The following is a 288,358-nucleotide window of genomic DNA, read 5'->3' on the forward strand; positions in this document are numbered from 1 at the left end:
CTGGCGCCCGGGCGACGCCCTCGCGCCACCATACGAGCGCGAGCCTCAGCGCGCCGCTGAAGCTCGCGCTCCCTTCCCGCGGCCTCCTTTTGCAGCATTACGGTCTCGCAGAAGGAGGCCACGGCCCTCCACTACCTCTCGCTGCCGAGCATGGCGCGCACCACACCCGGCAGCGAGACATCCTGCCCTATGACGCCGATCAGGACACGTCGCTCCCCCTCCCAAGCTGGGCATACCTGGAGGGTATGATCAGCCGTGTCCTGCTCGGCGTCACAATGGCAGCAACGCGCCGTCGGCTCCTTCCCTATCCGACACAGGTATCTTCCGAAGCTACCATGCACGGAAAATACCTGTGCCAGCCGGTAGGTGAGGCTGCCATGGCCTCTGTCCAGCCACTCCTTCAGGAGTGGCCGAACAGCCCCGACAGTCCGGTGCCCCGCGGTTGGCAGAGCCAGCCGCTCCTGCCACGCGAGCAACACGGACTGCCGGGCCTGGCGCTTCAAATCGCACCAAGCAGGTTCCTGCCCGCCCGGGACCGCCCCCACCCCCGCGCGACGGTCGACGCGGTGCCGGTACATCACCGCGCGCGACCGCGCGAACCACATTACCACTTGCTCCAAACCAGAAAAAGCGCAGGATCTGGCCAACAAGTATGAGAAATATGCGAAAGTATGAGCCTGATGAGTGCAAATCCCAGACCTAACATAGACCTAACATGCGTTATCCTCTAAAATATTGATCGAAACCAGGTTTAATAGACAGTTTCAGTGTAGTACCACATTACAACGTGATCCAAGCCAAAAAAAGCCCAGAATCTGGCCAACAAGTATGCGATATATGCGAAAGTATGAGCCTGATGAGTGCAAATCCCAGACCTAACCTAGACCTAACATGCGTTACCCTCTAAAATATTGATAGAAAGCAGGCATAATTGTCTGTTTCAGTGTGCTACCACATCACCACGTGATGCAAACCAGAAAAAACCCACGATCTGTTCGCCAGGTATATGAAGAATGCGAACGTGTGAGCCTGATGAGGGCAAATCCAAGGCCTAACCTAGACCTAAGATGCGCTATCCTCTAAAATATTGATCGAAACCAGGTTTAGTGGACTGTTTCAGTGTGGTACCACATTGCAACGTGATCCGAACCAAAAAAAGCCCAGAATCTGGCCATCAAGTATGAGAAATATGCGAAAGTATGAGCCTGATGAGAGCAAATCCCAGACCTAACCTAGATCTAAATGTGTTATCCTCTAAAATGCTGATCGAGACCAGGTTTAATTTGACTGTTTCAGTGTGGTACCAAATTACTACGTGATCCAAACCAGAAAAAGCCCGGGATCTGGCCAACAAGTATGCGGAAAATGCGAAAGTATGAGCCTGATGAGGGCATATCCCAGACCTAATCCAGACCTAACATGCGTTTTCCCCTAAAATATTGATCGAGACCAAGTTTAGTCGACTGCTTCAGTGTGGTACCACATTACTAAGTGGTCCAAACCAGAAAAAGCCCAGGATCTGGCCATCAAGTATGAGAAATATGCGAAAGTATGAGCCTGATGAGAGCAAATCCCAGACCTAACCTTGACCTAACATGCGTTATCCTCTAAAATATTGACCGAGACCAGGTTTAGTCGACTGTTTCAGTGTGGTACCACATTACCACTTTTTTTTTTTTTTTTTTTTTTGTCGTGGGGAAAATCTTCGAAAGACTCCCTCCCACCTCTTTGGGGAGAGGCGGGAGGGTTGTGTGGGATTCCCCGCGCCCGTAGAATGACGGGCGCGGGACCTACCCACTAAAAACCCCACGGTGACCCTTCCGCACGATTTGGGAGGATACCGGGAATCGCTCGAAGCATTCTTCCGGTATCCTCCCCGTGCCCGCGCTTTGCGCCCATCCCCGGGGGGGACAAACGGTCCCCCCGGTAGACACACTATCTTATAGCGGCAGGACGGGGCCACTCCATCCCGCCGCCATCCGTCCCGGGGCCGCATTTAGTGGCGGGCTGCGAGCCCCAACTCGCAGCCACCTGCGACCCCGTTTCTACCCCTCGGCGGCCGGGAGCATTTGGCCGCTCCAGGCCACCGAGGGTGCCTCCCCGTGGGCCGGACCCACCCGGTCCGACCCATCGCCGCCTGGCGGGAGGAGGCTCCACTCAGGGCCCCCCTCCCAGCCAGGGTCATCCGCCGCGCAAAGGCCGCCGCCCGCGACGCCTGGCGCCCGGGCGACGCCCTCGCGCCACCATACGAGCGCGAGCCTCAGCGCGCCGCTGAAGCTCGCGCTCCCTTCCCGCGGCCTCCTTTTGCAGCATTACGGTCTCGCAGAAGGAGGCCACGGCCCTCCACTACCTCTCGCTGCCGAGCATGGCGCGCACCACACCCGGCAGCGAGACATCCTGCCCTATGACGCCGATCAGGACACGTCGCTCCCCCTCCCAAGCTGGGCATACCTGGAGGGTATGATCAGCCGTGTCCTGCTCGGCGTCACAATGGCAGCAACGCGCCGTCGGCTCCTTCCCTATCCGACACAGGTATCTTCCGAAGCTACCATGCACGGAAAATACCTGTGCCAGCCGGTAGGTGAGGCTGCCATGGCCTCTGTCCAGCCACTCCTTCAGGAGTGGCCGAACAGCCCCGACAGTCCGGTGCCCCGCGGTTGGCAGAGCCAGCCGCTCCTGCCACGCGAGCAACACGGACTGCCGGGCCTGGCGCTTCAAATCGCACCAAGCAGGTTCCTGCCCGCCCGGGACCGCCCCCACCCCCGCGCGACGGTCGACGCGGTGCCGGTACATCACCGCGCGCGACCGCGCGAACCACATTACCACTTGCTCCAAACCAGAAAAAGCGCAGGATCTGGCCAACAAGTATGAGAAATATGCGAAAGTATGAGCCTGATGAGTGCAAATCCCAGACCTAACCTAGACCTAACTTGTGTTATCCTCTAAAATATTGATCGAGACCAGGTTTAATTTGACTGTTTCAGTGTGGTACCACATAACTATGTTATCCAAACCAGAAAAAGCCCAGGATCTGGCCATTAAGTATGAGAAATATGCGAAAGTATGAGCCTGATGAGTGCAAATCCCATACCTAACCTAGACCTATCATGCATTATCCTCTAAAATATTGATCGTGACCAGGCTCAGTCGACTGTTTTTGTGTGGTACCACATTACTACGTCATCCAAACCAGAAAAAGCCCAGAATATCGCATCAAGTATGAGAAATATGCGAAAGTATGAGCCAGATGAGAGCAAATCCCAGACCAAACCTAGACCTAACATGCGTTATCCTCTAAAATATCGATCGAAACCAGGATTAATCGACTGTTTCAGTGTGGTACCACATAACTACGTGATCCAATCCAGAAAGAGCCCAGAATCTGGCCATCAAGTAAGAGATATATGCGAAAGTATGAGCCTGATGGGGGCAAATCCTACATCCAACTCAGACTTAACATGTGTTACCCTCTAAAATATTGATCGAAACCAGGTTTAATGGACTGTTTCAGTGTGATGCCACATTGCAACGTGATCCGAACCAAAAAAAGCCCAGAATCTGGCCATCAAGTATGAGAAATATGCGAAAGTAAGAGCCTGATGAGTGCAAATCCCAGACCTAACCTAGACCTAACATGCGTTATCCTCTAAAATATCGATCGAAAGCAGGCGTAATTGTCTGTTTCAGTGTGCTACCACATCACGACGTGATGCAAACCGGAAAAAACCCACGATCTGTTCGCCAGGTATATGAAGAATGCGAACGTGTGAGCCTGATGAGGGCAAATCCAAGGCCTAACCTAGACCTAAGATGCGCTATCCTCTAAAATATTGGTCGAAACCAGGTTTAGTGGACCCTTTCAGTGTGGTACCACATTGCAACGTGATCAGAACCAAAAAAAGCCCAGAATCTGGCCATCAAGTATGAGAAATATGCGAAAGTATGAGCCTGATGAGTGCAAATCCCAGACCTAACCTAGACCTATCATGTGTTATCCTCTAAAATATTGATCGAAACCAGGTTTAATGGACTGTTTCAGTGTGGTACCATATTACCACTTGCTCCAAACCAGGGAAAGCGCAGGATCTGGCCAACAAGTATGAGAAATATGCGAAAGTATGAGCATGATCATAGCAAATCCCAGACCTAACCTAGACGTAACATGTGTTATCCTCTAAAATATTGATAGAAAGCAGGCATAATTGTCTGCTTCAGTGTGCTACCACATCACCACGTGATGCAAACCAGAAAAAACCCACGATCTGTTCACCAGGTATATGAAGAATGCGAACGTGTGGGCCTGATGAGGGCAAATCCAAGGCCTAACCTAGACCTAAGATGCGCTATCCTCTAAAATATTGATCGAAACCAGGTTTAGTGGACTGTTTCAGTGTGGTACCACATTACTGTGTGATCCAAACCAGTGAAAGCCCAGGATCTGGACAGTAAGTATGGGAAATATGCGAAAGTATGAGCATGATGATAGCAAATCCCAGACCTAACCTATACCTAACATGAGTTATCCTTTGAAATGTTGACCCAGACTAGGTTTAATTGACTGTTTCAGTGTGGTACCACATTCCCACGTGATCCGAACCAAAAAAAGCACAGAAGCTGGCCATCAAGTATGAGAAATATGCGAAAGTATGAGCCTGATGAGTCCAAATCCCAGACCTAACCTAGACCTATCATGTGTTATCCTGTAAAATATTGATCGAAACCAGGTTTAATGGACTGTTTCAGTGTGATACCACATTACCACTTGATCCAAACCAGAAAAAGACCAGGATCTGGCCAACAAGTATGCGGAAAATGTGAATGTATGAGCCTGATGAGAGCAAATCCCAGACCTAACATAGACCTAACATGCGCTATCCTCTAAAATATTGATCGAAACCAGGTTTAATGGACAGTTTCAGTGTAGTACCACATTACTACGTGATCCAAGCCAAAAAAAGCCCAGAATCTGGCCAACAAGTATGAGAAATATGCGAAAGTATAAGCCTGATGAGTGCAAATCCCAGACCTAACCTAGACCTAACATGCGTTATCCTCTACAATATTGACCAAGACCAGGTTTAGTCGACTGTTTCAGTGTGGTACCACATTACCACATGATCCAAACCAGAAAAAGCCATGAATCTGGCCATCAAGTATGAGAAATATGCGAAAGTATGGGCCTGATGAGTGCAAATCCCAGACCTAACCTAGACCTAACATGTGTTATCCTCTAAAATATTGATGGAGAGCAGGTTTAAATTGACTGTTCCAGTGTGGTACCACATAACTATGTGATCCAAACCAGTGAAAGCCCAGGATCTGGCCAACAGGAATGAGAAATATGCGAAAGTATGAGCATGATGAGTGCAAATCCCAGACCCAACCTAGACCTAACATGCGTTATCCTCTAAAATATTGATCGAAACCAGGTTTAATGGACTGTTTCAGTGTGATACCACATTACCACTTGATCCGAACCAAAAAAAGCACAGAATCTGGCCATCAAGTATGAGAAATATGCGAAAGTATGAGCATGATGATAGCAAATCCCAGACCTAACCTAGACCTAACATGAGTTATCCTTTGAAATGTTGACCAAGACTAGGTTTAATTGATTATTTCAGTGTGGTACCACATTCCCACGTGATCCGAACCAAAAAAAGCACAGAATCTGGCCATCAAGTATGAGAAATATGCGAAAGTATGAGCATGATGAGGCTTAGTCGACTGTTTTTGTGTGGTAACACATTACTACGTGATCCAATCCAGAGAGAGCCCAGAATCTGGCCATCAAGTATGAGAAATATGCGAAAGTATAAGCCTGATGAGTGCAAATCCCAGACCTAACCTAGACCTAACATGCGTTATCCTCTAAAATATTGACCGAGACCAGGTTTAGTCGACTGTTTCAGTGTGGTACCACATTACCACATGATCCAAACCAGAAAAAGCCATGAATCTGGCCATCAAGTATGAGAAATATGCGAAAGTATGGGCCTGATGGGTGCAAATCCCAGACCTAACCTAGACCTAACATGTGTTATCCTCTAAAATATTGATGGAGAGCAGGTTTAAATTGACTGTTCCAGTGTGATACCACATAACTATGTGATCCAAACCAGTGAAAGCCCAGGATCTGGCCAACAAGAATGAGAAATATGCGAAAGTATGAGCATGATGAGTGCAAATCCCAGACCTAACCTAGACCTAACATGCGTTATCCTCGAAAATATTGATCGTGACCAAGTTTAGTCGACAGTTTCTGTGTGGTACCACATTACTACGTGATCCAAACCTGAAAAGGCGCAGGATCTGGCCAACAAGTACGAGAAATAATCGAAAGTATGAGCTTGATGAGAGCAAATCCCAGAACTTACCTAGACCTAACATGCATTATCCTCTAAAATATTGACCTAGACCAGGTTTATGCGACTGTTTCAGTGTGGTACCACATTACTACGTGATCCAAACCAGGAAAAGGCCAGGATCTGGCCATCTAGTATGAGAAATATGCGAAAGTATGAGCCTGATGAGTGCAAATCCCAGACCTAACCTAGACCTAACATGCGTTATCCTCTAAAATATCGATCGAAACCAGGTTTAATCGACTGTTTCATTGTGGTACCACATTACTGTGTGATCCAAACCAGTGAAAGCCCAGGATGTGGACAACAAGAATGAGAAATATGCGAAAGTATGAGCATGATGATAGCAAATCCCAGACCTAACCTAGACCTAACATGTGTTATCCTCTAAAATATTGATAGAAGCCAGGCATAATTGTCTGTTTCAGTGTGCTACCACATTACCACGTGATGTAAACCAGAAAAAACCCACGGTCTGTTCACCAGGTATATGAAGAATGCGAACGTGTGAGCCTGATGAGGGCAAATCCAAGGCCTAACCAAGACCTAAGATGCGTTATCCTCTAAAATATTGATCGAAACCAGGTTTAGTGGACTGTTTCAGTGTGGTACCACATTGCAACGTGATCCGAACCAAAAAAAGCACAGAATCTGGCCATCAAGTATGAGAAATATGCGAAAGTATGAGCCTGATGAGAGCAAATCCCAGACCTAACCTAGATCTAAATGTGTTATCCTCTAAAATGCTGATCGAGACCAGGTTTAATTTGACTGTTTCAGTGTGGTACCAAATTACTACGTGATCCAAACCAGAAAAAGCCCGGGATCTGGCCAACAAGTATGCGGAAAATGCGAAAGTATGAGCCTGATGAGGGCAAATCCCAGACCTAATCCAGACCTAACATGCGTTTTCCCCTAAAATATTGATCGAGACCAGGTTTAGTCGACTGCTTCAGTGTGGTACCACATTACTAAGTGGTCCAAACCAGAAAAAGCCCAGGATCTGGCCATCAAGTATGAGAAATATGCGAAAGTATGAGCCTGATGAGAGCAAATCCCAGACCTAACCTTGACCTAACATGCGTTATCCTCTAAAATATTGACCGAGACCAGGTTTAGTCGACTGTTTCAGTGTGGTACCACATTACCACTTTTTTTTTTTTTTTTTTTTTTGTCGTGGGGAAAATCTTCGAAAGACTCCCTCCCACCTCTTTGGGGAGAGGCGGGAGGGTTGTGTGGGATTCCCCGCGCCCGTAGAATGACGGGCGCGGGACCTACCCACTAAAAACCCCACGGTGACCCTTCCGCACGATTTGGGAGGATACCGGGAATCGCTCGAAGCATTCTTCCGGTATCCTCCCCGTGCCCGCGCTTTGCGCCCATCCCCGGGGGGGACAAACGGTCCCCCCGGTAGACACACTATCTCATAGCGGCAGGACGGGGCCACTCCATCCCGCCGCCATCCGTCCCGGGGCCGCATTTAGTGGCGGGCTGCGAGCCCCAACTCGCAGCCACCTGCGACCCCGTTTCTACCCCTCGGCGGCCGGGAGCATTTGGCCGCTCCAGGCCACCGAGGGTGCCTCCCCGTGGGCCGGACCCACCCGGTCCGACCCATCGCCGCCTGGCGGGAGGAGGCTCCACTCAGGGCCCCCCTCCCAGCCAGGGTCATCCGCCGCGCAAAGGCCGCCGCCCGCGACGCCTGGCGCCCGGGCGACGCCCTCGCGCCACCATACGAGCGCGAGCCTCAGCGCGCCGCTGAAGCTCGCGCTCCCTTCCCGCGGCCTCCTTTTGCAGCATTACGGTCTCGCAGAAGGAGGCCACGGCCCTCCACTACCTCTCGCTGCCGAGCATGGCGCGCACCACGCCCGGCAGCGAGACATCCTGCCCTATGACGCCGATCAGGACACGTCGCTCCCCCTCCCAAGCTGGGCATACCTGGAGGGTATGATCAGCCGTGTCCTGCTCGGCGTCACAATGGCAGCAACGCGCCGTCGGCTCCTTCCCTATCCGACACAGGTATCTTCCGAAGCTACCATGCCCGGAAAATACCTGTGCCAGCCGGTAGGTGAGGCTGCCATGGCCTCTGTCCAGCCACTCCTTCAGGAGTGGCCGAACAGCCCCGACAGTCCGGTGCCCCGCGGTTGGCAGAGCCAGCCGCTCCTGCCACGCGAGCAACACGGACTGCCGGGCCTGGCGCTTCAAATCGCACCAAGCAGGTTCCTGCCCGCCCGGGACCGCCCCCACCCCCGCGCGACGGTCGACGCGGTGCCGGTACATCACCGCGCGCGACCGCGCGAACCACATTACCACTTGCTCCAAACCAGAAAAAGCGCAGGATCTGGCCAACAAGTATGAGAAATATGCGAAAGTATGAGCCTGATGAGTGCAAATCCCAGACCTAACCTAGACCTAACTTGTGTTATCCTCTAAAATATTGATCGAGACCAGGTTTAATTTGACTGTTTCAGTGTGGTACCACATAACTATGTTATCCAAACCAGAAAAAGCCCAGGATCTGGCCATTAAGTATGAGAAATATGCGAAAGTATGAGCCTGATGAGTGCAAATCCCATACCTAACCTAGACCTATCATGCATTATCCTCTAAAATATTGATCGTGACCAGGCTCAGTCGACTGTTTTTGTGTGGTACCACATTACTACGTCATCCAAACCAGAAAAAGCCCAGAATCTGGCATCAAGTATGAGAAATATGCGAAAGTATGAGCCAGATGAGAGCAAATCCCAGACCTAACCTAGACCTAACATGCGTTATCCTCTAAAATATCGATCGAAACCAGGATTAATCGACTGTTTCAGTGTGGTACCACATAACTACGTGATCCAATCCAGAAAGAGCCCAGAATCTGGCCATCAAGTAAGAGATATATGCGAAAGTATGAGCCTGATGGGGGCAAATCCTACATCCAACTCAGACTTAACATGTGTTATCCTCTAAAATATTGATCGAAACCAGGTTTAATGGACTGTTTCAGTGTGATGCCACATTGCAACGTGATCCGAACCAAAAAAAGCCCAGAATCTGGCCATCAAGTATGAGAAATATGCGAAAGTAAGAGCCTGATGAGTGCAAATCCCAGACCTAACCTAGACCTAACATGCGTTATCCTCTAAAATATCGATCGAAAGCAGGCGTAATTGTCTGTTTCAGTGTGCTACCACATCACGACGTGATGCAAACCGGAAAAAACCCACGATCTGTTCGCCAGGTATATGAAGAATGCGAACGTGTGAGCCTGATGAGGGCAAATCCAAGGCCTAACCTAGACCTAAGATGCGCTATCCTCTAAAATATTGGTCGAAACCAGGTTTAGTGGACCCTTTCAGTGTGGTACCACATTGCAACGTGATCAGAACCAAAAAAAGCCCAGAATCTGGCCATCAAGTATGAGAAATATGCGAAAGTATGAGCCTGATGAGTGCAAATCCCAGACCTAACCTAGACCTATCATGTGTTATCCTCTAAAATATTGATCGAAACCAGGTTTAATGGACTGTTTCAGTGTGGTACCATATTACCACTTGCTCCAAACCAGAGAAAGCGCAGGATCTGGCCAACAAGTATGAGAAATATGCGAAAGTATGAGCATGATCATAGCAAATCCCAGACCTAACCTAGACGTAACATGTGTTATCCTCTAAAATATTGATAGAAAGCAGGCATAATTGTCTGCTTCAGTGTGCTACCACATCACCACGTGATGCAAACCAGAAAAAACCCACGATCTGTTCACCAGGTATATGAAGAATGCGAACGTGTGAGCCTGATGAGGGCAAATCCAAGGCCTAACCTAGACCTAAGATGCGCTATCCTCTAAAATATTGATCGAAACCAGGTTTAGTGGACTGTTTCAGTGTGGTACCACATTACTGTGTGATCCAAACCAGTGAAAGCCCAGGATCTGGACAGTAAGTATGGGAAATATGCGAAAGTATGAGCATGATGATAGCAAATCCCAGACCTAACCTATACCTAACATGAGTTATCCTTTGAAATGTTGACCCAGACTAGGTTTAATTGACTGTTTCAGTGTGGTACCACATTCCCACGTGATCCGAACCAAAAAAAGCACAGAATCTGGCCATCAAGTATGAGAAATATGCGAAAGTATGAGCCTGATGAGTCCAAATCCCAGACCTAACCTAGACCTATCATGTGTTATCCTGTAAAATATTGATCGAAACCAGGTTTAATGGACTGTTTCAGTGTGATACCACATTACCACTTGATCCAAACCAGAAAAAGACCAGGATCTGGCCAACAAGTATGCGGAAAATGTGAATGTATGAGCCTGATGAGAGCAAATCCCAGACCTAACATAGACCTAACATGCGCTATCCTCTAAAATATTGACCAAGACCAGGTTTAGTCGACTGTTTCAGTGTGGTACCACATTACCACATGATCCAAACCAGAAAAAGCCATGAATCTGGCCATCAAGTATGAGAAATATGCGAAAGTATGGGCCTGATGAGTGCAAATCCCAGACCTAACCTAGACCTAACATGTGTTATCCTCTAAAATATTGATGGAGAGCAGGTTTAAATTGACTGTTCCAGTGTGGTACCACATAACTATGTGATCCAAACCAGTGAAAGCCCAGGATCTGGCCAACAGGAATGAGAAATATGCGAAAGTATGAGCATGATGAGTGCAAATCCCAGACCTAACCTAGACATAACATGCGTTATCCTCTAAAATATTGATCGAAACCAGGTTTAATGGACTGTTTCAGTGTGGTACCACATTGCTACGTGATCCAAACCAGAAAAAACCCGGGTTCTGTTCAACAAGTATGTGAAGAATGCTACCGTGTGAGTCTGATGGGGATAAATCCAAGGCCTAACCTAGACCTGACATGTGTTATCCTCTAATATATTGATCGAAACCAGGTTTAATGGTCTGTTTCAGTGTGGTACCACATTACTGCGTGATCCAAACCAAAAAAAGCCCAGAATCTGGCCATCAAGTATGAGAAACATGCGAAAGTATGAGCATGATGATAGCAAATCCCAGACCTAACCTAGACCTAACATGAGTTATCCTTTGAAATGTTGACCAAGACTAGGTTTAATTGATTATTTCAGTGTGGTACCACATTCCCACGTGATCCGAACCAAAAAAAGCACAGAATCTGGCCATCAAGTATGAGAAATATGCGAAAGTATGAGCATGATGAGGCTTAGTCGACTGTTTTTGTGTGGTAACACATTACTACGTGATCCAATCCAGAGAGAGCCCAGAATCTGGCCATCAAGTAAGAGATATATGCGAAAGTATGAGCCTGATGAGGGCAAATCCTAGACCCAACTCAGACTTAACATGTGTTATCCTCTAAAATATTGATCGAAACCAGGTTCAATGGTCTGTTTCAGTGTGGTACCACATTACTGTGTGATCCAAACCAGTGAAAGCCCAGGATCTGGACAGTAAGTATGGGAAGTATGCGAAAGTATGAGCATGATGATAGCAAATCCCAGACCTAACCTAGACCTAACATGAGTTATCCTTTGAAATGTTGACCCAGACTAGGTTTAATTGACTGTTTCAGTGTGGTACCACATTCCCACTTGATCCGAACCAAAAAAAGCACAGAATCTGGCCATCAAGTATGAGAAATATGCGAAAGTATGAGCCTGATGAGAGCAAATCCCAGACGTAACCTAGATCTAAATGTGTTATCCTCTAAAATGCTGATCGAGACCAGGTTTAATTTGACTGTTTCAGTGTGGTACCAAATTACTACGTGATCCAAACCAGAAAAAGCCCGGGATCTGGCCAACAAGTATGCGGAAAATGCGAAAGTATGAGCCTGATGAGGGCAAATCCCAGACCTAATCCAGACCTAACATGCGTTTTCTCCTAAAATATTGATCGAGACCAGGTTTAGTCGACTGCTTCAGTGTGGTACCACATTACTAAGTGGTCCAAACCAGAAAAAGCCCAGGATCTGGCCATCAAGTATGAGAAATATGCGAAAGTATGAGCCTGATGAGAGCAAATCCCAGACCTAACCTTGACCTAACATGCGTTATCCTCTAAAATATTGACCGAGACCAGGTTTAGTCGACTGTTTCAGTGTGGTACCACATTACTTCGTGATCCAAACCAGATAAAGGCCAGGATCTGGCCATCAAGTATGAGAAATATGCGAAAGTATGAGCCCGATGAGTGCAAATCCCAGACCTAACCTAGATCTAACATGCGTTATCCTCTAAAATATCGATCGAAACCAGGTTTAATCGACTGTTTCAGTGTGGTACCATATTACTGTGTGATCCAGACCAGTGAAAGCCCAGGATCTGGACAACTAGAATGAGAAATATGCGAAGGTATGAGCATGATGATAGCAAATCCCAGACCTAACCTAGACCTAACATGTGTTATCCTCTAAAATGTTGATCGAAACCAGGTTTAATGGACTGTTTCAGTGTGGTACCACATTGCTACGTGATCCAAACCAGAAAAAACCCAGGATCTGTTCACCAGGTATCTGAAGAATGCGAACGTGTGAGCCTGATGAGGGCAAATCCAAGGCCTAACCAAGACCTAACATGTGTTATCCTCTAAAATATTGATCGAAACCAGGTTTAATGGACTGTTTCAGTGTGGTACCACATTGTTACGTGATCCAAACCAGAAAAAACCCGGGTTCTGTTCAACAAGTATGTGAAGAATGCTAACGTGTGAGTCCGATGGGGATAAATTCAAGGCCTAACCTAGACCTAACATGCGTTATCCTCTAAAATATTTATCGAGACCAGGTTGAATTGACTGTTTCGGCGTCGTACCGCATTACTACGTGATCGAAACCAGAAAAAGACCAGAATCTGGCCATCAAGAATCAGAAATATGCGAAAGTATGAGCATGATGTGAGCAAATCCCAGACCTAACCTAGACCTAACATGCGTTATCCTCTAAAATATTGATCGTGACCAGGTTTAGTCGACTGTTTCAGTGTGCTACCACATTACCACGTGATGCAAACCAGAAAAAACCCAGGATTTGTTCTCCAGGTATGTGAAGAATGCGAACGTGTGAGCCTGATGAGAGCAAATCCCAGACCTAACCTAGACCTAACATGCGTTATCCTCAAAAATATTCATTGAAACCTGGTTTAATGGACTGTTTCAGTGTGCTACCACATTACTACGTGATCCAAACCAAATAAAGCCCAGAATCTGGCAATCAAGTATGAGAAATATGCGAAAGTATGAGCCTGATGAGGGCAAATCCCAGACCTGATCCAGTCCTAACATGTGTTATCCTCTAAAATATTGATCGAAACCAGGTTTAATGGACTGTTTCTGTGTGATACCACGTTACCACGTGATCCAAACCAGAAAATGTCCGGGATCTGGCCAACAAGTATGCGGAAAATGTGAATGTATGACCCTGATGAGGGCAAATCCCAGACCTAACCTAGACCTAACATGCGTTATCCTCAAAAATATTCATTGAGACCAGGTTTAATGGACTGTTTCAGTGTGGTACCACATTACTACGTGATCCAAACCAGTGAAAGCCCAGGATCTGGCCAACAAGAATGAGAAATGTGCGAAAGTATGAGCATGATGTGAGCAAATCCCAGACCTAACCTAGACCTAACATGCGTTATCCTCTAAAATATTGATCGTGACCAGGTTTAGTCGACTGTTTCAGTGTGCTACCACATTACCACGTGATGCAAACCAGAAAAAACCCAGGATTTGTTCTCCAGGTATGTGAAGAATGCGAACGTGTGAGCCTGATGAGTGCAAATTCCAGACCTAACCTAGACCGAACATGCGTTACCCTCTAAAATATTGACCGAGACCAGGTTTAGTCGACTGTTTCAGTGTGGTACCACATTACTTCGTGATCCAAACCAGAAAAAGGCCAGGATCTGGCCGTCAAGTATGCGGAAAATGTGAATGTATGACCCTGATGAGGGCAAATCCCAGACCTAACCTAGACCTAACATGTGTTATCCTCTAAAATATTGATCGAGACCAGGTTTAATTTGAATGTTTCAGTGTGGTACCACATAACTACGTGATCCAAACCAGTGAAAGCCCAGTATCTGGACAGTAAGAATGAGAAATATGCGAAGGTATGGGCATGATGATAGCAAATCCCAGACCTAACCTAGACCTAACATGAGTTATCCTTTGAAATGTTGACCCAGACTGGGTTTAATTGACTGTTTCAGGGTGGTACCACATTCCCACGTGATCCGAACCAAAAAAAAGCACAGAATCTGACCATCACGTATGAGAAATATACGAAAGTATGAGCCTGATGATAGCAAATCCCAGACCTAACCTAGACCTATCATGTGTTATCCTCTAAAATACTGATCGAAACCAGGTTTAATGGACTGTTTCAGTGTGATACCACATTACTACGTGATCCAAGCCAAAAAAAGCCCGGAATCTGGCCAACAAGTATGAGAAATATGCGAAAGTATGAGCCTGATGAGTGCAAATCCCAGACCTAACATAGACCTAACATGCGTTATCCTCTAAAATATTGATCGAAACCAGGTTTAATGGACAGTTTCAGTGTAGTACCACATTACAGCGTGATCCAAGCCAAAAAAAGCCCAGAATCTGGCCAACAAGTATGCGAAATATGCGAAAGTATGAGCCTGATGAGTGCAAATCCCAGACCTAACCTAGACCTAACATGCGTTACCCTCTAAAATATTGATAGAAAGCAGGCATAATTGTCTGTTTCAGTGTGCTACCACATCACCACGTGATGCAAACCAGAAAAAACCCACGATCTGTTCGCCAGGTATATGAAGAATGCGAACGTGTGAGCCTGATGAGGGCAAATCCAAGGCCTAACCTAGACCTAAGATGCGCTATCCTCTAAAATATTGATCGAAACCAGGTTTAGTGGACTGTTTCAGTGTGGTACCACATTGCAACGTGATCCGAACCAAAAAAAGCCCAGAATCTGGCCATCAAGTATGAGAAATATGCGAAAGTATGAGCCTGATGAGTGCAAATCCCAGATCTAACCTAGACCTATCATGTGTTATCCTCTAAAATATTGATCGAAACCAGGTTTAATGGGGTGTTTCAGTGTGGTACCACATTACCACTTTTTTTTTTTTTTTTTTTTTTGTCGTGGGGAAAATCTTCGAAAGACTCCCTCCCACCTCTTTGGGGAGAGGCGGGAGGGTTGTGTGGGATTCCCCGCGCCCGTAGAATGACGGGCGCGGGACCTACCCACTAAAAACCCCACGGTGACCCTTCCGCACGATTTGGGAGGATACCGGGAATCGCTCGAAGCATTCTTCCGGTATCCTCCCCGTGCCCGCGCTTTGCGCCCATCCCCGGGGGGGACAAACGGTCCCCCCGGTAGACACACTATCTCATAGCGGCAGGACGGGGCCACTCCATCCCGCCGCCATCCGTCCCGGGGCCGCATTTAGTGGCGGGCTGCGAGCCCCAACTCGCAGCCACCTGCGACCCCGTTTCTACCCCTCGGCGGCCGGGAGCATTTGGCCGCTCCAGGCCACCGAGGGTGCCTCCCCGTGGGCCGGACCCACCCGGTCCGACCCATCGCCGCCTGGCGGGAGGAGGCTCCACTCAGGGCCCCCCTCCCAGCCAGGGTCATCCGCCGCGCAAAGGCCGCCGCCCGCGACGCCTGGCGCCCGGGCGACGCCCTCGCGCCACCATACGAGCGCGAGCCTCAGCGCGCCGCTGAAGCTCGCGCTCCCTTCCCGCGGCCTCCTTTTGCAGCATTACGGTCTCGCAGAAGGAGGCCACGGCCCTCCACTACCTCTCGCTGCCGAGCATGGCGCGCACCACACCCGGCAGCGAGACATCCTGCCCTATGACGCCGATCAGGACACGTCGCTCCCCCTCCCAAGCTGGGCATACCTGGAGGGTATGATCAGCCGTGTCCTGCTCGGCGTCACAATGGCAGCAACGCGCCGTCGGCTCCTTCCCTATCCGACACAGGTATCTTCCGAAGCTACCATGCCCGGAAAATACCTGTGCCAGCCGGTAGGTGAGGCTGCCATGGCCTCTGTCCAGCCACTCCTTCAGGAGTGGCCGAACAGCCCCGACAGTCCGGTTCCCCGCGGTTGGCAGAGCCAGCCGCTCCTGCCACGCGAGCAACACGGACTGCCGGGCCTGGCGCTTCAAATCGCCCCAAGCAGGTTCCTGCCCGCCCGGGACCGCCCCCACCCCCGCGCGACGGTCGACGCGGTGCCGGTACATCACCGCGCGCGACCGCGCGAACCACATTACCACTTGCTCCAAACCAGAAAAAGCGCAGGATCTGGCCAACAAGTATGAGAAATATGCGAAAGTATGAGCCTGATGAGTGCAAATCCCAGACCTAACCTAGACCTAACTTGTGTTATCCTCTAAAATATTGATCGAGACCAGGTTTAATTTGACTGTTTCAGTGTGGTACCACATAACTATGTTATCCAAACCAGAAAAAGCCCAGGATCTGGCCATTAAGTATGAGAAATATGCGAAAGTATGAGCCTGATGAGTGCAAATCCCATACCTAACCTAGACCTATCATGCATTATCCTCTAAAATATTGATCGTGACCAGGCTCAGTCGACTGTTTTTGTGTGGTACCACATTACTACGTCATCCAAACCAGAAAAAGCCCAGAATCTGGCCATCAAGTATGAGAAATATGCGAAAGTATGAGCCTGATGAGTGCAAATCCCAGACCTAACCTAGACCTATCATGTGTTATCCTCTAAAATATTGATCGAAACCAGGTTTAATGGACTGTTTCAGTGTGGTACCACATTACCACTTGCTCCAAACCAGAGAAAGCGCAGGATCTGGCCAACAAGTATGAGAAATATGCGAAAGTATGAGCATGATCATAGCAAATCCCAGACCTAACCTAGACGTAACATGTGTTATCCTCTAAAATATTGATAGAAAGCAGGCATAATTGTCTGCTTCAGTGTGCTACCACATCACCACGTGATGCAAACCAGAAAAAACCCACGATCTGTTCACCAGGTATATGAAGAATGCGAACGTGTGAGCCTGATGAGGGCAAATCCAAGGCCTAACCTAGACCTAAGATGCGCTATCCTCTAAAATATTGATCGAAACCAGGTTTAGTGGACTGTTTCAGTGTGGTACCACATTACTGTGTGATCCAAACCAGTGAAAGCCCAGGATCTGGACAGTAAGTACGGGAAATATGCGAAAGTATGAGCATGATGATAGCAAATCCCAGACCTAACCTAGACCTAACATGAGTTATCCTTTGAAATGTTGACCCAAACTAGGTTTAATTGACCGTTTCAGTGTGGTACCACATTCCCACGTGATCCGAACCAAAAAAAGCACAGAATCTGGCCATCAAGTATGAGAAATATGCAAAAGTATGAGCCTGATGAGTCCAAATCCCAGACCTAACCTAGACCTATCATGTGTTATCCTGTAAAATATTGATCGAAACCAGGTTTAATGGACTGTTTCAGTGTGATACCACATTACCACTTGATCCAAACCAGAAAAAGACCAGGATCTGGCCAACAAGTATGCGGAAAATGTGAATGTATGAGCCTGATGAGAGCAAATCCCAGACCTAACATAGACCTAACATGCGCTATCCTCTAAAATATTGATCGAAACCAGGTTTAATGGACTGTTTCTGTGTGATACCACGTTACCACGTGATCCAAACCAGAAAAAGTCCGGGATCTGGCCAACAAGTGTGCGGAAAATGTGAATGTATGACCCTGCTGAGGGCAAATCCCAGACCTAACCTAGACCTAACATGAGTTATCCTTTGAAATGTTGACCCAGACTAGGTTTAATTGACTGTTTCAGGGTGGTACCACATTCCCACGTGATCCGAACCAAAAAAAGCACAGAATCTGACCATCAAGTATGAGAAATATACGAAAGTATGAGCCTGATGAGTCCAAAACCCAGACCTAAACTAGACCTATCATGTGTTATCCTCTAAAATACTGATCGAAACCAGGTTTAATGGACTGTTTCAGTGTGATACCACATTACTACGTGATCCAAGCCAAAAAAAGCCCAGAATCTGGCCAACAAGTATGAGAAATACGCGAAAGTATGAGCCTGATGAGTGCAAATCCCAGACCTAACATAGACCTAACATGCGATATCCTCTAAAATATTGATCGTGACCAGGTTTAGTCGACTGTTTCAGTGTGGTACCACATTCCCACGTGATCCGAACCAAAAAAAGCACAGAATCTGACAATCAAGTATGAGAAATATACGAAAGTATGAGCCTGATGAGTCCAAATCCCAGACCTAACCAAGACCTATCATGTGTTATCCTCTAAAATACTGATCGAAACCAGGTTTAATGGACTGTTTCAGCGTGATACCACATTACTACGTGATCCAAGCCAAAAAAAGCCCCGAATCTGGCCAACAAGTATGAGAAATATGCGAAAGTATGAGCCTGATGAGTGCAAATCCCAGACCTAACATATACCTAACATGCGTTATCCTCTAAAATATTGATCGAAACCAGGTTTAATGGACAGTTTCAGTGTAGTACCACATTACTACGTGATCCAAGCCAAAAAAAGCCCAGAATCTGGCCAACAAGTATGAGAAATATGCGAAAGTAAGAGCCTGATGAGTGCAAATCCCAGACCTAGCCTAGAACTAACATGTGTTATCCTCTAAAATATTGATCGAGACCAGGTTTACTTTGACTGTTTCAGTGTGGTACCACATAACTACGTGATCCAAACCAGAAAAAGCCATGAATCTGGCCATCAAGTATGAGAAATATGCGAAAGTATGAGCCTGATGAGTGCAAATCCCAGACCTAACCTAGACCTAACATGTGTTATCCTCTAAAATATTGATCGAGACCAGGTTTAATTTGACTGTTTCAGTGTGGTACCACATAACTACGTGATCCAAACCAGTGAGAGCCCAGGATCTGGCCAACAAGAATGAGTAATATGCGAAAGTATGAGCATGATGAGAGGAAATCCCAGACCTAACCGAGACCTAACATGCGTTATCCTCTAAAATATTGATCGTGACCAAGTTTAGTCGACTGTTTCAGTGTGGTACCACATTACTACGTGATCCAAACCAGAAAAGGCGCAGGATCTGGCCAACAAGTACGAGAAATAAGCGAAAGTATGAGCCTGATGAGAGCAAATCCCAGAACTAACCTAGACCTAACATGCGTTATCCTCTAAAATATCGATCAAAACCAGGTTTAATCGACTGTTTCAGTGTGGTACCACATTACCACATGATTCAAACCAGAAAAAGCCATGAATCTGGCCATCAAGTATGAGAAATATGCAAAAGTATGAGCCTGATGAGTGCAAATCCCAGACCTAACCTAGACCTAACATGCTTTATCCTCTAAAATATCGATCGAAACCAGGTTTAATCGACTGTTACAGTGTCGTCCCACATTACTGTGTGATCCAAACCAGTGAAAGCCCAGGATCTGCACAACAAGAATGAGAAATATGCGAAAGTATGGGCATGATGATAGCAAATCCCAGACCTAACCTAGACCTAACATGTGTTATCCTCTAAAATATTGATAGAAACCAGGCATAATTGTCTGTTTCAGTGTGCTACCACATTACCACGTGATGCAAACCAGAAAAACCCACGATCTGTTCACCAGGTATATGAAGAATGCGAACGTGTGAGCCTGATGAGGGCAAATCCAAGGCCTAACCAAGACCTAACATGCGTTATCCTCCAAAATAGTTATCGAGACCAGGTTGAATTGACTGTTTCGGTGTGGTACTGCATTACTACGCGATCGAAACCAGAAAAAGACCAGAATCTGGCCATCAAGTATGAGAAACATGCGAAAGTATGTGCCTGATGAGAGCAAATCCCAGACCTAACCTAGACCTAACATGAGTTATCCTTTGAAATGTTATCCCAGACTAGGTTTAATTGACTGTTTCAGTGTGGTACCACATTCCCACCTGATCCAAACCAGAAAAAGCCCTGAATCTGGCCATCAAGTATCAGAAATATGCGGAAGTATGAGCCTGTTGAGTGCAAATCCCAGACCTAACCTAGACCTAACATGTGTTATCCTCTAAAATATTGATCGAGACCAGGTTTAATTTGACTGTTTCAGTGTGGTACCACATAACTACGTGATCCAAACCAGTGCAAGCCCAGGATCTGGCCAACTAGAATAAGAAATATGCGAATGTATGAGCATGATGAGAGCAAATCCCAGACCTTACCCAGACCTAACATGCGTTATCCTCTAAAATATTGATCGTGACCAAGCTTAGTCGACTGTTTTTGTGTGGTACCACATTACTACGTGATCCAATCCAGAAAGAGCCCAGAATCTGGCCCTCAAGTAAGAGATATATGCGAAAGTATGAGCCTGATGAGGGCAAATCCTAGACCCAACTCAGACTTAACATGTGTTATCCTCTAAAATATTGATCGAAACCAGGTTCAATGGTCTGTTTCAGTGTGGTACCACATTACTGTGTGATCCAAACCAGTGAAAGCCCAGGATCTGGACAGTAAGAATGAGAAATATGCGAAAGTATGAGCATGATGATAGCAAATCCCAGACCTAACCTAGACCTAACATGAGTTATCCTTTGAAATGTTGACCCAGACTAGGTTTAATTGACTGTTTCAGGGTGGTACCACATTCCCACGTGATCCGAACCAAAAAAAGCACAGAATCTGGCCATCAAGTATGAGAAATATGCGAAAGTATGAACCTGATGAGTCCAAATCCCAGACCTAACCTAGACCTATCATGTGTTATCCTCTAAAATACTGATCGAAACCAGGTTTAATGGACTGTTTCAGTGTGATACCACATTACCACTTGATCCAAACCAGAAAAAGACCAGGATCTGGCCAACAAGTATGCGGAAAATGTGAATCTATGAGCCTGATGAGAGCAAATCCCAGACCTAACCTAGACCTACCATGTGTTATCCTCTAAAATACTGATCGAAACCAGGTTTAATGGACTGTTTCAGTGTGGTACCAAATTACTACGTGATCCAAACCAGAAAAAGGCCAGGATCTGGCCATCAAGTATGAGAAATATGCGAAAGTATGAGCCTGATGAGTGCAAATCCCAGACCTAACCTAGACCTATCATGTGTTATCCTCTAAAATATTGATCGAAACCAGGTTTAATGGACTGTTTCAGTGTGATACCACATTACCACTTTATCCAAACCAGAAAAAGCCCAGGATCTGGCCAACAAGTATGAGAAATATGCGAAAATATGAGCCTGATGAGAGCAAATCCCAGACCTAACCTAGACCTAACATGTGTTATCCTCTAAAATGCTGATCGAGACCAGGCTTAATTTGACTGTTTCAGTGTGGTACCAAATTACTACGTGATCCAAACCAGAAAAAGGCCAGGATCTGGCCATCAAGTATGAGAAATATGCGAAAGTATGAGCCTGATGAGTGCAAATCCCAGACCTAACCTAGACCTATCATGTGTTATCCTCTAAAATATTGACCGAGACCAGGTTTAGTCGACTGTTTCAGTGTGGTACCACATTACCACATGATCCAAACCAGAAAAAGCCATGAATCAGGCCATCAAGTATGAGAAATATGCGAAAGTATGAGCCTGATGAGTGCAAATCCCAGACCTAACCTAGACCTAACATGTGTTATCCTCTAAAATATTGATCGAGACCAGGTTTAATTTGACTGTTTTTGTGTGGTACCACATTACTACGTGATCCAATCCAGAAAGAGCCCAGAATCTGGCCATCAAGTAAGAGATATATGCGAAAGTATGAGCCTGATGAGGGCAAATCCTAGACCCAACTCAGACTTAACATGTGTTATCCTCTAAAATATTGATCGAAACCAGGTTCAATGGTCTGTTTCAGTGTGGTACCACATTAATGTGTGATCCAAACCAGTGAAAGCCCAGGATCTGGACAGTAAGAATGAGAAATATGCGAAAGTATGAGCATGATGATAGCAAATCCCAGACCTAACCTAGACCTAACATGAGTTATCCTTTGAAATGTTGACCCAGACTAGGTTTAATTGACTGTTTCAGGGTGGTACCACATTCCCACGTGATCCGAACCAAAAAAAGCACAGAATCTGGCCATCAAGTATGAGAAATATGCGAAAGTATGAACCTGATGAGTCCAAATCCCAGACCTAACCTAGACCTATCATGTGTTATCCTCTAAAATACTGATCGAAACCAGGTTTAATGGACTGTTTCAGTGTGATACCACATTACCACTTGATCCAAACCAGAAAAAGACCAGGATCTGGTCAACAAGTATGCGGAAAATGGGAATCTATGAGCCTGATGAGAGCAAATCCCAGACCTAACATAGACCTAACATGCGTTATCCTCTAAAATTTTGACCGAGACCATGTTTAGTCGACTGTTTCAGTGTGGTACCACATTACTACGTGATCCAAACCAGAAAAAGGCCAGGATCTGACCATCAAGTATGAGAAATATACGAAAGTATGAGCCTGATGAGTCCAAATCCCAGACCTAACGTAGACCTACCATGTGTTATCCTCTAAAATACTGATCGAAACCAGGTTTAATGGACTGTTTCAGTGTGATACCACATTACCACTTTATCCAAACCAGAAATAGCCCAGGATCTGGCCAACAAGTATGTGAAATATGCGAAAATATGAGCCTGATGAGAGCAAATCCCAGACCTAACCTAGACCTATCATGTGTTATCCTCTAAAATATTGATCGAAACCAGGTTTAATGGACTGTTTCAGTGTGATACCACATTACCACTTTATCCAAACCAGAAAAAGCCCAGGATCTGGCCAACAAGTATGAGAAATATGCGAAAATATGAGCCTGATGAGAGCAAATCCCAGACCTAACCTAGACCTAACATGTGTTATCCTCTAAAATGCTGATCGAGACCAGGTTTAATTTGACCGTTTCAGTGTGGTTACGAAATTACTACGTGATCCAAACCAGAAAAAGGCCAGGATCTGGCCATCAAGTATCAGAAATATGCGAAAGTATGAGCCTGTTGAGTGCAAATCCCAGACCTAACCTAGACCTAACATGTGTTATCCTCTAAAATATTGATCGAGACCAGGTTTAATTGACTGTTTCAGGGTGGTACCACATTCCCACCTGATCCAAACCAGAAAAAGCCCTGAATCGGGCCATCAAGTATCAGAAATATGCGAAAGTATGAGCCTGTTGAGTGCAAATCCCAGACCTAACCTAGACCTAACATGTGTTATCCTCTAAAATATTGATCGAGACCAGGTTTAATTGACTGTTTCAGTGTGGTACCACATTACTGCGTGATCCAAACTAAAAAAAGCCCAGGATCTGGCCAACAAGTATGAGAAATATGCGAAAGTATGAGCATGATGATAGCAAATCCCAGACCTAACCTAGACCTAACATGTGTTATCCGCTAAAATATTGATAGAAACCAGGCATAATTGTCTGTTTCAATGTGCTACCACATTACCACGTGATGCAAACCAGAAAAAACCCAGGATCTGTTCACCAGGTATGTGAAGAATGCGAACGTGTGAGCCTGATGAGTGCAAATCCCAGACCTAACCTAGACCTAACATGCGTTACCCTCTAAAATATTGACCGAGACCAGGTTTAGTCGACTGTTTCAGTGTGGTACCACATTACTACGTGATCCAACCAGAAAAAGGCCAGAATCTGGCCATCAAGTATGAGAAATATGCGAAAGTATGAGCCTGATGAGAGAAAATCCCAGACCTAACATAGACCTAACATGAGTTATCCTTTGAAATGTTATCCCAGACTAGGTTTAATTGACTGTTTCAGTGTGGTACCACATTCCCACCTGATCCAAACCAGAAAAAGCCCTGAATCTGGCCATCAAGTATCAGAAATATGCGGAAGTATGAGCCTGTTGAGTGCAAATCCCAGACCTAACCTAGACCTAACATGTGTTATCCTCTAAAATATTGATCGAGACCAGGTTTAATTTGACTGTTTCAGTGTGGTACCACATAACTACGTGATCCAAACCAGTGCAAGCCCAGGATCTGGCCAACTAGAATAAGAAATATGCGAATGTATGAGCATGATGAGAGCAAATCCCAGACCTTACCCAGACCTAACATGCGTTATCCTCTAAAATATTGATCGTGACCAAGCTTAGTCGACTGTTTTTGTGTGGTACCACATTACTACGTGATCCAATCCAGAAAGAGCCCAGAATCTGGCCCTCAAGTAAGAGATATATGCGAAAGTATGAGCCTGATGAGGGCAAATCCTAGACCCAACTCAGACTTAACATGTGTTATCCTCTAAAATATTGATCGAAACCAGGTTCAATGGTCTGTTTCAGTGTGGTACCACATTACTGTGTGATCCAAACCAGTGAAAGCCCAGGATCTGGACAGTAAGAATGAGAAATATGCGAAAGTATGAGCATGATGATAGCAAATCCCAGACCTAACCTAGACCTAACATGAGTTATCCTTTGAAATGTTGACCCAGACTAGGTTTAATTGACTGTTTCAGGGTGGTACCACATTCCCACGTGATCCGAACCAAAAAAAGCACAGAATCTGGCCATCAAGTATGAGAAATATGCGAAAGTATGAACCTGATGAGTCCAAATCCCAGACCTAACCTAGACCTATCATGTGTTATCCTCTAAAATACTGATCGAAACCAGGTTTAATGGACTGTTTCAGTGTGATACCACATTACCACTTGATCCAAACCAGAAAAAGACCAGGATCTGGCCAACAAGTATGCGGAAAATGTGAATCTATGAGCCTGATGAGAGCAAATCCCAGACCTAACCTAGACCTACCATGTGTTATCCTCTAAAATACTGATCGAAACCAGGTTTAATGGACTGTTTCAGTGTGGTACCAAATTACTACGTGATCCAAACCAGAAAAAGGCCAGGATCTGGCCATCAAGTATGAGAAATATGCGAAAGTATGAGCCTGATGAGTGCAAATCCCAGACCTAACCTAGACCTATCATGTGTTATCCTCTAAAATATTGATCGAAACCAGGTTTAATGGACTGTTTCAGTGTGATACCACATTACCACTTTATCCAAACCAGAAAAAGCCCAGGATCTGGCCAACAAGTATGAGAAATATGCGAAAATATGAGCCTGATGAGAGCAAATCCCAGACCTAACCTAGACCTAACATGTGTTATCCTCTAAAATGCTGATCGAGACCAGGCTTAATTTGACTGTTTCAGTGTGGTACCAAATTACTACGTGATCCAAACCAGAAAAAGGCCAGGATCTGGCCATCAAGTATGAGAAATATGCGAAAGTATGAGCCTGATGAGTGCAAATCCCAGACCTAACCTAGACCTATCATGTGTTATCCTCTAAAATATTGACCGAGACCAGGTTTAGTCGACTGTTTCAGTGTGGTACCACATTACCACATGATCCAAACCAGAAAAAGCCATGAATCAGGCCATCAAGTATGAGAAATATGCGAAAGTATGAGCCTGATGAGTGCAAATCCCAGACCTAACCTAGACCTAACATGTGTTATCCTCTAAAATATTGATCGAGACCAGGTTTAATTTGACTGTTTTTGTGTGGTACCACATTACTACGTGATCCAATCCAGAAAGAGCCCAGAATCTGGCCATCAAGTAAGAGATATATGCGAAAGTATGAGCCTGATGAGGGCAAATCCTAGACCCAACTCAGACTTAACATGTGTTATCCTCTAAAATATTGATCGAAACCAGGTTCAATGGTCTGTTTCAGTGTGGTACCACATTAATGTGTGATCCAAACCAGTGAAAGCCCAGGATCTGGACAGTAAGAATGAGAAATATGCGAAAGTATGAGCATGATGATAGCAAATCCCAGACCTAACCTAGACCTAACATGAGTTATCCTTTGAAATGTTGACCCAGACTAGGTTTAATTGACTGTTTCAGGGTGGTACCACATTCCCACGTGATCCGAACCAAAAAAAGCACAGAATCTGGCCATCAAGTATGAGAAATATGCGAAAGTATGAACCTGATGAGTCCAAATCCCAGACCTAACCTAGACCTATCATGTGTTATCCTCTAAAATACTGATCGAAACCAGGTTTAATGGACTGTTTCAGTGTGATACCACATTACCACTTGATCCAAACCAGAAAAAGACCAGGATCTGGTCAACAAGTATGCGGAAAATGGGAATCTATGAGCCTGATGAGAGCAAATCCCAGACCTAACATAGACCTAACATGCGTTATCCTCTAAAATTTTGACCGAGACCATGTTTAGTCGACTGTTTCAGTGTGGTACCACATTACTACGTGATCCAAACCAGAAAAAGGCCAGGATCTGACCATCAAGTATGAGAAATATACGAAAGTATGAGCCTGATGAGTCCAAATCCCAGACCTAACGTAGACCTACCATGTGTTATCCTCTAAAATACTGATCGAAACCAGGTTTAATGGACTGTTTCAGTGTGATACCACATTACCACTTTATCCAAACCAGAAATAGCCCAGGATCTGGCCAACAAGTATGTGAAATATGCGAAAATATGAGCCTGATGAGAGCAAATCCCAGACCTAACCTAGACCTATCATGTGTTATCCTCTAAAATATTGATCGAAACCAGGTTTAATGGACTGTTTCAGTGTGATACCACATTACCACTTTATCCAAACCAGAAAAAGCCCAGGATCTGGCCAACAAGTATGAGAAATATGCGAAAATATGAGCCTGATGAGAGCAAATCCCAGACCTAACCTAGACCTAACATGTGTTATCCTCTAAAATGCTGATCGAGACCAGGTTTAATTTGACCGTTTCAGTGTGGTTACGAAATTACTACGTGATCCAAACCAGAAAAAGGCCAGGATCTGGCCATCAAGTATCAGAAATATGCGAAAGTATGAGCCTGTTGAGTGCAAATCCCAGACCTAACCTAGACCTAACATGTGTTATCCTCTAAAATATTGATCGAGACCAGGTTTAATTGACTGTTTCAGGGTGGTACCACATTCCCACCTGATCCAAACCAGAAAAAGCCCTGAATCGGGCCATCAAGTATCAGAAATATGCGAAAGTATGAGCCTGTTGAGTGCAAATCCCAGACCTAACCTAGACCTAACATGTGTTATCCTCTAAAATATTGATCGAGACCAGGTTTAATTGACTGTTTCAGTGTGGTACCACATTACTGCGTGATCCAAACTAAAAAAAGCCCAGGATCTGGCCAACAAGTATGAGAAATATGCGAAAGTATGAGCCTGATGAGTGCAAATCCCAGACCTAAGCTAGACCTAACATGTGTTATCCTCTAAAATATTGATCGAGACCAGGTTTAATTTGACTGTTTCAGTTTGGTACCACATAACTACGTGATCCAAACCAGTGAAAGCCCAGGATCTGGCCAACAAGACTGAGAAATATGCGAAAGTGTGAGCATGATGAGAGGAAATCCCAGACCTAACCTAGACCTAACATGCGTTATCCTCTAAAATATCGATCGAAACCAGGTTTAATCGACTGTTACAGTGTGGTACCACATTACTGTGTGATCCAAACCAGTGAAAGCCCAGGATCTGGACAACAAGAATCAGAAATATGCGAAAGTATGAGCATGATGATAGCAAATCCCAGACCTAACCTAGACCTAACATGTGTTATCCGCTAAAATATTGATAGAAACCAGGCATAATTGTCTGTTTCAATGTGCTACCACATTACCACGTGATGCAAACCAGAAAAAACCCAGGATCTGTTCACCAGGTATGTGAAGAATGCGAACGTGTGAGCCTGATGAGTGCAAATCCCAGACCTAACCTAGACCTAACATGCGTTACCCTCTAAAATATTGACCGAGACCAGGTTTAGTCGACTGTTTCAGTGTGGTACCACATTACTACGTGATCCAACCAGAAAAAGGCCAGAATCTGGCCATCAAGTATGAGAAATATGCGAAAGTATGAGCCTGATGAGAGAAAATCCCAGACCTAACATAGACCTAACATGCGTTATCCTCTAAAATATTGATCGAAACCAGGATTAATGGTCTGTTTCAGCGTGGTACCGCATTACTACGTGATCCAAACCAGTGAAAGCCCAGAATCTGGCAATCAAGTATAAGAAATATGCGAAAGTATGAGCCTGATGAGAGCAAATCCCAGACCTAACCTAGACCTAACATGCGTTATCCTCTAAAATATTGACCGAGACCAGGTTTAGTCGACTGTTTCAGTGTGGTACCACAAAACTACGTGATCCAAACCAGTGAAAGCCCAGGATCTGGACAACTAGAATGAGAAATATGCGAAGGTATGAGCATGATGATAGCAAATCCCAAACCTAACCTAAACCTAACATGTGTTATCCTCTAAAATATTGATAGAAACCAGGCATAATTGTCTGTTTCAGTGTGCTACCACATTACCACGTGATGCAAACCAGAAAAAACCCAGGATCTGATCACCAGGTATGTGAAGAATGCGAACGTGTGAGCCTGATGAGGGCAAATCCATAGCCTAACCAACACCTACCATGTGTTATCGTCCAAAATATTGATAGAAACCATGTTTAATGGACTGTTTCAGTGTGGTACCACATTGCTACGTGATGCAAACCAGAAAAAACCCAGGATCTGTTCACCAGGTATGTGAAGAATGCGAACGTGTGAGCCTGATGAGGGCAAATCCAAAGCCTAACCAAGACCTAACATGTGTTATCCTCCAAAATATTGATAGAAACCAGGTTTTATGGACTGTTTCAGTGTGGTACCACATTGCTACGTGATCCAAACCAGAAAAAACCCAGGATCTGTTCACCAGGTATGTGAAGAATGCGAACGTGAGAGCCTGATGAGGGCAAATCCAAAGCCTAACCAAGACCTAACATGTGTTATCCTCCAAAATATTGATAGAAACCAGGCATAATTGTCTGTTTCAGTGTGCTACCACATTACCACGTGATGCAAACCAGAAAAAACCCAGGATCTGTTCACCAGGTATGTGAAGAATGCGAACGTATGAGCCTGATGAGAGCAAATCCCAGACCTAACCTAGACCTAACATGCGTTATCCTCAAAAATATTCATTGAATCCAGGTTTAATGGACTGTTTCAGTGTGGTACCACATTACAACGTGATCCAAACCAAAAAAAGCCCAGAATCTGGCAATCAAGTATGAGAAATATGCGAAAGTATGAGCCTGATGAGGGCAAATCCCTGACCTAATCCACACCTAACATGTGTTATCCTCTAAAATATTGATCGAAACCAGGTTTAATGGACTGTTTCTGTGTGATACCACGTTACCACGTGATCCAAACCAGAAAAAGTCCGGGTTCTGGCCAACAAGTGTGCGGAAAATGTGAATGAATGACCCTGATGAGGGCAAATCCCAGACCTAACCTAGACCTAACATGCGTTATCCTCAAAAATATTCATTGAAACCAGGTTTAATGGACTGTTTCGGTGTGGTACCTGATTACTACGTAATGCAAACCAAAAAAAGCCCAGAATCTGGCAATCAAGTATGAGAAATATGCGAACGTATGAGCCTGATGAATGCAAATCCCAGACCTAACCTAGACCTAACATGTGTTATCCTCTAAAATATTGATCGAGACCAGGTTTAATTTGACTGTTTCAGTGTGGTACCACATAACTACGTGATCCAAACCAGTGAAGGCCCAGGATCTGGACAGTAAGAATGAGAAATATGCGTAAGTATGGGCATGATGATAGCAAATCCCAGACCTAACCTAGACCTGACATGAGTTATCCTTTGAAATGTTGACCCAGACTAGGTTTAATTGACTGTTTCAGGGTGGTACCACATTACCACATGATCCAAACCAGAAAAAGCCATGAATCCGGCCACCAAGTATGAGAAATATGCGAGAGTATGAGCCTGATGAGTGCAAATCCCAGACCTAACCTAGACCTGACATGTGTTAGCCTCTAAAATATAGATCGAGACCAGGTTTAATTTGACTGTTTCAGTGTGGTACCACATAACTACGTGATCCAAACCAGTGAAAGCCCAGGATCTGGCCAACAAGAATGAGAAATATGCGAAAGTATGAGCATGATGAGAGGAAATCCCAGACCTAACCTAGACCTAACATGCGTTATCCTCTAAAATATTGATCGTGACCAAGTTTAGTCGACTGTTTCAGTGTGGTACCACATTACTACGTGATCCAAACCAGAAAAGGCGCAGGATCTGGCCAACAAGTACGAGAAATAAGCGAAAATATGAGCCTGGTGAGAGCAAATCCCAGAACTAACCTAGACCTAACATGCGTTATCCTCGAAAATATTGACCGAGACCAGGTTTAGTCGGCTGTTTCTGTGTGGTACCACATTACTACGTGATCCAATCCAGAAAAAGGCCAGGATCTGGCCATCAAGTATGAGAAATATGCGAAAGTATGAGCCTGATGAGTGCAAATCCCAGACCTAACCTAGACCTAACATGCGTTATCCTCTAAAATATCGATCGAAACCAGGTTTAATCGACTGTTACAGTGTCGTCCCACATTACTGTGTGATCCAAACCAGTGAAAGCCCAGGATCTGGACAACAAGAATGAGAAATATGCGAAAGTATGAGCCTGATGAATGCAAATCCCAGACCTAACCTAGACCTAACATGTGTTATCCTCTAAAATATTGATCGAGACCAGGTTTAATTTGACTGTTTCAGTGTGGTACCACATAACTACGTGATCCAAACCAGTGAAAGCCCAGGATCTGGCCGACAAGAATGAGAAATATGCGAAAGTATGAGCCCGATGATAGCAAATCCCAGACCTAACCTAGACCTAACATGTGTTATCCTCTAAAATATTGATAGAAACCAGGCATAATTGTCTGTTTCAGTGTGCTACCACATTACCACGTGATGCAAACCAGAAAAAACCCAGGACCTGTTCACCAGGTATGTGAAGAATGCGAACGTGTGAGCCTGATGGGTGCAAATCCCAGACCTAACCTAGACCTAACATGCGTTACCCTCTAAAATATTGACCGAGACCAGGTTTAGTCGACTGTTTCAGTGTGGTACCACATTACTACGTGATCCAAACCAGAAAAAGGCCAGGATCTGGCCATCAAGTATGAGAAATATGCGAAAGTATGAGCCTGATGAGAGAAAATCCCAGACCTAACATAGACCTAACATGCGTTATCCTCTAAAATATTGATCGAAACCAGGTTTAATGGTCTGTTTCAGCGTGGTACCGCATTACTACGTGATCCAAACCAGTGAAAGCCCAGAATCTGGCAATCAAGTATAACAAATATGCGAAAGTATGAGCCTGATGAGAGCAAATCCCAGACCTAACATAGACCTAACATGCGTTATCCTCTAAAATATTGACCGAGACCAGGTTTAGTCGACTGTTTCAGTGTGGAACCACATAACTACGTGATCCAAACCAGTGAAAGCCCAGGATCTGGGCAACTAGAATGAGAAATATGCGAAGGTGTGAGCATGATGATAGCAAATCCCAGACCTAACCTAGACCTAACATGTGTTATCCTCTAAAATATTGATAGAAACTAGGCATAATTGTCTGTTTCAGTGTGCTACCACATTACCACGTGATGCAAACCAGAAAAAACCCAGGATCTGTTCACCAGGTATGTGAAGAATGCGAACGTGTGAGCCTGATGAGGGCAAATCCAAAGCCTAACCAAGACCTAACATGTGTTATCCTCTAAAATATTGATAGAAACCAGGTTTAATGGACTGTTTCAGTGTGGTACCACATTGCTACGTGATCCAAACCAGAAAAAACCCGGGTTCTGTTCAACAAGTATGTGAAGAATGCTAACGTGTGAGTCTGATGGGGATAAATTCAAGGCCTAACCTAGACCTAACATGCGTTATCCTCTAAAATATTTATCGAGACACCGTTGAATTGACTGTTTCGGTGTGGTACCGCATTGCTACGTGATCGAAACCAGAAAAAGACCAGAATCTGGCCATCAAGAATCAGAAATATGCGAATGTATGAGCCTGATGAGTGCAAATCCCAGACCTAACATAGACCTCACATGCGTTATCCTCTAAAATATTGATCGTGACCAGGTTTAGTCGACTGTTTCAGTGTGATACCACGTTACCACGTGATCCAAACCAGAAAAAGTCCGGGATCTGGCCAACAAGTGTGCGGAAAATGTGAATGTATGACCCTGATGAGGGCAAATCCCAGACATAACCTAGACCTAACATGAGTTATCCTTTGAAATGTTGACCCAGACTAGGTTTAATTGACTGTTTCAGGGTGGTACCACATTCCCACGTGATCCGAACCAAAAAAAGCACAGAATCTGACCATCAAGTATGAGAAATATACGAAAGTATGAGCCTGAGGAGTCCAAATCCCAGACCTAACCTAGACCTATCATGTGTTATCCTCTAAAATACTGATCGAAACCAGGTTTAATGGAATGTTTCAGTGTGATACCACATTACTACGTGATCCAAGCCAAAAAAAGCCCAGAATCTGGCCAACAAGAATGAGAAATACGCGAACGTGTGAGCCTGATGAGTGCAAATCCCAGACCTAACCTAGACCGAACATGCGTTACCCTCTAAAATATTGACCGAGACCAGGTTTAATCGACTGTTACAGTGTGGTACCACATTACTGTGTGATCCAAACCAGCGAAAGCCCAGGATCTGGACAACAAGAATGAGAAATATGCGAAAGTATGAGCATGATGATAGCAAATCCCAGACCTAACCTAGACCTAACATGTGTTATCCTCTGAAATATTGATAGAAACCAGGCATAATTGTCTGCTTCAGTGTGCTACCACATTACCACGTGATGCAAACGAGATAAAACCCACGATCTGTTCACAAGGTATATGAAGAATGCGAACGAGTGATCCTGATCAGGGCAAATCCAAGGCCTAACCAAGACCTAAGATGTGTTATCCTCTAAAATGCTGATCGAGACCAGGTTTAATTTGACTGTTTCAGTGTGGTACCACATTAGTGCGTGATCCAAACTAAAAAAAGCCCAGGATCTGGCCAACAAGTATGAGAAATATGCGAAAGTATGAGCCTGATGAGTGCAAATCCCAGACCTAAGCTAGACCTAACATGTGTTATCCTCTAAAATATTGATCGAGACCAGGTTTAATTTGACTGTTTCAGCGTGGTACCGCATTACTACGTGATCCAAACCAGTGAAAGCCCAGAATCTGGCAATCAAGTATAAGAAATATGCGAAAGTATGAGCCTGATGAGAGCAAATCCCAGGCCTAACCTAGACCTAACATGCGTTATCCTCTAAAATATTGACCGAGACCAGGTTTAGTCGACTGTTTCAGTGTGGTACCACAAAACTACGTGATCCAAACCAGAAAAAACCCAGGATCTGTTCACCAGGTATGTGAAGAATGCGAACGTGAGAGCCTGATGAGAGCAAATCCCAGACCTAACCTAGGCCTAACATGTGTTATCCTCCAAAATATTGATAGAAACCAGGTTTAATGGACCGTTTCAGTGTGGTACCACATTGCTACGTGATGCAAACCAGAAAAAACCCAGGATCTGTTCACCAGGTATGTGAAGAATGCGAACGTGTGAGCCTGATGAGGGCAAATCCAAAGCCTAACCAAGACCTAACATGTGTTATCCTCCAAAATATTGATAGAAACCAGGTTTAATGGACTGTTTCAGTGTGGTACCACATTGCTACGTGATGCAAACCAGAAAAAACCCAGGATCTGTTCACCAGGTATGTGAAGAATGCGAACGTGTGAGCCTGATGAGGGCAAATCCAAAGCCTAACCAAGACCTAACATGTGTTATCCTCCAAAATATTGATAGAAACCAGGTTTAATGGACTGTTTCAGTGTGGTACCACATTGCTACGTGATCCAAACCAGAAAAAACCCAGGATCTGTCACCAGGTATGTGAAGAATGCGAACGTGAGAGCCTGATGAGGGCAAATCCAAAGCCTAACCAAGACCTAACATGTGTTATCCTCCAAAATATTGATAGAAACCAGGCATAATTGTCTGTTTCAGTGTGCTACCACATTACCACGTGATGCAAACCAGAAAAAACCCAGGATCTGTTCACCAGGTATGTGAAGAATGCGAACGTATGAGCCTGATGAGAGCAAATCCCAGACCTAACCTAGGCCTAACATGCGTTATCCTCAAAAATATTCATTGAATCCAGGTTTAATGGACTGTTTCAGTGTGGTACCACATTACTACGTGATCCAAACCAAAAAAAGCCCAGAATCTGGCAATCAAGTATGAGAAATATGCGAAAGTATGAGCCTGATGAGGGCAAATCCCTGACCTAATCCACACCTAACATGTGTTATCCTCTAAAATATTGATCGAAACCAGGTTTAATGGACTGTTTCTGTGTGATACCACGTTACCACGTGATCCAAACCAGAAAAAGTCCGGGATCTGGCCAACAAGTGTGCGGAAAATGTGAATGTATGACCCTGATGAGGGCAAATCCCAGACCTAACCTAGACCTAACATGCGTTATCCTCAAAAATATTCATTGAAACCAGGTTTAATGGACTGTTTCAGTGTGGTACCTGATTACTACGTGATGCAAACCAAAAAAAGCCCAGAATCTGGCAATCAAGTATGAGAAATATGCGAAAGTATGAGCCTGATGAATGCAAATCCCAGACATAACCTAGACCTAACATGTGTTATCCTCAAAAATATTGATCGAGACCGGGTTTAATTTGACTGTTTCAGTGTGCTACCACATTACCACGTGATGCAAACCAGAAAAAACCCAGGATCTGTTCTCCAGGTATGCGAAGAATGCGAACGTGTGAGCCTGATGAGTGCAAATCCCAGACCTAACCTAGACCGAACATGCGTTACCCTCTAAAATATTGACCGAGACCAGGTTTAGTCGACTGTTTCAGTGTGGTACCACATTACTACGTGATCCAAACCAGAAAAAGGCCAGGATCTGGCCATCAAGTATGCGGAAAATGTGAATGTATGACCCTGATGAGGGCAAATCCCAGACCTAACCTAGACCTAACATGTGTTATCCTCTAAAATATTGATCGAGACCAGGTTTAATTTGACTGTTTCAGTGTGGTACCACATAACTACGTGATTCAAACCAGTGAAGGCCCAGGATCTGGACAGTAAGAATGAGAAATATGCGTAAGTATGGGCATGATGATAGCAAATCCCAGACCTAACCTAGACCTAACATGAGTTATCCTTTGAAATGTTGACCCAGACTAGGTTTTATTGACTGTTTCAGGGTGGTACCACATTACCACATGATCCAAACCAGAAAAAGCCATGAATCTGGCCATCAAGTATGAGAAATATGCGAAAGTATGAGCCTGATGAGTGCAAATCCCAGACCTAAGCTAGACCTAACATGTGTTATCCTCTAAAATATTGATCGAGACCAGGTTTAATTTGACTGTTTCAGTGTGGTACCACATAACTACGTGATCCAAACCAGTGAAAGCCCAGGATCTGGCCAACAAGACTGAGAAATATGCGAAAGTATGAGCATGATGAGAGGAAATCCCAGACCTAACCTAGACCTAACATGCGTTATCCTCTAAAATATCGATCGAAACCAGGTTTAATCGACTGTTACAGTGTGGTACCACATTACTGTGTGATCCAAACCAGTGAAAGCCCAGGATCTGGACAACAAGAATGAGAAATATGCGAAAGTATGAGCATGATGATAGCAAATCCCAGACCTAACCTAGACGTAACATGTGTTATCCGCTAAAATATTGATAGAAACCAGGCATAATTGTCTGTTTAAATGTGCTACCACATTACCACGTGATGCAAACCAGAAAAAACCCAGGATCTGTTCACCAGGTATGTGAAGAATGCGAACGTGTGAGCCTGATGAGTGCAAATCCCAGACCTAACCTAGACCTAACATGCGTTACCCTCTAAAATATTGACCGAGACCAGGTTTAGTCGACTGTTTCAGTGTGGTACCACATTACTACGTGATCCAAACCAGAAAAAGGCCAGAATCTGGCCATCAAGTATGAGAAATATGCGAAAGTATGAGCCTGATGAGAGAAAATCCCAGACCTAACATTGACCTAACATGCGTTATCCTCTAAAATATTGATCGAAACCAGGTTTAATGGTCTGTTTCAGCGTGGTACCGCATTACTACGTGATCCAAACCAGTGAAAGCCCAGAATCTGGCAATCAAGTATAAGAAATATGCGAAAGTATGAGCCTGATGAGAGCAAATCCCAGACCTAACCTAGACCTAACATGCGTTATCCTCTAAAATATTGACCGAGACCAGGTTTAGTCGACTGTTTCAGTGTGGTACCACAAAACTACGTGATCCAAACCAGTGAAAGCCCAGGATCTGGACAACTAGAATGAGAAATATGCGAAGGTATGAGCATGATGATAGCAAATCCCAGACCTAACCTAAACCTAACATGTGTTATCCTCTAAAATAATGATAGAAACCAGGCATAATTGTCTGTTTCAGTGTGCTACCACATTACCACGTGATGCAAACCAGAAAAAACCCAGGATCTGATCACCAGGTATGTGAAGAATGCGAACGTGTGAGCCTGATGAGGGCAAATCCAAAGCCTAACCAAGACCTAACATGTGTTATCCTCCAAAATATTAATAGAAACCAGGTTTAATGGACTGTTTCAGTGTGGTAACACATTGCTACGTGATGCAAACCAGAAAAAACCCAGGATCTGTTCACCAGGTATGTGAAGAATGCGAACGTGTGAGCCTGATGAGGGCAAATCCAAAGCCTAACCAAGACCTAACATGTGTTATCCTCCAAAATATTGATAGAAACCAGGTTTAATGGACTGTTTCAGTGTGGTACCACATTGCTACGTGATCCAAACCAGAAAAAACCCAGGATCTGTTCACCAGGTATGTGAAGAATGCGAACGTGAGAGCCTGATGAGGGCAAATCCAAAGCCTAACCAAGACCTAACATGTGTTATCCTCCAAAATATTGATAGAAACCAGGCATAATTGTCTGTTTCAGTGTGCTACCACATTACCACGTGATGCAAACCAGAAAAAACCCAGGATCTGTTCACCAGGTATGTGAAGAATGCGAACGTATGAGCCTGATGAGAGCAAATCCCAGACCTAACCTAGACCTAACATGCGTTATCCTCAAAAATATTCATTGAATCCAGGTTTAATGGACTGTTTCAGTGTGGTACCACATTACTACGTGATCCAAACCAAAAAAAGCCCAGAATCTGGCAATCAAGTATGAGAAATATGCGAAAGTATGAGCATGATGAGGGCAAATCCCTGACCTAATCCACACCTAACATGTGTTATCCTCTAAAATATTGATCGAAACCAGGTTTAATGGACTGTTTCTGTGTGATACCACGTTACCACGTGATCCAAACCAGAAAAAGTCCGGGATCTGGCCAACAAGTGTGCGGAAAATGTGAATGTATGACCCTGAGGAGGGCAAATCCCAGACCTAACCTAGACCTAACATGCGTTATCCTCAAAAATATTCATTGAAACCAGGTTTAATGGACTGTTTCAGTGTGGTACCTGATTACTACGTGATGCAAACCAAAAAAAGCCCAGAATCTGGCAATCAAGTATGAGAAATATGCGAAAGTATGAGCCTGATGAGTGCAAATCCCAGACCTAACCTAGACCTGACATGTGTTATTCCCTAAAATATTGATAGAAACTAGGCATAATTGTCTGTTTCAGTGTGCTACCACATTACCACGTGATGCAAACCAGAAAAAACCCAGGATCTGTTCACCAGGTATGTGAAGAATGCGAACGTGTGAGCCTGATGAGGGCAAATCCAAAGCCTAACCAAGACCTAACATGTGTTATCCTCTAAAATGTTGATAGAAACCAGGTTTAATGGACTGTTTCAGTGTGGTACCACATTACTACGTGATCCAAACCAGAAAAAGGCCAGGATCTGGCGATCAAGTATGAGAAATATGCGAGAGTATGAGCCTAATGAGAGAAAATCTCAGACCTAACATAGACCTAACATGCGTTATCCTCTAAGATATTGATCGAAACCAGGTTTAATGGTCTGTTTCAGCGTGGTACCGCATTACTACGTGATCCAAACCAGTGAAAGCCCAGAATCTGGCAATCAAGTATAACAAATATGCGAAAGTATGAGCCTGATGAGAGCAAATCCCAGACCTAACCTAGACCTAACATGCGTTATCCGCTAAAATATTGACCGAGACCAGGTTTAGTCGACTGTTTCAGTGTGGAACCACATAACTACGTGATCCGAACCAGTGGAAGCCCAGGATCTGGGCAACTAGAATGAGAAATATGCGAAGGTGTGAGCATGATGATAGCAAATCCCAGACCTAACCTAGACCTAACATGTGTTATCCTCTAAAATATTGATAGAAACTAGGCATAATTGTCTGTTTCAGTGTGCTACCACATTACCACGTGATGCAAACCAGAAAAAACCCAGGATCTGTTCACCAGGTATGTGAAGAATGCGAACGTGTGAGCCTGATGAGGGCAAATCCAAAGCCTAACCAAGACCTAACATGTGTTATCCTCTAAATTATTGATAGAAACCAGGTTTAATGGACTGTTTCAGTGTGGTACCACATTGCTACGTGATCCAAACCAGAAAAAACCCTGGTTCTGTTCAACAAGTATGTGAAGAATGCTAACGTGTGAGTCTGATGGGGATAAATTCAAGGCCTAACCTAGACCTAACATGCGTTATCCTCTAAAATATTTATCGAGACACCGTTGAATTGACTGTTTCGGTGTGGTACCGCATTACTACGTGATCGAAACCAGAAAAAGACCAGAATCTGGCCATCAAGAATCAGAAATATGCGAATGTATGAGCCTGATGAGTGCAAATCCCAGACCTAACCTAGACCTAACATGCGTTATCCTCAAAAATATTCATTGAAACCAGGTTTAATGGACTGTTTCAGTGTGGAACCACAATACTACGTGATCCAAACCAAAAAAAGCCCAGAATCTGGCATTCAAGTATGAGAAATATGCGAAAGTATGAGCCTGATGAGGGCAAATCCCTGACCTAATCCACACCTAACATGTGTTATCCTCTAAAATATTGATCGAAACCAGGTTTAATGGACTGTTTCTGTGTGATACCACGTTACCACGTGATCCAAACCAGAAAAAGTCCGGGATCTGGCCAACAAGTGTGCGGAAAATGTGAATGTATGACCCTGATGAGGGCAAATCCCAGACCTAACCTAGACCTAACATGAGTTATCCTTTGAAATGTTGACCCAGACTAGGTTTAATTGACTGTTTCAGGGTGGTACCACATTCCCACGTGATCCGAACCAAAAAAAGTACAGAATCTGACCATCAAGTATGAGAAATATACGAAAGTATGAGCCTGAGGAGTCCAAATCCCAGACCTAACCTAGACCTATCATGTGTTATCCTCTAAAATACTGATCGAAACCAGGTTTAATGGAATGTTTCAGTGTGATACCACATTACTACGTGATCCAAGCCAAAAAAAGCCCAGAATCTGGCCAACAAGAATGAGAAATACGCGAAAGTATGAGCCTGATGAGTGCAAATCCCAGACCTAACATAGACCTAACATGCGTTATCCTCTAAAATATTGATCGTGACCAGGTTTAGTCGACTGTTTCAGTGTGCTACCACATTACCACGTGATGCAAACCAGAAAAAACCCAGGATCTGTTCTCCAGTTATGAGAAGAATGCGAACGTGTGAGCCTGATGAGTGCAAATCCCAGACCTAACCTAGACCGAACATGCGTTACCCTCTAAAATATTGACCGAGACCAGGTTTAATCGACTGTTACAGTGTGGTACCACATTACTGTGTGATCCAAACCAGCGAAAGCCCAGGATCTGGACAACAAGAATGAGAAATATGCGAAAGTATGAGCATGATGATAGCAAATCCCAGACCTAACCTAGACCTAACATGTGTTATCCTCTGAAATATTGATAGAAACTAGGCATAATTGTCTGCTTCAGTGTGCTACCACATTACCACGTGATGCAAACGAGATAAAACCCACGATCTGTTCACAAGGTATATGAAGAATGCGAACGAGTGATCCTGATCAGGGCAAATCCAAGGCCTAACCAAGACCTAAGATGTGTTATCCTCTAAAATGCTGATCGAGACCAGGTTTAATTTGACTGTTTCAGTGTGGTACCACATTACTGCGTGATCCAAACTAAAAAAAGCCCAGGATCTGGCCAACAAGTATGAGAAATATGCGAAAGTATGAGCCTGATGAGTGCAAATCCCAGACCTAAGCTAGACCTAACATGTGTTATCCTCTAAAATATTGATCGAGACCAGGTTTAATTTGACTGTTTCAGTGTGGTACCACATAACTACGTGATCCAAACCAGTGAAAGCCCAGGATCTGGCCAACAAGACTGAGAAATATGCGAAAGTATGAGCATGATGAGAGGAAATCCCAGACCTAACCTAGACCTAACATGCGTTATCCTCTAAAATATCGATCGAAACCAGGTTTAATCGGCTGTTACAGTGTGGTACCACATTACTGTGTGATCCAAACCAGTGAAAGCCCAGGATCTGGACAACAAGAATGAGAAATATGCGAAAGTATGGGCATGATGATAGCAAATCCCAGACCTAACCTAGACCTAACATGTGTTATCCGCTAAAATATTGATAGAAACCAGGCATAATTGTCTGTTTCAATGTGCTACCACATTACCACGTGATGCAAACCAGAAAAAACCCAGGATCTGTTCACCAGGTATGTGAAGAATGCGAACGTGTGAGCCTGATGAGTGCAAATCCCAGACCTAACCTAGACCTAACATGCGTTTCCCTCTAAAATATTGATCGAAACCAGGTTTAATGGTCTGTTTCAGCGTGGTACCGCATTACTACGTGATCCAAACCAGTGAAAGCCCAGAATCTGGCAATCAAGTATAAGAAATATGCGAAAGTATGAGCCTGATGGGAGCAAATCCCAGACCTAACCTAGACCTAACATGCGTTATCCTCTAAATTATTGACCGAGACCAGGTTTAGTCGACTGTTTCAGTGTGGTACCACAAAACTACGTGATCCAAACCAGTGAAAGCCCAGGATCTGGGCAACTAGAAATGAGAAATATGCGAAGGTGTGAGCATGATGATAGCAAATCCCAGACCTAACCTAGACCTAACATGTGTTATCCTCCAAAATATTGATAGAAACCAGGTTTAATGGACTGTTTCAGTGTGGTACCACATTGCTACGTGATGCAAACCAGAAAAAACCCAGGATCTGTTCACCAGGTATGTGAAGAATGCGAACGTGTGAGCCTGATGAGGGCAAATCCAAAGCCTAACCAAGACCTAACATGTGTTATCCTCCAAAATATTGATAGAAACCAGGCATAATTGTCTGTTTCAGTGTGCTACCACATTACCACGTGATGCAAACCAGAAAAAACCCAGGATCTGTTCACCAGGTATGTGAAGAATGCGAACGTATGAGCCTGATGAGAGCAAATCCCAGACCTAACCTAGGCCTAACATGCGTTATCCTCAAAAATATTCATTGAATCCAGGTTTAATGGACTGTTTCAGTGTGGTACCACATTACTACGTGATCCAAACCAAAAAAAGCCCAGAATCTGGCAATCAAGTATGAGAAATATGCGAAAGTATGAGCCTGATGAGGGCAAATCCCTGACCTAATCCACACCTAACATGTGTTATCCTCTAAAATATTGATCGAAACCAGGTTTAATGGACTGTTTCTGTGTGATACCACGTTACCACGTGATCCAAACCAGAAAAAGTCCGGGATCTGGCCAACAAGTGTGCGGAAAATGTGAATGTATGACCCTGATGAGGGCAAATCCCATACCTAACCTAGACCTAACATGCGTTATCCTCAAAAATATTCATTGAAACCAGGTTTAATGGACTGTTTCAGTGTGGTACCTGATTACTACGTGATGCAAACCAAAAAAAGCCCAGAATCTGGCAATCAAGTATGAGAAATATGCGAAAGTATGAGCCTGATGAATGCAAATCCCAGACATAACCTAGACCTAACATGTGTTATCCTCAAAAATATTGATCGAAACCGGGTTTAATTTGACTGTTTCAGTGTGGTACCACATAACTACGTGATCCAAACCAGTGAAAGCCCAGGATCTGGCCAACAAGAATGAGAAATATGCGAAAGTATGAGCATGATGTGAGCAAATCCCAGACCTAACCTAGACCTAAGATGCCTTATCCTCTAAAATATTGATCGTGACCAGGTTTAGTCGACTGTTTCAGTGTGCTACCACATTACCACGTGATGCAAACCAGAAAAAACCCAGGATCTGTTCTCCAGGTATGCGAAGAATGCGAACGTGTGAGCCTGATGAGTGCAAATCCCAGACCTAACCTAGACCGAACATGCGTTACCCTCTAAAATATTGACCGAGACCAGGTTTAGTCGACTGTTTCAGTGTGGTACCACATTACTACGTGATCCAAACCAGAAAAAGGCCAGGATCTGGCCATCAAGTATGCGGAAAATGTGAATGTATGACCCTGATGAGGGCAAATCCCAGACCTAACCTAGACCTAACATGTGTTATCCTCTAAAATATTGATCGAGACCAAGTTTAATTTGACTGTTTCAGTGTGGTACCACATAACTACGTGATTCAAACCAGTGAAGGCCCAGGATCTGGACAGTAAGAATGAGAAATATGCGTAAGTATGGGCATGATGATAGCAAATCCCAGACCTAACCTAGACCTAACATGAGTTATCCTTTGAAATGTTGACCCAGACTAGGTTTTATTGACTGTTTCAGGGTGGTACCACATTACCACATGATCCAAACCAGAAAAAGCCATGAATCTGGCCATCAAGTATGAGAAATATGCGAAAGTATGAGCCTGATGAGTGCAAATCCCAGACCTAAGCTAGACCTAACATGTGTTATCCAATAAAATATTGATCGAGACCAGGTTTAATTTGACTGTTTCAGTGTGGTACCACATAACTACGTGATCCAAACCAGTGAAAGCCCAGGATCTGGCCAACAAGACTGAGAAATATGCGAAAGTATGAGCATGATGAGAGGAAATCCCAGACCTAACCTAGACCTAACATGCGCTATCCTCTAAAATATCGATCGAAACCAGGTTTAATCGACTTTTACAGTGTGGTACCACATTACTGTGTGATCCAAACCAGTGAAAGCCCAGGATCTGGACAACAAGAATGAGAAATATGCGAAAGTATGAGCATGATGATAGCAAATCCCAGACCTAACCTAGACGTAACATGTGTTATCCGCTAAAATATTGATAGAAACCAGGCATAATTGTCTGTTTCAATGTGCTACCACATTACCACGTGATGCAAACCAGAAAAAACCCAGGATCTGTTCACCAGGTATGTGAAGAATGCGAACGTGTGAGCCTGATGAGTGCAAATCCCAGACCTAACCTAGACCTAACATGCGTTACCCTCTAAAATATTGACCGAGACCAGGTTTAGTCGACTGTTTCAGTGTGGTACCACATTACTACGTGATCCAAACCAGAAAAAGGCCAGAATCTGGCCATCAAGAATGAGAAATATGCGAAAGTATGAGCCTGATGAGAGAAAATCCCAGACCTAACATTGACCTAACATGCGTTATCCTCTAAAATATTGATCGAAACCAGGTTTAATGGTCTGTTTCAGCGTGGTACCGCATTACTACGTGATCCAAACCAGTGAAAGCCCAGAATCTGGCAATCAAGTATAAGAAATATGCGAAAGTATGAGCCTGATGAGAGCAAATCCCAGACCTAACCTAGACCTAACATGCGTTATCCTCTAAAATATTGACCGAGACCAGGTTTAGTCGACTGTTTCAGTGTGGTACCACAAAACTACGTGATCCAAACCAGTGAAAGCCCAGGATCTGGACAACTAGAATGAGAAATATGCGAAGGTATGAGCATGATGATAGCAAATCCCAGACCTAACCTAAACCTAACATGTGTTATCCTCTAAAATATTGATAGAAACCAGGCATAATTGTCTGTTTCAGTGTGCTACCACATTACCACGTGATGCAAACCAGAAAAAACCCAGGATCTGATCACCAGGTATGTGAAGAATGCGAACGTGTGAGCCTGATGAGGGCAAATCCAAAGCCTAACCAAGACCTAACATGTGTTATCCTCCAAAATATTGATAGAAACCAGGTTTAATGGACTGTTTCAGTGTGGTACCACATTGCTACGTGATGCAAACCAGAAAAAACCCAGGATCTGTTCACCAGGTATGTGAAGAATGCGAACGTGTGAGCCTGATGAGGGCAAATCCAAAGCCTAACCAAGACCTAACATGTGTTATCCTCCAAAATATTGATAGAAACCAGGTTTAATGGACTGTTTCAGTGTGGTACCACATTGCTACGTGATCCAAACCAGAAAAAACCCAGGATCTGTTCACCAGGTATGTGAAGAATGCGAACGTGAGAGCCTGATGAGGGCAAATCCAAAGCCTAACCAAGACCTAACATGTGTTATCCTCCAAAATATTGATAGAAACCAGGCATAATTGTCTGTTTCAGTGTGCTACCACATTACCACGTGATGCAAACCAGAAAAAACCCAGGATCTGTTCACCAGGTATGTGAAGAATGCGAACGTATGAGCCTGATGAGAGCAAATCCCAGACCTAACCTAGACCTAACATGCGTTATCCTCAAAAATATTCATTGAATCCAGGTTTAATGGACTGTTTCAGTGTGGTACCACATTACTACGTGATCCAAACCAAAAAAAGCCCAGAATCTGGCAATCAAGTATGAGAAATATGCGAAAGTATGAGCATGATGAGGGCAAATCCCTGACCTAATCCACACCTAACATGTGTTATCCTCTAAAATATTGATCGAAACCAGGTTTAATGGACTGTTTCTGTGTGATACCACGTTACCACGTGATCCAAACCAGAAAAAGTCCGGGATCTGGCCAACAAGTGTGCGGAAAATGTGAATGTATGACCCTGATGAGGGCAAATCCCAGACCTAACCTAGACCTAACATGCGTTATCCTCAAAAATAGTCATTGAAACCAGGTTTAATGGACTGTTTCAGTGTGGTACCTGATTACTACGTGATGCAAACCAAAAAAAGCCCAGAATCTGGCAATCAAGTATGAGAAATATGCGAAAGTATGGGCCTGATGAATGCAAATCCCAGACATAACCTAGACCTAACATGTGTTATCCTCAAAAATGTTGATCGAGACCAGGCTTAATTTGACTGTTTCAGTGTGGTACCACATAACTACGTGATCCAAACCAGTGAAAGCCCAGGATCTGGCCAACAAGAATGAGAAATATGCGAAAGTATGAGCATGATGTGAGCAAATCCCAGACCTAACCTAGACCTAACATGCCTTATCCTCTAAAATATTGATCGTGACCAGGTTTAGTCGACTGTTTCAGTGTGCTACCACATTACCACGTGATGCAAACCAGAAAAAACCCAGGATCTGTTCTCCAGGTATGCGAAGAATGCGAACGTGTGAGCCTGATGAGTGCAAATCCGAGACCTAACCTAGACCGAACATGCGTTACCCTCTAAAATATTGACCGAGACCAGGTTTAGTCGACTGTTTCAGTGTGGTACCACATTACTACGTGATCCAAACCAGAAAAAGGCCAGGATCTGGCCATCAAGTATGCGGAAAATGTGAATGTATGACCCTGATGAGGGCAAATCCCAGACCTAACCTAGACCTAACATGTGTTATCCTCTAAAATATTGATCGAGACCAGGTTTAATTTGACTGTTTCAGTGTGGTATCACATAACTACGTGATCCAAACCAGTGAAGGCCCAGGATCTGGACAGTAAGAATGAGAAATATGCGTAAGTATGGGCATGATGATAGCAAATCCCAGACCTAACCTAGACCTAACATGAGTTATCCTTTGAAATGTCGACCCAGACTAGGTTTAATTGACTGTTTCAGGGTGGTACCACATTACCACATGATCCAAACCAGAAAAAGCCATGAATCTGGCCATCAAGTATGAGAAATATGCGAAAGTATGAGCCTGATGAGTGCAAATCCCAGACCTAACCTAGACCTGACATGTGTTATTCCCTAAAATATTGATAGAAACTAGGCATAATTGTCTGTTTCAGTGTGCTACCACATTACCACGTGATGCAAACCAGAAAAAACCCAGGATCTGTTCACCAGGTATGTGAAGAATGCGAACGTGTGAGCCTGATGAGGGCAAATCCAAAGCCTAACCAAGACCTAACATGTGTTATCCTCTAAAATGTTGATAGAAACCAGGTTTAATGGACTGTTTCAGTGTGGTACCACATTACTACGTGATCCAAACCAGAAAAAGGCCAGGATCTGGCCATCAAGTATGAGAAATATGCGAAAGTATGAGCCTGATGAGAGAAAATCTCAGACCTAACATAGACCTAACATGCGTTATCCTCTAAAATATTGATCGAAACCAGGTTTAATGGTCTGTTTCAGCGTGGTACCGCATTACTACGTGATCCAAACCAGTGAAAGCCCAGAATCTGGCAATCAAGTATAACAAATATGCGAAAGTATGAGCCTGATGAGAGCAAATCCCAGACCTAACCTAGACCTAACATGCGTTATCCGCTAAAATATTGACCGAGACCAGGTTTAGTCGACTGTTTCAGTGTGGAACCACATAACTACGTGATCCAAACCAGTGGAAGCCCAGGATCTGGGCAACTAGAATGAGAAATATGCGAAGGTGTGAGCATGATGATAGCAAATCCCAGACCTAACCTAGACCTAACATGTGTTATCCTCTAAAATATTGATAGAAACTAGGCATAATTGTCTGTTTCAGTGTGCTACCACATTACCACGTGATGCAAACCAGAAAAAACCCAGGATCTGTTCACCAGGTATGTGAAGAATGCGAACGTGTGAGCCTGATGAGGGCAAATCCAAAGCCTAACCAAGACCTAACATGTGTTATCCTCTAAATTATTGATAGAAACCAGGTTTCATGGACTGTTTCAGTGTGGTACCACATTGCTACGTGATCCAAACCAGAAAAAACCCGGGTTCTGTTCAACAAGTATGTGATGAATGCTAACGTGTGAGTCTGATGGGGATAAATTCAAGGCCTAACCTAGACCTAACATGCGTTATCCTCTAAAATATTTATCGAGACACCGTTGAATTGACTGTTTCGGTGTGGTACCGCATTACTACGTGATCGAAACCAGAAAAAGACCAGAATCTGGCCATCAAGAATCAGAAATATGCGAATGTATGAGCCTGATGAGAGCAAATCCCAGACCTAACCTAGACCTAACAAGCGTTATCCTCAAAAATATTCATTGAAACCAGGTTTAATGGACTGTTTCAGTGTGGTACCACAATACTACGTGATCCAAACCAAAAAAAGCCCAGAATCTGGCATTCAAGTATGAGAAATATGCGAAAGTATGAGCCTGATGAGGGCAAATCCCTGACCTAATCCACACCTAACATGTGTTATCCTCTAAAATATTGATCGAAACCAGGTTTAATGGACTGTTTCTGTGTGATACCACGTTACCACGTGATCCAAACCAGAAAAAGTCCGGGATCTGGCCAACAAGTGTGCCGAAAATGTGAATGTATGACCCTGATGAGGGCAAATCCCAGACCTAACCTAGACCTAACATGAGTTATCCTTTGAAATGTTGACCCAGACTAGGTTTAATTGACTGTTTCAGGGTGGTACCACATTCCCACGTGATCCGAACCAAAAAAAGCACAGAATCTGACCATCAAGTATGAGGAATATACGAAAGTATGAGCCTGAGGAGTCCAAATCCCAGACCTAACCTAGACCTGTCATGTGTTATCCTCTAAAATACTGATCGAAACCAGGTTTAATGGAATGTTTCAGTGTGATACCACATTACTACGTGATCCAAGCTAAAAAAAGCCCAGAATCTGGCCAACAAGAATGAGAAATACGCGAAAGTATGAGCCTGATGAGAGCAAATCGCAGACCTAACATAGACCTAACATGCGTTATCCTCTAAAATATTGATCGTGACCAGGTTTAGTCGACTGTTTCAGTGTGCTACCACATTACCACGTGATGCAAACCAGAAAAAACCCAGGATCTGTTCTCCAGGTATGAGAAGAATGCGAACGTGTGAGCCTGATGAGTGCAAATCCCAGACCTAACCTAGACCGAACATGCGTTACCCTCTAAAATATTGACCGAGACCAGGTTTAATCGACTGTTGCAGTGTGGTACCACATTACTGTGTGATCCAAACCAGTGAAAGCCCAGGATCTGGACAACAAGAATGAGAAATATGCGAAAGTATGAGCATGATGATAGCAAATCCCAGACCTAACCTAGACCTAACATGTGTTATCCTCTGAAATATTGATAGAAACCAGGCATAATTGTCTGCTTCAGTGTGCTACCACATTACCACGTGATGCAAACGAGATAAAACCCACGATCTGTTCACAAGGTATATGAAGAATGCGAACGAGTGATCCTGATGAGTGCAAATCGCAGACCTAACATAGACCTAACATGCGTTATCCTCTAAAATATTGATCGTGACCAGGTTTAGTCGACTGTTTCAGTGTGCTACCACATTACCACGTGATGCAAACCAGAAAAAACCCAGGATCTGTTCTCCAGGTATGAGAAGAATGCGAACGTGTGAGCCTGATGAGTGCAAATCCAAGGCCTAACCAAGACCTAAGATGTGTTATCCTCTAAAATGCTGATCGAGACCAGGTTTAATTTGACTGTTTCAGTGTGGTACCACATTACTGCGTGATCCAAACTAAAAAAAGCCCAGGATCTGGCCAACAAGTATGAGAAATATGCGAAAGTATGAGCCTGATGAGTGCAAATCCCAGACCTAAGCTAGACCTAACATGTGTTATCCTCTAAAATATTGATCGAGACCAGGTTTAATTTGACTGTTTCAGTGTGGTACCACATAACTACGTGATCCAAACCAGTGAAAGCCCAGGATCTGGCCAACAAGACTGAGAAATATGCGAAAGTATGAGCATGATGAGAGGAAATCCCAGACCTAACCTCGACCTAACATGCGTTATCCTCTAAAATATCGATCGAAACCAGGTTTAATTGACTGTTACAGTGTGGTACCACATTACTGTGGGATCCAAACCAGTGGAAGCCCAGGATCTGGACAACAAGAATGAGAAATATGCGAAAGTATGAGCATGATGATAGCAAATCCCAGACCTAACCTAGACCTAACATGTGTTATCCGCTAAAATATTGATAGAAACCAGGCATAATTGTCTGTTTCAATGTGCTACCACATTACCACGTGATGCAAACCAGAAAAAACCCAGGATCTGTTCACCAGGTATGTGAAGAATGCGAACGTGTGAGCCTGATGAGTGCAAATCCCAGACCTAACCTAGACCTAACATGCGTTACCCTCTAAAATATTGACCGACACCAGGTTTAGTCGACTGTTTCAGTGTGGTACCACATTACTACGTGATCCAAACCAGAAAAAGGCCAGAATCTGGCCATCAAGTATGAGAGATATGCGAAAGTATGAGCCTGATGAGAGAAAATCCCAGACCTAACATAGACCTAACATGCGTTATCCTCTAAAATATTGATCGAAACCAGGTTTAATGGTCTGTTTCAGCGTGGTACCGCATTACTACGTGATCCAAACCAGTGAAAGCCCAGAATCTGGCAATCAACTATAAGAAATATGCGAAAGTATGAGCCTGATGAGAGCAAATCCCAGACCTAACCTAGACCTAACATGCGTTATCCTCTAAAATATTGACCGAGACCAGGTTTAGTCGACTGTTTCAGTGTGGTACCACAAAACTACGTGATCCAAACCAGTGAAAGCCCAGGATCTGGGCAACTAGAATGAGAAATATGCGAAGGTGTGAGCATGATGATAGCAAATCCCAGACCTAACCTAGACCTAACATGTGTTATCCTCTAAAATATTGATAGAAACCAGGCATAATTGTCTGTTTCAGTGTGCTACCACATTACCACGTGATGCAAACCAGAAAAAACCCAGGATCTGATCACCAGGTATGTGAAGAATGCGAACGTGTGAGCCTGATGAGGGCAAATCCAAAGCCTAACCAAGACCTAAGATGTGTTATCCTCTAAAATGCTGATCGAGACCAGGTTTAATTTGACTGTTCAGTGTGGTACCACATTACTGCGTGATCCAAACTAAAAACAGCCCAGGATCTGGCCAACAAGTATGAGAAATATGCGAAAGTATGAGCCTGATGAGTGCAAATCCCAGATCTAAGCTAGACCTAACATGTGTTATCCTCTAAAATATTGATCGAGACCAGGTTTAATTTGACTGTTTCAGTGTGGTACCACATAACTACGTGATCCAAACCAGTGAAAGCCCAGGATCTGGCCAACAAGACTGAGAAATATGCGAAAGTATGAGCATGATGAGAGGAAATCCCAGACCTAACCTCGACCTAACATGCGTTATCCTCTAAAATATCGATCGAAACCAGGTTTAATCGACTGTTACAGTGTGGTACCACATTACTGTGGGATCCAAACCAGTGAAAGCCCAGGATCTGGACAACAAGAATGAGAAATATGCGAAAGTATGAGCATGATGATAGCAAATCCCAGACCTAACCTAGACCTAACATGTGTTATCCGCTAAAATATTGATAGAAACCAGGCATAATTGTCTGTTTCAATGTGCTACCACATTACCACGTGATGCAAACCAGAAAAAACCCAGGATCTGTTCACCAGGTATGTGAAGAATGCGAACGTGTGAGCCTGATGAGTGCAAATCCCAGACCTAACCTAGACCTAACATGCGTTACCCTCTAAAATATTGACCGACACCAGGTTTAGTCGACTGTTTCAGTGTGGTACCACATTACTACGTGATCCAAACCAGAAAAAGGCCAGAATCTGGCCATCAAGTATGAGAGATATGCGAAAGTATGAGCCTGATGAGAGAAAATCCCAGACCTAACATAGACCTAACATGCGTTATCCTCTAAAATGTTGATCGAAACCAGGTTTAATGGTCTGTTTCAGCGTGGTACCGCATTACTACGTGATCCAAACCAGTGAAAGCCCAGAATCTGGCAATCAAGTATAAGAAATATGCGAAAGTATGAGCCTGATGAGAGCAAATCCCAGACCTAACCTAGACCTAACATGCGTTATCCTCTAAAATATTGACCGAGACCAGGTTTAGTCGACTGTTTCAGTGTGGTACCACAAAACTACGTGATCCAAACCAGTGAAAGCCCAGGATCTGGGCAACTAGAATGAGAAATATGCGAAGGTGTGAGCATGATGATAGCAAATCCCAGACCTAACCTAGACCTAACATGTGTTATCCTCTAAAATATTGATAGAAACCAGGCATAATTGTCTGTTTCAGTGTGCTACCACATTACCACGTGATGCAAACCAGAAAAAACCCAGGATCTGATCACCAGGTATGTGAAGAATGCGAACGTGTGAGCCTGATGAGGGCAAATCCAAAGCCTAACCAAGACCTAACATGTGTTATCCTCCAAAATATTGATAGAAACCAGGTTTAATGGACTGTTTCAGTGTGGTACCACATTGCTACGTGATGCAAACCAGAAAAAACCCAGGATCTGTTCACCAGGTATGTGAAGAATGCGAACGTGTGAGCCTGATGAGGGCAAATCCAAAGCCTAACCAAGACCTAACATGTGTTATCCTCCAAAATATTGATAGAAACCAGGTTTAATGGACTGTTTCAGTGTGGTACCACATTGCTACGTGATCCAAACCAGAAAAAACCCAGGATCTGTTCACCAGGTATGTGAAGAATGCGAACGTGAGAGCCTGATGAGGGCAAATCGAAAGCCTAACCAAGACCTAACATGTGTTATCCTCCAAAATAATGATAGAAACCAGGCATAATTGTCTGTTTCAGTGTGCTACCACATTACCACGTGATGCAAACCAGAAAAAACCCAGGATCTGTTCACCAGGTATGTGAAGAATGCGATCGTATGAGCCTGATGAGAGCAAATCCCAGACCTAACCTAGACCTAACATGCGTTATCCTCAAAAATATTCATTGAATCCAGGTTTAATGGACTGTTTCAGTGTGGTACCACAATACTACGTGATCCAAACCAAAAAAAGCCCAGAATCTGCAATTCAAGTATGAGAAATATGCGAAAGTATGAGCCTGATGAGGGCAAATCCCTGACCTAATCCACACCTAACATGCGTTATCCTCTAAAATATTGATCGTGACCAGGTTTAGTCGACTGTTTCAGTGTGCTACCACATTACCACGTGATGCAAACCAGAAAAAACCCAGGATCTGTTCTCCAGGTATGAGAAGAATGCGAACGTGTGAGCCTGATGAGTGCAAATCCCAGACCTAACCTAGACCGAACATGCGTTACCCTCTAAAATATTGACCGAGACCAGGTTTAATCGACTGTTACAGTGTGGTACCACATAACTACGTGATCCAAACCAGTGAAAGCCCAGGATCTGGCCAACAAGACTGAGAAATATGCGAAAGTATGAGCATGATGAGTGCAAATCCCAGACCTAAGCTAGACCTAACATGTGTTATCCTCTAAAATATTGATCGAGACCAGGTTTAATTTGACTGTTTCAGTGTGGTACCACATAACTACGTGATCCAAACCAGTGAAAGCCCAGGATCTGGCCAACAAGACTGAGAAATATGCGAAAGTATGAGCATGATGAGAGGAAATCCCAGACCTAACCTCGACCTAACATGCGTTATCCTCTAAAATATCGATCGAAACCAGGTTTAATCGACTGTTTCAGTGTGGTACCACATTACTACGTGATCCAAACCAGAAAAAGGCCAGAATCTGGCCATCAAGTATGAGAGATATGCGAAAGTATGAGCCTGATGAGAGAAAATCCCATACCTAACATAGACCTAACATGCGTTATCCTCTAAAATATTGATAGAAACCAGGCATAATTGTCTGTTTCAGTGTGCTACCACATTACCACGTGATGCAAACCAGAAAAAACCCAGGATCTGATCACCAGGTATGTGAAGAATGCGAACGTGTGAGCCTGATGAGGGCAAATCCAAAGCCTAACCAAGACCTAACATGTGTTATCCTCCAAAATATTGATAGAAACCAGGTTTACTGGACTGTTTCAGTGTGGTACCACATTGCTACGTGATGCAAACCAGAAAAAACCCAGGATCTGTTCACCAGGTATGTGAAGAATGCGAACGTGTGAGCCTGATGAGGGCAAATCCAAAGCCTAACCAAGACCTAACATGTGTTATCCTCCAAAATATTGATAGAAACCAGGTTTAATGGACTGTTTCAGTGTGGTACCACATTGCTACGTGATCCAAACCAGAAAAAACCCAGGATCTGTTCACCAGGTATGTGAAGAATGCGAACGTGAGAGCCTGATGAGGGCAAATCGAAAGCCTAACCAAGACCTAACATGTGTTATCCTCCAAAATAATGATAGAAACCAGACATAATTGTCTGTTTCAGTGTGCTACCACATTACCACGTGATGCAAACCAGAAAAAACCCAGGATCTGTTCACCAGGTATGTGAAGAATGCGAACGTATGAGCCTGATGAGAGCAAATCCCAGACCTAACCTAGACCTAACATGCGTTATCCTCAAAAATATTCATTGAATCCAGGTTTAATGGACTGATTCAGTGTGGTACCACATTACTACGTGATCCAAACCAAAAAAAGCCCAGAATCTGGCAATCAAGTATGAGAAATATGCGAAAGTATGAGCCTGATGAGGTCAAATCCCTGACCTAATCCACACCTAACATGTGTTAGCCTCTAAAACATTGATCGAAACCAGGTTTAATGGACTGTTTCTGTGTGATACCACGTTACCACGTGATCCAAACCAGAAAAAGTCCGGGATCTGGCCAACAAGTGTGCGGAAAATGTGAATGTATGACCCTGATGAGGGCAAATCCCAGACCTAACCTAGACCTAACATGCGTTATCCTCAAAAATATTCATTGAAACCAGGTTTAATGGACTGTTTCAGTGTGGTACCTGATTACTACGTGATGCAAACCAAAAAAAGCCCAGAATCTGGCAATCAAGTATGAGAAATATGCGAAAGTATGAGCCTGATGAATGCAAATCCCAGACATAACCTAGACCTAACATGTGTTATCCTCAAAAATATTGATCGAGACCAGGTTTAATTTGACTGTTTCAGTGTGGTACCACATAACTACGTGATCCAAACCAGTGAAAGCCCAGGATCTGGCCAACAAGAATGAGAAATATGCGAAAGTATGAGCATGATGTGAGCAAATCCCAGACCTAACCTAGACCTAACATGCCTTATCCTCTAAAATATTGATCGTGACCAGGTTTAGTCGACTGTTTCAGTGTGCTACCACATTACCACGTGATGCAAACCAGAAAAAACCCAGGATCTGTTCTCCAGGTATGCGAAGAATTGGAACGTGTGAGCCTGATTAGTGCAAATCCCAGACCTAACCTAGACCGAACATGCGTTACCCTCTAAAATATTGACCGAGACCAGGTTTAGTCGACTGTTTCAGTGTGGTACCACATTACTACGTGATCCAAACCAGAAAAAGGCCAGGATCTGGCCATCAAGTATGCGGAAAATGTGAATGTATGACCCTGATGAGGGCAAATCCCAGACCTAACCTAGACCTAACATGTGTTATCCTCTAAAATATTGATCGAGACCAGGTTTAATTTGACTGTTTCAGTGTGGTACCACATAACTACGTGATCCAAACCAGTGAAGGCCCAGGATCTGGACAGTAAGAATGAGAAATATGCGTAAGTATGGGCATGATGATAGCAAATCCCAGACCTAACCTAGACCTAACATGAGTTATCCTTTGAATTGTTGACCCAGACTAGGTTTAATTGACTGTTTCAGGGTGGTACCACATTACCACATGATCCAAACCAGAAAAAGCCATGAATCTGGCCATCAAGTATGAGAAATATGCGAAAGTATGAGCCTGATGAGTGCAAATCCCAGACCTAAGCTAGACCTAACATGTGTTATCCTCTAAAATATTGATCGAGACCAGGTTTAATTTGACTGTTTCAGTGTGGTACCACATAACTACGTGATCCAAACCAGTGAAAGCCCAGGATCTGGCCAACAAGACTGAGAAATATGCGAAAGTATGAGCATGATGAGAGGAAATCCCAGACCTAACCTAGACCTAACATGCGTTATCCTCTAAAATATCGATCGGAACCAGGTTTAATCGACTGTTACAGTGTGGTACCACATTACTGTGTGATCCAATCCAGTGAAAGCCCAGGATCTGGACAACAAGAATGAGAAATATGCGAAAGTATGAGCATGATGATAGCAAATCCCAGACCTAACCTATACCTAACATGTGTTATCCGCTAAAATATTGATAGAAACCAGGCATAATTGTCTGTTTCAATGTGCTACCACATTACTACGTGATCCAAACCAGTGAAAGCCCAGAATCTGGCAATCAAGTATAAGAAATATGCGAAAGTATGAGCCTGATGAGAGCAAATCCCAGACCTAACCTAGACCTAACATGCGTTATTCTCTAAAATATTGACCGAGACCAGGTTTAGTCGACTGTTTCAGTGTGGTACCACAAAACTAGTTGATGCAAACCAGTGAAGGCCCAGGATCTGGACAGTAAGAATGAGAAATATGCGTAAGTATGGGCATGATGATAGCAAATCCCAGACCTAACCTAGACCTAACATGAGTTATCCTTTGAAATGTTGACCCAGACTAGGTTTAATTGACTGTTTCAGGGTGGTACCACATTACCACATGATCCAAACCAGAAAAAACCCAGGATCTGTTCACCAGGTATGTGAAGATTGCGAACGTGTGAGCCTGATGAGTGCAAATCCCAGACCTAACCTAGACCTAACATGCGTTACCCTCTAAAATATTGACCGAGACCAGGTTTAGTCGACTGTTTCAGTGTAGTACCACATTACTACGTGATCCAAACCAGAAAAAGGCCAGAATCTGGCCATCAAGTATGAGAAATATGCGAAAGTATGAGCCTGATGAGAGAAAATCCCAGACCTAACATAGACCTAACATGCGTTATCCTCTAAAATATTGATCGAAACCAGGTTTAATGGTCTGTTTCAGCGTGGTACCGCATTACTACGTGATCCAAACCAGTGAAAGCCCAGAATCTGGCAATCAAGTATAAGAAATATGCGAAAGTATGAGCCTGATGAGAGCAAATCCCAGACCTAACCTAGACCTAACATGCGTTATTCTCTAAATTATTGACCGAGACCAGGTTTAGTCGACTGTTTCAGTGTGGTACCACAAAACTACGTGATCCAAACCAGTGAAAGCCCAGGATCTGGACAACTAGAATGAGAAATATGCGAAGGTATGAGCATGATGATAGCAAATCCCAGACCTAACCTAAACCTAACATGTGTTATCCTCTAAAATATTGATAGAAACCAGGCATAATTGTCTGTTTCAGTGTGCTACCACATTACCACGTGATGCAAACCAGAAAAAACCCAGGATCTGATCACCAGGTATGTGAAGAATGCGAACGTGTGAGCCTGATGAGGGCAAATCCAAAGCCTAACCAAGACCTAACATGTGTTATCCTCCAAAATATTGATAGAAACCAGGTTTAATGGACTGTTTCAGTGTGGTACCACATTGCTACGTGATGCAAATCAGAAAAAACCCAGGATCTGTTCACCAGGTATGTGAAGAATGCGAACGTGTGAGCCTGATGAGGGCAAATCCAAAGCCTAACCAAGACCTAACATGTGTTATCCTCCAAAATATTGATAGAAACCAGGTTTAATGGACTGTTTCAGTGTGGTACCACATTGCTACGTGACCCAAACCAGAAAAAACCCAGGATCTGTTCACCAGGTATGTGAAGAATGCGAACGTGAGAGCCTGATGAGGGCAAATCCAAAGCCTAACCAAGACCTAACATGTGTTATCCTCCAAAATATTGATAGAAACCAGGCATAATTGTCTGTTTCAGTGTGCTACCACATTACCACGTGATGCAAACCAGAAAAAACCCAGGATCTGTTCACCAGGTATGTGAAGAATGCGAACGTATGAGCCTGATGAGAGCAAATCCCAGACCTAACCTAGACCTAACATGCGTTATCCTCAAAAATATTCATTGAATCCAGGTTTAATGGACTGTTTCAGTGTGGTACCACATTACTACGTGATCCAAACCAAAAAAAGCCCAGAATCTGGCAATCAAGTATGAGAAATATGCGAAATTATGAGCCTGATGAGGGCAAATCCCTGACCTAATCCACACCTAACATGTGTTATCCTCTAAAATATTGATCGAAACCAGGTTTAATGGACTGTTTCTGTGTGATACCACGTTACCACGTGATCCAAACCAGAAAAAGTCCGGGATCTGGCCAACAAGTGTGAGGAAAATGTGAATGTATGACCCTGATGAGGGCAAATCCCAGACCTAACCTAGACCTAACATGCGTTATCCTCAAAAATATTCATTGAAACCAGGTTTAATGGACTGTTTCAGTGTGGTACCTGATTACTACGTGATGCAAACCAAAAAAAGCCCAGAATCTGGCAATCAAGTATGAGAAATATGCGAAAGTATGAGCCTGATGAATGCAAATCCCAGACATAACCTAGACCTAACATGTGTTATCCTCAAAAATATTGATCGAGACCAGGCTTAATTTGACTGTTTCAGTGTGGTACCACATAACTACGTGATCCAAACCAGTGAAAGCCCAGGATCTGGCCAAGAAGAATGAGAAATATGCGAAAGTATGAGCATGATGTGAGCAAATCCCAGACCTAACCTAGACCTAACATGCCTTATCCTCTAAAATATTGATCGTGACCAGGTTTAGTCGACTGTTTCAGTGTGCTACCACATTACCACGTGATGCAAACCAGAAAAAACCCAGGATCTGTTCTCCAGGTATGCGAAGAATGCGAACGTGTGAGCCTGATGAGTGCAAATCCCAGACCTAACCTAGACCGAACATGCGTTACCCTCTAAAATATTGACCGAGACCAGGTTTAGTCGACTGTTTCAGTGTGGTACCACATTACTACGTGATCCAAACCAGAAAAAGGCCAGGATCTGGCCATCAAGTATGCGGAAAATGTGAATGTATGACCCTGATGAGGGCAAATCCCAGACCTAACCTAGACCTAACACGCGTTGCCCTCTAAAATATTGACCGAGACCAGGTTTAGTCGACTGTTTCAGTGTGGTACCACATTACTACGTGATCCAAACCAGAAAAAGGCCAGGATCTGGCCATCAAGTATGAGAAATATGCGAAAGTATGAGCATGATGAGAGGAAATCCCAGACCTAACCTAGACCTAACATGCGTTATCCTCTAAAATATTGATCGTGACCAAGTTTAGTCGACTGTTTCAGTGTGGTACCACATTACTACGTGATCCAAACCAGAAAAGGCGCAGGATCTGGCCAACAAGTACGAGAAATAAGCGAAAGTATGAGCCTGATGAGAGCAAATCCCAGAACTAACCTAGACCTAACATGCGTTATCCTCGAAAATATTGACCGAGACCAGGTTTAGTCGACTGTTTCTGTGTGGTACCACATTACTACGTGATCCAAACCAGTGAAGGCCCAGGATCTGGACAGTAAGAATGAGAAATATGCGTAAGTATGGGCATGATGATAGCAAATCCCAGACCTAACCTAGACCTAACATGAGTTATCCTTTGAAATGTTGACCCAGACTAGGTTTAATTGACTGTTTCAGGGTGGTACCACATTACCACATGATCCAAACCAGAAAAAGCCATGAATCTGGCCATCAAGTATGAGAAATATGCGAAAGTATGAGCCTGATGAGTGCAAATCCCAGACCTAACCTAGACCTGACATGTGTTAGCCTCTAAAATATTGATCGAGACCAGGTTTAATTTGACTGTTTCAGTGTGGTACCACATAACTACGTGATCCAAACCAGTGAAAGCCCAGGATCTGGCCAACAAGAATGAGAAATATGCGAAAGTATGAGCATGATGAGAGGAAATCCCAGACCTAACCTAGACCTAACATGCGTTATCCTCTAAAATATTGATCGTGACCAAGTTTAGTCGACTGTTTCAGTGTGGTACCACATTACTACGTGATCCAAACCAGAAAAGGCGCAGGATCTGGCCAACAAGTACGAGAAATAAGCGAAAGTATGAGCCTGATGAGAGCAAATCCCAGAACTAACCTAGACCTAACATGCGTTATCCTCGAAAATATTGACCGAGACCAGGTTTAGTCGACTGTTTCTGTGTGGTACCACATTACTACGTGATCCAATCCAGAAAAAGGCCAGGATCTGGCCATCAAGTATGAGAAATATGCGAAAGTATGAGCCTGATGAGTGCAAATCCCAGACCTAACCTAGACCTAACATGCGTTATCCTCTAAAATATCGATCGAAACCAGGTTTAATCGACTGTTACAGTGTCGTCCCACATTACTGTGTGATCCAAACCAGTGAAAGCCCAGGATCTGGACAACAAGAATGAGAAATATGCGAAAGTATGAGCCTGATGAATGCAAATCCCAGACCTAACCTAGACCTAACATGTGTTATCCTCTAAAATATTGATCGAGACCAGGTTTAATTTGACTGTTTCAGTGTGGTACCACATAACTACGTGATCCAAACCAGTGAAAGCCCAGGATCTGGCCAACAAGAATGAGAAATATGCGAAAGTATGAGCCCGATGATAGCAAATCCCAGACCTAACCTAGACCTAACATGCGTTATTCTCTAAAATATTGACCGAGACCAGGTTTAGTCGACTGTTTCAGTGTGGTACCACAAAACTAGTTGATGCAAACCAGTGAAGGCCCAGGATCTGGACAGTAAGAATGAGAAATATGCGTAAGTATGGGCATGATGATAGCAAATCCCAGACCTAACCTAGACCTAACATGAGTTATCCTTTGAAATGTTGACCCAGACTAGGTTTAATTGACTGTTTCAGGGTGGTACCACATTACCACATGATCCAAACCAGAAAAAACCCAGGATCTGTTCACCAGGTATGTGAAGATTGCGAACGTGTGAGCCTGATGAGTGCAAATCCCAGACCTAACCTAGACCTAACATGCGTTACCCTCTAAAATATTGACCGAGACCAGGTTTAGTCGACTGTTTCAGTGTAGTACCACATTACTACGTGATCCAAACCAGAAAAAGGCCAGAATCTGGCCATCAAGTATGAGAAATATGCGAAAGTATGAGCCTGATGAGAGAAAATCCCAGACCTAACATAGACCTAACATGCGTTATCCTCTAAAATATTGATCGAAACCAGGTTTAATGGTCTGTTTCAGCGTGGTACCGCATTACTACGTGATCCAAACCAGTGAAAGCCCAGAATCTGGCAATCAAGTATAAGAAATATGCGAAAGTATGAGCCTGATGAGAGCAAATCCCAGACCTAACCTAGACCTAACATGCGTTATTCTCTAAATTATTGACCGAGACCAGGTTTAGTCGACTGTTTCAGTGTGGTACCACAAAACTACGTGATCCAAACCAGTGAAAGCCCAGGATCTGGACAACTAGAATGAGAAATATGCGAAGGTATGAGCATGATGATAGCAAATCCCAGACCTAACCTAAACCTAACATGTGTTATCCTCTAAAATATTGATAGAAACCAGGCATAATTGTCTGTTTCAGTGTGCTACCACATTACCACGTGATGCAAACCAGAAAAAACCCAGGATCTGATCACCAGGTATGTGAAGAATGCGAACGTGTGAGCCTGATGAGGGCAAATCCAAAGCCTAACCAAGACCTAACATGTGTTATCCTCCAAAATATTGATAGAAACCAGGTTTAATGGACTGTTTCAGTGTGGTACCACATTGCTACGTGATGCAAATCAGAAAAAACCCAGGATCTGTTCACCAGGTATGTGAAGAATGCGAACGTGTGAGCCTGATGAGGGCAAATCCAAAGCCTAACCAAGACCTAACATGTGTTATCCTCCAAAATATTGATAGAAACCAGGTTTAATGGACTGTTTCAGTGTGGTACCACATTGCTACGTGACCCAAACCAGAAAAAACCCAGGATCTGTTCACCAGGTATGTGAAGAATGCGAACGTGAGAGCCTGATGAGGGCAAATCCAAAGCCTAACCAAGACCTAACATGTGTTATCCTCCAAAATATTGATAGAAACCAGGCATAATTGTCTGTTTCAGTGTGCTACCACATTACCACGTGATGCAAACCAGAAAAAACCCAGGATCTGTTCACCAGGTATGTGAAGAATGCGAACGTATGAGCCTGATGAGAGCAAATCCCAGACCTAACCTAGACCTAACATGCGTTATCCTCAAAAATATTCATTGAATCCAGGTTTAATGGACTGTTTCAGTGTGGTACCACATTACTACGTGATCCAAACCAAAAAAAGCCCAGAATCTGGCAATCAAGTATGAGAAATATGCGAAATTATGAGCCTGATGAGGGCAAATCCCTGACCTAATCCACACCTAACATGTGTTATCCTCTAAAATATTGATCGAAACCAGGTTTAATGGACTGTTTCTGTGTGATACCACGTTACCACGTGATCCAAACCAGAAAAAGTCCGGGATCTGGCCAACAAGTGTGAGGAAAATGTGAATGTATGACCCTGATGAGGGCAAATCCCAGACCTAACCTAGACCTAACATGCGTTATCCTCAAAAATATTCATTGAAACCAGGTTTAATGGACTGTTTCAGTGTGGTACCTGATTACTACGTGATGCAAACCAAAAAAAGCCCAGAATCTGGCAATCAAGTATGAGAAATATGCGAAAGTATGAGCCTGATGAATGCAAATCCCAGACATAACCTAGACCTAACATGTGTTATCCTCAAAAATATTGATCGAGACCAGGCTTAATTTGACTGTTTCAGTGTGGTACCACATAACTACGTGATCCAAACCAGTGAAAGCCCAGGATCTGGCCAAGAAGAATGAGAAATATGCGAAAGTATGAGCATGATGTGAGCAAATCCCAGACCTAACCTAGACCTAACATGCCTTATCCTCTAAAATATTGATCGTGACCAGGTTTAGTCGACTGTTTCAGTGTGCTACCACATTACCACGTGATGCAAACCAGAAAAAACCCAGGATCTGTTCTCCAGGTATGCGAAGAATGCGAACGTGTGAGCCTGATGAGTGCAAATCCCAGACCTAACCTAGACCGAACATGCGTTACCCTCTAAAATATTGACCGAGACCAGGTTTAGTCGACTGTTTCAGTGTGGTACCACATTACTACGTGATCCAAACCAGAAAAAGGCCAGGATCTGGCCATCAAGTATGCGGAAAATGTGAATGTATGACCCTGATGAGGGCAAATCCCAGACCTAACCTAGACCTAACACGCGTTGCCCTCTAAAATATTGACCGAGACCAGGTTTAGTCGACTGTTTCAGTGTGGTACCACATTACTACGTGATCCAAACCAGAAAAAGGCCAGGATCTGGCCATCAAGTATGAGAAATATGCGAAAGTATGAGCATGATGAGAGGAAATCCCAGACCTAACCTAGACCTAACATGCGTTATCCTCTAAAATATTGATCGTGACCAAGTTTAGTCGACTGTTTCAGTGTGGTACCACATTACTACGTGATCCAAACCAGAAAAGGCGCAGGATCTGGCCAACAAGTACGAGAAATAAGCGAAAGTATGAGCCTGATGAGAGCAAATCCCAGAACTAACCTAGACCTAACATGCGTTATCCTCGAAAATATTGACCGAGACCAGGTTTAGTCGACTGTTTCTGTGTGGTACCACATTACTACGTGATCCAAACCAGTGAAGGCCCAGGATCTGGACAGTAAGAATGAGAAATATGCGTAAGTATGGGCATGATGATAGCAAATCCCAGACCTAACCTAGACCTAACATGAGTTATCCTTTGAAATGTTGACCCAGACTAGGTTTAATTGACTGTTTCAGGGTGGTACCACATTACCACATGATCCAAACCAGAAAAAGCCATGAATCTGGCCATCAAGTATGAGAAATATGCGAAAGTATGAGCCTGATGAGTGCAAATCCCAGACCTAACCTAGACCTGACATGTGTTAGCCTCTAAAATATTGATCGAGACCAGGTTTAATTTGACTGTTTCAGTGTGGTACCACATAACTACGTGATCCAAACCAGTGAAAGCCCAGGATCTGGCCAACAAGAATGAGAAATATGCGAAAGTATGAGCATGATGAGAGGAAATCCCAGACCTAACCTAGACCTAACATGCGTTATCCTCTAAAATATTGATCGTGACCAAGTTTAGTCGACTGTTTCAGTGTGGTACCACATTACTACGTGATCCAAACCAGAAAAGGCGCAGGATCTGGCCAACAAGTACGAGAAATAAGCGAAAGTATGAGCCTGATGAGAGCAAATCCCAGAACTAACCTAGACCTAACATGCGTTATCCTCGAAAATATTGACCGAGACCAGGTTTAGTCGACTGTTTCTGTGTGGTACCACATTACTACGTGATCCAATCCAGAAAAAGGCCAGGATCTGGCCATCAAGTATGAGAAATATGCGAAAGTATGAGCCTGATGAGTGCAAATCCCAGACCTAACCTAGACCTAACATGCGTTATCCTCTAAAATATCGATCGAAACCAGGTTTAATCGACTGTTACAGTGTCGTCCCACATTACTGTGTGATCCAAACCAGTGAAAGCCCAGGATCTGGACAACAAGAATGAGAAATATGCGAAAGTATGAGCCTGATGAATGCAAATCCCAGACCTAACCTAGACCTAACATGTGTTATCCTCTAAAATATTGATCGAGACCAGGTTTAATTTGACTGTTTCAGTGTGGTACCACATAACTACGTGATCCAAACCAGTGAAAGCCCAGGATCTGGCCAACAAGAATGAGAAATATGCGAAAGTATGAGCCCGATGATAGCAAATCCCAGACCTAACCTAGACCTAACATGTGTTATCCTCTAAAATATTGATAGAAACCAGGCATAATTGTCTGTTTCAGTGTGCTACCACATTACCACGTGATGCAAACCAGAAAAAACCCAGGACCTGTTCACCAGGTATGTGAAGAATGCGAACGTGTGAGCCTGATGGGTGCAAATCCCAGACCTAACCTAGACCTAACATGCGTTGCCCTCTAAAATATTGACCGAGACCAGGTTTAGTCGACTGTTTCAGTGTGGTACCACATTACTACGTGATCCAAACCAGAAAAAGGCCAGGATCTGGCCATCAAGTATGAGAAATATGCGAAAGTATGAGCCTGATGAGAGAAAATCCCAGACCTAACATAGACCTAACATGCGTTATCCTCTAAAATATTGATCGAAACCAGGCATAATTGTCTGTTTCAGTGTGCTACCACATTACCACGTGATGCAAACCAGAAAAAACCCAGGATCTGTTCACCAGGTATGTGAAGAATGCGAACGTGTGAGCCTGATGAGGGCAAATCCAAAGCCTAACCAAGACCTAACATGTGTTATCCTCTAAAATATTGATAGAAACCAGGTTTAATGGACTGTTTCAGTGTGGTACCACATTGCTACGTGATCCAAACCAGAAAAAACCCGGGTTCTGTTCAACAAGTATGTGAAGAATGCTAACGTGTGAGTCTGATGGGGATAAATTCAAGGCCTAACCTAGACCTAACATGCGTTTCCTCTAAAATATTGACCGAGACCAGGTTTAGTCGACTGTTTCAGTGTGGTATCACATTACTACGTGATCCAAACCAGAAAAAGGCCAGGATCTGGCCATCAAGTATGCGGAAAATGTGAATGTATGACCCTGATGAGGGCAAATCCCAGACCTAACCTAGACCTAACATGTGTTATCCTCTAAAATATTGATCCAGACCAGGATTAATTTGACTGTTTCAGTGTGGAACCACATAACTACGTGATCCAAACCAGTGAAAGCCCAGGATCTGGACAGTAAGAATGAGAAATATGCGAAAGTATGAGCATGATGATAGCAAATCCCAGACCTAACCTAGACCTAACATGAGTTATCCTCTAAAATATTGACCGAGACCAGGTTTAGTCGACTGTTTCAGTGTGGTACCACATTACCACATGATCCAAACCAGAAAAAGCCATGAATCTGGCCATCAAGCATGAGAAATATGCGAAAGTATGAGCCTGATGAGTGCAAATCCCAGACCTAACCTGGACCTAACATGCGTTATCCTCTAAAATATCGATCGAAACCAGGTTTAATCGACTGCTACAGTGTCGTCCCACATTACTGTGTGATCCAAACCAGTGAAAGCCCAGGATCTGGACAACAAGAATGAGAAATATGCGAAAGTATGAGCATGATGATAGCAAATCCCAGACCTAACCTAGACCTAACATGTGTTATCCTCTAAAATATTGATAGAAACCAGGCATAATTGTCTGCTTCAGTGTGCTACCACATTACCACGTGATGCAAACGAGATAAAACCCACGATCTGTTCACCAGGTATATGAAGAATGCGAACGTGTGATCCTGATCAGGGCAAATCCAAGGCCTAACCAAGACCTAAGATGTGTTATCCTCTAAAATGCTGATCGTGACCAGGTTTAATTTGACTGTTTCAGTGTGGTACCAAATTACTACGTGATCCAAACCAGAAAAAGGCCAGGATCTGGCCATCAAGTATGAGAAATATGCGAAGGTATGAGCCTGATGAGTGCAAATCCCAGACCTAACCTAGACCTATCATGTGTTATCCTCTAAAATATTGATCGAAACCAGGTTTAATGGACTGTTTCAGTGTGATACAACATTACCACTTTATCCAAACCAGAAAATGCCCAGGATCTGGCCAACAAGTATGAGAAATATGCGAAAATATGAGCCTGATGAGAGCAAATCCCAGACCTAACCTAGACCTAACATGTGTTATCCTCTAAAATACTGATCGAGACCAGGTTTAATTTGACTGTTTCAGTGTGGTACCACATAACTACGTGATCCAAACCAGTGAAAGCCCAGGATCTGGCCATCAAGTATGAGAAATATGCGAAAGTATGAGCCTGATGAGTGCAAATCCCAGACCTAACCTAGACCTATCATGTGTTATCCTCTAAAATATTGATCGAAACCAGGTTTAATGGACTGTTTCAGTGTGATGCCACATTACCACTTTATCCAAATCAGAAAAAGCCCAGGATCTGGCCAACAAGTATGAGAAATATGCGAAAGTATGTGCCTGATGAGTGCAAATCCCAGACCTAACCTAGACCGAAAATGTGTTATCCTCTAAAATATTGATCGAGACCAGGACTAATTTGACTGTTTCAGTGTGGTACCACATAACTACGTGATCCAAACCAGTGAAAGCCCAGGATCTCGCCAACAAGAATGAGAAATATGCGAAAGTATGAGCATGATGAGAGGAAATTCCAGACCTAACCTAGACCTAACATGCGTTATCCTCTAAAATATTGATCGTGACCAGGTTTAGTCGACTGTTTCAGTGTGGTACCACATTACTACGTGACCCAAACCAGAAAAAGGCCAGGATCTGGCCATCAAGTATGAGAAATATGCGAAAGTATGAGCCTGATGAGTGCAAATCCCAGACCTAACCTAGACCTAACATGCGTTATCCTCTAAAATATCGATCGAAACCAGGTTTAATCGACTGTTACAGTGTGGTACCAGATTACTGTGTGATCCAAACCAGTGAAAGCCCAGGATCTGGACAACAAGAATGAGAAATATGCGAAAGTATGAGCATGATGATGGCAAATCCCAGACCTAACCTAGACCTAACATGTGTTATCCTCTAAAATATTGATAGAAACCAGGCATAATTGTCTGTTTCAGTGTGCTACCACATTACCACGTGATGCAAACGAGATAAAACCCACGATCTGTTCACCAGGTATATGAAGAATGCGAACGTGTGATCCTGATCAGGGCAAATCCAAGGCCTAACCAAGACCTAAGATGTGTTATCCTCTAAAATGCTGATCGTGACCAGGTTTAATTTGACTGTTTCAGTGTGGTACCAAATTACTACGTGATCCAAACCAGAAAAAGGCCAGGATCTGGCCATCAAGTATGAGAAATATGCGAAGGTATGAGCCTGATGAGTGCAAATCCCAGACCTAACCTAGACCTATCATGTGTTATCCTCTAAAATATTGATCGAAACCAGGTTTAATGGACTGTTTCAGTGTGATACAACATTACCACTTTATCCAAACCAGAAAAAGCCCAGGATCTGGCCAACAAGTATGAGAAATATGCGAAAATATGAGCCTGATGAGAGCAAATCCCAGACCTAACCTAGACCTAACATGTGTTATCCTCTAAAATACTGATCGAGACCAGGTTTAATTTGACTGTTTCAGTGTGGTACCACATAACTACGTGATCCAAACCAGTGAAAGCCCAGGATCTGGCCATCAAGTATGAGAAATATGCGAAAGTATGAGCCTGATGAGTGCAAATCCCAGACCTAACCTAGACCTATCATGTGTTATCCTCTAAAATATTGATCGAAACCAGGTTTAATGGACTGTTTCAGTGTGATGCCACATTACCACTTTATCCAAATCAGAAAAAGCCCAGGATCTGGCCAACAAGTATGAGAAATATGCGAAAGTATGAGCCTGATGAGTGCAAATCCCAGACCTAACCTAGACCGAAAATGTGTTATCCTCTAAAATATTGATCGAGACCAGGACTAATTTGACTGTTTCAGTGTGGTACCACATAACTACGTGATCCAAACCAGTGAAAGCCCAGGATCTCGCCAACAAGAATGAGAAATATGCGAAAGTATGAGCATGATGAGAGGAAATTCCAGACCTAACCTAGACCTAACATGCGTTATCCTCTAAAATATTGATCGTGACCAGGTTTAGTCGACTGTTTCAGTGTGGTACCACATTACTACGTGACCCAAACCAGAAAAAGGCCAGGATCTGGCCATCAAGTATGAGAAATATGCGAAAGTATGAGCCTGATGAGTGCAAATCCCAGACCTAACCTAGACCTAACATGCGTTATCCTCTAAAATATCGATCGAAACCAGGTTTAATCGACTGTTACAGTGTGGTACCAGATTACTGTGTGATCCAAACCAGTGAAAGCCCAGGATCTGGACAACAAGAATGAGAAATATGCGAAAGTATGAGCATGATGATGGCAAATCCCAGACCTAACCTAGACCTAACATGTGTTATCCTCTAAAATATTGATAGAAACCAGGCATAATTGTCTGTTTCAGTGTGCTACCACATTACCACGTGATGCAAACGAGATAAAACCCACGATCTGTTCACCAGGTATATGAAGAATGCGAACGTGTGATCCTGATCAGGGCAAATCCAAGGCCTAACCAAGACCTAAGATGTGTTATCCTCTAAAATGCTGATCGAGACCAGGTTTAATTTGACTGTTTCAGTGTGGTACCAAATTACTACGTGATCCAAACCAGAAAAAGGCCAGGATCTGGCCATCAAGTATGAGAAATATGCGAAGGTATGAGCCTGATGAGTGCAAATCCCAGACCTAACCTAGACCTATCATGTGTTATCCTCTAAAATATTGATCGAAACCAGGTTTAATGGACTGTTTCAGTGTGATACCACATTACCACTTTATCCAAACCAGAAAAAGCCCAGGATCTGGCCAACAAGTATGAGAAATATGCGAAAGTATGAGCCTGATGAGTGCAAATCCCAGACCTAACCTAGACCTAACATGTGTTATCCTCTAAAATACTGATCGAAACCAGGTTTAATGGACTGTTTCAGTGTGATGCCACATTACCACTTTATCCAAACCAGAAAAAGCCCAGGATCTGGCCAACAAGTATGAGAAATATGCGAAAGTATGAGCCTGATGAGTGCAAATCCCAGACCTAACCTAGACCTATCATGTGTTATCCTCTAAAATATTGATCGAAACCAGGTTTAATGGACTGTTTCAGTGTGATACCACATTACCACTTTATCCAAACCAGAAAAAGCCCAGGATCTGGCCAATAAGTATGAGAAATATGCGAAAGTATGAGCCTGATGAGTGCAAATCCCAGACCTAACCTAGACCTATCATGTGTTATCCTCTAAAATACTGATCGAAACCAGGTTTAATGGACTGTTTCAGTGTGATACCACATTACCACTTGATCCAAACCAGAAAAAGGCCAGGATCTGGCCAACAAGTATGCGGAAAATGTGAATCTATGAGCCTGATGAGAGCAAATCCCAGACCTAACATAGACCTAACATGCGTTATCCTCTAAAATTTTGACCGAGACCATGTTTAGTCGACTGTTTCAGTGTGGTACCACATTACTACGTGATCCAAACCAGAAAAAGGCCAGGATCTGGCCAACAAGAATGAGAAATATGCGAAAGTATGAGCATGATGAGAGGAAATCCCAGACCTAACCTAGACCTAACATGCGTTATCCTCTAAAATATTGATCGTGACCAAGTTTAGTCGACTGTTTCAGTGCGGTACCACATTACTACGTGATCCAAACCAGAAAAGGCGCAGGATCTGGCCAACAAGTACGAGAAATAAGCGAAAGTATGAGCCTGATGAGAGCAAATCCCAGACCTAACATAGACCTAACATGCGTTATCCTCTAAAATTTTGACCGAGACCATGTTTAGTCGACTGTTTCAGTGTGGTACCACATTACTACGTGATCCAAACCAGAAAAGGCGCAGGATCTGGCCAACAAGTACGAGAAATAAGCGAAAGTATGAGCCTGATGAGAGCAAATCCCAGAACTAACCTAGACCTAACATGCGTTATCCTCGAAAATATTGACCGAGACCAGGTTTAATTTGACTGTTTCAGTGTGGTACCAAATTACTACGTGATCCAAACCAGAAAAAGGCCAGGATCTGGCCATCAAGTATGAGAAATATGCGAAAGTATGAGCCTGATGAGTGCAAATCCCAGACCTAACCTAGACCTATCATGTGTTATCCTCTAAAATATTGATCGAAACCAGGTTTAATGGACTGTTTCAGTGTGGTACCACATAACTACGTGATCCAAACCAGTGAAAGCCCAGGATCTGGCCATCAAGTATGAGAAATATGCGAAAGTATGAGCCTGATGAGTGCAAATCCCAGACCTAACCTAGACCTATCATGTGTTATCCTCTAAAATATTGATCGAAACCAGGTTTAATGGACTGTTTCAGTGTGATGCCACATTACCACTTTATCCAAACCAGAAAAAGCCCAGGATCTGGCCAACAAGTATGAGAAATATGCGAAAGTATGAGCCTGATGAGTGCAAATCCCAGACCTAACCTAGACCGAACATGTGTTATCCTCTAAAATATTGATCGAGACCAGGACTAATTTGACTGTTTCAGTGTGGTACCACATAACTACGTGATCCAAACCAGTGAAAGCCCAGGATCTGGCCAACAAGAATGAGAAATATGCGAAAGTATGAGCATGATGAGAGCAAATCCCAGACCTAACCTAGACCTAACATGCGTTATCCTCTAAAATATTGATCGTGACCAGGTTTAGTCGACTGTTTCAGTGTGGTACCACATTACTACGTGACCCAAACCAGAAAAAGGCCAAGATCTGGCCATCAAGTATGAGAAATATGCGAAAGTATGAGCCTGATGAGTGCAAATCCCAGACCTAACCTAGACCTAACATGCGTTATCCTCTAAAATATCGATCGAAACCAGGTTTAATCGACTGTTACAGTGTGGTACCAGATTACTGTGTGATCCAAACCAGTGAAAGCCCAGGATCTGGACAACAAGAATGAGAAATATGCGAAAGTATGAGCATGATGATAGCAAATCCCAGACCTAACCTAGACCTAACATGTGTTATCCTCTAAAATATTGACAGAAACCAGGCATAATTGTCTGTTTCAGTGTGCTACCACATTACCACGTCATGTAAACGAGATAAAACCCACGATCTGTTCACCAGGTATGTGAAGAATGCGAACGTGTGATCCTGATCAGGGCAAATCCAAGGCCTAACCAAGACCTAAGATGTGTTATCCTCTAAACTATTGATCGAAACCAGGCATAATTGTCTGTTTCAGTGTGCAACCACATTATCACGTGATGCAAACGAGATAAAACCCACGATCTGTTCACCAGGTATATGAAGAATGCGAAAGTATGAGCCTGATGAGTGCAAATCCCAGACCTAACATAGACCTAACATGCGTTAACCTCTAAAATGCTGATCGAGACCAGGTTTAATTTGACTGTTTCAGTGTGGTACCAAATTACTACGTGATCCAAACCAGAAAAAGGCCAGGATCTGGCCATCAGGTATGAGAAATATGCGAAAGTATGAACCTGACGAGTCCAAATCCCAGACCTAACCTAGACCTATCATGTGTTATCCTCTAAAATACTGATCGAAACCAGGTTTAATGGACTGTTTCAGTGTGATACCACATTACCACTTGATCCAAACCAGAAAAAGGCCAGGATCTGGCCAACAAGTATGCGGAAAATGTGAATCTATGAGCCTGATGAAAGCAAATCCCAGACCTAACCTAGACCTAACATGCGTTATCCTCTAAAATATTGATCGTGACCAAGTTTAGTCCACTGTTTCAGTGTGGTACCACATTGCAACGTGATCCGAACCAAAATAGCCCGGAATCTGGCCATCAGGTATGAGAAATACGCGAAAGTATGAGCCTGATGAGTGCAAATCCCAGACCTAACCTAGACCTATCATGTGTTATCCTCTAAAATATCCATCGAAACCAGGTTTAATCGACTGTTACAGTGTGGTACCACATTACTGTGTGATCCAAACCAGTGAAAGCCCAGGATCTGGACAACAAGAATGAGAAATATGCGAAAGTATGAGCATGATGATATCAAATCCCAGACCTAACCTAGACCTAACATGTGTTATCCTCTAAAATATTGATAGAAACCAGGCATAATTGTCTGTTTCAGTGTGCAACCACATTATCACGTGATGCAAACGAGATAAAACCCACGATCTGTTCACCAGGTATATGAAGAATGCGAAAGTATGAGCCTGATGAGTGCAAATCCCAGACCTAACATAGACCTAACATGCGTTAACCTCTAAAATATTGACCGAGACCAGGTTTAGTCGACTGTTTCAGTGTGGTACCACATTACTACGTGATCCAAACCTGAAAAAGGCCAGGATCTGGCCATCAAGTATGAGAAATATGCGAAAGTATGAGCCTGATGAGTGCAAATCCCAGATCTAACCTAGACCTATCATGTGTTATCCTCTAAAATACTGATCGAAACCAGGTTTAATGGACTGTTTCAGTGTGATACCACATTACCACTTTATCCAAACCAGAAAAAGCCCAGGATCTGGCCAACAAGTATGAGAAATATGCGAAAATATGAGCCTGATGAGAGCAAATCCCAGACCTAACCTAGACCTAACATGTGTTATCCTCTAAAATGCTGATCGAGACCAGGTTTAATTTGACTGTTTCAGTGTGGTACCAAATTACTACGTGATCCAAACCAGAAAAAGGCCAGGATCTGGCCATCAAGTATGAGAAATATGCGAAAGTATGAGCCTGATGAGTGCAAATCCCAGACCTAACCTAGACCTATCATGTGTTATCCTCTAAAATATTGGTCGAAACCAGGTTTAATGGACTGTTTCAGTGTGATACCACATTACCACTTTTTCCAAACCAGAAAAAGCCCAGGATCTGGCCAACAAGTATGAGAAATATGCGAAAGTATGAGCCTGATGAGAGCAAATCCCAGACCTAACCTAGACCTAACATGTGTTACCCTCTAAAATATTGATAGAAACCAGGTTTAGTCGACTGTTTCAGTGTGATACCACATTACTACGTGATCCAAACCAAAAAAAGGCCAGGATCTGGCCATCAAGTATGAGAAATATGCGAAAGTATGAGCCTGATGAGTGCAAATCCCAGACCTAACCTAGACCTATCATGTGTTATCCTCTAAAATATTCATCGAAACCAGGTTTAATGGACTGTTTCAGTGTGGTACCACATTACTACGTGATCCAAACCAGAAAAAGGCCAGGATCTGGCCATCAAGTATGAGAATTATGCGAAAGTATGAGCCTGATGAGAGCAAATCCCAGACCTAACCTAGACCTAACATGAGTTATACTTTGAAATGTTGACCCAGAGTAGGTTTAATGGACTGTTTCAGTGTGGTACCACATTACTACGTGATCCAAACCAGAAAAAGCCCAGAAACTGGCCAACAAGTATGAGAAATATGCGAAAGTATGAGCCTGATGAGTGCAAATCCCAGACCTAACCTAGACCTAACATGCGTTATCCTCTAAAATATTGACCGAGACCAGGTTTAGTCGACTGTTTGAGTGTGGTACCACATTACTACGTGATCCAAACCAGAAAAAGGCCAGGATCTGGCCATCAAGTATGAGAAATATGCGAAAGTATGAGCCTGATGAGTGCAAATCCCAGACCTAACCTAGACCTATCATGTGTTATCCTCTAAAATATTGATCGAGACCAGGGTTAATTTGACTGTTTCAGTGTGGTACCACATAACTACGTGATCCAAACCAGTGAAAGCCCAGGATCTGGCCAACAAGAAAGAGAAGTATGCGAAAGTATGAGCATGATGAGAGGAAATCCCAGACCTAACCTAGACCTAACATGCGTTATCCTCTAAAATATTGATCGAATCCAGGTTTACTGGTCTGCTTCAGTGTGGTACCACATTACTGCGTGATCCAAAGTAGAAAAATCACAGGATCTGGCCAACAAGTATGAGAAATATGCGAAAGTATCAGCCTGATGAGAGCAAATCCCAGACCTAACATAGACCTAACATGCGTTATCCTCTAAAATTTTGACCGAGACCAGGTTTAGTCGACTGTTTCAGTGTGGTACCACATTACTACGTGACCCAAACCAGAAAAAGGCCAGGATCTGGCCATCAAGTATGAGAAATATGCGAAAGTATGAGCCTGATGAGTGCAAATCCCAGACCTAACCTATACCTAACATGCGTTATCCTCTAAAATATCGATCGAAACCAGGTTTAGTCGACTGTTATAGTGTGGTACCACATTACTGTGTGATCCAAACCAGTGAAAGCCCAGGATCTGGCCAACAAGTATGAGAAATATGCGAAAGTATGAGCCTGATGAGAGCAAATCCCAGACCTAACATAGACCTAACATGCGTTATCCTCTAAAATTTTGACCGAGACCAGGTTTAGTCGACTGTTTCAGTGTGGTACCACATTACTACGTGACCCAAACCAGAAAAAGGCCAGGATCTGGCCATCAAGTATGAGAAATATGCGAAAGTATGAGCCTGATGAGTGCAAATCCCAGATCTAACCTAGACCTATCATGTGTTATCCTCTAAAATATTGATCGAAACCAGGTTTAATGGACTGTTTCAGTGTGGTACCACATTACTACGTGATCCAAGCCAGTGAAAGCCCAGGATCTGGCCAACAAGAATGAGAAATATGCGAAAGTATGACCATGATGAGAGGAAATCCCAGACCTAACCTAGACCTAACATGCGTTATCCTCTAAAATATTGATCGTGACCAGGTTTAGTCGACTGTTTCAGTGAGGTACCACATTACTACGTGACCCAAACCAGAAAAAGGCCAAGATCTGGCCATCAAGTATGAGAAATATGCGAAAGTATGAGCCTGATGAGTGCAAATCCCAGACCTAACCTAGACCTAACATGCGTTATCCTCTAAAATATCGATCGAAACCAGGTTTAATCGACTGTTACAGTGTGGTACCAGATTACTGTGTGATCCAAACCAGTGAAAGCCCAGGATCTGGCCAACAAGTATGCGGAAGATGTGAATCTATGAGCCTGATGAGAGCAAATCCCAGACCTGACAGACCTAACATGCGTTATCCTCTAAAATTTTGACCGAACCATGTTTAGTCGACTGTTTCAGTGTGGTACCACATTACTACGTGATCCAAACCAGAAAAAGGACAGGATCTGACCATCAAGTACGAGAAATATACCTAAGTATGAGCCTGATGAGTCCAAATCCCAGACCTAACCTAGACCTATCATGTGTTATCCTCTAGAATACTGATCGAAACCAGGTTTAATGGACTGTTTCAGTGTGATACCACATTACCACTTTATCCAAACCAGAAAAAGCCCAGGATCTGGCCAACAAGTATGAGAAATATGCGAAAATATGAGCCTGATGAGAGCAAATCCCAGACCTAACCTAGACCTAACATGTGTTATCCTCTAAAATGCTGATCGAGACCAGGTTTAATTTGACTGTTTCAGTGTGGTACCAAATTACTACGTGATCCAAACCAGAAAAAGGCCAGGATCTGGCCATCAAGTATGAGAAATATGCGAAAGTATGAGCCTGATGAGTGCAAATCCCAGACCTAACCTAGACCTATCATGTGTTATCCTCTAAAATATTGGTCGAAACCAGGTTTAATGGACTGTTTCAGTGTGATACCACATTACCACTTTATCCAAACCAGAAAAAGCCCAGGATCTGGCCAACAAGTATGAGAAATATGCGAAAGTATGAGCCTGATGAGAGCAAATCCCAGACCTAACCTAGACCTAACATGTGTTACCCTCTAAAATATTGATAGAAACCAGGTTTAGTCGACTGTTTCAGTGTGATACCACATTACTACGTGATCCAAACCAGAAAAAGGCCAGGATCTGGCCATCAAGTATGAGAAATATGCGAAAGTATGAGCCTGATGAGTGCAAATCCCAGACCTAACCTAGACCTATCATGTGTTATCCTCTAAAATATTGATCGAAACCAGGTTTAATGGACTGTTTCAGTGTGGTACCACATTACTACGTGATCCAAACCAGAAAAAGGCCAGGATCTGGCCATCAAGTATGACAATTATGCGAAAGTATGAGCCTGATGAGAGCAAATCCCAGACCTAACCTAGACCTAACATGAGTTATACTTTGAAATGTTGACCCAGAGTAGGTTTAATGGACTGTTTCGGTGTGGTACCACATTACTACGTGATCCAAACCAGAAAAAGCCCAGAAACTGGCCAACAAGTATGAGAAATATGCGAAAGTATGAGCCTGATGAGTGCAAATCCCAGACCTAACCTAGACCTAACATGCGTTATCCTCTAAAATATTGACCGAGACCAGGTTTAGTCGACTGTTTGAGTGTGGTACCACATTACTACGTGATCCAAACCAGAAAAAGGCCAGGATCTGGCCATCAAGTATGAGAAATATGCGAAAGTATGAGCCTGATGAGTGCAAATCCCAGACCTAACCTAGACCTATCATGTGTTATCCTCTAAAATATTGATCGAAACCAGGTTTAATGGACTGTTTCAGTGTGATACCACATTACCACTTTATCCAAACCAGAAAAAGCCCAGGATCTGACCAACAAGTATGAGAAATATGCGAAAGTATGAGCCTGATGAGTGCAAATCCCAGACCTAACCTAGACCTAACATGTGTTATCCTCTAAAATATTGATCGAGACCAGGGTTAATTTGACTGTTTCAGTGTGGTACCACATAACTACGTGATCCAAACCAGTGAAAGCCCAGGATCTGGCCAACAAGAAAGAGAAGTATGCGAAAGTATGAGCATGATGAGAGGAAATCCCAGACCTAACCTAGACCTAACATGCGTTATCCTCTAAAATATTGATCGAATCCAGGTTTACTGGTCTGTTTCAGTGTGGTACCACATTACTGCGTGATCCAAAGTAAAAAAATCACAGGATCTGGCCAACAAGTATGAGAAATATGCGAAAGTATCAGCCTGATGAGAGCAAATCCCAGACCTAACATAGACCTAACATGCGTTATCCTCTAAAATATCGATCGAAACCAGGTTTAGTCGACTGTTATAGTGTGGTACCACATTACTGTGTGATCCAAACCAGTGAAAGCCCAGGATCTGGCCAACAAGTATGAGAAATATGCGAAAGTATGAGCCTGATGAGAGCAAATCCCAGACCTAACATAGACCTAACATGCGTTATCCTCTAAAATTTTGACCGAGACCAGGTTTAGTCGACTGTTTCAGTGTGGTACCACATTACTACGTGACCCAAACCAGAAAAAGGCCAGGATCTGGCCATCAAGTATGAGAAATATGCGAAAGTATGAGCCTGATGAGTGCAAATCCCAGACCTAACCTATACCTAACATGCGTTATCCTCTAAAATATCGATCGAAACCAGGTTTAGTCGACTGTTATAGTGTGGTACCACATTACTGTGTGATCCAAACCAGTGAAAGCCCAGGATCTGGCCAACAAGTATGAGAAATATGCGAAAGTATGAGCCTGATGAGAGCAAATCCCAGACCTAACATAGACCTAACATGCGTTATCCTCTAAAATTTTGACCGAGACCAGGTTTAGTCGACTGTTTCAGTGTGGTACCACATTACTACGTGACCCAAACCAGAAAAAGGCCAGGATCTGGCCATCAAGTATGAGAAATATGCGAAAGTATGAGCCTGATGAGTGCAAATCCCAGATCTAACCTAGACCTATCATGTGTTATCCTCTAAAATATTGATCGAAACCAGGTTTAATGGACTGTTTCAGTGTGGTACCACATTACTACGTGATCCAAGCCAGTGAAAGCCCAGGATCTGGCCAACAAGAATGAGAAATATGCGAAAGTATGAGCATGATGAGAGGAAATCCCAGACCTAACCTAGACCTAACATGCGTTATCCTCTAAAATATTGATCGTGACCAGGTTTAGTCGACTGTTTCAGTGAGGTACCACATTACTACGTGACCCAAACCAGAAAAAGGCCAAGATCTGGCCACCAAGTATGAGAAATATGCGAAAGTATGAGCCTGATGAGTGCAAATCCCAGACCTAACCTAGACCTAACATGCGTTATCCTCTAAAATATCGATCGAAACCAGGTTTAATCGACTGTTACAGTGTGGTACCAGATTACTGTGTGATCCAAACCAGTGAAAGCCCAGGATCTGGACAACAAGAATGAGAAATATGCGAAAGTATGAGCATGACGATAGCAAATCCCAGACCTAACCTAGACCTAACATGTGTTATCCTCTAAAATATTGACAGAAACCAGGCATAATTGTCTGTTTCAATGTGCTACCACATTACCACGTGATGCAAACGAGATAAAACCCACGATCTGTTCACCAGGTATGTGAAGAATGCGAACGTGTGATCCTGATCAGGGCAAATCCAAGGCCTAACCAAGACCTAAGATGTGTTATCCTCTAAAATGCTGATCGAGACCAGGTTTAATTTGACTGTTTCAGTGTGGTACCAAATTACTACGTGATCCAAACCAGAAAAAGGCCAGGATCTGGCCATCAAGTATGAGAAATATGCGAAAGTATGAACCTGACGAGTCCAAATCCCAGACCTAACCTAGACCTATCATGTGTTATCCTCTAAAATACTGATCGAAACCAGGTTTAATGGACTGTTTCAGTGTGATACCACATTACCACTTGATCCAAACCAGAAAAAGGCCAGGATCTGGCCAACAAGTATGCGGAAAATGTGAATCTATGAGCCTGATGAAAGCAAATCCCAGACCTAACCTAGACCTAACGTGCGTTATCCTCTAAAATATTGATCGTGACCAAGTTTAGTCGACTGTTTCAGTGTGGTACCACATTGCAACGTGATCCGAACCAAAATAGCCCGGAATCTGGCCATCAGGTATGAGAAATACGCGAAAGTATGAGCCTGATGAGTGCAAATCCCAGACCTAACCTAGACCTATCATGTGTTATCCTCTAAAATATCGATCGAAACCAGGTTTAATCGACTGTTACAGTGTGGTACCACATTACTGTGTGATCCAAACCAGTGAAAGCCCAGGATCTGGACAACAAGAATGAGAAATATGCGAAAGTATGAGCATGATGATATCAAATCCCAGACCTAACCTAGACCTAACATGTGTTATCCTCTAAAATATTGATAGAAACCAGGCATAATTGTCTGTTTCAGTGTGCAACCACATTACCACGTGATGCAAACGAGATAAAACCCACGATCTGTTCACCAGGTATATGAAGAATGCGAAAGTATGAGCCTGATGAGTGCAAATCCCAGACCTAACCTAGACCTATCATGTGTTATCCTCTAAAATACTGATCGAAACCAGGTTTAATGGACTGTTTCAGTGTGATACCACATTACCACTTTATCCAAACCAGAAAAAGCCCAGGATCTGGCCAACAAGTATGAGAAATATGCGAAAATATGAGCCTGATGAGAGCAAATCCCAGACCTAACCTAGACCTAACATGTGTTATCCTCTAAAATGCTGATCGAGACCAGGTTTAATTTGACTGTTTCAGTGTGATACCACATTACCACTTTATCCAAACCAGAAAAAGCCCAGGATCTGGCCAACAAGTATGAGAAATATGCGAAAGTATGAGCCTGATGAGAGCAAATCCCAGACCTAACCTAGACCTAACATGTGTTATCCTCTAAAATGCTGATCGAGACCAGGTTTAATTTGACTGTTTCAGTGTGATACCACATTACCACTTTATCCAAACCAGAAAAAGCCCAGGATCTGGCCAACAAGTATGAGAAATATGCGAAAGTATGAGCCTGATGAGAGCAAATCCCAGACCTAACCTAGTCCTAACATGTGTTATCCTCTAAAATATTGATAGAAACCAGGTTTAGTCGACTGTTTCAGTGTGATACCACATTACTACGTGATCCAAACCAGAAAAAGGCCAGGATCTGGCCATCAAGTATGAGAAATATGCGAAAGTATGAGCCTGATGAGTGCAAATCCCAGACCTAACCTAGACCTATCATGTGTTATCCTCTAAAATATTGATCGAAACCAGGTTTAATGGACTGTTTCAGTGTGGTACCACATTACTACGTGATCCAAGCCAAAAAAAGCCCAGAAACTGGCCAACAAGTATGAGAAATATGCGAAAGTATGAGCCTGATGAGTGCAAATCCCAGACCTTACCTAGACCTAACATGCGTTATCCTCTAAAATATTGACCGAGACCAGGTTTAGTCGACTGTTTCAGTGTGGTACCACATTACTACGTGATCCAAACCAGAAAAAGCCCAGAAACTGGCCAACAAGTATGAGAAATATGCGAAAGTATGAGCCTGATGAGAGCAAATCCCAGACCTAACATAGACCTAACATGCGTTATCCTCTAAAATTTTGACCGAGACCAGGTTTAGTCGACTGTTTCAGTGTGGTACCACATTACTACGTGATCCAAACCAGAAAAAGGCCAGGATCTGGCCATCAAGTATGAGAAAGTATGCGAAAGTATGAGCCCGATGAGAGCAAATCCCAGACCTAACCTAGACCTAACATGAGTTATACTTTGAAATGTTGACCCAGAGTAGGTTTAATGGTCTGTTTCAGTGAGATACCACATTACCACTTGATCCAAACCAGAAAAAGGCCAGGATCTGGCCATCAAGTATGAGAAATATGCGAAAGTATGAGCCTGATGAGTGCAAATCCCAGACCTAACCTAGACCTAACATGCGTTATCCTCTAAAATTTTGACCGAGACCAGGTTTAGTCGACTGTTTCAGTGTGGTACCACATTACTACGTGATCCAAACCAGAAAAAGGCCAGGATCTGGCCATCAAGTATGAGAAATATGCGAAAGTATGAGCCTGATGAGTGCAAATCCCAGACCTAACCTAGACCTATCATGTGTTATCCTCTAAAATATTGATCGAAACCAGGTTTAATGGACTGTTTCAGTGTGATACCACATTACCACTTTATCCAAACCAGAAAAAGCCCAGGATCTGACCAACAAGTATGAGAAATATGCGAAAGTATGAGCCTGATGAGTGCAAATCCCAGACCTAACCTAGACCTAACATGTGTTATCCTCTAAAATATTGATCGAGACCAGGGTTAATTTGACTGTTTCAGTGTGGTACCACATAACTACGTGATCCAAACCAGTGAAAGCCCAGGATCTGGCCAACAAGAATGAGAAATATGCGAAAGTATGAGCATGATGAGAGGAAATCCCAGACCTAACCTCACACCTAACATGCGTTATCCTCAAAAATATTGATCGAATCCAGGTTTAATGGTCTGTTTCAGTGTGGTACCACATTACTGCGTGATCGAAAGTAAAAAAAGCACAGGATCTGGCCAACAAGTATGAGAAATATGCGAAAGTATGAGCCTGATGAGAGCAAATCCCAGACCTAACATAGACCTAACATGCGTTATCCTCTAAAATTTTGACCGAGACCAGGTTTAGTCGACTGTTTCAGTGTGGTACCACATTACTACGTGACCCAAACCAGAAAAAGGCCAGGATCTGGCCATCAAGTATGAGAAATATGCGAAAGTATGAGCCTGATGAGTGCAAATCCCAGACCTAACCTAGACCTAACATGCGTTATCCTCTAAAATATCGATCGAAACCAGGTTTAGTCGACTGTTATAGTGTGGTACCACATTACTGTGTGATCCAAGCCAGTGAAAGCCCAGGATCTGGCCAACAAGAATGAGAAATATGCGAAAGTATGAGCCTGATGAGAGCAAATCCCAGACCTAACATAGACCTAACATGCGTTATCCTCTAAAATTTTGACCGAGACCAGGTTTAGTCGACTGTTTCAGTGTGGTACCACATTACTACGTGATCCAAACCAGAAAAAGGCCAGGATCTGGCCATCAAGTATGAGAATTATGCGAAAGTATGAGCCTGATGAGGGCAAATCCCAGACCTAACCTAGACCTAACATGAGTTATACTTTGAAATGTTGACCCAGAGTAGGTTTAATGGACTGTTTCAGTGTGGTACCACATTGCTACGTGATCCAAACCAGAAACAACCCGGGTTCTGTTCAACAAGTATGTGAAGAATGTAAAAGTATGACCCTGATGATTGCAAATCCAAGGCCTAACCTAGACCTAACATGTGTTATCCTCTAAAATATTGATCGAAACCAGGTTTAATGGTCTGTTTCAGTGTGGTACCACATTACTGCGTGATCCAAAGTAAAAAAAGCCCAGGATCTGGCCAACAAGTATGAGAAATTTGCGAAAGTATGAGCCTGATGAGGGCAAATCCCAGACCTAACCTAGACCTAACATGAGTTATACTTTGCATTGTTGACCCAGAGTAGGTTTAATGGACTGTTTCAGTGTGGTACCACATTACTACGTGATCCAAGCCATAAAAAGCCCAGAAACTGGCCAACAAGTATGAGAAATATGCGAAAGTATGAGCCTGATGAGTCCAAATCCCAGACCTAACCTAGACCTATCATGTGTTATCCTCTAAAATACTGATCGAAAGCAGGTTTAATGGACTGTTTCAGTGTGATACCACATTACCACTTTATCCAAACCAGAAAAAGCCCAGGATCTGGCCAACAAGTATGAGAAATATGCGAAAGTATGAGCCTGATGAGAGCAAATCCCAGACCTAACCTAGACCTAACATGTGTTATCCTCTAAAATATTGATAGAAATCAGGTTTAGTCGACTGTTTCAGTGTGATACCACATTACTACGTGATCCAAACCAGAAAAAGGCCAGGATCTGGCCATCAAGTATGAGAAATATGCGAAAGTATGAGCCTGATGAGTGCAAATCCCAGACCTAACCTAGACCTATCATGTGTTATCCTCTAAAATATTGATCGAAACCAGGTTTAATGGACTGTTTCAGTGTGGTACCACATTACTACGTGATCCAAGCCAAAAAAAGCCCAGAAACTGGCCAACAAGTATGAGAAATATGCGAAAGTATGAGCCTGATGAGTGCAAATCCCAGACCTAACCTAGACCTAACATGCGTTATCCTCTAAAATATTGACCGAGACCAGGTTTAGTCGACTGTTTCAGTGTGGTACCACATTACTACGTGATCCAAACCAGAAAAAGCCCAGAAACTGGCCAACAAGTATGAGAAATATGCGAAAGTATGAGCCTGATGAGAGCAAATCCCAGACCTAACATAGACCTAACATGCGTGATCCTCTAAAATTTTGACCGAGACCAGGTTTAGTCGACTGTTTCAGGGTGGTACCACATTACTACGTGATCCAATCCAGAAAAAGGCCAGGATCTGGCCATCAAGTATGAGAAATATGCGAAAGTATGAGCCTGATGAGAGCAAATCCCAGACCTAACCTAGACCTAACATGAGTTATACTTTGAAATGTTGACCCAGAGTAGGTTTAATGGTCTGTTTCAGTGAGATACCACATTACCACTTGATCCAAACCAGAAAAAGGCCAGGATCTGGCCATCAAGTATGAGAAATATGCGAAAGTATGAGCCTGATGAGTGCAAATCCCAGACCTAACCTAGACCTAACATGCGTTATCCTCTAAAATTTTGACCGAGACCAGGTTTAGTCGACTGTTTCAGTGTGGTACCACATTACTACGTGATCCAAACCAGAAAAAGGCCAGGATCTGGCCATCAAGTATGAGAAATATGCGAAAGTATGAGCCTGATGAGTGCAAATCCCAGACCTAACCTAGACCTATCATGTGTTATCCTCTAAAATATTGATCGAAACCAGGTTTAATGGACTGTTTCAGTGTGATACCACATTACCACTTTATCCAAACCAGAAAAAGCCCAGGATCTGACCAACAAGTATGAGAAATATGCGAAAGTATGAGCCTGATGAGTGCAAATCCCAGACCTAACCTAGACCTAACATGTGTTATCCTCTAAAATATTGATCGAGACCAGGGTTAATTTGACTGTTTCAGTGTGGTACCACATAACTACGTGATCCAAACCAGTGAAAGCCCAGGATCTGGCCAACAAGAATGAGAAATATGCGAAAGTATGAGCATGATGAGAGGAAATCCCAGACCTAACCTAGACCTAACATGCGTTATCCTCTAAAATATTGATCGAATCCAGGTTTAATGGTCTGTTTCAGTGTGGTACCACATTACTGCGTGTTCCAAAGTAAAAAAAGCACAGGATCTGGCCAACAAGTATGAGAAATATGCGAAAGTATGAGCCTGATGAGAGCAAATCCCAGACCTAACATAGACCTAACATGCGTTATCCTCTAAAATTTTGACCGAGACCAGGTTTAGTCGACTGTTTCAGTGTGGTACCATATTACTACGTGACCCAAACCAGAAAAAGGCCAGGATCTGGCCATCAAGTATGAGAAATATGCGAAAGTATGAGCCTGATGAGTGCAAAACCCAGACCTAACCTAGACCTAACATGCGTTATCCTCTAAAATATCGATCGAAACCAGGTTTAGTCGACTGTTATAGTGTGGTACCACATTACTGTGTGATCCAAGCCAGTGGAAGGCCAGGATCTGGCCAACAAGAATGAGAAATATGCGAAAGTATGAGCCTGATGAGAGCAAATCCCAGACCTAACATAGACCTAACATGCGTTATCCTCTAAAATTTTGACCGAGACCAGGTTTAGTCGACTGTTTCAGTGTGGTACCACATTACTACGTGACCCATACCAGAAAAAGGCCAGGATCTGGCCACCAAGTATGAGAAATATGCGAAAGTATGAGCCCGATGAGTGCAAATCCCAGATCTAACCTAGACCTATCATGTGTTATCCTCTAAAATATTGATCGAAACCAAGTTTAATGGACTGTTTCAGTGTGGTACCACGTTACTACGTGATCCAAGCCATAAAAAGCCCAGAAACTGGCCAACAAGTATGAGAAATATGCGAAAGTATGAGCCTGATGAGTCCAAATCCCAGACCTAACCTAGACCTATCATGTGTTATCCTCTAAAATACTGATCGAAACCAGGTTTAATGGACTGTTTCAGTGTGATACCACATTACCACTTTATCCAAACCGGAAAAAGGCCAGGATCTGGCCATCAAGTATGAGAAATATGCGAAAGTATAAGCCTGATGAGTGCAAATCCCAGACCTAACCTAGACCTATCATGTGTTATCCTCTAAAATATTGATCGAAACCAGATTTAATGGACTGTTTCAGTGTGATACCACATTACCACTTTATCCAAACCAGAAAAAGCCAAGGATCTGGCCAACAAGTATGAGAAATATGCGAAAGTATGAGCCTGATGAGAGCAAATCCCAGCCCTAACCTAGACCTAACATGTGTTATCCTCTAAAATATTGATACAAACCAGGTTTAGTCGACTGTTTCAGTGTGATACCACATTACTACGTGATCCAAACCAGAGAAAGGCCAGGATCTGGCCATCAAGTATGAGAAATATGCGAAAGTATGAGCCTGATGAGTGCAAATCCCAGACCTAACCTAGACCTATCATGTGTTATCCTCCAAAATATTGATCGAAACCAGGTTTAATGGACTGTTTCAGTGTGGTACCACATTACTACGTGATCCAAGCCAAAAAAAGCCCAGAAACTGGCCAACAAGTATGAGAAATATGCGAAAGTATGAGCCTGATGAGTGCAAATCCCAGACCTAACCTAGACCTATCATGTGTTATCCTCTAAAATATTGACCGAGACCAGGTTTAGTCGACTGTTTCAGTGTGGTACCACATTACTACGTGATCCAAACCAGAAAAAGGCCAGGATCTGGCCATCAAGTATGAGTTTTATGCGAAAGTATGAGCCTGATGACTGCAAATCCAAGGCCTAACCTAGACCTAACATGTGTTATCCTCTAAAATATTGATCGAAACCAGGTTTAATGGTCTGTTTCAGTGTGGTACCACATTACTGCGTGATCCAAAGTAAAAAAAGCCCAGGATCTGGCCAACAAGTATGAGAAATTTGCGAAAGTATGAGCCTGAGGAGAGCAAATCCCAGACCTATCATAGACCTAACATGCGTTATCCTCTAAAATTTTGACCGAGACCAGGTTTAGTCGACTGTTTCAGTGTGGTACCACATTACTACGTGATCCAAACCAGAAAAAGGCCAGGATCTGGCCATCAAGTATGAGAAATATGCGAAAGTATGAGCCTGATGAGAGCAAATCCCAGACCTAACCTAGACCTAACATGAGTTATACTTTGAAATGTTGACCCAGAGTAGGTTTAATGGTCTGTTTCAGTGAGATACCACATTACCACTTGATCCAAACCAGAAAAAGGCCAGGATCTGGCCATCAAGTATGAGAAATATGCGAAAGTATGAGCCTGATGAGTGCAAATCCCAGACCTAACCTAGACCTAACATGCGTTATCCTCTAAAATTTTGACCGAGACCAGGTTTAGTCGACTGTTTCAGTGTGGTACCACATTACTACGTGATCCAAACCAGAAAAAGGCCAGGATCTGGCCATCAAGTATGAGAAATATGCGAAAGTATGAGCCTGATGAGTGCAAGTCCCAGACCTAACCTAGACCTATCATGTGTTATCCTCTAAAATATTGATCGAAACCAGGTTTAATGGACTGTTTCAGTGTGATACCACATTACCACTTTATCCAAACCAGAAAAAGCCCAGGATCTGACCAACAAGTATGAGAAATATGCGAAAGTATGAGCCTGATGAGTGCAAATCCCAGACCTATCCTAGACCTAACATGTGTTATCCTGTAAAATATTGATCGAGACCAGGGTTAATTTGACTGTTTCAGTGTGGTACCACATAACTACGTGATCCAAACCAGTGAAAGCCCAGGATCTGGCCAACAAGAATGAGAAATATGCGAAAGTATGAGCATGATGAGAGGAAATCCCAGACCTAACCTAGACCTAACATGCGTTATCCTCTAAAATATTGATCGAATCCAGGTTTAATGGTCTGTTTCAATGTGGTACCACATTACTGCGTGATCCAAAGTAAAAAAAGCACAGGATCTGGCCAACAAGTATGAGAAATATGCGAAAGTATGAGCCTGATGAGAGCAAATCCCAGACCTAACATAGACCTAACATGCGTTATCCTCTAAAATTTTGACCGAGACCAGGTTTAGTCGACTGTTTCAGTGTGGTACCACATTACTACGTGACCCAAACCAGAAAAAGGCCAGGATCTGGCCATCAAGTATGAGAAATATGCGAAAGTATGAGCCTGATGAGTGCAAATCCCAGACCTAACCTAGACCTATCATGTGTTATCCTCTAAAATATTGATCGAAACCAGGTTTAATGGACTGTTTCAGTGTGATACCACATTACCACTTTATCCAAACCAGAAAAAGCCCAGGATCTGACCAACAAGTATGAGAAATATGCGAAAGTATGAGCCTGATGAGTGCAAATCCCAGACCTATCCTAGACCTAACATGTGTTATCCTGTAAAATATTGATCGAGACCAGGGTTAATTTGACTGTTTCAGTGTGGTACCACATAACTACGTGATCCAAACCAGTGAAAGCCCAGGATCTGGCCAACAAGAATGAGAAATATGCGAAAGTATGAGCATGATGAGAGGAAATCCCAGACCTAACCTAGACCTAACATGCGTTATCCTCTAAAATATTGATCGAATCCAGGTTTAATGGTCTGTTTCAATGTGGTACCACATTACTGCGTGATCCAAAGTAAAAAAAGCACAGGATCTGGCCAACAAGTATGAGAAATATGCGAAAGTATGAGCCTGATGTGAGCAAATCCCAGACCTAACATAGACCTAACATGCGTTATCCTCTAAAATTTTGACCGAGACCAGGTTTAGTCGACTGTTTCAGTGTGGTACCACATTACTACGTGACCCAAACCAGAAAAAGGCCAGGATCTGGCCATCAAGTATGAGAAATATGCGAAAGTATGAGCCTGATGAGTGCAAATCCCAGACCTAACCTAGACCTAACATGCGTTATCCTCTAAAATATCGATCGAAACCAGGTTTAGTCGACTGTTATAGTGTGGTACCACATTACTGTGTGATCCAAGCCAGTGAAAGCCCAGGATCTGGCCAACAAGTATGAGAAATATGCGAAAGTATGAGCCTGATGAGAGCAAATCCCAGACCTAACCTAGACCTATCATGTGTTATCCTCTAAAATATTGATCGAAACCAGGTTTAATGGACTGTTTCAGTGTGATACCACATTACCACTTTATCCAAACCAGAAAAAGCCAAGGATCTGGCCAACAAGTATGAGAAATATGCGAAAGTATGAGCCTGATGAGAGCAAATCCCAGACCTAACCTAGACCTAACATGTGTTATCCTCTAAAATATTGATACAAACCAGGTTTAGTCGACTGTTTCAGTGTGATACCACATTACTACGTGATCCAAACCAGAAAAAGGCCAGGATCTGGCCATCAAGTATGAGAAATATGCGAAAGTATGAGCCTGATGAGTGCAAATCCCAGACCTAACCTAGACCTAACATGCGTTATCCTCTAAAATATTGACCGAGACCAGGTTTAGTCGACTCTTTGAGTGTGGTACCACATTACTACGTGATCCAAACCAGAAAAAGGCCAGGATGTGGCCATCAAGTATGAGAAATATGCGAAAGTATGAGCCTGATGAGTGCAAATCCCAGACCTAACCTAGACCTATCATGTGTTATCCTCTAAAATATTGATCGAAACCAGGTTTAATGGACTGTTTCAGTGTGATACCACATTACCACTTTATCCAAACCAGAAAAAGCCCAGGATCTGACCAACAAGTATGAGAAATATGCGAAAGTATGAGCCTGATGAGTGCAAATCCCAGACCTAACCTAGACCTAACATGTGTTATCCTCTAAAATATTGATCGAGACCAGGGTTAATTTGACTGTTTCAGTGTGGTACCACATAACTACGTGATCCAAACCAGTGAAAGCCCAGGATCTGGCCAACAAGAATGAGAAATATGCGAAAGTATGAGCATGATGAGAGGAAATCCCAGACCTAACCTAGACCTAACATGCGTTATCCTCTAAAATATTGATCGAATCCAGGTTTAATGGTCTGTTTCAGTGTGGTACCACATTACTGCGTGTTCCAAAGTAAAAAAAGCACAGGATCTGGCCAACAAGTATGAGAAATATGCGAAAGTATGAGCCTGATGAGAGCAAATCCCAGACCTAACATAGACCTAACATGCGTTATCCTCTAAAATTTTGACCGAGACCAGGTTTAGTCGACTGTTTCAGTGTGGTACCATATTACTACGTGACCCAAACCAGAAAAAGGCCAGGATCTGGCCATCAAGTATGAGAAATATGCGAAAGCATGAGCCTGATGAGTGCAAAACCCAGACCTAACCTAGACCTAACATGCGTTATCCTCTAAAATATCGATCGAAACCAGGTTTAGTCGACTGTTATATTGTGGTACCACATTACTGTGTGATCCAAGCCAGTGGAAGCCCAGGATCTGGCCAACAAGAATGAGAAATATGCGAAAGTATGAGCCAGATGAGAGCAAATCCCAGACCTAACATAGACCTAACATGCGTTATCCTCTAAAATTTTGACCGAGACCAGGTTTAGTCGACTGTTTCAGTGTGGTACCACATTACTACGTGACCCAAACCAGAAAAAGGCCAGGATCTGGCCATCAAGTATGAGAAATATGCGAAAGTATGAGCCCGATGAGTGCAAATCCCAGATCTAACCTAGACCTATCATGTGTTATCCTCTAAAATATTGATCGAAACCAAGTTTAATGGACTGTTTCAGTGTGGTACCACGTTACTACGTGATCCAAGCCATAAAAAGCCCAGAAACTGGCCAACAAGTATGAGAAATATGCGAAAGTATGAGCCTGATGAGTCCAAATCCCAGACCTAACCTAGACCTATCATGTGTTATCCTCTAAAATACTGATCGAAACCAGGTTTAATGGACTGTTTCAGTGTGATACCACATTACCACTTTATCCAAACCAGAAAAGGGCCAGGATCTGGCCATCAAGTATGAGAAATATGCCAAAGTATAAGCCTGATGAGTGCAAATCCCAGACCTAACCTAGACCTATCATGTGTTATCCTCTAAAATATTGATCGAAACCAGGTTTAATGGACTGTTTCAGTGTGATACCACATTACCACTTTATCCAAACCAGAAAAAGCCAAGGATCTGGCCAACAAGTATGAGAAATATGCGAAAGTATGAGCCTGATGAGAGCAAATCCCAGCCCTAACCTAGACCTAACATGTGTTATCCTCTAAAATATTGATACAAACCAGGTTTAGTCGACTGTTTCAGTGTGATACCACATTACTACGTGATCCAAACCAGAAAAAGGCCAGGATCTGGCCATCAAGTATGAGTTTTATGCGAAAGTATGAGCCTGATGACTGCAAATCCAAGGCCTAACCTAGACCTAACATGTGTTATCCTCTAAAATATTGATCGAAACCAGGTTTAATGGTCTGTTTCAGTGTGGTACCACATTACTGCGTGATCCAAAGTAAAAAAAGCCCAGGATCTGGCCAACAAGTATGAGAAATTTGCGAAAGTATGAGCCTGATGAGAGCAAATCCCAGACCTAACATAGACCTAACATGCGTTATCCTCTAAAATTTTGTCCGAGACCAGGTTTAGTCGACTGTTTCAGTGTGGTACCACATTACTACGTGATCCAAACCAGAAAAAGGCCAGGATCTGGCCATCAAGTATGAGAAATATGCGAAAGTATGAGCCTGATGAGAGCAAATCCCAGACCTAACCTAGACCTAACATGAGTTATACTTTGAAATGTTGACCCAGAGTAGGTTTAATGGTCTGTTTCAGTGAGATACCACATTACCACTTGATCCAAACCAGAAAAAGGCCAGGATCTGGCCATCAAGTATGAGAAATATGCGAAAGTATGAGCCTGATGAGTGCAAATCCCAGACCTAACCTAGACCTAACATGCGTTATCCTCTAAAATTTTGACCGAGACCAGGTTTAGTCGACTGTTTCAGTGTGGTACCACATTACTACGTGATCCAAACCAGAAAAAGGCCAGGATCTGGCCATCAAGTATGAGAAATATGCGAAAGTATGAGCCTGATGAGTGCAAATCCCAGACCTAACCTAGACCTATCATGTGTTATCCTCTAAAATATTGATCGAAACCAGGTTTAATGGACTGTTTCAGTGTGATACCACATTACCACTTTATCCAAACCAGAAAAAGCCCAGGATCTGACCAACAAGTATGAGAAATATGCGAAAGTATGAGCCTGATGAGTGCAAATCCCAGACCTATCCTAGACCTAACATGTGTTATCCTGTAAAATATTGATCGAGACCAGGGTTAATTTGACTGTTTCAGTGTGGTACCACATAACTACGTGATCCAAACCAGTGAAAGCCCAGGATCTGGCCAACAAGAATGAGAAATATGCGAAAGTATGAGCATGATGAGAGGAAATCCCAGACCTAACCTAGACCTAACATGCGTTATCCTCTAAAATATTGATCGAATCCAGGTTTAATGGTCTGTTTCAATGTGGTACCACATTACTGCGTGATCCAAAGTAAAAAAAGCACAGGATCTGGCCAACAAGTATGAGAAATATGCGAAAGTATGAGCCTGATGAGAGCAAATCCCAGGCCTAACATAGACCTAACATGCGTTATCCTCTAAAATTTTGACCGAGACCAGGTTTAGTCGACTGTTTCAGTGTGGTACCACATTACTACGTGACCCAAACCAGAAAAAGGCCAGGATCTGGCCATCAAGTATGAGAAATATGCGAAAGTATGAGCCTGATGAGTCCAAATCCCAGACCTAACCTAGACCTATCATGTGTTATCCTCTAAAATACTGATCGAAACCAGGTTTAATGGACTGTTTCAGTGTGATACCACATTACCACTTTATCCAAACCAGAAAAAGGCCAGGATCTGGCCATCAAGTATGAGAAATATGCGAAAGTATAAGCCTGATGAGTGCAAATCCCAGACCTAACCTAGACCTATCATGTGTTATCCTCTAAAATATTGATCGAAACCAGGTTTGATGGACTGTTTCAGTGTGATACCACATTACCACTTTATCCAAACCAGAAAAAGCCAAGGATCTGGCCAACAAGTATGAGAAATATGCGAAAGTATGAGCCTGATGAGAGCAAATCCCAGCCCTAACCTAGACCTAACATGTGTTATCCTCTAAAATATTGATACAAACCAGGTTTAGTCGACTGTTTCAGTGTGATACCACATTACTACGTGATCCAAACCAGAAAAAGGCCAGGATCTGGCCATCAAGTATGAGAAATATGCGAAAGTATGAGCCTGATGAGAGCAAATCCCAGACCTAACCTAGACCTATCATGTGTTATCCTCCAAAATATTGATCGAAACCAGGTTTAATGGACTGTTTCAGTGTGGTACCACATTACTACGTGATCCAAGCCAAAAAAAGCCCAGAAACTGGCCAACAAGTATGAGAAATATGCGAAAGTATGAGCCTGATGAGTGCAAATCCCAGACCTAACCTAGACCTAACATGCGTTATCCTCTAAAATATTGACCGAGACCAGGTTTAGTCGACTGTTTCAGTGTGGTACCACATTACTACGTGATCCAAACCAGAAAAAGGCCAGGATCTGGCCATCAAGTATGAGTTTTATGCGAAAGTATGAGCCTGATGACTGCAAATCCAAGGCCTAACCTAGACCTAACATGTGTTATCCTCTAAAATATTGATCGAAACCAGGTTTAATGGTCTGTTTCAGTGTGGTACCACATTACTGCGTGATCCAAAGTAAAAAAAGCCCAGGATCTGGCCAACAAGTATGAGAAATTTGCGAAAGTATGAGCCTGATGAGAGCAAATCCCAGACCTAACATAGACCTAACATGCGTTATCCTCTAAAATTTTGACCGAGACCAGGTTTAGTCGACTGTTTCAGTGTGGTACCACATTACTACGTGATCCAAACCAGAAAAAGGCCAGGATCTGGCCATCACGTATGAGAAATATGCGAATGTATGAGCCTGATGAGAGCAAATCCCAGACCTAACCTAGACCTAACATGAGTTATACTTTGAAATGTTGACCCAGAGTAGGTTTAATGGTCTGTTTCAGTGAGATACCACATTACCACTTGATGCAAACCAGAAAAAGGCCAGGATCTGGCCATCAAGTATGAGAAATATGCGAAAGTATGAGCCTGATGAGTGCAAATCCCAGACCTAACCTAGACCTAACATGCGTTATCCTCTAAAATTTTGACCGAGACCAGGTTTAGTCGACTGTTTCAGTGTGGTACCACATTACTACGTGATCCAAACCAGAAAAAGGCCAGGATCTGGCCATCAAGTATGAGAAATATGCGAAAGTATGAGCCTGATGAGTGCAAATCCCAGACCTAACCTAGACCTATCATGTGTTATCCTCTAAAATATTGATCGAAACCAGGTTTAATGGACTGTTTCAGTGTGATACCACATTACCACTTTATCCAAACCAGAAAAAGCCCAGGATCTGACCAACAAGTATGAGAAATATGCGAAAGTATGAGCCTGATGAGTGCAAATCCCAGACCTATCCTAGACCTAACATGTGTTATCCTGTAAAATATTGATCGAGACCAGGGTTAATTTGACTGTTTCAGTGTGGTACCACATAACTACGTGATCCAAACCAGTGAAAGCCCAGGATCTGGCCAACAAGAATGAGAAATATGCGAAAGTATGAGCATGATGAGAGGAAATCCCAGACCTAACCTAGACCTAACATGCGTTATCCTCTAAAATATTGATCGAATCCAGGTTTAATGGTCTGTTTCAATGTGGTACCACATTACTGCGTGATCCAAAGTAAAAAAAGCACAGGATCTGGCCAACAAGTATGAGAAATATGCGAAAGTATGAGCCTGATGAGAGCAAATCCCAGACCTAACATAGACCTAACATGCGTTATCCTCTAAAATTTTGACCGAGACCAGGTTTAGTCGACTGTTTCAGTGTGGTACCACATTACTACGTGATCCAAACCAGAAAAAGGCCAGGATCTGGCCATCAAGTATGAGAAATATGCGAATGTATGAGCCTGATGAGAGCAAATCCCAGACCTAACATAGACCTAACATGAGTTATACTTTGAAATGTTGACCCAGAGTAGGTTTAATGGTCTGTTTCAGTGAGATACCACATTACCACTTGATGCAAACCAGAAAAAGGCCAGGATCTGGCCATCAAGTATGAGAAATATGCGAAAGTATGAGCCTGATGAGTGCAAATCCCAGACCTCACCTAGACCTAACATGCGTTATCCTCTAAAATTTTGACCGAGACCAGGTTTAGTCGACTGTTTCAGTGTGGTACCACATTACTACGTGATCCAAACCAGAAAAAGGCCAGGATCTGGCCATCAAGTATGAGAAATATGCGAAAGTATGAGCCTGATGAGTGCAAATCCCAGACCTAACCTAGACCTATCATGTGTTATCCTCTAAAATATTGATCGAAACCAGGTTTAATGGACTGTTTCAGTGTGATACCACATTACCACTTTATCCAAACCAGAAAAAGCCCAGGATCTGACCAACAAGTATGAGAAATATGCGAAAGTATGAGCCTGATGAGTGCAAATCCCAGACCTATCCTAGACCTAACATGTGTTATCCTGTAAAATATTGATCGAGACCAGGGTTAATTTGACTGTTTCAGTGTGGTACCACATAACTACGTGATCCAAACCAGTGAAAGCCCAGGATCTGGCCAACAAGAATGAGAAATATGCGAAAGTATGAGCATGATGAGAGGAAATCCCAGACCTAACCTAGACCTAACATGCGTTATCCTCTAAAATATTGATCGAATCCAGGTTTAATGGTCTGTTTCAATGTGGTACCACATTACTGCGTGATCCAAAGTAAAAAAAGCACAGGATCTGGCCAACAAGTATGAGAAATATGCGAAAGTATGAGCCTGATGAGAGCAAATCCCAGACCTAACATAGACCTAACATGCGTTATCCTCTAAAATTTTGACCGAGACCAGGTTTAGTCGACTGTTTCAGTGTGGTACCACATTACTACGTGACCCAAACCAGAAAAAGGCCAGGATCTGGCCATCAAGTATGAGAAATATGCGAAAGTATGAGCCTGATGAGTGCAAATCCCAGACCTAACCTAGACCTAACATGCGTTATCCTCTAAAATATCGATCGAAACCAGGTTTAGTCGACTGTTATAGTGTGGTACCACATTACTGTGTGATCCAAGCCAGTGAAAGCCCAGGATCTGGCCAACAAGTATGAGAAATATGCGAAAGTATGAGCCTGATGAGAGCAAATCCCAGACCTAACCTAGACCTAACATGTGTTATCCTCTAAAATATTGATACAAACCAGGTTTAGTCGACTGTTTCAGTGTGATACCACATTACTACGTGATCCAAACCAGAAAAAGGCCAGGATCTGGCCATCAAGTATGAGAAATATGCGAAAGTATGAGCCTGATGAGTGCAAATCCCAGTCCTAACCTAGACCTATCATGAGTTATCCTCTAAAATATTGATCGAAACCAGGTTTAGTCGACTGTTTCAGTGTGGTACCACATTACTACGTGATCCAAGCCAGAAAAAGGCCAGGATCTGGCCATCAAGTATGAGAAATATGCGAAAGTATGAGCCTGATGAGTGCAAATCCCAGACCTAACCTAGACCTAACATGCGTTATCCTCTAAAATATTGACCGAGACCAGGTTTAGTCGACTGTTTGAGTGTGGTACCACATTACTACGTGATCCAAACCAGAAAAAGGCCAGGATGTGGCCATCAAGTATGAGAAATATGCGAAAGTATGAGCCTGATGAGTGCAAATCCCAGACCTAACCTAGACCTATCATGTGTTATCCTCTAAAATATTGATCGAAACCAGGTTTAATGGACTGTTTCAGTGTGATACCACATTACCACTTTATCCAAACCAGAAAAAGCCCAGGATCTGACCAACAAGTATGAGAAATATGCGAAAGTATGAGCCTGATGAGTGCAAATCCCAGACCTAACCTAGACCTAACATGTGTTATCCTCTAAAATATTGATCGAGACCAGGGTTAATTTGACTGTTTCAGTGTGGTACCACATAACTACGTGATCCAAACCAGTGAAAGCCCAGGATCTGGCCAACAAGAATGAGAAATATGCGAAAGTATGAGCATGATGAGAGGAAATCCCAGACCTAACCTAGACCTAACATGCGTTATCCTCTAAAATATTGATCGAATCCAGGTTTAATGGTCTGTTTCAGTGTGGTACCACATTACTGCGTGATCCAAAGTAAAAAAAGCACAGGATCTGGCCAACAAGTATGAGAAATATGCGAAAGTATGAGCCTGATGAGAGCAAATCCCAGACCTAACATAGCCCTAACATGCGTTATCCTCTAAAATTTTGACCGAGACCAGGTTTAGTCGACTGTTTCAGTGTGGTACCACATTACTACGTGACCCAAACCAGAAAAAGGCCAGGATCTGGCCATCAAGTATGAGAAATATGCGAAAGTATGAGCCTGATGAGTGCAAATCCCAGACCTAACCTAGACCTAACATGCGTTATCCTCTAAAATATCGATTGAAACCAGGTTTAGTCGACTGTTATAGTGTGGTACCACATTACTGTGTGATCCAAACCAGTGAAAGCCCGGGATCTGGCCAACAAGTATGAGAAATATGCGAAAGTATGAGCCTGATGAGAGCAAATCCCAGACCTAACATAGACCTAACATGCGTTATCCTCCAAAATTTTGACCGAGACCAAGTTTAGTCGACTGTTTCAGTGTGGTACCACATTACTACGTGACCCAAACCAGAAAAAGGCCAGGATCTGGCCATCAAGTATGAGAAATATGCGAAAGTATGAGCCTGATGAGTGCAAATCCCAGACCTAACCTAGACCTAACATGCGTTATCCTCTAAAATATCGATCGAAACCAGGTTTAATCGACTGTTACAGTGTGGTACCAGATTACTGCGTGATCCAAACCAGTGAAAGCCCAGGATCTGGACAACAAGAATGAGAAATATGCGAAAGTATGAGCATGATGATAGCATATCCCAGACCTAACCTAGACCTAACATGTGTTATCCTCTAAAATATTGATAGAAACCAGGCATAATTGTCTGTTTCAGTGTGCTACCACATTACCACGTGATGCAAACGAGATAAATCCCACGATCTGTTCACCAGGTATATGAAGAATGCGAACGTGTGATCCTGATCCGGGCAAATCCAAGGCCTAACCAAGACCTAAGATGTGTTATCCTCTAAAATGCTGACCGAGACCAGGTTTAATTTGACTGTTTCAGTGTGGTACCAAATTACTACGTGATCCAAACCAGAAAAAGGCCAGGATCTGGCCATCAAGTATGAGAAATATGCGAAGGTATGAGCCTGATGAGTGCAAATCCCAGACCTAACCTAGACCTATCATGTGTTATCCTCTAAAATATTGATCGAAACCAGGTTTAATGGACTGTTTCAGTGTGATACCACATTACCACTTTATCCAAACCAGAAAAAGCCCAGGATCTGGCCAACAAGTATGAGAAATATGCGAAAGTATGAGCCTGATGAGTGCAAATCCCAGACCTAACCTAGACCTAACATGTGTTATCCTCTAAAATGCTGATCGAGACCAGGTTTAATTTGACTGTTTCAGTGAGGTACCAAATTACTGTGTGATCCAAACCGGTGAAAGCCCAGGATCTGGCCAACAAGTATGAGAAATATGCGAAAGTATGAGCCTGATGAGTGCAAATCCCAGACCTAACCTAGACCTAACATGCGTTATCCTCTAAAATATTGACCGAGACCAGGTTTAGTCGACTGTTTGAGTGTGGTACCACATTACTACGTGATCCAAACCAGAAAAAGGCCAGGATCTGGCCATCAAGTATGAGAAATATGCGAAAGTATGAGCCTGATGAATGCAAATCCCAGACCTAACCTAGACCTATCATGTGTTATCCTCTAAAATTTTGACCGAGACCAGGTTTAGTCGACTGTTTCAGTGTGGTACCACATTACTACGTGACCCAAACCAGAAAAAGGCCAGGATCTGGCCATCAAGTATGAGAAATATGCGAAAGTATGAGCCTGATGAGTGCAAATCCCAGACCTAACCTAGACCTAACATGCGTTATCCTCTAAAATATCGATCGAAACCAGGTTTAATCGACTGTTACAGTGTGGTACCAGATTACTGCGTGATCCAAACCAGTGAAAGCCCAGGATCTGGACAACAAGAATGAGAAATATGCGAAAGTATGAGCATGATGATAGCATATCCCAGACCTAACCTAGACCTAACATGTGTTATCCTCTAAAATATTGATAGAAACCAGGCATAATTGTCTGTTTCAGTGTGCTACCACATTACCACGTGATGCAAACGAGATAAAACCCACGATCTGTTCACCAGGTATATGAAGAATGCGAACGTGTGATCCTGATCCGGGCAAATCCAAGGCCTAACCAAGACCTAAGATGTGTTATCCTCTAAAATGCTGACCGAGACCAGGTTTAATTTGACTGTTTCAGTGTGGTACCAAATTACTACGTGATCCAAACCAGAAAAAGGCCAGGATCTGGCCATCAAGTATGAGAAATATGCGAAGGTATGAGCCTGATGAGTGCAAATCCCAGACCTAACCTAGACCTATCATGTGTTATCCTCTAAAATATTGATCGAAACCAGGTTTAATGGACTGTTTCAGTGTGATACCACATTACCACTTTATCCAAACCAGAAAAAGCCCAGGATCTGGCCAACAAGTATGAGAAATATGCGAAAGTATGAGCCTGATGAGTGCAAATCCCAGACCTAACCTAGACCTAACATGTGTTATCCTCTAAAATGCTGATCGAGACCAGGTTTAATTTGACTGTTACAGTGAGGTACCAAATTACTGTGTGATCCAAACCGGTGAAAGCCCAGGATCTGGCCAACAAGTATGAGAAATATGCGAAAGTATGAGCCTGATGAGTGCAAATCCCAGACCTAACCTAGACCTAACATGCGTTATCCTCTAAAATATTGACCGAGACCAGGTTTAGTCGACTGTTTGAGTGTGGTACCACATTACTACGTGATCCAAACCAGAAAAAGGCCAGGATCTGGCCATCAAGTATGAGAAATATGCGAAAGTATGAGCCTGATGAATGCAAATCCCAGACCTAACCTAGACCTATCATGTGTTATCCTCTAAAATTTTGACCGAGACCAGGTTTAGTCGACTGTTTCAGTGTGGTACCACATTACTACGTGACCCAAACCAGAAAAAGGCCAGGATCTGGCCATCAAGTATGAGAAATATGCAAAAGTATGAGCCTGATGAGTGCAAATCCCAGACCTAACCTAGACCTAACATGCGTTATCCTCTAAAATATCGATCGAAACCAGGTTTAGTCGACTGTTATAGTGTGGTACCACATTACTGTGTGATCCAAACCGGTGAAAGCCCAGGATCTGGCCAACAAGTATGAGAAATATGCGAAAGTATGAGCCTGATGAGAGCAAATCCCAGACCTAACATAGACCTAACATGCGTTATCCTCTAAAATTTTGACCGAGACCAGGTTTAGTCGACTGTTTCAGTGTGGTACCACATTACTACGTGACCCAAACCAGAAAAAGGCCAGGATCTGGCCATCAAGTATGAGAAATATGCGAAAGTATGAGCCTGATGAGTGCAAATCCCAGATCTAACCTAGACCTATCATGTGTTATCCTCTAAAATATTGATCGAAACCAGGTTTAATGGACTGTTTCATTGTGGTACCACATTACTACGTGATCCAAGCCAAAAAAAGCCCAGAAACTGGCCAACAAGTATGAGAAATATGCGAAACTATGAGCCTGATGAGTCCAAATCCCAGACCTAACCTAGACCTATCATGTGTTATCCTCTAAAATACTGATCGAAACCAGGTTTAATGGACTGTTTCAGTGTGATACCACATTACCACTTTATCCAAACCAGAAAAAGGCCAGGATCTGGCCATCAAGTATGAGAAATATGCGAAAGTATAAGCCTGATGAGTGCAAATCCCAGACCTAACCTAGACCTATCATGTGTTATCCTCTAAAATATTGATCGAAACCAGGTTTAATGGACTGTTTCAGTGTGATACCACATTACCACTTTATCCAAACCAGAAAAAGCCAAGGATCTGGCCAACAAGTATGAGAAATATGCGAAAGTATGAGCCTGATGAGAGCAAATCCCAGGCCTAACATAGACCTAACATGTGTTATCCTCTAAAATATTGATACAAACCAGGTTTAGTCGACTGTTTCAGTGTGATACCACATTACTACGTGATCCAAACCAGAAAAAGCCAGGATCTGGCCATCAAGTATGAGAAATATGCGAAAGTATGAGCCTGATGAGTGCAAATCCCAGACCTAACATATACCTAACATGCGTTATCCTCTAAAATATTGATCGAAACCAGGTTTAATGGACTGTTTCATTGTGGTACCACATTACTACGTGATCCAAGCCAAAAAAAGCCCAGAATCTGGCCAACAAGTATGAGAAATATGCGAAAGTATGAGCCTGATGAGTGCAAATCCCAGACCTAGCCTAGAACTAACATGTGTTATCCTCTAAAATATTGATCGAGACCAGGTTTAATTTGACTGTTTCAGTGTGGTACCACATTACTACGTGATCCAAACCAGAAAAAGGCCAGGATCTGGCCATCAAGTATGAGAATTATGCGAAAGTATGAGCCTGATGAGGGCAAATCCCAGACCTAACCTAGACCTAACATGAGTTATACTTTGAAATGTTGACCCAGAGTAGGTTTAATGGACTGTTTCAGTGTGGTACCACATTGCTACGTGATCCAAACCAGAAAAAACCCGGGTTCTGTTCAACAAGTATGTGAAGAATGTAAAAGTATGACCCTGATGAGTGCAAATCCAAGGCCTAACCTAGACCTAACATGTGTTATCCTCTAAAATATTGATCGAAACCAGGTTTAATGGTCTGTTTCAGTGTGGTACCACATTACTGCGTGATCCAAAGTAAAAAAAGCCCAGGATCTGGCCAACAAGTATGAGAAATTTGCGAAAGTATGAGCCTGATGAGAGCAAATCCCAGACCTAACATAGACCTAACATGCGTTATCCTCTAAAATTTTGACCGAGACCAGGTTTAGTCGACTGTTTCAGTGTGGTACCACATTACTACGTGATCCAAACCAGAAAAAGGCCAGGATCTGGCCATCAAGTATGAGAAATATGCGAAAGTATGAGCCTGATGAGAGCAAATCCCAGACCTAACCTAGACCTAACATGAGTTATACTTTGAAATGTTGACCCAGAGTAGGTTTAATGGTCTGTTTCAGTGTGATACCACATTGCCACTTGATCCAAACCAGAAAAAGGCCAGGATCTGGCCATCAAGTATGAGAAATATGCGAAGTTATGAGCCTGATGAGTGCAAATCCAAGGCCTAACCTAGACCTAACATGTGTTATCCTCTAAAATATTGATCGAAACCAGGTTTAATGGTCTGTTTCAGTGTGGTACCACATTACTGCGTGATCCAAACTAAAAAAAGCCCAGAATCTGGCCATCAAGTGTGAGAAACGTGCGAAAGTGTGAACCTGATGTGAGCAAATCCCAGACCTAACCTAGACCTAACATGAGTTATCCTTTGAAATGTTGACCCAGACTAGGTTTAATTGACTGTTTCAGTGTGGTACCACATTACCACGTGATCCAAACCAGAAAAAGCCCTGAATCTGGCCATCAAGTATGAGAAATATGCGAAAGTATGAGCCTGATGAGTGCAAATCCCAGACCTAACCTAGACCTAACATGTGTTATCCTGTAAAATATTGATCGAAACCAGGTTTAATGGTCTGTTTCAGTGTGGTACCACATTACTGCGTGATCCAAAGTAAAAAAAGCCCAGGATCTGGCCAACAAGTATGAGAAATTTGCGAAAGTATGAGCCTGAGGAGTGCAAATCCCAGACCTAACATAGACCTAACATGCGTTATCCTCTAAAATATTGATCGTGACCAGGTTTAGTCGACTGTTTCAGTGTGCTACCACATTACCACGTGATGCAAACCAGAAAAAACCCAGGATCTGTTCTCGAGGTATGTGAAGAATGCGAACGTGTGAGCCTGATGAGTGCAAATCCCAGATCTAACCTAGACCGAACATGCGTTACCCTCTAAAATATTGACCGAGACCAGGTTTAGTCGACTGTTTCAGTGTGGTACCACATTACTACGTGATCCGAACCAGAAAAAGGCCAGGATCTGGCCATCAAGTATGCGGAAAATGTGAATGTATGACCCTGATGAGGGAAAATCCCAGACCTAACCTAGACCTAAAATGTGTTATCCTCGAAAATATTGATCGAGACCAGGTTTAATGGAATGTTTCAGTGTGATACCACATTACTACGTGATCCAAGCCAAAAAAAACCCAGAATCTGGCCAACAAGTATGAGAAATATGCGAAAGTATGAGCCTTATGAGTGCAAATCCCAGACCTAACATAGACCTAACATGCGTTATCCTCTAAAATATTGATCGTGACCAGGTTTAGTCGACTGTTTCAGTGTGGTACCACATTCCCACGTGATCCGAGCCAAAAAAAGCACAGAATCTGACAATCAAGTATGAGAAATATGCGAAAGTATGAGCCTGATGAGTGCAAATCCCAGACCTAACCAAGACCTATCATGTGTTATCCTCTAAAATACTGATCGAAACCAGGTTTGATGGATTGTTTCAGTGTGATACCACATTACTACGTGATCCAAGCCAAAAAAAGCCCCGAATCTGGCCAACAAGTATGAGAAATATGCGAAAGTATGAGCATGATGAGAGGAAATCCCAGACCTAACCTAGACCTAACATGCGTTATCCTCTAAAATATTGATCGAATCCAGGTTTAATGGTCTGTTTCAATGTGGTACCACATTACTGCGTGATCCAAAGTAAAAAAAGCACAGGATCTGGCCAACAAGTATGAGAAATATGCGAAAGTATGAGCCTGATGAGAGCAAATCCCAGACCTAACATAGACCTAACATGCGTTATCCTCTAAAATTTTGACCGAGACCAGGTTTAGTCGACTGTTTCAGTGTGGTACCACATTACTACGTGACCCAAACCAGAAAAAGGCCAGGATCTGGCCATCAAGTATGAGAAATATGCGAAAGTATGAGCCTGATGAGTGCAAATCCCAGACCTAACCTAGACCTAACATGCGTTATCCTCTAAAATATCGATCGAAACCAGGTTTAGTCGACTGTTATAGTGTGGTACCACATTACTGTGTGATCCAAGCCAGTGAAAGCCCAGGATCTGGCCAACAAGTATGAGAAATATGCGAAAGTATGAGCCTGATGAGAGCAAATCCCAGACCTAACCTAGACCTATCATGTGTTATCCTCTAAAATATTGATCGAAACCAGGTTTAATGGACTGTTTCAGTGTGATACCACATTACCACTTTATCCAAACCAGAAAAAGCCAAGGATCTGGCCAACAAGTATGAGAAATATGCGAAAGTATGAGCCTGATGAGAGCAAATCCCAGACCTAACCTAGACCTAACATGTGTTATCCTCTAAAATATTGATACAAACCAGGTTTAGTCGACTGTTTCAGTGTGATACCACATTACTACGTGATCCAAACCAGAAAAAGGCCAGGATCTGGCCATCAAGTATGAGAAATATGCGAAAGTATGAGCCTGATGAGTGCAAATCCCAGTCCTAACCTAGACCTATCATGTGTTATCCTCTAAAATATTGATCGAAACCAGGTTTAGTCGACTGTTTCAGTGTGGTACCACATTACTACGTGATCCAAGCCAGAAAAAGGCCAGGATCTGGCCATCAAGTATGAGAAATATGCGAAAGTATGAGCCTGATGAGTGCAAATCCCAGAACTAACCTAGACCTAACATGCGTTATCCTCTAAAATATTGACCGAGACCAGGTTTAGTCGACTGTTTGAGTGTGGTACCACATTACTACGTGATCCAAACCAGAAAAAGGCCAGGATGTGGCCATCAAGTGTGAGAAATATGCGAAAGTATGAGCCTGATGAGTGCAAATCCCAGACCTAACCTAGACCTATCATGTGTTATCCTCTAAAATATTGATCGAAACCAGGTTTAATGGACTGTTTCAGTGTGATACCACATTACCACTTTATCCAAACCAGAAAAAGCCCAGGATCTGACCAACAAGTATGAGAAATATGCGAAAGTATGAGCCTGATGAGTGCAAATCCCAGACCTAACCTAGACCTAACATGTGTTATCCTCTAAAATATTGATCGAGACCAGGGTTAATTTGACTGTTTCAGTGTGGTACCACATAACTACGTGATCCAAACCAGTGAAAGCCCAGGATCTGGCCAACAAGAATGAGAAATATGCGAAAGTATGAGCATGATGAGAGGAAATCCCAGACCTAACCTAGACCTAACATGCGTTATCCTCTAAAATATTGATCGAATCCAGGTTTAATGGTCTGTTTCAGTGTGGTACCACATTACTGCGCGATCCAAAGTAAAAAAAGCACAGGATCTGGCCAACAAGTATGAGAAATATGCGAAAGTATGAGCCTGATGAGAGCAAATCCCAGACCTAACATAGCCCTAACATGCGTTATCCTCTAAAATTTTGACCGAGACCAGGTTTAGTCGACTGTTTCAGTGTGGTACCACATTACTACGTGACCCAAACCAGAAAAAGGCCAGGATCTGGCCATCAAGTATGAGAAATATGCGAAAGTATGAGCCTGATGAGTGCAAATCCCAGACCTAACCTAGACCTAACATGCGTTATCCTCTAAAATATCGATCGAAACCAGGTTTAGTCGACTGTTATAGTGTGGTACCACATTACTGTGTGATCCAAACCAGTGAAAGCCCGGGATCTGGCCAACAAGTATGAGAAATATGCGAAAGTATGAGCCTGATGAGAGCAAATCCCAGACCTAACATAGACCTAACATGCGTTATCCTCCAAAATTTTGACCGAGACCAGGTTTAGTCGACTGTTTCAGTGTGGTACCACATTACTACGTGACCCAAACCAGAAAAAGGCCAGGATCTGGCCATCAAGTATGAGAAATATGCGAAAGTATGAGCCTGATGAGTGCAAATCCCAGACCTAACCTAGACCTAACATGCGTTATCCTCTAAAATATCGATCGAAACCAGGTTTAATCGACTGTTACAGTGTGGTACCAGATTACTGCGTGATCCAAACCAGTGAAAGCCCAGGATCTGGACAACAAGAATGAGAAATATGCGAAAGTATGAGCATGATGATAGCAAATCCCAGACCTAACCTAGACCTAACATGTGTTATCCTCTAAAATATTGATAGAAACCAGGCATAATTGTCTGTTTCAGTGTGCTACCACATTACCACGTGATGCAAACGAGATAAAACCCACGATCTGTTCACCAGGTATATGAAGAATGCGAACGTGTGTTCCTGATCCGGGCAAATCCAAGGCCTAACCAAGACCTAAGATGTGTTATCCTCTAAAATGCTGATCGAGACCAGGTTTAATTTGACTGTTTCAGTGTGGTACCAAATTACTACGTGATCCAAACCAGAAAAAGGCCAGGATCTGGCCATCAAGTATGAGAAATATGCGAAGGTATGAGCCTGATGAGTGCAAATCCCAGACCTAACCTAGACCTATCATGTGTTATCCTCTAAAATATTGATCGAAACCAGGTTTAATGGACTGTTTCAGTGTGATACCACATTACCACTTTATCCAAACCAGAAAAAGCCCAGGATCTGGCCAACAAGTATGAGAAATATGCGAAAGTATGAGCCTGAGGAGTGCAGATCCCAGACCTAACATAGACCTAACATGCGTTATCCTCTAAAATATTGATCGTGACCAGGTTTAGTCGACTGTTTCAGTGTGCTACCACATTACCACGTGATGCAAACCAGAAAAAACCCAGGATCTGTTCTCGAGGTATGTGAAGAATGCGAACGTGTGAGCCTGATGAGTGCAAATCCCAGATCTAACCTAGACCGAACATGCGTTACCCTCTAAAATATTGACCGAGACCAGGTTTAGTCGACTGTTTCAGTGTGGTACCACATTACTACGTGATCCGAACCAGAAAAAGGCCAGGATCTGGCCATCAAGTATGCGGAAAATGTGAATGTATGACCCTGATGAGGGCAAATCCCAGACCTAACCTAGACCTAACATGCGTTATCCTCTAAAATATTGATCGTGACCAGGTTTAGTCGACTGTTTCAGTGTGGTACCACATTCCCACGTGATCCGAGCCAAAAAAAGCACAGAATCTGACAATCAAGTATGAGAAATATACGCAAGTATGAGCCTGATGAGTCCAAATCCCAGACCTAACCAAGACCTATCATGTGTTATCCTCTAAAATACTGATCGAAACCAGGTTTGATGGATTGTTTCAGTGTGATACCACATTACTACGTGATCCAAGCCAAAAAAAGCCCCGAATCTGGCCAACAAGTATGAGAAATATGCGAAAGTATGAGCCTGATGAGTGCAAATCCCAGACCTAACATATACCTAACATGCGTTATCCTCTAAAATATTGATCGAAACCAGGTTTAATTTGACTGTTTCAGTGTGGTACCACATAACTACGTGATCCAAACCAGTGAAAGCCCAGGATCTGGCCAACAAGAATGAGAAATATGCGAAAGTATGAGCATGATGAGAGGAAATCCCAGACCTAACCTAGACCTAACATGCGTTATCCTCTGAAATATTGATCGTGACCAAGTTTAGTCGACTGTTTCAGTGTGGTACCACATTACTACGTGATCCAAACCAGAAAAGGCGCAGGATCTGGCCAACAAGTACGAGAAATAAGCGAAAGTATGAGCCTGATGAGAGCAAATCCCAGAACAAACCTAGACCTAACATGCGTTATCCTCTAAAATATTGACCGAGACCAGGTTTAGTCGACTGTTTCAGTGTGGTACCACATTACCACCTGATCCAAACCAGAAAAAGCCATGAATCTGGCCATCAAGTATGAGAAATATCCGAAAGCATGAGCCTGATGAGTGCAAATCCCAGACCTAACCTAGACCTAACATGCGTTATCCTCTAAAATATCTATCGAAACCAGGTTTAATCGACTGTTGCAGTGTCGTCCCACATTACTGTGTGATCCAAGCCAGTGAAAGCCCAGGATCTGGACAACAAGAATGAGAAATATGCGAAAGTATGAGCATGATGATAGCAAATCCCAGACCTAACCTAGACCTAACATGTGTTATCCTCTAAAATATTGATAGAAACCAGGCATAACTGTCTGTTTCAGTGTGCTACCACATTACCACGTGATGCAAACCAGAAAAAACCCACGATCTGTTCACCAGGTATATGAAGAATGCGAACGTGTGAGCCTGATGAGGGCAAATCCAAGGCCTAACCAAGACCTAACATACGTTATCCTCCAAAATAGTTATCGAGACCAGGCTGAATTGACTGTTTCGGTGTGGTACTGCATTACTACGTGATCGAAACCAGAAAAAGACCAGAATCTGGCCATCAAGTATGAGAAACATGCGAAAGTATGTGCCTGATGAGAGCAAATCCCAGACCTAACCTAGACCTAACATGAGTTATCCTTTGAAATGTTGACCCAGACTAGGTTTAATTGACTGTTTCAGTGTGGTACCACATTCCCACCTGATCCAAACCAGTGCAAGCCCAGGATCTGGCCAACAAGAATAAGAAATATGCGAATGTATGAGCATGATGAGAGCAAATCCCAGACCTTACCCAGACCTAACGTGCGTTATCCTCTAAAATATTGATCGTGACCAGGCTTAGTCGACTGTTTTTGTGTGGTACCACATTACTACGTGATCCAATCCAGAAAGAGCCCAGAATCTGGCCATCAAGTAAGAGATATATGCAAAAGTATGAGCCTGATGAGGGCAAATCCTAGACCCAACTCAGACTTAACATGTGTTATCCTCTAAAATACTGATCGAATCCAGGTTTAATGGACTGTTTCAGTGTGATACCACATTACTACGTGATCCAAGCCAAAAAAAGCCCAGAATCTGGCCAACAAGTATGAGAAATATGCGAAAGTATGAGCCTTATGAGTGCAAATCCCAGGCCTAACATAGACCTAACATGCGTTATCCTCTAAAATATTGATCGTGACCAGGTTTAGTCGACTGTTTCAGTGTGGTACCACATTCCCTCGTGATCCGAACCAAAAAAAGCACAGAATCTGACAATCAAGTATGAGAAATATACGAAAGTATGAGCCTGACGAGTCCAAATCCCAGACCTAACCAAGACCTATCATGTGTTATCCTCTAAAATACTGATCGAAACCAGGTTTAATGGACTGTTTCAGTGTGATACCACATTACTACGTGATCCAAGCGAAAAAAAGCCCCGAGTCTGGCCAACAAGTATGAGAAATATGCGAAAGTATGAGCCTGATGAGTGCAAATCCCAGACCTAACATATACCTAACATGCGTTATCCTCTAAAATATTGATCGAAACCAGGTTTAATGGACAGTTTCAGTGTAGTACCACATTACTACGTGATCCAAGCCAAAAAAAGCCCAGAATCTGGCCAACAAGTATGAGAAATATGCGAAAGTATGAGCCTGATGAGTGCAAATCCCAGACCTAGCCTAGAACTAACATGTGTTATCCTCTAAAATATTGATCGAGACCAGGTTTAATTTGACTGTTTCAGTGTGGTACCACATAACTACGTGATCCAAACCAGTGAAAGCCCAGGATCTGGCCAACAAGAATGAGAAATATGCGAAGGTATGAGCATGATGAGAGCAAATCCCAGACCTAACCTAGACCTAACATGAGTTATCCTCTAAAATATTGACCGAGACCAGGTTTAGTCGACTGTTTCAGTGTGGTACCACATTACCACATGATCCGAACCAGAAAAAGCCATGAATCTGGCCATCAAGTATGAGAAATATGCGAAAGTATGAGCCTGATGAGTGCAAATCCCAGACCTAACCTAGACCTAACATGTGTTATCCTCTAAAATATTGATCGAGACCAGGTTTAATTTGACTGTTTCAGTGTGGTACCACATAACTACGTGATCCAAACCAGTGAAAGCCCAGGATCTGGCCAACAAGAATGAGAAATATGCGAAAGTATGAGCATGATGAGAGGAAATCCCAGACCTAACCTAGACCTAACATGCGTTATCCTCTAAAATATTGATCGTGACCAAGTTTAGTCGACTGTTTCAGTGTGGTACCACATTACTACGTGATCCAAACCAGAAAAGGCGCAGGATCTGGCCAACAAGTACGAGAAATAAGCGAAAGTATGGCCTGATGAGAGCAAATCCCAGAACTAACCAAGACCTAACATGCGTTATCCTCTAAAATATTGACCGAGACCAGGTTTAGTCGACTGTTTCAGTGTGGTACCACATTACCACATGATCCAAACCAGAAAAAGCCATGAATCTGGCCATCAAGTATGAGAAATATGCGAAAGTATGAGCCTGATGAGTGCAAATCCCAGACCTAACCTAGACCTAACATGCGTTATCCTCTAAAATATCGATCGAAACCAGGTTTAATCGACTGTTACAGTGTCGTCCCACATTACTGTGTGATCCAAACCAGTGAAAGCCCAGGATCTGGACAACAAGAATGAGAATTATGCGAAAGTATGAGCCTGATGAGTGCAAATCCCAGACCTAACCTAGACCTAACATGAGTTATACTTTGGAATGTTGACCCAGAGTAGGTTTAATGGACTGTTTCAGTGTGGTACCACATTGCTACGTGATCCAAACCAGAAAAAACCCGGGTTCTGTTCAACAAGTAAGTGAAGAATGTGAAAGTATGACCCTGATGAGTGCAAATCCAAGGCCTAACCTAGACCTAACATGCGTTATCCTCTAAAATATCGATCGAAACCAGGTTTAATCGACTGTTACAGTGTGGTACCACATTACTGTGTGATCCAAACCAGTGAAAGCCCAGGATCTGGACAACAAGAATGTGAATTATGCGAAAGTATGAGCCTGATGAGTGCAAATCCCAGACCTAACCTAGACCTAACATGAGTTATACTTTGAAATGTTGACCCAGAGTAGGTTTAATGGACTGTTTCAGTGTGGTACCACATTGCTACCTGATCCAAACCAGAAAAAACCCGGGTTCTGTTCAACAAGTAAGTGAAGAATGTGAAAGTATGAGCCTGATGAGTGCAAATCCCAGACCTAACCTAGACCTATCATGTGTTATCCTCTAAAATATTGATCGAAACCAGGTTTAATGGACTGTTTCAGTGTGATACCACATTACCACTTTATCCAAACCAAAAAAAGCCCAGGATCTGGCCAACAAGTGTGCGGAAAATGTGAATGTATGACCCTGATGAGGGCAAATCCCAGACTTAACCTAGACCTAACATGAGTTATCCTTAGAAATGTTGACCCAGACTAGGTTTAATTGACTGTTTCGGGGTGGTACCACATACCCACGTGATCCGAACCAAAAAAAGCACAGAATCTGACCATCAAGTATGAGAAATATACGAAAGTATGAGCCTGAGGAGTCCAAATCCCAGACCTAACCTAGACCTAACATGTGTTATACTCTAAAATATTGATCGAGACCAGGTTTAATTTGACTGTTTCAGTGTGGAACCACATAACTACGTGATCCAAACCAGTGAAAGCCCAGGATCTGGACAGTAAGAATGAGAAATATGCGAAAGTATGGGCATGATGATAGCAAATCCCAGACCTAACCTAGACCTAACATGAGTTATCCTTTGAAATGTTGACCCAGACTAGGTTTAATTGACTGTTTCAGGGTGGTACCACATTCCCACGTGATCCGAACCAAAAAAAGCACAGAATCTGACCATCAAGTATGAGAAATATACGAAAGTATGAGCCTGATGAGTCCAAATCCCAGACCTAACCTAGACCTATCATGTGTTATCCTCTAAAATACTGATCGAAACCAGGTTTAATGGACTGTTTCAGTGTGATACCACATTACTACGTGATCCAAGCCAAAAAAAGCCCAGAATCTGGCCAACAAGTATGAGAAATATGCGAAAGTATGAGCCTGATGAGTGCAAATCCCAGACCTAACATAGACCTAACATGCGTTATCCTCTAAAATATTGATCGTGACCAGGTTTAGTCGACTGTTTCAGTGTGGTACCACATACCCACGTGATCCGAACCAAAAAAAGCACAGAATCTGACAATCAAGTATGAGAAATATACGAAAGTATGAGCCTGATGAGTCCAAATCCCAGACCTAACCAAGACCTATCATGTGTTATCCTCTAAAATACTGATCGAAACCAGGTTTAATGGACTGTTTCAGTGTGATACCACATTACTACGTGATCCAAGCCAAAAAAAGCCCCGAATCTGGCCAACAAGTATGAGAAATATGCGAAAGTATGAGCCTGATGAGTGCAAATCCCAGACCTAACATATACCTAACATGCGTTATCCTCTAAAATATTGATCGAAACCAGGTTTAATGGACAGTTTCAGTGTAGTACCACATTACTACGTGATCCAAGCCAAAAAAAGCCCAGAATCTGGCCAACAAGTATCAGAAATATGCGAAAGTATGAGCCTGATGAGTGCAAATCCCAGACCTAGCCTAGAACTAACATGTGTTATCCTCTAAAATATTGATCGAGACCAGGTTTAATTTGACTGTTTCAGTGTGGTACCACATAACTACGTGATCCAAACCAGTGAAAGCCCAGGATCTGGCCAACAAGAATGAGAAATATGCGAAAGTATGAGCATGATGAGAGCAAATCCCAGACCTAACCTAGACCTAACATGAGTTATCCTCTAAAATATTGACCGAGACCAGGTTTAGTCGACTGTTTCAGTGTGGTACCACATTACCACATGATCCAAACCAGAAAAAGCCATGAATCTGGCCAACAAGAATGAGAAATATGCGAAAGTATGAGCATGATGAGAGGAAATCCCAGACCTAACCTAGACCTAACATGCGTTATCCTCTAAAATATTGATCGTGACCAAGTTTAGTCGACTGTTTCAGTGTGGTACCACATTACTACGTGATCCAAACCAGAAAAGGCGCAGGATCTGGCGAACAAGTACGAGAAATAAGCGAAAGTATGAGCCTGATGAGAGCAAATCCCAGAACTAACCTAGACCTAACATGCGTTATCCTCTAAAATATTGACCGAGACCAGGTTTAGTCGACTGTTTCAGTGTGGTACCACATTACTGTGTGATCCAAACCAGTGAATGCCCAGGATCTGGACAACAAGAATGAGAAATATGCGGAAGTATGAGCATGATGATAGCAAATCCCAGACCTAACCTAGACCTAACAGGTGTTATCCTCTAAAATATTGATAGAAACCAGGCATAATTGTCTGTTTCAGTGTGCTACCACATTACCACGTGATGCAAACCAGAAAAAACCCACGATCTGTTCACCAGGTATATGAAGAATGCGAACGTGTGAGCCTGATGAGGGCAAATCCAAGGCCTAACCAAGACCTAACATGCGTTATCCTCCAAAATAGTTATCGAGACCAGGTTTAATTTGACTGTTTCAGTGTGGTACCACATAACTACGTGATCCAAACCAGAAAGAGCCCAGAATCTGGCCATCAAGTATGAGAAACATGCGAAAGTATGTGCCTGATGAGAGCAAATCCCAGACCTAACCTAGACCTAACGTGACTTATCCTTTGAAATGTTGACCCAGACTAGGTTTAATTGACTGTTTCAGTGTGGTACCACATTCCCACCTGATCCAAACCAGAAAAAGCCCTGAGTCTGGCCATCAAGTATCAGAAATATGCGAAAGTATGAGCCTGTTGAGTGCAAATCCCAGACCTAACCTAGACCTAACATGTGTTGTCCTCTAAAATATTGATCGAGACCAGGTTTAATTTGACTGTTTCAGTGTGGTACCACATAACTACGTGATCCAAACCAGAAAGAGCCCAGAATCTGGCCATCAAGTAAGAGATATATGCGAAAGTATGAGCCTGATGAGGGCAAATCCTAGACCCAACTCAAACTTAACATGTGTTATCCTCTAAAATATTGATCGAAATCAGGTTCAATGGTCTGTTTCAGTGTGGTACCACATTACTGTGTGATCCAAACAAGAAAAAGGCCAGGATCTGACCATCAAGTATGAGAAATATACGAAAGTATGAGCCTGATGAGTCCAAATCCCAGACCTAACCTAGACCTATCATGTGTTATCCTCTAAAATACTGATCGAAACCAGGTTAAAGGACTGTTTCAGTGTGATACCACATTACCACTTTATCCAAACCAGAAAAAGCCCAGGATCTGGCCAACAAGTATGAGAAATATGCGAAAATATGAGCCTGATGAGAGCAAATCCCAGACCTAACCTAGACCTAACATGTGTTATCCTCTAAAATGCTGATCGAGACCAGGTTTAATTTGACTGTTTCAGTGTGGTACCAAATTACTACGTGATCCAAACCAGAAAAAGGCCAGGATCTGGCCATCAAGTATGAGAAAAATGCGAAAGTATGAGCCTGATGAGTGCAAATCCCATACCTAACCTAGACCTATCATGTGTTATCCTCTAAAATATTGATCGAAACCAGGTTTAATGGACTGTTTCAGTGTGATGCCACATTACCACTTTATCCAAACCAGAAAAAGCCCAGGATCTGGCCAACAAGTATGAGAAATATGCGAAAGTATGAGCCTGATGAGTGCAAATCGCAGACCTAACCTAGACCGAACATGTGTTATCCTCTAAAATGTTGATCGAGACCAGGACTAATTTGACTGTTCCAGTGTGGTACCACATAACTACGTGATCCAAACCAGTGAAAGCCCAGGATCTGGCCAACAAGAATGAGAAATATGCGAAAGTATGAGCATGATGAGAGGAAATCCCAGACCTAACCTAGACCTAACATGCGTTATCCTCTAAAATATTGATCGTGACCAAGTTTACTCGGCTGTTTCAGTGTGGTACCACATTACTACGTGATCCAAACCAGAAAAGGCGCAGGATCTGGCCAACAAGTACGAGAAATAAGCGAAAGTATGAGCCTGATGAGTGCAAATCCCAGACCTAACCTAGACCTAACATGCGTTATCCTCTAAAATATCGATCGAAACCAGGTTTAATCGACTGTTACAGTGTGGTACCACATTACTGTGTGATCGAAACCAGTGAAAGCCCAGGATCTGGACAACAAGAATGAGAATTATGCGAAAGTATGAGCCTGATGAGTGCAAATCCCAGACCTAACCTAGACCTAACATGAGTTATACTTTGAAATGTTGACCCAGAGTAGGTTTAATGGACTGTTTCAGTGTGGTACCACATTGTGACGTGATCCAAACCAGAAAAAACCCGGGTTCTGTTCAACAAGTAAGTGAAGAATGTGAAAGTATGACCCTGATGAGTGCAAATCCAAGGCCTAACCTGGACCTAACATGTGTTATCCTCTAAAATATTGATCGAAACCAGGTTTAATGGTCTGTTTCAGTGTGGTACCACATTACTGCGTGATCCAAAGTAAAAAAAGCCCAGGATCTGGCCAACAAGTATGAGAAATATGCGAAAGTATGAGCCTGATGAGGGCAAATGTTAGACCTAACCCAGACGTAAGATGCGTTATCCTCTAAAATATTTATCCAGACCAGGTTTCATTGAATGCTTCAGTGTGGTACCACTATACTGCGTGATCCAATCCAGAAATAGCCCAGGATCCAGCCATGGTGTATGAGAAATATGCGAAAGTATGAGCCTGATGAGGGCAAATCCTAGACCTAACTCAGACCTAACATGCGTTATCCTCTAAAATATTTATCAAGACCAGGTTTAATTGAATGTTTCAGTGTGGTACTACATTACTACGTGATCCAAACCAGAAAAAATCTAGGATCCGTTCAACAAGTATGTGAAAAATGCGAAAGTATGACACTGATGAGGGCAAATCCCAGACCTATCCCAGACCTAACTAGCGTTGTCCTCTAAAATATTGATGGAAACCAGGTTTCGTTGACTGTTTCAGTGTGGTACTACATTACTACGTGATGCAATCCAGAAAAAACCCAGGATCTGTTCAACAAGTATGTGAAAAACGCGAAAGTATGAGCCTGATGAGGGCAAATCCTAGACCTAACCCAGACCTAACATGCGTTATCCTCTAAAATATTGATCGAAACCAGGTTTAATGGACTGTTTCAGTGTGGTACCACACTACTACGTGATCCAAACCAGAAAAAAACCCAGGATCTAGCCATGAAGTATGAGAAATATGCGAAAGTATGACCCTGACGAGGGCAAATCCTAGACCTAACCCAGACCTAACATGCGTTATCCTCTAAAATATTTATCGAAACCAGGTTTAATTGACTGTTTCAGTGTGGTACCACATTACTACGTGATCCAATCTAGAAATAGCCCAGGATCTAGCCATGGAGTATGAGAAATATGCGGAAGTATGAGCCTGACGAGGGCAAATCCTAGACCTAACCCAGACCTAACATGCGTTATCCTCTAAAATATTTATCAAGACCAGGTTTAATTGATTGTTTCAGTGTGGTCCCACATTACTACGTGATCCAAACCAGAGAAAACCCAGGATCTGTTCAACAAGTATGTGAAGAATGCGAAAGTGTGAGTCTGATGACTGAAAATCGCAGGCCTAACCTAGACCTAACATGCGTTATCCTCTAAAATATTGATCGATACCAGGTTTAATGGACTGCTTCAGTATGGTACCACTTTACTACGTGATCCAAAGCAGAAAAAACCCTCGATCAGGTCAACATGTATGTTAAAACTGCGAAAGTATGACCCTGATGAGGGCAAATCCCAGGCCTAACCTATACCTAACATGCGTTGTCCTCTAAAATATTGATGGAAACCAGGTTTAATTGACTGTTTCAGTGTCGTACTTCATTACTACGTGATGCAATCCAGAAAAAGCCCCGGATCTAGCCATCAAGTATGAGAAATATGCGAACGAACGAGCCTGATGAGAGCAAATCCCAGACCTATACCAGACATGACTAGCGTTATCCTCTAAAATATTGACCGAAACCAGGTTTAATTGACTGTTTCGGTGTGGTACCACATTACTACGTGATCCAATCCAGAAATAGCCCAGGATCTACCCATGAAGTATAAGAAATATGCGAAAGTATGAGCCTGATGAGGGCAAATCCTCGACCTAACCCAGACCTAAGATGCGTTATCCTCTGAAATATTTATCCAAACCAGGTTTCATTGAACGTTTCAGTGTGGTACCACTTTACTACGTGATCCAATCCAGAAATAGCCCAGGGTCCAGCCATGAAGTATGAGAAATATGCGAAAGTATGAGCCTGATGAGGGCAAATCCTAGACCTAACCCTGACCCAACATGCGTTATCCTCTAAAATATTGATCGAAACCAGGTTCAATCGACTGTTTCAGCGTGGTACCACATTACTACGTGATACAATCCTGAAACAGCCCAGGATCTAGCCATGAAGTAAGAGAAATATACGAAAGTATGAGCCTGATGAGGGCGAATCCCAGACCTATCCCAGACCTAACTTGCGTTATCCTCTAAAATATTGATCGAAACCAGGTTTAATTGACTGTTTCAGCGTGGTACCACATTACTACGTGATACAATCCTGAAACAGCCCAGGATCTAGCCATGAAGTATGAGAATTATGCGAAAGTATGAGCCTGATGAGGGCAAATCCTAGACCTAACCCAGACCTAACATGAGTTATCCTCTAAAATATTTATCAAGACCAGGTTTAATTGAATGTTTCAGTGTGGTACCACATTACTACGTGATCCAAACCAGTAAAAACCCAGGATCTGTTCAACAAGTATGTGAAAAACGCGAAAGTATGAGCCTGATGAGGGCAAATTCCAGACCTATCCCAGACCTAACTTGCGTTATCCTCTAAAATATTGATCGAAACCAGGTTTAATTGACTGTTTCAGCGTGGTACCACATTACTACGTGATACAATCCAGAAGCAGCCCAGGATCTAGCCATGAAGTATGAGAAATATGCGAAAGTATGCGTCTGATGAGTGAAAATCCTAGGCCAAACCTAGACCTAACATGCGTTATCCTCAAAAATATTGATCGAAACCTGGTTTAATCGACTGTTTCAGTGTGGTACCACATTACTACGTGATCCAATCCAGAAATAGCCCAGGATCTAGCCATGAAGTATGGGAAATATGCGAAAGTATGAGCCGGATGAGGGCAAATCCTAGACGTAACCCAGACCTAACATACGTTATCCTCTAAAATATTTATCAAGACCAGGTTTAATTGAATGTTTCAGTGTGGTACCTCATTGCTACGTGAACCAAACCGGAAAAAACCCAGGATCCGTTCAACAAGTATGTGAAGAATGCGAAAGTATGAGTCTGATGAGTGAAAATTCCAGGCCTAACCAAGACCTAACATGCGTTATCCTCAAAAATATTGATCGAAACCTGGTTTAATCGACTGTTTCAGTGTGGTACCTCATTACTATGTGATCCAAACCAGAAAAAACCCAGGATCAGTTCAACAAGTATGTGGAAAACGCGATAGTATGAGCCTGATGAGGGCGAATCCCAGACCTATCTCAGACCTAACTTGCGTTATCCTCTAAAATATTGATCGAAACCAGGTTTTATTGACTGTTTCATCGTGGTACCACATTACTACGTGATACAATCCAGAAATAGCCCAGGATCTAGCCATGAAGTATTAGAAATATGCGAAAGTATGAGCCTGATGAGGGCAAATCCTAGACGTAACCCAGACCTAACATACGTTATCCTCTAAAATATTTATCAAGACCAGGTTTAATTGAATGTTTCAGTGTGGTACCTCATTGCTACGTGAACCAAACCGGAAAAAACCCAGGATCCGTTCAACAAGTATGTGAAGAATGCGAAACTATGAGTCTGATGAGTGAAAATCCCAGGCCTAACCTAGACCTAACATGCGTTATCCTCTAAAATATTGATCGATACCAGGTTTAATGGACTGCTTCAGTGTGGTACCACTTTACTACGTGATCCAAAGCAGAAAAAACCCTCGATCTGGTCAACATGTATGTTAAAACTGCGAAAGTATGACCCTGATTAGGGCAAATCCCAGGCCTAACCTATACCTAACATGCGTTGTCCTCTAAAATATTGATGGAAACCAGGTTTAATTGACTGTTTCAGTGTCGTACTTCATTACTACGTGATGCAATCCAGAAAAAGCCCCGAATCTAGCCATCAAGTATGAGAAATATGCGAAAGAATGAGCCTGATGAGAGCAAATCCCAGACCTATACCAGACATAACTAGCGTTATCCTCTAAAATATTGACCGAAACCAGGTTTAATTGACTGTTTCGGTGTGGTACCACATTACTACGTGATCCAAACCAGAAAAAAACCCAGGATCAGTTCAACGAGTATGTGAAGTGTGCGTAAGTATGAGTCTGATGAGGGCAAATCTCAGACCTATCCCGGACCTTACTTGCGTTATCCTCTAAAATATTGATCGAAACCAGGTTTATTTGACTGTTTCAGTGTGGTACCACATTACTACGTGATCCAAACCAGAAAAAAACCCAGGATCAGTTCAACGAGTATGTGAAGTGTGCGAAAGTATGAGTCTGATGAGGGCAAATTCCAGACCTATCCCAGACCTAACTTGCGTTATCCTCTAAAATATTGATCGAAACCAGGTTTAATTGACTGTTTCAGCGTGGTACCACATTACTACGTGATACAATCCAGAAGCAGCCCAGGATCTAGCCATGAAGTATGAGAAATATGCGAAAGTATGCGTCTGATGAGTGAAAATCCTAGGCCAAACCTACACCTAACATGCGTTATCCTCAAAAATATTGATCGAAACCTGGTTTAATCGACTGTTTCAGCGTGGTACCACATTACTACGTGATACAATCCTGAAACAGCCCAGGATCTAGCCATGAAGTATGAGAATTATGAGAAAGTATGAGCCTGACGAGGGCAAATCCTAGACCTAACCCAGACCTAACATGCGTTATCCTCTAAAATATTTATCAAGACCAGGTTTAATTGATTGTTTCAGTGTGGTCCCACATTACTACGTGGTCCAAACCAGAAAAAACCCAGGATCCGTTCAACAAGTATGTGAAGAATGCGAAAGTATGAGCCTGATGAGGGCAAATCCCAGACCTAACCTAGACCTAACATGAGTTATACTTTGAAATGTTGACCCAGAGTAGGTTTAATGGACTGTTTCAGTGTGGTACCACATTGCTACGTGATCCAAACCAGAAAAAACCCGGGTTCTGTTCAACAAGTATGTGAAGAATGTAAAAGTATGACCCTGATGAGTGCAAATCCAAGGCCTAACCTAGACCTAACATGTGTTATCCTCTAAAATATTGATCGAAACCAGGTTTAATGGTCTGTTTCAGTGTGGTACCACATTACTGCGTGATCCAAAGTAAAAAAAGCCCAGGATCTGGCCAACAAGTATGAGAAATTTGCGAAAGTATGAGCCTGATGAGAGCAAATCCCAGACCTAACATAGACCTAACATGCGTTATCCTCTAAAATTTTGACCGAGACCAGGTTTAGTCGACTGTTTCAGTGTGGTACCACATTACCACTTGATCCAAACCAGAAAAAGGCCAGGATCTGGCCATCAAGTATGAGAAATATGCGAAATTATGAGCCTGATGAGTGCAAATCCAAGGCCTAACCTAGACCTAACATGTGTTATCCTCTAAAATATTGATCGAAACCAGGTTTAATGGTCTGTTTCAGTGTGGTACCACATTACTGCGTGATCCAAACTATAAAAAGCCCAGAATCTGGCCATCAAGTATGAGAAACGTCCCCTCAGGGGCTGCCAGCCTTTCAGCTGCAGTACGGGCTTAACGAACCCGGGGTACCCGAGTCATACACACACCGTAAGCCTCCTGTTGGTCGTCACAACGACCCATTCACAATTCCCTATTGGTTTTGTGAATGGTACGTGACGGCAGGAGGAACGGGTGTCTTGGCTTAACCGCCTGGGCCACGAGTATGGCGACTCTATAAAATCGCCCTCCAATCCTAAGCTATGGTGCGCGGCGATGGGATGCATGGTTGGGGGAGAAGGCCCAATCCCAAGCGACCACCTCCGGGGAACCTGCCGAACCCCCGGAGTATATAGGCTTACCCGGGCAAGGCGGCTCTGCCCGGGCGGACCTTTTCTTCCGACCTGCTCGTGGGAATATTATGGAGTTCAATATTAAAACGGGGATGGGACGGGGTAAGTCAGAGGGGGAGGACGAAGGCGGTGTTGGGACTGGAGTGACGGCGCTCGCGCCGCCTCCAGCGCCTGGCCCGGCTTCGTGGAAGGTGGAGGAGGACGACGAGACTGCGTCAGTCTCGTCCTTCTCCTCCACCAGGAGCCTCATAGGCTCTAAGAGGAAGAGGGCGGGGCAGGCAGTCGTCGAGGTGGGCGGGGCGATGAGCCCGTCGGTGAGGCTGAGTTGCCTCAGGGACGAGGTGACCGAGGAGATATCGGAGAGGATCTCCTCGTCCCTGAGGCGGGTGGAGAAAGTCGCCGCTGCCTGCGCCTTTAAGGGGCAGAAAAGCGGTGGCGCGGAGGCCCTGAAGGCCGCGGCGGAGGAGATGAGGGAGGCGGCGCGGGAGCTCAGAGGGCGGAACGCCCGTCTGCAGCTCCTGTTGGAGGAGGAGCGACAGGGGCGGAGGAGGGCAGAGGCGCTGTGGAACAGCGCGGCCCTCCCTCCCATCCTCCCTCCTCCTCCACCGCCGCGTCCCTCGGCGGAGGTAAAGAAGCGGAGTGCAGCGGCAGTGGTGCGGGGCACCGCGGGCCCCTCCACCCGCACTCCGCCCGTGAAGAAGTCCCCGTCCTCCTCTGAAGACGATCTTCTAAGGAGGATTGGGGACATGATTGATGGCAAGCTGGCCGCCTTCCGGGAGGAGCTCCTCGCCGGAAGAGCGGTCAGCAGGAAGGCGGTGCCTCCCCGACCTGTTCCGGTACAGTCGGGGAAGGCAAAGAAGGGCGGAGTGAAGGCTCCGCCCAGCGTTGCGGCACCAGGGCCCCGGGTCGCGACCCCCAAGGGGGGTGGTGTACCCGTGGTCGCGGTGGTCGCGTCCTCCACAGCACCCTCCCAAGGGGGGGTGGCGTGGAGTGAGGTGGTGGGGCGGAAGGCTAAGCGGGCGGCGAGGAAGGCCTCGCAACCGCGGCCTCCGCCTCCGCCGCCGGCGGCCAAGGTAAAGGGCGCGAAGGTCGGGAAGGCACGACCAGGTCGTCCCCCAAAAACGGCAGCGGTGACGCTGACCGTTGCGCAGGGGGGCGACCTGACCCTCGCGGAGGCGATGCGGCTCGCCAGGGAGAATATCTCCCTGGAAGAGCTGGGCATCGCCTCCGTGAGGGCGAAGAGGGCCGTGACCGGGGGTCTCTTGCTGGAGATCCCCGGTGCAGAAGGCGGCGCGAAGGCGGATCGTCTCGCCCAGAGGCTCCGGGAGCAGCTGGGCGAGCGAGGTGTCCGGGTCGCCCGGCCCACGAAGCGCACGGAGATGCGCGTTTGTGGACTGGACGACTCGGTCAGCGCACAGGATGTGTCCCGTGCCCTTGCGAGGGCGGGGGACTGTCCTGTGGAGGACCTGCGGATCGGAGAGATCCGCAGGTCGCCCTCCGGCCTCGGGTCGGTGTGGGCCCGGTGCCCCCTCTCCGCCGCCCGTAAGGTGGCGGAATCCGGGAGGGTGTTGGTGGGGTGGGTTTCGGCGCGAGTGGAAACCCTCGCGCCGCGCCCGCTCCAGTGTCACCGCTGCCTCGAATTGGGGCACGTGAGGCAGTGGTGCACCTCGCCGGTGGACCGCAGCGGTCAGTGTTACCGCTGCGGTGCCAAAGAGCACCGTGCGAGCCAGTGCTCGGCGGCCCCCCACTGCCCGCTGTGTGCGGACATGGGGAGGCCAGCCGATCACATGGTGGGGAGCAAGAAGTGCTCCCCCACCTCCCGGAAGGAGAGGAAGAGGCGGGCTGCACCGGCTCCGGTGCCGAGGGCGGTGGCATCGTCCTCCATGGAGGTGGACGGTGCTACGGGGACGGACGGCCGGGAGGAGGCTGGCGCGGCCATTAATTAATGCCGCCCCGCCTCCTCCTCCAGGCCAACCTCAACCACTGCCGCGCGGCACAGGACTTGATGTCCCAAGTCCTCGCGGAGTGGGGGGTTGGCCTGGCGGTCGCCGCCGAGCCGTACCGCGTCCCTGATCACCCTCATTGGGTGGGCGACGCGGACGGCTTGGTGGCGACGGTATGGGGAGGGGGCGACGGGTCCCCACCGTTCTCCTTGTTGGAGCGCGGTCGGGGATTCGTCGCCGTGGACTGGGGGGGAGTCGCTGTGGTGGGGTGCTACATTTCGCCCCGTAGCGGTCACGCTGCGTTCGAGCTGTACTTGGCCGAGGTCGCGGCATGCGTGCAGCGCTACGCGGCCCGGCCGGTGCTGGTCCTGGGGGATTTTAATGCCAAGTCGGTGGCTTGGGGATCCCCCAGGACCTCCGTTCGCGGCGGGATCCTGGGCGATTGGGCGGCGGGGCTCGACCTCCGGGTATTGAACCGGGGGTCGGAGCACACATGCGAGCGGCGATATGGGGGGTCCATCGTGGATGTTGGATTAGCGACCCCCAACGCCGTGCGCATGGTGTCGGGTTGGCACGTGGTCGCGGGGGCAGAGACACTCTCCGATCACCGGTACATCCGGATGGAGGTCTCTGCCGCCGCGAATGCATCCCGACACGGCCGCCTGCGTGGCACCCCACCACGCCGCTGGGCGCTTCGGCGCCTGGACAAGGACGCCCTGATGGCAGCTGCCCTCGCTGCAACTTGGCCGCAGGGAGCGGCCGAGTTGCCGAGCATAGAGGAGGAGGTCGCCCGGCTCGGAGCATTGGTCGCGGGTATTTGCGACGCGGCGATGCCTCGGGTCGGTCGGGCTTCTCCTCGCCGGGCGGTGTACTGGTGGTCGGACGCGATCGCGGAGTTGCGAGTCGCGACTGTCCGCGCCCGACGCCAGTACACCCGCGCGCGCCGTCGTCAACGTACAGGCGACGGCGTGGCGCGAGCGAGGGCAGCTGATGACCTGTATGGAGCATACCGCGTGGCGCGGGTTGCTCTGCAGGTCGCCATCAAACGGGCCAAGACCCAGGCATGGAAGGAGCTCCTCCAGACCCTTGATGACGATCCATGGGGGCGCCCATATAAGGTGGTGCTGAATAAGCTCCGCCCGTGGGCGCCCCCCGTCACCGAGGGTCTTGACCCCCGGCTGCTGGAGGACGTGGTCAATACACTCTTCCCAATTGGGGAGAGGGGACCGCGTCCTCCGGCGGCGGCGGCTGTCCCAGTGGAGTGGACGGCCGAGCTGGGGGTCACGCAGGAGGAGCTGGCAGCGGCCATCAGACGGCTCGGGGTTCGTAACACGGCCCCGGGTCCGGATGGTGTGCCCGGCCGGGTTTGGGTCTTGACCCAGGGCGTCCTTGGGGCCGACCTCAGGCGGTTGTTCGACCGCTGCCTGAGGGACGGGCGATTCCCCCCCAGTTGGAAGGTGGCGAGGATGGTCCTCCTCCGGAAGGAGGGTCGGCCCGCAGAGTCTCCCTCCGCATACCGGCCCATTTGTCTCCTCGACGAGGTGGGCAAGCTCTTCGAGCGTGTGATTGCTGCCCGTCTCGTCGAGCACCTGTCGCGGGGTGATCCCGGTCTGGCCGACTGCCAGTTCGGTTTCCGGGGGGGCCGATCGACTATCGACGCGATAGGTCGTGTGAGGGCCCTCTCGGAGGCGGCCGTCTCCCGGGGAGGGGTGGCATTGGCAATATCCTTGGATATTGCCAATGCCTTTAACACCCTCCCCTGGGAAGAGATAAGGAGGGGACTCGAATATCATCGAGTCCCCCCTTGTCTCAGGGCGGTCGTCGGGGATTATCTCCGCGGCAGGTGGATCGAGTATCCGGGCCGGGATGGTGATATGCGGAGGGAGGTGTACTGCGGTGTTCCGCAGGGGTCGGTCCTCGGGCCACTCCTGTGGAACATCGCGTACGACTCGGTGTTGCGGGCCGGCCTCCCCGACGGCGTCAGCACGGTGTGTTATGCGGATGACACACTGGTGCTGGCCGTCGGGGCGCACTGGGGGAGGGCCATGCGTCGCGCGGAGGAGGGGTCGCAACGCGTCGTCGACCGGATCAGGGGGATGGGGATGACGGTGGCGGTCCATAAGACCGAGGTGATTGCGTTTCATTCACCTCGGCAGGATCCGCCACCCCCTCTGATTCGGGTGGGTGGGGCTGACATCGAGGTGAAGCCCCAGATCAGGTATCTGGGGCTGATCCTCGATAGCCACTGGCGTTTCGAGAAGCATTTCCGCTGCCTGGTCCCCCGGTTGGAAAGGATGGTTGCGGCTCTGGGCCGGATCCTGCCCAACCTGGGGGGCCCGGCGGGCCGAGTTCGTCGCCTCTATGTGGCAATGGTCCAGTCGGTGGCCCTATACGGGGCCCCCGTCTGGGCGGACGACCTGGCTGCCTCCCGGCGCAGCATGACTATGCTGCGTCGGGTGCAGAGGCGCATGGCGCTCAGGGTCGTCCGCGGGTATCGGACCATGTCACATGAGGCGGCGACGGTTCTAGCGGGGATGCCGCCCATGGACCTGCTCGCGCGGTCGCACGCGGTGATGTACCGGCACCGCGTCGACCGTCGCGCGGGGGTGGGGGCGGTCCCGGGCGGGCAGGAACCTGCTTGGGGCGATTTGAGGCGCCAGGCCCGGCAGTCCGTGTTGCTCGCGTGGCAGGAGCGGCTGGCTCTGCCAACCGCGGGGCACCGGACTGTCGGGGCTGTTCGGCCACTCCTGAAGGAGTGGCTGGACAGAGGCCATGGCAGCCTCACCTACCGGCTGGCACAGGTATTTTCCGGGCATGGCAGCTTCGGAAGATACCTGTGCCGGATAGGGAAGGAGCCGACGGCGCGTTGCTGCCACTGCGACGCTGAGCAGGACACGGCGGATCATACCCTGGAGGTATGCCCCGCGTGGGAGGGGGAGCGCCGTGTCCTGGTCGGCGTCGTCGGGCGGGATGTCTCGCTGCCGGGCGTGGTGCGCGCCATGCTCGGCAGCGAGGAGAAGTGGAGGGCCGTGGCCTCCTTCTGCGAGAACGTAATGTTGCAGAAGGAGGCCGCGGGGAGGGAGCGCGAGCTTCAGCGGCTGAAGCTCGCGCTCGTGCGGTGGCCCGAGGTCGTCGCCCGGTCGCGAGGCGTCGCGGGCGGCCGCCTCGGCGTGGCGGATGACCTAGGCTGGGAGGGGGGTCCTGAGGGGACCCTCCTCCCGCCAGGCGGCGCCGGGTCGGACCGGTTGGGGGTAGGAGTGCCTCCCCCTACAGGTCCGACGCAAGGGGAGGCACCCTCGGCGGTCTGGTGCGGCCATGAACGCCCGGCCGCCGAGGGGTGGAAACGGGGTCGCGGGCGGTTGCGAGTTGGGGCTCGCAGCCGCCACTAAACGCGGCCCCGGGACGGATAGCGGCGGGATGGAGTGGCCCCGTCCCGCCGCTATGAGGCAGTGTGTCTACTGGGGGAACCGATTGTCCCCCCGGGGGATGGGCGCGAAAGCGCGGGCACGGGGAGGATACCGGAAGAATGCTTCGAGCGATTCCCGGTATCCTCCCAAAGCGTGCTGAAGGGTCACCGTGGGGTTTTTAGTGGGTAGGTCCCGCGCCTGTCGTTGTACAGGCGCGGGGAATCCCACACACCCCTCCCACCTCTCCCCAAGGAGGTGGGAGGGAGTCTTTCGAAGATTTTCCCCACGACAAAAAAAAAAAAAAAAAAAAAAAAAAAAAAAAAAAAAAAGTATGAGAAACGTGCGAAAGTATGAGCCTGATGAGGGCAAATCCTAGACCCAACTCAGACTTAACATGTGTTATCCTCTAAAATACTGATCGAAACCAGGTTTAATGGACTGTTTCAGTGTGATACCACATTACTACGTGATCCAAGCCAAAAAAAGCCCAGAATCTGGCCAACAAGTATGAGAAATATGCGAAAGTATGAGCCTTATGAGTGCAAATCCCAGACCTAACATAGACCTAACATGCGTTATCCTCTAAAATATTGATCGTGACCAGGTTTAGTCGACTGTTTCAGTGTGGTACCACATTCCCACGTGATCCGAACCAAAAAAAGCACAGAATCTGACAATCACGTATGAGAAATATACGAAAGTATGAGCCTGATGAGTCCAAATCCCAGACCTAACCTAGACCTAACATGTGTTATCCTCTAAAATACTGATCGAAACCAGGTTTAATGGACTGTTTCAGTGTGATACCACATTACTACGTGATCCAAGCCAAAAAAAGCCCAGAATCTGGCCAACAAGTATGAGAAATATGCGAAAGTATGAGCCTTATGAGTGCAAATCCCAGACCTAACATAGACCTAACATGCGTTATCCTCTAAAATATTGAACGAAACCAGGTTTAATGGACAGTTTCAGTGTAGTACCACATTACTACGTGATCCAAGCCAAAAAAAGCCCAGAATCTGGCCAACAAGTACGAGAAATAAGCGAAAGTATGAGCCTGATGAGAGCAAATCCCAGAACTAACCTAGACCTAACATGCGTTATCCTCTAAAATATTGACCGAGACCAGGTTTAGTCGACTGTTTCAGTGTGGTACCACATTACCACATGATCCAAACCAGAAAAAGCCATGAATCTGGCCATCAAGTATGAGAAATATGCGAAAGTATGAGCCGGATGAGTGCAAATCCCAGACCTAACCTAGACCTAACATGCGTTATCCTCTAAAATATCGATCGAAACCAGGTTTAATCGACTGTTACAGTGTCGTCCCACATTACTGTGTGATCCAAACCAGTGAAAGCCCAGGATCTGGACAACAAGAATGAGAAATATGCGAAAGTATGAGCATGATGATAGCAAATCCCAGACCTAACCTAGACCTAACATGTGTTATCCTCTAAAATATTGATAGAAACCAGGCATAATTGTCTGTTTCAGTGTGCTACCACATTACCACGTGATGCAAACCAGAAAAAACCCACGATCTGTTCACCAGGTATATGAAGAATGCGAACGTGTGAGCCTGATGAGGGCAAATCCAAGGCCTAACCAAGACCTAACATGCGTTATCCTCCAAAATAGTTATCGAGACCAGGTTGAATTGACTGTTTCGGTGTGGTACTGCATTACTACGTGATCGAAACCAGAAAAAGACCAGAATCTGGCCATCAAGTATGAGAAACATGCGAAAGTATGTGCCTGATGAGAGCAAATCCCAGACCTAACCTAGACCGAACATGAGTTATCCTTTGAAATGTTGACCCAGACTAGGTTTAATTGACTGTTTCAGTGTGGTACCACATTCCCACCTGATCCAAACCAGAAAAAGCCCTGAATCTGGCCATCAAGTATCAGAAATATGCGAAAGTATGAGCCTGTTGAGTGCAAATCCCAGACCTAACCTAGACCTAACATGTGTTATCCTCTAAAATATTGATCGAGACCAGGTTTAATTTGACTGTTTCAGTGTGGTACCACATAACTACGTGATCCAAACCAGTGCAAGCCCAGGATCTGGCCAACAAGAATAAGAAATATGCGAATGTATGAGCATGATGAGAGCAAATCCCAGACCTTACCCAGACCTAACATGCGTTATCCTCTAAAATATTGATCGTGACCAGGCTTAGTCGACTGTTTTTGTGTGGTACCACATTACTACGTGATCCAATCCAGAAAGAGCCCAGAATCTGGCCATCAAGTAAGAGATATATGCGTTAGTATGAGCCTGATGAGGGCAAATCCTAGACCCAACTCAGACTGAACATGTGTTATCCTCTAAAATATTGATCGAAATCAGGTTCAATGGTCTGTTTCAGTTTGGTACCTCATTACTGTGTGATCCAAACCAGTGAAAGCCCAGGATCTGGACAGTAAGAATGAGAAATATGCGAAAGTATGAGCATGATGATAGCAAATCCCAGACCTAACCTAGACCTAACATGAGTTATCCTTTGAAATGTTGACCCAGACTAGGTTTAATTGACTGTTTCAGGGTGGTACCACATTCCCACGTGATCCGAACCAAAAACGGCACAGAATCTGGCCATCAAGTATGAGAAATATGCGAAAGTATGAGCCTGATGAGGGCAAATCCCAGACCTAACCTAGACCTATCATGTGTTATCCTCTAAAATACTGATCGAAACCAGGTTTAATGGACTCTTTCAGTGTGATACCACATTACTACGTGATCCAAGCCAAAAAAAGCCCAGAATCTAGCCAACAAGTATGAGAAATATGCGAAAGTATGAGCCGTATGAGTGCAAATCCCAGACCTAACATAGACCTACCATGCGTTATCCTCTAAAATATTGATCGTGACCAGGTTTAGTCGACTGTATCAGTGTGGTACCACATTCCCACGTGATCCGAACCAAAAAAAGCACAGAATCTGACAATCAAGTATGAGAAATATACGAAAGTATGAGCCTGATGAGTCCAAATCCCAGACCTAACCAAGACCTATCATGTGTTATCCTCTAAAATACTGATCGAAACCAGGTTTAATGGACTGTTTCAGTGTGATACCACATTACTACGTGATCCAAGCCAAAAAAAGCCCCGAATCTGGCCAACAAGTATGAGAAATATGCGAAAGTATGAGCCTGATGAGTGCAAATCCCAGACCTAACATATACCTAACATGCGTTATCCTCTAAAATATTGACCGAAACCAGGTTTAATTGACTGTTTCGGTGTGGTACCACATTACTACGTGATACAATCCAGAAAAAGCCCCGGATCTAGCCATCAAGTATGAGAAATATGCGAACGAATGAGCCTGATGAGTGCAAATCCCAGACCTAGCCTAGAACTAACATGTGTTATCCTCTAAAATATTGTTCGAGACCAGGTTTAATTTGACTGTTTCAGTGTGGTACCACATAACTACGTGATCCAAACCAGTGAAAGCCCAGGATCTGGCCAACAAGAATGAGAAATATGCGAAAGTATGAGCATGATGAGAGGAAATCCCAGACCTAACCTAGACCTAACATGCGTTATCCTCTGAAATATTGATCGTGACCAAGTTTAGTCGACTGTTTCAGTGTGGTACCACATTACTACGTGATCCAAACCAGAAAAGGCGCAGGATCTGGCCAACAAGTACGAGAAATAAGCGAAAGTATGAGCCTGATGAGAGCAAATCCCAGAACTAACCTAGACCTAACATGCGTTATCCTCTAAAATATTGACCGAGACCAGGTTTAGTCGACTGTTTCAGTGTGGTACCACATTACCACATGATCCAAACCAGAAAAAGCCATGAATCTGGCCATCAAGTATGAGAAATATGCGAAAGCATGAGCCTGATGAGTGCAAATCCCAGACCTGACCTAGACCTAACATGCGTTATCCTCTAAAATATCGATCGAAACCAGGTTTAATCGACTGTTACAGTGTCGTCCCACATTACTGTGTGATCCAAACCAGTGAAAGCCCAGGATCTGGACAACAAGAATGAGAAATATGCGAAAGTATGAGCATGATGATAGCAAATCCCAGACCTAACCTAGACCTAACATGAGTTATCCTTTGAAATGTTGACCCAGACTAGGTTTAATTGACTGTTTCAGGGTGGTACCACATTCCCACGTGATCCGAACCAAAAACGGCACAGAATCTGGCCATCAAGTATGAGAAATATGCGAAAGTATGAGCCTGATGAGGGCAAATCCCAGACCTAACCTAGACCTAACATGTGTTATCCTCTAAAATATTGATCGAGACCAGGTTTAATTTGACTGTTTCAGTGTGGTACCACATAACTACGTGATCCAAACCAGTGCAAGCCCAGGATCTGGCCAACAAGAATAAGAAATATGCGAATGTATGAGCATGATGAGAGCAAATCCCAGACCTTACCCAGACCTAACATGCGTTATCCTCTAAAATATTGATCGTGACCAGGCTTAGTCGACTGTTTTTGTGTGGTACCACATTACTACGTGATCCAATCCAGAAAGAGCCCAGAATCTGGCCATCAAGTAAGAGATATATGCGAAAGTATGAGCCTGATGAGGGCAAATCCTAGACCCAACTCAGACTTAACATGTGTTATCCTCTAAAATACTGATCGAAACCAGGTTCAATGGACTGTTTCAGTGTGATACCACATTACTACGTGATCCAAGCCAAAAAAAGCCCAGAATCTGGCCAACAAGTATGAGAAATATGCGAAAGTATGAGCCTTATGAGTGCAAATCCCAGACCTAACATAGACCTAACATGCGTTATCCTCTAAAATATTGATCGTGACCAGGTTTAGTCGACTGTTTCAGTGTGGTACCACATTCCCACGTGATCCGAACCAAAAAAAGCACAGAATCTGACAATCACGTATGAGAAATATACGAAAGTATGAGCCTGATGAGTCCAAATCCCAGACCTAACCAAGACCTATCATGTGTTATCCTCTAAAATACTGATCGAAACCAGGTTTAATGGACTGTTTCAGTGTGATACCACATTACTACGTGATCCAAGCCAAAAAAAGGCCCGAATCTGGCCAACAAGTATGAGAAATATGCGAAAGTATGAGCCTGATGAGTGCAAATCCCAGACCTAACATATACCTAACATGCGTTATCCTCTAAAATATTGATCGAAACCAGGTTTAATGGACAGTTTCAGTGTAGTACCACATTACTACGTGATCCAAGCAAAAAAAAGCCCAGAATCTGGCCAACAAGTATGAGAAATATGCGAAAGTATGAGCCTGATGAGTGCAAATCCCAGACCTAGCCTAGAACTAACATGTCTTATCCTCTAAAATATTGATCGAGACCAGGTTTAATTTGACTGTTTCAGTGTGGTACCACATTACTACGTCATCGAAACCAAAAAAGCCCCAGAATCTGGCCATCAAGTATGAGAAATATGCGAAAGTGTGAACCTGATGAGAGCAAATCCCAGACCTAACCTAGACCTAACATGAGTTATCCTTTGAAATGTTGACCCAGACTAGGTTTAATTGACTGTTTCAGTGTGGTACCACATTACTACGTGATCCAAACCAGAAAAGGCGCAGGATCTGGCCAACAAGTACGAGAAATAAGCGAAAGTATGAGCCTGATGAGAGCAAATCCCAGAACTAACCTAGACCTAACATGCGTTATCCTCTAAAATATTGACCGAGACCAGGTTTAGTCGACTGTTTCAGTGTGGTACCACATTACCACATGATCCAAACCAGAAAAAGCCATGAATCTGGCCATCAAGTATGAGAAATATGCGAAAGTATGAGCCGGATGAGTGCAAATCCCAGACCTAACCTAGACCTAACATGCGTTATCCTCTAAAATATCGATCGAAACCAGGTTTAATGGTCTGTTTCAGCGTGGTACCGCATTACTACGTCATCGAAACCAAAAAAGCCCCAGAATCTGGCCATCAAGTATGAGAAATATGCGAAAGTGTGAACCTGATGAGAGCAAATCCCAGACCTAACCTAGACCTAACATGAGTTATCCTTTGAAATGTTGACCCAGACTAGGTTTAATTGACTGTTTCAGTGTGGTACCACATTACCACGTGATCCAAACACGAAAAAGCCCTGAATGTGGCCATCAAGTATGAGAAATATGCGAAAGTATGAGCCTGATGAGGGAAAATCCCAGACCTAACATAGACCTAACATGCGTTATCCTCTAAAATATTGATCGAAACCAGGTTTAATGGTCTGTTTCAGCGTGGTACCGCATTACTACGTGATCGAAACCAAAAAAGGCCCAGAATCTGGCCATCAAGTATGAGAAACATGCGAAAGTATGAGCCTGATGAGTGCAAATCCCAGACCTAACCTAGACCTAACATGCCTTATCCTCTAAAATAATGATCGAAACGAGGTTTAATGGACTGTTTCAGTGTGATACCACATTACCACTTGATCCAAACCAGAAAAAGACCAGGATCTGGCCAACAAGTATGAGAAATATGCGAAAGTATGAGCCTGATGAGTGCAAATCCCAGACCTAACATAGACCTAACATGCGTTATCCTCTAAAATATTGATCGTGACCAGGTTTAGTCGACTGTTTCAGTGTGCTACCACACTACCACGTGATGGAAACCAGAAAAAACCCAGGATCTGTTCTCGAGGTATGTGAAGAATGCGAACGTGTGAGCCTGATGAGTGCAAATCCCAGACCTAACCTAGACCGAACACGCGTTACCCTCTAAAATATTGACCGAGACCAGGTTTAGTCGACTGTTTCAGTGTGGTACCACATTACTACGTGATCCAAACCAGAAAAAGGCCAGGATCTGGCCATCAAGTATGCGGAAAATGTGAATGTATGACCCCGATGAGGGCAAATCCCAGACCTAACCTAGACCTAAAATGTGTTATCCTCGAAAATATTGATCGAGACCAGGTTTAATTTGACTGTTTCAGTGTGGAACCACATAACTACGTGATCCAAACCAGTGAAAGCCCAGGATCTGGACAGTAAGAATGAGAAATATGCGAAAGTATGGGCATGATGAGTCCAAATCCCAGACCTAACCTAGACCTATCATGTGTTATCCTCTAAAATACTGATCGAAACCAGGTTTAATGGACTGTTTCAGTGTGATACCACATTACTACGTGATCCAAGCCAAAAAAAGCCCAGAATCTGGCCAACAAGTATGAGAAATATGCGAAAGTATGAGCCTTATGAGTGCAAATCCCAGACCTAACATAGACCTAACATGCGTTATCCTCTAAAATATTGATCGTGACCAAGTTTAGTCGACTGTTTCAGTGTGGTACCACATTACTACGTGATCCAAACCAGAAAAGGCGCAGGATCTGGCGAACAAGTACGAGAAATAAGCGAAAGTATGAGCCTGATGAGTGCAAATCCCAGACCTAACCTAGACCTAACATGCGTTATCCTCTAAAATATCGATCGAAACCAGGTTTAATCGACTGTTACAGTGTCGTCCCACATTACTGTGTGATCCAAACCAGTGAAAGCCCAGGATCTGGACAACAAGAATGAGAAATATGCGAAAGTATGAGAATGATGATAGCAAATCCCAGACCTAACCTAGACCTAACATGTGTTATCCTCTAAAATATTGATAGAAACCAGGCATAATTGTCTGTTTCAGTGTGCTACCACATTACCACGTGATGCAAACCAGAAAAAACCCACGATCTGTTCACCAGGTATATGAAGAATGCGAACGTGTGAGCCTGATGAGGGCAAATCCAAGGCCTAACCAAGACCTAACATGCGTTATCCTCCAAAATAGTTATCGAGACCAGGTTTAATTTGACTGTTTCAGTGTGGTACCACATAACTACGTGATCCAAACCAGAAAGAGCCCAGAATCTGGCCATCAAGTATGAGAAACATGCGAAAGTATGTGCCTGATGAGAGCAAATCCCAGACCTAACCTAGACCTAACATGACTTATCCCTTGAAATGTTGACCCAGACTAGGTTTAATTGACTGTTTCAGTGTGGTACCACATTCCCACCTGATCCAAACCAGAAAAAGCCCTGAGTCTGGCCATCAAGTATCAGAAATATGCGAAAGTATGAGCCTGTTGAGTGCAAATCCCAGACCTAACCTAGACCTAACATGTGTTATCCTCTAAAATATTGATCGAGACCAGGTTTAATTTGACTGTTTCAGTGTGGTACCACATAACTACGTGATCCAAACCAGAAAGAGCCCAGAATCTGGCCATCAAGTAAGAGATATATGCGAAAGTATGAGCCTGATGAGGGCAAATCCTAGACCCAACTCAGACTTAACATGTGTTATCCTCTAAAATATTGATCGAGATCAGGTTCAATGGTCTGTTTCAGTGTGGTACCACATAACTGTGTGATCTATACCAGTGAAAGCCCAGGATCTGGACAGTAAGAATGAGAAATATGCGAAAGTATGAGCATGATGATAGCAAATCCCAGACCTAACCTAGACCTATCATGTGTTATCCTCTAAAATACTGATCGAAACCAGGTTTAATGGACTGTTTCAGTGTGATACCACATTACCACTTGATCCAAACCAGAAAAAGACCAGGATCTGGCCAACAAGTATGCGGAAAATGTGAATCTATGAGCCTGATGAGAGCAAATCCCAGACCTAACATAGACCTAACATGCGTTATCCTCTAAAATTTTGACCGAGACCATGTTTAGTCTACTGTTTCAGTGTGGTACCACATTACTACGTGATCCAAACCAGAAAAAGGCCAGGATCTGACCATCAAGTATGAGAAATATACGAAAGTATGAGCCTGATGAGTCCAAATCCCAGACCTAACCTAGACCTATCATGTGTTATCCTCTAAAATACTGATCGAAACCAGGTTTAATGGACTGTTTCAGTGTGATACCACATTACCACTTTATCCAAACCAGAAAAAGCCCAGGATCTGGCCAACAAGTATGAGAAATATGCGAAAATATGAGCCTGATGAGAGCAAATCCCAGACCTAACCTAGACCTAACATGTGTTATCCTGTAAAATGCTGATCGAGACCAGGTTTAATTTGACTGTTTCAGTGTGGTACCAAATTACTACGTGATCCAAACCAAAAAAAGGCCAGGATCTGGCCATCAAGTATGAGAAATATGCGAAAGTATGAGCCTGATGAGTGCAAATCCCAGACCTAACCTAGACCTATCATGTGTTATCCTCTAAAATATTGATCGAAACCAGGTTTAAGGGACTGTTACGGCGTGGTACCGCATTACTACGTGATCGAAACCAAAAAAGCCCCAGAATCTGGCCATCAAGTATGAGAAATATGCGAAAGTGTGAACCTGATGAGAGCAAATCCCAGACCTAACCTAGACCTAACATGAGTTATCCTTTGAAATGTTGACCCAGACTAGGTTTAATTGACTGGTTCAGTGTGGTACCACATTACCACGTGATCCAAACACGAAAAAGCCCTGAATCTGGCCATCAAGTATGAGAAATATGCGAAAGTATGAGCCTGATGAGGGAAAATCCCAGACCTAACATAGACCTAACATGCGTTATCCTCTAAAATATTGATCGAAACCAGGTTTAATGGTCTGTTTCAGCGTGGTACCGCATTACTACGTGATCGAAACCAAAAAAGGCCCAGAATCTGGCCATCAAGTATGAGAAACATGCGAAAGTATGAGCCTGATGAGTGCAAATCCCAGACCTAACCTAGACCTAACATGCCTTATCCTCTAAAATAATGATCGAAACGAGGTTTAATGGACTGTTTCAGTGTGATACCACATTACCACTTGATCCAATCCAGAAAAAGACCAGGATCTGGCCAACAAGTATGAGAAATATGCGAAAGTATGAGCCTGATGAGTGCAAATTCAAGGCCTAACCTAGACCTAACATGCGTTATCCTCTAAAATATTTATCGAGACCAGGTTGAATTGACTGTTTCGGTGTGGTACCGCATTACTACGTGATCGAAACCAGAAAAAGACCAGAATCTGGCCATCAAGAATCAGAAATATGCGAAAGTATGAGCCTGATGAGAGCAAATCCCAGACCTAACCTAGACCTAACAAGCGTTATCCTCAAAAATATTCATTGAAACCAGGTTTAATGGACTGTTTCAGTGTGGTACCACATTACTACGTGATCCAAACCAAAAAAAGCCCAGAATCTGGCAATCAAGTATGAGAAATATGCGAAAGTATGAGCCTGATGAGTGCAAATCCCAGACCTAACATAGACCTAACATGCGTTATCCTCTAAAATATTGATCGTGACCAGGTTTAGTCGACTGTTTCAGTGTGGTACCACATTCCCACGTGATCCGAACCAAAAAAAGCACAGAATCTGACAATCAAGTATGAGAAATATACGAAAGTATGAGCCTGATGAGTGCAAATCCCAGACCTAGCCTAGAACTAACATGTCTTATCCTCTAAAATATTGATCGAGACCAGGTTTAATTTGACTGTTTCAGTGTGGTACCACATAACTACGTGATCCAAACCAGTGAAAGCCCAGGATCTGGCCAACAAGAATGAGAAATATGCGAAAGTATGAGCATGATGAGAGCAAATCCCAGACCTAACCTAGACCTAACATGAGTTATCCTCTAAAATATTGACCGAGACCAGGTTTAGTCGACTGTTTCAGTGTGGTACCACATTACCACATGATCCAAACCAGAAAAAGCCATGAATCTGGCCATCAAGTATGAGAAATATGCGAAAGTATGAGCCTGATGAGTGCAAATCCCAGACCTAACCCAGACCTAACATGTGTTATCCTCTAAAATATTGATCGACACCAGGTTTAATTTGACTGTTTCAGTGTGGTACCACATAACTACGTGATCCAAACCAGTGAAAGCCCAGGATCTGGCCAACAAGAATGAGAAATATGCGAAAGTATGAGCATGATGAGAGGAAATCCCAGACCTAACCTAGACCTAACATGCGTTATCCTCTAAAATATTGATCGTGACCAAGTTTAGTCAACTGTTTCAGTGTGGTACCACATTACTACGTGATCCAAACCAGAAAAGGCGCAGGATCTGGCGAACAAGTACGAGAAATAAGCGAAAGTATGAGCCTGATGAGAGCAAATCCCAGAACTAACCTAGACCTAACATGCGTTATCCTCTAAAATATTGACCGAGACCAGGTTTAGTCGACTGTTTCAGTCTGGTACCACATTACCACATGATCCAAACCAGAAAAAGCCATGAATCTGGCCATCAAGTATGAGAAATATGCGAAAGTATGAGCCTGATGAGTGCAAATCCCAGACCTAACCTAGACCTAACATGCGTTATCCTCTAAAATATCGATCGAAACCAGGTTTAATCGACTGTTACAGTGTCGTCCCACATTACTGTGTGATCCAAACCAGTGAAAGCCCAGGATCTGGACAACAAGAATGAGAAATATGCGAAAGTATGAGCATGATGATAGCAAATCCCAGACCTAACCTAGACCTAACATGTGTTATCCTCTAAAATATTGATAGAAACCAGGCATAATTGTCTGTTTCAGTGTGCTACCACATTACCACGTGATGCAAACCAGAAAAAACCCACGATCTGTTCACCAGGTATATGAAGAATGCGAACGTGTGAGCCTGATGAGGGCAAATCCAAGGCCTAACCAAGACCTAACATGCGTTATCCTCCAAAATAGTTATCGAGACCAGGTTTAATTTGACTGTTTCAGTGTGGTACCACATAACTACGTGATCCAAACCAGAAAGAGCCCAGAATCTGGCCATCAAGTATGAGAAACATGCGAAAGTATGTGCCTGATGAGAGCAAATCCCAGACCTAACCTAGACCTAACATGACTTATCCTTTGAAATGTTGACCCAGACTAGGTTTAATTGACTGTTTCAGTGTGGTACCACATTCCCACCTGATCCAAACCAGAAAAAGCCCTGAGTCTGGCCATCAAGTATCAGAAATATGCGAAAGTATGAGCCTGTTGAGTGCAAATCCCAGACCTAACCTAGACCTAACATGTGTTATCCTCTAAAATATTGATCGAGACCAGGTTTAATTTGACTGTTTCAGTGTGGTACCACATAACTACGTGATCCAAACCAGAAAGAGCCCAGAATCTGGCCATCAAGTAAGAGATATATGCGAAAGTATGAGCCTGATGAGGGCAAATCCTAGACCCAACTCAGACTTAACATGTGTTATCCTCTAAAATATTGATCGAAATCAGGTTCAATGGTCTGTTTCAGTGTGGTACCACATTACTGTGTGATCCAAACCAGTGAAAGCCCAGGATCTGGACAGTAGGAATGAGAAATATGCGAAAGTATGAGCATGATGATAGCAAATCCCAGACCTAACCTAGACCTATCATGTGTTATCCTCTAAAATACTGATCGAAACTAGGTTTAATGGACTGTTTCAGTGTGATACCACATTACCACTTGATCCAAACCAGAAAAAGACCAGGATCTGGCCAACAAGTATGCGGAAAATGTGAATCTATGAGCCTGATGAGAGCAAATCCCAGACCTAACATAGACCTAACATGCGTTATCCTCTAAAATTTTGACCGAGACCATGTTTAGTCTACTGTTTCAGTGCGGTACCACATTACTACGTGATCCAAACCAGAAAAAGGCCAGGATCTGACCATCAAGTATGAGAAATATACGAAAGTATGAGCCTGATGAGTCCAAATCCCAGACCTAACCTAGACCTATCATGTGTTATCCTCTAAAATACTGATCGAAACCAGGTTTAATGGACTGTTTCAGTGTGATACCACATTACCACATCATCCAAACCAGAAAAAGCCCAGGATCTGGCCAACAAGTATGAGAAATATGCGAAAATATGAGCCTGATGGGAGCAAATCCCAGACCTAACCTAGACCTAACATGTGTTATCCTGTAAAATGCTGATCGAGACCAGGTTTAATTTGACTGTTTCATTGTGGTACCAAATTACTACGTGATCCAAACCAAAAAAAGGCCAGGATCTGGCCATCAAGTATGAGAAATATGCGAAAGTATGAGCCTGATGAGTGCAAATCCCAGACCTAACCTAGACCTATCATGTGTTATCCTCTAAAATATTGATCGAAACCAGGTTTAAGGGACTGTTACAGTGTGATACCACATTACCACTTTACCCAAACCAGAAAAAGCCCAGGATCTGGCCAACAAGTATGAGAAATATGCGAAAATATGAGCCTGATGAGAGCAAATCCCAGACCTAACCTAGACCTAACATGTGTTATCCTCTAAAATGCTGATCGAGACCAGGTTTAATTTGACTGTTTCAGTGTGGTACCAAATTACTACGTGATCCAAAACAGAAAAAGGCCAGGATCTGGCCATCAAGTATGAGAAAAATGCGAAAGTATGAGCCTGATGAGTGCAAATCCCATACCTAACCTAGACCTATCATGTGTTATCCTCTAAAATATTGATCGAAACCAGGTTTAATGGACTGTTTCAGTGTGATGCCACATTACCACTTTATCCAAACCAGAAAAAGCCCAGGATCTGGCCAACAAGTATGAGAAATATGCGAAAGTATGAGCCTGATGAGTGCAAATCCCAGACCTAACCTAGACCGAACATGTGTTATCCTCTAAAATATTGATCGAGACCAGGACTAATTTGACTGTTTCAGTGTGGTACCACATAACTACGTGATCCAAACCAGTGAAAGCCCAGGATCTGGCCAACAAGAATGAGAAATATGCGAAAGTATGAGCATGATGAGAGGAAATCCCAGACCTAACCTAGACCTAACATGCGTTATCCTCTAAAACATTGATCGTGACCAAGTTTACTCGGCTGTTTCAGTGTGGTACCACATTACTACGTGATCCAAGCCAAAAAAAGCCCAGGATCTGGCCAACAAGTACGAGAAATAAGCGAAAGTATGAGCCTGATGAGTGCAAATCCCAGACCTAACCTAGACCTAACATGCGTTATCCTCTAAAATATCGATCGAAACCAGGTTTAATCGACTGTTACAGTGTGGTACCACATTACTGTGTGATCGAAACCAGTGAAAGCCCAGGATCTGGACAACAAGAATGAGAATTATGCGAAAGTATGAGCCTGATGAGTGCAAATCCCAGACCTAACCTAGACCTAACATGAGTTATACTTTGAAATGTTGACCCAGAGTAGGTTTAATGGACTGTTTCAGTGTGGTACCACATTGTGACGTGATCCAAACCAGAAAAAACCCGGGTTCTGTTCAACAAGTAAGTGAAGAATGTGAAAGTATGACCCTGATGAGTGCAAATCCAAGGCCTAACCTAGACCTAACATGTGTTATCCTCTAAAATATTGATCGAAACCAGGTTTAATGGTCTGTTTCAGTGTGGTACCACATTACTGCGTGATCCAAAGTAAAACAAGCCCAGGATCTGGCCAACAAGTATGAGAAATATGCGAAAGTATGAGCCTGATGAGGGCAAATGTTAGACCTAACCCAGACGTAAGATGCGTTATCCTCTAAAATATTTATCCAGACCAGGTTTCATTGAATGTTTCAGTGTGATACCACATTACCACTTGATCCAAACCAGAAAAAGACCAGGATCTGGCCAACAAGTATGCGGAAAATGTGAATCTATGAGCCTGATGAGAGCAAATCCCAGACCTAACTCAGACCTAACATGCGTTATCCTCTAAAATATTTATCAAGACCAGGTTTAATTGAATGTTTCAGTGTGGTACTACATTACTACGTGATCCAAACCAGAAAAAATCTAGGATCCGTTCAACAAGTATGTGAAAAATGCGAAAGTATGACACTGATGAGGGCAAATCCCAGACCTATCCCAGACCTAACTAGCGTTGTCCTCTAAAATATTGATGGAAACCAGGTTTCGTTGACTGTTTCAGTGTGGTACTACATTACTACGTGATGCAATCCAGAAAAAACCCAAGATCTGTTCAACAAGTATGTGAAAAACGCGAAAGTATGAGCCTGATGAGGGCAAATCCTAGACCTAACCCAGACCTAACATGCGTTATCCTCTAAAATATTGATCGAAACCAGGTTTAATGGACTGTTTCAGTGTGGTACCACACTACTACGTGATCCAAACCAGAAAAAAACCCAGGATCTAGCCATGAAGTATGAGAAATATGCGAAAGTATGAGCCTGACGAGGGCAAATCCTAGACCTAACCCAGACCTAACATGCGTTATCCTCTAAAATATTTATCGAAACCAGGTTTAATTGACTGTTTCAGTGTGGTACCACATTACCACTTGATCCAAACCAGAAAAAGACCAGGATCTGGCCAACAAGTATGCGGAAAATGTGAATCTATGAGCCTGATGAGAGCAAATCCCAGACCTAACATAGACCTAACATGCGTTATCCTCTAAAATTTTGACCGAGACCATGTTTAGTCTACTGTTTCAGTGTGGTACCACATTACTACGTGATCCAATCCAGAAATAGCCCAGGATCTGTTCAACAAGTATGAGAAATATGCGAAAATATGAGCCTGATGAGAGCAAATCCCAGACCTAACCTAGACCTAACATGTGTTATCCTCTAAAATGCTGATCGAGACCAGGTTTAATTTGACTGTTTCAGTGTGGTACCAAATTACTACGTGATCCAAAACAGAAAAAGGCCAGGATCTGGCCATCAAGTATGAGAAATATGCGAAAGTATGAGCCTGATGAGTGCAAATCCCAGACCTAACCTAGACCGAACATGTGTTATCCTCTAAAATATTGATCGAGACCAGGACTAATTTGACTGTTTCAGTGTGGTACCACATAACTACGTGATCCAAACCAGTGAAAGCCCAGGATCTGGCCAACAAGAATGAGAAATATGCGAAAGTATGAGCATGATGAGAGGAAATCCCAGACCTAACCTAGACCTAACATGCGTTATCCTCTAAAACATTGATCGTGACCAAGTTTACTCGGCTGTTTCAGTGTGGTACCACATTACTACGTGATCCAAGCCAAAAAAAGCCCAGGATCTGGCCAACAAGTACGAGAAATAAGCGAAAGTATGAGCCTGATGAGTGCAAATCCCAGACCTAACCTAGACCTAACATGCGTTATCCTCTAAAATATCGATCGAAACCAGGTTTAATCGACTGTTACAGTGTGGTACCACATTACTGTGTGATCGAAACCAGTGAAAGCCCAGGATCTGGACAACAAGAATGAGAATTATGCGAAAGTATGAGCCTGATGAGTGCAAATCCCAGACCTAACCTAGACCTAACATGAGTTATACTTTGAAATGTTGACCCAGAGTAGGTTTAATGGACTGTTTCAGTGTGGTACCACATTGTGACGTGATCCAAACCAGAAAAAACCCGGGTTCTGTTCAACAAGTAAGTGAAGAATGTGAAAGTATGACCCTGATGAGTGCAAATCCAAGGCCTAACCTAGACCTAACATGTGTTATCCTCTAAAATATTGATCGAAACCAGGTTTAATGGTCTGTTTCAGTGTGGTACCACATTACTGCGTGATCCAAAGTAAAACAAGCCCAGGATCTGGCCAACAAGTATGAGAAATATGCGAAAGTATGAGCCTGATGAGGGCAAATGTTAGACCTAACCCAGACGTAAGATGCGTTATCCTCTAAAATATTTATCCAGACCAGGTTTCATTGAATGTTTCAGTGTGGTACCACTTTACTGCGTGATCCAATCCAGAAATAGCCCAGGATCCAGCCATGGTGTATGAGAAATATGCGAAAGTATGAGCCTGATGAGGGCAAATCCTAGACCTAACTCAGACCTAACATGCGTTATCCTCTAAAATATTTATCAAGACCAGGTTTAATTGAATGTTTCAGTGTGGTACTACATTACTACGTGATCCAAACCAGAAAAAATCTAGGATCCGTTCAACAAGTATGTGAAAAATGCGAAAGTATGACACTGATGAGGGCAAATCCCAGACCTATCCCAGACCTAACTAGCGTTGTCCTCTAAAATATTGATGGAAACCAGGTTTCGTTGACTGTTTCAGTGTGGTACTACATTACTACGTGATGCAATCCAGAAAAAACCCAAGATCTGTTCAACAAGTATGTGAAAAACGCGAAAGTATGAGCCTGATGAGGGCAAATCCTAGACCTAACCCAGACCTAACATGCGTTATCCTCTAAAATATTGATCGAAACCAGGTTTAATGGACTGTTTCAGTGTGGTACCACACTACTACGTGATCCAAACCAGAAAAAAACCCAGGATCTAGCCATGAAGTATGAGAAATATGCGAAAGTATGAGCCTGACGAGGGCAAATCCTAGACCTAACCCAGACCTAACATGCGTTATCCTCTAAAATATTTATCGAAACCAGGTTTAATTGACTGTTTCAGTGTGGTACCACATTACCACTTGATCCAAACCAGAAAAAGACCAGGATCTGGCCAACAAGTATGCGGAAAATGTGAATCTATGAGCCTGATGAGAGCAAATCCCAGACCTAACATAGACCTAACATGCGTTATCCTCTAAAATTTTGACCGAGACCATGTTTAGTCTACTGTTTCAGTGTGGTACCACATTACTACGTGATCCAATCCAGAAATAGCCCAGGATCTGTTCAACAAGTATGAGAAATATGCGAAAATATGAGCCTGATGAGAGCAAATCCCAGACCTAACCTAGACCTAACATGTGTTATCCTCTAAAATGCTGATCGAGACCAGGTTTAATTTGACTGTTTCAGTGTGGTACCAAATTACTACGTGATCCAAAACAGAAAAAGGCCAGGATCTGGCCATCAAGTATGAGAAATATGCGAAAGTATGAGCCTGATGAGTGCAAATCCCAGACCTAACCTAGACCGAACATGTGTTATCCTCTAAAATATTGATCGAGACCAGGACTAATTTGACTGTTTCAGTGTGGTACCACATAACTACGTGATCCAAACCAGTGAAAGCCCAGGATCTGGCCAACAAGAATGAGAAATATGCGAAAGTATGAGCATGATGAGAGGAAATCCCAGACCTAACCTAGACCTAACATGCGTTATCCTCTAAAACATTGATCGTGACCAAGTTTACTCGGCTGTTTCAGTGTGGTACCACATTACTACGTGATCCAAGCCAAAAAAAGCCCAGGATCTGGCCAACAAGTACGAGAAATAAGCGAAAGTATGAGCCTGATGAGTGCAAATCCCAGACCTAACCTAGACCTAACATGCGTTATCCTCTAAAATATCGATCGAAACCAGGTTTAATCGACTGTTACAGTGTGGTACCACATTACTGTGTGATCGAAACCAGTGAAAGCCCAGGATCTGGACAACAAGAATGAGAATTATGCGAAAGTATGAGCCTGATGAGAGCAATTCCCAGACCTAACCTAGACCTAACATGACTTATCCTTTGAAATGTTGACCCAGACTAGGTTTAATTGACTGTTTCAGTGTGGTACCACATTGCCACCTGATCCAAACCAGAAAAAGCCCTGAGTCTGGCCATCAAGTATCAGAAATATGCGAAAGTATGAGCCTGTTGAGTGCAAATCCCAGACCTAACCTAGACCTAACATGTGTTATCCTCTAAAATATTGATCGAGACCAGGTTTAATTTGACTGTTTCAGTGTGGTACCACATAACTACGTGATCCAAACCAGAAAGAGCCCAGAATCTGGCCATCAAGTAAGAGATATATGCGAAAGTATGAGCCTGATGAGGGCAAATCCTAGACCCAACTCAGACTTAACATGTGTTATCCTCTAAAATATTGATCGAAATCAGGTTCAATGGTCTGTTTCAGTGTGGTACCACATTACTGTGTGATCCAAACCAGTGAAAGCCCAGGATCTGGACAGTAAGAATGAGAAATATGCGAAAGTATGAGCATGATGATAGCAAATCCCAGACCTAACCTAGACCTATCCTGTGTTATCCTCTAAAATACTGATCGAAACCAGGTTTAATGGACTGTTTCAGTGTGATACCACATTACCACTTGATCCAAACCAGAAAAAGACCAGGATCTGGCCAACAAGTATGCGGAAAATGTGAATCTATGAGCCTGATGAGAGCAAATCCCAGACCTAACATAGACCTAACATGCGTTATCCTCTAAAATTTTGACCGAGACCATGTTTAGTCTACTGTTTCAGTGTGGTACCACATTACTACGTGATCCAAACCAGAAAAAGGCCAGGATCTGACCATCAAGTATGAGAAATATACGAAAGTATGAGCCTGATGAGTCCAAATCCCAGACCTAACCTAGACCTATCATGTGTTATCCTCTAAAATACTGATCGAAACCAGGTTTAATGGACTGTTTCAGTGTGATACCACATTACCACATCATCCAAACCAGAAAAAGCCCAGGATCTGGCCAACAAGTATGAGAAATATGCGAAAATATGAGCCTGATGGGAGCAAATCCCAGACCTAACCTAGACCTAACATGTGTTATCCTGTAAAATGCTGATCGAGACCAGGTTTAATTTGATTGTTTCATTGTGGTACCAAATTACTACGTGATCCAAACCAAAAAAAGGCCAGGATCTGGCCATCAAGTATGAGAAATATGCGAAAGTATGAGCCTGATGAGTGCAAATCCCAGACCTAACCTAGACCTATCATGTGTTATCCTCTAAAATATTGATCGAAACCAGGTTTAAGGGACTGTTACAGTGTGATACCACATTACCACTTTACCCAAACCAGAAAAAGCCCAGGATCTGGCCAACAAGTATGAGAATTATGCGAAAATATGAGCCTGATGAGAGCAAATCCCAGACCTAACCTAGACCTAACATGTGTTATCCTCTAAAATGCTGATCGAGACCAGGTTTAATTTGACTGTTTCAGTGTGGTACCAAATTACTACGTGATCCAAAACAGAAAAAGGCCAGGATCTGGCCATCAAGTATGAGAAAAATGCGAAAGTATGAGCCTGATGAGTGCAAATCCCATACCTAACCTAGACCTATCATGTGTTATCCTCTAAAATATTGATCGAAACCAGGTTTAATGGACTGTTTCAGTGTGATGCCACATTACCACTTTATCCAAACCAGAAAAAGCCCAGGATCTGGCCAACAAGTATGAGAAATATGCGAAAGTATGAGCCTGATGAGTGCAAATCCCAGACCTAACCTAGACCGAACATGTGTTATCCTCTAAAATATTGATCGAGACCAGGACTAATTTGACTGTTTCAGTGTGGTACCACATAACTACGTGATCCAAACCAGTGAAAGCCCAGGATCTGGCCAACAAGAATGAGAAATATGCGAAAGTATGAGCATGATGAGAGGAAATCCCAGACCTAACCTAGACCTAACATGCGTTATCCTCTAAAACATTGATCGTGACCAAGTTTACTCGGCTGTTTCAGTGTGGTACCACATTACTACGTGATCCAAGCCAAAAAAAGCCCAGGATCTGGCCAACAAGTACGAGAAATAAGCGAAAGTATGAGCCTGATGAGTGCAAATCCCAGACCTAACCTAGACCTAACATGCGTTATCCTCTAAAATATCGATCGAAACCAGGTTTACTCGACTGTTACAGTGTGGTACCACATTACTGTGTGATCGAAACCAGTGAAAGCCCAGGATCTGGACAACAAGAATGGGAATTATGCGAAAGTATGAGCCTGATGAGTGCAAATCCCAGACCTAACCTAGACCTAACATGAGTTATACTTTGAAATGTTGACCCAGAGTAGGTTTAATGGACTGTTTCAGTGTGGTACCACATTGTGACGTGATCCAAACCAGAAAAAACCCGGGTTCTGTTCAACAAGTAAGTGAAGAATGTGAAAGTATGACCCTGATGAGTGCAAATCCAAGGCCTAACCTAGACCTAACATGTGTTATCCTCTAAAATATTGATCGAGACCAGGACTAATTTGACTGTTTCAGTGTGGTACCACATAACTACGTGATCCAAACCAGTGAAAGCCCAGGATCTGGCCAACAAGAATGAGAAATATGCGAAAGTATGAGCATGATGAGAGGAAATCCCAGACCTAACCTAGACCTAACATGCGTTATCCTCTAAAATATTGATCGTGACCAAGTTTAGTCGACTGTTTCAGTGTGGTACCACATTACTACGTGATCCAAACCAGAAAAGGCGCAGGATCTGGCGAACAAGTACGAGAAATAAGCGAAAGTATGAGCCTGATGAGAGCAAATCCCAGAACTAACCTAGACCTAACATGCGTTATCCTCTAAAATATTGACCGAGACCAGGTTTAGTCGACTGTTTCAGTGTGGTACCACATTACCACATGATCCAAACCAGAAAAAGCCATGAATCTGGCCATCAAGTATGAGAAATATGCGAAAGTATGAGCCTGATGAGTGCAAATCCCAGACCTAACCTAGACCTAACATGCGTTATCCTCTAAAATATCGATCGAAACCAGGTTTAATCGACTGTTACAGTGTCGTCCCACATTACTGTGTGATCCAAACCAGTGAAAGCCCAGGATCTGGACAACAAGAATGAGAAATATGCGAAAGTATGAGCATGATGATAGCAAATCCCAGACCTAACCTAGACCTAACATGTGTTATCCTCTAAAATATTGATAGAAACCAGGCATAATTGTCTGTTTCAGTGTGCTACCACATTACCACGTGATGCAAACCAGAAAAAACCCACGATCTGTTCACCAGGTATATGAAGAATGCGAACGTGTGAGCCTGATGAGGGCAAATCCAAGGCCTAACCAAGACCTAACATGCGTTATCCTCCAAAATAGTTATCGAGACCAGGTTTAATTTGACTGTTTCAGTGTGGTACCACATAACTACGTGATCCAAACCAGAAAGAGCCCAGAATCTGGCCATCAAGTATGAGAAACATGCGAAAGTATGTGCCTGATGAGAGCAAATCCCAGACCTAACCTAGACCTAACATGACTTATCCTTTGAAATGTTGACCCAGACTAGGTTTAATTGACTGTTTCAGTGTGGTACCACATTCCCACCTGATCCAAACCAGAAAAAGCCCTGAGTCTGGCCATCAAGTATCAGAAATATGCGAAAGTATGAGCCTGTTGAGTGCAAATCCCAGACCTAACCTAGACCTAACATGTGTTATCCTCTAAAATATTGATCGAGACCAGGTTTAATTTGACTGTTTCAGTGTGGTACCACATAACTACGTGATCCAAACCAGAAAGAGCCCAGAATCTGGCCATCAAGTAAGAGATATATGCGAAAGTATGAGCCTGATGAGGGCAAATCCTAGACCCAACTCAGACTTAACATGTGTTATCCTCTAAAATATTGATCGAAATCAGGTTCAATGGTCTGTTTCAGTGTGGTACCACATTACTGTGTGATCCAAACCAGTGAAAGCCCAGGATCTGGACAGTAAGAATGAGAAATATGCGAAAGTATGAGCATGATGATAGCAAATCCCAGACCTAACCTAGACCTATCATGTGTTATCCTCTAAAATACTGATCGAAACCAGGTTTAATGGACTGTTTCAGTGTGATACCACATTACCACTTGATCCAAACCAGAAAAAGACCAGGATCTGGCCAACAAGTATGCGGAAAATGTGAATCTATGAGCCTGATGAGAGCAAATCCCAGACCTAACATAGACCTAACATGCGTTATCCTCTAAAATTTTGACCGAGATCATGTTTAGTCTACTGTTTCAGTGTGGTACCACATTACTACGTGATCCAAACCAGAAAAAGGCCAGGATCTGACCATCAAGTATGAGAAATATACGAAAGTATGAGCCTGATGAGTCCAAATCCCAGACCTAACCTAGACCTATCATGTGTTATCCTCTAAAATACTGATCGAAACCAGGTTTAATGGACTGTTTCAGTGTGATACCACATTACCACATCATCCAAACCAGAAAAAGCCCAGGATCTGGCCAACAAGTATGAGAAATATGCGAAAATATGAGCCTGATGGGAGCAAATCCCAGACCTAACCTAGACCTAACATGTGTTATCCTGTAAAATGCTGATCGAGACCAGGTTTAATTTGACTGTTTCATTGTGGTACCAAATTACTACGTGATCCAAACCAAAAAAAGGCCAGGATCTGGCCATCAAGTATGAGAAATATGCGAAAGTATAAGCCTGATGAGTGCAAATCCCAGACCTAACCTAGACCTATCATGTGTTATCCTCTAAAATATTGATCGAAACCAGGTTTAAGGGACTGTTACAGTGTGATACCACATTACCACTTTACCCAAACCAGAAAAAGCCCAGGATCTGGCCAACAAGTATGCGGAAAATGTGAATCTATGAGCCTGATGAGAGCAAATCCCAGACCTAACATAGACCTAACATGCGTTATCCTCTAACATTTTGACCGAGACCATGTTTAGTCTACTGTTTCAGTGTGGTACCACATTACTACGTGATCCAAACCAGAAAAAGGCCAGGATCTGACCATCAAGTATGAGAAATATACGAAAGTATGAGCCTGATGAGTCCAAATCCCAGACCTAACCTAGACCTATCATGTGTTATCCTCTAAAATACTGATCGAAACCAGGTTTAATGGACTGTTTCAGTGTGATACCACATTACCACATCATCCAAACCAGAAAAAGCCCAGGATCTGGCCAACAAGTATGAGAAATATGCGAAAATATGAGCCTGATGGGAGCAAATCCCAGACCTAACCTAGACCTAACATGTGTTATCCTGTAAAATGCTGATCGAGACCAGGTTTAATTTGACTGTTTCATTGTGGTACCAAATTACTACGTGATCCAAACCAAAAAAAGGCCAGGATCTGGCCATCAAGTATGAGAAATATGCGAAAGTATGAGCCTGATGAGTGCAAATCCCAGACCTAACCTAGACCTATCATGTGTTATCCTCTAAAATATTGATCGAAACCGGGTTTAAGGGACTGTTACAGTGTGATACCACATTACCACTTTACCCAAACCAGAAAAAGCCCAGGATCTGGCCAACAAGTATGAGAAATATGCGAAAATATGAGCCTGATGAGAGCAAATCCCAGACCTAACCTAGACCTAACATGTGTTATCCTCTAAAATGCTGATCGAGACCAGGTTTAATTTGACTGTTTCAGTGTGGTACCAAATTACTACGTGATCCAAAACAGAAAATGGCCAGGATCTGGCCATCAAGTATGAGAAAAATGCGAAAGTATGAGCCTGATGAGTGCAAATCCCATACCTAACCTAGACCTATCATGTGTTATCCTCTAAAATATTGATCGAAACCAGGTTTAATGGACTGTTTCAGTGTGATGCCACATTACCACTTTATCCAAACCAGAAAAAGCCCAGGATCTGGCCAACAAGTATGAGAAATATGCGAAAGTATGAGCCTGATGAGTGCAAATCCCAGACCTAACCTAGACCGAACATGTGTTATCCTCTAAAATATTGATCGAGACCAGGACTAATTTGACTGTTCCAGTGTGGTACCACATAACTACGTGATCCAAACCAGTGAAAGCCCAGGATCTGGCCAACAAGAATGAGAAATATGCGAAAGTATGAGCATGATGAGAGGAAATCCCAGACCTAACCTAGACCTAACATGCGTTATCCTCTAAAACATTGATCGTGACCAAGTTTACTCGGCTGTTTCAGTGTGGTACCACATTACTACGTGATCCAAGCCAAAAAAAGCCAAGGATCTGGCCAACAAGTACGAGAAATAAGCGAAAGTATGAGCCTGATGAGTGCAAATCCCAGACCTAACCTAGACCTAACATGCGTTATCCTCTAAAATATCGATCGAAACCAGGTTTAATCGACTGTTACAGTGTGGTACCACATTACTGTGTGATCGAAACCAGTGAAAGCCCAGGATCTGGACAACAAGAATGAGAATTATGCGAAAGTATGAGCCTGATGAGTGCAAATCCCAGACCTAACCTAGACCTAACATGAGTTATACTTTGAAATGTTGACCCAGAGTAGGTTTAATGGACTGTTTCAGTGTGGTACCACATTGTGACGTGATCCAAACCAGAAAAAACCCGGGTTCTGTTCAACAAGTAAGTGAAGAATGTGAAAGTATGACCCTGATGAGTGAAAATCCAAGGCCTAACCTAGACCTAACATGTGTTATCCTCTAAAATATTGATCGAAATCAGGTTTAATGGTCTGTTTCAGTGTGGTACCACATTACTGCGTGATCCAAAGTAAAACAAGCCCAGGATCTGGCCAACAAGTATGAGAAATATGCGAAAGTATGAGCCTGATGAGGGCAAATGTTAGACCTAACCCAGACGTAAGATGCGTTATCCTCTAAAATATTTATCCAGACCAGGTTTCATTGAATGTTTCAGTGTGGTACCACTTTACTGCGTGATCCAATCCAGAAATAGCCCAGGATCCAGCCATGGTGTATGAGAAATATGCGAAAGTATGAGCCTGATGAGGGCAAATCCTAGACCTAACTCAGACCTAACATGCGTTATCCTCTAAAATATTTATCAAGACCAGGTTTAATTGAATGTTTCAGTGTGGTACTACATTACTACGTGATCCAAACCAGAAAAAATCTAGGATCCGTTCAACAAGTATGTGAAAAATGCGAAAGTATGACACTGATGAGGGCAAATCCCAGACCTATCCCAGACCTAACTAGCGTTGTCCTCTAAAATATTGATGGAAACCAGGTTTCGTTGACTGTTTCAGTGTGGTACTACATTACTACGTGATGCAATCCAGAAAAAACCCAGGATCTGTTCAACAAGTATGTGAAAAACGCGAAAGTATGAGCCTGATGAGGGCAAATCCTAGACCTAACCCAGACCTAACATGCGTTATCCTCTAAAATATTGATCGAAACCAGGTTTAATGGACTGTTTCAGTGTGGTACCACACTACTACGTGATCCAAACCAGAAAAAAACCCAGGATCTAGCCATGAAGTATGAGAAATATTTGCGAAAGTATGAGCCTGACGAGGGCAAATCCTAGACCTAACCCAGACCTAACATGCGTTATCCTCTAAAATATTTATCGAAACCAGGTTTAATTGACTGTTTCAGTGTGGTACCACATTACTACGTGATCCAATCTAGAAATAGCCCAGGATCTAGCCATGAAGTATGAGAAATATGCGAAAGTATGAGCCTGACGAGGGCAAATCCTAGACCTAACCCAGACCTAACTAGCGTTGTCCTCTAAAATATTGATGGAAACCAGGTTTCGTTGACTGTTTCAGTGTGGTACTACATTACTACGTGATGCAATCCAGAAAAAACCCAGGATCTGTTCAACAAGTATGTGAAAAACGCGAAAGTATGAGCCTGATGAGGGCAAATCCTAGACCTAACCCAGACCTAACATGCGTTATCCTCTAAAATATTGATCGAAACCAGGTTTAATGGACTGTTTCAGTGTGGTACCACACTACTACGTGATCCAAACCAGAAAAAAATTCAGGATCTAGCCATGAAGTATGAGAAATATGCGAAAGTATGAGCCTGACGAGGGCAAATCCTAGACCTAACCCAGACCTAACATGCGTTATCCTCTAAAATATTTATCACACCAGGTTTAATTGATTGTTTCAGTGTGGTCCCACATTACTACGTGATCCAAACCAGAGAAAACCCAGGATCTGTTCAACAAGTATGTGAAGAATGCGAAAGTGTGAGTCTGATGACTCAAAATCGCAGGCCTAACCTAGACCTAACATGCGTTATCCTCTAAAATATTGATCGATACCAGGTTTAATGGACTCCTTCAGTATGGTACCACTTTACTACGTGATCCAAAGCAGAAAAAACCCTCGATCAGGTCAACATGTATGTTAAAACTGCGAAAGTATGACCCTGATGAGGGCAAATCCCAGGCCTAACCTATACCTAACATGCGTTGTCCTCTAAAATATTGATGGAAACCAGGTTTAATTGACTGTTTCAGTGTCGTACTTCATTACTACGTGATGCAATCCAGAAAAAGCCCCGGATCTAGCCATCAAGTATGAGAAATATGCGCAAGAATGAGCCTGATGAGAGCAAATCCCAGAGCTATACCAGACATAACTAGCGTTATCCTCTAAAATATTGACCGAAACCAGGTTTAATTGACTGTTTCGGTGTGGTACCACATTACTACGTGATCCAATCCAGAAATAGCCCAGGATCTATCCATGAAGTATAAGAAATATGCGAAAGTATGAGCCTGATGAGGGCAAATCCTAGACCTAACCCAGACCTAAGATGCGTTATCCTCTGAAATATTTATCCAAACCAGGTTTCATTGAACGTTTCAGTGTGGTACCACTTTACTACGTGATCCAATCCAGAAATAGCCCAGGATCTAGCCATGAAGTAAGAGAAATATACGAAAGTATGAGCCTGATGAGGGCGAATCCCAGACCTATCCCAGACCTAACTTGCGTTATCCTCTAAAATATTGATCGAAATCAGGTTTAATTGACTGTTCCAGCGTGGTACCACATTACTACGTGTTACAATCCTGAAACAGCCCAGGATCTAGCCATGAAGTATGAGAATTATGCGAAGGTATGAGCCTGATGAGGGCAAATCCTAGACCTAACCCAGACATAACATGCGTTATCCTCTAAAATATTTATCAAGACCAGGTTTAATTGAATGTTTCAGTGTGGTACCACATTACTACGTGCTCCAAACCAGTAAAGACCCAGGATCTGTTCAACAAGTATGTGAAAAACGCGAAAGTATGAGCCTGATGAGGGCAAATTCCAGACCTATCCCAGACCTAACTTGCGTTATCCTCTAAAATATTGATCGAAACCAGGTTTAATTGACTGTTTCAGCGTGGTACCACATTACTACGTGATACAATCCAGAAGCAGCCCAGGATCTAGCCATGAAGTATGAGAAATATGCGAAAGTATGCGTCTGATGAGTGAAAATCCTAGGCCAAACCTAGACCTAACATGCGTTATCCTCAAAAATATTGATCGAAACCTGGTTTAATCAACTGTTTCAGCGTGGTACCACATTACTACGTGATACAATCCTGAAACAGCCCAGGATCTAGCCATGAAGTATGAGAATTATGTGAAAGTATGAGCCTGACGAGGGCAAATCCTAGACCTAACCCAGACCTAACATGCGTTATCCTCTAAAATATTTATCAAGACCAGGTTTAATTGATTGTTTCAGTGTGGTCCCACATTACTACGTGATCCAAACCAGAAAAAACCCAGGATCCGTTCAACAAGTATGTGAAGAATGCGAAAGTATGCGACTGATGAGTGAAAATCCTAGGCCAAACCTAGACCTAACATGCGTTATCCTCAAAAATATTGATAGAAACCTGGTTTAATCGACTGTTTCAGTGTGGTACCACATTACTACGTGATCCAATCCAGAAATAGCCCAGGATCTAGCCATGAAGTATGGGAAATATGCGAAAGTATGAGCCTGATGAGGGCAAATCCTAGACGTAACCCAGACCTAACATACGTTATCCTCTAAAATATTTATCAAGACCAGGTTTAATTGAATGTTTCAGTGTGGTACCTCATTGCTACGTGAACCAAACCGGAAAAAACCCAGGATCCGTTCAACAAGTATGTGAAGAACGCGAAAGTATGAGTCTGATGAGTGAAAATCCCAGGCCTAACCTAGACCTAACATGCGTTATCCTCGAAAATATTGATCGATACCAGGTTTAATGGACTGTTTCAGTGTGGTACCACATTACTACGTGATCCAAACCAGAAAAAAACCCAGGAACCGTTCAACAAGTATGTGAAGAATGCGAAAGTGTGTGTCTGATGACTGAAAATCGCAGGCCTAACCTAGACCTAACATGCGTTATCCTCTAAAATATTGATCGAAACCTGGTTTAATCGACAGTTTCAGTGTGGTACCACATTACTACGTGATCCAATCCAGAAATAGCCCAGGATCTAGCCATGAAGTATGGGAAATATGCGAAAGTATGAGCCTGATGAGGGCAAATCCTAGACGTAACCCAGACCTAACATACGTTATCCTCTAAAATATTTATCAAGACCAGGTTTAATTGAATGTTTCAGTGTGGTACCTCATTGCTACGTGAACCAAACCGGAAAAAACCCAGGATCCGTTCAACAAGTATGTGAAGAATGCAAAAGAATGAGTCTGATGAGTGAAAATCCCAGGCCTAACCTAGACCTAACATGCGTTGTCCTCTAAAATATTGATGGAAACCAGGTTTAATTGACTGTTTCAGTGTCGTACTTCATTACTACGTGATGCAATCCAGAAAAAGCCCCGGATCTAGCCATCAAGTATGAGAAATATGCGCAAGAATGAGCCTGATGAGAGCAAATCCCAGAGCTATACCAGACATAGCTAGCGTTATCCTCTAAAATATTGACCGAAACCAGGTTGAATTGACTGTTTCGGCGTGGTACCACATTACTACGTGATACAATCCTGAAACAGCCCAGGACCTAGCCATGAAGTATGAGAAATATGCGAAAGTATGAGCCTGATGAGGGCAAATCCTAGACCTAACCCAGACCTAACATACGTTATCCTCTAAAATATTTATCATGACCAGGTTTAATTGAATGTTTCAGTGTGGAACCTCATTGCTACGTGAACCAAACCGGAAAAAACCCAGGATCCGTTCAACAAGTATGTGAAGAATGCGAAAGTATGAGTCTGATGAGTGAAAATCCCAGGCCTATACCAGACATAACTAGCGTTATCCTCTAAAATATTGACCGAAACCAGGTTTAATTGACTGTTTCGGTGTGGTACCACATTACTACGTGATCCAATCCAGAAATAGCCCAGGATCTATCCATGAAGTATAAGAAATATGCGAAAGTATGAGCCTGATGAGGGCAAATCCTAGACCTAACCCAGACCTAAGATGCGTTATCCTCTAAAATATTTATCCAAACCAGGTTTCATTGAACGTTTCAGTGTGGTACCACTTTACTACGTGATCCAATCCAGAAATAGCCCAGGGTCCAGCCATGAAGTATGAGAAATATGCGAAAGTATGAGCCTGATGAGGGCAAATCCTAGACCTAAGCCAGACCTAACATGCGTTATCCTCTAAAATATTGATCGAAACCAGGTTCAATCGACTATTTCAGCGTGGTACCACATTACTACGTGATACAATCCTGAAACAGCCCAGGATCTAGCCATGAAGTATGAGAAATATGCGAAAGTATGAGCCTGGTGAGGGCAAATCCTAGACCTAACCCAGACCTAACATGCGTTATCCTCTAAAATATTGTTCGAAACCAGGTTCAATCGACTGTTTCAGCGTGGTACCACATTACTACGTGATACAATCCTGAAACAGCCCAGGATCTAGCCATGAAGTATGAGAATTATGCGAAAGTATGAGCCTGATGAGGGCAAATCCTAGACCTAACCCAGACCTAACATGCGTTATCCTCTAAAATATTTATCAACACCAGGTTTAATTGAATGTTTCAGTGTGGTACCACATTACTACGTGATCCAAACCAGTAAAAACCCATGATCTGTTCAACAAGTATGTGAAAAACGCGAAAGTATGAGCCTGATGAGGGCAAATTCCAGACCTATCCCAGACCTAACTTGCCTTATCCTCTAAAATATTGATCGAAACCAGGTTTAATTGACTGTTTCAGCGTGGTACCACATTACTACGTGATACAATCCAGAAGCAGCCCAGGATCTAGCCATGAAGTATGAGAAATATGCGAAAGTATGAGCCTTATGGGGGCAAATCCTAGACCTAACCCAAACCTATCATGCGTTATCCTCTAAAATATTTATCAAGACCGGGTTTAATTGAATGTATCAGTGTGGTACCACATTACTACGTGAACCAAACCAGAAAAAACCCAGGATCCGTTCAACAAGTATGTGAAAAATGCGAAAGTATGACACTGATGAGGGCAAATCCCAGACCTATCCCAGACCTAACTAGCGTTGTCCTCTAAAATATTGGTGGAAACCAGGTTTCATTGACTGTTTCAGTGTGGTACTACATTACTACGTGATGCAATACAGAAAAAACCCAGGATCTGTTCAACAAGTATGTGAAAAACGGGAAAGTATGAGTCTGATGGGGGCAAATCCTAGACCTAACCCAGACCTAACACGCGTTATCCTCTAAAATATTGATCGAAACCAGGTTTGATGGACTGTTTCAGTGTGGTACCACACTACTACCTGATCCAAACCAGAAAAAAACCCAGGATCTGTTCAACAAGTATGTGAAAAACGCTAAAGTATGAGCCTGATGAGGTAAATCCTAGACCTATCCCAGACCTAACTTGCGTTATCCTCTAAAATAATGATCGAAACCAGGTTTAATTGGCTGTTTCAGTGTGGTACCACATTACTACGTGATCCAATCCAGACATAGCCCAGGATCTAGCCATGAAGTATGAGAAATATGCGAAAGTATGAGCCTGACGAGGGCAAATCCTAGACCTAACCCAGACCTAACATGCGTTATCCTCTAAAATATTTATCAAGACCAGGTTTAATTGATTGTTTCAGTGTGGTCCCACATTACTACGTGATCCAAACCAGAAAAAACCCAGGATCCGTTCAACAAGTATGTGAAGAATGCGAAAGTATGCGTCTGATGAGTGAAAATCCTAGGCCAAACCTAGACCTAACATGCGTTATCCTCAAAAATATTGATCGATACCAGGTTCAATGGACTGCTTCAGTGTGGTACCACTTTACTACGTGATACAATCCAGAAGCAGCCCAGGATCTAGCCATGAAGTATGAGAAATATGCGAAAGTATGAGCCTGATGAGGGCAAATCCTAGACCTAACCCAAACCTATCATGCGTTATCCTCTAAAATATTTATCAAGACCAGGTTTAATTGAATGTATCAGTGTGGTACCACATTACTACGTGAGCCAAACCAGAAAAAACCCAGGATCCGTTCAACAAGTATGTGAAAAATGCGAAAGTATGACACTGATGAGGGCAAATCCCAGACCTATCCCAGACCTAACTAGCGTTGTCCTCTAAAATATTGATGGAAACCAGGTTTAATTGATTGTTTCAGTGTGGTCCCACATTACTACGTGATCCAAACCAGAAAAAACCCAGGATCCGTTCAACAAGTATGTGAAGAATGCGAAAGTATGCGACTGATGAGTGAAAATCCTAGGCCAAACCTAGACCTAACATGCGTTATCCTCAAAAATATTGATAGAAACCTGGTTTAATCGACTGTTTCAGTGTGGTACCACATTACTACGTGATCCAATCCAGAAATAGCCCAGGATCTAGCCATGAAGTATGGGAAATATGCGAAAGTATGAGCCTGATGAGGGCAAATCCTAGACGTAACCCAGACCTAACATACGTTATCCTCTAAAATATTTATCAAGACCAGGTTTAATTGAATGTTTCAGTGTGGTACCTCATTGCTACGTGAACCAAACCGGAAAAAACCCAGGATCCGTTCAACAAGTATGTGAAGAACGCGAAAGTATGAGTCTGATGAGTGAAAATCCCAGGCCTAACCTAGACCTAACATGCGTTATCCTCGAAAATATTGATCGATACCAGGTTTAATGGACTGTTTCAGTGTGGTACCACATTACTACGTGATCCAAACCAGAAAAAAACCCAGGAACCGTTCAACAAGTATGTGAAGAATGCGAAAGTATGTGTCTGATGACTGAAAATCGCAGGCCTAACCTAGACCTAACATGCGTTATCCTCTAAAATATTGATCGAAACCTGGTTTAATCGACAGTTTCAGTGTGGTACCACATTACTACGTGATCCAATCCAGAAATAGCCCAGGATCTAGCCATGAAGTATGGGAAATATGCGAAAGTATGAGCCTGATGAGGGCAAATCCTAGACGTAACCCAGACCTAACATACGTTATCCTCTAAAATATTTATCAAGACCAGGTTTAATTGAATGTTTCAGTGTGGTACCTCATTGCTACGTGAACCAAACCGGAAAAAACCCAGGATCCGTTCAACAAGTATGTGAAGAATGCAAAAGAATGAGTCTGATGAGTGAAAATCCCAGGCCTAACCTAGACCTAACATGCGTTGTCCTCTAAAATATTGATGGAAACCAGGTTTAATTGACTGTTTCAGTGTCGTACTTCATTACTACGTGATGCAATCCAGAAAAAGCCCCGGATCTAGCCATCAAGTATGAGAAATATGCGCAAGAATGAGCCTGATGAGAGCAAATCCCAGAGCTATACCAGACATAGCTAGCGTTATCCTCTAAAATATTGACCGAAACCAGGTTGAATTGACTGTTTCGGCGTGGTACCACATTACTACGTGATACAATCCTGAAACAGCCCAGGACCTAGCCATGAAGTATGAGAAATATGCGAAAGTATGAGCCTGATGAGGGCAAATCCTAGACCTAACCCAGACCTAAGATGCGTTATCCTCTGAAATATTTATCCAAACCAGGTTTCATTGAACGTTTCAGTGTGGTACCACTTTACTACGTGATCCAATCCAGAAATAGCCCAGGATCTAGCCATGAAGTAAGAGAAATATACGAAAGTATGAGCCTGATGAGGGCGAATCCCAGACCTATCCCAGACCTAACTTGCGTTATCCTCTAAAATATTGATCGAAATCAGGTTTAATTGACTGTTCCAGCGTGGTACCACATTACTACGTGATACAATCCTGAAACAGCCCAGGATCTAGCCATGAAGTATGAGAATTATGCGAAAGTATGAGCCTGATGAGGGCAAATCCTAGACCTAACCCAGACATAACATGCGTTATCCTCTAAAATATTTATCAAGACCAGGTTTAATTGAATGTTTCAGTGTGGTACCACATTACTACGTGCTCCAAACCAGTAAAGACCCAGGATCTGTTCAACAAGTATGTGAAAAACGCGAAAGTATGAGCCTGATGAGGGCAAATTCCAGACCTATCCCAGACCTAACTTGCGTTATCCTCTAAAATATTGATCGAAACCAGGTTTAATTGACTGTTTCAGCGTGGTACCACATTACTACGTGATACAATCCAGAAGCAGCCCAGGATCTAGCCATGAAGTATGAGAAATATGCGAAAGTATGCGTCTGATGAGTGAAAATCCTAGGCCAAACCTAGACCTAACATGCGTTATCCTCAAAAATATTGATCGAAACCTGGTTTAATCAACTGTTTCAGCGTGGTACCACATTACTACGTGATACAATCCTGAAACAGCCCAGGATCTAGCCATGAAGTATGAGAATTATGTGAAAGTATGAGCCTGACGAGGGCAAATCCTAGACCTAACCCAGACCTAACATGCGTTATCCTCTAAAATATTTATCAAGACCAGGTTTAATTGATTGTTTCAGTGTGGTCCCACATTACTACGTGATCCAAACCAGAAAAAACCCAGGATCCGTTCAACAAGTATGTGAAGAATGCGAAAGTATGCGACTGATGAGTGAAAATCCTAGGCCAAACCTAGACCTAACATGCGTTATCCTCAAAAATATTGATAGAAACCTGGTTTAATCGACTGTTTCAGTGTGGTACCACATTACTACGTGATCCAATCCAGAAATAGCCCAGGATCTAGCCATGAAGTATGGGAAATATGCGAAAGTATGAGCCTGATGAGGGCAAATCCTAGACGTAACCCAGACCTAACATACGTTATCCTCTAAAATATTTATCAAGACCAGGTTTAATTGAATGTTTCAGTGTGGTACCTCATTGCTACGTGAACCAAACCGGAAAAAACCCAGGATCCGTTCAACAAGTATGTGAAGAACGCGAAAGTATGAGTCTGATGAGTGAAAATCCCAGGCCTAACCTAGACCTAACATGCGTTATCCTCGAAAATATTGATCGATACCAGGTTTAATGGACTGTTTCAGTGTGGTACCACATTACTACGTGATCCAAACCAGAAAAAAACCCAGGAACCGTTCAACAAGTATGTGAAGAATGCGAAAGTGTGTGTCTGATGACTGAAAATCGCAGGCCTAACCTAGACCTAACATGCGTTATCCTCTAAAATATTGATCGAAACCTGGTTTAATCGACAGTTTCAGTGTGGTACCACATTACTACGTGATCCAATCCAGAAATAGCCCAGGATCTAGCCATGAAGTATGGGAAATATGCGAAAGTATGAGCCTGATGAGGGCAAATCCTAGACGTAACCCAGACCTAACATACGTTATCCTCTAAAATATTTATCAAGACCAGGTTTAATTGAATGTTTCAGTGTGGTACCTCATTGCTACGTGAACCAAACCGGAAAAAACCCAGGATCCGTTCAACAAGTATGTGAAGAATGCAAAAGAATGAGTCTGATGAGTGAAAATCCCAGGCCTAACCTAGACCTAACATGCGTTGTCCTCTAAAATATTGATGGAAACCAGGTTTAATTGACTGTTTCAGTGTCGTACTTCATTACTACGTGATGCAATCCAGAAAAAGCCCCGGATCTAGCCATCAAGTATGAGAAATATGCGCAAGAATGAGCCTGATGAGAGCAAATCCCAGAGCTATACCAGACATAGCTAGCGTTATCCTCTAAAATATTGACCGAAACCAGGTTGAATTGACTGTTTCGGCGTGGTACCACATTACTACGTGATACAATCCTGAAACAGCCCAGGACCTAGCCATGAAGTATGAGAAATATGCGAAAGTATGAGCCTGATGAGGGCAAATCCTAGACCTAACCCAGACCTAACATACGTTATCCTCTAAAATATTTATCAAGACCAGGTTTAATTGAATGTTTCAGTGTGGAACCTCATTGCTACGTGAACCAAACCGGAAAAAACCCAGGATCCGTTCAACAAGTATGTGAAGAATGCGAAAGTATGAGTCTGATGAGTGAAAATCCCAGGCCTATACCAGACATAACTAGCGTTATCCTCTAAAATATTGACCGAAACCAGGTTTAATTGACTGTTTCGGTGTGGTACCACATTACTACGTGATCCAATCCAGAAATAGCCCAGGATCTATCCATGAAGTATAAGAAATATGCGAAAGTATGAGCCTGATGAGGGCAAATCCTAGACCTAACCCAGACCTAAGATGCGTTATCCTCTAAAATATTTATCCAAACCAGGTTTCATTGAACGTTTCAGTGTGGTACCACTTTACTACGTGATCCAATCCAGAAATAGCCCAGGGTCCAGCCATGAAGTATGAGAAATATGCGAAAGTATGAGCCTGATGAGGGCAAATCCTAGACCTAAGCCAGACCTAACATGCGTTATCCTCTAAAATATTGATCGAAACCAGGTTCAATCGACTATTTCAGCGTGGTACCACATTACTACGTGATACAATCCTGAAACAGCCCAGGATCTAGCCATGAAGTATGAGAAATATGCGAAAGTATGAGCCTGGTGAGGGCAAATCCTAGACCTAACCCAGACCTAACATGCGTTATCCTCTAAAATATTGTTCGAAACCAGGTTCAATCGACTGTTTCAGCGTGGTACCACATTACTACGTGATACAATCCTGAAACAGCCCAGGATCTAGCCATGAAGTATGAGAATTATGCGAAAGTATGAGCCTGATGAGGGCAAATCCTAGACCTAACCCAGACCTAACATGCGTTATCCTCTAAAATATTTATCAACACCAGGTTTAATTGAATGTTTCAGTGTGGTACCACATTACTACGTGATCCAAACCAGTAAAAACCCATGATCTGTTCAACAAGTATGTGAAAAACGCGAAAGTATGAGCCTGATGAGGGCAAATTCCAGACCTATCCCAGACCTAACTTGCCTTATCCTCTAAAATATTGATCGAAACCAGGTTTAATTGACTGTTTCAGCGTGGTACCACATTACTACGTGATACAATCCAGAAGCAGCCCAGGATCTAGCCATGAAGTATGAGAAATATGCGAAAGTATGAGCCTTATGGGGGCAAATCCTAGACCTAACCCAAACCTATCATGCGTTATCCTCTAAAATATTTATCAAGACCGGGTTTAATTGAATGTATCAGTGTGGTACCACATTACTACGTGAACCAAACCAGAAAAAACCCAGGATCCGTTCAACAAGTATGTGAAAAATGCGAAAGTATGACACTGATGAGGGCAAATCCCAGACCTATCCCAGACCTAACTAGCGTTGTCCTCTAAAATATTGGTGGAAACCAGGTTTCATTGACTGTTTCAGTGTGGTACTACATTACTACGTGATGCAATACAGAAAAAACCCAGGATCTGTTCAACAAGTATGTGAAAAACGGGAAAGTATGAGTCTGATGGGGGCAAATCCTAGACCTAACCCAGACCTAACACGCGTTATCCTCTAAAATATTGATCGAAACCAGGTTTGATGGACTGTTTCAGTGTGGTACCACACTACTACCTGATCCAAACCAGAAAAAAACCCAGGATCTGTTCAACAAGTATGTGAAAAACGCTAAAGTATGAGCCTGATGAGGTAAATCCTAGACCTATCCCAGACCTAACTTGCGTTATCCTCTAAAATAATGATCGAAACCAGGTTTAATTGGCTGTTTCAGTGTGGTACCACATTACTACGTGATCCAATCCAGACATAGCCCAGGATCTAGCCATGAAGTATGAGAAATATGCGAAAGTATGAGCCTGACGAGGGCAAATCCTAGACCTAACCCAGACCTAACATGCGTTATCCTCTAAAATATTTATCAAGACCAGGTTTAATTGATTGTTTCAGTGTGGTCCCACATTACTACGTGATCCAAACCAGAAAAAACCCAGGATCCGTTCAACAAGTATGTGAAGAATGCGAAAGTATGCGTCTGATGAGTGAAAATCCTAGGCCAAACCTAGACCTAACATGCGTTATCCTCAAAAATATTGATCGATACCAGGTTTAATGGACTGCTTCAGTGTGGTACCACTTTACTACGTGATACAATCCAGAAGCAGCCCAGGATCTAGCCATGAAGTATGAGAAATATGCGAAAGTATGAGCCTGATGAGGGCAAATCCTAGACCTAACCCAAACCTATCATGCGTTATCCTCTAAAATATTTATCAAGACCAGGTTTAATTGAATGTATCAGTGTGGTACCACATTACTACGTGAGCCAAACCAGAAAAAACCCAGGATCCGTTCAACAAGTATGTGAAAAATGCGAAAGTATGACACTGATGAGGGCAAATCCCAGACCTATCCCAGACCTAACTAGCGTTGTCCTCTAAAATATTGATGGAAACCAGGTTTCATTGACTGTTTCAGTGTGGTACTACATTACTACGTGATGCAATACAGAAAAAACCTAGGATCTGTTCAACAAGTATGTGAAAAACGCGAAAGTATGAGCCTGATGAGGGCAAATCCTAGACCTAACCCAGACCTAACACGCGTTATCCTCTAAAATATTGATCGAAACCAGGTTTAATTGACTGTTTCAGTGTGGTACCACATTACTACGTGATCCAATCCAGAAATAGCCCAGGATCTAGCCATGAAATATGAGAAATATGCGAAAGTATGAGCCTGACGAGGCCAAATCCTAGACCTAACCCAGACCTAACATGCGTTATCCTCTAAAATATTTATCAAGACCAGGTTTAATTTATTGTTTCAGTGTGGTTCCACATTACTACGTGATCCAAACCAGAAAAAACCCAGGTTCCGTTCAACAAGTATGTGAAGAATGCGAAAGTATGCGTCTGATGAGTGAAAATCCCAGGCCAAACCTAGACCTAACATGCGTTATCCTCAAAAATATTGTTCGAAACCTGGTTTAATCGACTGTTTCAGTGTGGTACCACATTACTACGTGATCCAAACCAGAAAAAACCCAGGATCAGTTCAACAAGTATGTGGAAAACGCGATAGTACGAGCCTGATGAGGGCGAATCCCAGACCTATCTCAGACCTAACTTGCGTTATCCTCCAAAATATTGATCGAAACCAGGTTTAATTGACTGTTTCAGCGTGGTACCACATTACTACGTGATCCAATCCAGAAATAGCCCAGGATCTAGCCATGAAGTATGAGAAATATGCGAAAGTATGAGCCTGACGAGGGCAAATCCTAGGCGTAACCCAGACCTAACATAAGTTATCCTGTAAAATATTTATCAAGACCAGGTTTAATTGAATGATTCAGTGTGGTACCTCATCGCTACGTGATCCAAAACGGGAAAACCCCAGGATCCGTTCAACAAGTATGTGAAGAATGCGAAAGTATGACCCTGATGAGGGCAAATCCCAGGCCTAACCTATACGTAACATGCGGTGTCCTCTAAAATATTGATGGAAACCAGGTTTAATTGACTGTTTCAGGGTCGTTCTTCATTACTACGTGATGCAATCCAGAAAAAGCCCCGGATCTAGCCAGCAAGTATGAGAAATATGCGAAAGAATGAGCCTGATGAGAGCAAATCCCAGACCTATACCAGACATAACTAGCGTTATCCTCTAAAATATTGACCGAAACCAGGTTTAATTGACTGTTTCGATGTGGTACCACATTACTACGTGATCCAATCCAGAAATAGCCCAGGATCTATCCCTGAAGTATAAGAAATATGCGAAGGTATGAGCCTGATGAGGGCAAATCCTAGACCTAACCCAGACCTAACATGCGTTATCCTCTAAAATATTTATCAAGACCAGGTTTAATTGATTGTTTCAGTGTGGTACCACATTACTACGTGATCCACACCAGAAAAAACCCAAGATCCGTTCAACAAGTATGTGAAGAATGCGAAAGTATGAGTCTGATGAGTGAAAATCCCAGGCCTAACCAAGATCTAACATGCGTTATCCTCAAAAATATTTATCAAGACCAGGTTTAATTGAATGTTTCAGTGTGGTACCACATTACTACGTGATCCAAACCAGAGAAAACCCAGGATCCGTTCAACAAGTATGTGAAAAATGCGAAAGTATGAGCCTGATGAGGGCAAATCTTGGACCTAACCCAGATCTAAGATGCGTTATCCTCTAAAATATTTATCCAGACCAGGTTTCATTGAACGTTTCAGTGTGGTACCACTTTACTACGCGATCCAATCCAGAAATAGCCCAGGATCTAGCCATGAAGTATGAGAAATATGCGAAAGTATGAGCCTGATGGGGGCAAATCCTAGGCGTAACCCAGACCTAACATACGTTATCCTCTAAAATATTTATCAAGACCAGGTTTAATTGAATGTTTCAGTGTGGTAACACACTGCTTCGTGATCCAAACCAGAAAAAACCCAGGATCTGTTCAACAAGTATGTGAAAAACGCGAAACTGTGAGCCTGATGAGGGCAAATCTTGGACCTAACCCAGACCTAAGATGCGTTATCCTCTAAAATATTTATCAAGACCAGGTATAATTGAATGTTTCAGTGTGGTACCACATTACTACGTGATCCAAACCAGAAAAAACCCAGGATCCGTTCAACAAGTATGTGAAAAATGCGAAAGTAAGACCCTGATGAGGGCAAATCCCAGACCTATCCCAGACCTAACTTGCGTTGTCCTCTAAAATATTGATGGAAACCAGGTTTCATTGACTGTTTCAGTGTGGTACTACATTACTACGTGATGCAATCCAGAAAAAAGCCCAGGATCTAGCCATCAAGTATGAGAAATATGCGAAAGAATGAGCCTGATGAGAGCAAATCCCAGACCTGACCTAGACCTAACATGAATTATTCTCTAAAATATTGATCGAAACCAGGTTTACTGGACTGTTTCAGTGTGGTACTACATTACTACGTGATCCAAACCAGAAAAAACCCAGGATCTGTTCAACAAGTATGCGAAAAACGCGAAAATGTGAGCCTGATGAGGGCAAATCTTAGACCTAACCCAGACCTAAGATGCGTTATCCTCTAAAATATTTATCCAGACCAGGTTTCAATGAATGTTTCAGTGTGGTACCACATTACTACGTGATCCAATCCAGAAATAGCCCAGACTCTGTTCAACAAGTATGCGAAAAACGCGAAAATGTGAGCCTGATGAGGGCAAATCTTAGACCTAACCCAGACCTAAGATGCGTTATCCTCTAAAATATTTATCCAGACCAGGTTTCGATGAATGTTTCAGTGTGGTACCACATTACTACGTGATCCAATCCAGAAATAGCCCAGGATCTAGCCATGAAGTATGAGAAATATGCGAAAGAATGAGCCTGATGAGGGCAAATCCCAGACCTATCCCAGACCTAACTTGCGTTATCCTCTAAAATATTGATCGAAACCTAGTTTAATTGACAGTTTCAGTGTGGTACCACATTACTATGTGATCCAAATCAGAAAATAACCCAGGATCTGTTCAACGAGTATGTGAAGTGTGCGAAAGTATGAGTCTGATGAGGGCAAATCCCAGACCTATCCCAGACCTAACTTGCGTTATCCTCTAAAATATTGATCGAAACCAGGTTTAATTGACTGTTTCAGTGTGGTACCACATTACTACGTGATCCAATCCAGAAATAGCCCAGGATCTGTTCAACAAGTATGAGAAATATGCGAAAGTATGAGTCTGATGAGGGCAAATCCCAGGCCTAACCTATACCTAACGTGCGTTGTCCTCTAAAATATTGATGGAAACTAGGTTTAATGGACTGTTTCAGTGTGGTACCACTTTACTACGTGATCGAAAGCAGAAAAAACCCTCGATCAGGTCAACATGTATGTTAGAACTGCGAAAGTGTGACCCTGATGAGGGCAAATCCCAGGCCTAACCTAGACCTAACATGCGTTGCCCTCTAAAATATTGATGGAAACCAGGTTTAATTGACTGTTTCAGTGTTGTACTTCATTACTACGTGATGCAATCCAGAGAAAGCCCAGGATCTAGCCATCAAGTAAGAGAAATATGCGAAAGAATGAGCCTGTTGAGAGCAAATCCCAGACCTAACCCAGACCTAACATGAATTATTCTCTAAAATATTGATCGATACCAGGTTTAATTGACTGTTTCAGCGTGGTACCACATTACTACGTGATCCAAAGCAGAAAAAACCCTCGATCAGGTCAACATGCTAGTTAAAACTGCGAAAGTATAACCCTGATGAGGGCAAATCCCAGGTCTAACCTAGACCTAACATGCGTTATCTTCTAAATTATTGAGCGAAACCAGGTTTAATGGACTGTTTCAGTGTGGTACCTCACTACTTCGTGATCCAAACCAGAAAAAACCCAGGATCTGTTCAACAAGTATGCGAAAAACGCGAAAATGTGAGCCTGATGAGGGCAAATCTTAGACCTAACCCAGACCCAAGATGCGTTATCCTCTAAAATATTTATCCAGACCAGGTTTCAAAGAATGTTTCAGTGTGGTACCACATTACTACGTGCTCCAAACCAGAGAAAACCCAGGATCAGTTCAACAAGTATGTGGAAAACGCGATAGTATGAGCCTCATGAGGGCGAATCCCAGACCTATCTCAGACCTAACTTGCGTTATCCTCTAAAATATTGATCGAAACCAGGTTTAATTGACGGTTTCAGCGTGGTACCACATTAGTACGTGATACAATCCAGAAATAGCCCAGGATCTAGCCATGAAGTATGAGAAATATGCGAAAGTATGAGCCTGATGAGGGCAAATCCTAGACGTAACCCTGACCTAACATACGTTATCCTCTAAAATATTTATCAAGACCAGGTTTAATTGAATGTTTCAGTGTGGTACCACACTACTACGTGAAGCAATCCAGAAAAAGCCCAGGATCTAGCAATCAAGTATGAGAAATATGCGAAAGAATGAGCCTGATGAGGGCAAATCCTAGACCTATCCCAGACCTAACTTGCGTTATCCTCTAAAATATTCATCGAAACCAGGTTTAATTGGCTGTTTTAGTGTGGTACCACTTTACTACGTGATCCAAAGCAGAAAAAACCCTCGATCAGGTCAACATGCATGTTAAAACAGCGAAAGTATGACCCTGATGAGGGCAAATCCCAGGCGTAACCTAGACCTAACATGCGTTATCTTCTAAAATATTGAGCGAAACCAGGTTTAATGGACTGTTTCATTGTGGTACCTCACTACTTCGTGATCCAAACCAGAAAAAACCCAGGATCTGTTCAACAAGTATGCGAAAAACGCGAAAATGTGAGCCTGATGAGGGCAAATCTTAGACCTAACCCAGACCTAAGATGCGTTATCCTCTAAAATATTTATCCAGACCAGGTTTCAATGAATGTTTCAGTGTGGTACCACATTACTACGTGATCCAATCCAGAAATAGCCCAGGATCTAGCCATGAAGTATGAGAAATATGCGAAAGAATGAGCCTGATGAGGGCAAATCCCAGACCTATCCCAGACCTAACTTGCGTTATCCTCTAAAATATTGATCGAAACCAGGTTTAATTGACTGTTTCAGTGTGGTACCACATTACTATGTGATCCAAACCAGAAAATAACCCAGGATCTAGCCATCAAGTATGAGAAATATGCGAAAGAATGAGCCTGATGAGAGCAAATCCCAGACCTAACCTAGACCTAACATGCGTTATCATCTAAAATATTTATCAAGACCAGGTTTAATTGAATGTTTCAGTGTGGTACCACATTACTACGTGATCCATACCAGAAAAAGCCCAGGATCTAGCCATCAAGTAAGAGAAATATGCGAAAGAATGAGCCTGTTGAGAGCAAATCCCAGACCTAGCCCAGACCTAACATGAATTATTCTCTAAAATATTGATCGAAACCAGGTTTAATTGACTGTTTCAGCGTGGTACCACATTACTACGTGATACAATCCAGAAATAGCCCAGGTTCTAGCCATGAAGTATGTGAAGAATGCGAAAGTATCAGTCTGATGAGTGAAAATCCCAGGCCTAACCTAGACCTAACATGCGTTATCCTCTAAAATATTGATCGAAACCAGGTTTAATCGACTGCTTCAGTGTGGTACCACATTACTACCTGATCCAAACCAGAAAAAACCCAGGATCAGTTCAACAAGTATGTGAAAAACGCGAAAGTATGAGCCTGATGAGGGCGAATCCCAGACCTATCCCAGACCTAACTTGCGTTATCCTCTAAAATATTGATCGAAACCAGGTTTCATTGACTGTTTCAGTGTGGCACCACATTACTACGTGATGCAATCCAGAAGAAGCCCAGGATCTAGACATCAAGTATGAGAAATATGCGAAAGAATGAGCCTGATGAGAGCAAATCCCAGACCTAACCTAGACCTAACATGCGTTATCCTCTAAAATATTTATCAAGACCAGGTTTAATGGATTGTTTCAGTGTGGTAACACATTACTACGTGATCCAAACCAGAAAGAACCCAGGATCTGTTCAACAAGTATGTGAAAAACGCGAAAGTATGAGCCTGATGAGGGCAAATCCTAGACCTAACCTAGACCTAACATGCGTTATCCTCTAAAATATTGATCGAAACCAGGATTAATTGACTGTTTCAGTGTGGTACCACATTACTACGTGATCCAATCCAGAAATAGCCCAGGATCTAGCCATGAAGTATGAGCCTGACGAGGGCAAATCCTAGACCAAACCCAGACCTAACGTGTGTTATCCTCTAAAATATTTATCAAGACCAGGTTTAATTGATTGTTTCAGTGTGGTCCCACATTACTACGTCATCCAAACCAGAAAAAACCCAGAATCCGTTCAACAAGTATGTGAATAATGCGAAAGTATGAGTCTGATGAGTGAAAATCCCAGGCCTAACCTATACCTAACATGCGTTATCCTCAAAAATATTGATCGAAACCTGGTTTAATCGACTGTTTCAGTGTGGTACCATATTACTATGTGATCCAATCCAGAAATAGCCCAGGATCTAGCCATGAAGTATGAGAAATATGCGAAAGTATGAGCCTGACGAGGGCAAATCCTAGACCTAACCCAGACCTAACATGCGTTATCCTCGAAACTATTTATCAAGACCAGGTTTAATTGATAGTTTCAGTGTGGTCCCACATTACTACGTGATCCAAACCAGAAAAAACCCAGAATCCTCTCAACAAGTATGTGAAGAATGCGAAAGTATGAGTCTGATGAGTGAAAATCCCAGGCCTAACCTAGACCTAACATGCGTTATCCTCTAAAATATTGATCGAAACCAGGTTTAATTGACTGTTTCAGTGAGGTACCACATTACTACGTGATCCAATCCAGAAATAGCCCAGGATCTAGCCATGAAGTATGAGAAATATGCGAAAGTATGAGCCTGACGGGGGCAAATCCTAGACCTAACGCAAACCTAACATGCGTTATCCTCTAAAATAATTATCAAGACAAGGTTTAATTGATTGTTTCAGTGAGGTCCCACATTACTACGTGATCCAAACCAGAAAAAACCCAGGATCCGTTCAACAAGTATGTGAAGAATGCCAAAGTATGAGTCTGATGAGGGCAAATCCCAGACCAATCCCAGACCTAACTTGCGTTATCCTCTAAAATATTGATCGAAACCAGGTTTAATCGACTGTTTCAGTGTGGTACCACATTACTACGCGACCCAAACCAGGAAAAACCCAGGATCAGTTCAACAAGTATGTGGAAAACGCGATAGTATGAGCCTGATGAGGGCGAATCCCAGACCTATCTCAGACCTAACTTGCGTTATCCTCTAAAATATTGATCGAAACCAGGTTTAATTGACTGTTACAGCGTGGTACCACATTACTACGTGATACAATCCAGAAACAGCCCAGGATCTAGCCATGAAGTATGAGAAATATGCGAAAGTATGAGCCTGATGAGGGCAAATCCTAGACTTAACCCAGACCTAACATGCGTTATCCTCAAAAATATTTATCAAGACCAGGTTTAATTGAATGTTTCAGTGTGGTACCACATTACTACGTGATCGATACCAGAAAAAACTCAGGATTTGTTCAACAAGTATGTGAAAAATGCGAAAGCATGAGTCTGATGAGGGCAAATCCCAGGCCTAACCTATACCTAACGTGCGTTGTCCTCTAAAATATTGATGGAAACTAGGTTTAATGGACTGTTTCAGTGTGGTACCACTTTACTACGTGATCGAAAGCAGAAAAAACCCTCGATCAGGTCAACATGTATGTTAGAACTGCGAAAGTATGACCCTGATGAGGGCAAATCCCAGGCCTAACCTAGACCTAACATGCGTTGCCCTCTAAGATATTGATGGAAACCAGGTTTAATTGACTGTTTCAGTGTTGTACTTCATTACTACGTGATGCAATCCAGAAAAAGCCCAGGATATAGCCATCAAGTATGAGAAATATGCGAAAGAATGAGCCTGTTGAGAGCAAATCCCAGACCTAACCCAGACCTAACATGAATTATTCTCAAAAATATCGATCGAAACCAGGTTTAATTGACTGTTTCGGTGTGGCACCACATTACTACGCGATCCAATCCAGAAATAGCCCAGGATGCAGCCATGAAGTATGAGAAATATGCGAAAGTATGAGCCTGATGAGGGCAAATCCTAGACCTAACCCAGACCTAAAATGCGTTATCTTCTAAAATATTTATCAAGACCAGGTTTAATTGATTGTTTGAGTGTGGTCCCACATTACTACGTGATCCAAACCAGAAAAAACCCAGGATCCGTTCAACAAGTATGTGAAGAATGCGAAAGTATGAGTCTGATGAGTGAAAATCCCAAGCCTAACCTAGACCTAACATGCGTTATCCTCAAAAATATTGATCGAAACCTGGTTTCGACTGTTTCAGTGTGGTACCATACTACTACGTGATGCAATCCAGAAAATGCCCAGGATCTAGCCATCAAGTATGAGAAATATGCGAAAGAATGAGCCTGATGAGGGCAAATCCTAGACCTATCCCAGACCTAACTTGCGTTATCCTCTAAAATATTCATCGAAACCAGGTTTAATTGACTGTTTTAGTGTGGTGCCACTTAACTACGTGATCGAAAGCAGAAAAAACCCTCGATCAGGTCAACATGCATGTTAAAACTGCGAAAGTATGACCCAGATGAGGGCAAATCCCAGGCCTAACCTAGACCTAACATGCGTTATCTTCTAAGATATTGAGCGAAACCAGGTTTAATGGACTGTTTCAGTGTGGTACCTCACTACTTCGTGATCCAAACCAGAAAAAACCCAGGATCTGTTCAACAAGTATGCGAAAAACGCGAAACTGTGAGCCTGATGAGGGCAAATCTTAGACCTAACCCAGACCTAAGATGCGTTATCCTCTAAAATATTTATCCAGACCAGGTTTCAATGAATGTTTCAGTGTGGTACCACATTACTACGTGATCCAATCCAGAAATAGCCCAGGATCTAGCCATGAAGTATGAGAAATATGCGAAAGAATGAGCCTGATGAGGGCAAATCCCAGACCTATCCCAGACCTAACTTGCGTTATCCTCTAAAATATTGATCGAAACCAGGTTTAATTGACTGTTTCAGTGTGGTACCACATTACTACGTGATGCAATCCAGAACAAGCCCAGGATCTAGCCATCAAGTATGAGAAATATGCGAAAGTATGAGCCTGATGAGGGCGAATCCCAGACCTATCCCAGACCTAACTTGCGTTGTTCTCTAAAATATTGATCGAAACCAGGTTTAATCGACTGTTTCAGTGTGGTACCACATTAGTACGTGATCCAAGCCAGAAAATAACCCAGGATCTGTTCAACGTGTATGTGAAGTGTGCGAAAGTATGAGTCTGATGAGGTTAAATCCCAGACCTATCCCAGAGCTAACTTGCGTTATCCTCTAAAATATTGATGGAAACCAGGTTTAATCGACTGCTTCAGTGTGGTACCACATTACTACCTGATCCAAACCAGAAAAAACCCAGGATCAGTTCAACAAGTATGTGAAAAACGCGAAAGTATGAGCCTGTTGAGGGCGAATCCCAGACCTATCCCAGACCTAACATGCGTTATCCTCTAAAATATTGATCGAAACCAGGTTTCATTGACTGTTTCAGTGTGGCACCACATTACTACGTGATGCAATCCAGAAGAAGCCCAGGATCTAGCCATCAAGTATGAGAAATATGCGAAAGAATGAGCCTGATGAGAGCAAATCCCAGACCTAACCTAGACCTAACATGCGTTATCCTCTAAAATATTTATCAAGACCAGGTTTAATGGATTGTTTCAGTGTGGTACCACATTACTACGTGATCCAAACCAGAAAAAACCCAGGATCTGTTCAACAAGTATGTGAAAAACGCGAAAGTATGAGCCTGATGAGGGCAAATCCTAGACCTAACCTAGACCTAACATGCGTTATCCTCTAAAATATTGATCGAAACCAGGATTAATTGACTGTTTCAGTGTGGTACCACATTACTACGTGATCCAATCCAGAAATAGCCCAGGATCTAGCCATGAAGTATGAGCCTGACGAGGGCAAATCCTAGACCAAACCCAGACCTAACGTGCGTTATCCTCTAAAATATTTATCAAGACCAGGTTTAATTGATTGTTTCAGTGTGGTCCCACATTACTACGTGATCCAAACCAGAAAAAACCCAGAATCCGTTCAACAAGTATGTGAATAATGCGAAAGTATGAGTCTGATGAGTGAAAATCCCAGGCCTAACCTATACCTAACATGCGTTATCCTCAAAAATATTCATCGAAACCAGGTTTAATTGACTGTTTCAGTGAGGTACCACATTACTACGTGATCCAATCCAGAAATAGCCCAGGATCAAGCCATGAAGTATGAGAAATATGCGAAAGTATGAGCCTGACGGGGGCAAATCCTAGACCTAACGCAGACCTAACATGCGTTATCCTCTAAAATAATTATCAAGACCAGGTTTAATTGATTGTTTCAGTGAGGTCCCACATTACTACGTGATCCAAACCAGAAAAAACCCAGGATCCGTTCAACAAGCATGTGAAGAATGCAAAAGTATGAGTCTGATGAGTGAAAATCCCAGGCCTAACCTAGACTTAACATGCGTTATCCTCAAAAATATTGATCGAAACCTGGTTTAATCGACAGTTTCAGTGTGGTACCATATTACTATGTGATCCAATCCAGAAATAGCCCAGGATCTAGCCATGAAGTATGAGAAATATGCGAAAGTATGAGCCTGACGAGGGCAAATCCTAGACCTAACCCAGACCTAACATGCGTTATCCTCGAAACTATTTATCAAGACCAGGTTTAATTGATTGTTTCAGTGTGGTCCCACATCACTACGTGATCCAAACCAGAAAAAACCCAGAATCCTCTCAACAAGTATGTGAAGAATGCGAAAGTATGGGTCTGATGAGTGAAAATCCCAGGCCTAACCTAGACCTAACATGCGTTATCCTCAAAAATATTGATCGAAACCAAGTTTAATTGACTGTTTCAGTGAGGTACCACATTACTACGTGATCCAATCCAGAAATAGCCCAGGATCTAGCCATGAAGTATGAGAAATATGCGAAAGTATGAGCCTGACCGGGGCAAATCCTAGACCTAACGCAGACCTAACATGCGTTATCCTCTAAAATAATTATCAAGACAAGGTTTAATTGATTGTTTCAGTGAGGTCCCACATTACTACGTGATCCAAACCAGAAAAAACCCAGGATCCGTTCAACAAGTATGTGAAGAATGCCAAAGTATGAGTCTGATGAGGGCAAATCCCAGACCAATCCCAGACCTAACTTGCGTTATCCTCTAAAATATTGATCGAAACCAGGTTTAATCGACTGTTTCAGTGTGGTACCACATTACTACGCGACCCAAACCAGGAAAAACCCAGGATCAGTTCAACAAGTATGTGGAAAACGCGATAGTATGAGCCTGATGAGGGCGAATCCCAGACCTATCTCAGACCTAACTTGCGTTATCCTCTAAAATATTGATCGAAACCAGGTTTAATTGACTGTTACAGCGTGGTACCACATTACTACGTGATACAATCCAGAAACAGCCCAGGATCTAGCCATGAAGTATGAGAAATATGCGAAAGTATGAGCCTGATGAGGGCAAATCCTAGACTTAACCCAGACCTAACATGCGTTATCCTCAAAAATATTTATCAAGACCAGGTTTAATTGAATGTTTCAGTGTGGTACCACATTACTACGTGATCGATACCAGAAAAAACTCAGGATTTGTTCAACAAGTATGTGAAAAATGCGAAAGCATGAGTCTGATGAGGGCAAATCCCAGGCCTAACCTATACCTAACGTGCGTTGTCCTCTAAAATATTGATGGAAACTAGGTTTAATGGACTGTTTCAGTGTGGTACCACTTTACTACGTGATCGAAAGCAGAAAAAACCCTCGATCAGGTCAACATGTATGTTAGAACTGCGAAAGTATGACCCTGATGAGGGCAAATCCCAGGCCTAACCTAGACCTAACATGCGTTGCCCTCTAAGATATTGATGGAAACCAGGTTTAATTGACTGTTTCAGTGTTGTACTTCATTACTACGTGATGCAATCCAGAAAAAGCCCAGGATCTAGCCATCAAGTATGAGAAATATGCAAAAGAATGAGCCTGTTGAGAGCAAATCCCAGACCTATCCCAGACCTAACATGCGTTATCCTCTAAACTATTTATCAAGACCAGGTTTAATTGATTGTTTCAGTGTGGTCCCACATTACTATGTGATCCAAACCAGAAAATAACCCAGAATCCTCTCAACAAGTATGAGAAATATGCGAAAGAATGAGCCTGATGAGGGCAAATCCTAGACCTATCCCAGACCTAACTTGCGTTATCCTCTAAAATATTCATCGAAACCAGGTTTAATTGACTGTTTTAGTGTGGTGCCACTTTACTACGTGATCGAAAGCAGAAAAAACCCTCGATCAGGTCAACATGCATGTTAAAACTGCGAAAGTATGACCCTGATGAGGGCAAATCCCAGGCCTAACCTAGACCTAACATGCGTTATCATCTAAGATATTGAGCGAAACCAGGTTTAATGGACTGTTTCAGTGTGGTACCTCACTACTTCGTGATCCAAACCAGAAAAAACCCAGGATCTGTTCAACAAGTATGCGAAAAACGCGAAACTGTGAGCCTGATGAGGGCAAATCTTAGACCTAACCCAGACCTAAGATGCGTTATCCTCTAAAATATTTATCCAGACCAGGTTTCAATGAATGTTTCAGTGTGGTACCACATTACTACGTGATCAAATCCAGAAATAGCACAGGATCTAGCCATGAAGTATGAGAAATATGCGAAAGAATGAGCCTGATGAGGGCAAATCCCAGACCTATCCCAGACCTAACTTGCGTTATCCTCTAAAATATTGATCGAAACCAGGTTTAATTGAATGTTTCAGTGTGGTACCACATTACTATGTGATCCAAACCAGAAAATAACCCAGGATCTGTTCAACGAGTACGTGAAGTGTGCGAAAGTATGAGTCTGATGCGGGCAAATCCCAGACCTATCCCAGACCTAACTTGTATTATCCTCTAAAATATTGATCGAAACCAGGTTTAATTGAATGTTTCAGTGTGGTACCACATTACTACGTGATCCAATCCAGAAATAGCCCAGGATCTAGCCATGAAGTATGAGAAATATGCGAAAGTATGAGTCTGATGAATGAAAATCCCAGGCCTAACCTAGACTTAACATGCGTTATCCTCAAAAATATTGATCGAAACCTGGTTTAATCGACTGTTTCAGTGTGGTACCATATTACTATGTGTTCCAAACCAGAAATAGCCCAGGATCTAGCCATGAAGTATGAGAAATATGCGAAAGTATGAGCCTGACGAGGGCAAATCCTAGACCTAACCCAGACCTAACATGCGTTATCCTCTAAACTATTTATCAAGACCAGGTTTAATTGATTGTTTCAGTGTGGTCCCACATTACTATGTGATCCAAACCAGAAAATAACCCAGAATCCTCTCAACAAGTATGTGAAGAATGCGAAAGTATGAGTCTGATGAGTGAAAATCCCAGGCCTAACCTAGACCTAACATGCGTTATCCTCAAAAATATTGATCGAAACCAGGTTTAATTGACTGTTTCAGTGAGGTACCACATTACTACGTGATCCAATCCAGAAATAGCCCAGGATCTAGCCATGAAGTATGAGAAGTATGCGAAAGTATGAGCCTGATGAGGGCAAATCCTAGACCTAACCCAGACCTAACATGCGTTATCCTCTAAAATATTGATCGAAACCAGGTTTAATTGAATGTTTCAGAGTGGTACCACATTACTATGTGATCCAAACCAGAAAATAACCCAGGATCTGTTCAACGAGTATGTGAAGTGTGCGAAAGTGTGAGTCTGATGAGGGCAAATCCCAGACCTATCCCAGACCTAACTGGCGTTATCCTCTAAAATAATGATCGAAACCAGGTTTAATTGACTGTTTCGGTGTGGCACCACATTACTACGTGATGCAATCCAGAAAAAACCCAGGATCTAGCCATCAAGTATGAGAAATATGCGAAAGAATGAGCCTGATGAGAGCAAATCCCAGACCTAACCTAGACCTAACATGCGTTATCCTCTAAAATATTTATCAAGACCAGGTTTAATTGAATGTTTCAGTGTGGTACCACATTACTACGTGATCCAATCCAGAAATAGCCCAGGATCTAGCCATGAAGTATGAGAAATATGCGAAAGTATGAGCCTGATGAAGGCGAACGCCAGACCTATCCCAGACCTAACTTGCGTTATCCATTAAAATATTGATCGAAACCAGGTTTAATTGAATGTTTCAGTGTGGCACCACATTACTACGTGATGCAATCCGGAAAAAGCCCAGGATCTAGCCATCAGGTATGAGAAATATGCGAAAGAATGAGCCTGATGAGTGCAAATCCCAGACCTATCCCAGACCTAACTTGCGTTATCCCCTAAAATATTGATCGAAACCAGGTTTAGTTGACTGTTTCAGTGTGGTACCATATTACTACGTGATCCAAACCAGAAAAAACCCAGGATCCGTTCAACAAGTATGTGAAGAATGCGAAAGTATGACCCTGATGAGGGCAAATCCCAGACCTATCCCAGACCTAACTTGCGTTGTCCTCTAAAATATTGATGGAAACCAGGTTTCATTGACTGTTTCAGTGTGGTACTACATTACTACGTGATGCAATCCAGAAAAAGCCCAGGATCTACCCATCAAGTATGAGAAATATGCGAAAGAATGAGCCTGATGAGAGCAAATCCCAGACCTAACCTAGACCTAACATGAATTATTCTCTAAAATATTGATCGAAACCAGGTTTAATGGATTGTTTCTGTGTGGTACCACATTACTACCTGATCCAAACCAGAAAAAACCCAGGATCTGTTCAACAAGTATGTGAACAACGCGAAAGTATGAGCCTGATGAGGGCAAATCCTAGACCTAACCTAGACCTAACATGCGTTATACTCTAACATATTGATCGAAACCAGGTTTAATTGACTGTTTCAGTGTGGTACCACATTACTACGTGATCCAATCCAGAAATAGCCCAGGATCTAGCCATGAAGTATGAGAAATATGCGAAAGTATGAGCCTGACGAGGGCAAATCCTAGACCTAACCTAGACATAACATGCGGTATCCTCTAAAATATTTATCAAGACCAGGTTTAATTGATTGTTTCAGTGTGGTCCCACATTACTACGTGATCCAAACCAGAAAAAACCCAGAATCCGTTCAACAAGTATGTGAAGAATGCGAAAGTATGAGTCTGATGAGTGAAAATCTCAGGCCTAACCTAGACCTAACATGCGTTATCCTCAAAAATATTGATCGAAACCAGGTTTAATTGACTGTTTCAGTGTGGTACCACATTACTACGTGATCCAATCCAGAAGTAGCCCAGGATCTAGCTATGAAGTATGAGAAATATGCGAAAGTATGAGCCTGACGGGGGCAAATCCTAGACCTAACGCAGACCTAACATGCGTTATCCTCTAAAATAATTATCAAGACCAGGTTTAATTGATTGTTTCAGTGTGGTCCCACATTACTACGTGATCCAAACCAGAAAAAACCCAGGATGCGTTCAACAAGTATGCGAAGAATGCAAAACTATGAGTCTGACGAGTGAAAACCGCAGGCCTAACCTTGACCTAACGTGCGTTGTCCTCTAAAATATTGATGGAAACTAGGTTTAATGGACTGTTTCAGTGTGGTACCACTTTACTACGTGATCGAAAGCAGAAAAAACCCTCGATCAGGTCAACATGTATGTTAGAGCTGCGAAGGTATGACCCTGATGAGGGCAAATCCCAGGCCTAACCTAGACCTAACATGCGTTGCCCTCTAAAATATTGATGGAAACCAGGTTTAATTGACTGTTCCAGTGTTGTACTTCATTACTACGTGATGCAATCCAGAAAAAGCCCAGGATCTAGCCATCAAGTATGAGAAATATGCCAAAGAATGAGCCTGGTGAGAGCAAATCCCAGACGTAACCCAGACCTAACATGAATTATTCTTTAAGATATTGATCGAAACCATGTTTGATTGACTGTTTCGGTGTGGCACCACATTACTACGCGATCCAATCCAGAAATAGCCCAGGAACCAGCCATGAAGTATGAGAAATATGCGAAAGTATGAGCCTGATGAGGGCGAATCCCAGTCCTATCCCAGACCTAACTTGCGTTATCCTCTAAAATACTGATCGAAACCAGGTTTAATCGACTGTTTCAGTGTGGTACCACATTACTACGCGATCCAAACCAGAAAAAACCCAGGATCAGTTCAACAAGTATGTGGAAAACGCGATAGTATGAGCCTGATGAGGGCGAATCCCAGACCTATCTCAGACCTTACTTGCGTTATCCTCTAAAATATTGATCGAAACCAGGTTTAATTGACTGTTTCAGCGTGGTACCACATTACTACGTGATACAATCCAGAAATAGCCCAGGATCTAGCCATGAAGTATGAGAAATATGCGAAAGTATGAGCCTGATGAGGGCAAATCCTAGACCTAACCAAGACCTAACATGCGTTATCCTCAAAAATATTTATCAAGACCAGGTTTAATTGAATGTTTCAGTGTGGTACCACATTACTACGTGATCCATACCAGAAAAAACTCAGGATTTGTTCAACAAGTATGTGAAAAATGCGAAAGCATGAGTCTGATGAGGGCAAATCCCAGGCCTAACCTATACCTAACGTGCGTTGTCCTCTAAAATATTGATGGAAACTAGGTTTAATGGACTGTTTCGGTGTGGTACCACTTTACTACGTGATCGAAAGCAGAAAAAACCCTCGATCAGGTCAACATGTATGTTAGAACTGCGAAAGTATGACCCTGATGAGGGCAAATCCCAGGCCTAACCTAGACCTAACATGCGTTGCCCTCTAAAATATTGATGGAAACCAGGTTTAATTGACTGTTTCAGTGTTGTACTTCATTACTACGTGATGCAATCCAGAAAAAGCCCAGGATCTAGCCATCAAGTATGAGAAATATGCGAAAGAATCAGCCTGTTGAAAGCAAATTCCAGACCTAACCCAGACCTAACATGAATTATTCTCTAAAATATTGATCGAAACCAGGTTTAATTGACTGTTTCGGAGTGGCACCACATTACTACGCGATCCAATCCAGAAATAGCCCAGGATCCAGCCATGAAGTATGAGAAATATGCGAAAGTATGAGCCTGATAAGGGCAAACCCTAGACCTAACGCAGACCTAACATGCGTTATCCTCTAAAATATTGATCGAAACCAGGTTTAATTGACTGTTTCAGTGTGGTACCACATTACTACGTGATCCAATCCAGAAATAGCCCAGGATCTAGCCATGAAGTATGAGAAATATGCGAAAGTATGAGCCTGACGAGGGCCATTCCTAGACCTAACCCAGACCTAACATGCGTTATCCTCTAAAATATTTATCAAGACCAGGTTTAATTGATTGTTTCAGTGTGGTCCCACATTACTACGTGATCCAAACCAGAAAAAACCCAGGATCCGTTCAACAAGTATGTGAAGAATGCGGAAGTATGAGTCTGATGAGTGAAAATCCCAGGCCTAACCTAGACCTAACATGCGTTATCCTCAATAATATTGATCGAAACCTGGTTTAATCGACTGTTTCAGTGTGGTACCACATTACTATGTGATCCAAACCAGAAAATAACCCAGGATCTGTTCAACGAGTAAGTGAAGTGTGCGAAAGTTTCAGTCTGATGAGGGCAAATCCCAGACCAATCCCAGACCTATCTTGCGTTATCCTCTAAAATATTGATCAAAACCAGGTTTAATCGACTGTTTCAGTGTGGTACCACATTACTACGTGACCCAATCCAGAAATAGCCCAGGATCTAGCCATGAAATATGAGAAATATGCGAAAGTATGAGCCTGATGAGAGCAAATCCCAGACCTAACCTAGACCTAACATGCGTTATCCTCTAAAATATTTATCAAGACCAGGTTTAATTGAATGTTTCAGTGTTGTACCACATTACTACGTGATCCAATCCAGAAATAGCCCAGGATCTAGCCATGAAGTATGAGAAATATGCGAAAGTATGAGCCTGATGAGGGCGAATGCCAGACCTATCCCAGACCTAACTTGCGTTATCCTCTAAAATATTGATCGAAACCAGGTTTAATTGAATGTTTCAGTGTGGCACCACATTACTACGTGATGCAATCCGGAAAAAGCCCAGGATCTAGCCATCAGGTATGAGAAATATGCGAAAGAATGAGCCTGATGAGTGCAAATCCCAGACCTGTCCCAGACCTAACTTGCGTTATCCTCTAAAATATTCATCGAAACCAGGTTTAGTTGACTGTTTCAGTGTGGTACCATATTACTACGTGATCCAAACCAGAAAAAACCCAGGATCCGTTCAACAAGTATGTGAAAAATGCGAAAGTATGACCCTGATGAGGGCAAATCCCAGACCTATCCCAGACCTACCTTGCGTTGTCCTCTAAAATATTGATGGAAACCAGGTTTCATTGACTGTTTCAGTGTGGTACTACATTACTACGTGATGCAATCCAGAAAAAGCCCAGGATCTAGCCATCAAGTATGAGAAATATGCGAAAGAATGAGCCTGATGAGAGCAAATCCCAGACCTAACCTAGACCTAACATGAATTATTCTCCAAAATATTGATCGAAACCAGGTTTAATGGATTGTTTCTGTGTGGTACCACATTACTACCTGATCCAAACCAGAAAAAACCCAGGATCTGTTCAACAAGTATGTGAACAACGCGAAAGTATGAGCCTGATGAGGGCAAATCCTAGACCTAACCTAGACCTAACATGCGTTATCCTCTAACATATTGATCGAAACCAGGTTTAATTGACTGTTTCAGTGTGGTACCACATTACTACGTGATCCAATCCAGAAAGAGCCCAGGATCTAGCCATGAAGTATGAGAAATATGCCAAAGAATGAGCCTGGTGAGAGCAAATCCCAGACGTAACCCAGACCTAACATGAATTATTCTTTAAGATATTGATCGAAACCATGTTTGATTGACTGTTTCGGTGTGGCACCACATTACTACGCGATCCAATCCAGAAATAGCCCAGGAACCAGCCATGAAGTATGAGAAATATGCGAAAGTATGAGCCCGATGTTGGCGAATCCCAGTCCTATCCCAGACCTAACTTGCGTTATCCTCAAAAATACTGATCGAAACCAGGTTTAATCGACTGTTTCAGTGTGGTACCACATTACTACGTGATCGAAAGCAGAAAAAACCCTCGATCAGGTCAACATGTATGTTAGAACTGCGAAAGTATGACCCTGATGAGGGCAAATCCCAGGCCTAACCTAGACCTAACATGCGTTGCCCTCTAAAATATTGATGGAAACCAGGTTTAATTGACTGTTTCAGTGTTGTACTTCATTACTACGTGATCCAATCCAGAAATAGCCCAGGATCTAGCCATGAAGTATGAGAAATATGCGAAAGTATGAGCCTGACGAGGGCCATTCCTAGACCTAACCCAGACCTAACATGCGTTATCCTCTAAAATATTTATCAAGACCAGGTTTAATTGATTGTTTCAGTGTGGTCCCACATTACTACGTGATCCAAACCAGAAAAATCCCAGGATCCGTTCAACAAGTATGTGAAGAATGCGGAAGTATGAGTCTGATGAGTGAAAATCCCAGGCCTAACCTAGACCTAACATGCGTTATCCTCAAAAATATTGATCGAAACCTGGTTTAATCGACTGTTTCAGTGTGGTACCACATTACTATGTGATCCAAACCAGAAAATAACCCAGGATCTGTACAACGAGTAAGTGAAGTGTGCGAAAGTTTGAGTCTGATGAGGGCAAATCCCAGACCAATCCCAGACCTATCTTGCGTTATCCTCTAAAATATTGATCGAAACCAGGTTTAATCGACTGTTTCAGTGTGGTACCACATTACTACGTGACCCAATCCAGAAATAGCCCAGGATCTAGCCATGAAATATGAGAAATATGCGAAAGTATGAGCCTGATGAGGGCAAATCCTAGACCTAACCCAGACCTAACATGCGTTATCCTCTAAAATATTTATCAAGACCAGGTTTAATTGATTGTTTCAGTGTGGTCCCACATTACTACGTGATCCGAACCAGAAAAAACCCAGGATCCGTTCAACAAGTATGCGAAAAACGCGAAAGTTTGAGTCTGATGAGGGCAAATCCCAGACCAATCCCAGACCTATCTTGCGTTATCCTCTAAAATATTGATCGAAACCAGGTTTAATCGACTGTTTCAGTGTGGTACCACATTACTACGTGACCCAATCCAGAAATAGCCCAGGATCTAGCCATGAAATATGAGAAATATGCGAAAGTATGAGCCTGATGAGGGCAAATCCTAGACCTAACCCAGACCTAACATGCGTTATCCTCTAAAATATTTATCAAGACCAGGTTTAATTGAATGTTTCAGTGTTGTACCACATTACTACGTGATCCAATCCAGAAATAGCCCAGGATCTAGCCATGAAGTATGAGAAATATGCGAAAGTATGAGCCTGATGAGGGCGAATGCCAGACCTATCCCAGACCTAACTTGCGTTATCCTCTAAAATATTGATCGAAACCAGGTTTAATTGAATGTTTCAGTGTGGCACCACATTACTACGTGATGCAATCCGGAAAAAGCCCAGGATCTAGCCATCAGGTATGAGAAATATGCGAAAGAATGAGCCTGATGAGTGCAAATCCCAGACCTGTCCCAGACCTAACTTGCGTTATCCTCTAAAATATTCATCGAAACCAGGTTTAGTTGACTGTTTCAGTGTGGTACCATATTACTACGTGATCCAAACCAGAAAAAACCCAGGATCCGTTCAACAAGTATGTGAAAAATGCGAAAGTATGACCCTGATGAGGGCAAATCCCAGACCTATCCCAGACCTAACTTGCGTTGTCCTCTAAAATATTGATGGAAACCAGGTTTCATTGACTGTTTCAGTGTGGTACTACATTACTACGTGATGCAATCCAGAAAAAGCCCAGGATCTAGCCATCAAGTATGAGAAATATGCGAAAGAATGAGCCTGATGAGAGCAAATCCCAGACCTAACCTAGACCTAACATGAATTATTCTCCAAAATATTGATCGAAACCAGGTTTAATGGATTGTTTCTGTGTGGTACCACATTACTACCTGATCCAAACCAGAAAAAACCCAGGATCTGTTCAACAAGTATGTGAACAACGCGAAAGTATGAGCCTGATGAGGGCAAATCCTAGACCTAACCTAGACCTAACATGCGTTATCCTCTAACATATTGATCGAAACCAGGTTTAATTGACTGTTTCAGTGTGGTACCACATTACTACGTGATCCAATCCAGAAAGAGCCCAGGATCTAGCCATGAAGTATGAGAAATATGCCAAAGAATGAGCCTGGTGAGAGCAAATCCCAGACGTAACCCAGACCTAACATGAATTATTCTTTAAGATATTGATCGAAACCATGTTTGATTGACTGTTTCGGTGTGGCACCACATTACTACGCGATCCAATCCAGAAATAGCCCAGGAACCAGCCATGAAGTATGAGAAATATGCGAAAGTATGAGCCTGATGTTGGCGAATCCCAGTCCTATCCCAGACCTAACTTGCGTTATCCTCAAAAATACTGATCGAAACCAGGTTTAATCGACTGTTTCAGTGTGGTACCACATTACTACGTGATCGAAAGCAGAAAAAACCCTCGATCAGGTCAACATGTATGTTAGAACTGCGAAAGTATGACCCTGATGAGGGCAAATCCCAGGCCTAACCTAGACCTAACATGCGTTGCCCTCTAAAATATTGATGGAAACCAGGTTTAATTGACTGTTTCAGTGTTGTACTTCATTACTACGTGATCCAATCCAGAAATAGCCCAGGATCTAGCCATGAAGTATGAGAAATATGCGAAAGTATGAGCCTGATGAGGGCCATTCCTAGACCTAACCCAGACCTAACATGCGTTATCCTCTAAAATATTTATCAAGACCAGGTTTAATTGATTGTTTCAGTGTGGTCCCACATTACTACGTGATCCAAACCAGAAAAAACCCAGGATCCGTTCAACAAGTATGTGAAGAATGCGGAAGTATGAGTCTGATGAGTGAAAATCCCAGGCCTAACCTAGACCTAACATGCGTTATCCTCAAAAATATTGATCGAAACCTGGTTTAATCGACTGTTTCAGTGTGGTACCACATTACTATGTGATCCAAACCAGAAAATAACCCAGGATCTGTACAACGAGTAAGTGAAGTGTGCGAAAGTTTGAGTCTGATGAGGGCAAATCCCAGACCAATCCCAGACCTATCTTGCGTTATCCTCTAAAATATTGATCGAAACCAGGTTTAATCGACTGTTTCAGTGTGGTACCACATTACTACGTGACCCAATCCAGAAATAGCCCAGGATCTAGCCATGAAATATGAGAAATATGCGAAAGTATGAGCCTGATGAGGGCAAATCCTAGACCTAACCCAGACCTAACATGCGTTATCCTCTAAAATATTTATCAAGACCAGGTTTAATTGATTGTTTCAGTGTGGTCCCACATTACTACGTGATCCGAACCAGAAAAAACCCAGGATCCGTTCAACAAGTATGCGAAAAACGCGAAAGTTTGAGTCTGATGAGGGCAAATCCCAGACCAATCCCAGACCTATCTTGCGTTATCCTCTAAAATATTGATCGAAACCAGGTTTAATCGACTGTTTCAGTGTGGTACCACATTACTACGTGACCCAATCCAGAAATAGCCCAGGATCTAGCCATGAAATATGAGAAATATGCGAAAGTATGAGCCTGATGAGGGCAAATCCTAGACCTAACCCAGACCTAACATGCGTTATCCTCTAAAATATTTATCAAGACCAGGTTTAATTGAATGTTTCAGTGTTGTACCACATTACTACGTGATCCAATCCAGAAATAGCCCAGGATCTAGCCATGAAGTATGAGAAATATGCGAAAGTATGAGCCTGATGAGGGCGAATGCCAGACCTATCCCAGACCTAACTTGCGTTATCCTCTAAAATATTGATCGAAACCAGGTTTAATTGAATGTTTCAGTGTGGCACCACATTACTACGTGATGCAATCCGGAAAAAGCCCAGGATCTAGCCATCAGGTATGAGAAATATGCGAAAGAATGAGCCTGATGAGTGCAAATCCCAGACCTGTCCCAGACCTAACTTGCGTTATCCTCTAAAATATTCATCGAAACCAGGTTTAGTTGACTGTTTCAGTGTGGTACCATATTACTACGTGATCCAAACCAGAAAAAACCCAGGATCCGTTCAACAAGTATGTGAAAAATGCGAAAGTATGACCCTGATGAGGGCAAATCCCAGACCTATCCCAGACCTAACTTGCGTTGTCCTCTAAAATATTGATGGAAACCAGGTTTCATTGACTGTTTCAGTGTGGTACTACATTACTACGTGATGCAATCCAGAAAAAGCCCAGGATCTAGCCATCAAGTATGAGAAATATGCGAAAGAATGAGCCTGATGAGAGCAAATCCCAGACCTAACCTAGACCTAACATGAATTATTCTCCAAAATATTGATCGAAACCAGGTTTAATGGATTGTTTCTGTGTGGTACCACATTACTACCTGATCCAAACCAGAAAAAACCCAGGATCTGTTCAACAAGTATGTGAACAACGCGAAAGTATGAGCCTGATGAGGGCAAATCCTAGACCTAACCTAGACCTAACATGCGTTATCCTCTAACATATTGATCGAAACCAGGTTTAATTGACTGTTTCAGTGTGGTACCACATTACTACGTGATCCAATCCAGAAAGAGCCCAGGATCTAGCCATGAAGTATGAGAAATATGCCAAAGAATGAGCCTGGTGAGAGCAAATCCCAGACGTAACCCAGACCTAACATGAATTATTCTTTAAGATATTGATCGAAACCATGTTTGATTGACTGTTTCGGTGTGGCACCACATTACTACGCGATCCAATCCAGAAATAGCCCAGGAACCAGCCATGAAGTATGAGAAATATGCGAAAGTATGAGCCTGATGTTGGCGAATCCCAGTCCTATCCCAGACCTAACTTGCGTTATCCTCAAAAATACTGATCGAAACCAGGTTTAATCGACTGTTTCAGTGTGGTACCACATTACTACGTGATCGAAAGCAGAAAAAACCCTCGATCAGGTCAACATGTATGTTAGAACTGCGAAAGTATGACCCTGATGAGGGCAAATCCCAGGCCTAACCTAGACCTAACATGCGTTGCCCTCTAAAATATTGATGGAAACCAGGTTTAATTGACTGTTTCAGTGTTGTACTTCATTACTACGTGATCCAATCCAGAAATAGCCCAGGATCTAGCCATGAAGTATGAGAAATATGCGAAAGTATGAGCCTGACGAGGGCCATTCCTAGACCTAACCCAGACCTAACATGCGTTATCCTCTAAAATATTTATCAAGACCAGGTTTAATTGATTGTTTCAGTGTGGTCCCACATTACTACGTGATCCAAACCAGAAAAAACCCAGGATCCGTTCAACAAGTATGTGAAGAATGCGGAAGTATGAGTCTGATGAGTGAAAATCCCAGGCCTAACCTAGACCTAACATGCGTTATCCTCAAAAATATTGATCGAAACCTGGTTTAATCGACTGTTTCAGTGTGGTACCACATTACTATGTGATCCAAACCAGAAAATAACCCAGGATCTGTACAACGAGTAAGTGAAGTGTGCGAAAGTTTGAGTCTGATGAGGGCAAATCCCAGACCAATCCCAGACCTATCTTGCGTTATCCTCTAAAATATTGATCGAAACCAGGTTTAATCGACTGTTTCAGTGTGGTACCACATTACTACGTGACCCAATCCAGAAATAGCCCAGGATCTAGCCATGAAATATGAGAAATATGCGAAAGTATGAGCCTGATGAGGGCAAATCCTAGACCTAACCCAGACCTAACATGCGTTATCCTCTAAAATATTTATCAAGACCAGGTTTAATTGATTGTTTCAGTGTGGTCCCACATTACTACGTGATCCGAACCAGAAAAAACCCAGGATCCGTTCAACAAGTATGCGAAAAACGCGAAAGTTTGAGTCTGATGAGGGCAAATCCCAGACCAATCCCAGACCTATCTTGCGTTATCCTCTAAAATATTGATCGAAACCAGGTTTAATCGACTGTTTCAGTGTGGTACCACATTACTACGTGACCCAATCCAGAAATAGCCCAGGATCTAGCCATGAAATATGAGAAATATGCGAAAGTATGAGCCTGATGAGGGCAAATCCTAGACCTAACCCAGACCTAACATGCGTTATCCTCTAAAATATTTATCAAGACCAGGTTTAATTGATTGTTTCAGTGTGGTCCCACATTACTACGTGATCCGAACCAGAAAAAACCCAGGATCCGTTCAACAAGTATGCGAAAAACGCGAAAGTATGAGCCTGATGAGGGCAAATCCTAGACCTAACCCAGACCTAACATGCGTTATCCTCTAAAATATTGATCGAAACCAGGTTTAATTGACTGGTTCAGTGTGGTACCACATAACTACGTGATCCAATCCAGAAATAGCTCAGGGTCTAGCCATGAAGTATGAGAAATATGCGAAAGTATGAGCCTGATGAGGGCAAATCCTAGACCTAACCCAGACCTAACAAGCATTATCCTCTAAAATATTGATCGAAACCAGGTTTAATTGAATGTTTCAGTGTGGTACCACATTACTATGTGATCCAAACCAGAAAATAACCCAGGATCTGTTCAACGAGTATGTGAAGTGTGCGAAAGTATGAGTCTGATGAGGGCAAATCCCAGACCTATCGCAGACCTAACTGGCGTTATCCTCTAAAATATTGATCGAAACCAGGTTTAATTGACTGTTTCAGTGTGGTACCACATTACTACGTGATCCAATCCAGAAAAAGCCCAGGATCTAGCCATCAAGTATGAGAAATATGCGAAAGAATGAGCCTGATGAGAGCAAATCCCAGACCAATCCCAGACCTATCTTGCGTTATCCTCTAAAATATTGATCGAAACCAGGTTTAATTGAATGTTTCAGTGTGGTACCACATTACTATGTGATCCAAACCAGAAAAAACCCAGGATCCGTTCAACAAGTATGTGAAAAATGCGAAAGTATGACCCTGATGAGGGCAAATCCCAGACCTATCCCAGACCTAACTTGCGTTGTCCTCTAAAATATTGATGGAAACCAGGTTTCATTGACTGTTTCAGTGTGGTACTACATTACTACGTGATGCAATCCAGAAAAAGCCCAGGATCTACCCATCAAGTATGAGAAATATGCGAAAGAATGAGCCTGATGAGAGCAAATCCCAGACCTAACCTAGACCTAACATGAATTATTCTCTAAAATATTGATCGAAACCAGGTTTAATGGATTGTTTCTGTGTGGTACCACATTACTACCTGATCCAAACCAGAAAAAACCCAGGATCTGTTCAACAAGTATGTGAACAACGCGAAAGTATGAGCCTGATGAGGGCAAATCCTAGACCTAACCTAGACCTAACATGCGTTATACTCTAACATATTGATCGAAACCAGGTTTAATTGACTGTTTCAGTGTGGTACCACATTACTACGTGATCCAATCCAGAAATAGCCCAGGATCTAGCCATGAAGTATGAGAAATATGCGAAAGTATGAGCCTGACGAGGGCAAATCCTAGACCTAACCTAGACATAACATGCGGTATCCTCTAAAATATTTATCAAGACCAGGTTTAATTGATTGTTTCAGTGTGGTCCCACATTACTACGTGATCCAAACCAGAAAAAACCCAGAATCCGTTCAACAAGTATGTGAAGAATGCGAAAGTATGAGTCTGATGAGTGAAAATCTCAGGCCTAACCTAGACCTAACATGCGTTATCCTCAAAAATATTGATCGAAACCAGGTTTAATTGACTGTTTCAGTGTGGTACCACATTACTACGTGATCCAATCCAGAAATAGCCCAGGATCTAGCTATGAAGTATGAGAAATATGCGAAAGTATGAGCCTGACGGGGGCAAATCCTAGACCTAACGCAGACCTAACATGCGTTATCCTCTAAAATAATTATCAAGACCAGGTTTAATTGATTGTTTCAGTGTGGTCCCACATTACTACGTGATCCAAACCAGAAAAAACCCAGGATGCGTTCAACAAGTATGCGAAGAATGCAAAACTATGAGTCTGACGAGTGAAAATCGCAGGCCTAACCTTGACCTAACGTGCGTTGTCCTCTAAAATATTGATGGAAACTAGGTTTAATGGACTGTTTCAGTGTGGTACCACTTTACTACGTGATCGAAAGCAGAAAAAACCCTCGATCAGGTCAACATGTATGTTAGAACTGCGAAGGTATGACCCTGATGAGGGCAAATCCCAGGCCTAACCTAGACCTAACATGCGTTGCCCTCTAAAATATTGATGGAAACCAGGTTTAATTGACTGTTCCAGTGTTGTACTTCATTACTACGTGATGCAATCCAGAAAAAGCCCAGGATCTAGCCATCAAGTATGAGAAATATGCCAAAGAATGAGCCTGGTGAGAGCAAATCCCAGACGTAACCCAGACCTAACATGAATTATTCTTTAAGATATTGATCGAAACCATGTTTGATTGACTGTTTCGGTGTGGCACCACATTACTACGCGATCCAATCCAGAAATAGCCCAGGAACCAGCCATGAAGTATGAGAAATATGCGAAAGTATGAGCCTGATGAGGGCGAATCCCAGTCCTATCCCAGACCTAACTTGCGTTATCCTCTAAAATACTGATCGAAACCAGGTTTAATCGACTGTTTCAGTGTGGTACCACATTACTACGCGATCCAAACCAGAAAAAACCCAGGATCAGTTCAACAAGTATGTGGAAAACGCGATAGTATGAGCCTGATGAGGGCGAATCCCAGACCTATCTCAGACCTTACTTGCGTTATCCTCTAAAATATTGATCGAAACCAGGTTTAATTGACTGTTTCAGTGTGGTACCACATTACTACGTGATCCAATCCAGAAATAGCCCAGGATCTAGCCATGAAGTATGAGAAATATGCGAAAGTATGAGCCTGACGGGGGCAAATCCTAGACCTAACGCAGACCTAACATGCGTTATCCTCTAAAATAATTATCAAGACCAGGTTTAATTGATTGTTTCAGTGTGGTCCCACATTACTACGTGATCCAAACCAGAAAAAACCCAGAATCCGTTCAACAAGTACGTGAAGAATGCGAAAGTATGAGTCTGACGAGTGAAAATCGCAGGCCTAACCTTGACCTAACGTGCGTTGTCCTCTAAAATATTGATGGAAACTAGGTTTAATGGACTGTTTCGGTGTGGTACCACTTTACTACGTGATCGAAAGCAGAAAAAACCCTCGATCAGGTCAACATGTATGTTAGAACTGCGAAAGTATGACCCTGATGAGGGCAAATCGCAGGCCTAACCTAGACCTAACATGCGTTGCCCTCTAAAATATTGATGGAAACCAGGTTTAATTGACTGTTTCAGTGTGGTACTACATTACTACGTGATGCAATCCAGAAAAAGCCCAGGATCTAGCCATCAAGTATGAGAAATATGCGAAAGAATGAGCCTGATGAGAGCAAATCCCAGACCTAACCTAGACCTAACATGAATTATTCTCCAAAATATTGATCGAAACCAGGTTTAATGGATTGTTTCTGTGTGGTACCACATTACTACCTGATCCAAACCAGAAAAAACCCAGGATCTGTTCAACAAGTATGTGAACAACGCGAAAGTATGAGCCTGATGAGGGCAAATCCTAGACCTAACCTAGACCTAACATGCGTTATCCTCTAACATATTGATCGAACCCAGGTTTAATTGACTGTTTCAGTGTGGTACCACATTACTACGTGATCCAATCCAGAAAGAGCCCAGGATCTAGCCATGAAGTATGAGAAATATGCCAAAGAATGAGCCTGGTGAGAGCAAATCCCAGACGTAACCCAGACCTAACATGAATTATTCTTTAAGATATTGATCGAAACCATGTTTGATTGACTGTTTCGGTGTGGCACCACATTACTACGCGATCCAATCCAGAAATAGCCCAGGAACCAGCCATGAAGTATGAGAAATATGCGAAAGTATGAGCCTGATGTTGGCGAATCCCAGTCCTATCCCAGACCTAACTTGCGTTATCCTCAAAAATACTGATCGAAACCAGGTTTAATCGACTGTTTCAGTGTGGTACCACATTACTACGTGATCGAAAGCAGAAAAAACCCTCGATCAGGTCAACATGTATGTTAGAACTGCGAAAGTATGACCCTGATGAGGGCAAATCCCAGGCCTAACCTAGACCTAACATGCGTTGCCCTCTAAAATATTGATGGAAACCAGGTTTAATTGACTGTTTCAGTGTTGTACTTCATTACTACGTGATCCAATCCAGAAATAGCCCAGGATCTAGCCATGAAGTATGAGAAATATGCGAAAGTATGAGCCTGACGAGGGCCATTCCTAGACCTAACCCAGACCTAACATGCGTTATCCTCTAAAATATTTATCAAGACCAGGTTTAATTGATTGTTTCAGTGTGGTCCCACATTACTACGTGATCCAAACCAGAAAAAACCCAGGATCCGTTCAACAAGTATGTGAAGAATGCGGAAGTATGAGTCTGATGAGTGAAAATCCCAGGCCTAACCTAGACCTAACATGCGTTATCCTCAAAAATATTGATCGAAACCTGGTTTAATCGACTGTTTCAGTGTGGTACCACATTACTATGTGATCCAAACCAGAAAATAACCCAGGATCTGTACAACGAGTAAGTGAAGTGTGCGAAAGTTTGAGTCTGATGAGGGCAAATCCCAGACCAATCCCAGACCTATCTTGCGTTATCCTCTAAAATATTGATCGAAACCAGGTTTAATCGACTGTTTCAGTGTGGTACCACATTACTACGTGACCCAATCCAGAAATAGCCCAGGATCTAGCCATGAAATATGAGAAATATGCGAAAGTATGAGCCTGATGAGGGCAAATCCTAGACCTAACCCAGACCTAACATGCGTTATCCTCTAAAATATTTATCAAGACCAGGTTTAATTGATTGTTTCAGTGTGGTCCCACATTACTACGTGATCCGAACCAGAAAAAACCCAGGATCCGTTCAACAAGTATGCGAAAAACGCGAAAGTTTGAGTCTGATGAGGGCAAATCCCAGACCAATCCCAGACCTATCTTGCGTTATCCTCTAAAATATTGATCGAAACCAGGTTTAATCGACTGTTTCAGTGTGGTACCACATTACTACGTGACCCAATCCAGAAATAGCCCAGGATCTAGCCATGAAATATGAGAAATATGCGAAAGTATGAGCCTGATGAGGGCAAATCCTAGACCTAACCCAGACCTAACATGCGTTATCCTCTAAAATATTTATCAAGACCAGGTTTAATTGATTGTTTCAGTGTGGTCCCACATTACTACGTGATCCGAACCAGAAAAAACCCAGGATCCGTTCAACAAGTATGCGAAAAACGCGAAAGTATGAGCCTGATGAGGGCAAATCCTAGACCTAACCCAGACCTAACATGCGTTATCCTCTAAAATATTGATCGAAACCAGGTTTAATTGACTGGTTCAGTGTGGTACCACATAACTACGTGATCCAATCCAGAAATAGCTCAGGGTCTAGCCATGAAGTATGAGAAATATGCGAAAGTATGAGCCTGATGAGGGCAAATCCTAGACCTAACCCAGACCTAACAAGCATTATCCTCTAAAATATTGATCGAAACCAGGTTTAATTGAATGTTTCAGTGTGGTACCACATTACTATGTGATCCAAACCAGAAAATAACCCAGGATCTGTTCAACGAGTATGTGAAGTGTGCGAAAGTATGAGTCTGATGAGGGCAAATCCCAGACCTATCGCAGACCTAACTGGCGTTATCCTCTAAAATATTGATCGAAACCAGGTTTAATTGACTGTTTCAGTGTGGTACCACATTACTACGTGATCCAATCCAGAAAAAGCCCAGGATCTAGCCATCAAGTATGAGAAATATGCGAAAGAATGAGCCTGATGAGAGCAAATCCCAGACCAATCCCAGACCTATCTTGCGTTATCCTCTAAAATATTGATCGAAACCAGGTTTAATTGAATGTTTCAGTGTGGTACCACATTACTATGTGATCCAAACCAGAAAAAACCCAGGATCCGTTCAACAAGTATGTGAAAAATGCGAAAGTATGACCCTGATGAGGGCAAATCCCAGACCTATCCCAGACCTAACTTGCGTTGTCCTCTAAAATATTGATGGAAACCAGGTTTCATTGACTGTTTCAGTGTGGTACTACATTACTACGTGATGCAATCCAGAAAAAGCCCAGGATCTACCCATCAAGTATGAGAAATATGCGAAAGAATGAGCCTGATGAGAGCAAATCCCAGACCTAACCTAGACCTAACATGAATTATTCTCTAAAATATTGATCGAAACCAGGTTTAATGGATTGTTTCTGTGTGGTACCACATTACTACCTGATCCAAACCAGAAAAAACCCAGGATCTGTTCAACAAGTATGTGAACAACGCGAAAGTATGAGCCTGATGAGGGCAAATCCTAGACCTAACCTAGACCTAACATGCGTTATACTCTAACATATTGATCGAAACCAGGTTTAATTGACTGTTTCAGTGTGGTACCACATTACTACGTGATCCAATCCAGAAATAGCCCAGGATCTAGCCATGAAGTATGAGAAATATGCGAAAGTATGAGCCTGACGAGGGCAAATCCTAGACCTAACCTAGACATAACATGCGGTATCCTCTAAAATATTTATCAAGACCAGGTTTAATTGATTGTTTCAGTGTGGTCCCACATTACTACGTGATCCAAACCAGAAAAAACCCAGAATCCGTTCAACAAGTATGTGAAGAATGCGAAAGTATGAGTCTGATGAGTGAAAATCTCAGGCCTAACCTAGACCTAACATGCGTTATCCTCAAAAATATTGATCGAAACCAGGTTTAATTGACTGTTTCAGTGTGGTACCACATTACTACGTGATCCAATCCAGAAATAGCCCAGGATCTAGCTATGAAGTATGAGAAATATGCGAAAGTATGAGCCTGACGGGGGCAAATCCTAGACCTAACGCAGACCTAACATGCGTTATCCTCTAAAATAATTATCAAGACCAGGTTTAATTGATTGTTTCAGTGTGGTCCCACATTACTACGTGATCCAAACCAGAAAAAACCCAGGATGCGTTCAACAAGTATGCGAAGAATGCAAAACTATGAGTCTGACGAGTGAAAATCGCAGGCCTAACCTTGACCTAACGTGCGTTGTCCTCTAAAATATTGATGGAAACTAGGTTTAATGGACTGTTTCAGTGTGGTACCACTTTACTACGTGATCGAAAGCAGAAAAAACCCTCGATCAGGTCAACATGTATGTTAGAACTGCGAAGGTATGACCCTGATGAGGGCAAATCCCAGGCCTAACCTAGACCTAACATGCGTTGCCCTCTAAAATATTGATGGAAACCAGGTTTAATTGACTGTTCCAGTGTTGTACTTCATTACTACGTGATGCAATCCAGAAAAAGCCCAGGATCTAGCCATCAAGTATGAGAAATATGCCAAAGAATGAGCCTGGTGAGAGCAAATCCCAGACGTAACCCAGACCTAACATGAATTATTCTTTAAGATATTGATCGAAACCATGTTTGATTGACTGTTTCGGTGTGGCACCACATTACTACGCGATCCAATCCAGAAATAGCCCAGGAACCAGCCATGAAGTATGAGAAATATGCGAAAGTATGAGCCTGATGAGGGCGAATCCCAGTCCTATCCCAGACCTAACTTGCGTTATCCTCTAAAATACTGATCGAAACCAGGTTTAATCGACTGTTTCAGTGTGGTACCACATTACTACGCGATCCAAACCAGAAAAAACCCAGGATCAGTTCAACAAGTATGTGGAAAACGCGATAGTATGAGCCTGATGAGGGCGAATCCCAGACCTATCTCAGACCTTACTTGCGTTATCCTCTAAAATATTGATCGAAACCAGGTTTAATTGACTGTTTCAGTGTGGTACCACATTACTACGTGATCCAATCCAGAAATAGCCCAGGATCTAGCCATGAAGTATGAGAAATATGCGAAAGTATGAGCCTGACGAGGGCCATTCCTAGACCTAACCCAGACCTAACATGCGTTATCCTCTAAAATATTTATCAAGACCAGGTTTAATTGATTGTTTCAGTGTGGTCCCACATTACTACGTGATCCAAACCAGAAAAAACCCAGAATCCGTTCAACAAGTACGTGAAGAATGCGAAAGTATGAGTCTGATGAGTGAAAATCTCAGGCCTAACCTAGACCTAACATGCGTTATCCTCAAAAATATTGATCGAAACCAGGTTTAATTGACTGTTTCAGTGTGGTACCACATTACTACGTGATCCAATCCAGAAATAGCCCAGGATCTAGCCATGAAGTATGAGAAATATGCGAAAGTATGAGCCTGACGGGGGCAAATCCTAGACCTAACGCAGACCTAACATGCGTTATCCTCTAAAATAATTATCAAGACCAGGTTTAATTGATTGTTTCAGTGTGGTCCCACATTACTACGTGATCCAAACCAGAAAAAACCCAGAATCCGTTCAACAAGTACGTGAAGAATGCGAAAGTATGAGTCTGACGAGTGAAAATCGCAGGCCTAACCTTGACCTAACGTGCGTTGTCCTCTAAAATATTGATGGAAACTAGGTTTAATGGACTGTTTCGGTGTGGTACCACTTTACTACGTGATCGAAAGCAGAAAAAACCCTCGATCAGGTCAACATGTATGTTAGAACTGCGAAAGTATGACCCTGATGAGGGCAAATCGCAGGCCTAACCTAGACCTAACATGCGTTGCCCTCTAAAATATTGATGGAAACCAGGTTTAATTGACTGTTTCAGTGTTGTACTTCATTACTACGTGATGCAATCCAGAAAAAGCCCAGGATCTAGCCATCAAGTATGAGAAATATGCGAAAGAATCAGCCTGTTGAAAGCAAATTCCAGACCTAACCCAGACCTAACATGAATTATTCTCTAAAATATTGATCGAAACCAGGTTTAATTGACTGTTTCGGTGTGGCACCACATTACTACGCGATCCAATCCAGAAATAGCCCAGGATCCAGCCATGAAGTATGAGAAATATGCGAAAGTATGAGCCTGATAAGGGCAAACCCTAGACCTAACGCAGACCTAACATGCGTTATCCTCTAAAATATTGATCGAAACCAGGTTTAATTGACTGTTTCAGTGTGGTACCACATTACTACGTGATCCAATCCAGAAATAGCCCAGGATCTAGCCATGAAGTATGAGAAATATGCGAAAGTATGAGCCTGACGAGGGCCATTCCTAGACCTAACCCAGACCTAACATGCGTTATCCTCTAAAATATTTATCAAGACCAGGTTTAATTGATTGTTTCAGTGTGGTCCCACATTACTACGTGATCCAAACCAGAAAAAACCCAGGATCCGTTCAACAAGTATGTGAAGAATGCGGAAGTATGAGTCTGATGAGTGAAAATCCCAGGCCTAACCTAGACCTAACATGCGTTATCCTCAAAAATATTGATCGAAACCTGGTTTAATCGACTGTTTCAGTGTGGTACCACATTACTATGTGATCCAAACCAGAAAATAACCCAGGATCTGTTCAACGAGTAAGTGAAGTGTGCGAAAGTTTGAGTCTGATGAGGGCAAATCCCAGACCAATCCCAGACCTATCTTGCGTTATCCTCTAAAATATTGATCGAAACCAGGTTTAATCGACTGTTTCAGTGTGGTACCACATTACTACGTGACCCAATCCAGAAATAGCCCAGGATCTAGCCATGAAATATGAGAAATATGCGAAAGTATGAGCCTGATGAGGGCAAATCCTAGACCTAACCCAGACCTAACATGCGTCATCCTCTAAAATATTTATCAAGACCAGGTTTAATTGATTGTTTCAGTGTGGTCCCACATTACTACGTGATCCGAACCAGAAAAAACCCAGGATCCGTTCAACAAGTATGCGAAAAACGCGAAAGTTTGAGTCTGATGAGGGCAAATCCCAGACCAATCCCAGACCTATCTTGCGTTATCCTCTAAAATATTGATCGAAACCAGGTTTAATCGACTGTTTCAGTGTGGTACCACATTACTACGTGACCCAATCCAGAAATAGCCCAGGATCTAGCCATGAAATATGAGAAATATGCGAAAGTATGAGCCTGATGAGGGCAAATCCTAGACCTAACCCAGACCTAACATGCGTTATCCTCTAAAATATTTATCAAGACCAGGTTTAATTGAATGTTTCAGTGTTGTACCACATTACTACGTGATCCAATCCAGAAATAGCCCAGGATCTAGCCATGAAGTATGAGAAATATGCGAAAGTATGAGCCTGATGAGGGCGAATGCCAGACCTATCCCAGACCTAACTTGCGTTATCCTCTAAAATATTGATCGAAACCAGGTTTAATTGAATGTTTCAGTGTGGCACCACATTACTACGTGATGCAATCCGGAAAAAGCCCAGGATCTAGCCATCAGGTATGAGAAATATGCGAAAGAATGAGCCTGATGAGTGCAAATCCCAGACCTGTCCCAGACCTAACTTGCGTTATCCTCTAAAATATTCATCGAAACCAGGTTTAGTTGACTGTTTCAGTGTGGTACCATATTACTACGTGATCCAAACCAGAAAAAACCCAGGATCCGTTCAACAAGTATGTGAAAAATGCGAAAGTATGACCCTGATGAGGGCAAATCCCAGACCTATCCCAGACCTAACTTGCGTTGTCCTCTAAAATATTGATGGAAACCAGGTTTCATTGACTGTTTCAGTGTGGTACTACATTACTACGTGATGCAATCCAGAAAAAGCCCAGGATCTAGCCATCAAGTATGAGAAATATGCGAAAGAATGAGCCTGATGAGAGCAAATCCCAGACCTAACCTAGACCTAACATGAATTATTCTCCAAAATATTGATCGAAACCAGGTTTAATGGATTGTTTCTGTGTGGTACCACATTACTACCTGATCCAAACCAGAAAAAACCCAGGATCTGTTCAACAAGTATGTGAACAACGCGAAAGTATGAGCCTGATGAGGGCAAATCCTAGACCTAACCTAGACCTAACATGCGTTATCCTCTAACATATTGATCGAACCCAGGTTTAATTGACTGTTTCAGTGTGGTACCACATTACTACGTGATCCAATCCAGAAAGAGCCCAGGATCTAGCCATGAAGTATGAGAAATATGCCAAACAATGAGCCTGGTGAGAGCAAATCCCAGACGTAACCCAGACCTAACATGAATTATTCTTTAAGATATTGATCGAAACCATGTTTGATTGACTGTTTCGGTGTGGCACCACATTACTACGCGATCCAATCCAGAAATAGCCCAGGAACCAGCCATGAAGTATGAGAAATATGCGAAAGTATGAGCCTGATGTTGGCGAATCCCAGTCCTATCCCAGACCTAACTTGCGTTATCCTCAAAAATACTGATCGAAACCAGGTTTAATCGACTGTTTCAGTGTGGTACCACATTACTACGTGATCGAAAGCAGAAAAAACCCTCGATCAGGTCAACATGTATGTTAGAACTGCGAAAGTATGACCCTGATGAGGGCAAATCCCAGGCCTAACCTAGACCTAACATGCGTTGCCCTCTAAAATATTGATGGAAACCAGGTTTAATTGACTGTTTCAGTGTTGTACTTCATTACTACGTGATCCAATCCAGAAATAGCCCAGGATCTAGCCATGAAGTATGAGAAATATGCGAAAGTATGAGCCTGACGAGGGCCATTCCTAGACCTAACCCAGACCTAACATGCGTTATCCTCTAAAATATTTATCAAGACCAGGTTTAATTGATTGTTTCAGTGTGGTCCCACATTACTACGTGATCCAAACCAGAAAAAACCCAGGATCCGTTCAACAAGTATGTGAAGAATGCGGAAGTATGAGTCTGATGAGTGAAAATCCCAGGCCTAACCTAGACCTAACATGCGTTATCCTCAAAAATATTGATCGAAACCTGGTTTAATCGACTGTTTCAGTGTGGTACCACATTACTATGTGATCCAAACCAGAAAATAACCCAGGATCTGTACAACGAGTAAGTGAAGTGTGCGAAAGTTTGAGTCTGATGAGGGCAAATCCCAGACCAATCCCAGACCTATCTTGCGTTATCCTCTAAAATATTGATCGAAACCAGGTTTAATCGACTGTTTCAGTGTGGTACCACATTACTACGTGACCCAATCCAGAAATAGCCCAGGATCTAGCCATGAAATATGAGAAATATGCGAAAGTATGAGCCTGATGAGGGCAAATCCTAGACCTAACCCAGACCTAACATGCGTTATCCTCTAAAATATTTATCAAGACCAGGTTTAATTGATTGTTTCAGTGTGGTCCCACATTACTACGTGATCCGAACCAGAAAAAACCCAGGATCCGTTCAACAAGTATGCGAAAAACGCGAAAGTTTGAGTCTGATGAGGGCAAATCCCAGACCAATCCCAGACCTATCTTGCGTTATCCTCTAAAATATTGATCGAAACCAGGTTTAATCGACTGTTTCAGTGTGGTACCACATTACTACGTGACCCAATCCAGAAATAGCCCAGGATCTAGCCATGAAATATGAGAAATATGCGAAAGTATGAGCCTGATGAGGGCAAATCCTAGACCTAACCCAGACCTAACATGCGTTATCCTCTAAAATATTTATCAAGACCAGGTTTAATTGATTGTTTCAGTGTGGTCCCACATTACTACGTGATCCGAACCAGAAAAAACCCAGGATCCGTTCAACAAGTATGCGAAAAACGCGAAAGTATGAGCCTGATGAGGGCAAATCCTAGACCTAACCCAGACCTAACATGCGTTATCCTCTAAAATATTGATCGAAACCAGGTTTAATTGACTGGTTCAGTGTGGTACCACATAACTACGTGATCCAATCCAGAAATAGCTCAGGGTCTAGCCATGAAGTATGAGAAATATGCGAAAGTATGAGCCTGATGAGGGCAAATCCTAGACCTAACCCAGACCTAACAAGCATTATCCTCTAAAATATTGATCGAAACCAGGTTTAATTGAATGTTTCAGTGTGGTACCACATTACTATGTGATCCAAACCAGAAAATAACCCAGGATCTGTTCAACGAGTATGTGAAGTGTGCGAAAGTATGAGTCTGATGAGGGCAAATCCCAGACCTATCGCAGACCTAACTGGCGTTATCCTCTAAAATATTGATCGAAACCAGGTTTAATTGACTGTTTCAGTGTGGTACCACATTACTACGTGATCCAATCCAGAAAAAGCCCAGGATCTAGCCATCAAGTATGAGAAATATGCGAAAGAATGAGCCTGATGAGAGCAAATCCCAGACCAATCCCAGACCTATCTTGCGTTATCCTCTAAAATATTGATCGAAACCAGGTTTAATTGAATGTTTCAGTGTGGTACCACATTACTATGTGATCCAAACCAGAAAAAACCCAGGATCCGTTCAACAAGTATGTGAAAAATGCGAAAGTATGACCCTGATGAGGGCAAATCCCAGACCTATCCCAGACCTAACTTGCGTTGTCCTCTAAAATATTGATGGAAACCAGGTTTCATTGACTGTTTCAGTGTGGTACTACATTACTACGTGATGCAATCCAGAAAAAGCCCAGGATCTACCCATCAAGTATGAGAAATATGCGAAAGAATGAGCCTGATGAGAGCAAATCCCAGACCTAACCTAGACCTAACATGAATTATTCTCTAAAATATTGATCGAAACCAGGTTTAATGGATTGTTTCTGTGTGGTACCACATTACTACCTGATCCAAACCAGAAAAAACCCAGGATCTGTTCAACAAGTATGTGAACAACGCGAAAGTATGAGCCTGATGAGGGCAAATCCTAGACCTAACCTAGACCTAACATGCGTTATACTCTAACATATTGATCGAAACCAGGTTTAATTGACTGTTTCAGTGTGGTACCACATTACTACGTGATCCAATCCAGAAATAGCCCAGGATCTAGCCATGAAGTATGAGAAATATGCGAAAGTATGAGCCTGACGAGGGCAAATCCTAGACCTAACCTAGACATAACATGCGGTATCCTCTAAAATATTTATCAAGACCAGGTTTAATTGATTGTTTCAGTGTGGTCCCACATTACTACGTGATCCAAACCAGAAAAAACCCAGAATCCGTTCAACAAGTATGTGAAGAATGCGAAAGTATGAGTCTGATGAGTGAAAATCTCAGGCCTAACCTAGACCTAACATGCGTTATCCTCAAAAATATTGATCGAAACCAGGTTTAATTGACTGTTTCAGTGTGGTACCACATTACTACGTGATCCAATCCAGAAATAGCCCAGGATCTAGCTATGAAGTATGAGAAATATGCGAAAGTATGAGCCTGACGGGGGCAAATCCTAGACCTAACGCAGACCTAACATGCGTTATCCTCTAAAATAATTATCAAGACCAGGTTTAATTGATTGTTTCAGTGTGGTCCCACATTACTACGTGATCCAAACCAGAAAAAACCCAGGATGCGTTCAACAAGTATGCGAAGAATGCAAAACTATGAGTCTGACGAGTGAAAATCGCAGGCCTAACCTTGACCTAACGTGCGTTGTCCTCTAAAATATTGATGGAAACTAGGTTTAATGGACTGTTTCAGTGTGGTACCACTTTACTACGTGATCGAAAGCAGAAAAAACCCTCGATCAGGTCAACATGTATGTTAGAACTGCGAAGGTATGACCCTGATGAGGGCAAATCCCAGGCCTAACCTAGACCTAACATGCGTTGCCCTCTAAAATATTGATGGAAACCAGGTTTAATTGACTGTTCCAGTGTTGTACTTCATTACTACGTGATGCAATCCAGAAAAAGCCCAGGATCTAGCCATCAAGTATGAGAAATATGCCAAAGAATGAGCCTGGTGAGAGCAAATCCCAGACGTAACCCAGACCTAACATGAATTATTCTTTAAGATATTGATCGAAACCATGTTTGATTGACTGTTTCGGTGTGGCACCACATTACTACGCGATCCAATCCAGAAATAGCCCAGGAACCAGCCATGAAGTATGAGAAATATGCGAAAGTATGAGCCTGATGAGGGCGAATCCCAGTCCTATCCCAGACCTAACTTGCGTTATCCTCTAAAATACTGATCGAAACCAGGTTTAATCGACTGTTTCAGTGTGGTACCACATTACTACGCGATCCAAACCAGAAAAAACCCAGGATCAGTTCAACAAGTATGTGGAAAACGCGATAGTATGAGCCTGATGAGGGCGAATCCCAGACCTATCTCAGACCTTACTTGCGTTATCCTCTAAAATATTGATCGAAACCAGGTTTAATTGACTGTTTCAGTGTGGTACCACATTACTACGTGATCCAATCCAGAAATAGCCCAGGATCTAGCCATGAAGTATGAGAAATATGCGAAAGTATGAGCCTGACGAGGGCCGTTCCTAGACCTAACCCAGACCTAACATGCGTTATCCTCTAAAATATTTATCAAGACCAGGTTTAATTGATTGTTTCAGTGTGGTCCCACATTACTACGTGATCCAAACCAGAAAAAACCCAGAATCCGTTCAACAAGTACGTGAAGAATGCGAAAGTATGAGTCTGATGAGTGAAAATCTCAGGCCTAACCTAGACCTAACATGCGTTATCCTCAAAAATATTGATCGAAACCAGGTTTAATTGACTGTTTCAGTGTGGTACCACATTACTACGTGGTCCAATCCAGAAATAGCCCAGGATCTAGCCATGAAGTATGAGAAATATGCGAAAGTATGAGCCTGACGGGGGCAAATCCTAGACCTAACGCAGACCTAACATGCGTTATCCTCTAAAATAATTATCAAGACCAGGTTTAATTGATTGTTTCAGTGTGGTCCCACATTACTACGTGATCCAAACCAGAAAAAACCCAGAATCCGTTCAACAAGTACGTGAAGAATGCGAAAGTATGAGTCTGACGAGTGAAAATCGCAGGCCTAACCTTGACCTAACGTGCGTTGTCCTCTAAAATATTGATGGAAACTAGGTTTAATGGACTGTTTCGGTGTGGTACCACTTTACTACGTGATCGAAAGCAGAAAAAACCCTCGATCAGGTCAACATGTATGTTAGAACTGCGAAAGTATGACCCTGATGAGGGCAAATCGCAGGCCTAACCTAGACCTAACATGCGTTGCCCTCTAAAATATTGATGGAAACCAGGTTTAATTGACTGTTTCAGTGTTGTACTTCATTACTACGTGATGCAATCCAGAAAAAGCCCAGGATCTAGCCATCAAGTATGAGAAATATGCGAAAGAATCAGCCTGTTGAAAGCAAATTCCAGACCTAACCCAGACCTAACATGAATTATTCTCTAAAATATTGATCGAAACCAGGTTTAATTGACTGTTTCGGTGTGGCACCACATTACTACGCGATCCAATCCAGAAATAGCCCAGGATCCAGCCATGAAGTATGAGAAATATGCGAAAGTATGAGCCTGATAAGGGCAAACCCTAGACCTAACGCAGACCTAACATGCGTTATCCTCTAAAATATTGATCGAAACCAGGTTTAATTGACTGTTTCAGTGTGGTACCACATTACTACGTGATCCAATCCAGAAATAGCCCAGGATCTAGCCATGAAGTATGAGAAATATGCGAAAGTATGAGCCTGACGAGGGCCATTCCTAGACCTAACCCAGACCTAACATGCGTTATCCTCTAAAATATTTATCAAGACCAGGTTTAATTGATTGTTTCAGTGTGGTCCCACATTACTACGTGATCCAAACCAGAAAAAACCCAGGATCCGTTCAACAAGTATGTGAAGAATGCGGAAGTATGAGTCTGATGAGTGAAAATCCCAGGCCTAACCTAGACCTAACATGCGTTATCCTCAAAAATATTGATCGAAACCTGGTTTAATCGACTGTTTCAGTGTGGTACCACATTACTATGTGATCCAAACGAGAAAATAACCCAGGATCTGTTCAACGAGTAAGTGAAGTGTGCGAAAGTTTGAGTCTGATGAGGGCAAATCCCAGACCAATCCCAGACCTATCTTGCGTTATCCTCTAAAATATTGATCGAAACCAGGTTTAATCGACTGTTTCAGTGTGGTACCACATTACTACGTGACCCAATCCAGAAATAGCCCAGGATCTAGCCATGAAATATGAGAAATATGCGAAAGTATGAGCCTGATGAGGGCAAATCCTAGACCTAACCCAGACCTAACATGCGTTATCCTCTAAAATATTTATCAAGACCAGGTTTAATTGATTGTTTCAGTGTGGTCCCACATTACTACGTGATCCGAACCAGAAAAAACCCAGGATCCGTTCAACAAGTATGCGAAAAACGCGAAAGTTTGAGTCTGATGAGGGCAAATCCCAGACCAATCCCAGACCTATCTTGCGTTATCCTCTAAAATATTGATCAAAACCAGGTTTAATCGACTGTTTCAGTGTGGTACCACATTACTACGTGACCCAATCCAGAAATAGCCCAGGATCTAGCCATGAAATATGAGAAATATGCGAAAGTATGAGCCTGATGAGAGCAAATCCCAGACCTAACCTAGACCTAACATGCGTTATCCTCTAAAATATTTATCAAGACCAGGTTTAATTGAATGTTTCAGTGTTGTACCACATTACTACGTGATCCAATCCAGAAATAGCCCAGGATCTAGCCATGAAGTATGAGAAATATGCGAAAGTATGAGCCTGATGAGGGCGAATGCCAGACCTATCCCAGACCTAACTTGCGTTATCCTCTAAAATATTGATCGAAACCAGGTTTAATTGAATGTTTCAGTGTGGCACCACATTACTACGTGATGCAATCCGGAAAAAGCCCAGGATCTAGCCATCAGGTATGAGAAATATGCGAAAGAATGAGCCTGATGAGTGCAAATCCCAGACCTGTCCCAGACCTAACTTGCGTTATCCTCTAAAATATTCATCGAAACCAGGTTTAGTTGACTGTTTCAGTGTGGTACCATATTACTACGTGATCCAAACCAGAAAAAACCCAGGATCCGTTCAACAAGTATGTGAAAAATGCGAAAGTATGACCCTGATGAGGGCAAATCCCAGACCTATCCCAGACCTAACTTGCGTTGTCCTCTAAAATATTGATGGAAACCAGGTTTCATTGACTGTTTCAGTGTGGTACTACATTACTACGTGATGCAATCCAGAAAAAGCCCAGGATCTAGCCATCAAGTATGAGAAATATGCGAAAGAATGAGCCTGATGAGAGCAAATCCCAGACCTAACCTAGACCTAACATGAATTATTCTCCAAAATATTGATCGAAACCAGGTTTAATGGATTGTTTCTGTGTGGTACCACATTACTACCTGATCCAAACCAGAAAAAACCCAGGATCTGTTCAACAAGTATGTGAACAACGCGAAAGTATGAGCCTGATGAGGGCAAATCCTAGACCTAACCTAGACCTAACATGCGTTATCCTCTAACATATTGATCGAAACCAGGTTTAATTGACTGTTTCAGTGTGGTACCACATTACTACGTGATCCAATCCAGAAAGAGCCCAGGATCTAGCCATGAAGTATGAGAAATATGCGAAAGTATGAGCCTGACGAGGGCAAATCCTAGACCTAACCTAGACATAACATGCGGTATCCTCTAAAATATTTATCAAGACCAGGTTTAATTGATTGTTTCAGTGTGGTCCCACATTACTACGTGATCCAAACTTGAAAAAACCCAGAATCCGTTCAACAAGTACGTGAAGAATGCGAAAGTATGAGTCTGATGAGTGAAAATCTCAGGCCTAACCTAGACCTAACATGCGTTATCCTCAAAAATATTGATCGAAACCAGGTTTAATTGACTGTTTCAGTGTGGTACCACATTACTACGTGATCCAATCCAGAAATAGCCCAGGATCTAGCCATGAAGTATGAGAAATATGCGAAAGTATGAGCCTGACGGGGGCAAATCCTAGACCTAACGCAGACCTAACATGCGTTATCCTCTAAAATAATTATCAAGACCAGGTTTAATTGATTGTTTCAGTGTGGTCCCACATTACTACGTGATCCAAACCAGAAAAAACCCAGAATCCGTTCAACAAGTACGTGAAGAATGCGAAAGTATGAGTCTGACGAGTGAAAATCGCAGGCCTAACCTTGACCTAACGTGCGTTGTCCTCTAAAATATTGATGGAAACTAGGTTTAATGGACTGTTTCAGTGTGGTACCACTTTACTACGAGATCGAAAGCAGAAAAAACCCTCGGTCAGGTCAACATGTATGTTAGAACTGCGAAGGTATGACCCTGATGAGGGCAAATCCCAGGCCTAACCTAGACCTAACATGCGTTGCCCTCTAAAATATTGATGGAAACCAGGTTTAATTGACTGTTTCAGTGTTGTACTTCATTACTACGTGATGCAATCCAGAAAAAGCCCAGGATCTAGCCATCAAGTATGAGAAATATGCCAAAGAATGAGCCTGGTGAGAGCAAATCCCAGACGTAACCCAGACCTAACATGAATTATTCTTTAAGATATTGATCGAAACCATGTTTGATTGACTGTTTCGGTGTGGCACCACATTACTACGCGATCCAATCCAGAAATAGCCCAGGAACCAGCCATGAAGTATGAGAAATATGCGAAAGTATGAGCCTGATGTGGGCGAATCCCAGTCCTATCCCAGACCTAACTTGCGTTATCCTCAAAAATACTGATCGAAACCAGGTTTAATCGACTGTTTCAGTGTGGTACCACATTACTACGTGATCGAAAGCAGAAAAAACCCTCGATCAGGTCAACATGTATGTTAGAACTGCGAAAGTATGACCCTGATGAGGGCAAATCCCAGGCCTAACCTAGACCTAACATGCGTTGCCCTCTAAAATATTGATGGAAACCAGGTTTAATTGACTGTTTCAGTGTTGTACTTCATTACTACGTGATCCAATCCAGAAATAGCCCAGGATCTAGCCATGAAGTATGAGAAATATGCGAAAGTATGAGCCTGACGAGGGCCATTCCTAGACCTAACCCAGACCTAACATGCGTTATCCTCTAAAATATTTATCAAGACCAGGTTTAATTGATTGTTTCAGTGTGGTCCCACATTACTACGTGATCCAAACCAGAAAAAACCCAGGATCCGTTCAACAAGTATGTGAAGAATGCGGAAGTATGAGTCTGATGAGTGAAAATCCCAGGCCTAACCTAGACCTAACATGCGTTATCCTCAAAAATATTGATCGAAACCTGGTTTAATCGACTGTTTCAGTGTGGTACCACATTACTATGTGATCCAAACCAGAAAATAACCCAGGATCTGTACAACGAGTAAGTGAAGTGTGCGAAAGTTTGAGTCTGATGAGGGCAAATCCCAGACCAATCCCAGACCTATCTTGCGTTATCCTCTAAAATATTGATCGAAACCAGGTTTAATCGACTGTTTCAGTGTGGTACCACATTACTACGTGACCCAATCCAGAAATAGCCCAGGATCTAGCCATGAAATATGAGAAATATGCGAAAGTATGAGCCTGATGAGGGCAAATCCTAGACCTAACCCAGACCTAACATGCGTTATCCTCTAAAATATTTATCAAGACCAGGTTTAATTGATTGTTTCAGTGTGGTCCCACATTACTACGTGATCCGAACCAGAAAAAACCCAGGATCCGTTCAACAAGTATGCGAAAAACGCGAAAGTATGAGCCTGATGAGGGCAAATCCTAGACCTAACCCAGACCTAACATGCGTTATCCTCTAAAATATTGATCGAAACCAGGTTTAATTGACTGGTTCAGTGTGGTACCACATAACTACGTGATCCAATCCAGAAATAGCTCAGGATCTAGCCATGAAGTATGAGAAATATGCGAAAGTATGAGCCTGATGAGGGCAAATCCTAGACCTAACCCAGACCTAACAAGCATTATCCTCTAAAATATTGATCGAAACCAGGTTTAATTGAATGTTTCAGTGTGGTACCACATTACTATGTGATCCAAACCAGAAAATAACCCAGGATCTGTTCAACGAGTATGTGAAGTGTGCGAAAGTATGAGTCTGATGAGGGCAAATCCCAGACCTATCGCAGACCTAACTGGCGTTATCCTCTAAAATATTGATCGAAACCAGGTTTAATTGACTGTTTCAGTGTGGTACCACATTACTACGTGATCCAATCCAGAAAAAGCCCAGGATCTAGCCATCAAGTATGAGAAATATGCGAAAGAATGAGCCTGATGAGAGCAAATCCCAGACCTAACCTAGACCTAACATGCGTTATCCTCTAAAATATTGATCGAAACTAGGTTTAATGGATTGTTTCAGTGTGGTACCACATTACTACGTGATCCAAACCAGAAAAAACCCAGGATCTGTTCAACAAGTATGTGAAAAACGCGAAAGTATGAGCCTGATGAGGGCGAATCCCAGAGCTATCCCAGACCTAACTTATATTATCCTCTAAAATATTGATCGAAACCAGGTTTAGTGGGCTGTTCCAGTGTGGTACCACTTTACTACGTGATCGAAAGCAGAAAAAACCCTCGATCAGGTCAACATGTATGTTAGAACTGCGAAGGTATGACCCTGATGAGGGCAAATCCCAGGCCTAACCTAGACCTAACATGCGTTGCCCTCTAAAATATTGATGGAAACCAGGTTTAATTGACTGTTTCAGTGTTGTACTTCATTACTACGTGATGCAATCCAGAAAAAGCCCAGGATCTAGCCATCAAGTATCAGAAATATGCCAAAGAATGAGCCTGATGAGGGCAAATCCTAGACCTATCGCAGACCTAACTTGCGTTATTCTCTAAAATATTGATCGAAACAATGTTTAATTGACTGTTTCAGCGTGGTACCACATTACTGCGTGATACAATCCAGAAACAGCCCAGGATCTAGCCATGAAGTATGAGAAATATGCGAAAGTATGAGCCTGATGAGGGCAAATCCTAGACCTAACCCAGACCTAACAAGCATTATCCTCTAAAATATTGATCGAAACCAGGTTTAATTGAATGTTTCAGTGTGGTACCACATTACTATGCGATCCAAACCAGAAAATAACCCAGGATCTGTTCAACGAGTATGTGAAGTGTGCGAAAGTATGAGTCTGATGAGGGCAAATCCCAGACCTATCGCAGACCTAACTGGCGTTATCCTCTAAAATATTGATCGAAACCAGGTTTAATTGACTGTTTCAGTGTGGTACCACATTACTACGTGATCCAATCCAGAAAAAGCCCAGGATCTAGCCATCAAGTATGAGAAATATGCGAAAGAATGAGCCTGATCAGAGCAAATCCCAGACCTAACCTAGACCTAACATGCGTTATCCTCTAAAATATTGATCGAAACCAGGTTTAATGGATTGTTTCAGTGTGGTACCACATTACTACGTGATCCAAACCAGAAAAAACCCAGGATCTGTTCAACAAGTATGTGAAAAACGCGAAAGTATGAGCCTGATGAGGGCGAATCCCAGAGCTATCCCAGACCTAACTTATATTATCCTCTAAAATATTGATCGAAACCAGGTTTAGTGGGCTGTTCCAGTGTGGTACCACATTACTACGTGATCCAAACCAGAAAAAACCCAGGATCTGTTCAACAGGTATGTGAAAAACGCGAAAGTATGAGCCTGATGAGGGCAAATCCCAGGCCTAACCTAGACCTAACATGCGTTATGCTCAAAAATATTGATCGAAACTTGGTTTAATCGACTGTTTCAGTGTGGTACCACACTACTACGTGATGCAATCCAGAAAAAGCCCAGGATCTAGCCATCAAGTATGAGAAATATGCGAATGAATGAGCCTGATGAGGGCAAATCCTAGACCTATCCCAGACCTAACTTGCGTTATCCTCTAAAATATTGATCGAAACAATGTTTAATTGACTGTTTCAGCGTGGTACCACATTACTGCGTGATACAATCCAGAAACAGCCCAGGATCTAGCCATGAAGTATGAGAAATATGCGAAAGAATGAGCCTGATGAGGGCAAATCCCAGACCTATCCCAGACCTAACTTGCGTTATCCTCCAAAATATTGATCGAAACCAGGTTTAATCGACTGTTTCAGTGTTGTACTTCATTACTGCGTGACGCAATCCAGAAAAAACCCAGGATCTGTACAACACGTATGTGAAGAACGCGAAAGTATGAGCCTGATGAGGGCGAATCCCAGACCTATCCCAGACCTAACTTGCGTTATCCTCTAAAATATTGATCGAAACAAGGTTTAGTTGACTGTTTCAGCGTGGTACCACATTACTACGTGATGCAATCCAGAAAGAACCCAGGATCAGTTCAACACGTATGTGAAGAACGCGAAAGTATGAGCCTGATGAGGGCGAATCCCAGACCTATCCCAGACCTAACTTGCGTTATCCTCTAAAATATTGATCGAAAACAGGTTTAATTGACTGTTTCAGTGTGGTACCACACTACTACGTGATCCAATCCAGAAAAAACCCAGGATCTGTCCAACACGTACGTGAAGAACGCGAAAGTATGAGCCTGATGAGGGCGAATCCCAGAGCTATCCCAGACCTAACTTATATTATCCTCTAAAATATTGATCGAAACCAGGTTTAGTGGGCTGTTCCAGTGTGGGACCACATTACTACGTGATCCAAACCAGAAAGAACCCAGGATCTGTCCAACACGTACGTGAAGAACGCGAAAGTATGAGCCTGATGAGGGCGAATCCCAGAGCTATCCCAGACCTAACTTATATTATCCTCTAAAATATTGATCGAAACCAGGTTTAGTGGGCTGTTCCAGTGTGGGACCACATTACTACGTGATCCAAACCAGAAAAAACCCAGGATCAGTTCAACAAGTATGTGAAGAATGCGAAATTATGAGTCTGATGAGTGAAAATCCCAGGGGTAACCTAGGTTTAGTCTAGACATGCGTTATCCTCCAAAATAATGATCCAAACCAGGTTTAATGGACTGTGTGAGTGTGGTACCACTTTACTACGTGATCCAAAGCAGAAAAACCCTCGATCAGGACATCATGTATGTTAAAACTGCGAAAGTATGACCCTGATGAGGGCAAATCCCAGGCCTAACCCAGACCTGACATGCGTTGTCCTCCAAAATATTGATGGAAACCAGGTTTAGTTGACTGTTTCAGTGTTGTACTTCATTACTACGTGATGCAATCCAGAAAGAACCCAGGATCAGTTCAACACGTATGTGAAGAACGCGAAAGTATGAGCCTGATGAGGGCGAATCCCAGACCTATCCCAGACCTAACTTGCGTTATCCTCTAAAATATTTATCAAGACCAGGTTTAATTGATTGTTTCAGTGTGGTCCCACATTACTACGTGATCCAAACCAGAAAAAACCCATGATCCGTTCAACAAGTATGTAAAGAATGCGAAACTATGAGTCTGATGAGTGAAAATCCCAGGCCTAACCTAGACCTAACATGCGTTATCCTCAAAAATATTGATCGAAACCTGGTTTAATCGACTGTTTCAGTGTGGTACCACATTACTATGTGATCTAAACCAGAAAATAACCCAGGATCTGTTCAACGAGTAAGTGAAGTGTGCGAAAGTTTGAGTCTGATGAGGGCAAATCCCAGGCCTAACCTAGACCTAACATGCGTTATCCTCAAAAATATTGATCGAAACCTGGTTTAATCGACTGTTTCAGTGTGGTACCACATTACCACGTGATCCAAACCAGAAAAAGCCCAGGATCTGGCCAACAAGTACGCGAAAAATGTGAAAGTATGACCCTGATGGGGGCAAATCCCAGGCCTAACCTAGATCTAACATGCGATATCCTCTAAAATATCGATCGAAACCAGGTTCAATGGACTGTTTCAGTGTGGAACCACAATACTATGTGATCCCAACCAGAAAAAGCCCAGAATCTGGCCATCAAGTTTGAGAAATATGCGAAAGTATGAGCCTGATGCGAGCAAATCCCACACCTAACGTAGACCTAGCATGCGTTATCCTCACAAATATTGATCGGAACCAGGTTTAATCGTCTCTTTCAGTGTGGCACCACATTACTACGTGATCCAAAGCAGAAAAATCCCAGGATCTGTTCAACAAGTATGTGAAGAATGCGAAAGTATGAGTCTAATGGGGGCAAATCCAAGGCCGAACCTAGACCTAACATACGTTATCCTCTAAAATATTGATCGAGACCAGGTTTAATCGACTGTTTCAGTGTGGTCCCACATTACTACGTGATCCAAACCAGAAAAAGCCCAGGATCTGGCAAACAAGTATGAGAAATATGCGAATGTATGAGCCTCATGAGGGCAAATTACAGACCTAACCCAGACCCAACATGCGTTATCCTTTGAAATGTTGACCCAGACTAGGTTTAATTGACTGTTTCAGTGTGGTACCACATTACCACGCGATACAAACCAGAAAAAGCCCAGGATCAGGTCAACAAAGTATGCGAAAAATGCGAAAGTATGAGCCTGATGAGGGCAAATCCTAGACCTAACCCAGACCTAACATGCGTTATCCTCTAAAATATTTATCGAAACTAGGTTTATTCAACTGCTTGAGTGTCGTACAACATTACTATGTGATCGAAACCAGAAAAAACCCAGGATCTGCCTATCAAGTAAAAGAAATTTGCGAAAGTATGAGCCTGATGGGGGCAAATCCTAGACGCAACTCAGACTTAACATGTGTTATCCACTAAAATATTGATCGAAACCAGGATTAATGGACTGTTTCAGTGTGGTCCCAAATTACTACGTGATCCAACCCAGTGAAAGCCCAGGATCTGGCCAACAAGAATGAGAAATATACGAAAGTATGAGCCTGATGAGGGCAAATCCTAGACCCAACTCAGACTTAACATGTGTTATCCTCTAAAATATCGTTCGAAACAAGTTTTAATCGACTGTTTCACTGTAGTACCACACTACTATGTGATCCATACCAGAAAAAACCCAGGATCTGTTCAAGAAGTATGTGAAGAATGCGAAAGTATGAGACTGATGAGGGCAAATCCCATACCTAATCCAGACCTAACATGCATTATCCACTAAAATATTTATCGTGACCAGGCTTAGTCGACTGTTTCGGTGTGGTACCACATTACTACGTGATCCAATCCAGAAAAAGCTCAGAATCTGGCCATCAAGTAAGAGATATATGCGAAAGTATGAGCCTGATGAGGGCAAATCCCAGACCTAATCGAGACCTAACATGCGTTATCCTCTAAAATATTGTTCGAGACCAGGTTTAGTCGACTGTTTCTGTGTGGTACCATATTACTACGTGGTCCATACGAGAAAAAGCCCAGGATCTGGCCATCAAGTATGAGAAATATCCGAAAGTATGAACCTGATGTGAGCAAATCCCAGACCTAACCTAGACCTAACATGCGTTATCCTCTAAAATATTGACCGAGACCAGGTTTAGTCGAATGTTTCGGTGTGGTACCACATTACTACGTGATCCAATCCAGAAAAAGCCCAGAATCTGGCCATCAAGTAAGAGATATATGCGAAAGTATGAGCCTGATGAGAGCAAATCCCAGACCTAACCTAGACCTAACATGCGTTATCCTCTAAAATATTGATCGTGACCAGGTTTAGTCGTCTGTTTCAGTGTGGTGCCACATTACTACGTGATCCAAACCAGAAAGGCGCAGGATCTGGCCAACAAGTACGAGAAATATGCAAAAGTATGAGCCTGATGAGAGCAAATCCCAGACCTAACCTAGACCAAACATGCGTTATCCTCTAAAATATTGACCGAGACCAGGTTTAGTCGAATGTTTCAGTGTGGTACCACATTACTACGTGATCCAAGGCAGAAAAAGGCCAGGATCTGGCCATCAAGTATGAGTAATATGCGAAAGTCTGAGACTGATGAGGGCGAATCCCAGACCTATCTCAGACCTTACTTGCGTTATCCTCTAAAATATTGATCGAAACCAGGTTTAATTGACTGTTTCAGCGTGGTACCACATTACTACGTGATACAATCCAGAAATAGCCCAGGATCTAGCCATGAAATATGAGAAATATGCGAAAGTATGAGCCTGATGAGGGCAAATCCTAGACCTAACCAAGACCTAACATGCGTTATCCTCAAAAATATTTATCAAGACCAGGTTTAATTGAATGTTTCAGTGTGGTACCACATTACTACGTGATCCATACCAGAAAAAACTCAGGATTTGTTCAACAAGTATGTGAAAAATGCGAAAGCATGAGTCTGATGAGGGCAAATCCCAGGCCTAACCTATACCTAACGTGCGTTGTCCTCTAAAATATTGATGGAAACTAGGTTTAATGGACTGTTTCGGTGTGGTACCACTTTACTGCGTGATCGAAAGCAGAAAAAACCCTCGATCAGGTCAACATGTATGTTAGAACTGCGAAAGTATGACCCTGATGAGGGCAAATCCCAGGCCTAACCTAGACCTAACATGCGTTGCCCTCTAAAATATTGATGGAAACCAGGTTTAATTAACTGTTTCAGTGTTGTACTTCATTACTACGTGATGCAATCCAGAAAAAGCCCAGGATCTAGCCATCAAGTATGAGAAATATGCGAAAGAATGAGCCTGTTGAAAGCAAATTCCAGACCTAACCCAGACCTAACATGAATTATTCTCTAAAATATTGATCGAAACCAGGTTTAATTGACTGTTTCGGTGTGGCACCACATTACTACGCGATCCAATCCAGAAATAGCCCAGGATCCAGCCATGAAGTATGAGAAATATGCGAAAGTATGAGCCTGATAAGGGCAAACCCTAGACCTAACCCAGACCTAACATGCGTTATCCTCTAAAATATTGATCGAAACCAGGTTTAATTGACTGTTTCAGTGTGGTACCACATTACTACGTGATCCAATCCAGAAATAGCCCAGGATCTAGCCATGAAGTATGAGAAATATGCGAAAGTATGAGCCTGATGAGAGCAAATCCCAGACCTAACCTAGACCTAACATGCGTTATCCTCTAAAATATTGATCGAAACCAGGTTTAATGGATTGTTTCAGTGTCGTACCACATTACTACGTGATCCAAACCAGAAAAAACCCAGGATCTGTTCAACAAGTATGTGAAAAACGCGAAAGTATGAGCCTGATGAGGGCGAATCCCAGAGCTATCACAGACCTAACTTATATTATCCTCTAAAATATTGATCGAAACCAGGTTTAGTGGGCTGTTCCAGTGTGGTACCACTTTACTACGTGATCGAAAGCAGAAAAAACCCTCGATCAGGTCAACATGTATGTTAGAACTGCGAAGGTATGACCCTGATGAGGGCAAATCCCAGGCCTAACCTAGACCTAACATGCGTTGCCCTCTAAAATATTGATGGAAACCAGGTTTAATTGACTGTTTCAGTGTTGTACTTCATTACTACGTGATGCAATCCAGAAAAAGCCCAGGATCTAGCCATCAAGTATGAGAAATATGCCAAGGAATGAGCCCGATGAGGGCAAATCCTAGACCTATCCCAGACCTAACATGCGTTATCCTCTAAAATATTTATCAAGACCAGGTTTAATTGATTGTTTCAGTGTGGTCCCACATTACTACGTGATCCGAACCAGAAAAAACCCAGGATCCGTTCAACAAGTATGCGAAAAACGCGAAAGTTTGAGTCTGATGAGGGCAAATCCCAGACCAATCCCAGACCTATCTTGCGTTATCCTCTAAAATATTGATCGAAACCAGGTTTAATCGACTGTTTCAGTGTGGTACCACATTACTACGTGACCCAATCCAGAAATAGCCCAGGATCTAGCCATGAAATATGAGAAATATGCGAAAGTATGAGCCTGATGAGGGCAAATCCTAGACCTAACCCAGACCTAACATGCGTTATCCTCTAAAATATTTATCAAGACCAGGTTTAATTGATTGTTTCAGTGTGGTCCCACATTACTACGTGATCCGAACCAGAAAAAACCCAGGATCCGTTCAACAAGTATGCGAAAAACGCGAAAGTATGAGCCTGATGAGGGCAAATCCTAGACCTAACCCAGACCTAACATGCGTTATCCTCTAAAATATTGATCGAAACCAGGTTTAATTGACTGGTTCAGTGTGGTACCACATAACTACGTGATCCAATCCAGAAATAGCTCAGGATCTAGCCATGAAGTATGAGAAATATGCGAAAGTATGAGCCTGATGAGGGCAAATCCTAGACCTAACCCAGACCTAACAAGCGTTATCCTCTAAAATATTGATCGAAACCAGGTTTAATTGAATGTTTCAGTGTGGTACCACATTACTATGTGATCCAAACCAGAAAATAACCCAGGATCTGTTCAACGAGTTTGTGAAGTGTGCGAAAGTATGAGTCTGATGAGGGCAAATCCCAGACCTATCGCAGACCTAACTGGCGTTATCCTCTAAAGTATTGATCGAAACCAGGTTTAATTGACTGTTTCAGTGTGGTACCACATTACTACGTGATCCAATCCAGAAAAAGCCCAGGATCTAGCCATCAAGTATGAGAAAAATGCGAAAGAATGAGCCTGATGAGAGCAAATCCCAGACCTAACCTAGACCTAACATGCGTTATCCTCTAAAATATTGATCGAAACCAGGTTTAATGGATTGTTTCAGTGTCGTACCACATTACTACGTGATCCAAACCAGAAAAAACCCAGGATCTGTTCAACAAGTATGTGAAAAACGCGAAAGTATGAGCCTGATGAGGGCGAATCCCAGAGCTATCCCAGACCTAACTTATATTATCCTCTAAAATATTGATCGAAACCAGGTTTAGTGGGCTGTTCCAGTGTGGTACCACTTTACTACGTGATCGAAAGCAGAAAAAATCCTCGATCAGGTCAACATGTATGTTAGAACTGCGAAGGTATGACCCTGATGAGGGCAAATCCCAGGCCTAACCTAGACCTAACATGCGTTGCCCTCTAAAATATTGATGGAAACCAGGTTTAATTGACTGTTTCAGTGTTGTACTTCATTACTACGTGATGCAATCCAGAAAAAGCCCAGGATCTAGCCATCAAGTATGAGAAATATGCCAAAGAATGAGCCCGATGAGGGCAAATCCTAGACCTATCACAGACCTAACTTGCGTTATTCTCTAAAATATTGATCGAAACAATGTTTAATTGACTGTTTCAGCGTGGTACCACATTACTGCGTGATACAATCCAGAAACAGCCCAGGATCTAGCCATGAAGTATGAGAAATATGCGAAAGTATGAGCCTGATGAGGGCAAATCCTAGACCTAACCCAGACCTAACAAGCATTATCCTCTAAAATATTGATCGAAACCAGGTTTAATTGAATGTTTCAGTGTGGTACCACATTACTATGCGATCCAAACCAGAAAATAACCCAGGATCTGTTCAACGAGTATGTGAAGTGTGCGAAAGTATGAGTCTGATGAGGGCAAATCCCAGACCTATCGCAGACCTAACTGGCGTTATCCTCTAAATTATTGATCGAAACCAGGTTTAATTGACTGTTTCAGTGTGGTACCACATTACTACGTGATCCAATCCAGAAAAAGCCCAGGATCTAGCCATCAAGTATGAGAAATATGCGAAAGAATGAGCCTGATCAGAGCAAATCCCAGACCTAACCTAGACCTAACATGCGTTATCCTCTAAAATATTGATCGAAACCAGGTTTACTGGATTGTTTCAGTGTGGTACCACATTACTACGTGATCCAAACCAGAAAAAACCCAGGATCTGTTCAACAAGTATGTGAAAAACGCGAAAGTATGAGCCTGATGAGGGCGAATCCCAGAGCTATCCCAGACCTAACTTATATTATCCTCTAAAATATTGATCGAAACCAGGTTTAGTGGGCTGTTCCAGTGTGGTACCACATTACTACGTGATCCAAACCAGAAAAAACCCAGGATCTGTTCAACAGGTATGTGAAAAACGCGAAAGTATGAGCCTGATGAGGGCAAATCCCAGGCCTAACCTAGACCTAACATGCGTTATGCTCAAAAATATTGATCGAAACTTGGTTTAATCGACTGTTTCAGTGTGGTACCACACTACTACGTGATGCAATCCAGAAAAAGCCCAGGATCTAGCCATCAAGTATGAGAAATATGCGAATGAATGAGCCTGATGAGGGCAAATCCCAGACCTATCGCAGACCTAACTGGCGTTATCCTCTAAAATATTGATCGAAACCAGGTTTAATTGACTGTTCCAGTGTGGTACCACATTACTACGTGATCCAAACCAGAAAAAACCCAGGATCTGTTCAACAGGTATGTGAAAAACGCGAAAGTATGAGCCTGATGAGGGCAAATCCCAGGCCTAACCTAGACCTAACATGCGTTATGCTCAAAAATATTGATCGAAACTTGGTTTAATCGACTGTTTCAGTGTGGTACCACACTACTACGTGATGCAATCCAGAAAAAGCCCAGGATCTAGCCATCAAGTATGAGAAATATGCGAATGAATGAGCCTGATGAGGGCAAATCCTAGACCTATCCCAGACCTAACTTGCGTTATCCTCTAAAATATTGATCGAAACAATGTTTAATTGACTGTTTCAGCGTGGTACCACATTACTGCGTGATACAATCCAGAAACAGCCCAGGATCTAGCCATGAAGTATGAGAAATATGCGAAAGAATGAGCCTGATGAGGGCAAATCCCAGACCTATCCCAGACCTAACTTGCGTTATCCTCCAAAATATTGATCGAAACCAGGTTTAATCGACTGTTTCAGTGTTGTACTTCATTACTGCGTGACGCAATCCAGAAAAAACCCAGGATCTGTTCAACATGTATGTGAAGAACGCGAAAGTATGAGCCTGATGAGGGCGAATCCCAGAGCTATCCCAGACCTAACTTATATTATCCTCTAAAATATTGATCGAAACCAGGTTTAGTGGGCTGTTCCAGTGTGGTACCACATTACTACGTGATCCAAACCAGAAAAAACCCAGGATCAGTTCAACAAGTATGTGAAAAACGCGAAAGTATGAGCCTGATGAGGGCGAATCCCAGACCTATCCCAGACCTATCTTGCGTTATCCTCTAAAATATTGATCGAAACAAGGTTTAGTTGACTGTTTCAGCGTGGTACCACATTACTACGTGATGCAATCCAGAAAGAACCCAGGATCAGTTCAACACGTATGTGAAGAACGCGAAAGTATGAGCCTGATGAGGGCGAATCCCAGACCTATCCCAGACCTAACTTGCGTTATCCTCTAAAATATTGATCGAAACCAGGTTTAATTGACTGTTTCAGTGTGGTACCACACTACTACGTGATCCAATCCAGAAAAAACCCAGGATCTGTCCAACACGTACGTGAAGAACGCGAAAGTATGAGCCTGATGAGGGCGAATCCCAGAGCTATCCCAGACCTAACTTATATTATCCTCTAAAATATTGATCGAAACCAGGTTTAGTGGGCTGTTCCAGTGTGGTACCACATTACTACGTGATCCAAACCAGAAAAAACCCAGGATCTGTCCAACACGTACGTGAAGAACGCGAAAGTATGAGCCTGATGAGGGCGAATCCCAGAGCTATCCCAGACCTAACTTATATTATCCTCTAAAATATTGATCGAAACCAGGTTTAGTGGGCTGTTCCAGTGTGGTACCACATTACTACGTGATCCAAACCAGAAAAAACCCAGGATCAGTTCAATAAGTATGTGAAGAATGCGAAATTATGAGTCTGATGAGTGAAAATCCCAGGGGTAACCTAGGTATAGTCTAGACCTAACATGCGTTATCCTCCAAAATAATGATCCAAACCAGGTTTAATGGACTGTGTGAGTGTGGTACCACTTTACTACGTGATCCAAAGCAGAAAAACCCTCGATCAGGACAACATGTATGTTAAAACTGCGAAAGTATGACCCTGATGAGGGCAAATCCCAGGCCTAACCCAGACGTGACATGCGTTGTCCTCCAAAATATTGATGGAAACCAGGTTTAGTTGACTGTTTCAGTGTTGTACTTCATTACTACGTGATGCAATCCAGAAAGAACCCAGGATCAGTTCAACACGTATGTGAAGAACGCGAAAGTATGAGCCTGATGAGGGCGAATCCCAGACCTATCCCAGACCTAACTTGCGTTATCCTCTAAAATATTGATCGAAACCAGGTTTAATTGACTGTTTCAGTGTGGTACCACACTACTACGTGATCCAATCCAGAAATAGCCCAGGATCTGTTCAACAAGTATGTGAAAAACGCGAAAGTATGAGCCTGATGAGGGCAAATCCCATACCTATACCAGACATAACTTGCGTTATCCTCTAAAATATTGATCGAAACCAGGTTTAATTGACTGTTTCAGTGTGGTACCACATTACTACGTGATCCAATCCAGAAGTAGCCCAGGATCTAGCCATGAAGTATGAGAAATATGCGAAAGTATGAGCCTGACGAGGGCAAATCCTAGACCTAACCCAGACCTAACATGCGTTATCCTCTAAAATATTTATCAAGACCAGGTTTAATTGATTGTTTCAGTGTGGTCCCACATTACTACGTGATCCAAACCAGAAAAAACCCAGGATCCGTTCAACAAGTATGTGAAGAATGCGAAAGTATGAGTCTGATGAGTGAAAATCCCAGGCCTAACCTAGACCTAACATGCGTTATCCTCAAAAATATTGATCGAAACCTGGTTTAATCGACTGTTTCAGTGTGGTACCACATTACTACGTGACCCAATCCAGAAATAGCCCAGGATCTAGCCATGAAATATGAGAAATATGCGAAAGTATGAGCCTGATGAGGGCAAATCCTAGACCTAACCCAGACCTAACATGCGTTATCCTCTAAAATATTTATCAAGACCAGGTTTAATTGATTGTTTCAGTGTGGTCCCACATTACTACGTGATCCGAACCAGAAAAAACCCAGGATCCGTTCAACAAGTATGCGAAAAACGCGAAAGTTTGAGTCTGATGAGGGCAAATCCCAGACCAATCCCAGACCTATCTTGCGTTGTCCTCTAAAATATTGATCGAAACCAGGTTTAATCGACTGTTTCAGTGTGGTACCACATTACTACGTGACCCAATCCAGAAATAGCCCAGGATCTAGCCATGAAATATGAGAAATATGCGAAAGTATGAGCCTGATGAGGGCAAATCCTAGACCTAACCCAGACCTAACATGCGTTATCCTCTAAAATATTTATCAAGACCAGGTTTAATTGATTGTTTCAGTGTGGTCCCACATTACTACGTGATCCGAACCAGAAAAAACCCAGGATCCGTTCAACAAGTATGCGAAAAACGCGAAAGTATGAGCCTGATGAGGGCAAATCCTAGACCTAACCCAGACCTAACAAGCATTATCCTCTAAAATATTGATCGAAACCAGGTTTAATTGAATGTTTCAGTGTGGTACCACATTACTATGTGATCCAAACCAGAAAATAACCCAGGATCTGTTCAACGAGTATGTGAAGTGTGCGAAAGTATGAGTCTGATGAGGGCAAATCCCAGACCTATCGCAGACCTAACTGGCGTTATCCTCTAAAATATTGATCGAAACCAGGTTTAATTGACTGTTTCAGTGTGGTACCACATTACTACGTGATCCAATCCAGAAAAAGCCCAGGATCTGTTCAACAAGTATGTGAAAAACGCGAAAGTATGAGCCTGATGAGGGCGAATCCCAGAGCTATCCCAGACCTAACTTATATTATCCTCTAAAATATTGATCGAAACCAGGTTTAGTGGGCTGTTCCAGTGTGGTACCACTTTACTACGTGATCGAAAGCAGAAAAAACCCTCGATCAGGTCAACATGTATGTTAGAACTGCGAAGGTATGACCCTGATGAGGGCAAATCCCAGGCCTAACCTAGACCTAACATGCGTTGCCCTCTAAAATATTGATGGAAACCAGGTTTAATTGACTGTTTCAGTGTTGTACTTCATTACTACGTGATGCAATCCAGAAAAAGCCCAGGATCTAGCCATCAAGTATGAGAAATATGCCAAAGAATGAGCCTGATGAGGGCAAATCCTAGACCTATCCCAGACCTAACTTGCGTTATTCTCTAAAATATTGATCGAAACAATGTTTAATTGACTGTTTCAGCGTGGTACCACATTACTGCGTGATACAATCCAGAAACAGCCCAGGATTTAGCCATGAAGTATGAGAAATATGCGAAAGTATGAGCCTGATGAGGGCAAATCCTAGACCTAACCCAGACCTAACAAGCATTATCCTCTAAAATATTGATCGAAACCAGGTTTAATTGAATGTTTCAGTGTGGTACCACATTACTATGCGATCCAAACCAGAAAATAACCCAGGATCTGTTCAACGAGTATGTGAAGTGTGCGAAAGTATGAGTCTGATGAGGGCAAATCCCAGACCTATCGCAGACCTAACTGGCGTTATCCTCTAAAATATTGATCGAAACCAGGTTTAATTGACTGTTTCAGTGTGGTACCACATTACTACGTGATGCAATCCAGAAAAAGCCCAGGATCTAGCCATCAAGTATGAGAAATATGCGAAAGAATGAGCCTGATCAGAGCAAATCCCAGACCTAACCTAGACCTAACATGCGTTATCCTCTAAAATATTGATCGAAACCAGGTTTAATGGATTGTTTCAGTGTGGTACCACATTACTACGTGATCCAAACCAGAAAAAACCCAGGATCTGTTCAACAAGTATGTGAAAAACGCGAAAGTATGAGCCTGATGAGGGCGAATCCCAGAGCTATCCCAGACCTAACTTATATTATCCTCTAAAATATTGATCGAAACCAGGTTTAGTGGGCTGTTCCAGTGTGGTACCATATTACTACGTGATCCAAACCAGAAAAAACCCAGGATCTGTTCAACAGGTATGTGAAAAACGCGAAAGTATGAGCCTGATGAGGGCAAATCCCAGGCCTAACCTAGACCTAACTGCGTTATGCTCAAAAATATTGATCGAAACTTGGTTTAATCGACTGTTTCAGTGTGGTACCACACTACTACGTGATGCAATCCAGAAAAAGCCCAGGATCTAGCCATCAAGTATGAGAAATATGCGAATGAATGAGCCTGATGAGGGCAAATCCTAGACCTATCCCAGACCTAACTTGCGTTATCCTCTAAAATATTGATCGAAACAATGTTTAATTGACTGTTTCAGCGTGGTACCACATTACTGCGTGATACAATCCAGAAACAGCCCAGGATCTAGCCATGAAGTATGAGAAATATGCGAAAGAATGAGCCTGATGAGGGCAAATCCCAGACCTATCCCAGACCTAACTTGCGTTATCCTCCAAAATATTGATCGAAACCAGGTTTAATCGACTGTTTCAGTGTTGTACTTCATTACTGCGTGACGCAATCCAGAAAAAACCCAGGATCTGTTCAACACGTATGTGAAGAACGCGAAAGTATGAGCCTGATGAGGGCGAATCCCAGAGCTATCCCAGACCTAACTTATATTATCCTCTAAAATATTGATCGAAACCAGGTTTAGTGGGCTGTTCCAGTGTGGTACCACATTACTACGTGATCCAAACCAGAAAAAACCCAGGATCTAGCCATCAAGTATGAGAAATATGCGAATGAATGAGCCTGATGAGGGCAAATCCTAGACCTATCCCAGACCTAACTTGCGTTATCCTCTAAAATATTGATCGAAACCAGGTTTAATCGACTGTTTCAGTGTGGTACCACATTACTACGTGACCCAATCCAGAAACAGCCCAGGATCTAGCCATGAAGTATGAGAAATATGCGAAAGAATGAGCCTGATGAGGGCAAATCCCAGACCTATCCCAGACCTAACTTGCGTTATCCTCCAAAATATTGATCGAAACCAGGTTTAATCGACTGTTTCAGTGTTGTACTTCATTACTGCGTGACGCAATCCAGAAAAAACCCAGGATCTGTTCAACACGTATGTGAAGAACGCGAAAGTATGAGCCTGATGAGGGCGAATCCCAGAGCTATCCCAGACCTAACTTATATTATCCTCTAAAATATTGATCGAAACCAGGTTTAGTGGGCTGTTCCAGTGTGGTACCACATTACTACGTGATCCAAACCAGAAAAAACCCAGGATCTGTCCAACACGTACGTGAAGAACGCGAAAGTATGAGCCTGATGAGGGCGAATCCCAGAGCTATCCCAGACCTAACTTATATTATCCTCTAAAATATTGATCGAAACCAGGTTTAGTGGGCTGTTCCAGTGTGGTACCACATTACTACGTGATCCAAACCAGAAAAAACCTAGGATCAGTTCAACAAGTATGTGAAGAATGCGAAATTATGAGTCTGATGAGTGAAAATCCCAGGGGTAACCTAGGTTTAGTCTAGACCTAACATGCGTTATCCTCCAAAATAATGTTCCAAACCAGGTTTAATGGACTGTGTGAGTGTGGTACCACTTTACTACGTGATCCAAAGCAGAAAAACCCTCGATCAGGACAACATGTATGTTAAAACTGCGAAAGTATGACCCTGATGAGGGCAAATCCCAGGCCTAACCCAGACCTGACATGCGTTGTCCTCCAAAATATTGATGGAAACCAGGTTTAGTTGACTGTTTCAGTGTTGTACTTCATTACTACGTGATGCAATCCAGAAAGAACCCAGGATCAGTTCAACACGTATGTGAAGAACGCGAAAGTATGAGCCTGATGAGGGCGAATCCCAGACCTATCCCAGACCTAACTTGCGTTATCCTCTAAAATATTGATCGAAACCAGGTTTAATTGACTGTTTCAGTGTGGTACCACACTACTACGTGATCCAATCCAGAAATAGCCCAGGATCTGTTCAACAAGTATGTGAAGAACGCGAAAGTATGAGCCTGATGAGGGCGAATCCCAGAGCTATCCCAGACCTAACTTATATTATCCTCTAAAATATTGATCGAAACCAGGTTTAGTGGGCTGTTCCAGTGTGGTACCACATTACTACGTGATCCAAACCAGAAAAAACCCAGGATCTAGCCATCAAGTATGAGAAATATGCGAATGAATGAGCCTGATGAGGGCAAATCCTAGACCTATCCCAGACCTAACTTGCGTTATCCTCTAAAATATTGATCGAAACCAGGTTTAATCGACTGTTTCAGTGTGGTACCACATTACTACGTGACCCAATCCAGAAACAGCCCAGGATCTAGCCATGAAGTATGAGAAATATGCGAAAGAATGAGCCTGATGAGGGCAAATCCCAGATCTATCCCAGACCTAACTTGCGTTATCCTCCAAAATATTGATCGAAACCAGGTTTAATCGACTGTTTCAGTGTTGTACTTCATTACTGCGTGACGCAATCCAGAAAAAACCCAGGATCTGTTCAACACGTATGTGAAGAACGCGAAAGTATGAGCCTGATGAGGGCGAATCCCAGAGCTATCCCAGACCTAACTTATATTATCCTCTAAAATATTGATCGAAACCAGGTTTAGTGGGCTGTTCCAGTGTGGTACCACATTACTACGTGATCCAAACCAGAAAAAACCCAGGATCTGTCCAACACGTACGTGAAGAACGCGAAAGTATGAGCCTGATGAGGGCGAATCCCAGAGCTATCCCAGACCTAACTTATATTATCCTCTAAAATATTGATCGAAACCAGGTTTAGTGGGCTGTTCCAGTGTGGTACCACATTACTACGTGATCCAAACCAGAAAAAACCTAGGATCAGTTCAACAAGTATGTGAAGAATGCGAAATTATGAGTCTGATGAGTGAAAATCCCAGGGGTAACCTAGGTTTAGTCTAGACCTAACATGCGTTATCCTCCAAAATAATGTTCCAAACCAGGTTTAATGGACTGTGTGAGTGTGGTACCACTTTACTACGTGATCCAAAGCAGAAAAACCCTCGATCAGGACAACATGTATGTTAAAACTGCGAAAGTATGACCCTGATGAGGGCAAATCCCAGGCCTAACCCAGACCTGACATGCGTTGTCCTCCAAAATATTGATGGAAACCAGGTTTAGTTGACTGTTTCAGTGTTGTACTTCATTACTACGTGATGCAATCCAGAAAGAACCCAGGATCAGTTCAACACGTATGTGAAGAACGCGAAAGTATGAGCCTGATGAGGGCGAATCCCAGACCTATCCCAGACCTAACTTGCGTTATCCTCTAAAATATTGATCGAAACCAGGTTTAATTGACTGTTTCAGTGTGGTACCACACTACTACGTGATCCAATCCAGAAATAGCCCAGGATCTGTTCAACAAGTATGTGAAAAACGCGAAAGTATGAGCCTGATGAGGGCAAATCCCATACCTATACCAGACATAACTTGCGTTATCCTCTAAAATATTGATCGAAACCAGGTTTAATTGACTGTTTCAGTGTGGTACCACATTACTACGTGATCCAATCCAGAAGTAGCCCAGGATCTAGCCATGAAGTATGAGAAATATGCGAAAGTATGAGCCTGACGAGGGCAAATCCTAGACCTAACCCAGACCTAACATGCGTTATCCTCTAAAATATTTATCAAGACCAGGTTTAATTGATTGTTTCAGTGTGGTCCCACATTACTACGTGATCCAAACCAGAAAAAACCCAGGATCCGTTCAACAAGTATGTGAAGAATGCGAAAGTATGAGTCTGATGAGTGAAAATCCCAGGCCTAACCTAGACCTAACATGCGTTATCCTCAAAAATATTGATCGAAACCTGGTTTAATCGACTGTTTCAGTGTGGTACCACATTACTATGTGATCTAAACCAGAAAATAACCCAGGATCTGTTCAACGAGTAAGTGAAGTGTGCGAAAGTTTGAGTCTGATGAGGGCAAATCCCAGACCTAACCCAGACCTAACATGCGTTATCCTCTAAAATATAGATCGGGACCGGGTTTAATCGACTGTTTCAACGTGGTCCCACATTACCACGTGATCCAAACCAGAAAAAGCCCAGGATCTGGCCAACAAGTACGCGAAAAATGTGAAAGTATGACCCTGATGGGGGCAAATCCCAGGCCTAACCTAGATCTAACATGCGATATCCTGTAAAATATCGATCGAAACCAGGTTCAATGGACTGTTTCAGTGTGGAACCACAATACTATGTGATCCCAACCAGAAAAAGCCCAGAATCTGGCCATCAAGTTTGAGAAATATGCGAAAGTATGAGCCTGATGCGAGCAAATCCCACACCTAACGTAGACCTAGCATGCGTTATCCTCACAAATATTGATCGGAACCAGGTTTAATCGTCTCTTTCAGTGTGGCACCACATTACTAAGTGATCCGAAGCAGAAAGATCCCAGGATCTTTTCGACAAATATGTGAAGAATGCGAAAGTATGAGTCTGATGGGGGCAAATCCCAGGCCTAAACTAGCCCTAACATGCGCTATCATCTAAAATATTGATCGAAACCTGGTTTCATCGACTGTTTCTGGGCTGTACCACATTACTATATCATCCAAACCAGAAAAAGCCAAGAATCTGGCCATCAACTATGAGAAATATGCGAAAGTATAATCCTGATGCGAGCAAATCCCACACCTAACGTAGACCGAGCATGCGTTATCCTCAAAAATATTGATCGGAACCAGGTTTAATTGTCTCTTTCAGTGTGGCGCCACATTACTACGTGATCCAAAGCAGAAAAATCCCAGGATCTGTTCAACAAGTATGTGAAGAATGCGAAAGTATGAGTCTAATGGGGGCAAATCCAAGGCCGAACCTAGACCTAACATACGTTATCCTCTAAAATATTGATCGAGACCAGGTTTAATCGACTGTTTCAGTGTGGTCCCACATTACTACGTGATCCAAACCAGAAAAAGCCCAGGATCTGGCAAACAAGTATGAGAAATATGCGAATGTATGAGCCTCATGAGGGCAAATTACAGACCTAACCCAGACCTAACATGCGTTATCCTTTGAAATGTTGACCCAGACTAGGTTTAATTGACTGTTTCAGTGTGGTACCACATTACCACGCGATACAAACCAGAAAAAGCCCAGGATCAGGTCAACAAAGTATGCGAAAAATGCGAAAGTATGAGCCTGATGAGGGCAAATCCTAGACCTAACCCAGACCTAACATGCGTTATCCTCTAAAATATTTATCGAAACTAGGTTTATTCAACTGCTTGAGTGTCGTACAACATTACTATGTGATCGAAACCAGAAAAAACCCAGGATCTGCCTATCAAGTAAAAGAAATTTGCGAAAGTATGAGCCTGATGGGGGCAAATCCTAGACGCAACTCAGACTTAACATGAGTTATCCACTAAAATATTGATCGAAACCAGGATTAATGGACTGTTTCAGTGTGGTCCCAAATTACTACGTGATCCAACCCAGTGAAAGCCCAGGATCTGGCCAACAAGAATGAGAAATATACGAAAGTATGAGCCTGATGAGGGCAAATCCTAGACACAACTCAGACTTAACATGTGTTATCCTCTAAAATATTGATCGAGACCAGGTTTAATTTGACTGTTTCAGTGTGGTACCACATAACTACGTGATCCAAACCAGTGAAAGCCCAGGATCTGGCCAACAAGCATGAGAAATATGCGAAAGTATGAGGATGATGAGAGCAAATCCCAGACCTAACCTAGACCTAACATGCGTTATCCTCTAAAATATTGATCGTGACCAGGTTTAGTCGACTGTTTCAGTGTGGTACCACATTACTACGTGATCCAAAGCAGAAAAAGGCCAGCATCTCGCCATCAAGTATGAGAAATATGCGAAAGTAAGAGCCTGATGAGGGAAAATCCCAGACCTAATCCAGACCCAACATGTGTTATCCTCTAAAATATTGATCGAAACCAGTTTTAATGGACTGTTTCAGTATGATACCACATTACCACGTGATCCAAACCAGAAAAAGCCCTGGATCTGGCCAAAAAGTATGCGGAAAATGTGAATGTATAAGCCTGATGAGAGCAAATCCCAGACCTAACCTAGACCTAACATGCATTATCCTCTAAAATATTGATCGTGACCAGGTTTAGTCGACTGTTTCAGTGTGGTACCACATTCCTACATGATCCAAACCAGAACAAGCCCAGAATCTGGCCATCAAGTATGAGAAACATGCGAAAGTATGATCCTGATGAGAGCAAATCCCAGACCTAACCTAGACCTAACATGCGTTATCCTCTAAAATATTGATCGTGACCAGGCTTAGTCGACTGTTTCGGTGTGGTACCACATTACTACGTGATCCAATCCAGAAAAAGCTCAGAATCTGGCCATCAAGTAAGAGATATATGCGAAAGTATGAGCCTGATGAGGGCAAATCCCAGACCTAATCCAGACCTAACATGCGTTATCCTCTAAAATATCGATCGAAACAAGTTTTAATCGACTGTTTCACTGTGGTACCACACTACTATGTGATCCATACCAGAAAAAACCCAGGATCTGTTCAAGAAGTATGTGAAGAATGCGAAAGTATGAGACTGATGAGGGCAAATCCCATACCTAATCCAGACCTAACATGCATTATCCACTAAAATATTGATCGTGACCAGGCTTAGTCGACTGTTTCGGTGTGGTACCACATTACTACGTGATCCAATCCAGAAAAAGCTCAGAATCTGGCCATCAAGTAAGAGATATATGCGAAAGTATGAGCCTGATGAGGGCAAATCCCAGACCTAATCGAGACCTAACATGCGTTATCCTCTAAAATATTGTTCGAGACCAGGTTTAGTCGACTGTTTCTGTGTGGTACCATATTACTACGTGGTCCATACCAGAAAAAGCCCAGGATCTGGCCATCAAGTATGAGAAATATCCGAAAGTATGAACCTGATGAGAGCAAATCCCAGACCTAACCTAGACCTAACATGCGTTATCCTCTAAAATATTGACCGAGACCAGGTTTAGTCGAATGTTTCGGTGTGGTACCACATTACTACGTGATCCAATCCAGAAAAAGCCCAGAATCTGGCCATCAAGTAAGAGATATAAGCGAAAGTATGAGCCTGATGAGGGCAAATCCCAGACCTAATCGAGACCTAACATGCGTTATCCTCTAAAATATTGACCGAGACCAGGTTTAGTCGAATGTTTCGGTGTGGTACCACATTACTACGTGATCCAATCCAGAAAAAGCCCAGAATCTGGCCATCAAGTAAGAGATATATGCGAAAGTATGAGCCCGATGAGGGCAAATCCCAGACCTAACCTAGACCTAACATGCGTTATCCTCTAAAATATTGACCGAGACCAGGTTTAGTCGAATGTTTCGGTGTGGTACCACATTACTACGTGATCCAATCCAGAAAAAGCCCAGAATCTGGCCATCAAGTAAGAGATATATGCGAAAGTATGAGCCTGATGAGAGCAAATCCCAGACCTAACCTAGACCTAACATGCGTTATCCTCTAAAATATTGATCGTGACCAGGTTTAGTCGACTGTTTCAGTGTGGTGCCACATTACTACGTGATCCAAACCAGAAAGGCGCAGGATCTGGCCAACAAGTACGAGAAATATGCAAAAGTATGAGCCTGATGAGAGCAAATCCCAGACCTAACCTAGACCAAACATGCGTTATCCTCTAAAATATTGACCGAGACCAGGTTTAGTCGAATGTTTCAGTGTGGTACCACATTACTACGTGATCCAAGGCAGAAAAAGGCCAGGATCTGGCCATCAAGTATGAGTAATATGCGAAAGTATGAGCCTGATGAGGGAAAATCCCAGACCTAATCCAGACCTAACATGCGTTATCCTCTAAAATATCGATCGAAACAAGTTTTAATCGACTGTTTCAGTGTGGTACCACATTAATGTGTGATCCAAACCAGTGAAAGCCCAGGATCTGGCCAACAAGCATGAGAAATATGCGAAAGTATGAGCATGATGAGAGCAAATCCCAGACCTAACCTAGACCTAACATGCGTTATCCTCTAAAATATTGATCGTGACCAGGTTTAGTCGACTGTTTCAGGGTGGTGCCACATTACTACGTGATCCAAACCTGAAAGGCGCAAGATCTGGCCAACAAGTACGAGAAATATGCAAAAGTATGAGCCTGATGAGAGCAAATCCCAGACCTAACCTAGACCAAACATGTGTTATCCTCTAAAATATTGACCGAGACCAGGTTTAGTCGAATGTTTCAGTGTGGTACCACATTACTACGTGATCCAAGGCAGAAAAAGCCCAGGATCTGGCCATCAAGTATGAGAAATATCCGAAAGTATGAACCTGATGAGAGCAAATCCCAGACCTTAAATAGACCTAACATGCGTTATCCTCTAAAATATTGATCGAAACCAGGTTTAACGGTCTGTTTCAGTGTGGTACCACATTACTACGTGGTCCATACCAGAAAAAGCCCAGAATCTGGCCATCAAGTTTGAGAAATATGCGAAAGTATGAGCCTGATGAGAGCAAAATCCCAGACCTAACCTAGACCTAACATGCGTTATCCTCTAAAATATCGATCGAAACCAGGTTTAATCGACTGTTTCAGTGCGGTACCACATTACTGTGTGATCCAAACCAGTGAAAGCCCAGGATCTGGCCAACAAGCATGAGAAATATGCGAAAGTATGAGCATGATGAGAGCAAATCCCAGACCTAACCTAGACCTAACATGCGTTATCCTCTAAAATATTGATCGTGACCAGGTTTAGTCGACTGTTTCGGTGTGGTACCACATTACTACGTGATCCAATCCAGAAAAAGCCCAGAATCTGGCCATCAAGTAAGAGATATATGCGAAAGTATGAGCCTGATGAGGGCAAATCCCAGACCTAATCGAGACCTAACATGCGTTATCCTCTAAAATATTGACCGAGACCAGGTTTAGTCGACTGTTTCAGTGTGGTACCATATTACTACGTGGTCCATACCAGAAAAAGCCCAGGATCTGGCCATCAAGTATGAGAAATATCCGAAAGTATGTACCTGATGAGAGCAAATCCCAGACCTTAAATAGACCTAACATGCGTTATCCTCTAAAATATTGATCGAAACCAGGTTTAACGGTCTGTTTCAGTGTGGTACCACATTACTACGTGGTCCATACCAGAAAAAGCCCAGAATCTGGCCATCAAGTTTGAGAAATATGCGAAACTATGAGCCTGATGAGAGCAAAATCCCAGACCTAACCTAGACCTAACATGCGTTATCCTCTAAAATATCGATCGAAACCAGGTTTAATCGACTGTTTCAGTGTGGTACCACATTACTGTGTGATCCAAACCAGTGAAAGCCCAGGATCTGGCCAACAAGCATGAGAAATATGCGAAAGTATGAGCATGATGAGAGCAAATCCCAGACCTAACCTAGACCTAACATGCGTTATCCTCTAAAATATTGATCGTGACCAGGTTTTGTCGACTGTTTCAGTGTGGTGCCACATTACTACGTGATCCAAACCAGAAAAAGCGCAGGATCTGGCCAACAAGTACGAGAAATATGCAAAAGTATGAGCCTGATGAGAGCAAATCCCAGACCTAACCTAGAGCAAACATGCGTTATCCTCTAAAATATTGACCGAGACCAGGTTTAGTCGAATGTTTCAGTGTGGTACCACATTACTACGTGATCCAAAGCAGAAAAAGGCCAGGATCTGGCCATCAAGTATGAGTAATATGCGAAAGTATGAGCCTGATGAGGGAAAATCCCAGAGCTAATCCAGACCTAACATGCGTTATCCTCTAAAATATCGATCGAAACAAGTTTTAATCGACTGTTTCAGTGTGGTACCACACTACTATGTGATCCATACCAGAAAAAACCCAGGATCTGTTCAAGAAGTATGTGAAGAATGCGAAAGTCTGAGACTGATGAGGGCAAATCCCATACCTAATCCAGACCTAACATGCATTATCCACTAAACTATTGACCGAGACCAGGTTTAGTCGACTGTATCAGTGTGGTACCATATTACTACTTGGTCCATACCAGAAAAAGCCCAGGATCTGGCCATGAAGTATGAGAAATATGCGAAAGTATGAGCCTGATGAGGGCAAATCCCAGACCTAATCGAGACCTAACATGCGTTATCCTCTAAAATATTGGCCGAGACCAGGTTTAGTCGACTGTTTCAGTGTGGTACCATATTACTACGTGGTCCATACCAGAAAAAGCCCAGGATCTGGCCATCAAGTATGAGAAATATCCGAAAGTATGAACCTGATGAGCGCAAATCCCAGACCTAACCTAGACCTAACATGCGTTATCCTCTAAAATATCGATCGAAACCAGGTTTAATCGACTGTTTCAGTGTGGTACCACATTACTGTGTGATCCAAACCAGAAAAAGCAGAGGATCTGGCTTACAAGTAAGAGAAATATGCGAAAGTATGAGCCTCATGAGAGCAAATCCCGGACCTAACATAGACCCAACATGCGTTATCCTCTAAAATATTGATCGAAACCAGGTTTAATGGCCTGTTATAGTTTGGTACCACATTGCTACGTGATCCAAACCAGAAAAAACCCGGGTTTTGTTCAACAAGTATGTGAAGATTGCGAAAGTATGACCCTGATGAGTGCAAATCCAAGGTCTAACCTAGACCGAACATGTGTTATCCTCTAAAATATTGATCGAAACCGGGTTTAATGGTCTGTTTCAGTGTGGTACCACATTACTGCGTGATCCAAACCAAAAAAAGCCCAGAATCTGGCCATCAAGTATGAGAAACATGCGAAAGTATGAGCCTGATGAGAGCAAATCCCAGACCTAACCTGGACCTAACATGAGTAATCCTTTGAAATGTTGACCCAGACTAGGTTTAATTGACTGTTTCAGTGTGGTACCACAATACCATGTGATCCAAACCAGAAAAAGCCCTGATTCTGGCCATCAAGTATGAGAAATATGCGAAAGTATGAGCCTGACGAGAGCAAATCCCAGACCTAACCTAGACCTAACATGAGTTATCCTTTGAAATGTAGACCCAGACTAGGTTTAATTGACTGTTTCAGTGTGGTACCACATTACCACGTGATCCAAACCAGAAAAAACCCAGGATCTGTTCAACAGGTATGTGAAGAATGCGAAAGCGTGAGCCTGATGTGGGCAAATCCCGGACCTAACATAGACCTAACATGCGTTATCCTCTAAACTATTAATCGAAACCAGGTTTAATGGTCTGTTTCAGCGTGGTACCGCATCACTACGTGATCGAAACCAAAAAAGGCCCAGAATCTGGCTATCAAGTTTGAGAAATATGCGAAAGTCTGAGCCTGATGAGTGCAAATCCCAGACCTAACCTAGACCTAACATGCGTTATCCTCTAAAATATCGATCGAAACCAGGTTTAATCGACTGTTTCAGTGTGGTACCACATTACTACGTGATCCAATCCCGAAAGAGCCAAGAATCTGGCAATAAAGTAAGAGATATATGCGAAAGTATGAGCCTGATGGGGGCAAATCCTACATCCAACTCAGGCTTAACATGTGTTATCCTCTAAAATATTGATCGTGACCAGGCTCAGTCGACAGTTTTTGTGTGGTACCACATTAATACGTGATCCAAACCAGAAAAAACCCGGGTTCTGTTCAACAAGTATGTGAAGAATGCGAAAGTATGACCCTGATGAGTGCAAATCCTAGACCCAACTCAGGCTTAACATGTGTTATCCTCTAAAATATTGATCGTGACCAGGCTCAGTCGACTGTTTTTGTGTGGTACCACATTACTACGTGATCCAAACCAGAAAAAACCCGGGTTCTGTTCAACAAGTATTTGAAGAATGCGAAGGTATGACCCTGATGAGTGCAAATCCAAGGTCTAACCTAGACCTAACATGTGTTATCCTCTAAAATATTGATCGAAACCGGGTATAATGGTCTGTTTCAGTGTGGTACCACATTACTGCGTGATCCAAACCAAAAAAAGCCCAGAATCTGGCCATCAAGTATGAGAAACATGCGAAAGTATGAGCCTGCTGAGAGCAAATCCCAGACCTAACCTAGACCTAACATGAGTAATCCTTTGAAATGTTGACCCAGACTAGGTTTAATTGACTGTTTCGTTGTGGTACCACATTACCACGTGATCCAAACCAGAAAAAGCCCTGATTCTGGCCATCAAGTATGAGAAATATGCGAAAGTATGAGCCTGATGAGTGCAATCCCATACCTAAGCCAGACCTAACATGTGTTATCCTCTAAAATATTGATCGAGACCAGGTTTAATTTGACTGTTTCAGTGTGGTACCACATAACTACCTGATCCAAACCGGTGAAAGCCCAGGATCTGGCCAACAAGAATGAGAAATATGCGAAAGTATGAGCATGATGAGAGCAAATCCCAGACATAACCTAGACCTAACATGCGTTATCCTCTAAAATATTGATCGTGACCAGGTTTAGTCGACTGTTTCAGTGAAGTACCACATTACTACGTGATCCAACCCAGAAAAAGCGCAGGATCTGGCCAACAAGTACGAGAAATATGCAAAAGTATGAGCCTGATGAGAGCAAATCCCAGACCTAACCTAGACCTAACATGCGTTATCCTCTAAAATATTTACCGAGACCAGGTTTAGTCGACTGTTTCAGTGTGGTACCACATTACTACGTGATCCAAACCAGAAAAAGGCCAGGATCTGGCCATCAAGTATGAGAAATATGCGAAAGTATGAGCCTGACGAGAGCAAATCCCAGACCTAACCTAGACCTAACATGAGTTATCCTTTGAAATGTTGACCCAGACTAGGTTTAATTGACTGTTTCAGTGTGGTACCACATTACCACGTGATCCAAACCAGAAAAAACCCAGGATCTGTTCAACAGGTATGTGAAGAATGCGAAATTGTGAGCCTGATGTGGGCAAATCCCGGACCTAACATAGACCTAACATGCGTTATCCTCTAAACTATTGATCGAAACCAGGTGTAATGGTCTGTTTCAGCGTGGTACCGCATTACTACGTGATCCAAACCAGCAAAAACCCGGGTTCTGTTCAACAAGTATGTGAAGAATGCGAAAGTATGACCCTGATGAGTGCAAATCCTAGACCCAACTCAGACTTAACATGTGTTATCCTCTAAAATATTGATCGTGACCAGGTTTAGTCGACTGTTTCAGTGTGGTACCACATTCCTACGTGATCCAAACCAGAACAAGCCCAGAATCTGGCCATCAGGTGTGAGAAACATGCGAAAGTATGATCCTGATGAGAGCAAATCCCAGACCTAACCTAGACCTAACATGAGTTATCCTTTGAAATGTTGACCCAGACTAGGTTTAATTGACTGTTTCAGTGTGGCACCACATTACCACGTGATCCAAACCAGAAAAAGCCCTGAATCTGGCCATCAAGTATGTGAAATATGCGAAAGTATGAGCATGATGAGAGCAAATCCCAGACCTAACCTAGACCTAACATGCGTTATCCTCTAAAATATTGATCGTGACCAGGTTTAGTCGACTGCTTCAGTGTGGTACCACATTACTACGTGATCCAAACCAGAAAAAGCGCAGGATCTGGCCAACAAGTACGAGAAATATGCAAAAGTATGAGCCTGATGAGAGCAAATCCCAGACCTAACCTAGACCTAACATGCGTTATCCTCTAAAATATTGACCGAGACCAGGTTTAGTCGAATGTTTCAGTGTGGTACCACATTACTACGTGATCCAAAGCAGAAAAAGGCCAGGATCTGGCCATCAAGTATGAGAAATATGCGAAAGTATGAGCCTGATGACGGAAAATCCCAGACCTAATCCAGACCTAACATGCGTTATCCTCTAAAATATCGATCGAAACAAGTTTTAGTCGACTGTTTCAGTGTGGTACCACACTACTATGTGATCCAATCCAGAAAAAACCCAGGATCTGTTCAAGAAGTATGTGAAGAATGCGAAAGTATGAGACTGATGAGGGCAAATCCCATACCTAATCCAGACCTAACATGCATTATCCACTAAAATATTGATCGTGACCAGGTTTAGTCGACTGTTTCTGTGTGGTACCATATTACTATGTGGTCCATACCAGAAAAAGCCCAGGATCTGGCCATCAAGTATGAGAAATATCCGAAAGTATGAACCTGATGAGAGCAAATCCCAGACCTTAAATAGACTTAACATGCGTTATCCTCTAAAATATTGATCGAAACCAGGTTTAACGGTCTGTTTCAGTGTGGTACCACATTACTACGTGGTCCATACCAGAAAAAGCCCAGAATCTGGCCATCAAGTTTGAGAAATATGCGAAAGTATGAGCCTGATGAGAGCAAAATCCCAGACCTAACCTAGACCTAACATGCGTTATCCTCTAAAATATCGATCGAAACCAGGTTTAATCGACTGTTTCAGTGTGGTACCACATTACTGTGTGATCCAAACCAGTGAAAGCCCAGGATCTGGCCAACAAGCATGAGAAATATGCGAAAGTATGAGCATGATGAGAGCAAATCCCAGACCTAACCTAGACCTAACATGCGTTATCCTCTAAAATATTGATCGTGACCAGGTTTAGTCGACTGTTTCAGTGCGGTGCCACATTACTACGTGATCCAAACCAGAAAAAGCGCAGGATCTGGCCAACAAGTACGAGAAATATGCAAAAGTATGAGCCTGATGAGAGCAAATCCCAGACCTAACCTAGACCAAACATGCGTTATCCTCTAAAGTATTGACCGAGACCAGGTTTAGTCGAATGTTTCAGTGTGGTACCACATTACTACGTGATCCAAAGCAGAAAAAGGCCAGGATCTGGCCATCAAGTATGAGTAATATGCGAAAGTATGAGCCTGATGAGGGAAAATCCCAGACCTAATCCAGACCCAACATGCGTTATCCTCTAAAATATTGATCGAAACCAGATTTAATGGACTGTTACAGTTTGGTACCACATTGCTACGTGATCCAAACCAGAGAAAACCCGGGTTTTGTTCAACAAGTATGTGAAGATTGCGAAAGTATGACCCTGATGAGTGCAAATCCAAGGTCTAACCTAGACCGAACATGTGTTATCCTCTAAAATATTGATCGAAACCGGGTTTAATGGTCTGTTTCAGTGTGGTACCACATTACTGCGTGATCCAAACCAAAAAAAGCCCAGAATCTGGCCATCAAGTATGAGAAACATGCGAAAGTATGTGCCTGATGAGAGCAAATCCCAGACCTAACCTGGACCTAACATGAGTAATCCTTTGAAATGTTGACCCAGACTAGGTTTAATTGACTGTTTCAGTGTGGTACCACAATACCATGTGATCCAAACCAGAAAAAGCCCTGATTCTGGCCATCAAGTATGAGAAATATGCGAAAGTATGAGCCTGACGAGAGCAAATCCCAGACCTAACCTAGACCTAACATGAGTTATCCTTTGAAATGTAGACCCAGACTAGGTTTAATTGACTGTTTCAGTGTGGTACCACATTACCACGTGATCCAAACCAGAAAAAACCCAGGATCTGTTCAACAGGTATGTGAAGAATGCGAAAGCGTGAGCCTGATGTGGGCAAATCCCGGACCTAACATAGACCTAACATGCGTTATCCTCTAAACTATTAATCGAAACCAGGTTTAATGGTCTGTTTCAGCGTGGTACCGCATCACTACGTGATCGAAACCAAAAAAGGCCCAGAATCTGGCTATCAAGTTTGAGAAATATGCGAAAGTCTGAGCCTGATGAGTGCAAATCCCAGACCTAACCTAGACCTAACATGCGTTATCCTCTAAAATATCGATCGAAACCAGGTTTAATCGACTGTTTCAGTGTGGTACCACATTACTACGTGATCCAATCCCGAAAGAGCCAAGAATCTGGCAATAAAGTAAGAGATATATGCGAAAGTATGAGCCTGATGGGGGCAAATCCTACATCCAACTCAGGCTTAACATGTGTTATCCTCTAAAATATTGATCGTGACCAGGCTCAGTCGACAGTTTTTGTGTGGTACCACATTAATACGTGATCCAAACCAGAAAAAACCCGGGTTCTGTTCAACAAGTATGTGAAGAATGCGAAAGTATGACCCTGATGAGTGCAAATCCAAGGTCTAACCTAGACCTAACATGCGTTATCCTCTAAAATATGCATCGAAACCAGGTTTAATGGACTGTCTCAGTTTGGTACCACATTGCTACGTGATCCAACCCAGAAAAAACCCGTGTTCTGTTCACCAAGTATGTGAAGAATGCGAAAGTATGACCCTGATGAGTGCAAATCCTAGACCCAACTCAGGCTTAACATGTGTTATCCTCTAAAATATTGATCGTGACCAGGCTCAGTCGACTGTTTTTGTGTGGTACCACATTACTACGTGATCCAAACCAGAAAAAACCCGGGTTCTGTTCAACAAGTATTTGAAGAATGCGAAGGTATGACCCTGATGAGTGCAAATCCAAGGTCTAACCTAGACCTAACATGTGTTATCCTCTAAAATATTGATCGAAACCGGGTATAATGGTCTGTTTCAGTGTGGTACCACATTACTGCGTGATCCAAACCAAAAAAAGCCCAGAATCTGGCCATCAAGTATGAGAAACATGCGAAAGTATGAGCCTGCTGAGAGCAAATCCCAGACCTAACCTAGACCTAACATGAGTAATCCTTTGAAATGTTGACCCAGACTAGGTTTAATTGACTGTTTCGTTGTGGTACCACATTACCACGTGATCCAAACCAGAAAAAGCCCTGATTCTGGCCATCAAGTATGAGAAATATGCGAAAGTATGAGCCTGATGAGTGCAATCCCATACCTAAGCCAGACCTAACATGTGTTATCCTCTAAAATATTGATCGAGACCAGGTTTAATTTGACTGTTTCAGTGTGGTACCACATAACTACCTGATCCAAACCGGTGAAAGCCCAGGATCTGGCCAACAAGAATGAGAAATATGCGAAAGTATGAGCATGATGAGAGCAAATCCCAGACATAACCTAGACCTAACATGCATTATCCACTAAAATATTGATCGTGACCAGGTTTAGTCGACTGTTTCTGTGTGGTACCATATTACTATGTGGTCCATACCAGAAAAAGCCCAGGATCTGGCCATCAAGTATGAGAAATATCCGAAAGTATGAACCTGATGAGAGCAAATCCCAGACCTTAAATAGACTTAACATGCGTTATCCTCTAAAATATTGATCGAAACCAGGTTTAACGGTCTGTTTCAGTGTGGTACCACATTACTACGTGATCCAAACCAGAAAAAGGCCAGGATCTGGCCATCAAGTATGAGAAATATGCGAAAGTATGAGCCTGACGAGAGCAAATCCCAGACCTAACCTAGACCTAACATGAGTTATCCTTTGAAATGTTGACCCAGACTAGGTTTAATTGACTGTTTCAGTGTGGTACCACATTACCACGTGATCCAAACCAGAAAAAACCCAGGATCTGTTCAACAGGTATGTGAAGAATGCGAAATTGTGAGCCTGATGTGGGCAAATCCCGGACCTAACATAGACCTAACATGCGTTATCCTCTAAACTATTGATCGAAACCAGGTGTAATGGTCTGTTTCAGCGTGGTACCGCATTACTACGTGATCCAAACCAGAAAAAACCCGGGTTCTGTTCAACAAGTATGTGAGGAATGCGAAAGTATGACCCTGATGAGTGCAAATCCTAGACCCAACTCAGACTTAACATGTGTTATCCTCTAAAATATTGATCGTGACCAGGTTTAGTCGACTGTTTCAGTGTGGTACCACATTCCTACGTGATCCAAACCAGAACAAGCCCAGAATCTGGCCATCAGGTGTGAGAAACATGCGAAAGTATGATCCTGATGAGAGCAAATCCCAGACCTAACCTAGACCTAACATGAGTTATCCTTTGAAATGTTGACCCAGACTAGGTTTAATTGACTGTTTCAGTGTGGCACCACATTACCACGTGATCCAAACCAGAAAAAGCCCTGAATCTGGCCATCAAGTATGTGAAATATGCGAAAGTATGAGCATGATGAGAGCAAATCCCAGACCTAACCTAGACCTAACATGCGTTATCCTCTAAAATATTGATCGTGACCAGGTTTAGTCGACTGCTTCAGTGTGGTACCACATTACTACGTGATCCAAACCAGAAAAAGCGCAGGATCTGGCCAACAAGTACGAGAAATATGCAAAAGTATGAGCCTGATGAGAGCAAATCCCAGACCTAACCTAGACCTAACATGCGTTATCCTCTAAAATATTGACCGAGACCAGGTTTAGTCGAATGTTTCAGTGTGGTACCACATTACTACGTGATCCAAAGCAGAAAAAGGCCAGGATCTGGCCATCAAGTATGAGAAATATGCGAAAGTATGAGCCTGATGACGGAAAATCCCAGACCTAATCCAGACCTAACATGCGTTATCCTCTAAAATATCGATCGAAACAAGTTTTAGTCGACTGTTTCAGTGTGGTACCACACTACTATGTGATCCAATCCAGAAAAAACCCAGGATCTGTTCAAGAAGTATGTGAAGAATGCGAAAGTATGAGACTGATGAGGGCAAATCCCATACCTAATCCAGACCTAACATGCATTATCCACTAAAATATTGATCGTGACCAGGTTTAGTCGACTGTTTCTGTGTGGTACCATATTACTATGTGGTCCATACCAGAAAAAGCCCAGGATCTGGCCATCAAGTATGAGAAATATCCGAAAGTATGAACCTGATGAGAGCAAATCCCAGACCTTAAATAGACTTAACATGCGTTATCCTCTAAAATATTGATCGAAACCAGGTTTAACGGTCTGTTTCAGTGTGGTACCACATTACTACGTGGTCCATACCAGAAAAAGCCCAGAATCTGGCCATCAAGTTTGAGAAATATGCGAAAGTATGAGCCTGATGAGAGCAAAATCCCAGACCTAACCTAGACCTAACATGCGTTATCCTCTAAAATATCGATCGAAACCAGGTTTAATCGACTGTTTCAGTGTGGTACCACATTACTGTGTGATCCAAACCAGTGAAAGCCCAGGATCTGGCCAACAAGCATGAGAAATATGCGAAAGTATGAGCATGATGAGAGCAAATCCCAGACCTAACCTAGACCTAACATGCGTTATCCTCTAAAATATTGATCGTGACCAGGTTTAGTCGACTGTTTCAGTGTGGTGCCACATTACTACGTGATCCAAACCAGAAAAAGCGCAGGATCTGGCCAACAAGTACGAGAAATATGCAAAAGTATGAGCCTGATGAGAGCAAATCCCAGACCTAACCTAGACCAAACATGCGTTATCCTCTAAAGTATTGACCGAGACCAGGTTTAGTCGAATGTTTCAGTGTGGTACCACATTACTACGTGATCCAAAGCAGAAAAAGGCCAGGATCTGGCCATCAAGTATGAGTAATATGCGAAAGTATGAGCCTGATGAGGGAAAATCCCAGACCTAATCCAGACCCAACATGCGTTATCCTCTAAAATATTGATCGAAACCAGATTTAATGGACTGTTACAGTTTGGTACCACATTGCTACGTGATCCAAACCAGAGAAAACCCGGGTTTTGTTCAACAAGTATGTGAAGATTGCGAAAGTATGACCCTGATGAGTGCAAATCCAAGGTCTAACCTAGACCGAACATGTGTTATCCTCTAAAATATTGATCGAAACCGGGTTTAATGGTCTGTTTCAGTGTGGTACCACATTACTGCGTGATCCAAACCAAAAAAAGCCCAGAATCTGGCCATCAAGTATGAGAAACATGCGAAAGTATGTGCCTGATGAGAGCAAATCCCAGACCTAACCTGGACCTAACATGAGTAATCCTTTGAAATGTTGACCCAGACTAGGTTTAATTGACTGTTTCAGTGTGGTACCACAATACCATGTGATCCAAACCAGAAAAAGCCCTGATTCTGGCCATCAAGTATGAGAAATATGCGAAAGTATGAGCCTGACGAGAGCAAATCCCAGACCTAACCTAGACCTAACATGAGTTATCCTTTGAAATGTAGACCCAGACTAGGTTTAATTGACTGTTTCAGTGTGGTACCACATTACCACGTGATCCAAACCAGAAAAAACCCAGGATCTGTTCAACAGGTATGTGAAGAATGCGAAAGCGTGAGCCTGATGTGGGCAAATCCCGGACCTAACATAGACCTAACATGCGTTATCCTCTAAACTATTAATCGAAACCAGGTTTAATGGTCTGTTTCAGCGTGGTACCGCATCACTACGTGATCGAAACCAAAAAAGGCCCAGAATCTGGCTATCAAGTTTGAGAAATATGCGAAAGTCTGAGCCTGATGAGTGCAAATCCCAGACCTAACCTAGACCTAACATGCGTTATCCTCTAAAATATCGATCGAAACCAGGTTTAATCGACTGTTTCAGTGTGGTACCACATTACTACGTGATCCAATCCAGAAAGAGCCAAGAATCTGGCAATAAAGTAAGAGATATATGCGAAAGTATGAGCCTGATGGGGGCAAATCCTACATCCAACTCAGGCTTAACATGTGTTATCCTCTAAAATATTGATCGTGACCAGGCTCAGTCGACAGTTTTTGTGTGGTACCACATTAATACGTGATCCAAACCAGAAAAAACCCGGGTTCTGTTCAACAAGTATGTGAAGAATGCGAAAGTATGACCCTGATGAGTGCAAATCCAAGGTCTAACCTAGACCTAACATGCGTTATCCTCTAAAATATTCATCGAAACCAGGTTTAATGGACTGTCTCAGTTTGGTACCACATTGCTACGTGATCCAACCCAGAAAAAACCCGTGTTCTGTTCACCAAGTATGTGAAGAATGCGAAAGTATGACCCTGATGAGTGCAAATCCTAGACCCAACTCAGACTTAACATGTGTTATCCTCTAAAATATTAATCGTGACCAGGCTCAGTCGACTGTTTTTGTGTGGTACCACATTACTACGTGATCCAAACCAGAAAAAACCCGGGTTCTGTTCAACAAGTATTTGAAGAATGCGAAGGTATGACCCTGATGAGTGCAAATCCAAGGTCTAACCTAGACCTAACATGTGTTATCCTCTAAAATATTGATCGAAACCGGGTATAATGGTCTGTTTCAGTGTGGTACCACATTACTGCGTGATCCAAACCAAAAAAAGCCCAGAATCTGGCCATCAAGTATGAGAAACATGCGAAAGTATGAGCCTGCTGAGAGCAAATCCCAGACCTAACCTAGACCTAACATGAGTAATCCTTTGAAATGTTGACCCAGACTAGGTTTAATTGACTGTTTCGTTGTGGTACCACATTACCACGTGATCCAAACCAGAAAAAGCCCTGATTCTGGCCATCAAGTATGAGAAATATGCGAAAGTATGAGCCTGATGAGTGCAATCCCATACCTAAGCCAGACCTAACATGTGTTATCCTCTAAAATATTGATCGAGACCAGGTTTAATTTGACTGTTTCAGTGTGGTACCACATAACTACCTGATCCAAACCGGTGAAAGCCCAGGATCTGGCCAACAAGAATGAGAAATATGCGAAAGTATGAGCATGATGAGAGCAAATCCCAGACATAACCTAGACCTAACATGCGTTATCCTCTAAAATATTGATCGTGACCAGGTTTAGTCGACTGTTTCAGTGAAGTACCACATTACTACGTGATCCAACCCAGAAAAAGCGCAGGATCTGGCCAACAAGTACGAGAAATATGCAAAAGTATGAGCCTGACGAGAGCAAATCCCAGACCTAACCTAGACCTAACATGAGTTATCCTTTGAAATGTTGACCCAGACTAGGTTTAATTGACTGTTTCAGTGTGGTACCACATTACCACGTGATCCAAACCAGAAAAAACCCAGGATCTGTTCAACAGGTATGTGAAGAATGCGAAATTGTGAGCCTGATGTGGGCAAATCCCGGACCTAACATAGACCTAACATGCGTTATCCTCTAAACTATTGATCGAAACCAGGTGTAATGGTCTGTTTCAGCGTGGTACCGCATTACTACGTGATCCAAACCAGAAAAAACCCGGGTTCTGTTCAACAAGTATGTGAAGAATGCGAAAGTATGACCCTGATGAGTGCAAATCCTAGACCCAACTCAGACTTAACATGTGTTATCCTCTAAAATATTGATCGTGACCAGGTTTAGTCGACTGTTTCAGTGTGGTACCACATTCCTACGTGATCCAAACCAGAACAAGCCCAGAATCTGGCCATCAGGTGTGAGAAACATGCGAAAGTATGATCCTGATGAGAGCAAATCCCAGACCTAACCTAGACCTAACATGAGTTATCCTTTGAAATGTTGACCCAGACTAGGTTTAATTGACTGTTTCAGTGTGGCACCACATTACCACGTGATCCAAACCAGAAAAAGCCCTGAATCTGGCCATCAAGTATGTGAAATATGCGAAAGTATGAGCATGATGAGAGCAAATCCCAGACCTAACCTAGACCTAACATGCGTTATCCTCTAAAATATTGATCGTGACCAGGTTTAGTCGACTGCTTCAGTGTGGTACCACATTACTACGTGATCCAAACCAGAAAAAGCGCAGGATCTGGCCAACAAGTACGAGAAATATGCAAAAGTATGAGCCTGATGAGAGCAAATCCCAGACCTAACCTAGACCTAACATGCGTTATCCTCTAAAATATTGACCGAGACCAGGTTTAGTCGAATGTTTCAGTGTGGTACCACATTACTACGTGATCCAAAGCAGAAAAAGGCCAGGATCTGGCCATCAAGTATGAGAAATATGCGAAAGTATGAGCCTGATGACGGAAAATCCCAGACCTAATCCAGACCTAACATGCGTTATCCTCAAAAATATCGATCGAAACAAGTTTTAGTCGACTGTTTCAGTGTGGTACCACACTACTATGTGATCCATACCAGAAAAAACCCAGGATCTGTTCAAGAAGTATGTGAAGAATGCGAAAGTATGAGACTGATGAGGGCAAATCCCATACCTAATCCAGACCTAACATGCATTATCCACTAAAATATTGATCGTGACCAGGTTTAGTCGACTGTTTCTGTGTGGTACCATATTACTATGTGGTCCATACCAGAAAAAGCCCAGGATCTGGCCATCAAGTATGAGAAATATCCGAAAGTATGAACCTGATGAGAGCAAATCCCAGACCTTAAATAGACTTAACATGCGTTATCCTCTAAAATATTGATCGAAACCAGGTTTAACGGTCTGTTTCAGTGTGGTACCACATTACTACGTGGTCCATACCAGAAAAAGCCCAGAATCTGGCCATCAAGTTTGAGAAATATGCGAAAGTATGAGCCTGATGAGAGCAAAATCCCAGACCTAACCTAGACCTAACATGCGTTATCCTCTAAAATATCGATCGAAACCAGGTTTAATCGACTGTTTCAGTGTGGTACCACATTACTGTGTGATCCAAACCAGTGAAAGCCCAGGATCTGGCCAACAAGCATGAGAAATATGCGAAAGTATGAGCATGATGAGAGCAAATCCCAGACCTAACCTAGACCTAACATGCGTTATCCTGTAAAATATTGATCGTGACCAGGTTTAGTCGACTGTTTCAGTGTGGTGCCACATTACTACGTGATCCAAACCAGAAAAAGCGCAGGATCTGGCCAACAAGTACGAGAAATATGCAAAAGTATGAGCCTGATGAGAGCAAATCCCAGACCTAACCTAGACCAAACATGCGTTATCCTCTAAAGTATTGACCGAGACCAGGTTTAGTCGAATGTTTCAGTGTGGTACCACATTACTACGTGATCCAAAGCAGAAAAAGGCCAGGATCTGGCCATCAAGTATGAGTAATATGCGAAAGTATGAGCCTGATGAGGGAAAATCCCAGACCTAATCCAGACCCAACATGCGTTATCCTCTAAAATATTGATCGAAACCAGATTTAATGGACTGTTACAGTTTGGTACCACATTGCTACGTGATCCAAACCAGAAAAAACCCGGGTTTTGTTCAACAAGTATGTGAAGATTGCGAAAGTATGACCCTGATGAGTGCAAATCCAAGGTCCAACCTAGACCGAACATGTGTTATCCTCTAAAATATTGATCGAAACCGGGTTTAATGGTCTGTTTCAGTGTGGTACCACATTACTGCGTGATCCAAACCAAAAAAAGCCCAGAATCTGGCCATCAAGTATGAGAAACATGCGAAAGTATGAGCCTGATGAGAGCAAATCCCAGACCTAACCTGGACCTAACATGAGTAATCCTTTGAAATGTTGACCCAGACTAGGTTTAATTGACTGTTTCAGTGTGGTACCACAATACCATGTGATCCAAACCAGAAAAAGCCCTGATTCTGGCCATCAAGTATGAGAAATATGCGAAAATATGAGGCTGACGAGAGCAAATCCCAGACCTAACCTAGACCTAACATGAGTTATCCTTTGAAATGTAGACCCAGACTAGGTTTAATTGACTGTTTCAGTGTGGTACCACATTACCACGTGATCCAAACCAGAAAAAACCCAGGATCTGTTCAACAGGTATGTGAAGAATGCGAAAGCGTGAGCCTGATGTGGGCAAATCCCGGACCTAACATAGACCTAACATGCGTTATCCTCTAAACTATTAATCGAAACCAGGTTTAATGGTCTGTTTCAGCGTGGTACCGCATCACTACGTGATCGAAACCAAAAAAGGCCCAGAATCTGGCTATCAAGTTTGAGAAATATGCGAAAGTATGAGCCTGATGAGTGCAAATCCCAGACCTAACCTAGACCTAACATGCGTTATCCTCTAAAATATCGATCGAAACCAGGTTTAATCGACTGTTTCAGTGTGGTACCACATTACTACGTGATCCAATCCAGAAAGAGCCAAGAATCTGGCAATAAAGTAAGAGATATATGCGAAAGTATGAGCCTGATGGGGGCAAATCCTACATCCAACTCAGGCTTAACATGTGTTATCCTCTAAAATATTGATCGTGACCAGGCTCAGTCGACAGTTTTTGTGTGGTACCACATTAATACGTGATCCAAACCCGGAAAAAACCCGGGTTCTGTTCAACAAGTATGTGAAGAATGCGAAAGTATGACCCTGATGAGTGCAAATCCAAGGTCTAACCTAGACCTAACATGCGTTATCCTCTAAAATATTCATCGAAACCAGGTTTAATGGACTGTCTCAGTTTGGTACCACATTGCTACGTGATCCAAACCAGAAAAAGCGCAGGATCTGGCCAACAAGTACGAGAAATATGCAAAAGTATGAGCCTGATGAGAGCAAATCCCAGACCTAACCTAGACCTAACATGCGTTATCCTCTAAAATATTGACCGAGACCAGGTTTAGTCGAATGTTTCAGTGTGGTACCACATTACTACGTGATCCAAAGCAGAAAAAGGCCAGGATCTGGCCATCAAGTATGAGAAATATGCGAAAGTATGAGCCTGATGACGGAAAATCCCAGACCTAATCCAGACCTAACATGCGTTATCCTCAAAAATATCGATCGAAACAAGTTTTAGTCGACTGTTTCAGTGTGGTACCACACTACTATGTGATCCATACCAGAAAAAACCCAGGATCTGTTCAAGAAGTATGTGAAGAATGCGAAAGTATGAGACTGATGAGGGCAAATCCCATACCTAATCCAGACCTAACATGCATTATCCACTAAAATATTGATCGTGACCAGGTTTAGTCGACTGTTTCTGTGTGGTACCATATTACTATGTGGTCCATACCAGAAAAAGCCCAGGATCTGGCCATCAAGTATGAGAAATATCCGAAAGTATGAACCTGATGAGAGCAAATCCCAGACCTTAAATAGACTTAACATGCGTTATCCTCTAAAATATTGATCGAAACCAGGTTTAACGGTCTGTTTCAGTGTGGTACCACATTACTACGTGGTCCATACCAGAAAAAGCCCAGAATCTGGCCATCAAGTTTGAGAAATATGCGAAAGTATGAGCCTGATGAGAGCAAAATCCCAGACCTAACCTAGACCTAACATGCGTTATCCTCTAAAATATCGATCGAAACCAGGTTTAATCGACTGTTTCAGTGTGGTACCACATTACTGTGTGATCCAAACCAGTGAAAGCCCAGGATCTGGCCAACAAGCATGAGAAATATGCGAAAGTATGAGCATGATGAGAGCAAATCCCAGACCTAACCTAGACCTAACATGCGTTATCCTGTAAAATATTGATCGTGACCAGGTTTAGTCGACTGTTTCAGTGTGGTGCCACATTACTACGTGATCCAAACCAGAAAAAGCGCAGGATCTGGCCAACAAGTACGAGAAATATGCAAAAGTATGAGCCTGATGAGAGCAAATCCCAGACCTAACCTAGACCAAACATGCGTTATCCTCTAAAGTATTGACCGAGACCAGGTTTAGTCGAATGTTTCAGTGTGGTACCACATTACTACGTGATCCAAAGCAGAAAAAGGCCAGGATCTGGCCATCAAGTATGAGTAATATGCGAAAGTATGAGCCTGATGAGGGAAAATCCCAGACCTAATCCAGACCCAACATGCGTTATCCTCTAAAATATTGATCGAAACCAGATTTAATGGACTGTTACAGTTTGGTACCACATTGCTACGTGATCCAAACCAGAAAAAACCCGGGTTTTGTTCAACAAGTATGTGAAGATTGCGAAAGTATGACCCTGATGAGTGCAAATCCAAGGTCCAACCTAGACCGAACATGTGTTATCCTCTAAAATATTGATCGAAACCGGGTTTAATGGTCTGTTTCAGTGTGGTACCACATTACTGCGTGATCCAAACCAAAAAAAGCCCAGAATCTGGCCATCAAGTATGAGAAACATGCGAAAGTATGAGCCTGATGAGAGCAAATCCCAGACCTAACCTGGACCTAACATGAGTAATCCTTTGAAATGTTGACCCAGACTAGGTTTAATTGACTGTTTCAGTGTGGTACCACAATACCATGTGATCCAAACCAGAAAAAGCCCTGATTCTGGCCATCAAGTATGAGAAATATGCGAAAATATGAGGCTGACGAGAGCAAATCCCAGACCTAACCTAGACCTAACATGAGTTATCCTTTGAAATGTAGACCCAGACTAGGTTTAATTGACTGTTTCAGTGTGGTACCACATTACCACGTGATCCAAACCAGAAAAAACCCAGGATCTGTTCAACAGGTATGTGAAGAATGCGAAAGCGTGAGCCTGATGTGGGCAAATCCCGGACCTAACATAGACCTAACATGCGTTATCCTCTAAACTATTAATCGAAACCAGGTTTAATGGTCTGTTTCAGCGTGGTACCGCATCACTACGTGATCGAAACCAAAAAAGGCCCAGAATCTGGCTATCAAGTTTGAGAAATATGCGAAAGTATGAGCCTGATGAGTGCAAATCCCAGACCTAACCTAGACCTAACATGCGTTATCCTCTAAAATATCGATCGAAACCAGGTTTAATCGACTGTTTCAGTGTGGTACCACATTACTACGTGATCCAATCCAGAAAGAGCCAAGAATCTGGCAATAAAGTAAGAGATATATGCGAAAGTATGAGCCTGATGGGGGCAAATCCTACATCCAACTCAGGCTTAACATGTGTTATCCTCTAAAATATTGATCGTGACCAGGCTCAGTCGACAGTTTTTGTGTGGTACCACATTAATACGTGATCCAAACCCGGAAAAAACCCGGGTTCTGTTCAACAAGTATGTGAAGAATGCGAAAGTATGACCCTGATGAGTGCAAATCCAAGGTCTAACCTAGACCTAACATGCGTTATCCTCTAAAATATTCATCGAAACCAGGTTTAATGGACTGTCTCAGTTTGGTACCACATTGCTACGTGATCCAACCCAGAAAAAACCCGTGTTCTGTTCAACAAGTATGTGAAGAATGCGAAAGTATGACCCTGATGAGTGCAAATCCTAGACCCAACTCAGACTTAACATGTGTTATCCTCTAAAATATTGATCGTGACCAGGCTCAGTCGACTGTTTTTGTGTGGTACCACATTACTACGTGATCCAAACCAGAAAATACCCGGGTTCTGTTCAACAAGTATTTGAAGAATGCGAAGGTATGACCCTGATGAGTGCAAATCCAAGGTCTAACCTAGACCTAACATGTGTTATCCTCTAAAATATTGATCGAAACCGGGTATAATGGTCTGTTTCAGTGTGGTACCACATTACTGCGTGATCCAAACCAAAAAAAGCCCAGAATCTGGCCATCAAGTATGAGAAACATGCGAAAGTATGAGCCTGCTGAGAGCAAATCCCAGACCTAACCTAGACCTAACATGAGTAATCCTTTGAAATGTTGACCCAGACTAGGTTTAATTGACTGTTTCGTTGTGGTACCACATTACCACGTGATCCAAACCAGAAAAAGCCCTGATTCTGGCCATCAAGTATGAGAAATATGCGAAAGTATGAGCCTGATGAGTGCAATCCCATACCTAAGCCAGACCTAACATGTGTTATCCTCTAAAATATTGATCGAGACCAGGTTTAATTTGACTGTTTCAGTGTGGTACCACATAACTACCTGATCCAAACCGGTGAAAGCCCAGGATCTGGCCAACAAGAATGAGAAATATGCGAAAGTATGAGCATGATGAGAGCAAATCCCAGACATAACCTAGACCTAACATGCGTTATCCTCTAAAATATTGATCGTGACCAGGTTTAGTCGACTGTTTCAGTGAAGTACCACATTACTACGTGATCCAACCCAGAAAAAGCGCAGGATCTGGCCAACAAGTACGAGAAATATGCAAAAGTATGAGCCTGATGAGAGCAAATCCCAGACCTAACCTAGACCTAACATGCGTTATCCTCTAAAATATTTACCGAGACCAGGTTTAGTCGACTGTATCAGTGTGGTACCACATTACTACGTGATCCAAACCAGAAAAAGGCCAGGATCTGGCCATCAAGTATGAGAAATATGCGAAAGTATGAGCCTGACGAGAGCAAATCCCAGACCTAACCTAGACCTAACATGAGTTATCCTTTGAAATGTTGACCCAGACTAGGTTTAATTGACTGTTTCAGTGTGGTACCACATTACCACGTGATCCAAACCAGAAAAAACCCAGGATCTGTTCAACAGGTATGTGAAGAATGGGAAAGTGTGAGCCTGATGTGGGCAAATCCCGGACCTAACATAGACCTAACATGCGTTATCCTCTAAACTATTGATCGAAACCAGGTGTAATGGTCTGTTTCAGCGTGGTACCGCATTACTACGTGATCGAAACCAAAAAAGGCCGAGAATCTGGCCATCAAGTATGAGAAATATGCGAAAGTATGAGCCTGATGAGTGCAATCCCACACCTAAGCTAGACCTAACATGTGTTATCCTCTAAAATATTGATCGAGACCAGGTTTAATTTGACTGCTTCAGGGTGGTACCACATAACTACCTGATCCAATCCAGAAAAAGCCCAGAATCTGGCCATCAAGTAAGAAATATATGCGAAAGTATGAGCCTGATGAGGGCAAATCCTAGACCCAACTCAGACTTAACATGTGTTATCCTCTAAAATATTGATCGTGACCAGGCTCAGTCGACTGTTTTTGTGTGGTACCACATTACTACGTGATCCAAACCAGAAAAAACCCGGGTTCTGTTCAACAAGTATGTGAAGAATGCGAAAGTATGACCCTGATAAGTGCAAATCCTAGACCCAACTCAGACTTAACATGTGTTATCCTCTAAAATATTGATCGTGACCAGGTTTAGTCGACTGTTTCCGTGGGGTACCACATTCCTACGTGATCCAAACCAGAACAAGCCCAGAATCTGGCCATCAGGTATGAGAAACATGCGAAAATATGATCCTGATGAGAGCAAATCCCAGACCTAACCTAGACCTAACATGAGTTATCCTTTGAAATGTTGACCCAGACTAGGTTTAATTGACTGTTTCAGTGTGGCACCACATTACCACGTGATCCAAACCAGAAAAAGCCCTGAATCTGGCCATCAAGTATGTGAAATATGCGAAAGTATGAGCATGATGAGAGCAAATCCCAGACCTAACCTAGACCTAACATGCGTTATCCTCTAAAATATTGACCGAGACCAGGTTTAGTCGAATGTTTCAGTGTGGTACCACATTACTACGTGATCCAAAGCAGAAAAAGGCCAGGATCTGGCCATCAAGTATGAGAAATATGCGAAAGTATGAGCCTGATGACGGAAAATCCCAGACCTAATCCAGACCTAACATGCGTTATCCTCTAAAATATCGATCGAAACAGGTTTTAGTCGACTGTTTCAGTGTGGTACCAGACTACTATGTGATCCATACCAGAAAAAACCCAGGATCTGTTCAAGAAGTATGTGAAGAATGCGAAAGTATGAGACTGATGAGGGCAATTCCCATACCTAATCCAGACCTAACATGCATTATCCACTAAAATATTGATCGTGACCAGGTTTAGTCGACTGTTTCTGTGTGGTACCATATTACTACGTGGTCCATACCAGAAAAAGCCCAGGATCTGGCCATCAAGTATGAGAAATATCCGAAAGTATGAACCTGATGAGAGCAAATCCCAGACCTTAAATAGACTTAACATGCGTTATCCTCTAAAATATTGATCGAAACCAGGTTTAACGGTCTGTTTCAGTGTGGTACCACATTACTACGTGGTCCATACCAGAAAAAGCCCAGAATCTGGCCATCAAATTTGAGAAATACGCGAAAGTATGAGCCTGATGAGAGCAAAATCCCAGACCTAACCTAGACCTAACATGCGTTATCCTCTAAAATATCGATCGAAACCAGGTTTAATCGACTGTTTCAGTGTGGTACCACATTACTGTGTGATCCAAACCAGTGAAAGCCCAGGATCTGGCCAACAAGCATGAGAAATATGCGAAAGTATGAGCATGATGAGAGCAAATCCCAGACCTAACCTAGACCTAACATGCGTTATCCTCTAAAATATTGATCGTGACCAGGTTTAGTCGACTGTTTCAGTGTGGTGCCACATTACTACGTGATCCAAACCAGAAAAAGCGCAGGATCTGGCCAACAAGTACGAGAAATATGCAAAAGTATGAGCCTGATGAGAGCAAATCCCAGACCTAACCTAGACCAAACATGCGTTATCCTCTAAAGTATTGACCGAGACCAGGTTTAGCCGAATGTTTCAGTGTGGTACCACATTACTACGTGATCCAAAGCAGAAAAAGGCCAGGATCTGGCCATCAAGTATGAGTAATATGCGAAAGTATGAGCCTGATGAGGGAAAATCCCAGACCTAATCCAGACCTAACATGCGTTATCCTCTAAAATATCGATCGAAACAAGTTTTAATCGACTGTTTCAGTGTGGTACCACACTACTATGTGATCCATACCAGAAAAAACCACGGATCTGTTCAAGAAGTATGTGAAGAATGCGAAAGTCTGAGACTGATGAGGGCAAATCCCATACCTAATCCAGACCTAACATGCATTATCCACTAAAATATTGACCGAGACCAGGTTTAGTCGACTGTTTCAGTGTGGTACCATATTACTACGTGGTCCATACCAGAAAAAGCCCAGGATCTGGCCATCAAGTATGAGAAATATGCGAAAGTATGAGCCCGATGAGAGCAAATCCCAGACCTAACCTAGACCTAACATGCGTTATCCTCGAAAATATTGACCGAGACCAGGTTTAGTCGAATGTTTCGGTGTGGTACCACATTACTACGTGATCCAATCCAGAGAAAGCCCAGAATCTGGCCATCAAGTAGGAGATATATGCGAAAGTATGAGCCTGATGAGGGCAAATCCCAGACCTAATCGAGACCTAACATGCGTTATCCTCTAAAATATTGACCGAGACCAGGTTTAGTCGACTGTTTCAGTGTGGTACCATATTACTACGTGGTCCATACCAGAAAAAGCCCAGGATCTGGCCATCAAGTATGAGAAATATCCGAAAGTATGAACCTGATGAGAGCAAATCCCAGACCTTACATAGACCTAACATGCGTTATCCTCTAAAATATTGATCGAAACCAGGTTTAACGGTCTGTTTCAGTGTGGTACCACATTACTGTGTGATCCAAACCAGAAAAAGCAGAGGATCTGGCTTACAAGTAAGAGAAATATGCGAAAGTATGAGCCTCATGAGAGCAAATCCCGGACCTAACATAGACCCAACATGCGTTATCCTCTAAAATATTGATCGAAACCAGGCTTAATGGACTGTTACAGTTTGGTACCACATTGCTACGTGATCCAAACCAGAAAAAACCCAGGATCTGTTCAACAGGTATGTGAAGAATGCGAAAGCGTGAGCCTGATGTGGGCAAATCCCGGACCTAACATAGACCTAACATGCGTTATCCTCTAAACTATTAATCGAAACCAGGTTTAATGGTCGGTTTCAGCGTGGTACCGCATCACTACGTGATCGAAACCAAAAAAGGCCCAGAATCTGGCTATCAAGTTTGAGAAATATGCGAAAGTATGAGCCTGATGAGTGCAAATCCCAGACCTAACCTAGACCTAACATGCGTTATCCTCTAAAATATCTATCGAAACCAGGTTTAATCGACTGTTTCAGTGTGGTACCACATTACTACGTGATCCAATCCAGAAAGAGCAAAGAATCTGGCAATAAAGTAAGAGATATATGCGAAAGTATGAGCCTGATGGGGGCAAATGCTACATCCAACTCAGGCTTAACATGTGTTATCCTCTAAAATATTGATCGAAACCAGGTTTATTGGATTGTTTCAGTGTGATACCACATTACCACGTGATCCAAACCTGAAAAAACCCGGGATCTGGCCAACAGGTATGCGGAAAATGCGAAAGTATGAGCCTGATGAGGGCAAATCCCAGACCTAATCCAGACCTAACATGCGTTATCCTCTAAACTATTGATCGAAACCAGGTTTAGTGGTCTGTTTCAGCGTGGTACCGCATTACTACGTGATCGAAACCAAAAAAGGCCCAGAATCTGGCCATCAAGTATGAGAAATATGCGAAAGTATGAGCCTGATGAGTGCAAATCCCAGACCTAACCTAGACCTAACATGTGTTATCCTCTAAACTATTGATCGAAACCAGGTTTAATGGATTATTTCAGCGTGATACCACATTGCCACCTGATCCAAACCAGAAAAAACCCGGGATCTGGCCAACAAGTATGCGGAAAATGCGAAAGTATGAGCCTGATGAGGGCAAATCCCAGACCTAATCCAGACCTAACATGGGTTTTCCCCTAAAATATTGATCGAAACCAGGTTTAATGGACTGTTTCAGTTTGGTACCACATTGCTACGTGATCCAAACCAGAAAAAACCCGGGTTCTGTTCAACAAGTATGTGAAGAATGCGAAAGTATGACCCTGATGAGTGAAAATCCAAGGTCTAACCTAGACCTATCATGCGTTATCCTCTAAAATATTGATCGAGACCAGGTTTAGTCGACTGTTTCAGTGTGGTACCGTATTACTACGTGATCGAAACCAGTAAAGGCCCAGAATCTGGCCATCAAGTATGAGAAATATGCGATAGTATGAGCCTGATGGGAGTAAAATCCCAGACCTAACCTAGACCTAACATGCGCTATCCTCTAAAATATCGATCGAAACCAGGTTTAATCGACTGTTTCAGTCTGGTACCACATTACTGTGTGATCCAAACCAGAAAAAGCAAAGGATCTGGCTAACAAGTAAGAGAAATATGCGAAAGTATGAGCCTCATGAGAGCAAAACCCGGACCTAACATAGACCCAACATGCGTTATCCTCTAAAATATTGATCGAAACCAGGTTTAATGGACTGTTTCAGTTTGGTACCACATTGCTACGTGATCCAAACCAGAAAAAACCCGGGTTCTGTTCAACAAGTATGTGAAGAATGCGAAAGTATGACCCTGATGAGTGCAAATCCAAGGTCTAACCTAGACCTAACATGCGTTATCCTCTAAAATATTGATCGAAACCAGGTTTAATGGTCTGTTTCAGCGTGGTACCACATTACTACGTGATCGAAACCAAAAAAGGCCCAGAATCTGGCCATCAAGTATGAGAAATATGCGAAAGTATGACCCTGATGAGGGAAAATCCCAGACCTAATCCAGACCTAACATGCGTTATGCTCTAAAATATCGATCGAAACAAGTTTTAATCGACTGTTTCAGTGTGGTACCACACTACTATGTGATCTATACCAGAAAAAACCCAGGACCTGTTCAAGAAGTATCTGAAGAATGCGAAAGTATGAGACTGATGAGGGCAAATCCCATACCTAATCCAGACCTAACATGCATTATCCACTAAAATATTGATCGTGACCAGATTTAGTCGACTGTTTCAGTGTGGTACCACATTACTACGTGATCCAAACCAGAAAAAGGCCAGGATCTGGCCATCAAGTATGAGAAATATGCGAAAGTATGAGCCTGACGAGAGCAAATCCCAGACCTAACCTAGACCTAACATGAGTTATCATTTGAAATGTTGACCCAGACTAGGTTTAATTGACTGTTTCAGTGTGGTACCACATTACCACGTGATCCAAACCAGAAAAAACCCAGGATCTGTTCAACAGGTATGTGAAGAATGCGAAAGTGTGAGCCTGATGTGGGCAAATCCCGGACCTAACATAGACCTAACATGCGTTATCCTCTAAACTATTGATCGAAACCAGGTTTAATGGTCTGTTTCAGCGTGGTACCGCATTACTACGTGATCGAAACCAAAAAAGGCCCAGAATCTGGCCATCAAGTATGAGAAATATGCGAAAGTATGAGCCTGATGAGAGCAAATCCCGGACCTAACATAGACCCAACATGCGTTATCCTCTAAAATATTGATCGAAACCAGGTTTAATGGACTGTTTCAGTTTGGTACCACATTGCTACGTGAACCAAACCAGAAAAAACCCGGGTTCTGTTCAACAAGTATGTGAAGAATGCGAAAGTATGACCCTGATGAGTGCAAATCCAAGGTCTAACCTAGACCTAACATGTGTTATCCTCTAAAATATTGATCGTGGCCAGGCTTAGTCGACTGTTTTTGTGTGGTACCACATTACTACGTGATCCAATCCAGAAAAAGCCCAGAATCTGGCCACCAAGTAAGAGATATATGCGAAAGTATGAGCCTGATGAGGGCAAATCCAAGACCCAACTCAGACTTAACATGCGTTATCCTCTAAAATATTGATCGAAACCAGGTTTAATGGACTGTTTCAGTTTGGTACCACATTGCTACGTGAACCAAACCAGAAAAAACCCGGGTTCTGTTCAACAAGTATGTGAAGAATGCGAAAGTATGAGACTGATGAGGGCAAATCCCATACCTAATCCAGACCTAACATGCATTATCCACTAAAATATTGATCGTGACCAGGCTTAGTCGTCCGATTCGGTGTGGTACCACATTACTACGTGATCCAATCCAGAAAAAGCCCAGAATCTGGCCACCAAGTAAGAGCTATATGCGAAAGTATGAGCCTGATGAGGGCAAATCCTAGACCCAAATCAGACTTAACATGTGTGATCCTCTAAGATATTGATCGTGACCAGGCTCAGTCGACTGTTTTTGTGTGGTACCACATTACTACGTGATCCAAACCAGAAAAAACCCGGGTTCTGTTCAACAAGTATGTGAAGAATGCGAAAGTATGACCCTGATGAGTGCAAATCCTAGACCCAACTCAGACTTAACATGTGTTGTCCTCTAAAATATTGATCGTGACCAGGCTCAGTCGACTGTTTTTGTGTGGTACCACATTACTACGTGATCCAAACCAGAAAAACCCCGGGTTCTGTTCAACAAGTATGTGAAGAACGCGAAAGTATGACCCTGATGAGTGCAAATCCAAGGTCTAACCTAGACCTAACATGTGTTATCCTCTAAAATATTGATCGAAACCGGGTTTAATGGTCTGTTTCAGTGTGGTACCACATTACTGCGTGATCCAAACCAAAAAAAGCCCAGAATCTGGCCATCAAGTATGAGAAACATGCGAAAGTATGAGCCTGATGAGAGCAAATCCCAGACCTAACCTAGACCTAACATGAGTAATCCTTTGAAATGTTGACCCAGACTAGGTTTAATTGACTGTTTCAGTGTGGTACCACATTACCACGTGATCCAAACCAGAAAAAAGCCCTGATTCTGGCCATCAAGTAAGAGATATATGCGAAAGTATGAGCCTGATGAGGGCAAATCCTAGACCCAACTCAGACTTAACATGTGTTATCCTCTAAAATATTGATCGTGACCAGGCTCAGTCGACTGTTTTTGTGTGGTACCACATTACTACGTGATCCAAACCAGAAAAAACCCGGGTTCTGTTCAACAAGTATGTGAAGAATGCGAAAGTATGACCCTGATGAGTGCAAATCCTAGACCCAACTCAGACTTAACATGTGTTATCCTCTAAAATATTGATCGTGACCAGGCTCAGTCGACTGTTTTTGTGTGGTACCACATTACTACGTGATCCAAACCAGAAAAAACCCGGGTTCTGTTCAACAAGTATGTGAAGAATGCGAAGGTATGACCCTGATGAGTGCAAATCCTAGACCCAACTCAGACTTAACATGTGTTATCCTCTTAAATATTGATCGTGACCAGGCTCAGTCGACTGTTTTTGTGTGTTACCACATTACTACGTGATCCAAACCAGAAAAAACCCGGGTTCTGTTCAACAAGTATGTGAAGAACGCGAAAGTATGACCCTGATGAGTGCAAATCCAAGGTCTAACCTAGACCTAACATGTGTTATCCTCTAAAATATTGATCGAAGCCGGGTTTTATGGTCTGTTTCAGAGTGGTACCACATTACTGCGTGATCCAAACCAAAAAAAGCCCAGAATCTGGCCATCAAGTATGAGAAACATGCGAAAGTATGAGCCTGATGAGAGCAAATCCCAGACCTAACCTAGACCTAACATGAGTAATCCTTTGAAATGTTGGCCCAGACTAGGATTAATTGACTGTTTCAGTGTGGTACCACATTACCACGTGATCCAAACCAGAAAAAGCCCTGATTCTGGCCATCAAGTATGAGAAATATGCGAAAGTATGAGTCTGATGAGTGCAATCCCACACCTAAGCTAGACCTAACATATGTTATCCTCTAAAATATTGATCGAGACCAGGTTTAATTTGACTGTTTCAGTGTGGTACCACATAACTACCTGATCCAAACCGGTGAAAGCCCAGGATCTGGCCAACAAGAATGAGAAATATGCGAAAGTATGAGCATGATGCGAGCAAATCCCAGACCTAACCTAGACCTAACATGCGTTATCCTCTAAAATATTGCTCGTGACCAGGTTTAGTCGACTGTTTCTGTGTGGTACCGCATTACTACGTGATCCAATCCAGAAAAAGCCCAGAATCTGGCCACCAAGTAAGAGATATATGCGAAAGTATGAGCCTGATGAGGGCAAATCCTAGACCCAACTCAGACTTAACATGCGTTATCCTCTAAAATATTGATCGAAACCAGGTTTAATGGACTGTTTCAGTTTGGTACCACATTGCTACGTGAACCAAACCAGAAAAAACCCGGGTTCTGTTCAACAAGTATGTGAAGAATGAGAAAGTATGAGACTGATGAGGGCAAATCCCATACCTAATCCAGACCTAACATGCATTATCCACTAAAATATTGATCGTGACCAGGCTTAGTCGTCCGTTTCGGTGTGGTACCACATTACTACGTGATCCAATTCAGAAAAAGCCCAGAATCTGGCCACCAAGTAAGAGCTATATGCGAAAGTATGAGCCTGATGAGGGCAAATCCTAGACCCAACTCAGACTTAACATGTGTTATCCTCTAAGATATTGATCGTGACCAGGCTCAGTCGACTGTTTTTGTGTGGTACCACATTACTACGTGATCCAAACCAGAAAAAACCCGGGTTCTGTTCAACAAGTATGTGAAGAATGCGAAAGTATGACCCTGATGAGTGCAAATCCAAGGTCTAACCTAGACCTAACATGCGTTATCCTCTAAAATATTGATCAAAACCAGGTTTAATGGACTGTTTCAGTTTGGTACCACATTGCTACGTGATCCAAACCTGAAAAAACCCGGGTTCAGTTCAACGAGTATGTGAAGAATGCGAAAGTATGACCCTGATGAGTGCAAATCCTAGACCCAACTCAGACTTAACATGTGTTGTCCTCTAAAATATTGATCGTGACCAGGCTCAGTCGACTGTTTTTGTGTGGTACCACATTACTACGTGATCCAAACCAGAAAAACCCCGGGTTCTGTTCAACAAGTATGTGAAGAACGCGAAAGTATGACCCTGATGAGTGCAAATCCAAGGTCTAACCTAGACCTAACATGTGTTATCCTCTAAAATATTGATCGAAACCGGGTTTAATGGTCTGTTTCAGTGTGGTACCACATTACTGCGTGATCCAAACCAAAAAAAGCCCAGAATCTGGCCATCAAGTATGAGAAACATGCGAAAGTATGAGCCTGATGAGAGCAAATCCCAGACCTAACCTAGACCTAACATGAGTAATCCTTTGAAATGTTGACCCAGACTAGGTTTAATTGACTGTTTCAGTGTGGTACCACATTACCACGTGATCCAAACCAGAAAAAAGCCCTGATTCTGGCCATCAAGTAAGAGCTATATGCGAAAGTATGAGCCTGATGAGGGCAAATCCTAGACCCAACTCAGACTTAACATGCGTTATCCTCTAAAATATTGTTCGAAACCAGGTTTAATGGACTGTTTCAGTTTGGTACCACATTGCTACGTGAACCAAACCAGAAAAAACCCGGGTTCTGTTCAACAAGTATGTGAAGAATGCGAAAGTATGACCCTGATGAGTGCAAATCCAAGGTCTAACCTAGACCTAACATGTGTTATCCTCTAAAATATTGATCGTGACCAGGCTTAGTCGACTGTTTTTGTGTGGTACCACATTACTACGTGATCCAATCCAGAAAAAGCCCAGAATCTGGCCACCAAGTAAGAGATATATGCGAAAGTATGAGCCTGATGAGGGCAAATCCAGGACCCAACTCAGACTTAACATGCGTTATCCTCTAAAATATTGATCGAAACCAGGTTTAATGGACTGTTTCAGTTTGGTACCACATTGCTACGTGAACCAAACCAGAAAAAACCCGGGTTCTGTTCAACAAGTATGTGAAGAATGCGAAAGTATGAGACTGATGAGGGCAAATCCCATACCTAATCCAGACCTAACATGCATTATCCACTAAAATATTGATCGTGACCAGGCTTAGTCGTCCGATTCGGTGTGGTACCACATTACTACGTGATCCAATCCAGAAAAAGCCCAGAATCTGGCCACCAAGTAAGAGCTATATGCGAAAGTATGAGCCTGATGAGGGCAAATCCTAGACCCAACTCAGACTTAACATGTGTGATCCTCTAAGATATTGATCGTGACCAGGCTCAGTCGACTGTTTTTGTGTGGTACCACATTACTACGTGATCCAAACCAGAAAAAACCCGGGTTCTGTTCAACAAGTATGTGAAGAATGCGAAAGTATGACCCTGATGAGTGCAAATCCAAGGTCTAACCTAGACCTAACATGCGTTATCCTCTAAAATATTGATCAAAACCAGGTTTAATGGACTGTTTCAGTTTGGTACCACATTGCTACGTGATCCAAACCTGAAAAAACCCGGGTTCAGTTCAACGAGTATGTGAAGAATGCGAAAGTATGACCCTGATGAGTGCAAATCCTAGACCCAACTCAGACTTAACATGTGTTGTCCTCTAAAATATTGATCGTGACCAGGCTCAGTCGACTGTTTTTGTGTGGTACCACATTACTACGTGATCCAAACCAGAAAAACCCCGGGTTCTGTTCAACAAGTATGTGAAGAACGCGAAAGTATGACCCTGATGAGTGCAAATCCAAGGTCTAACCTAGACCTAACATGTGTTATCCTCTAAAATATTGATCGAAACCGGGTTTAATGGTCTGTTTCAGTGTGGTACCACATTACTGCGTGATCCAAACCAAAAAAAGCCCAGAATCTGGCCATCAAGTATGAGAAACATGCGAAAGTATGAGCCTGATGAGAGCAAATCCCAGACCTAACCTAGACCTAACATGAGTAATCCTTTGAAATGTTGACCCAGACTAGGTTTAATTGACTGTTTCAGTGTGGTACCACATTACCACGTGATCCAAACCAGAAAAAAGCCCTGATTCTGGCCATCAAGTAAGAGATATATGCGAAAGTATGAGCCTGATGAGGGCAAATCCTAGACCCAACTCAGACTTAACATGTGTTATCCTCTAAAATATTGATCGTGACCAGGCTCAGTCGACTGTTTTTGTGTGGTACCACATTACTACGTGATCCAAACCAGAAAACACCCGGGTTCTGTTCAACAAGTATGTGAAGAATGCGAAAGTATGACCCTGATGAGTGCAAATCCTAGACCCAACTCAGACTTAACATGTGTTATCCTCTAAAATATTGATCGTGACCAGGCTCAGTCGACTGTTTTTGTGTGGTACCACATTACTACGTGATCCAAACCAGAAAAAACCCGGGTTCTGTTCAACAAGTATGTGAAGAATGCGAAGGTATGACCCTGATGAGTGCAAATCCTAGACCCAACTCAGACTTAACATGTGTTATCCTCTTAAATATTGATCGTGACCAGGCTCAGTCGACTGTTTTTGTGTGTTACCACATTACTACGTGATCCAAACCAGAAAAAACCCGGGTTCTGTTCAACAAGTATGTGAAGAACGCGAAAGTATGACCCTGATGAGTGCAAATCCAAGGTCTAACCTAGACCTAACATGTGTTATCCTCTAAAATATTGATCGAAGCCGGGTTTTATGGTCTGTTTCAGAGTGGTACCACATTACTGCGTGATCCAAACCAAAAAAAGCCCAGAATCTGGCCATCAAGTATGAGAAACATGCGAAAGTATGAGCCTGATGAGAGCAAATCCCAGACCTAACCTAGACCTAACATGAGTAATCCTTTGAAATGTTGGCCCAGACTAGGATTAATTGACTGTTTCAGTGTGGTACCACATTACCACGTGATCCAAACCAGAAAAAGCCCTGATTCTGGCCATCAAGTATGAGAAATATGCGAAAGTATGAGTCTGATGAGTGCAATCCCACACCTAAGCTAGACCTAACATATGTTATCCTCTAAAATATTGATCGAGACCAGGTTTAATTTGACTGTTTCAGTGTGGTACCACATAACTACCTGATCCAAACCGGTGAAAGCCCAGGATCTGGCCAACAAGAATGAGAAATATGCGAAAGTATGAGCATGATGCGAGCAAATCCCAGACCTAACCTAGACCTAACATGCGTTATCCTCTAAAATATTGCTCGTGACCAGGTTTAGTCGACTGTTTCTGTGTGGTACCGCATTACTACGTGATCCAATCCAGAAAAAGCCCAGAATCTGGCCACCAAGTAAGAGATATATGCGAAAGTATGAGCCTGATGAGGGCAAATCCTAGACCCAACTCAGACTTAACATGCGTTATCCTCTAAAATATTGATCGAAACCAGGTTTAATGGACTGTTTCAGTTTGGTACCACATTGCTACGTGAACCAAACCAGAAAAAACCCGGGTTCTGTTCAACAAGTATGTGAAGAATGAGAAAGTATGAGACTGATGAGGGCAAATCCCATACCTAATCCAGACCTAACATGCATTATCCACTAAAATATTGATCGTGACCAGGCTTAGTCGTCCGTTTCGGTGTGGTACCACATTACTACGTGATCCAATCCAGAAAAAGCCCAGAATCTGGCCACCAAGTAAGAGCTATATGCGAAAGTATGAGCCTGATGAGGGCAAATCCTAGACCCAACTCAGACTTAACATGTGTTATCCTCTAAGATATTGATCGTGACCAGGCTCAGTCGACTGTTTCTGTGTGGTACCACATTACTACGTGATCCAAACCAGAAAAAACCCGGGTTCTGTTCAACAAGTATGTGAAGAATGCGAAAGTATGACCCTGATGAGTGCAAATCCAAGGTCTAACCTAGACCTAACATGCGTTATCCTCTAAAATATTGATCAAAACCAGGTTTAATGGACTGTTTCAGTTTGGTACCACATTGCTACGTGATCCAAACCTGAAAAAACCCGGGTTCAGTTCAACGAGTATGTGAAGAATGCGAAAGTATGACCCTGATGAGTGCAAATCCTAGACCCAACTCAGACTTAACATGTGTTGTCCTCTAAAATATTGATCGTGACCAGGCTCAGTCGACTGTTTTTGTGTGGTACCACATTACTACGTGATCCAAACCAGAAAAACCCCGGGTTCTGTTCAACAAGTATGTGAAGAACGCGAAAGTATGACCCTGATGAGTGCAAATCCAAGGTCTAACCTAGACCTAACATGTGTTATCCTCTAAAATATTGATCGAAACCGGGTTTAATGGTCTGTTTCAGTGTGGTACCACATTACTGCGTGATCCAAACCAAAAAAAGCCCAGAATCTGGCCATCATGTATGAGAAACATGCGAAAGTATGAGCCTGATGAGAGCAAATCCCAGACCTAACCTAGACCTAACATGAGTAATCCTTTGAAATGTTGACCCAGACTAGGTTTAATTGACTGTTTCAGTGTGGTACCACATTACCACGTGATCCAAACCAGAAAAAAGCCCTGATTCTGGCCATCAAGTAAGAGATATATGCGAAAGTATGAGCCTGATGAGGGCAAATCCTAGACCCAACTCAGACTTAACATGTGTTATCCTCTAAAATATTGATCGTGACCAGGCTCAGTCGACTGTTTTTGTGTGGTACCACATTACTACGTGATCCAAACCAGAAAAAACCCGGGTTCTGTTCAACAAGTATGTGAAGAATGCGAAAGTATGACCCTGATGAGTGCAAATCCTAGACCCAACTCAGACTTAACATGTGTTATCCTCTAAAATATTGATCGTGACCAGGCTCAGTCGACTCTTTTTGTGTGGTACCACATTACTACGTGATCCAAACCAGAAAAATCCCGGGTTCTGTTCAACAAGTATGTGAAGAATGCGAAAGTATGACCCTGATGAGTGCAAATCCTAGACCCAACTCAGACTTAACATGTGTTATCCTCTTAAATATTGATCGTGACCAGGCTCAGTCGACTGTTTTTGTGTGTTACCACATTACTACGTGATCCAAACCAGAAAAAACCCGGGTTCTGTTCAACAAGTATGTGAAGAACGCGAAAGTATGACCCTGATGAGTGCAAATCCAAGGTCTAACCTAGACCTAACATGTGTTATCCTCTAAAATATTGATCGAAACCAGGTTTTATGGTCTGTTTCAGAGTGGTACCAAATTACTGCGTGATCCAAACCAAAAAAAGCCCAGAATCTGGCCATCAAGTATGAGAAACATGCGAAAGTATGAGCCTGATGAGAGCAAATCCCATACCTAACCTAGACCTAACATGCGTTATCCTCTAAAATTTTGATCGAATCCAGATTTAATGGACTGTTTCAGTGTGGTACCACATTACTACGTGATCCAAACCAAAAAAAGACCAGAATCTGGCCAACAAGTATGAGAAATATGCGAAAGTATGACCCTGATGAGGGAAAATCCCAGACCTAATCCAGACCTAACATGCGTTATCCTCTAAAATATTGATCGGGACCAGGTTTAGTCGACTGTTTCAGTGTGATACCACATAACCACGTGATCCAAACCTGAAAAAGCCCGGGATCTGGACAACAAGGTTGCGGAAAGTGTGAATGTATGAGCCTGATGAGAGCAAATCCCAGACCTAACATAGACCTGACATGCGTTATCCTCTAAAATATTGATCGAAACCAGGTTTATTGGACTGTTTCAGTTTGGTACCACATTACTACGTGATCCAAACCGAAAAAAGCCCAGAATCTGGCCATCATGAATGAGAAATATGCGAATGTATGAGCCTGATGACTGCAAATCCCAACCCTAACCTAGACCTAACATGCGTTATCCTCTAAAATATTGATCGAGACCAGGTTTAGTCGACTGTTTCAGTGTGGTACCACATTACTACGTGATCCAAGCCAAAAAAAGCCCAGAATCGGGCCATCAAGTATGAGAAATATACGAAAGTATGTGCCTGATGAGTGCAAATCCCAGACCTAACCTAGGCCGAACATGTGTTATCCTCTAATATATTGATCGAGACCAGGTTTAATTTGACAGTTTCAGTGTGGTACCACATTACTGCGTGATCCAAACCAAAAAAAGCCCAGAATCTGGCCATCAAGTATGAGAAACATGCGAAAGTATGAGCCTGATGAGTGCAAATCCCAGACCTAACCTAGACCTAACATGCGTTATCCTCTAACGTATTGATCGTGACCAGGTTTAGTCGACTGTTTCAGTGTGATACCACATTACCACGTGATCCAAACCTGAAAAAGCCCGGGATCTGGCCAACAAGTATGCGGAAAGTGTGAATGTATGAGCCTGATGAGAGCAAATCCCAGACCTAACATAGACCTGACATGCGTTATCCTCTAAAATATTGATCGGGACCAGGTTTAATTTGACTGTTTCAGTGTGGTACCACATAACTACGTGATCCAAACCAGTGGAAGCCCAGGATCTGGCCAACAAGAATGAGAAATATGCGAAAGTATGTGCATGATGAGAGCAAATCCCAGACCTAACCTAGACCTAACATGCGTTATCCTCTAACGTATTGATCGTGACCAGGTTTAGTCGACTGTTTCAGTGTGATACCACATTACCACGTGATTCAAACCTGAAAAAGCCCGGGATCTGGCCAACAAGTATGCGGAAAGTGTGAATGTATGAGCCTGATGAGAGCAAATCCCAGACCTAACATAGACCTGACATGCGTTATCCTCTAAAATATTGATCGAAACCAGGTTTATTGGACTGTTTCAGTGTGGTACCACATTACTACGTGATCCAAGCCAAAAAAAGCCCAGAATCTGGCCATCAAGTATGAGAAATATGCGAAAGTATAACCCTGATGAGGGAAAATCCCAGACCTAATCCAGACCTAACATGCGTTATCCTCTAAAATATCGATCGAAACAAGATTTAATCGACTGTTCCAGTGTGGTACCACACTACTATGTGATCCATACCAAAAAAAACCCAGGATCTGTTCAAGAAGTATGTGAAGAATGCGAAAGTATGAGACTGATGAGGGCAAATCCCATACCTAATCCAGACCTAACATGCGTTATCCTCTAAAATATTGATCGAAACCAGGTTTAATGGACTGTTTCAGTGCGGTACCTCATTACTACGTGATCCAAACCAAAAAAAGCCCAGATTCTGGCAATCAAGTATGAGAAATATGCGAAAGTATGAGCCTGATGTGGGCAAGTCCCAGACCTAATCCAGACCTAACATGCGTTATGCTCTAAAATATTGATCGAGACCAGGTTTAGTCGACTGTTTCAGTGTGGTACCACATTAGTACGTGGTCCATACCAGAAAAAGCCCAGAATCTGGCCATCAAGTATGAGAAATATGCGAAAGTATGAGCCTGATGAGTGCAAATCCCAGACCTAACCTAGACCTAACATGTGTTATCCTCTAAAATATTGATCGAGACCAGGTTTAATTTGACAGTTTCAGTGTGGTACCACATAACTACGTGATCCGAACCAGTGAAAGACCAGGATCTGGCCAACAAGCATGAGAAATATGCGAAAGTATGAGCATGATGAGGGCAAATCCCAGACCTAACCTAGACCTAACATGCGTTAGCCTCTAAAATATTGATCGTGACCAGGTTTAATAGACTGTTTCAGTGTGGTACCACATTACCACGTGATCCAAACCAGTAAAAACCCAGGATCTGTTCAACAGGTATGTGAAGAATGCGAAAGTGTGAGCCAGATGAGGGCAAATCCCGGACCTAACATAGACCTAACATGCGTTATCCTCTAAAATATTGATCGAAACCAGGTTTAATGGTCTGCTTCAGCGTGGTACCGCATTACTACGTGATCGAAACCAAAAAAGGCCCAGAATCTGGCCATCAAGTATGAGAAATATGCGAAAGTATGAGCCTGATGAGTGCAAATCCCAGACTTAACCTAGACCTAACATGCGTTATCCTCTAAAATATCGATCGAAACCAGGTTTAATCGACTGTTTCAGTGTGGTACCACATTACTACGTGATCCAATCCAGAAAGAGCCCAGTATCTGGCCATTAAGTAAGAGATATATGCGAAAGTATGAGCCTGATGGGGGCAAATCCTACATCCAACTCAGGCTTAACATGTGTTATCCTCTAAAATATTGATCGAGACCAAGTTTAGTCGACTGTTTCAGTGTGATACCACATTACCACGTGTTCCAAACCTGAAAAAGCCCGGGATCTGGCCAACAAGTATGCGGAAAGTGTGATTGTATGAGCCTGATGAGAGCAAATCCCAGACCTAACATAGACCTAACATGAGTTATCCTTCGAAATGTTGACCCAGACTAGGTTTAATTGACTGTTTCAGTGTGGTACCACATTACCACGTGATCCAAACCAGAAAAAACCCAGGATCTGTTCAACAGGTATGTGAAGAATGCGAAAGTGTGAGCCTGATGAGGGTAAATCCCGGACCTAACATAGACCTAACATGCGTTATCCTCTAAAATATTGATCGAAACCAGGTTTAATGGTCTGCTTCAGCGTGGTACCGCATTGCTACGTGATCGAAACCAAAAAAGGCCCAGAATCTGGCCATCAAGTATGAGAAATATGCGAAAGTATGACCCAGATGAGGGAAAATCCCAGACCTAATCCAGACCTAACATGCGTTATCCTCTAAAATATTGATCGAAACCAGGTTTATTGGACTGTTTCAGTGTGGTACCACATAACTACGTGCTCCAAACCGAAAAAAGCCCAGAATCTGGTCATCATGTATGAGAAATATGCGAATGTATGAACCTGATGACTGCAAATCGCAACCCTAACCTAGACCTAACATGCGTTATCCTCTAAAATATCGATCGAGACCAGGTTTAGTCGACTGTTTCAGTGTGCTACCACATATCTACGTGATCCAAACCAGAGAAAGCCCAGGATCTGGCCAACAAGCATGAGAAATATGCGAAAGTATGAGCATGATGAGAGCAAATCCCAGACCTAACCTAGACCTAACATGCGTTATCCTCTAAAATATCGATCGAAACCAGGTTTAATTGACTGTTTCAGTGTGGTACCACATTACTACGTGATCCAGTCCAGAAAGATCCCAGAATCTGGCCATCGAGTAAGAGATATATGCGAAAGTATGAGCCTGATGGGGGCAAATCCTACATCCAACTCAGGCTTAACATGTGTTATCCTCTAAAATATTGATCGAAACCAGGTTTAATGGACTGTTTCAGTGTGAGACCACATTACCACGTGATCCAAACCAGAAAAAACCCGGGATCTGGCCAACAAGTATGCGGAAAATGCGAAAGTATGAGCCTGATGAGTGCAAATCCCAGACCTAATCCAGACCTAACATGCGTTATCCTCTAAAATATCGATCGAGACCAGGTTTAGTCGACTGTTTCAGTGTGGTACCACATTACTACGTGATCCAAACCAAAAAAAGACCAGCATCTGGCCAACAAGTATGAGAAATATGCGAAAGTATGACCCTGATGAGGGAAAATCCCAGACCTAATTCAGACCTAACATGCGTTATCCTCTAAAATATTGATCGAAACCAGGTTTATTGGACTGTTTCAGTGTGGTACCACATTACTACGTGCTCCAAACCGAAAAAAGCCCAGAATCTGGCCATCATGTATGAGAAATATGCGAGTGTATGAACCTGATGACTGCAAATCCCAACCCTAACCTAGACATAACATGCGTTATCCTCTAAAATATTGATCGAGACCAGGTTTAGTCGACTGTTTCAGTGTGGTACCACATTACTACGTGATGCAAGCCAAAAAAAGCCCAGAATCTAGCCATCAAGTATGAGAAATATGCGAAAGTATGAGCCTGATGAGTGCAAATCCCAGACCTAACCTAGACCTAACATGTGCTATCCTCTAAAATATTGATCGAGACCAGGTTTAATTTGACAGTTTCAGTGTGGTACCACATATCTACGTGATCCAAACCAGAGAAAGCCCAGGATCTGGCCAACAAGCATGAGAAATATGCGAAAGTATGAGCATGATGAGAGCAAATCCCAGACCTAACCTAGACCTAACATGCGTTATCCACTAAAATATTGATCGTGCCCAGGTTTAGTCGACTGTTTCGGTGTGGTACCACATTACTACGTGATCCAATCCAGAAGAAGCCCAGAATCTGGCCATCAAGTAAGAGATATATGCGAAAGTGTGAGCCTGAGGAGGGCAAATCCTAGACCCAACTCAGACTTAACATGTGTTATCCTCTAAAATATTGATCGAAACCAGGTTTAATGGACTGTTTCAGTGTGATACCACATTACCACCTGATCCAAACCAGAAAAAACCCGGGATCTGGCCAACAAGTATGCGGAAAATGCGAAAGTATGAGCCTGATGAGGGCAAATCCCAGACCTAATCCAGACCTAACATGCGTTATCCTCTAAAATATTGATCGAAACCAGGTTTATTGGACTGTTTCAGTGTGGTACCACATTACTACGTGATCCAAACCAAAAAAAGACCAGAATCTGGCCAACAAGTATGAGAAATATGCGAAAGTATGAGCCTGATGAGTGCAAATCCCAGACCTAACCTAGACCTAACATGCGTTATCCTCTAAAATATCGATCGAAACCAGGTTTAATCGACTGTTTCAGTGTGGTACCACATTACTACGTGATCCAATCCAGAAAGAGCCCAGAATCTGGCCATCAAGTAAGAGATATATGCGAAAGTATGAGCCTGATGGGGGCAAATCCTACATCCAACTCAGGCTTAACATGTGTTATCCTCTAAAATATTGATCAAAACCAGGTTTAATGGACTGTTTCAGTGTGATACCACATTACCACGTGATCCAAACCAGAAAAAACCCGGGAGCTGGCCAACAAGAATGCGGAAAATGCGAAAGTATGAGCCTGATGAGGGCAAATCCCAGACCTAATCCAGACCTAACATGCGTTTTCCCCTAAAATATTGATCGAGACCAGGTTTAGTCGACTGTTTCAATGTGGTACCACATTACTACGTGATCCAAACCAAAAAAAGACCAGAATCTGGCCAACAAGTATGAGAAATATGCGAAAGTATGACCCTGATGAGGGAAAATCCCAGACCTAATCCAGACCTAACATGCGTTATCCTCTAAAATATTGATCGAAACCAGGTTTATTGGACTGTTTCAGTGTGGTACCACATTGCTACGTGCTCCAAACCGAAAAAAGCCCAGAATCTGGCCATCATGTATGAGAAATATGCGAATGTATGAACCTGATGACTGCAAATCGCAACCCTAACCTAGACCTAACATGCGTTATCCTCTAAAATATTGATCGAGACCAGGTTTAGTCGACTGTTTCAGTGTGGTACCACATTACTACGTGATGCAATCCAAAAAAAGCCCAGAATCTAGCCATCAAGTATGAGAAATATGCGAAAGTATGAGCCTGATGAGTGCAAATCCCAGACCTAACCTAGACCTAACATGTGCTATCCTCTAAAATATTGATCGAGACCAGGTTTAATTTGACAGTTTCAGTGTGGTACCACATAAATACGTGATCCAAACCAGAGAAAGCCCAGGATCTGGCCAACAAGCATGAGAAATATGCGAAAGTATGAGCATGATAAGAGCAAATCCCAGACCTAACCTAGACCTAACATGCGTTATCCTCTAAAATATCGATCGAAACCAGGTTTAATCGACTGTTTCAGTGTGGTACCACATTACTACGTGATCCAATCCAGAAAGAGCCCAGAATCTGGCCATCAAGTAAGAGATATATGCGAAAGTATGAGCCTGATGGGGGCAAATCCTACATCCAACTCAGGCTTAACATGTGTTATCCTCTAAAATATTGATCGAAACCAGGTTTAATGGACTGTTTCAGTGTGAGCCCACATTACCACGTGATCCAAACCAGAAAAAACCCGGGATCTGGCCAACAAGTATGCGGAAAATGCGAAAGTATGAGCCTGATGAGGGCAAATCCCGGACCTAATCCAGACCTAACATGCGTTTTCCCCTAAAATATTGATCGAGACCAGGTTTAGTCGACTGTTTCAGTGTGGTACCACATTACTACGTGATCCAAACCAAAAAAAGACCAGAATCTGGCCAACAAGTATGAGAAATATGCGAAAGTATGACCCTGATGAGGGAAAATCCCAGACCTAATCCAGACCTAACATGCGTTATCCTCTCAAATATTGATCGAAACCAGGTTTATTGGACTGTTTCAGTGTGGTACCACATTACTACGTGCTCCAAACCGAAAAAAGCCCTGAATCTGGCCATCATGTATGAGAAATATGCGAATGTATGAACCTGATGACTGCAAATCCCAACCCTAACCTAGACCTAACATGCGTTATCCTCTAAAATATTGATCGAGACCAGGTTTAGTCGACTGTTTCAGTGTGGTACCACAATACTACGTGATGCAAGCCAAAAAAGGCCCAGAATCTGGCCATCAAGTATGAGAAATATGCGAAAGTATGAGCCTGATGAGTGCAAATCCCAGACCTAACCTAGACCTAACATGCGTTATCCTCTAAAATATCGATCGAAACCAGGTTTAATCGACTGTTTCAGTGTGGTACCACATTACTACGTGATGCAAGCCAAAAAAAGCCCAGAATCTAGCCATCAAGTATGCGAAATATGCGAAAGTATGAGCCTGATGAGTGCAAATCCCAGACCTAACCTAGACCTAACATGTGCTATCCTCTAAAATATTGATCGAGACCAGGTTTAATTTGACAGTTTCAGTGTGGTACCACATAACTACGTGATCCAAACCAGAGAAAGCCCAGGATCTGGCCACCAAGCATGAGAATTATGCGAAAGTATGAGCATGATGAGAGCAAATCCCAGACCCAACTCAGACTTAACATGTGTTATCCTCTAAAATATTGATCGAAACCAGGTTTAATGGACTGTTTCAGTGTGATACCACATTACCACCTGATCCAAACCAGAAAAAACCCGGGATCTGGCCAACAAGTATGCGGAAAATGCGAAAGTATGAGCCTGATGAGGGCAAATCCCAGACCTAATCCAGACCTAACATGCGTTATCCACTAAAATATTGATCGTGCCCAGGTTTAGTCGACTGTTTCAATGTGGTACCACATTACTACGTGATCCAAACCAAAAAAAGACCAGAATCTGGCCAACAAGTATGAGAAATATGCGAAAGTATGACCCTGATGAGGGAAAATCCCAGACCTAATCCAGACCTAACATGCGTTATCCTCTAAAATATTGATCGAAACCAGGTTTATTGGACTGTTTCAGTGTGGTACCACATTACTACGTGCTCCAAACCGAAAAAAGCCCAGAATCTGGCCATCATGTATGAGAAATATGCGAATGTATGAACCTGATGACTGCAAATCGCAACCCTAACCTAGACCTAACATGCGTTATCCTCTAAAATATTGATCGAGACCAGGTTTAGTCGACTGTTTCAGTGTGGTACCACATTACTACGTGATGCAATCCAAAAAAAGCCCAGAATCTAGCCATCAAGTATGAGAAATATGCGAAAGTATGAGCCTGATGAGTGCAAATCCCAGACCTAACCTAGACCTAACATGTGCTATCCTCTAAAATATTGATCGAGACCAGGTTTAATTTGACAGTTTCAGTGTGGTACCACATAACTACGTGATCCAAACCAGAGAAAGCCCAGGATCTGGCCAACAAGCATGAGAAATATGCGAAAGTATGAGCCTGATGACTGCAAATCCCAACCCTAACCTAGACCTAACATGCGTTATCCTCTAAAATATTGATCGAGACCAGGTTTAGTCGACTGTTTCAGTGTGGTACCACATTACTACGTGATGCAAGCCAAAAAAAGCCCAGAATCTAGCCATCAAGTATGAGAAATATGCGAAAGTATGAGCCTGATGAGTGCAAATCCCAGACCTAACCTAGACCTAACATGTGCTATCCTCTAAAATATTGATCGAGACCAGGTTTAATTTGACAGTTTCAGTGTGGTACCACATAACTACGTGATCCAAACCAGAGAAAGCCCAGGATCTGGCCAACAAGCATGAGAAATATGCGAAAGTATGAGCCTGATGACTGCAAATCCCAACCCTAACCTAGACCTAACATGCGTTATCCTCTAAAATATTGATCGAGACCAGGTTTAGTCGACTGTTTCAGTGTGGTACCACATTACTACGTGATGCAAGCCAAAAAAAGCCCAGAATCTAGCCATCAAGTATGAGAAATATGCGAAAGTATGAGCCTGATGAGTGCAAATCCCAGACCTAACCTAGACCTAACATGTGCTATCCTCTAAAATATTGATCGAGACCAGGTTTAATTTGACAGTTTCAGTGTGGTACCACATAACTACGTGATCCAAACCATAGAAAGCCCAGGATCTGGCCAACAAGCATGAGAAATATGCGAAAGTATGAGCATGATGAGAGCAAATCCCAGACCTAACCTAGACCTAACATGCGTTATCCACTAAAATATTGATCGTGCCCAGGTTTAGTCGACTGTTTCGGTGTGGTACCACATTACTACGTGATCCAATCCAGAAGAAGCCCAGAATCTGGCCATCAAGTAAGAGATATATGCGAAAGCGTGAGCCTGAGGAGGGCAAGTCCTAGACCCAACTCAGACTTAACATGTGTTATCCTCTAAAATATTGATCGAAACCAGGTTTAATGGATTGTTTCAGTGTGATACCACATTACCACCTGATTCAAACCAGAAAAAACCCGGGATCTGGCCAACAAGTATGCGGAAAATGCGAAAGTATGAGCCTGATGAGGGCAAATCCCAGACCTAATCCAGACCTAACATGCGTTATCCTCTAAAATATTGATCGAAACCAGGTTTATTGGACTGTTTCAGTGTGGTACCACATTACTACGTGATCCAATCCAGAAAAAGCCCAGAATCTGGCCATCAAGTAAGAGATATATGCGAAAGTATGAGCCTGAGGAGGGCAAATCCTAGACCCAACTCAGACTTAACATGTGTTATCCTCTAAAATATTGATCGAAACCAGGTTTAATGGACTGTTTCAGTGTGGTACCACATTCCTACGTGATCCAAAGCAGAAAAAGGCCAGGATCTGGCCATCAAGTATGAGAAATATGCGAAAGTATGAGCCTGATGAGTGAAAATCCCAGACCTAATCCAGACCTAACATGCGTTATCCTCTAAAATAGCGATCGAAGCAAGTTTAAATCGACTGTTTCAGTGTGGTACCACACTACTATGTGATCCATACCAGAAAAAACCCAGGATCTGTTCAACAAGTATGTGAAGAATGCGAAAGTATGAGACTGATGAGGGCATATCCCATACATAATCCAGACCTAACATGCATTATCCACTAAAATATTGTTCGTGACCAGGCTTAGTCGACTGTTTCGGTGTGGTACCACATTACTACGTGATCCAATCCAGGAAAAGCCCAGAATCTGGACATCAAGTAAGAGAAACATGCGAAAGTATGAGCCTGATGAGAGCAAAGCCCAGACCTAAACTAGACCTAACATGAGTTATCCTTTGAAATGTTGACCCAGACTAGGTTTAATTGACTGTTTCAGTGTGGTACCACATCACTACGTGATCCAAACTAGAAAAAACCCAGGATCTGTTCAACAGGTATGTGAAGAATGCGAAAGTGTGAGCCTGATGAGAGCAAATCCCAGACCTAACCTAGACCTAACATGAGTTATCCTTTGAAATGTTGACCCAGACTATGTTTAATTGACTGTTTCAGTGTGGTACCACATTACTACGTGATGCAAGCCAAAAAAAGCCCAGAATCTAGCCATCAAGTATGAGAAATATGCGAAAGTATGAGCCTGATGAGTGCAAATCCCAGACCTAACCTAGACCTAACATGTGCTATCCTCTAAAATATTGATCACGACCAGGTTTAATTTGACAGTTTCAGTGTGGTACCACATAACTACGTGATCCAAACCAGAGAAAGCCCAGGATCTGGCCAACAGGCATGAGAAATATGCGAAAGAATGACCATGATGAGAGCAAACCCCAGACCTAACCTAGACCTAACATGCGTTATCCTCTAAAATATCGATCGAAACCAGGTTTAATCGACTGTTTCAGTGTGGTACCACATTACTACCTGATCCGATCCAGAAAGAGCCCAGAATCTGGCAATCAAGTAAGAGATATATGCGAAAGTATGAGCCTGATGGGGGCAAATCCTACATCCAACTCAGGCTTAATATGTGTTATCCTCTAAAATATTGATCGACACCAGGTTTAATGAACTGTTTCAGTGTGATACCACATTACCACGTGATCCAAACCAGAAAAAACCCGGGATCTGGCCAACAAGTATGCGGAAAATGCGAAAGTATGAGCCTGATGAGGGCAAATCCCAGACCTAATCCAGACCTAACATGCGTTATCCACTAAAATATTGATCGAGACCAGGTTTAATTTGACAGTTTCAGTGTGGTACCACATAACTACGTGATCCAAACCAGAGAAAGCCCAGGATCTGGCCAACAAGCATGAGAAATATGCGAAAGTATGAGCATGATGAGAGCAAATCCCAGACCTAACCTAGACCTAACATGCGTTATCCACTAAAATATTGATCGTGCCCAGGTTTAGTCGACTGTTTCGGTGTGGTACCACATTACTACGTGATCCAAAGCAGAAAAAACCCAGGATCTGTTCAACAGGTATGTGAAGAATGCGAAAGTGTGAGCCTGATGAGGGTAAATCCCGGACCTAACATAGACCTAACGTGCGTTATCCTCTAAAATATTGATCGAAACCACGTTTAATGGTCTGCTTCAGCGTGGTACCGCATTACTACGTGATCGAAACCAAAAAAGGCCCAGAATCTGGCCATCAAGCATGAGAAATATGCGAAAGTATGAGCCTGATGAGTGCAAATCCCAGACCTAACCTAGACCTAACATGCGTTATCCTCTAAAATATTGATCGAGACCAGGTTTAATCGACTGTTTCAGTGTGGTACCACATTACTACCTGATCCGATCCAGAAAGAGCCCAGAATCTGGCAATCAAGTAAGAGATATATGCGAAAGTATGAGCCTGATGGGGGCAAATCCTACATCCAACTCAGGCTTAATATGTGTTATCCTCTAAAATATTGATCGACACCAGGTTTAATGAACTGTTTCAGTGTGATACCACATTACCACGTGATCCAAACCAGAAAAAACCCGGGATCTGGCCAACAAGTATGCGGAAAATGCGAAAGTATGAGCCTGATGAGGGCAAATCCCAGACCTAATCCAGACCTAACATGCGTTATCCACTAAAATATTGATCGAGACCAGGTTTAATTTGACAGTTTCAGTGTGGTACCACATAACTACGTGATCCAAACCAGAGAAAGCCCAGGATCTGGCCAACAAGCATGAGAAATATGCGAAAGTATGAGCATGATGAGAGCAAATCCCAGACCTAACCTAGACCTAACATGCGTTATCCACTAAAATATTGATCGTGCCCAGGTTTAGTCGACTGTTTCGGTGTGGTACCACATTACTACGTGATCCAATCCAGAAAAAGCCCAGAATCTGGCCATCAAGTAAGAGATATATGCGAAAGTATGAGCCTGAGGAGGGCAAATCCTAGACCCAACTCAGACTTAACATGCGTTATCCTCTAAAATATTGATCGAAACCAGGTTTAATGGACTGTTTCAGTGTGGTACCACATTCCTACGTGATCCAAAGCAGAAAAAACCCAGGATCTGTTCAACAGGTATGTGAAGAATGCGAAAGTGTGAGCCTGATGAGGGTAAATCCCGGACCTAACATAGACCTAACGTGCGTTATCCTCTAAAATATTGATCGAAACCACGTTTAATGGTCTGCTTCAGCGTGGTACCGCATTACTACGTGATCGAAACCAAAAAAGGCCCAGAATCTGGCCATCAAGCATGAGAAATATGCGAAAGTATGAGCCTGATGAGTGCAAATCCCAGACCTAACCTAGACCTAACATGCGTTATCCTCTAAAATATTGATCGAGACCAGGTTTAGTCGACTGTTTCAGTGTGGTACCACATTACTACGCGATGCAATCCAAAAAAAGCCCAGAATCTAGCCACCAAGTATGAGAAATATGCGAAAGTATGAGCCTGATGAGTGCAAATCCCAGACCTAACCTAGACCTAACATGTGCTATCCTCAAAAATATTGATCGAGACCAGGTTTAATGTGACAGTTTCAGTGTGGTACCACATAACTACGTGATCCAAACCAGAGAAAGCCCAGGATCTGGCCAACAAGCATGAGAAATATGCGAGAGTATGAGCATGATGAGAGCAAATCCCAGACCTAACCTAGACCTAACATGCGTTATCCTCTAAAATATTGACCGAGACCAGGTTTAGTCGACTGTTTCAGTGTGGTACCACATTACTGCGTGATCCAAACCAGAAAATGGCCAGGATCTGGCCATCAAGTATTTGAAATATGCGAAAGTATGAGCCTGATGAGGGAAAATCCCAGACCTAATACAGACCTAACATGCGTTATCCACTAAAATATTGATCGAGACCAGGTTTAATTTGACAGTTTCAGTGTGGTACCACATAACTACGTGATCCAAACCAGAGAAAGCCCAGGATCTGGCCAACAAGCATGAGAAATATGCGAAAGTATGAGCATGATGAGAGCAAATCCCAGACCTAACCTAGACCTAACATGCGTTATCCACTAAAATATTGATCGTGCCCAGGTTTAGTCGACTGTTTCGGTGTGGTACCACATTACTACGTGATCCAATCCAGAAAAAGCCCAGAATCTGGCCATCAAGTAAGAGATATATGCGAAAGTATGAGCCTGAGGAGGGCAAATCCTAGACCCAACTCAGACTTAACATGTGTTATCCTCTAAAATATTGATCGAAACCAGGTTTAATGGACTGTTTCAGTGTGGTACCACATTCCTACGTGATCCAAAGCAGAAAAAGGCCAGGATCTGGCCATCAAGTATGAGAAATATGCGAAAGTATGAGCCTGATGAGGGAAAATCCCAGACCTAATCCAGACCTAACATGCGTTATCCTCTAAAATAGCGATCGAAGCAAGTTTAAATCGACTGTTTCTGTGTGGTACCACACTACTATGTGATCCATACCAGAAAAAACCCAGGATCTGTTCAACAAGTATGTGAAGAATGCGAAAGTATGAGACTGATGAGGGCATATCCCATACATAATCCAGACCTAACATGCATTATCCACTAAAATATTGTTCGTGACCAGGCTTAGTCGACTGTTTCGGTGTGGTACCACATTACTACGTGATCCAATCCAGGAAAAGCCCAGAATCTGGACATCAAGTAAGAGAAACATGCGAAAGTATGAGCCTGATGAGAGCAAATCCCAGACCTAAACTAGACCTAACATGAGTTATCCTTTGAAATGTTGACCCAGACTAGGTTTAATTGACTGTTTCAGTGTGGTACCACATCACTACGTGATCCAAACTAGAAAAAACCCAGGATCTGTTCAACAGGTATGTGAAGAATGCGAAAGTGTGAGCCTGATGAGAGCAAATCCCAGACCTAACCTAGACCTAACATGAGTTATCCTTTGAAATGTTGACCCAGACTATGTTTAATTGACTGTTTCAGTGTGGTACCACATTACCACGTGATCCAAACCAGAAAAAACCCAGGATCTGTTCAACAGGTATGTGAAGAATGCGAAAGTGTGAGGCTGATGAGGGTAAATCCCCGACCTAACATAGACCTAACATGCGTTATCCTCTAAAATATTGATCGAATCCACGTTTAATGGTCTGCTTCAGCGTGGTACCGCATTACTACGTGATCGAAACCAAAAAAGGCCCAGAATCTGGCCATCAAGTATGAGAAATATGCGAAAGTATGAGCCTGATGAGTGCAAATCCCAGACCTAACCTAGACCTAACATGCGTTATCCTCTAAAATATCGATCGAAACCAGGTTTAATCGACTGTTTCAGTGTGGTACCACATTACTACGTGATCCAATCCAGAAAGAGCCCAGAATCTGGCCATCAAGTAAGAGATATATGCGAAAGTATGAGCCTGATGGGGGCAAATCCTACATCCAACTCAGGCTTAATATGTGTTATCCTCTAAAATATTGATCGAAACCAGGTTTAATGGACTGTTTCAGTGTGATACCACATTACCACGTGATCCAAACCAGAAAAAACCCGGGATCTGGCCAACAAGAATGCGGAAAATGCGAAAGTATGACCCTGATGAGGGAAAATCCCAGACCTAATCCAGACCTAACATGCGTTATCCTCTAAAATATTGATCGAAACCAGGTTTATTGGACTGTTTCAGTGTGGTACCACATTACTACGTGCTCCAAACCGAAAAAAGCCCAGAATCTGGCCATCATGTATGAGAAATATGCGAATGTATGAACCTGATGACTGCAAATCCCAACCCCAACCTAGACCTAACATGCGTTATCCACTAAAATATTCATCGAGAACAGGTTTAGTCGACTGTTTCAGTGTGGTACCACATTACTACGTGATGCAAGCCAAAAAAAGCCCAGAATCTAGCCATCAAGTATGAGAAATATGCGAAAGTATGAGCCTGATGAGTGCAAATCCCAGACCTAACCTAGACCTAACATGTGCTATCCTCTAAAATATTGATCACGACCAGGTTTAATTTGACAGTTTCAGTGTGGTACCACATAACTACGTGATCCAAACCAGAGAAAGCCCAGGATCTGGCCAACAGGCATGAGAAATATGCGAAAGAATGACCATGATGAGAGCAAATCCCAGACCTAACCTAGACCTAACATGCGTTATCCTCTAAAATATCGATCGAAACCAGGTTTAATCGACTGTTTCAGTGTGGTACCACATTACTACCTGATCCGATCCAGAAAGAGCCCAGAATCTGGCAATCAAGTAAGAGATATATGCGAAAGTATGAGCCTGATGGGGGCAAATCCTACATCCAACTCAGGCTTAATATGTGTTATCCTCTAAAATATTGATCGACACCAGGTTTAATGAACTGTTTCAGTGTGATATCACATTACCACGTGATCCAAACCAGAAAAAACCCGGGATCTGGCCAACAAGTATGCGGAAAATGCGAAAGTATGAGCCTGATGAGGGCAAATCCCAGACCTAATCCAGACCTAACATGCGTTATCCACTAAAATATTGATCGAGACCAGGTTTAATTTGACAGTTTCAGTGTGGTACCACATAACTACGTGATCCAAACCAGAGAAAGCCCAGGATCTGGCCAACAAGTATGAGAAATATGCGAAAGTATGAGCCTGATGAGTGCAAATCCCAGACCTAACCTAGACCTAACATGCGTTATCCACTAAAATATTGATCGTGCCCAGGTTTAGTCGACTGTTTCGGTGTGGTACCACATTACTACGTGATCCAAAGCAGAAAAAACCCAGGATCTGTTCAACAGGTATGTGAAGAATGCGAAAGTGTGAGCCTGATGAGGGTAAATCCCGGACCTAACATAGACCTAACGTGCGTTATCCTCTAAAATATTGATCGAAACCACGTTTAATGGTCTGCTTCAGCGTGGTACCGCATTACTACGTGATCGAAACCAAAAAAGGCCCAGAATCTGGCCATCAAGCATGAGAAATATGCGAAAGTATGAGCCTGATGAGTGCAAATCCCAGACCTAACCTAGACCTAACATGCGTTATCCTCTAAAATATTGATCGAGACCAGGTTTAGTCGACTGTTTCAGTGTGGTACCACATTACTACGCGATGCAATCCAAAAAAAGCCCAGAATCTAGCCACCAAGTATGAGAAATATGCGAAAGTATGAGCCTGATGAGTGCAAATCCCAGACCTAACCTAGACCTAACATGTGCTATCCTCAAAAATATTGATCGAGACCAGGTTTAATGTGACAGTTTCAGTGTGGTACCACATAACTACGTGATCCAAACCAGAGAAAGCCCAGGATCTGGCCAACAAGCATGAGAAATATGCGAGAGTATGAGCATGATGAGAGCAAATCCCAGACCTAACCTAGACCTAACATGCGTTATCCTCTAAAATATTGACCGAGACCAGGTTTAGTCGACTGTTTCAGTGTGGTACCACATTACTGCGTGATCCAAACCAGAAAATGGCCAGGATCTGGCCATCAAGTATTTGAAATAGCCGAAAGTATGAGCCTGATGGGGGCAAATCCTACATCCAACTCAGGCTTAACATGTGTTATCCTCTAAAATATTGATCGAAACCAGGTTTAATGGACTGTTTCAGTGTGAGACCACATTACCACGTGATCCAAACCAGAAAAAACCCGGGATCTGGCCAACAAGTATGCGGAAAATGCGAAAGTATGAGCCTGATGAGGGCAAATCCCAGACCAAATCCAGACCTAACATGCGTTTTCCCCTAAAATATTGATCGAGACCAGGTTTAGTCGACTGTTTCAGTGTGGTACCACATTACTACGTGATCCAAACCAAAAAAAGACCAGAATCTGGCCAACAAGTATGAGAAATATGCGAAAGTATGACCCTGATGAGGGAAAATCCCAGACCTAATCCAGACCTAACATGCGTTATCCTCTAAAATATTGATCGAAACCAGGTTTATTGGACTGTTTCAGTGTGGTACCACATTACTACGTGCTCCAAACCGAAAAAAGCCCAGAATCTGGCCATCATGTATAAGAAATATGCGAATGTATGAACCTGATGACTGCAAATCCCAACCCTAACCTAGACCTAACATGCGTTATACTCTAAAATATTGATCGAGACCAGGTTTAGTCGACTGTTTCAGTGTGGTACCACATTACTACGTGATGCAAGCCAAAAAAAGCCCAGAATCTAGCCATCAAGTATGAGAAATATGCGAAAGTATGAGCCTGATGAGTGCAAATCCCAGACCTAACCTAGACCTAACATGTGCTATCCTCTAAAATATTGATCGAGACCAGGTTTAATTTGACAGTTTCAGTGTGGTACCACATAACTACGTGATCCAAACCAGAGAAAGCCCAGGATCTGGCCAACAAGCATGAGAAATATGCGAAAGTATGAGCCTGATGAGGGCAAATCCCAGACCTAATCCAGACCTAACATGCGTTTTCCCCTAAAATATTGATCGAGACCAGGTTTAGTCGACTGTTTCAATGTGGTACCACATTACTATGTGATCCAAACCAAAAAAAGACCAGAATCTGGCCAACAAGTATGAGAAATATGCGAAAGTATGACCCTGGTGAGGGAAAATCCCAGACCTAATCCAGACCTAACATGCGCTATCCTCTAAAATATTGATCGAAACCAGGTTTATTGGACTGTTTCAGTGTGGTACCACATTACTACGTGCTCCACACCGAAAAAAGCCCAGAATCTGGCCATCATGTATGAGAAATATGCGAATGTATGAACCTGATGACTGCAAATCGCAACCCTAACCTAGACCTAACATGCGTTATCCTCTAAAATATTGATCGAGACCAGGTTTAGTCGACTGTTTCAGTGTGGTACCACATTACTACGTGAACCAAACCAGAAAAAACCCAGGATCCGTTCAACAAGTATGTGAAGAATGCGAAAGTATGAGTCTGATGACTGAAAATCCCAGGCCTAACCTAGACCTAACATGCGTTATCCTCAAAAATATTGATCGAGCCTGGTTTAATCCACTGTTTCAGCGTGGTACCACATTACTACGTGATCCAAACCTGAAAAAACCCGGGATCTGGCCAACAAGTATGCGGAAAATGCGAAAGTATGACCCTGATGAGGGAAAGTCCCAGACCTAATCCAGACCTAACATGCGTTATCCTCTAAAATATTGATCGAAACCAGGTTTATTGGACTGTTTCAGTGTGGTACCACATTACTACGTGCTCCAAACCGAAAAAAGCCCAGAATCTGGCCATCATGTATGAGAAATATGCGAATGTATGAACCTGATGACTGCAAATCCCAACCCTAACCTAGACCTAACATGCGTTATCCTCTAAAATATTGATCGAGACCAGGTTTAGTCGACTGTTTCAGTGTGGTACCACATTACTACGTGATGCAAGCCAAAAAAAGCCCAGAATCTAGCCATCAAGTATGAGAAATATGCGAAAGTATGAGCCTGATGAGTGCAAATCCCAGACCTAACCTAGACCTAACATGTGCTATCCTCTAAAATATTGATCGAGACCAGGTTTAATTTGATAGTTTCAGTGTGGTACCACATAACTACGTGATCCAAACCAGAGAAAGCCCAGGATCTGGCCAACAAGCATGAGAAATATGCGAAAGTATGAGCATGATGAGAGCAAATCCCAGACCTAACCTAGACCTAACATGCGTTATCCACTAAAATATTGATCGTGCCCAGGTTTAGTCGACTGTTTCGGTGTGGTACCACATTACTACGTGATCCAATCCAGAAAGAGCCCAGAATCTGGCCATCAAGTAAGAGATATATGCGAAAGTATGAGCCTGATGGGGGCAAATCCTACATCCAACTCAGGCTTAACATGTGTTATCCTCTAAAATATTGATCGAAACCAGGTTCAATGGACTGTTTCAGTGTGGTACCACATTCCTACGTGATCCAAACCAGAAAAAGGCCAGGATCTGGCCATCAAGTATGTGAAGAATGCGAAAGTATGACCCTGATGAGGGAAAATCCCAGACCTAATCCAGACCTAACATGCGTTATCCACTAAAATATTGATCGTGCCCAGGTTTAGTCGACTGTTTCGGTGTGGTACCACATTACTACGTGATCCAATCCAGAAAAAGCCCAGAATCTGGCCATCAAGTAAGAGATATATGCGAAAGTATGAGCCTGATGAGGGCAAATCCTAGGCCCAACTCAGACTTAACATGCGGTATCCTCTAAAATATTGATCGAAACCAGGTTTAATGGTCTGCTTCAGCGTGGTACCGCATTACTACATGATCGAAACCAAAAAAGGCCCAGAATCTGGCCATCAAGTAAGAGATATATGCGAAAGTATGAGCCTGATGGGGGCAAATCCTACATCCAACTCAGGCTTAACATGTGTTATCCTCTAAAATATTGATCGAAAC

Source organism: Colletes latitarsis, chromosome 5, assembly GCF_051014445.1.
Source record: "Colletes latitarsis isolate SP2378_abdomen chromosome 5, iyColLati1, whole genome shotgun sequence".
Classification (NCBI taxonomy): Eukaryota; Metazoa; Arthropoda; class Insecta; order Hymenoptera; family Colletidae; genus Colletes; species Colletes latitarsis.